We start from the raw sequence: 288358 nt of genomic DNA, 5'->3' as shown, positions 1-288358 counted from the left end.
GCAGAAAAAGCGGTAATCTCTCAGTGATAATTTTACAGTTTACCGGCAGCGAGTCTCAGGGACTCGCTGATCAGAAAAGTATGAGTCCCATTATGCATTGAGAGAGTCCCAAATGTCGAATTCTGAAAGGGTCTACTTATTCAATTGCATATGATAATAACACAAACAACATATACAGTACATACAATGATAAACAAATGCTGCAAAAATTTAAATAATTCAGGAGCAGGCCTGAGGATTTCGGAAATTCATGGTAACCGTTTTTCGGTTCCGTCGGATTACCCAATGGGAAACCACGATAACAAATGTTAGGTTCCGTAAACGTTCATCATGGGAACCCATTTTTCTATTTTGACTGATATTGATAATCAAGAATTCCGAAACTCAAAAGTATAATGTTTCAAGGGTCAATGTTTGAAAACTATGCATTAACAATGAACATTACATCAGCAGCTGTGTACTCCACGTTTATTCCAAAAAATAAATGGATCAAAAACTGGTGTACTCATGTGGCATCATCAGAGTATTTTTTCCAATCTCACACTGCAAAGATTAATTGACTGGTAATGATTAATACAGGTAAGTATTGATGTGGCTTGACATCCTCTTCCCAAGACGATGCATGTGTAATCTACGATAAATTTGACGAAAGAATTTAACACACGTCATCATTAGTTCTACCAACAGTTAACATTAGCATTACTACACCTTGTGACGAATGTTTTATTCATAAGGTTACCATGCTACAACCAGTAAATTATAGAATAACCAATACTGTTTCATAATATTTTTCACAGTGATTAGCCTAGAAATCTAATGACCAACTTGCCTCGTAATCGTGCCTCGCGTCGGATCTCGCTCTCGCGTTCTGTGCATACGTCACAGGTGAGTTTGGACGATCCAAACAAAAAATAAGACGAGCATTCCCATTTCTTAAATATCGTAATTAGTAGACCTTGGTGAGTTTTTTTCGCCGCCATCTAAAACTTTCATCCGCGCGATTCCTTAGTTTGCGGACTAAAATAACAACTCGCATGCGCACATAACGTCATCTGTTGCGTCCCCCCCAACACTGAAAACAAAACAAAACGAAAGTAAATTAGAAGAAACACACACACACCACACCACATTACAAACACACATACAGAAGCAGTGAAATCGCGTTGATCACACAGTCAACTCAAGTACGGTGACTTTTATAGTTAAACTATTTTTCGGTACCGTGAAAATGACGCCACGGAAACGACACGCTACCGGTAACGATTGTTACTGTGAAATCCTCAGACTTGCCGTAGTTTTTTTGTTTGTTTGTTTGTTTTGACTGAGAAATTTCCTTGCGTCCCAAAAACGCACATTGTTTGGAACTGTGCGTCCCGTGGGTTAATTTTGCGTCTGGGACGCGGGACGCAGAGGTAACGAGATGGCTGATCTCTAAACATTCTCTGAGTACTACTATTATTACCACTCCCACTAATACTACATTAATTAATTTAATACATTCAACTTCACAATAATATTCATTCATTCATTCATTTTCCGAACCGCTTTTATCCTCACTAGGGCTGCGGGGGGTGCTGGAGCCTATCCCAGCCGTCTTCGGGCAGTAGGCGGGAGACACCCTGAACCAGTTGCCAGCCAATTGCAGGGCACACAGAAACGAACAACCATTCGCGCCCACACCCACACCTAGGGACAATTTGGAGTGTTCAATCAGCCTGCCATGCATGTTTTTGGAATGTGGGAGGAAACCGGAGGACCCGGAGAAAACCCACGCAAGCACGGGGAGAACATGCAAACTCCACACAGGGAGGCCGGAGCTGGAATCGAACCCGCTACCTCTGCACTGTGAAGTCGACGTGCTAACCACTCGACTACCGGGCCGCCCTTCACAATAATAATAAAAAATAATTAAATCAACCATGATTTTAAACTATGTATTATCAATATTCATTATTTCAAACATGAGAAAGCATTCAGCAAACATAACTGGAATCGAGCAAAAGGACTCCAAATCCCAACGGCCAAACCTGAAAGTGAAGTGCCGGCATTATTGACTCCGGCTGTAACGCAAATTACTTGGTTGAAACAAACATTCTAGTGCGACCACACAAACGTGACGACTGTGCAAAAATAACTAAATAAAAGACACCACTGTTACAGAAAGGCTTTACACGCTATTTAAACTGCCGATCGCGAACGGAACGAACTGTGATTGAAACTAACTGTGATGCCGCTCTTTACACGTTGTACTGACTGTCACCTGTCAGTGGCAGCCCCACCCCTCTTAAAGGGCCAAATGAAGTCATCAACATGGGTTTCTCTGGGTGGATTTTGTTTGATTTCTTCATGATTTTTTGCGGTCCCCGGGCCCACTTTATATCTGCGGACGAAGGATTAGAGGCTCAAATCCTTTGTTGTGTCCGAGGACCGGCAACCCAAGGCCAAGGACTTGACTCCGAGGCCAAGGCCAAGGATCAAGGACAGACCTCCGGTCCTCGAGCCGGTCCTTGGCCTCGAGGACCGGCTCGAGGAACACATCACTGCTGCAAAAGCTTTTGTATATTGGTAGTGATTCCTCCCTTTCATGAAATATTCATATAATATGCGGGTAATGTAAGTTGCCTTGTTGTTATCCTTTTGTGAAAATGGAAACCAACTTTCAAGCATTCTGCGCCATGTTTCTTACTAGCTGTGCGAGTAGATAAGGTTGCCACGTAACAAGCATGGTGACGTCATTCATCCCGACTGGAATTTATAAGGGAATTGTTTAGAAAAATGGCAAACGATGCCAAGGTATTGAAACTGCGGGAACCGGTTCTCAACAGGAACCGGTTTTCCCGATTCCCGTCCCTAGTTAAGTATGAATAAATATTTAGGTTTTTGCACATATATTACACTTACTGGCCGACACACAACAATGTAATTCAATATTGCCTAAATTAATGGCTTATCATGTACAATCACCTGGCTCCACATTTGTAGCTGAGTTCTAGTGAAACAGAAGTCTGAGGCAAATTTGTGCAGAGACATTTCTCATATTGAGATTCATCAGAAGAGCGAAATATGAAAAATGCCTTTCATTAAAAACAAACGGAAAAAATATGCAGGAACCTCAGAAAGTGTAATGAGCGAGTGGATATACAGTATTCTGTCTTCTGGGTGATGTCTGGATCCCAGTTATGATGATATTTTCTGCACAAAATGCAACTAAATGCAAACTGTGCCGATCCTTTATTCATCTTCTGCTTGGCTCTCGACGAAGGCGGACGCTTTTTGCTGACCCCCCCCCCCCCCCCCCCCCTTTACTCCTCTGTTTTGCTGACTTTGTCTAACGTGCTGTCCTCTGTCCTGACATAGCCTCGGTATATTTTTTTTCCGAAAAAGCAAACCGAATCATGGAATTAGTCCGCTGGACTTTCATCACTATGGATAGAATGTTTTTGACGAAAAGAGCAGGCGGTGGGGACCCTTCTTTCCCCTCTGGGACATATGCTGCTGGGTACACCTTAGATCAGAGGTCCCCAACCCCCGGTACCGGTCCGTGGGCCATTTGGTACCGGGCCGCACAGACTCCCACACCCATTAGAAGATCGTGTATCAGGGACATCCTTCCAATAAATGCAAGGTGACAAACGCGGTCTCTTCAGAGTTGCCCCGGAACCTGTAATGGTTTACATGGCAGAGCCAGCTGGAGAGCTGCTCCGAGATTGTGAACCGAGACATGTTTTAGTGCACTCTCTCTTGCAAGAAAGAAAACCATGCCTGCCTCCTGAGTCTTCCTGTTCCTGATGTGTTCTTAGGTTAATGCTGGTAATCTGATGCTAACAACTTCCTGTATTGCAGTCATGTGTTTAATGATAATTGTGGGTGTTCATTCATCCAGTTTCAATGACGATTGACATTGTTTTGGTCACCGCTACCTGGAGTCTAATCTGGACTCTAATATCCAAGGTGACATAGTTGTTAGGGTTTGGATGTGACCCCAATAGCACGACAACAGGCAGATATCGTTGAAGCCAACACTTGGCGTAGTTTATTGAAGAGTCTTCACAAAGTCACTCAGGGAGAAGCACGAGGAGTCCACAAGGAAATGTCCACACAAGGAACAAGAAGCTGCAGGAGATGACAACAGAGTCCACTGGTGTGGTGACGGCACGAACTTGCACTGAGGAATGGTCTGTGAGTCAATTTGTTCCAGTCCAAACGAGCAGATAGGCAACAGGTGGGTGATGAGCTGACGAGTCTCAGGTGTGAGGTGCAGAGCACCCTGGCTGAGGAGGCTGCCTGGCTGGCCCCTCCCTAACAATAGTGAAGGTCATTTTATACTGCACTGAGTGCAGCGCGTCGTCGATCAACCAATTCATCGTGTATGTGCTGCAGGATGGACTTCTGCTGCCCTGGCAAGTGCATTGAAAAATGTTATATTCAAGTGGCAGTGCACTTGAATGATATTTCATTTATTTAACCTTTATTTATCCAGGTAAACCAACTGAGAGAAAAAAAAATCTTACTTGTAATCTGACCTGTCTGCAGACAGCAGAATAAAGCAAAAAACAAAAAAAAAAACGGTACGGCCACTTTATTAGGTACACCATGCTAGTCACGGGTTGGACCCCCTTTTGCCTTCAGAACTGCCTCAATTCTTCGTGGCATAGATTCAACAAGGTGCTGGAAGAGGGTTTGGTACATATTGACATGATGGCATCACACAGTTGGCGCAGATTTGTCGGCTGCACATCCATGATGCGAATCTCCCGTTCCACCACATCCCAAAGATGCTCTCTTGGATTGAGATCTGGTGACTGTGGAGGCCATTTTAGTACAGTGAACTCATTGTCATGTTCAAGAAACTAGTTTGAGATGATTCCAGCTTTATGACATGGCACATTATCCTGCTGAAAGTAGCCATCAGAAGTTGGGTACATTTTGGTCATAAAGAGATGGACATGGTCAGCAACAATACTCAGGTAGGCTGTGACGTTGCAACGATGCTCAATTGGTACCAAGGGGCCCACCAAGAAAATATTCCCCACACCATTACACCGCCATCACAAGCCTGAACTGTTGATACAAGGCAGGATGGATCCATGCTTTCATGTTGTTGACGCCAAATTCTGACCCTACCATCCGAATGTCGCAGCAGAAATTGAGACTCATCAGAACAGGCAACGTTTTTCCAATCTTCTATTGTCCAATTTCGATGAGCTTGTGCAAATTGTAGCCTCAGTTTCCTGTTCGTAGCTGAAAGGAGTGGTACCCGGCATGGTCTTCTGCTGCTGTAGCCCATCTGCCTCAAAGTTCGACGGACTGTGCGTTCAGAGATGCTCTTCTGCCTACCTTGGTTGTAACGGGTGGTTATTTGAGTCACTATTGCCTTTCTATCAGCTTGAACCAGTCTGGCCATTCTCCTCTGACCTCTGGCATCAACAAGGCATTTCCGCCCACAGAACTGCTGCTCACTGGATATTTCTATCATTGGATCCAAAACAGCGCTATGCAAGAGACTCTTTATTGCAGTGAGTTTTACTGGAATTGCGAATATTTTTATGTCCTGTAGATCATGGCATCCAAACGAAGAGGAACTGTAATGGCCGCGGAAGAGAAGGTGAAGTGTATCTGATTAAACGAAGCAGGTTACAAAGTACGAAACATTCAGGAGACGTTTGGAGTCGGAAAGTCTCAAATCTACAAGACTTTGAAAAACGAGGAAGCGATTCTTGCTCAGTCCGATTCTGGCTATTTCCATGCTCAGAGTGAATTGCTTGCGGCTCGACGGACAGTCGAGTAAATACGCGTTTCCTGGTATGGCTTGACTGTTATCGTGCTAAAAACTTTACACAAACTGGACCGCTAATAAGAGAGAAAGTGAATTCCATAACACTAACTATGGGCATCGAAGACTTCAAAGCGTCCCGTGGCTGGCATCAAAAATTCATTGCACGACATCAGCTGAGCAACGCTGTCTTGTGTGGTGATCGAGGAGAGGTCAAATTCGAGACAGTGAGTGAGTGGAAAGGAACCACCAGGTCTTTTACTCGTGTCATTTTGTAGCAAATAGTCTTAACTTTGTTATATTTTGTCACCTACCTGTACTGTATGCTGCAGTTTTGGGGCAATATATTGTTGCACTTTGTTGCTTGTGTTGTCACACATGTATGTTGTTAACATACTTGGACGTTCATACAGGACATATGCCACAGTTGTTTCACTGTTCTCATTTAAAAAAAAAAAAAAAGGTAATACTTTAATGCTTTTGTTCTGTTGATGTTTGGTATGGACTGTCAACATATACAGTTTTTTATATAAGATAAGATAAGAAAACCTTTATTCGTCTCGCAATGGAGAAATTCCCAATTCACAGCAGCAAAGTTATGAAAGGAAGAAGTAGAACAACAAAATATAGGAGCTGCTGGAAAGGCAGCCACCGAAATTGGCTCGCGCTCTAGCTCTGGTGCTTAAGCAGGCCCCAATTATTTGTTGAGCCAGACTCTGGCACCTACTACGTCAGCGGGTAGGAGGTGGGGTTATCATGACGATCGCAGATGTAGAGGAATGACTCCCTGGACACACGGAACTGTTAAGATAAGAAAACCTTTATTAGTCTCGCAATGGAGAAATTCCCGATTCACAGCAGCAAAGTTATGAAAGGAAGAAGTAGAACAACAAAATATAGGAGCTGCTGGAAAGGCAGCCACTCTTGCGGCGCCATTTTGAAGTCAAAATAACAAAAATAACACAACACAACACATAGGGCACAGACAGTCGTGCAATCTTCACCACTTTTCTGCATACACTTTGTTGTCTGAAGCAGTTCTAGATGAAAGAGGAGAGGATCAAAGTGTCCTTTCACCAGTGGATCAGAGACGTCATGCTGAAAATGTGCACACGTCTGCTACAAGCTAAGTTTTGAAAGCAAACACGAAGCTGTAGCGTCCATTGACGAAAAGAGATTAGTTCACTTCTCCTTTCCCACGTAATCCGCTTCAAACGCCAAGCCGCGACTCCCAGTTCCAAATCCGCATCGGCGCTCCGCGCTAACGCTCCTTTCTTCTCATCGTCGGCTCCTCAAGCCTTACATCCATCCAGCCGCAGACCGTTCAACAGCACCGATCTCTCCGCTGAACAAAGCGGGGCTGTGAAAAATGCTGCCCATTACAGGGGCAAGACACAAGCGCCCCGGACTGTCCAGCAACGACAGTCAAATGGCGCCGACATTCCTCCCAGTCAAAAACAGTGCTGGTATACCCATGCTGCCGAGAAGGCGCAACCACCGAGCACAGAGTCTCCTCCTTGATGAATGTCGTGGCCAAAAAATGCTGAAAAAAGTCCACATCAGGTCCACACGACGTAAACAACACAAAGTGACAAAACAAACACAAAAACAACAAAAAAAAGCAAGGCTCATGAGAGCACTTGCTGACGGCTGCCTACTCGGGCGCCATCTTGACTTCAAAGTCAAAGTCAGTTATATGAACCGTATCTTGTGCTGACCCGGCCCACCTGTCAAATTTAGAAATCAATGTGGCCCCTCCAAAAAGTTTGCCCACCCCTAACTAAAGGAACAAAATTGACTGTGACGAGAGCAAGTGGTCTCGAAAACAATCACTTGAGCAAGAGCAGCAAAAAGGTCAAAATAATCCAACAAACGTCAAGCAGTTTGTCAGTCCTTAAAAACATGGCTAATGATTGGCGGCAGGTGTGCACACTGAAGGGATGGCTCTAGTCTGCCACCTGTTGGAGACACAAAAGAACAGGATCATTGCAGAAGGGTTCTGTTAAAAGTTTGGCTCACAGTTCAACAGCGGGAAGCACGTCCTTGGTAGTAACTTCCTTATGCCATAATGCCTGATCGACAATGACATGCAGGCACGAATCACTCTACCACATACGCCAACTTCCTTGCTCCCCATTTTCTAAGCTTGCTTCTTTTTGCCCGGCATTGGAGACTGGCAGTGTTGTTCACCTCCTGGTGTCCACAGACTGCAATAATTATTTTGTCTTTCAGTTACTCCACGATACTTGCACAGGATGCCATGTGTGTGCTGTAGTCAGTACATTCTCATGTCAATTGGCTGCTGCGACACAATGTGTGCCTTTCTGTTCAAATTTACCAATTCAAAGGCAATCCGTTCTCCCCCTTTCAACTAGCTCAACTTAGTGCCCACTCAGACTGCATCACAAGAGGTTCATGACAGGCTAAAAACCATGATAATGTCTTGTATCCTCCAGTGACTTTTTAAAAAACGATTTTTGAGTATTCAAGCTGGGTTTTATTGTTTGTTGGAGAGTGTTCAGATAGTTTGAGGCAGAAAAATGAAAAGATGAGCAACAAAAGGTAGTGCAGACTCTGAGAAAAAGAGGCTAATAAAACTGCTGGAACGGAAAGAGCAGGTGCTGGCATGCATGGTGATGAGCAAAGAATTTATCGTGTTTTTTTTTTTTTTTGTGCAGTGAATGAGGCGGACAGTGTAGTAAAAGTGGCTGAGTGGCAGCAGACCTACTATGCTTCAGATTCTGGCATCCAATCAGCAGCCACCACAGTGCGTGATGATGACAGCACTACTGGGTGCAGTGGCAGTAAAAAGTATACAGGCAGTACAAGTACTGCACCTGCAACAACCAGCGCTGGAACAGGAGCAGCCGGTGAACAAGAAAGCCCCACAGGTGAGCCCAATTGTCCCTCAGTTTAGTCTCCATCAATCCATCTTTCATCTGTTAGGAGGCATGCACGGTTGGGGTTTTGAGTTGAATTACATGCCAGCTGTGAGCCGCAACATTTCCAAAAGCCATAAGGGGTGTTCACTTTTACTCCGGTGTAGCACAGGGGCTGCCCCCTGTAGAACGTTCACACGTACAAAGTCATACCAGTGTAGCCCCTGAAAACAGCTTAAACCGCAGCAAATTTAACCCTGCTCAGGAGGTGGTTTAAAAATTATTCCAGAGTAAATTCTAGTTTGTGGGGCAGCACCGATATAAAATGGGACGTGTGAACACTACAGGGGTAGATTTGCTACGCATCAGAAGAGTTGATTACATCCGGGTATTGCATAACTTGCATCCTGGGTATTTTGCACTTCTTTCCTTTCTCTCTCTCATTCTCTCTCTCATCCTTTTACGGTGTCTGATAGACCACAGCGTTGATTTGTCTGGAGAAGTATTAAAACATGGTTTTTCGATATGTCACAAACAAGGCGGGGAAAAGGAAGTACACTTTACACATGCACATGTTTTATTTTTATTGTATTGCACGGCTGCAGAAACCGCCGCGTGAACGCAAGTGGGGCTGCACCGGGGTTAACATGCTTCACTTTAGGAAGCAGCTTTATACGTGTGAACGCTCCATAAAACTTACACCAGTGTAAGATATATCGCAACAAAATACATTGATGCAGCAGCGATGCAAATGTGTGCCGTGTGAACTATCGGGGTGATAGTTACATTTCCTACATTCAACATTACAGCTTTTTAATCATTGCATGCTTGTCAGTGGCCTGATCTGGGTCAGGATGTATGGAGTGGTGGTCCCTCAACCTGGACGTTGTCGCTTGGATCTTCTTGCCTTTTATCCAGAGCAAATTACTGTAACATCAGTAGTCCACTTATTTATTTCCTACCGTTTCACTCAATTAAATTCCCTAGGTGACTGCCATCTGGTTGCCATCGACCAAAACATTATTGCGGGCAGTTGGGATTTTGTTTGTTTCCATTTTGATATGTCTTTTATGATCTTGATTATGACTCCATCAGGCGGTCCGGTGGTCGACTGGTTAGCGCGTCGGCCTCACAGTGCAAATATGCAGGGTACGATTCCAGCTCTGGCACTCCTGTATGGAGTTTGCATGCCCTCCTTGTGCCTGCGTGGGTTTTCTTTGGGGACTCCTGTTTCGTCCCACATTCCAAAAACATGCGTGGCAGGTTAATGGAACACTCTATATTGTCCCTAGGTGTGACTGTGAGTGTGAGCGCGAAGGGTTGTTCATCTATGTGTGCCCTGTGATTGGCTGGCAACCAGTTCAGGGTGTAACCCGCCTACTGCCCAAAGACGGCTGGGATCGGCTCCAGCACGCAACCGTTGAGAGCATAAGCGGATCAGAAAATGGACGGATAGATGGATGGACGGATGGGTGATTCCATCATTGTGTCACAGATTTAACAGAAGGCAATGAGTGAAAAAAATAGTACCTGCTCAATTTTGGTGCATATTGTAAATTATGCTTACTGATAATCATAAAATTTTCAAATTTCTTATCAAGTCGTTTTGTTGTTTTTGGTCAAACAAAGGCAACATACAGTACCACATTTTATGTAGGTTCAATCCATGGAAAAAAAAATCAAGGTAGGTTGAGGCTTCATAGTTAATGGCTTATATCACTTCTTTTTCCTTCATTAATGTGCTAAAGCCAACGAAGGCTAAAAGCAGTCACATCCAGTGGCATTTCATAAAAAGAAGCCACCCATTGCTTATTTCCATCCTCTTGAGTTGATTTCATTAAATACTTTTATCACAATTTATGTTTGCACCCCCCCCCCCCCCCCCGGTCAAAACAAAATCGTCCTATTCATTAAATAAAGTCACAGACTTGCTTAAAGCTAACAATATTTATGAAACTTGCTGCATGTGAAGGCACAGTGTGGCCAAGGTGAGACAAACCACAAATAGAAAACCTTTTGTCGACTTGTTTATTGTGTCAGCTACGATGCCCTTTGCATCACTACTTTGGACTGATTGGAGCTTCACACCTGAACAAGCATGCACTGAAAGCAATTGATCCGCATACCTTACAGCCGCCGTGTTCATTTTCAGGTCTGTTAAGCCTGCTTTATGCTGAAGTTTCGATTCGTCATAAACTCAAGTGACTCCCCTGAGTTCCATGTTGATGTGACACACACACACACACACACACACACACACACACACACACACACACACACACACACACACACACACAGTATGAGAGCTGATTAAGTGTGATGAGATTAATAAATTGAATAGTTCCAAAAACAAAATTGCCAGTCTGCACCAAGCATTTTCTCTCACTGTTTCTTAAATCTATGGTTAACCTACCCTGAAAGGAAGTGCATGCTTTTCTGCCTTTGAAACTTTTTTCCATTTATTTGATTTTTTTATACACATAAAAAAAAATTTAAAAAAAAATCCTCGTCTCACCCCTCGGGTGGTGTCCGTCCCTCATTCAGCTCGGGTCCTCTACCAGAGGCCAGGAAGCTTGAGGGTTCTGCGCAGTATCCTTGCTGTTCCCAGCACTGCACATTTCTGGACTGAGATGTCCGATGTTGTTCCTGGGATCTGGTGCAACCACTCATCTAGTTTGGGGGTCACTGCCCCGAGTGCTCTGACCACCACAGGCACGACTGTCACCTTTACCTTCCAGGCTCTCTCCAGCTCCTCTCTGAGCCCTTGGTATTTCTCGAGTTTCTCGACACACACACACACACACACACACACACACACACACACACACACACACACACACACACACATATATATATATATATATACACACACACACACATACACACATATATGGATAGCTCAGTTGGTAAGGCATCGGTTTGGCATACGGGAGACAGTGGTTCGAATCCCGCTTGGGGCAAAAAATGAGCACATAACACCATCCAGTGTGGGTCCTTGGGCAAGATCCTTCACGCTAATGCCTACCTCATACAATGATGAGAGACAATAAAATGAATGACATTTCATTGACGTCAATGACGTCGCCCGGCCAAACAAGGTCTGCGTCAGGTGCTGGGGAACCAGAGCACCTTGATGAAAAATGGGCTACTGGAACAAAGCGGAGATGGGCGAGATGCGATAACATGGCTCTGTTGGAATGCTACGACTCAAGCAACCCTAGTCAGAGGGTTACATGCAGAGAATGTGGGCTAAATGGTTACTTCGAAACCCACAGTCACGGTTGACCACGAAACAACTAGTAGCTCAGTGTTCCAACATCCACAAACGGCAACTGCTGTCACAACTTGAAATTGATGAGGTACAACGCAGGTTCCATGGTGAAGGGCCCCAGGCTGCCAGATCAGAGGAGGAGGTCATACCAGCGATTGGGAGGCAAGCCCCAATGAATGCAGATGATGAGATTGGGAGGCCAGCCCCATTGAATGAAATGCTGAGCGAGGCAGCAACTGACCTGAAAGCTAAGATCATGGCGAGAATGAAAGCTGGGCAACCTAGAAACCGATTACAACGGCTATGTGAAGTACCACCTGAAAGTCTCATGGAAAGTGTGAATGCAGCACTGAGGGCGATCCCTACCGTAACGATCACGGAAACCAATGAGCTGATATACGCTTCAGCATCAGTGATCCTTGAGATGCTTGGCTATAAGAGCAACCATGGAAGCCATGAGATATGTTACCCACCATGGAAAAGACAGTTGGAGGCTAAGATCAAGGCGGCTCGGAAAGATGTGAGTCAATTGACGGAGGCCCAGAGAGGTGTGATGAAAAGGCCGATACCCGAGAGGTACATCCAGATGACCATACCTAAAGCACTCTAAACTGCCAAACAAAGGCTCCAAGCCTTGTCCAGCCGCCTAAAGCGGTACACGAAAGAGAATGAGGCCAGACGAATAAACAGGCTGTTTGCAACACAACCTGCGAAAGTGTACGCTCAGTGGCAGGGTCCTAATAACAGAGCTGACCCACCAAGACTGGAAACTGAAAGGTACTGGAAAGGCATATGGGAGAAGGAGGTTGCACATAACAGCAGTGCACAATGGCTGGTGACCCTGAGAGAGGAGCACAGCAACCTCCCTGAACAGAACCCAGTTACCATAACAGTGGCAGACATACAGGAAAGAGTCTCAGATATGAAGAACTGGACAGCACCAGGCCCGGACATGGTCCACACCTACTGGCTAAAGAAACTCACAGCACTCCATGAGCGCCGAGCAGCACAAATGAACCAGCTGCTGAGGGATGGGACTCACCCAGGATGGCTAACCGAAGGGCGAACGATCCTGATCATGAAGGATCCCTCAAAGGGTGCAGTCCCATCCAACTATCGGCCAATAACCTGTCTCTCCACAACATGGAAGCTCATGTCAGGCATCATTGCGGCTAAGATAAGTGGACACATGGATCAATACATGAGCGAAGCACAGAAGGGCATTGGTAGAGATACCAGAGGAGCCAAACATCAGCTCCTGGTTGACAGAACAGTCGCACAAGACTACAGGTCCCGACGTACCAACCTGTGCACAGCCTGGATTGATTACAAGAAAGCCTATGACTCGATGCCACATACATGGATCACTGAATGCTTGGAGTTGTATAAGGTGAACAGGACCCTAAGAGCCTTCGTTGCGAACTCGATGAGGATGTGGAAAACCACACTTGAAGCCAATGATAAGCCACTTACCCAAGTGTCCATCAAATGTGGCATATACCAAGGTGATGCACTCTCCCCACTGCTGTTCTGCATAGGACTGAACCCCCTAAGCCAAGTAATCACCAAGACAGGCTATGGATACCGCCTCAGAAATGGAGCTACAATCAGTCACCTCCTCTACATGGATGACATAAAGCTGTATGCTAAGAGCGAAAGGGACATAGACTCCCTGATCCACACAACCAGGATCTACAGCAGCGACATCGGGATGTCATTCGGGCTTGAGAAATGTAGTCGGATGGTGACTAAGAGAGGAAAGGTAGTCCGCACTGAAGGGGTCTCACTCCCTGAAGGAACAATAGCAGACATTGAGGACAGCTACAAGTACCTCGGTATACCACAAGCCAATGGCAACCTCGAACTGGCAACAAGGAAAGCGGCTACGGCCAAATACCTCCAGCGAGTGAGGCAAGTCCTAAGAAGCCAGCTCAATGGCAAGAATAAGACCCGGGCAATAAACAGCTATGCCCTGCCAGTGATCAGATACCCATGCAGGAATAATAAGGTGGCCAAAGGAAGAGATTCAGACCACGGACGTTAAGACCCGAAAGCTCCTAACCATGCATGGAGGGTTCCATCCCAAATCCAGCAACCTGAGACTGTACGCAAGCCGAAAGGAAGGAGGCCGAGGGGGACTAGTGAGTGTGAGAGGCACTGTCCAGGATGAAACATCCAAGCTCCATGAATACATCAAGGAGAAGGCTCCAACGGATGACGTACTCAGAGAATGTCTCAGACAATGGCGAACAGAAGATGAGGCGCTGGAAGAGGGACCATCATGGGAGGACAAGCCCCTACACGGGATGTACCACCGGACCATAACTGAAGTGGCCGATCTCAAGAAGTCCTATCAGTGGCTAGAGAGGGCTGGCCTGAAGGACAGCACAGAGGCACTCATCCTGGCTGCTCAGGAGCAGGCCCTGAGCACCAGAGCCATTGAGGCCCAGATATAGCACACCAGACAAGACCCAAGGTGTAGGTTGTGCAAAGAGGCACCTGAGACGATCCAACACATAACTGCAGGGTGTAAGATGCTGGCAGGGAAAGCCTACATGGAACACCATCACCAGGTGGCTGCCATAGTCTACCGAAACATCTGTGCGGAGTATGGACTGGAAACCCCAAGGTCAAAATGGGAAACACCTCCGAAGGTGGTGGAGAATGACAGAGCGAAGATCCTGTGGGACTTCCAAATCCAAACTGACAAGATGGTAATGGCAAACCAACCAGATATCGTGATCATAGATAAAGGGCAGAGGAAAGCCGTTGTAGTGGATGTAGCGGTCCCAAGTGATGGAAACATCAGAAAGAAGGAACACGAGAAACTCGAGAAATACCAAGGGCTCAGAGAGGAGCTGGAGAGAGCCTGGAAGGTAAAGGTGACAGTCGTGCCTGTGGTGGTCGGAGCACTCGGGGCAGTGACCCCCAAACTAGATGAGTGGTTGCACCAGATCCCGGGAACAACATCGGACATCTCAGTCCAGAAATGTGCAGTGCTGGGAACAGCAAGGATACTGCGCAGAACCCTCATGCTTCCTGGCCTCTGGATCGAGGACCCGAGCTGAATGAGGGATGGACACCACCCGAGGGGGGGTGAGACAAGGAATTTTTTTTTAATATATACAGGTATATATATAAACACACACACACAGATATTAGGTTCTAGCCGTTGTCCTATTTCTGTTTTCGCACAGACAGAATAATACAATAACATACAGTATTCCGTTGTTTATAAAGTTGTATTCAATTCAAATTCAATTCAATAATACAGAGATGCATAGATACACAAAAACAATGATAGAAGAAAAACACACATGGAGATAAGCTTTTATAAGTTCATTGAGCTGTTTGTAAATATTTTTCCCCTCCCACTGGTTTCTATAAAGGCTTTTTCTTCTATACAGTGTACTGTATTCTTTTCATTTCCCAACTTCAATGTAGTCTTCATTTTTGCTTCTTCTTATGATGTTGCGTAGTTTCCGAATTGTGTGACTTTAAGGAGGTTTGAATGTTGGGGTTCCACTTTACTACAAATTTACCAATGATTGTCGCTCGATTATTGTTGTTACCACTGGCACGTCTGAGGGGTGGCAGGCATTACCCCATTTTGCCACCCCAGTAGCTACAGCTACTTTCAGCAAAGAATCAATAGTACTAAATACAAATAGTAATTAGAAATGTTGATATTGTCTTCATATTACATCTCAACATTTTAATCACCAGTTTAGAATTCACTGTACTGTGACACTTCCTTGCAAGAAAGAAAAAAAAATGTTGCACCCTGCCAACTGCTCCATCACTGAGGAAAAACATCAAACATCTATTGTTGTAATGTTCAAACTGTCTCCCAAGTTTGACAGCTGATGGAGTAAATTAGTGCATTTAGTTATTTAATTGGTAGTATTTCTTGCTTATTTGGAGATTAATGAGGCAGCAGGGCAAACTTTATCTACCTCACCTTGAGACTGTGTTCAGTAGCTGTCTGACGATACTAAACGGTATTTTGAAAACCATATAATGTGGTACAGTTCTTATACAGGAATAACATGAAAGCTGACCTTTATTTTGCAAGACAGTGCCATTTCCCTACCACCATCACTACAAAGCTTGCCAGAGAGAAAACCAAAAATGCATGGAAATTCCCTCACTGTCTGACTGTCATTCCATGAAAAATTGAATAAAATCCGAAGGTTATGTTTTTTAAAACAATATAGCATACTAGTTTAATGGACAACATATTTCGAGACAATTGATGAGACAAAGTAACATTGGGAGACTGATCATTCTCTCTTGACTTTATTTTTTTTGTCCCCTCAAAAGTAACGACACCGTGGTAGTTCTGTGTTTGGATTTGAAAGCATTTGCCTGCTTTGCACCAGTGGATATTGCCATGCCATTTATGATATTGTTCAGTTTTTGTTCAATAAACAACCCTTTTAAGGGTTTTCATTGCACATACACCCACAAAACATCCACATACTAGCCATACAAACAATCAGGAATGAGGATATAAACATGAGGTTCGCAGACACATTTAAGTCACCAGCGGTTATCACCAGCCCATTCTGTATTTGTTGAGCGTATCCACTGACATTGTCTGTTGCCACCCTGGTAATGCGCCGTCCCGCACAAATCGCTGCATCCATTTAAAGGGAATGCTGTTCATTCAGGTCCAAACCACATCAGCAAATAAGCTATACTGCCAATTTCAGACACTGGTGCAGAACTGCTCTTTGAATTACTAAAACATATCTATTTCTACTTTATGAATGAATTCCTTGATATGTTATCGCTCCCCATCATCCTCTTTGCTTTGGTTTGCAGTCATTTTAAAAACTCCGCAGATGGCTGTATTAGAACAACAAAATCAAAAGCATCACTCCATTATTTAAATTCAATCTCATTGCTTCACCACTTTAATGATTTTTATCATGAAAATGTCGATGACAATTTGTTATGTGGTTTGAATTGTATTTCATTCATAGTATTAGTAAAGGTTGCATGGTACTGAAGAACTGATATTTCAGTATTGATCCGACCAACACCATGACATTCATACAGTATGATGGGAGAGGGAAGTCTGGGCATCCCTGCTTCAGCTGCTGCCCCAGTGACACGACCACAGAAAGATAATGTGTCGATAGCTTGGTTATGTAATCACACTCTTGCATTGACTCAAGAGTATTTGATTTGAAATAATACTGCATTTAAAATACATGATGTGGTTTAAAGTAACGCACCAAGCCACGAGTGTCTGGAGACTGTTCCTCATTTGTTTGGATATACTTCATTTTTATTGCGTCATTGTTTTTCCCTCACAAAAACTATTATGTAAAAGTGATTTCCAATTTAGGGTATTACTCTCCGAGATGAATAATGTGACTTCATCCTCTCTCTGTTTCAATTTTCCTCCACAGATTTAGACGCTCAGTACTCATTAACCCGGGCCCAGCGTGTCAGGGCAGCCATGTTTCCTGAGACACTAGTGGAGGGAGAGGCAGCCATCCCGGTTCAAGCAGATCCCACACAACAGAGCAACGTTCAAAGACTGGCCGAGCCCTCACAGTTACTAAAGACAGCCATAGTTCATCTGATAAATTACCAGGATGATGCCGAGCTGGCCACAAGAGCAGTGCCGGAGCTCACCAAGCTCCTTGCAGATGATGATCCGGTACTTTGTTAAATAATTTTTCCCATGGATTTCTTCACTCAGATATGAGTTACAAATATAGCATAGTATTTATATCATTCAAGCTTAATTTTGCCACACGTGGCTTTACTGAAAATACTTTACATTATATCTCCAACAATGAATTTATGACTTCATCGACATGACAATGTAATTATATGCTGCAGTATCTTATTTTCGCTCTAATTTGGGGACACATTTGCAATCTTTATTCATGAGCGGCACATCAGCAGACGAAAAATGTATTCGAAACATGAACAAAAATTAATTGAAATTCTCGAACAGATATTTCCACAGTACTACACGTAAGGTTTGAAAATAAATTATACGACGGTAACTGCACTGAAGTTCACGTTTGTGTTTGGATAAAGGTTATGATTATATACTGTACATCATGCATTAATTAGCCAATTGTATGAAAGTATGAACTCTAGATTTATATATTTTTGATACATGCCCTCTATATTGCATGTATTTGATGTGAGTGTCCTCATTAAACCTTTGAACTGAAACCAAAGAATCACTTTTCACTGTTTGACCAAACTGATCCTTATCAATGATCTTGCTCTGTTTACTAGGTAGTGGTGAACAAGGCAGCCATGATTGTCAACCAGCTCACTCGTAAGGAGGCCAGTCGCCGGGTTCTGGTACAATCTCCAACCATGGTTGGAGCTGTGGTTCGTGCCATGACAACAGCAGTTGACATGGAGACGGCTCGTTGCACTGCAAGCATCCTCCACAGCTTGTCACACCAGAGTGAGGGACTGCAGGCCATATTTAAGTCCGGAGGGATACCGGCGCTTGTCCGCATGCTGAGGTAGAATGATTTTAACTGGACTACTAAAGGTTCATATTTGAAAGGATCTTTTTTTGCCCTTACAAATTAATGGATATTTGTCTTCTGTATTTTGAAGTTTTATTCAATCCTCATCTATTGTAGTTTATAGTGTGTCAAATTGTGACATTTGAAGTCACTTGAGGCAATTTACAGTGTCACATCATATACAAATATACAAATAATGCATGTACAAATAACAATAATCTGAAAACAAAAGACCATAAAGGAGGAATTAAATTTAAAACATAACTTCCATCCATCCATTTTCTGATCCGCCAATCCTTACAAGGGTCGCAGGGCATGCTGGAGCCCATCCCAGCCGTCTTTGGGCAGTAGGCGGGGGATACAGCACCTCTGCACTGTTCGGCAGATGTCGCCCATCATGCCTACGACATAACTTAGGAGATAAAAATGTATTTTTATATGTCAAGTTGTTGTTTTTTAATATGTCAGTTTTTGCATGTTCACCCCGTGCCTGCGTGGGTTTTCACCGGGTACTCCGGTTTCCTCCCACATTCCACAAACATGCATGGCAGGCTGATTGAACACTCTAAATTGACCCTAGGTGTGGGTGTGAGCGTGATTGTTTGTTCATCACTGTGTGCCCTACGATTGGCTGGCTACCGGTTCAGGGTGTCCCCTGCCTACTGCCCAAAGACAGCTGGGATAGGCTCCAGCATGCCCCGCGACCCTTGTGAGGATAAAGCGGATCAGAAAATGGATGGATGTTACACTCATTTGTATAAAACACTTGAGAACACAAACATTTCAGAGGTATAACAAAGACAAAGATAAGCCTGGATCAGGGTAACAGGCTGGATAGGGGTTCACAAAGATCAAACTTGTAGACCCCTGCTTTAGCACATTACAGGGGGTATGTCGTGGAATAACTTATTTCACACATCAGTAACCAATCACTCAAGTGTCACATTAAAGTTCAGACAGCGATGAAATCAAAGTCAAACTACTTTTGTGGTTCTGAATATGATTCTTGTTCGGTGTTTTACTCCTGATATTTTAAGTTTCGATGACTGATTGAAAGGTGCTCCGTTTTTTGGGGGTAAAATAGTGTTTTCAAGGCAGCATATTTATTTTTATGTTGAATTTGAGTTACCTGTAAATGTAGTTAAATGTACAAATCAAAGAAAATAAGTGATTTTCATGAAATAATCAGTTGTTACATTCTACTTATGAATGATGGGTTATTCAATGGCACGACCGAAAGTTTTGTGAGTACACAAGCCATAAAAGGTTGCCAATCACTGATGTAATTGATTGTCCGTGATGCGCCGTGCTGGAACCTATCCCAGCTGTCTTCGGGTATTATGTGGGCTACATCCTGAACTGGTTGCCAGCCAATCGCAGGGCACACATAGACATACAACCATTAGTACTCACAGTCACACCTAAGGACAATTTTAGAGCGTTCAGAGGACATGCAAACGCCACACAGGAAGGCCGGAGCCAGGATCGAACCCACGACCTCTGCACTGTTAGGTCGACGTGCTAACCACTGGAGCACCGGGCCGCCTCATTGCATTTTTGAAGTTTTGAAATGTTTATGTTGTCCCACATCGATGATGAAAACGCCTCCTATTCAATATGTGGACTTTCCAACCATAATAAGCTTTCAAAGTTAATCTCCTCCACCACAATGTAACTAAAGAGGAATCATTTGTGGAAATAATTAATTCAGGGATTCATTTATACACATAAAATAAAAGAACACATTATATACATATATACAAAAAAAATGACAGTCGAGGAACAATTTTGCCTTTTCTTACTGTCCTACATTTTTTTCCCCCGTCTCTGTGGGTTCTCTCTGAAGTCAACCTTTGAAACGTTACATAATGCACTCTCTTTTCGCTTATTGTGCATTAGTTGTTTTCTCTGTGTTCCATTTTCCAAGTCTGTTGTTACACTTGTATCATTTTAGGTTTGTGGGTAAAACAAAACATTTTCATCAGACAGGACTGTCCTCCTGATTTTACGTATTTTCTGAAAAAAATAAAAAATGCTAGAAGGCCGTATAAAAGGAATGACAAACAAGTTTTATTGTCTTTTCTTTTTTTTTTTTTTAAACTAGTTGATGCCACCTCCATCTGTTGGTATCGTTTCCCCACTGTTGTCACTACGTAGCGAAAATGATGCCCTAAAATCTCTCGCAAAACTCACTGGTTGCAGATGGACAAAAAAATGGCATTCATAAAATGTTGAGATGAAAGATCTACTCATGTAATCAGAAATAAACTCCTGAATAACATTTCAATCACCATCCTCTGTCATTTTATTTCCTCACAGTTCACCTGTGGAGACGGTTTTATTTTACGCTATAACCACCCTTCACAACCTTCTGTTGCACCAAGAGGGAGCCAAGATGGCAGTGCGTCTTGCTGATGGCCTTCAGAGGATGGTGCCCTTACTCAAAAAGAGTAACCCTAAGTTCCTTGCAATTACCACAGATTGTCTACAGCTCTTGTCCTACGCCAACCAAGAGAGCAAGGTGAATACGGTTAGGTGTGAATGTTCAACTTGAGGTTTCTTTTCAGCAATCAGTACTTACTCACCTTGTGCTTCCTGGTTTTCATAGCTAATAATACTCGCCAATGGGGGCCCAGAGGGTCTGGTGTTCATCATGAGGAACTATAACTATGAGAAGCTTCTCTGGACCACCAGTCGGGTACTCAAAGTACTGTCTGTGTGTCCCAGCAACAAGCCCGCCATAGTAGAAGCTGGTACAAATAAAGAACTTAACAGTAATGTGGAATAATGGCAGGTGATGAAGGTGTCAATTTATATTTACATCTGTCCACAGGAGGTATGCAAGCTTTGGGTCAGCATCTTACGGGTTCGAGTCAGCGTCTAATTCAGAACTGTCTATGGACGCTTCGCAACCTGTCAGATGCTGCAACTAAACAAGTATGTATGACTCAACTTATTTGCTTTCAATATTACCACTGCTAACAAAATTGTGTTAATCCTACTCACACTTGTCTGTGAAAACCTAAATTGATCTCATTGAACCAATGCAAATAAACACATTTATTCAACCACAGGAAGCATGTGAAAGGGAGCAAAAGATAAACGAATTAACTATGTCAGCAAAAGACTGTCGCAAATGTACAATAAACTGTGAAGACAAAATAAAACGAGCTGGACCGGGGGAAGCACGATAAGAGCTAAATGATGGAAAGAATAGAAAGAAAATTACAGACAAACATGTCAAGGATTCAAGACCTTCCCCAAGCAGTTTCTGTGTCAGGACTCTTTCCTTGAGCTGGAAGGGGAAGTGACCACGGACTTGACGGTCACTCTGTCATCGCTCCTGTCAGAATATTAGCACACACTTTGGGCCCTGTCTTCATTCCCAGTGCAAGTCAGGCACAAAGCAATCTAAATGTCCACATGGGTGTAATTTTCTTTTTTTTGGGGGGGGGGGGGCGCATTTGACCATACTTTGCGAAGTTAGATTTGGGCATAAGTGGGCATTTGTTTCTGCCTAATCATAGCGGCATCCCTCATTTGCATTATAATCAGGGCGGTGGCAGCACTGCCGGCTTGACATTGCGGAAACAGAAAAAGACTCGGAGTCTATGCATAACATCGGCAAGTAAACTGCACAATCTCCTCTTGCGGGTGATGTAGTCGGCTATGCGTATGATGTGCGAAATTGCAGACCTCCTTGCACCAGTGTCGTGTGTGAGGCAGCCTTGTCACCTGTAACGCCCAGCGAAGCAAAGCGCATCTACCAAATTCACAGACAAGCTAAACTAGACTTGCCCCGGCACAAAAATGGATTGCCCCAGAGGATAAATAAAGTTTTCTGAATCTGAATCTGAAACAAGCCTGTTTTACGGCAAGCGCAGTCAACTTTCCTTGACCGAATTATCAAAGTTATTATCATGACATAAAATAGATAGGAAATTTAAATAATGGGATGAAGCTGTTCTAAATTGCAGCATCCAGAAGATTCATTTTGGGTATAAGCATTCCTAGCTACAGTAGCGAACTGCACACTGTCACGGTGGAAAAGGGCCAAGTAATTATAACTTTCAATTGCGCCAGATAGCCGCTGATGCATTCGAGGGCATCCACGGGCTTATGTAGTTGGGGAGAAGTCTACTTTCCATGATCAAATTATCAGGTGAGTCGGTGGCGAAGCAACCCCATGCCTGGTAACGACCAGAGAGGTGCAACATAACCCAAAACGTGTCAGACTAGACTTGCGCTCGCACAAAAATGAAGTTATCCCACTTTTTACGCCAAGCGCATGGGTGCAAGTCGACCTAAATTGCGCCCTTTGTCTTGTGCTGACTGTGCTGCACCTGAGCTTGCTCTAATGATGCGTTTGTGGAACTTCTCTCTCTCTAGGAAGGTTTAGATGGTCTGCTGCAGATATTAGTCACTCAGCTGGGTTCGGATGATGTCAATATGCTGACCTGTGCAACAGGCATCTTGTCCAACCTCACTTGTAATAACTCACGCAACAAGGTAAGCCATGTAAAGTAAAATACTTTGTCCAGAAAATGGGGGGCATTTGGTTTTTACTATTTTAATTCGAAATACATTCTAAAAGGAATACACCATCTCAAATCTTTTGAGATGTGATGCACCTTGTTTTAATTCCTAACATTACATGAATGCCCCGCTTCTTTATGTGTCTGTGTGAGAGTACTTTTGTTATGGTCCCTGGAAATGACTGTAAATATCAATGAAATACCACACAGCTTTATGCCTACTCATTACTATATTTTTTTTAACTGTGAAAATGGTCCCTAAAAGCTGACGGCTTGAATATATCTCATTGGGTCGTCATGAGGTTTTCCATGCCTTGATGATAGGCGCTATGTATCAGCTGGGTTGCAAGTCAAGTGAAGCCCCTTGAATACATTGGAAATTGAAATAATGGGATGAAGCTGTTCTAAATTGTGGCATCCAGAAGATGCATTTTGGGGTATTACTAGCTACAGTAGTTAACTGAACACTGTAGTGGTGGAAAAGGGACAAGTAAGTATAACTTGCAATTGCACCGGATAGGATAAACCTGATGCATGCGAGGGCATTCAAGTGCTTATGAAGTTGGGGAGAGGGGACAAACTGTGTCACTCAGCACCATTTCAGCCACGCTCAAAAATTAGGAAAACTGAAACGGTGAAAAACACTGAAAATTTATCTCTATGTTTAAGTATAGTTCTCAGCGTTTGTGCATGTTTTCAGCAATTATCTTCTCACATGTTTAATATCTCCGAATTCCCTTTAAGGGTCTTTAATTGTTGTTGATATCTTCACACACATGACGCTCAAAACTCCCAAGGTAATCGTTTTATAAAAGCAATTCCTCATCTTGATTGGTTGTATGTATTGCTGTCATGATCCCTTAACTGTTAAACATTTTAATTAATTTTTTAAAATTTGCTTCACTTCAGACTCGAGTCACTCAATTTGGCGGTGTGGAGGCACTGATCCATGCTGTACTGCGTGCTGGTGAAAAAGAAGATGTTGCAGAGCCGGCGGTTTGCGCCTTGCGTCACCTCACGTCGCGCCACCACGATGCTGAGCTGGCCCAGAATGCTGTGCGGCTGCATTATGGTGTCCCTGCTGTGGTCAAGCTGCTGGGACAACCACACTACTGGCCTGTTATAAAGGTGAGAAAACGACCACTGCACTATTAGCTTTTTGTAGATAGGAAACGAAAGGAAATGGAAATACTGTACAGCTTTGCTGTCAAATGTAAAAGTAAAGTGATAGTCTGCAAGGTGGCATTTTCACTGAGGCGTATCCTTTCAGATGTAATGACATGCATACAAATAGCTATTGAGCTTGAGAAGTGGCCAGAGATAAGAAAAAAAATCATAACACACATTTCCCATCATACTTTGACAGCACTTGCTGACATACGGTGTCCCTGGAGAGATATGTACTTTGAGTGCATCAGGGATTTGTGTTTTTATTTTCAGAGGAGATGGGAAGAGATGCTGAGAGGGCTACATGACAGCGTCACCATTTTGGTTATTTTAACTTGACTGAAACAATGAAAGCATTCCTGGAGGTTCATTAAAGTTGCTGTAAAGTGAAAGTAAATATGTCTTGTGAAGTTGACACACCATGGAAAAGAGTGTTGTTTAAAAACCATGCCATAATTCAATGATTTAAAAAAATCACAACGTGTAAAATGAGCTCGAACACCCGTGGGGCCCGGATGGGCTTAGCCCGAAGTGGCTACCTCTTTCCATGGGCTCATTACCTGTGGGAGGGGCTCAAGAGGTTGGGGGCTTTGTGAGCTGGGCTGTGGCCAAAGACACGACCCTTGGCGGTCCAATCCGCGGCTAGAGAAGGTATCTCTTGGTACATGGAATGTCAACTCTCTGGCAGCGAACGAATCTGAGCTGCTGGGCAAGGCAGTGAAGCTCCACCTTGGCTCCACACACATCCTGGGCTCTGGTGCCAGTTCTTTCGAGACGGGTTGGACTCTGTTCCAGTCTGGACTTGCCCACAATGAGTGGTGCAGAGCTGGTGTGGGCATACTTATTGTCCCCTCGCTCAGTGCTTGTACATTGGGGTTCACACCAATGGATGATAGGGTAGCCTCCCTGCGCCTTCAGGTGGGGGAGAGGGGGGCGGATACCTGACTGTTGTTTGTGCCTACTCACCAAACAGCATTGGTGTTCTGGTATTGATCTTCTGTGCTCCTTATGGATCGTCTGAACATCATATTTAAACATTTGCGGCTGCATGTTTTGGACTCTCAGGTGAAGAGATGGGTGGGGCTGTAAACTGATGACCAGGTTGTGGTGAGTTGGCTCCAAAGGTGAGGGAAGTTGCCGGTCCGACCTGGCAGACCCAAACGTATTGTAGAGGTTTGACGGGAGCGTCAGGCAAACTCCCATGTCAGAAAGAGCTCTGGTGGAGCTTCGGCCACGTTCCAGGGCGGAACATTACGTCTGAGTGGACCATGTTCCGCATCTCTATTGTTGAGGCGGTCGATCAGCTACTGATCCCCCGGGAAGAGCTGAAAGATGTGGCTGGGCAGAGGAAAGTCTGGGCTTCCCTGCTAAAGCTGTTGCCCCCACCGGGGTCAGATAAGCAGTAGAGGATAGATGGATGGATGGTATAAAATGATGCCACAAAATACTGAAAAATCTAGGTTTTACTCCGCTCTCAGGCACAGCACTCATGTGGCGAAATATTTAGCGATTGAACCGGTCCTTGTCATTGGGGAGCCAACAAGCTTTTGATGATGTAGGCCCAATTAAAACTACTTGGTCATCAATCAGGATGAGGGCTGAGTGATTTGGGAATATAATCTTATCGTAACTGTGTTTTATCTTGCAATGTTGGTAAAACAAAACCACGATGAGATTCATTTTCCAATTATTATTTTTTTGGGTGGAAGATTTTTTTTCAGGATTTTTCAAAAAATGCAAGGAATAAATCATTCTGTAGTACAACCAACAATCTTTCCTCTAGGTGAGGCCTAAATCTTTTGATGAGTTGATCTGAAATTTAAATCTTTATCTTACTATTGACTTGATTTAAATTTCCCTTGATTTATTGATATTGATTTAATTTCAAGTCAAGTAAACAAGCAATATAAGAAATATATATATAAATTACAAAACTCACCTCTTGTCGAAATTATACTACAGTAAAATACTTGAGTTAATGTGGATGTGGAGAGCCCTGTGACTGATTCTATTCAACAAGCTGGTCCCTTCTTGGGGTGATGGGTTTTTTTTTCCATCAAAAAAACTCCAAAGGATTTTCATGCTTTAATGCTATTTTAATGCTGGTTGCATGTGTGTAGCAGTTTCGATGGCTTCATTGCTTCATTTGTGAGTCTTGGGCAACATAATACACAGAGTGGGTTACATTTAACTAGCAATTACCTCAACCTGCCAAGGCTGACATTATTGTCTCTTAAATATAGCTTTCTTTTTCTGGAAGCTTTTGTTTTATTCAAAGAATTGCTTACTTGTGAACTTCCTTTTTCTGTTAAAGAATGCTTTAACAGATGCACAAGTGGACACATCTTGTTTTCAGATGTGTTTTTTTTCAGTCAAGTATCATTTATGTTTTGTAATTTTGTACTCATTCAGCTGATACTTCCATGTTGTAGTCTCACATATAGTAATTATTGTCAACTCTGGGGCGGCCCGGTAGTCCAGTGAAGCACGTCGACTTCACAGTGCAGAGGTACCGGGTTCAATTCCAGCTCCGGCCTCCTTGTGTGGAGTTTGCATGTTCTCCGCGGGCCTGCGTGGGTTTTCTCCGGGTACTCCGGTTTCCTGCCACATTCCAAAAAAAAACATGCGTGGCAGGCTGATTGAACTCTCTAAAATTGTCCCTAGGTGTGAATGTGAGCCTGGATGGTTGTTTGTCTCTGTGTGCCCTGCGATTGGCTGGCAACCGATTCAGGGTGTCCCCCGCCTACTGCCCGAAGACAGCTGGGATAGGCTCCAGCACCCCCTGCGACCCTAGTGAGGATCAAGCGGTTCGGAAAATGGATGGATGAATGTCAACTCTGGTTAAAGCCTTTCTTAATGTGTAATTTATTTATTTTTACCCACTGAATATGTGCACTTGGATTAAAGGTTGGATTTTCTTCTTGTTCATTATTTATTTATTTGTATATTTTGGTCATATATTTTTTAGGAAGGGCAGCACAGTGGTTGACTGCCTCACAGTGCAGAGGTGCAGGGCTCGATTGCGGCTCCGGCCTTCCTGTGTGGAGTTTGCATGGTCTCCCCATGCCTGCGTGGGTTTTCTCTGGGACTCCGGTTTCCTCCCACATTCCAAAACCATGCATGGCAGGTTGATGGAACACTTTAAATTGTCCCTAGGTGTGAGTGTGAGCGCGGATGGTCGTTCGTCTCTGTGTGCCCTGCGACCAGTTCAAGGATGTACCCCGCCTACTGCCCGAAGACAGCTGGGATAGGCTCCAGCACACCCGCGACACTTGTGAGGATAAGAGGATTAGAAAATGAGTGGATGGGTGGATTATTTAGGGAAAAAAATGAATTAGAAGATAAAGACCACATCTTAACTGGGGGTTCCAATAATTATTGGGGAAGTGTATGCATCATATGACTGAGTTTATCTCAAAGACAAATTCAAGTCAAATAAAACCTGTGAAACTTATTCAACTCAAATACAGTTTGGTGTTCTGAAGAACCAAACCCATTACCGACCCAAACGGACTGTCCGACAGTTTTGACCTTTCCAAGAACATTCTCTGCGAGTTTCCCCATATTCAAACTCAAAGGAATATGTGTGTGTGTGTGTGTGAACCCAGATTGGTCTTCAAAAGACCAATCTGGGTTCTTAGAACTTTGCTGGTAATGCAGTGCTGAGGTTACCTATGAGACTGTGCATCACAGTCTTGTTACATATACAAGAGTTGAGGGCAGAGAGTTGCGAGTTGTTCTAATAAAAGTGCCAACTGCAGTACCCAAATGTAGAACTACCTTTACAACTGACATAGAGCCTGGAACATCTTGTCTTTGACGTCTCTCTGCCGTAAATCCCATCTATTTTCTGTTCAGGCAAAACTTGAGTCTATATGTGTAATTAGTTCCAAAGTTTCCAGAGTTGAAGTGGATCTTTCAGATTTTGCCTTTGGGATTGTCCGCTCAGCTGACAACCGCAGAATATACTGGGGGGAGTCAAGGCATGCTGTCTGTAGGATTTTGGACATTATCGAGGAAGGTTTCTCCTTCTATGGCATTGGTGGAAGTTTGCCCTGTGTGAAAACTTGCAATGGGTGTATAACCTGAAAGTCCAACATCTTCTAGGACGCTGATGACTGGTATAAAGTGTGATACCTGATACGATACTGAACTTTCAAAGACGGAAAATGTATTCTCTGAAGTGATTAAAACGATATTTCTCCATTTGTCACTGCGGAAAACGAGTCTGGTTTGTTGAATGTCAAGAGAACAATTCTTGGGCTGACTGCATCATTTCAACTGTCAGCTATGGTTGGGGGAGATTTCACGAGACGCAGAGTCCCAGCAATTGTTTTCGAATCACAGTTGCCCCATGTGGTCGAGTTGCAAATTATAGCCAATCAAAATGCACAGAAATTTACACATAGGTAAAAAATACTTTTCCACGTTTTAAGCCAGCAAGACACAGCCGCCAACACCAATGCATAAAAATACAATGAAGTACATATATTTTGTGTTTGGAGCTCCCAAATGTAATCGACAGCTAATCAATTATTAAATCAATCAACAACTATTTTAATGAGCGAGCAATTGTTTTGAGCCATTGTTCAACTTAAAATTGTCCAAATCCTTTTGATTTCAGCCACTCAACAGTAAGTATTCTCTGGTCAATAATCCAAAAATAATTGATAGTGGCAGTCCTAATTTTGATTTCACAACAATACTTAACCATATTTAAAATTTCTTATGTAGGCTATATGTCGACGAAATATAACGTTTGTGAGCTGTGTATACTTCACCGGCTCCGTTCAAGTGAACGGGAGCAAGGCTTCCAATATATTCACACTTTGCAGTTTATTATCACCTACATCAATCTTTCTGTCGGAACCTGCGTCATCCTTGACTGACACTCTATCTTTTTATGGATTACTGTATGTGATACAAGATAACATATTGTATGGGTAGCCTCAGAACGCGATACAGGTTTGCACGGTTCACATTCCAGAAAGTCTGTATAGTGACTAGCCCAATGTGTCGAGGTGAGTGGCCGATTGCCACTATGGAAGCATCGCGCAGTGTGTCGCGGCCCGAATTCCAGTCCCCAACAAGTGAAATCTTTTGGACTGTAAATGTGTATTCTGAATTTCATTTGTGTATCCAAATCTCAATCGTATCCATCCATTTTCTATACTGCTTATCCTCAATAGGTTGTGAGTGAGCTGGAGCCTTGGCTAGTCCATCTCATTCTAACCTTTCCTGAAGTAAAAACAACCAAAACAAAACAAAAAAATAACAACAATATTCTTTGGTGGATATTCTATCCTATGAATATTTAAGGGGAACAACCCAAAGCAATTTGAGTTGCTAGCTTAATAAAGTTTTATTACCTTACATGTGATTAGCACTGAAAAGGAAAAATAAAAATGAGCTAAAAAATTAAGCTAATGAAGACAACCTTTGCATTTCATGTTAACTATGACCTCAAGTATGTCATGGTGCGTCGTGGTGGTGGAGCCCCAAAAAGCAGGCAGGAGGGAGGAGCAGGGTGAACTTGATGAATTGTATTTAATAAAAACACAGAAAACTAAATCCAAAACAAAGTCCTAAGAACAAAAGGAATCCAAAGTAGCAAACCAAAACCATGACTGTAGCACAAAACTAACAATACCAGAAACATAACAACAACAAACGTGACAGGAACAAACAAACAATGACCCGACACTGAGTGGTCGTGCCGGGAGTCCTTTTAAACAACTAATTACATAAAGACCAACAGGTGTGCCGCTGCAGGTGGAGACCTACAGTTCCACGTGTTGGACATAAACAGAACCGTGACAGAATATACACACAAATAGCACACACAATTCTTTTGATAAAGATGATGTCAATTCCCCGTGATGAATTTAGCATTTTAGATTGATAAAATTGGTTTTAATTGGTAACACTGTGGCGATTTGACAGAGAAAAGTAAAACATTTACTGACCTGAGATGCAGATGTGCTGGCGAGTCCGCTGTCAGCTCCCCCGATAATAAAACACCAGCACTAAGCATGACTTTGACTACTTTTACATGCAGTCAATAGCCCTTTCAAAACTCAAATATTGGCAAAATTCATGTTTTGAAAAGCCATGCAAATGCGCAAAACCCGAATAAGACCTATGGGGTATCCCTTTTCTATCCCAAATATTTTGTCACATCAACGCGATCACACTGCCTTCTTTCAACGGAACTTTGTTTTGTGTTCAGCACATGGTCTATGCGCAAGCAATCTGTTTTTTTTGAGCACGGGACGTACTTGTATGCACAACATGTGACGCGGAACACACTGGAAATACACTAACAGAGATACACAAACATGGCGGAATTCAGATACAGCACTGAACCACCCTTTTGGAGCGAGGGGGAAACTGACGGCATTAGTGGGGTGATTGATATTGAATGGGTTGTCTGTGCGTTGCCGTTTAAATTGGGCTACTGTAATTACCATGTACGTATACGGGAGTAACATGCATGTAAATGAGTTGTACCGCATGTTTCAGAAATCAGAAATTTGACCTTAACCTGAATGTTGACATCATTTAAATGTAGTCTATGACAGCTCACACTTTTCTTTGTAAATGTTATTTAAAATAATTCCTCCAGTGATTTTCGATCACCATTTCCCAATTAATTCCCTCAGTCACTTTTAATTGCCAACATGAGGCAATTTGTTTGAATGGCTTACCCTTTCCAGGCGACAAGCAACTCGCTCATCACTTGTTAACATAAGCTAACATGAGCTCCTGTGGCCCAAATTGACACAATTCGTGGATGAACTGAATGCTGGTTGGACTTCACAAACATAGACAAAAATATTTATTGAAAAGGAAAAGCGCACAGACAAAATATAAACAGAAATCGCTGGTCATTAGAAGTCAGGAAAAACAAGGCAAAAACAAAAAGCACTTGCAAAAAAGCACGGTAATAGTAACGTGGAAAATACAAACAAAATGACAAGAGCCCAATTACATGACAACAAAACAGGGGCAAGATATCTATACTTACTCATGACATATGAGAGAGCAAAAATAACAATGACCAGAGGTCGAAAAAACAGCACTTGAGCATTAGCAGCAAACAAGGTCAATAATCCGACGGAGACTTCGCAACAAGGCAGTCCTTAAATACCTGGCTAATGTGATGATACATTGGCAGCAGGTGTGCACGCTGGAGGGAAGTCCCTCCTCTGCCATCTGCTGGAGATACACAAAAACTGGATCATCACACAAATGGGAGCGATGATTATATGATTTGCTCACAATATTGCGACTACCACTGGAGGTAAGGTGGCCCATCCCATTGAGCTTTTTGTGACAATTTATCCATGTGTGGTTATGACAAGCGTCAGGGAATCGGCACGGGGAGATCGTCTTGCGGGCCGGACGCTTTGCTCTTGTGGGCCAGATTTGGCCTGTGGGCCGCTAATTGTGGATGGCTGACGGAACATCCATCCATCGATACATCCATCCATTTTATACCACTTATCCCGGGGCGGGTCGCGGGGTCAGCAGCTTTAGCAGAGAAGCCCAGACTTCCCACTCCCCAGCCACTTCTTCCAGGTCTTCTTGGGGGATCTCGAGGTGTTCCCAGGCCAGCTGGGTGACATAGTCTCTCCGTGTCCTGGGTCGTCCCCGGGGCCTCCTGCTGGTTCCACATGCCCGGAACACCTCACCAGGGAGGCGTTTAGGGGGCATCCTAATCAGATGCCCGAGCCACCTCATCTGGCTCCTCTCGATGTGGAGGAGAAGCGTCTTGACTCTGAGCCCATCCTGAATGACCGAGCTTCTCACTTTATCTCTAAGGGAGAACCCGGACACCCAGCGGAGAAAACCGGGATCTTGTCCTTTTGGTCACAACCCATAGCTCGTGACCATAAATGAGGGTTGGAACGTAGATCCAACGGTAAATTGAGAGCTTGGCCTTTTGGCACCGCTCCTTCTTCACCACCACGACAGACCAATACAAAGTCCGCCTCACAGCAGACGCTACAATCATGAACAAGACCCCAAGATACTTAAACTCCTCCATTTGGGGCAAGATCTCCTTCCCGACCCACAGAGGGGACTCCACCCTTTTCCAACTGAGGACCATTGTTTTAGATTTGGGGGTGCTGATTTTCATCCCAACAACTTCACACTCGGCTGCGTAACGCTCCAGTGAGAGTTGGAAAGCCCTGCTTGAAGGAACTAACAGTACCACATAACCTGCAAAAAGCAGAGATACAATACTGAGGCCACCAAAACAGACCCCCTCAACGCCTTGGCTGCGGCTAGAAATTCTGTCCATAAAGGTTATGAACAGAATCGGCGACAAAGGGCAGCCTTGGCGGTGTCCAACCCTCACTGGAAATGATTCCGACTTACTGCCGGCAACTGACGAAACATACAGTACGTGACAAAAGCGTGACGCCCTTCTCACCACACGTCCATAGATTTGCATGGAATCTGTTTTTGCTCATTCAATATGCATTTTATTTTCATGATTTGAATAATTTTAGCATACAGGTTTCTATCTCTTGTGTCTATTACACTTTGGAGTGACACTGTTACACTGACAGTTTTTTAAATCTGTTTGTGTGTTACCTTTGTGTGTGTGTAGATAAGATGGTTAGTTTCTGATCTGATTTGACTTATTCATCCAGGCTACTGTTGGCCTCATTCGGAACCTTGCGCTGTGCCCAGTTAATCAAGCACCTCTGAGGGATGCGGGGACAATCCCAAGATTGGTTAATCTACTGTTAAAAGCTCACCAGGACACACAGAGGCATGCCTCGTCTTCCCAGCAGACATATCAGGTGTGAAGATCCCACAAACATAGCCACATACACACTACAAGCTAGAGCATACTGTAGTATGTTAGATCACCATGTTCATTTCTGTTTTTGATGCATTCTCTTGTTCTGAATATTTTAATAGGATGGTGTCCGTATGGAGGAAATTGTGGAGGGCTGCACAGGAGCACTTCACATTCTGGCCAGGGATCCTATTAACCGAGGAGAGATTGCGAGCATGCAGACCATACCACTATTTGTGCAGGTACACTCTGATTCAGTACTAAGAACAAAATAAAATTCATAAAATACAGATAGGGTGGAAATTGACTTCCTTACTCCTATCTTCCCCTTGCTCTATGCGAGGGTGGGAATACTTTCTTCGTGATTCCTGGAATATAATCAGGATTAAGTTAGGTGTGATTACAAAAGCAGTGGAATTTCTTTCGATTGCTCTGGATGTGACATGGTGTTGAAGGAATATCAGCAAGGCGTTGGAATGCGGCAAGAATGAGACTTACTAAACAGTCACTGTATGTCAAAAAGTTAAATCCAAATTTCATCTTGGTTTCAGAGGACAGAGGCAAAGACCATATCAAAGATTTTTCATTGTTGACTACATTTCCAAATGGAAATGGAAAAAAAATGAAAAATGAAAAAAAACACTGAAGGAAACATGGAAAATGTAGTTGTCCAAGAAGCCTATGAAACAATCATTATAAAGTGGCAAATTTGTGTGTTGTGTGTCCAGCTGCTGTACTCGTATGTGGAGAATGTGAAACGTGTAGCTGCAGGAGTTTTGTGTGAGTTGGCGCTGGACAAACAGTCTGCGGAACTCATTGATGCAGAAGGCGCATCGGCACCACTCATGGAATTACTGCACTCCAACAATGAAGGAATTGGTAGGCTCTTTTTTTCTTTTTCTTTTTTTATTTTAAGCACACATGAAAAACAATCAGCCTGAACCTGTTGCCAGCCAATCGCAGGGCACACGCAGACAAACAACCATGCGTGCTCATGATCACACCGAGGGACAATTTAGAGTGTTCCATAAACCTGCCATGCTTCTTTTTGGAATGTCAGAGGAAACCGGAGTACCCGGAGAAAACCCACGCAGGCATGAGGAGAACATGCAAACTCCACACAGGGACGCCAGAGCCAGAATTGAACCCTGCCCCTCTGCACTGTGAGGCCGACATGCTAACCAGTCGACCATCGTGCTGCCTGAACGTATTTCCATCCATCCATCCATCCATCCATTTTCCACCGCTTATCCGGGGTCGGGTCGTGGGGCAGCAGCTTTAGAAGGGAAGCCCAGACTTCCCTCTCCCCAGCCACTTCTTCGAGCTCTCCCCCGCGGATCCCGAGGCGTTCCCAGGCCAGCTGGGTGACATAGTCTCTCCAGCGTGTCCTGGGACTTCCTCTGGGTCTCCTCCCGGTGGGACATGCCCGGAACACCTCACCAGGGAGGCGTCCAGGATGCATCCTAATCAGATGCCCGAGCCACCTCATCTGGCTCCTCTCGATGTGGAGGAGAAGCGACTACTCTGAGCCCCTCCCGGATGACCAAGCTTCTCACCTTATCTCTAAGGGAGAGCCCGGACACCCTGCGGCGAAAACTCATTTCGGCCGCTTGTATCCGGATCTCGTTCTTTCGGTCACGACCTATAGCTCGTGACCATAGATGAGGGTTGGCACGGAGATCGACCGGTAAATTGAGAGCTTCGCTCTTTGGCTCAGCTCCTTCTTTACCACGACAGACCGATACAAAGTCCGCATCATGGCAGACGCTGCACCGATCTGCCTGTCGATCTCTCGCTCCCTCCTGCCCTCATTCATGAACAAGACCCCAAGATACTTAAACTCCTCCATTTTGGGCAAGATCTCCTCCCCGACCCGGAGAGGGCACGCCACCCTTTTCCGACTGAGGACTATGGTTTCAGATTTGGAGGTGCTGATCTTCATCCCAACCGCTTCACACTCGGCTGTGAAATGCTCCAGTGAGAGTTGGAGAGCCCTGCTTGAAGGAGCCAACAGTACCACATCATCTGCAAAAAGCAGAGATGCAAGACTGAGGCCACCAGAACGGACCCCTCAATGCTTCAGCTGCGCCGAGAAATTCTGTCCATAAAGGTGATGAACAGAATCGGCAACAAAGGGCAGCCTTGGCGGAGTGCTACCCTCACCGGAAACGATTCTGACTTACTGCCGGCAATGCAAACCAAACTCTGACATCGGCAGTATCAGGGAGTTCGGTACCCCATACTCCCGAAGCACCCTCCACAGAACTCCTCGAGGGACACGGTCAAACGCCTTCTCCAAGTCCACAAAAGACATGTAGACTGGTTGTAGACGAGTTCCCACGTACCCTCGAGGACCCTGCTTAGGGTGGAGAGCTGGTCCACAGTTCCACGGCCGGGACGAAAACCACACTGCTCCTCCTCAATCTGAGGCTCGACTTCCTGACGGACCCTCCTCTCCAGCACCCCTGAATAGACCTTACCAGAGAGGCTGAGGAGTGTGATCCCTCTGTAGTTGGAACACACCCTCTGGTCCCTCTTTTTAAAAAGAGGGACCACCACCCCAGTCTGCCAATCCAGAGGCACTCCCCCCGATGACCACGCGATGCTGCAGAGGCGTGTCAACTAGGACAGCCCCACAGCATCCAGAGCCTTGAGGAACTCCGGGCGTATCTCATCCACCCCTGGGGCCTTGCCACCGAGGAGCTTTTTAACCACATCGGTGACTTCAACCACAGAGATAGGAGAGCCCACCTCAGGGTCCTCAGACTCTGCTTCCTCCAAGGAAGGCGTGTTGGTGGAGTTTAGGAGGTCTTCGAAGTACTCTGCCCACCGGTTCACAACGTCCCAAGTCGAAGTCAGCAGCGCCCCATCCCCACTGTACACAGTGTTAATGGTGCACGCCTTCCCCTCCTCAGATGTCGGATGGTGGACCAGAATTTCCTCGAAGCCGTCCGGAAGTCGGCTTCCATGGCCTCACCGAACTCTTCCCATGCTCGGGTTTTTCCCTCGGCGACCACCGAAGCTGCATTCCACTTAGCCAGTTGATACACAGCAGCTGTCTCTGGGGTCCCACAGGCCATAAAGGCCCGATAGGACTCCTTCTTCAGCTTGACGGCATCCCTTTCTGCTGTTGTCCACCAGCGAGTACGGGGGTTGCCACCACGACAGGCACCAACCACCTTACGGCACAACTCAGATTGGCCGCCTCAACAATTGAGGCACGGAACATGGTCCATTCGGACTCAATGTCCCCCGCAACCCCCGGGACATGGGAAAAGCTCTGCTGGATATGGGAGTTGAAACTCTTTCTGACAGGGGATTCCACCAGACGCTCCCAACAAACCCTCACAATATGTTTGGGTCTGCCAGGACAGACCGGCATCTTCCCCCACCATCGCAGCCTACTCACCACCAGGTGGTGACCAGTTGACAGCTCCGCCCCTCTCTACACCTGAGTGTCCAAAACACGCGGCAGCAAATCCGATGATACAACCACAAAGTCAATCATCGAACTGCGGCCTAGGGTGTCCTGGTGCCAAGTGCACATATGGACACCCTTATGTTTGAACAAGGTGTTCGTTATGGACAATCCGTGACGAGCACAGAAGTCCAATAACAAAACACCACTCGAGTTCTGATCGGGGGGGCCAGGCCGTTCCTCCCAATCATGCCCTTCCAGGTCTCACTGTCATTGCCCACGTAAACACTGAAGTCCCCCAGCAGAACAAGGGAGTCCCCAGCAGGAGTACTCTCCAGCACACCCTCCAATGACTCCAAAAAGGGTGAGTAAGCTGAGCTGCTGTTTGGTGCATATGCACAGACAACAGTCAGGACCCGTCCCCCCACCCGAAGGTGGAGGGAGGCAACCCTCTCGTCTACCGCTGTGATCCCCAATGTACAGGCACTGAGCCGGGGGGCAATGAGTATGCCCATACCTGCTCTGCGCCTCTCACCGTGAGCAACTCCAGAGTGGAAGAGAGTCCAACCCCTCTCGAGAGAACTGGTACCAGAACCCAGGCTGTGTGTGGAGGCAAGTCCGACTATATCCAGTCGGAACTTCTCTACCTCGCACACCAGCTCCGGCTCCTTCCCTGCAAGAGAGGTGACATTCCACGTCCCTAGAGCTAGCTTCTGCAGCCGAGGATCGGACCGCCAGGGTCCCCGCCTTTGGCTGCCGCCCAGCTCACATTGCACCCGACCCCTTTGGCCCCTCCCATGGGTGGTGAGCCCATGAGAAGGGGGACCCACGTTGCCTCTTCGGGCTGAGCCCGGTCGGGCTCAATTGGTGTAGGCCTGGCCACCAGGCGCTCGCCAACGAGTCCCACCTCCAGGCCTGGCTCCAGAGGGGGGGCCCGGTGACCCGCGTCCGGGCAAGGGAAACTGAGTTCCATTTATTTTAGTCGTCATAAGGGGTTCTTGACCCGCGTTTTGTCTGATCCCTCACCTCGAACCTGTTTGCCATGGGTGACCCTACCAGGGGCATAAAGACCCAGACAACTTAGCTTCTAGGATCATTGAGACACACAAACCCCTCCACCACGGTAAGGTGACGGCTCACGGAGGGGGCCTGAACGTATTTGTCAGTCAAAATATTTTTACTTCACATTGGCTGCTCCATGCTTCCATAGATTTCAAAATAGTGTTTGACCCCCAAACCGAGATTGAAAATCTACTTTTGAGTGCTGTCAAAGTACTGGTAGAATAATATTTACCAACCTGTCATGTCACGGCCGTGTTGTCAAAGAGCAATACAACAAGAATCTGACCTGATGTTACATAGTGCGGCAACCAATTAGCTACCACCATATATTGGCCGTGCAGTTTTCTGTGGCAAGTAGTGATTGAAAACTCAGTGTTTTAATCTGTAGCTCCCCAGAGGTTGTTTTTTGTGAGCAAGACATGGTGCCGTTAATTACTTTTCATATGGTCAATTCGTGAATGAGGCAATTGCTTTATGTCTCGATAAGGCAGAAAAACACGAACCCCCAAAAATTAATAAATCGTGTGTGTGAGCGTGTGTGTGTGTGTGTGTGTGTGTGTGTGTGTGTGTGTGTGTGTGTGTGTGCGTGTGTGTGTGTGTGTGAGAGAGAGAGAGACATAATAGCTTGTTATTGCATGTCATGAACTGAATTTTGCAGCAGTGGCCGGGCAGCAAACAATATACAAATATTGCAATTATTCGCCATCATTATTGATCATCACAATCCATTAGTTAAGATTATATTGGAAAAATATCAGGCGAAACAAATGTTGTGACAACTTCCACATAAAATTTATCTAAATCATTTCAAGAGCTAGAATGTCTGATAAAACAGTGACGTGTGTCAATGTTAACTAACCCTTTTAGCAAGAAAATAGGATGCAGTTACCCATAGTATGTCTGTAATAAATGTTTACTGACTTTAGGATTCCCCAACATGGCACTACCGAGAAAGGGTTTCTTATTTTCATTTGTCTCAGCTTTTCAAGATACTGTATACAGCTAAATAATATGAAAACACGCTCATGATGCACTAAATTCATCAGAATTCATAATTTAATTGCAAATTAATTCATCCTCTTTTGACCTTCATGCAAGAATCACTTAAAAATGATGTTGTTGTTCTTTTATTGACAAACTTGTTGTTGATAAACCTGCTGCTCTGATGCATCAATGACATTTTCTTAAGCATTTACTACCTAACCAAAGCATGGCATTGTCGTTCATATGATTTTTTAAGAGACTATCAGTTTATATTTGCAGCAAATCTGTCTGTTCTTGGAGTTCCGCAAAATCTAGCGAGGAAAAAAAAAGAAGAAACTTGCAATCTTCCAGTTCTCAGAGGACCCTTCTTCAGCGTGGTTAACTTGACTTTCCATCCGAGCTAATCTAAACTTTGATATCGCTCCACAGCCACCTACGCTGCAGCAGTGCTATTTCGAATTTCAGAGGACAAAAGCTCAGACTACAGGAAAAGAGTGTCAGTGGAGCTCACCCACTCGCTCTTCAAACATGACCCTGCTGCCTGGGAAATGGTGAGAATTTGTGTCATGAAAACATTATTTCAAAAGTATTTATATGTTAAAAAATTTAATTGCCTTGGACTTTTGTCGCGATGAAGCATCATTTGAAAATGTCCTCAGTCAGTGTGTCAGAGCAATCTTTGTATTAATATAAACTGCTTTAATGATGACATGGAATTTACTCTAAATTTCACCAGAACTCTAGATTTATCTTTAAATGTCAGCAAAGAGCTAAATAAAATGTGTAGATTTTTCCTCAAATCAGGACAATCTATCAAGTCTGTGTAATAATATCGTACAGGTACGTGCAACTGTGGCCCACAACCACAGTTGGCTCCTTGATTAATTTTCAAAGCAAACAATATTCTTCAGAATACGCTGATGAACATGCATTGTACGTATTCTACAAAAAATGTGGGTTAAATGAAGAAAAAAAATCTGCCCCCTAAATGTGTTAAAGAAAAAAGAAAAATAACCCCAGCGGTTACTACTGTGGACAGCTTATCATGTTATCAGGTTTACAGGGTGCATGAAAAGGGTCAATATGTGAACTTGCAGGTGCTGAAATGTGAATATGTATCAACTGTAGTTTTAAGTTGTAGTATCACCATTTATATCTATATGACAGACATAGCTTTGTTCCGCTTGCACAAGGTCTTATATTGCCCTGTGCCTCACATGGGTAGGCCGAATAATTTTCGGAGGCTATAGGATGAGATGCAGGACAAACGTAGTACCTCAATAGTTTGAAAATTTTGAATGAGTTGATTTTGGTGAAAAAGGAAATTGTAATTTTTATGCAAGACAGGCCTTTGTTGTTTGCTTCAAATCCATTATTGTTGGGTTGGGATGTATCGTAGCTCTTTTATACATATATTGAAAAATGTATTATCAGTGATAATTTTACAGTTAGAGCCCTGCAAGTCCCAGGGACTTGCTGGTCAGAAAAGTATGAGTCCCGTTATGCATTTAGAGAGTCCCAAATTTCGAATTCTGAAATGGTCTACTTATTCAATTGCATATGATAATAACACAAACAACAACAATACACATTGATAATAGGTTTATTTCTTATAAACAAATGCTGCAAAAATTTAAATAATTCAGGTATACATGATCATTATCGCAAAAAACTATCCAACTTTAGCTTCTCCCTCTGTGATGCCTCCGCAATAAACTTTCTCAATCCTTGTTCGCAACACCTGGTTTAACGTTACACGAACTTGGCAATTGTCTGCTTTCCACGCGGTGACGGCCGATCTCGCCAATCTCGTCTCGCGAGAACGGAAATCTCGTCACGCGAGATTACTTAACGTGAGATCAAAACAACAATGGTGGCTATTATCAAAATGTGATCGTTGACTGAGAAATTTCCTTGCATCCCAAAAACGCACATTATTTGGAACTGTGCGTCTGGCGGGAAAATTATGCGTCTAGGACGCGGGACGCAGAGGTAACGAGATGGCTGTATTATGAAAAATGGAATATATTAATAGCACGTGTTTTGCACATATGCCCGAATTTTGTCCCAGTATAAAATAACATTATTGTCACAGAGCTGGTTAGGAAGTGTGTGTTCCCATGTGGCCCTGAACAGCACTAATGAAAAATTGTGCCCCCCCCCCACCCCCCTATCATTTAATTTGGTAATCCCTGTTGTCAAAGGTATGATGCAGCAATAATTGTTTCAAGTCAAACTTGTAATAACATACTGTTGTGTTTGTCTCTAGGCCCACACAGTTCCTTTGGAGTCCACATACTTGGCTGATGGTAAGTCTGACGATTTGCATCTTTGATTGTCTTCTTGGAGAGCTTCAACTGAAAATTTGATAGGCATCAATGTTAGAACATTGCAGAAAGGTTTACAGAGCGGTAGAGTGAGTTAGACCTTTTGATGCAAAACTAGCTGTATTTGAGAAAACCATGTTTCGGACAGCAATGTGTCTCGTACGAGCCTTTTGGTATTTTTGCAATGTGCCCTAAGATGATGACGAAAGAAGATGATACTTTACTGATCAGTTATTTTTATATTCCTCACAAATTTTGACAACCAGGCAAAAACATTTTTTGTCATTCTAAAATGAACCACTTTAACAGTCGTGTCTGCTGTTTTTTGATTCTAGACACGCTATGACCAGATTGTTTATTATATGGTATATGGTAGAATGATGACCTGCGACACACCACTGAAAACTCATTGTCCTTCATTTGATTAGGCATGTGCATAAACATTAATTGTGACTATATATCAGTGGCAACTGATTCTCTGATTAAGTATCAAAAGAATGACATATTCTGCACAGTGCCACCTTGACCAGTTTTGAGCAGGTCACATCGGACTGTTCATTTGTGACTTATTGGTCCATTTTGTGATAGAAATGCAAAATGGCATTGTCAAGTATTGCAATAATTTTGATAGCACTTTTAATTGTCAGGTTTTATGTTCTTCCTTCTAGAAAGTCTTTATTTCCCCCCCTTTTCTCAAAGGAAGAGCATGAAACCGGATGAGTTAGGCTTGCTATCTAAATTATTGCAATACTTGACGATGCAATACAGATTTTTTTTTGGGGGGGGGGGGAATACACCAAGAAATAAGTCAAAAACAAACAGTGCTATTTTACAGCGCGCATTTCGTCACAGTGATTATGTGACAGGCCACAATGGCACTGTGCAAGGGGATGAACTGAATCAGCTTTTCAGGGAATCAGCTGCCATTTATATTTGTACCATTAATGTTTATACACGCTGCATAATCGAATGAAGGACAATTAATTTTCAGTCGTGTGTTACTTTAAAGAGGTCATCATGCTTTGCTTTTACTGTTGTAGTCACAGGGGTATTCATTTGTCAAGGTGTTTAATGTTGTGGTTGTTGTTTGCAGTGATGTCCAACTACACTGTATCATATAGAAAGACATTTTATTTTGTTTCATCAAGTTAAAAGAGTCAATCAAAATATGACTACACATCACAATGTGGTACACTTCTACAGTGCTGTAAATTACAACCACAATCATAAACAGTGTTAAATTAATACCATTCTGACAGTGGCAATTTTAAACTATATAAATATGTATGCATTTTTATAATGCATCACAGCATTTGTTTAAGATTGTACTGCAGGACATTGATACATAATTGTATATAATTTCAACAACAAATAATTCGGTCATTTTTTGGGCGAACCTATCCTCCGTTATTCACGGAACCCTTTGCTCATTTGTGCTGCTTATTTCACGATCACCTGCTTATTTGTGTGTTTTTGTTGTTGTTGTTGTTTTTTTTTTACCCGAATTCCCACTTACCTTTTGGGTGGAAAAGAAAGGTTTTGAGAGCAATTATCATCAGCATCAATTATTCACAAATTTTCGTGATTCCCTGTTGTTCCTGGTCCCCAACACGCACAAATAGCGGGCTCACTGAAGAACATAGTGCACTTTGAACTCTTTGCACACAAAAGAGGTGTGGAGATGTAATGCCTCTCATTGCACATTCCTTTTGAAGCTGTGAAGCTGAGAGAGGGGAGCAAGACTGAAGTCTCAGTTGACCAGCAGCGTACATGAGGTCCTTCTTTTGCTATAAACTAAGTTTGAAAGTAAACAAACAATTGCTATTTTTTGTTTTTTTAATAGCTGAAGATTCTTCTGTTTCAGAGCAACACACATTCAGAAATATTGGTTCCATTCTCCATAAATCTTTCTCACATAATTTTACTTTTTTTTTTAGCAACAACTCTCATTTTCTCCACATTTCCTCCGGGGCTCACTCAGCTCCATTTTGATGACCTCACGTTGCAGCTCCTCAAGCCATATTGTCAAAAGACAGTACAAAAGCACTGACATTTTCATTTGAAAAAAAGGCTGGCTGTCAAGGTGAAAAACAACAAGCACCCCATAGTCATTCTATCGCCGTCGGCAGCCGGCCAAAAGCACAGACGTTCCTCTCAACAAAAACAGGACAAACATGATGCTGTGAAATCACAGCCATCAACCATCGAAGATTGACTGCTCCTATGATTGTCATAAGTAGAATCAGTCCACAAAGGGTCCACATGATGACTTACAATTTTCTCCAAAATGGATGGTGCACCGAATCCTGTGGGATACCTTATTTATGCACCAAATTCCAAAATCTGTGAATGTTGCGTGACTTTGTTGAGCGCTCCGCTTGACTGACTGATGTTGTGCCGACACGCTGCTTATGTAGAGGAAAGGCGAATGTGACTGAGTACAGCACGCAGTTGTGAAAGGGCGAAGGGTGGGCGTGAAAGAGGATGCTAAAGGCGCACCCCAATTAGGTGTACAGTAGATAGTGCCATTATGTGCATTATGCAAAACAACATCAGTTTGGCTCAGGACCCCGAAAATGGCACCTACAAAGAGGCACGCTTACAAAGCACAGTTTAAACTGCAAGCTGTCAGTTATGCCGAGGACCATGGGAATCGAGCAGTCACGATAGAATTCAAGATCGACTCATCCATGGTGCTTGGTACTCTCATTTTATGAAACGGTGCCATCTATCCATCCGGGCAAGGACGACAGTGGCGTAGCAACATCCGGCAGATTACAAGAAAAAGCTGGCCATCTTCCGCTCCTACTGCAGTAAAAAGGACGACAAACACATTCAGCCCAACCACATCACCAACATCGACGAGGGGCCGCTCACTTTCAACCTCCCGGTGAACTGCACCGTAGAAAAGCAGGGGACCAGCATGGTAGCAATACGCACAACATGGCGCGATAAGTCGGCTTTTACAGTTGTACTTGGTTGCCATGGTAATGGAGACAAACTGCCACCTATTATGATTTTTAAGAGGAAGATGCTGTCTAAAAAAAGCTTCCAGCCGGAGTCATCGTGAAGGCCAATCAAAAGTGCTAGATGGACAAGGAAAAAGTGAGTGAGTGGCATCGAAAGAGGCCGGCTGTTTTTTCCACACGTCACCATCCCCGCCGGGCCCCATGGGTGTAGGCCCGGCCACCAGGCGCTCGCCAACGAGCCCCACCTCCAGGCAGTCCAATCCCCAACTCCTAAAATTGTGACAAGTGCCGAGCATGTGTCTCCGTATTGCCTCACCGCTGTGCCTGTACATTGAGGTTAACCCAGTGGAAAATAGGGAAACATCCGTTCACCATCAGCTGATTTTTCCCATGTATCAAACAGAAGCTCAGAGCAGTCCTTGGAGTGGGTGCAGTAGGGAAGTCCACCTGAGGACTCCCTCTCGGATGAATTCAATGCTCATCTGTTAAGATAGTGAGATGCAGAAGGATGTGATTGGGAGGAAATGTCCACTCAACCAGAAGCCCAGTAATGTTCTGTTATTGGACTTCTGTTCACCTCGTGGATTGACAATAACAAACACCATGTTCTAACATTAGAATCTCTGAATATGCATTTGACACTTGGGCACCCAAGAACACGGTTTGATGATTAACTTTCAGGCTGTGTCATCAGACATGGATGTGAAGAGACCGGCAAAGCTGTCAAATGATGACCACCTGGTGATTGATTTGTTCTGAAGGAGGCCAGCCTGACCTGACAGACCCAAAAACTTATGTGCAGGTCTTATGGAAATGTCTTGTCGGATCCCCTTTGAGAAAGAGTTTCAACTCCCATCTCCAACAGAACATTGTAATATTCAGGTTACCGCAGGAAACATTAAGTCCTTGTGGGCCATTTTGTATTTCTCTTGATGAGCAGACTGGAGATGTAAAGTGGTCAGTGCCTGCAATCAGGAGTCTTCTTCGGCCCTTTTGGCTTGTGGGATTCAGGACACAGTTGATTGGTATTGGTAATTCAAGCGGAATGCAGCTTTGGTGCTCACTGGGACAAAAACCCTGGCATGGGAGGAGTTCAGTGAGGCCATGGAGAACAACTTACAGACAACTTCGATGGAGTTATGGTCTGGCGTGTCAGACGAGCAAAGCAACCCATGATCAATAATAATAATAATAATAATAACGTGGCGGCATGGTGGTAGACTGGTTAGCACGTCACTTTACAGTGCAAAGGTGCAGCATTTGATTCTTGCTCCGGCCTTCCTGTGTGGAGTTTGCATGTTCTCCCCCGTGCCTGCGTGGGTTTTCTCCGGGTACTTCGGTTTCTTCCCTCATTACAAAAACATGCATGGCAAGCTAGGTGTGATTGTGAGTGCAAAAGGTTGTGTTCCCCCGCGATTGGCTGGCAACCAGTTCAGTTTGTACCCCGCCTACTGCCCGAAGACAGCTGGGATCGGCTCCAGTTTGCCCGCAACCCTCGTGAAGATGAATGGATAAACATAATAAAGCATCCGTTTGATGTATGTAAGGCATCCCTGGACACAGTCAAAGCGATCCATTATTCATGCACTCACACATTCATGTTCTGGTGGTGGTAAACTATGTTCCTTAGCCACATCTGCCCTGAGTCAGGATGATGGAAGCATGGATGCCAGTATACAGCCCATCCGACCACCACACCCTGCCGTACACCAGTGTGAGTGACACTGGAGGCAATGTGAGTTAGGTTTGTTTTGTTTGTTTGTTTGTTTGTTTATTGAACATAAAACATATATACAGTAATAATTTGACAGAAAATAAGGTAGATAAAAAAAGAAAGAAATCAATCTTCATACAACACAGTTATGTTCAAGGGAGTAGGAAGAAGTAAAAAACTTATCTAGTCCTACCCCGTTATGTGATTGTATCTAATAAATCATTTTTATATCAATCAGAAAAGAAAAAAGTAAGAAGAAAGAAGTCTCCATTAAGGCTCATACTTTACCCTTAACCGTGATATTTTTACAACTTTTGGTTTGTATCGGGATTATATACTTCCACACCCTGACACTCTTGTGTCAATTTTCTCTTGTATTCATAATGGATATTTATATACCTTTCTCTATTTATCAACTTAGTTCTGATTTATCATTATATTTAATGTTTTGAATTTATCATTTTAACTCTGATTGATGTAGGTTGTTTGTACTATTTTTTTGAATTTGTTTTTGAACTCAGCAAGCGATTTACTCATTTTCAGGTCCGTTTCGAGATTATTCCACAGATTAACACCTTTGATAGATACACTTCTTTGCTTGATGTTTGTTCTTGTTTTGAGTTTTTTGAATAAGTTGGTACCTCTTAAATCATAGCTGCTTTCTCGAATTTCGAAAAACTTCTGAATGTTTTGGCAGAGCAGGTTATTGTGTGCTTTGTACATTAATTGGGCGATTTTAAAGTCAACCAGGTCATAAAATTTCATCGTATTTAATTTGATAAATAGTGGATTTGTGGGTTCCGTATATTTTGATCTATTAATAATTCGAATTGCTTTTTTTTGTAGGTTGAGAATAGGGAGTGTGTTTGTTTTGCAGGCATTTCCCCATATTTCCACACAGTAGGTCATATATGGTAATAATAATGAAGTGTATAATGTGTACAAAGATCTCTTATTTAGCACTTCCTTGGTTTTGTAGAGGATCCCTACGGTTTTGGCTATTTTTCTTTTTACGTTATCGATATGTGGCTTCCAACATAGTTTTGAGTCTATTACTAATCCGAGAAACTTGGTTTCATACGCTCTTTCTATCTCAATTGAGTTTACCATAATTTTAGCTTGGTGTTTGATTGGTCTTGTGCCAAAAACAATTAACTTCGATTTTTTCAGGTTAAGTGACAATTTATTTCTGTCGAACCAGTTTTTTAATTTGTTTAATTCGTTTTCTACGGTTGTCAGGAGCTGTTTCAGATTTATTCCAGAACAGTAGAAAGTTGTATCATCAGCAAATAGGACACATTTAAATTGTTTTGAGACCTTGCAGATATCATTTATATATAAGATGAATAGTTTTGGACCAAGCACTGACCCCTGAGGAACTCCGTGAGTGATTTTTAGTTGATTCGTTTTTTTATTGTTGAGTTGCACGTACTGATATCTGTTTTCTAAATAACTTTTTATCCATTTATAAGCTACACCTCTAATGCCATATCTTTCTAGTTTTTCAATAATATACTGTGATCTATTGTGTCAAAAGCTTTTTTTAGATCTAGGAAAACCCCAACAGTAAATTCTTTGTTGTCTATATTAGTGGCTATTGCTTCCACAAACTCCATAACTGCCATTGAGGTGGTCCGTTTTTCCCTGAAGCCATATTGATTCTCACTTAACAGCGCATGCTTTTGTATAAAGCTATCAAGTCTGCGAGAAAATAGTTTTTCTAATATTTTTGAAAATTGTGGTAGTAGTGATATTGGTCTATAATTTGTAAACCGATGTCTTTCTCCACTTTTATAGATTGGAATAACTTTAGCAATTTTCATTTTTGATGGAAAGATACCAGCTTTGAATGACAGGTTGCATATGTGCGTGAAAGGTCGCACTACATATTCTATAATCTGCTTTATTATTGTCATGTCAATATTAAAGCAATCAGTTGACTTTTTATTTTTAAAAGTTTTTATAATATTTGATACTTCTTCTTGTTTTACAGCAGTAAGGAACATCGTGGAGGAGTTTTTTTCTACATATCTATCTATTTCAAACAAGTTTGTTGGATCAGGAATTTGTTTTGCTAGGTTACTGCCGATGTTGACAAAATACTCATTAAATTCAGTTGCTATTTCTGCAGTTTTTTCCAAAATAGTATTTTTGCCTTTGATAAAATACTCTGGATAGTACATTTTTTTAGGACTATTTCTGATTACTTGGTTAAGTATCTTCCATATTTCTTGTGTGTTACTTTTATTCTGCTCTAATAGTGCATGATAATGATCTCTTTTACAGGTTCTTATAATATTTACTAGTTTATTTTTATAGGTCTTATATATTTTTTCTGCTTCTTTAGTTCTCAATTTTAAAAACAATTTATATAAATTGTTTTTCTTTTTACATGCGTTTTCTATGCCTTTCGTTATCCATGGCTTACTTGGGTCTTTATACTTTTTGGAGACTTTAGTTAATGGAAAATGTTTATCATATAAAGAGATTATGGTAGACTGAAATACTTCAAACGCTGTATTTGGGTCTTGATGGAAGCATGGATGCCAGTATACAGCCCATCCGACCACCACACCCTGCCGTACACCAGTGTGAGTGACACTGGAGGCAATGTGAGTTAGGTGTCATGTCCAAGGACACAATGACACCTGACTCAAACGTTGAAGGAATCGAACAGCCTACCTTTTGGTTACTGGACGACCCTCTCTAGCTCCTGAGGCATCAGCTCTGTGTATCGTGGGCAAAGGGGTGCTGCTGACCTCAACTTGGACTGTAGTGAATCAATGGGGAGAATAGTTTGAAAACCTCCATTAATTCCACCAACAGACATTCCCTTGAGAAGGCAGGCTCTCTTGTCTCTGGGGTTGAGGTCACCTAGAGTGTTAAAAATCTCCTTGCAGCAGAGAACCAGGGGTGGATTGATTTGCCCAGAATGTTGTAGGACTGTTTCATTTAGTGTCAGCAACATCACATACACAATGGGGAAAGTGTTTCTGGATTGGGAAACTTGGGTGGTATTTTAAGAAGGCGGACTGGAGAAGAGGGTCCATTGAGAAGTGAAATCTCTGATTCAAGAGGAGCAGTGGGATTTTCATACTGGCCTAGAAACAATGGACCAACTCTTCATCCTCAGCAGGATACTAGACAATGCATTGGAGTTCACCTCACCGATCTGTGCTTTGTGATCTGAGAATGTTGGGTATCACACCCATGAGAATGACTCTTTGGTCCCTTTCACAGTTGGCGAGTTTGAGCCGCATTGCCAGCAGTTAACTTTCATTCATCAACAGTAAATGTTAGAATCCTCCTCTTTCATTCCAATTCTGTTCATAATCTCTATGGATAGATTTTCTAGTCGCAGCCGAGACATTGAGGGGACCTGCTTTGTTTGCCTCACTTTCTTCATGTCTTTGCTTTTCGCAGATTATGTGGTTCTTTTGGTTTCATCAACTCTCGCTGAAGCAGTCAGTCCATGGAGTCTGAAGCAATTCGGATGCAAGTTAGTTCCTCCAAATCTGTGGCCATGGTCCTGAGCAAATGCAGAAGTTCAAGTATTTTGGGGTTTTGTACTCAAGTGAGGAAAGAAAGGAGAAGAAAATTGACTGGTAGATTGGTGCATTGTTTGCCGTGATGCGGGCTTGTGTGCTGAAGAAGGTGAAGTCCTCGATTTATGTTTGTTCTCACCCTTACATATTGTCATAAGTTTAGGTTCTTGACCAAAAGAACAAAGTATGTGATAAGTAGCTGAAAATAACTTGCCTGCTGTGTGTGCGGATCTTCCCTTAGTGAGGTAAGGGGCTTCTGGGAGAGCCTCAGAGTAAAGCCACTGTGGCGCTACATCGAAAAGAGCTAGATGAAGTGTCTCAGGCATCTTTTTAGGGTGACTCCTGGACGCCCCCTTTGTGATGTATTTTGGGGATGTCCCACTGGGAAAAGGCCCTTGGAACAACCCAATCCATCCTGGATAGAGGAATATATCATTGGAAGAGCTGTACGAAGTGGCTGGGGCGAAGAAAGTCTGGGCTTCCCTTCTTAATCTGCTGCCTAAACCTGATTAAGTTTAACAAAATGGAAAGATGGATGGATAAATTCCAATACTTCAACTTGTAGTTTTTCATGTTTTTTTTTTTTTTTGACAGGAGAGTGCTTTTAATTTGTTTCCATCCGTGTTGCGGTAATTACGTGTAAATCAGATCATGCAAATATCAAATCACAGTAAAAAGTATTTTCTGCCCCATAGAGCACTTAGTATTGTTTTCCCCCCTTAGGGCAAAAAGAAATAGGCTTCTGTTTGATGCAGCATCCATCTGCTTGGCTCTCGACGAAGGCGGACGCTTTTTGCTCAGTTCCTGCCCTCACCCCCACCCTCTCCTTGCTCGCCACTTAGTCTTTGTGCTGTCTTTGTCTAGCTTTTCCTAGCCTCCTACCGTATTTTCATCCGAAGAACTAACCATGGAATTAGTTGGCTGGTCTCTCGATGCAATTGACAAAATATTTTCGACGAAAAGAGCAGGCAGTGGGGAGCCTGCTTGCCCCCCGGGGACATTTGCTGCCGGATACGCCCTTGATCCATGGAGAAAGTGGAGAATGGTGTGCCTGTCAATACTGTCCGTTGAGGATGTGGAAGACATCTACATTCTCGGCCTTTTGATAACAGGTATGCTGCTGTTTGGTGTTGGCAGCTTTCTGTTCTATCGCAAAATTCAACCGACGGGAGCGGCTTAATTGGAAGTGAAGAAGCTGCCGGTCATTCTGGATGGTTTGGCGCGAATGTCCAACACTCAGACTCAAGCGGTGACTGAGCTCAACCGCAATATTGATGCGGTTTTGGAGCGACTCCGTACGATCGACAACAACATGGAGAAGTTGGAACCCGCGCTGCGGAAAGAGATTGCGGATTTGGCTGATTGGCGCCAGTGAAGAGATACAGGCCACGGACTCAAGGCTGTCTGAAATTGTTGGCGGCCGTCCCTCCAAAACAAACAACGCTATCTGGCCCTTTCCCCTGGATGGAAGTATGCATGGAATCTAGGGCCCCCACCATCACCCCCCTCCTTCTCGGCCATGGACTGATAAGCCGGGACTGTCTTCATGAGCAGACCTCGACGAAGCAGCTATGACCTGTACACGCATACACATACACAACTGGACAACCACACGCGCATACACATCCTTATTATCACCTTCTTCATCGCTCCGATTCTTTTCCCCCGTGACGTGGTTCGATCTGCAGAGCGCTCGTCCGTGCAGCTGGCCAGGACTGCCGCGTCGCGGTCACCCCCCCCCCCCCCCCCCCCATTCCCATTCATCCTCCCCCTTATTACATGTTATGTCTTGTGACTTGTTGTAACTGGCATATGCTTATTTATGTGCTAGGGTCTTTTTTTTATCCTGGACTTAAATTATCCTCAGAAGAGGATAGTTCGAGCGTGGGTTTTTTTTCCCTCTCCCTACCCAGCGTTTTCCTATCTGAATTCTGACTGTAATTTCCCCATTGCGGGACAAATAAAGGGATATCTTATCTTATCTTATCTTATCTTATCCTATCCATTTAAGTGGTAGACACACTGAAATGTACAGTATTAGGGCATGGTATCTTACAAAGGAGACCATTTTTTCATAAGGTAAAACATATGCCCTTCTCTCTGTTACCTTTTTAGAGTTAGACGGTCCATACCCTCCTTATGGCTATGCTGACCTGCCTCTGGACACTCTTCCATTAGAGCCTGATCTCCATGAGTCATACATACCTGACATGACCTATGACGCAAGACAGACCTTCCCTGAACCGCTCTAACAGGTAAATACATACTCCACACCTTCTACCATATTTTCCGCACGATCGGGCGCACCAAAAAGTCTTCAATTTTCTTAAAAGCTCACCGAGCGCCTTAAAATCTGGTGCGTCTTTTGTATGGTCATTATGGTGATACGTCGACTCCAAGATGGCTATGTTTATAACTTGCTGTTGGTTCAGTGAACTGTCGCTGCTTTATTAAATAAGTTAGCTTAAATAAGTTTTTGTTGCAGCTCCAAAAAAAGGAGAGCTGTGGTGTTCATTTTTTAAAACAGTCTCAACAAATACAGGAACGCCTTTGTCTGTCTCCGTGCCTTCTTCCGTTCGACTCGAGAGGCGTTCAAGACCACCTCCGAAAAACATAAACTAACAATTACTTCAATGAAACTACAAAAATTGAAAATAATACATCAAAACTGAAAAGCAAGCGAGGATATCACAAAATGAATTCTATAGCCCCCCACCCTACAGAATTTATATTGTGATTTCATCATTTATGAATACACAACAAAGGAATATATAACTGCGACTGACATCTTGTTGTGTTATTTTGACTTCAAGATGGTGCAGCGAGAGTGGCTGCCTTTCCAGCAGCTCCTATTAATTTTGTTCTTCTATTTCTTCCTCTCATAACTTTGCTGCTGTGAAGTGGGAATTTCTCCATTGTGAGACTATTAAAGGTTTTCTTATCTTCTCTTATCTTATCTTATCAGATTGTACTGTTGGCGCTACGATAAAGGAAATGCCAATGCGTTTTTCGGAGGCGGTCATGAACGCCTCTCAAGTTGACCGGAAGAAAAGAAGGGAAGGAGACGGACAAAGACGCACCTGTATTTGTTGAAAAAAGGAGAGCTGTGGTTGTGGTTTTATTATTTTTTTTCAACGCAGACTTTATTAATGGTTTTCACAGTCTCAGCAAATACAGGTACTGTACGTCTTTGTCGGTCTCCGTGCTTTCTTCCATTCCACTCAAGAGGCGTTCATGGCAGCCTCCGAAAAACTTAAATTAATTCTTACTTCAATGAAACCACAAAGAAAATCAAGCGAGGAAATCACAAAATAAATTCTGTAGGGGGCGGGGGGGATATAGAAGTTATTTTGTGATTTCATCGCTTGATTTTCTGTTTTGATGCATTATTTTAAATTTTTGTAGTTTCATTTAAGTACAGTAATATTTAATTTACATTTTTCAGAGGCAGTCATGAACGCCTCTCAAGTTGAACGGACGCCTCTCGAGTTGAATGAAGTAGCGTAGCACCATCTAGTGGACGCATTGTAGATTGCGCCTTTTAATGCAAAGCGTCTAATGTATGAAAAAATTTTACTAAATAGCCATTCAGTGAAGGTGCGCTTCATAATCCAGTGCGTCCTTTAGTGCGAAAAATACAGTAATTATGGCTCTGTGTTGTATCCATGGTGAAGGAAAATATTACCAGTTAGTCACCAGACGAACACATGGACAAATAATCAGACGTCCGTACATGCAATTTAAGATCTTCAGTTGAACAAAGGCGAAATAACCATCCAAGATTCTACCTTTAGCCACAATGTGACGCAAAGCACAAGTTTCAAATCCAACCAGATCTACAATTCTTGAACTCAGTTTTTGTAAAATAAATGTTCCCAAAAATGTGATGTATGCTCTAGAGCAGTGGTCCCCAACCCCCCGGCCGCGGACCGGTACGGTCCTCTGTTACATTCGTCTACAGCACAGGTGTCAAAGTCAAGGCCCGGGGGCCAGATCCGGCCCACCACGTCACGTTACGTGGCCCGCAGGAGCAAATCATGTGTGTGAACTTTCATGATCCTTGCTGAAATCTGTACCGAAATTTCAAATTGTCATGGGTAATAAATAACGTTGAGATTTTGCATCGGCCCTCTGAGGGAAGCCATAACTTCGAAGTGGCCCGCGACAAAAAATGAGTTTGACACCCCTGGTCTACAGTATGTCACTCTTGACGCAGGTCAAGGTGCGCTTCTCGGTCATGTGATAGGTTACTGCTAAAATGAAACCCGTGAGCTAGCAAAATGAGTAAACAACAAGCATCTTTGGGAAGGGGAAAAGGCCCAGCCAGGAGACAGAAGAGGAGCCTACGACAGTCTTCCTCAACTGGCGGACCGCGATCCACGACCGGACCGCCGACCTCCTCTGTCCGGACCGCCGACCTCCTCTGTCCGGACCACCTCTGTCCGGACCCTCGGCAAATTGTATAAAATAATAAATTATAAAGTGATTTTTACGTTATACATTTTATATTTTTGGACTATAATCTGCGCATTACCGCGATCGCTTGTTAAAATTATCCGTTGTATTATTTGCGTGCACGAACAGATGTATTGCAGAGGACGCAGCAGCGCGACTGTGTGTGTATAATGTTTGACTAACTGGAGACCCTGGCTGAGCAGGGCATGTCGGCGATAACGATGCGCTGATTGGCTCCTCTGAACTTAAGGTGTGCCCATACATAAGCGTCAGCATATACGATGCGCTGATTAGCTCCTCTGAACTTAAGGTGTGTCCATACATAAGCGTCAGCACGCGTCCATCCCAATACACACGCATTCAAAATGGATGAAACAGACGCATGCGCGACGCCACAGTGTGCTCACAGCTTCAGCCCAGGAGAGCCGCACACAGACAATTAGACAAGACGAATCGCGGGAGTTTTCGATTGTGTGCAGTTTTGCTCCCGTCTACCCGGGGATCTTTGCAGTTGTTTAACAGCAGAACACCGCAACATGGTAAATGAACATCCCAATGGCGTCCTCAAATAATATTTGCATTCCTCAGACATTGCATTCACCTTTAGTGGAAGAACAGCACTGCACATTCCTGTGCTCCCTTGTGTCAGTATTTAAAATGGTTCTTAACTCCTCTTCTGATAAATATTTTCAGTGATTTCAGAGGGGATGTGAAAATGGGAATTAAATGAAAATAATATTTTTGTTTTCATGTTTAGTATTTATTTTGGTAAAATTAGTATTTTGTTTTGGTTTTGTTAAATTAAGGGAAAAAAAGACAACTACTGTTTAACAAAGTTAAAGTAAAAATGTCTTATTTCCCTAAAAGGGCTATTTCTATTCTTAAGCAGGCACAACTTAACAAAATAAGAGTTCCTGTGCCTCAACACAATACCTCTCATTATTTGCTGTGTATTCGCAAAGTGAATAATTGTTATTTTCATGCACCCCATTATTGGTTGGTTGTGAGGAGTGTTGATTTGTATAAGCTTGGCTTGACCATACTAAATGGGCATATAGCCCTGCTCCCCATGACAGCCGTGCATGGGACCGGACCTTGGTCTTATAAAAAAAAAAAAAAAAGTGGACCTACAGCATTTCTGTTGGTTCAGTGAACTGTCGCTGCTTTATTAAATAAGTTAGCTTAAATAAGTTTTTGTTGCAGCTCCAAAAAAAGGAGAGCTGTGGTGTTCATTTTTTAAAACAGTCTCAACAAATACAGGAACGCCTTTGTCTGTCTCCGTGCCTTCTTCCGTTCGACTCGAGAGGCGTTCAAGACCACCTCCGAAAAACATAAACTAACAATTACTTCAATGAAACTACAAAAATTGAAAATAATGCATCAAAACTGAAAAGCAAGCGAGGATATCACAAAATGAATTCTATAGCCCCCCACCCTACAGAATTTATATTGTGATTTCATCATTTATGAATACACAACAAAGGAATATATAACTGCGACTGACATCTTGTTGTGTTATTTTGACTTCAAGATGGTGCAGCGAGAGTGGCTGCCTTTCCAGCAGCTCCTATTAATTTTGTTCTTCTATTTCTTCCTCTCATAACTTTGCTGCTGTGAAGTGGGAATTTCTCCATTGTGAGACTATTAAAGGTTTTCTTATCTTCTCTTATCTTATCTTATCAGATTGTACTGTTGGCGCTACGATAAAGGAAATGCCAATGCGTTTTTCGGAGGCGGTCATGAACGCCTCTCAAGTTGACCGGAAGAAAAGAAGGGAAGGAGACGGACAAAGACGCACCTGTATTTGTTGAAAAAAGGAGAGCTGTGGTTGTGGTTTTATTATTTTTTTTCAACGCAGACTTTATTAATGGTTTTCACAGTCTCAGCAAATACAGGTACTGTACGTCTTTGTCGGTCTCCGTGCTTTCTTCCATTCCACTCAAGAGGCGTTCATGGCAGCCTCCGAAAAACTTAAATTAATTCTTACTTCAATGAAACCACAAAGAAAATCAAGCGAGGAAATCACAAAATAAATTCTGTAGGGGGCGGGGGGGATATAGAAGTTATTTTGTGATTTCATCGCTTGATTTTCTGTTTTGATGCATTATTTTAAATTTTTGTAGTTTCATTTAAGTACAGTAATATTTAATTTACATTTTTCAGAGGCAGTCATGAACGCCTCTCAAGTTGAACGGACGCCTCTCGAGTTGAATGAAGTAGCGTAGCACCATCTAGTGGACGCATTGTAGATTGCGCCTTTTAATGCAAAGCGTCTAATGTATGAAAAAATTTTACTAAATAGCCATTCAGTGAAGGTGCGCTTCATAATCCAGTGCGTCCTTTAGTGCGAAAAATACAGTAATTATGGCTCTGTGTTGTATCCATGGTGAAGGAAAATATTACCAGTTAGTCACCAGACGAACACATGGACAAATAATCAGACGTCCGTACATGCAATTTAAGATCTTCAGTTGAACAAAGGCGAAATAACCATCCAAGATTCTACCTTTAGCCACAATGTGACGCAAAGCACAAGTTTCAAATCCAACCAGATCTACAATTCTTGAACTCAGTTTTTGTAAAATAAATGTTCCCAAAAATGTGATGTATGCTCTAGAGCAGTGGTCCCCAACCCCCCGGCCGCGGACCGGTACGGTCCTCTGTTACATTCGTCTACAGCACAGGTGTCAAAGTCAAGGCCCGGGGGCCAGATCCGGCCCACCACGTCACGTTACGTGGCCCGCAGGAGCAAATCATGTGTGTGAACTTTCATGATCCTTGCTGAAATCTGTACCGAAATTTCAAATTGTCATGGGTAATAAATAACGTTGAGATTTTGCATCGGCCCTCTGAGGGAAGCCATAACTTCGAAGTGGCCCGCGACAAAAAATGAGTTTGACACCCCTGGTCTACAGTATGTCACTCTTGACGCAGGTCAAGGTGCGCTTCTCGGTCATGTGATAGGTTACTGCTAAAATGAAACCCGTGAGCTAGCAAAATGAGTAAACAACAAGCATCTTTGGGAAGGGGAAAAGGCCCAGCCAGGAGACAGAAGAGGAGCCTACGACAGTCTTCCTCAACTGGCGGACCGCGATCCACGACCGGACCGCCGACCTCCTCTGTCCGGACCGCCGACCTCCTCTGTCCGGACCACCTCTGTCCGGACCCTCGGCAAATTGTATAAAATAATAAATTATAAAGTGATTTTTACGTTATACATTTTATATTTTTGGACTATAATCTGCGCATTACCGCGATCGCTTGTTAAAATTATCCGTTGTATTATTTGCGTGCACGAACAGATGTATTGCAGAGGACGCAGCAGCGCGACTGTGTGTGTATAATGTTTGACTAACTGGAGACCCTGGCTGAGCAGGGCATGTCGGCGATAACGATGCGCTGATTGGCTCCTCTGAACTTAAGGTGTGCCCATACATAAGCGTCAGCATATACGATGCGCTGATTAGCTCCTCTGAACTTAAGGTGTGTCCATACATAAGCGTCAGCACGCGTCCATCCCAATACACACGCATTCAAAATGGATGAAACAGACGCATGCGCGACGCCACAGTGTGCTCACAGCTTCAGCCCAGGAGAGCCGCACACAGACAATTAGACAAGACGAATCGCGGGAGTTTTCGATTGTGTGCAGTTTTGCTCCCGTCTACCCGGGGATCTTTGCAGTTGTTTAACAGCAGAACACCGCAACATGGTAAATGAACATCCCAATGGCGTCCTCAAATAATATTTGCATTCCTCAGACATTGCATTCACCTTTAGTGGAAGAACAGCACTGCACATTCCTGTGCTCCCTTGTGTCAGTATTTAAAATGGTTCTTAACTCCTCTTCTGATAAATATTTTCAGTGATTTCAGAGGGGATGTGAAAATGGGAATTAAATGAAAATAATATTTTTGTTTTCATGTTTAGTATTTATTTTGGTAAAATTAGTATTTTGTTTTGGTTTTGTTAAATTAAGGGAAAAAAAGACAACTACTGTTTAACAAAGTTAAAGTAAAAATGTCTTATTTCCCTAAAAGGGCTATTTCTATTCTTAAGCAGGCACAACTTAACAAAATAAGAGTTCCTGTGCCTCAACACAATACCTCTCATTATTTGCTGTGTATTCGCAAAGTGAATAATTGTTATTTTCATGCACCCCATTATTGGTTGGTTGTGAGGAGTGTTGATTTGTATAAGCTTGGCTTGACCATACTAAATGGGCATATAGCCCTGCTCCCCATGACAGCCGTGCATGGGACCGGACCTTGGTCTTATAAAAAAAAAAAAAAAAGTGGACCTACAGCATTTCTAGTTGAGGACCACTGGCCTACGACTTTCAAGAAAAAGAAAGCTACATTTAATCGACAGAATCAGGAGTCCTATTCAAAATATGGATTTATCTCAACGGGAGATTCCCATGCACTCAACCCACTTTGCACGATATGCGGCGATGATGAGTCGTATTTTTCATGCACGTTGTATCTTATTTTGAAGGCACATTTAAACGTTACCATTGTAACCAGAGAGCATTGCGGCCAGATAGCACATTCCTCATGTCATGATTTGTGTTTACAGTATTCTTATGTTTCGAAGATACCACAGTTTTCATGCAGGTCATATCATATTATTTTGGTGTATTTATCCATCACACCGTCAAGGCCGGTCCCTGAAAATATTGTCTGACATTAAACCGGTCCGTGGGGCAAAAAAGGTTGGGGACCGCTGCTCAAGAGTGACTGCATACATAAATATTTACCCCTTTGAAATCCGTTTTCTGTTTCTATTGAGGTTGGACAAATAATTCATGTCACAGTGATACCGTTTCCTGTGAAATAAAGCATGATGCAAATTTACTAGCGATGTACAAAAGAGGGTATGACCACTAAATTCGTGCTTACACATTCCCACTGGAAAAGCACTTTTACGAGTCAATTTGGTCCACACTCTGTCTGCCAATCCAGAATGGCAAGTGTATCTTTAAAAAGCGAGAATAAAAAAAAAAAAATAAAATACTTGGTACCGATAACATGAACTTGCAGAGAAATAAAAATGTTTACATTCGAGAGAAAGTCTACCAGCTGAGTGTGGCTCCCTCGTCTCAGTGCAACTGATGTTACTGAGCTTTGATTTTCTGCTGGCATAAAGCCAGCGCCTGGGAAATTGCAGACTTTATGCAATTTTGCTCAGAAGGCTTTACTTTTTTTTTTTATCCTTCTAACTTCTAGGTCAGGGGTGGGCAAACTTTTTGGCTCGGGGGCCACATGGATTTCTAAAATTTGACAGGTGCCGGGTCAGCACAAGATACGGTACACATAAAAAACTGCATAGGTTGACAGTCCACACCAAACATCAACAGAACAAAAGCATTAGTGTGAACATACTTTTTTTTTTTTAATGAAAATGTTGAAACAACTATTGTATATGTCCTACATGAACGTCCAAGTATGTTAACAACATACATGCATACCTGTCAACTTTTCGGAGCGTCAACCTGTATAAACTACCAAAAAAATCCTTATAAAGAGCAAAAAATCCTTATAACATACCAAAGCATTTTATATGTCAAAATAACGGCTGAAAAAAACCCACGAAATTTTCAATGATATTTATTGTAGATCTCCATAATACAATGTCTGGTTAATATCTAATCATCATTCTACTTAGTGGTATTACTTAAGTTACCGGAAATGAAAGCATTCGAGTAGACTAGCACCATTCTGGGCAAAAGCAAATGGAACTACCTGTTAGGGGGAAAAAAAACAAAAAAACGGAAATTTTCAAAATCCGTATGATTTGTGCGATACGGCCATATACGTAAGATTCACCACAAAATCCGTATGAACTATGGCTAAACCGTATGAGTTGACAGGTATGTACATGTGTGACAACACAAGCAACAAGTGCAACAATATATTGCCCAAAAACTGTAGCAGACAGTACAGGTATATTAAAAAAATATAAAAAATATTACAAAGTTAGGACTATTTGCTACAAAATGAGACGAGTAAGAGACCTGGTGGCTTTTCTTTCCTCTCACTCACTGTCTCTAACTTTACCTCGTCTCGATCACCACACATGACAGCATTGCTCAGCTGATGTCACGCAATGAACTTTTGAAGCCAGCCTCGGGACGCTTCGAAGTCTTCGATGCTCATAGTTAGCGCTATGGAACTCGCCTCCTCTCTTATTAGCGGTCCAGTTTGCGGAAAGTTTTTAACATGATAACAATCAAACCATTCTAGGAAATGTTCATTTACTCGAGCCACAAGCAATTAATTCTGAGCATGGAAATTGCCAGAATCGGACTGAGTAAGAATCGCTTCCTTGTTTTTCAAAGTCTCATAGATTTGAGTCTTTCCGACTCCAGGCGTCTCCTGAATGTTTCGTACTTTGTTACCCGCTTCGTTTAATCAAATACATATCACTTTCCCTTCCACAGTCCTTACTCTCTCCCTCTTTCTTCGTCTACCCCTCCCTCCCTGTGCTCTGCAACTTGAAGTAACTGCGCCACCTGGTGTTGAAATGCCTGTAATTACAAGTCCAAACGAAATGAATGCAATCAAACCTTAATTGTGCACCAATCTTCGGCGGGCCGGATTAAAAAGACCAACGGGCCTCGCAGCGCAGAGTTTTCATCAAATTTGCTCATGAGGGTTGCGGGCATTATTGAGCCTATCCCAGCTGTCTTCAGGTGGCAAGCGGGGGACACCCTGAACTGGTCGCCAGCCAATCTCTGGTCATATGAGCAGTGTTTCAGCTTATAACATGTGCATGTTCCTCTGTTCACAAATGAGGTGGTAGCGAGCCTGCTATTGGGTTGTTGCCCTATAGCAGGGGTAGGCAACTCCGGTTCCTCGAGAGCTATATTGTTCAGCTGAGCTTGAGATGAGCACAGGACTCACAGGCAGACACAATGAACCCAGAACTGGTTTATTGTCAGGAAGATGGATAGGTCGAGGAGGCAGGAACCAAAAGCAGTCAGAGGAATCAAATCGAGGTGTACATGAAGGCTTGAACGTAACATCTGGGCAGCAGAGAGGATGGCAGAGAAGACAGCTGACGAACTGGCAATGGGTGGCTCTTCAGACTGGCCTTTATGCTGCAAGGGGTGAGTGTTGCTGACGAGGTGAAGACTGGCAGGTGTGTAGGTGGTACAGATGCAATGATTGGGGAGACGCCCATCCCACACTGAACTTAGGGAAAGGTCACAAAACACATCAGAGGGAGGGTCCACACTGTGGACTACTGAAGATATTCTAACACATATCCTGCCTGGCGGCCCAGTGGTCGAGTGGTTAGCGCGTCAACTTAAAAGTGCAGAGGTCGTGGGTTCGACCCCGGCTCCGGCCTTCCTGTGTAGAATTTGCATGTTCTTCCCGTGCCTGCGTGGGTTTTCTCCGGGTACTCCGGTTTCCTCCTACATTCCAAAAGCATGCAACGTAGGTTCAGGGAACACTCTAAATTGTCCCTTGGTGTGATTGTGTGCACGGATGGTTGTCTCTGTGTGCCCTGTGATTGGCTGGCAACCGGTTCCTGTCACCTGCCTACTGCCCGAAGACAGCTGGGATAGGCTGAAGCACCCCAGTCCCCACCGTTGTGAGGATAAAGCGGATCAGAAAGTGGATGGATGGATGGATGGACATATCCTCCCTACTCCAACCCACCTGATTCAAATGATCAGCTCATCAAGCAAGCTCTATGGAGGCCTGAAACGATCATAAACAATTGAATCAGATGTGTTGGAGTAGGGACAGATCTAAAACGGATATGCCTCTCGAGGAACCGGAGTTCCCTACCCCTGCCCTACAGCGACTTCCATCTCTCCTGCTGCACTGGCCTCTTTCTGTGCTTTTGACATGGTCTGCACAGCAAACTGCCTACGACACAGTTCAGGATGTAACATCTTGGAGAGGGTGAAGAGGTGCACTACCTAGGCTGCAAGCATCAACAAATAAAATATATAAACAAATATTGTTTAATGTCTTGGGTAAATAATTTGTCAATATTTTCAGGTGCGTCACATTTATTCGTTTTCATGAGAAGTTGTCATTTATGAGACATGTTTGTTTTATTCCTCGCAGGAACATAAAACAGAGTCCAATCAACACGGAGGATTAATACATCACAGAAAGAAGGGACTGGAGGAATGTGTGAAGGAAGCAAGAAAGTTTCTGAAGGTCTTCATGATGAGGAGAATCAAGCCTTTTTCAACCTTGGCAATCTTGACTGAAAGTGTTTATTGTTGGTGTAAATAACACAACTGGTATTTTGTTATGATGTCTTACAATGGGGTGAAAGTGTACTGTTACACGGGTAACTTTTAAAAGCAATCACAAGAAAATGTTTCCTTGACAGCAAGGGCATGCGGGACAAGCAGGAGGTGCAATTGGAATACGGCTATATGACAAATCAAAATAAAAATCTGAAGAAAATCAGAGAATACTGAAATCTTCCTTCAAAAACACATACCGTGACATTAAATGAGACGGTGAGGCTCAACAATGATGATGTACTGATTTCTTTGGGGGTAGGGGTTGCTATTTTAAAATAACTGATTTCTGGATGTCATGTAACACAAAAAAATGTCATTTTTAAACGAAAATATGTTTAATGTCAGTCTAATATCTACCAAATGCTACTCGTGTGTTCCTGCTGTCATTTAGATGTCTCCTCTGTGTATTTGAACTGTTCGCATTTCCCAGAGTGCCCCTATGTGGTTGTTGCATGGTCTTATAATGTGTCCAATTGACAAAATTTTCACCTTTGCATACTGAGAACCAAACGGATAAGAGGGAAGTTAAAGTGTATTTCGCAGTAAGTTGACCAATTAGTTCAAAACAATGATAACAGCAACAAAAAAGGGTAGTAATCACACCAACTCAATGCCTCGTTGTCTCTATTGCCGCCCCCCCAAAAATGCACAAGTTAATTTGTTAAGTTCTATACTTCACCTTTCACCTTGTTCATATTTTCCTGGAGAATTATCTTGAATTAACACCACTAGTAAGTTTCTCCTTCACATCAAGACAAGAGCGGTGGAGGAATTGAAGCTCTAACTTAAAGTGTATTAAAGATTCAAGCGTGAATTGGTTTGGTTGGTCAATAGTCAACATTTTTGTGCTTCTTACATCAAGATCAACTGTGGTTATGAAGTGACTGTGTTTGGTTGCGAAATGCCACCAGAGGATACTTCTATGTTTAAAAAAAAAAGCACAACTTCAAAAACAGTAACATAATTTGTTCTGAGCCTTTAACAGAGTTGTAGTGTACTTTAATCTGAATTTAATTAAATCTCTTATTTGACCTGGGTGTACATTTATGTTTTCTACTTGTATGGAAAACTTCTGTTCAACAGCAGCCCCTAAAAGAATTTTCTGTCACTTAGTGTTTCTCACATTAAATGCTTTACTCTTGTCATACCAAGACATGAAACTGAAAACATTTATTGGAACAGAGAGTAAAAAATATAGCCCAAGCCAGTCTGTCAGAATTTGTAATGCCCATTTGCACTTTTACAATCATTCACATTCAATTTGTATGTACAGGAAAGAGTTATTGCTGTGACATTTGCATAAATTATAAGGACGATGGGGGGGGGGGGGGGGGGGTGCTTCACAGTGGGAACCTATAAGATTTGGGGCCTCCAGAATGTCTTCCCATTTTCACCCCCAGATCAATACTTGAGAGTATTGTGTCCACACAACAGACTATTGGTATAGTGACGAGCGGAAAAAATGCAAATCACAAACCCCTTAGCTGACATGCGGTGAAAAACAAGCGCTTACAATTAAGTGTGAATCAAGGTAAACACTGGCACAAATGTCAACGTCGTGTCTGTCATTTCTGGATTAAGCAACAATTTTATCAGTAGGGCTTTAATAAGTAAGTTGAGCTTCATCTTGTCAATAAGCAGATCATTGTATTGATAATGATGAGACAAGAACAAATATAATTACCCCATAATGATTAGACAAGAAAAATACAATAACCCAAATTTTTTTCCAGATTTTTGTTCAGGTGTACATCCATGTTATTTTGTTTCACGTTTTCTAAATTATAGATATGTAAATTGTGGTTAAATGAGCAATTTGAATCAGTACTGCTGAATCTTAAATTATAATAAATTGATCAATACTGCCCCCTGTTGGGCATAGAGAAAACATTCCCTGTAATTGAAAACAACGTCATTTACACAAACTGAACATCAATCCCGATATTTTCTGAACAGCTTGGCAAGAGGTGGGTTGTATCTGGAATGGTCACCAACTAATTGCAGGGCACAACAAGATAAGCAACCATTCACATTCAAATTCACACCTAAGGGCAATTTTGAGAAACAGAATGGAAACATGCAAAGTGCTGTTGGTCCCTCACTTGTTAAGGACAGAAGTGCTGCAATGGGGACATGAAATGAAAGTGGCATGTCAGTGTCTTTCTGACAAAATGGCTGCTGGTTTTCTTCATTCGTTGCCTCTTCCTTCGCGTTCATGGTCTCACACTGTGTTGGACTTTGTCACTAGTCGGCCATTGTCATGGTCCACTTCATTCCTTTGACAAAATTGCGATCATCACTGGAGATGTCCAATCTGCCTATAAATAATGTTTTTTGCATCCATGGCATTCGTTCTAATAGGGTATCAGACCAAAGGGCCCAATTTTCATCAATAGTTGTGGAAGGAGTTCAGTAAGGCCATGGGAACATCTTCAAGTCTGTAGTCAGGTTACCATCCACAGTCCAATGGCCAGACTGAGAGGGCTAACCATGCAGGACCGTTTGTGTTGACTTAAACTTCAGTGGTATTTTTTTTCTCATGCTAACTCAGGACAATACATGCAGGTTGTTGCATGTATTTTACAAACATGCATTGCAAAAATGCCATGTGCTATTCATTTTGATATTGTTTGGTAAACACGGATTGCACCGTTTCCTCATATCTCTGGCCTGAAAAATAGTTTGACCACATTCTGCATTTCATAAACTGCTGGTAGATTGTTTAGCTGACACATCTTGATTCTCAGCTGGGCATCCATCCATCCATACATTTTCCGATCCGCTTATCCTCACAAGGGTCGCGGGGGGTGCTGGACCATCTCAGGTGTTTTTAGATATCATTCTCCAGCAAATTACATCCACATATTATAAACACATTTTAAAGTGACAAAAAGAATCAGATTGTTACAGAATCAGTCATGGACGATCCTTAAGGCTGCAGTATTGGATATGTAAAAGTGTTATTGAGCCGTCCCGCGCAGTGATGATCAAATGTCGAAAGATATTGTTGTGTCGACCTGCCACGGAGCAGAACCTCAAAAAGTATTTACATTTAAGATATGGGAAACATTCAGTCTTATTTGAAACCATGCTGCAAATTTTCTCAGAGAACTGTCAACCCTCGTGCTGTTACCAAGCGCACAAGAAAGACGAGAGGCTCTCCTGGTTCTCGCAATGGTTGGCGGGGGGCCCAGGTTGTGTGTGTGTGTATATGTGTGTATAGGTGTGTGTGTGTATGTGTGTATAGGTGTGTGTGTGTGTGTGTGTGTACTGCATGAGCTCAGTTTTGACTCAATTGTTGTGTCCCCCTGTTCATTTCTTGGACCTTTTTATGGACCATTAACTACCGGTAATCTGTCCTAAACACCAGTGCTGTATATTACAACAGTGTATCTTTTAGTTGATGTAACTCTAAATGACACATTTTTTGGTATTTTTATATTGTATATTATAAGATATGAAACACATTTTCCAACGTGGTCTATTTTTCTGTGCACGCAGAAAGCGCAAGTCAATAATTACCGACTTACTGAAGGACTCGAATTATCTCATGATTAAGGGCAACATTTAAGATCTCAGAGCTGTGCAAAAGTCTTACGCCACGGAGAAATGTTGTTTTATCTCAGCTATAATGACTGTGCATGATATTTCTGTCTTTTGTTAGGATATCTTTATGAGAATAGCTACAATAATTTGCCATTCCTCTGATGATTCTCATTGAAATAGTATCTGTATTTTTAACCCTAATTATTTTGTCTATTTTCATATGGCTTTGCAAAATTCATAATCCTATTAGTTTTTATTTATTTGGTTGCCTCTGATTATCTCCTGCTATTTATTTTGATTCAGAGAAAAAAAAACTGATGGACAAACCAAATTCATTACTCTTGTGATGTCGGCAAATGACCACAAGATGGTGGACAGAAACCAACTTGGAAGAAAGAGCCTTGCATCGACAAGCATACCTGTCAACTCATACGGTTTAGCCATAGTTCATACGGATTTTGTGGTGAATCTTAGTATATGGCCGTATCGCACAAATCATACGGATACTGAAAATTTCCGTCCCCCCCCTAACAGGTAGTTCCGTTTGCTTTTGCCCAAAATGGTGCTCGTCTCCTCGAATGCTTTCATTTCCGGTAACTTTCTCTTCACACAGATTTACGAAAATCGATTGCACCAGAAACACTGACAGCATTATTGCAGTGCAAAGTAAATATGAATGGATGCTGTAACTTCGAGCCGATGGGTCAGTATTTGGAGTCGGTGAAAAAAGTAACCCAGGAATACAACTCTGAACACAGTAATGCCACTAAGTAGAATGATGATTAGACATTAACCAGACATTGTATTATGGAGATTTACAATAAATATCATTGAAAATGTCGTGTTTTTTTTTCTGCCGTTATTTTGACATATAAAATGCTTTGGTATGTTATAGGGATTTTTTGCTCTTTCCAAGGATTTTTTTGGTACTTTATACAGGTTGGCGCTCCGAAAAGTTGACAGGTATGGACAAGCCTCAAACTGATACGAACAAGGAAACCAACAAAAAGCAAAAACGGAATACAGTATTGCCTGAATGTCTTTCAACGAGAGAGAGAAAAGTAGCTCCCTAAATAAGTTAGTCTATCAACCACCATTTTGGTGAGTGCTATCGTTTTTTTTTTCCTATTACTAATATAATAGAAAGACTTAAAATATACTTACCATTTTTCAACGATGATGGTTAGTGGTAACAAGAACTAAACAACATAAAATTAGTAAAGTCTTCTTGCTGAACTTTTTTGACTACGATTTAAGATGCAATGTATGCACATTGGAAGCATAAGACAATATCATCATTCCTGTTGTCTTTGTCGCGTGGTTGCTTTATTGATGTATTATTTTAATATGTCTTAATATATTTTTACCTATTGTGATTTTCCCCGAGTCCGGTTTGAAATGCAAAGAAACACTTACTCTTCATCGACACTTACTGTGATGGTCTTTCAAATGTCATCCCAGCAGTATTTTATTTTAGAAAAGCTAGAGAGTTTCATTTAAAAATGTGCTCATTTGGATAATGTAAATACAATGTAATGTAGTAGTCTGACATAGACGGTGAGCGCCATTTGTTATTGTATATAGATTTCGTTGTTCAATACTGTTCTGTTCAAAGGGAACTACATATGAGACTGTAACAAATTGCGGACTAAATACTAATCAAAAATATTGTATCATAGACTGAACAAAATACAATCTATATGAAGTACAGTATTGATGAATAAGTGTTACTTAAACTGAAAAATGTTTGTGTTGAATTTCATCCATCCATCCATTTTCCGCTTCATCCTCACAAGGGTCATGGGCGTGTGCTGGAGCCTCTCACAGCCGTCTTCAGGCAGTAGGCGGGGGACACCCTGAACTGGTTGCCAGCCAATCGCAGGGCACGCATAAACGAACAACCATTTGCGCTCACAAACACACCTTTTCGGACATATTATTGTCCAATTAACTGACCACGCTTGCTTATGGAACGTTGGAGGAAACCGGAGTACTCTGAGATTACCCACACAGGCACGGGGAGAACATACAAACGGCACTCAGGAAGGCCGCAGCCCGGATTCTAACCGACAACCTGTGAGGTAGGTGTGCTAGCCAATTGACTTGTGTGTTGAATGTCCTCAATTTTATTTTTCCAAGGGGCTGCATACAAGAGAATCATCTGGATCTTGATCATTTTTATTTTATTTTATTTAAGTACAAAGATGTATACTTTAAAAAATTTGAATCCAAATGATTTTAATTTGTCGTTGATGGTATAGTGGTCCTCTCGCCTGACTTGTGTGCGGGCAGCTTGGGATCGGTTCCCACTCAGTGGCGCTGTGGATGTGGGTGTGAGGGGTCATTCGCCTCTCTGTGCTCTGCGACTGACGGGCGACCAGTTGAGGGTGTCGTCTGCCCTCCACCCGAAGATAGCTAGTAAGGCTGCAGCATCTGCCTTTGCAGGATAAGAGGGGTTGAAAATGGATGGATGGATGATTTTACTTTGTGCAACCATTTGACAATATAAAATGGAATAAATTCAAAACACATTTTTTTCAGGGTATCAGAGATGAGTTCTTTTCTATCTTTTATCGTTTATCCTGAAAATATCCAGTTTGAAAACTGCCTCACTAACATGTGACCCGCACTGCATTATTGATTGACTGTTTCTTGGTCAGTGAGACATTATGAACTTGTGCAATGTGAAACCCTTCATCAATTTAAACATTTATATTGCATATCTTTCAGCCGAATCACGAGGGTTTTTTTCTAAGTACACCATTCAAATTGAGCGCAATTCATGTCTTATTTAATAAAAAAAAGCAAGCAAGGACAGACATAATTGACATGTCTCAAAGTGTGCTCTTCATCACCTTAAATAATAATGGGAAATATCAAAACAAGTCAATATTTCTCTAACTTTTGTGTGACTGACAAAGATTGAATTAATACTTCAGGCTTCTTTCCAGACTCGTTAACGGGGACATTGATTTACTTCATTCGAGAAAACAAATATGTCCCATTTGTCGCGGAAACCGAACAGGATACATTTCTGCCGCAAAATCTGTTTTAAGGTCATTCGTACAATCTAGTTTTCATGGAGTGCTTGATTCCCACAATGAAATGATCGACGTTATTGAACCCCAAAACACCCTATCCCCTATTTTTGATGTACCACAAAGTAAAACAGATGACATCTGTTATTTGCATGCAAGAACATTTTACTCAAAAATAACCCACAACATCTGCATTTTTTCCCATAGGGTGCATTAAAAAAAAAAACTGAAAAAAAATCCTAAATCTTAAAAAACGTGTAATATGGAAACCAAGCATCAAAAAAAGTTGAGAAAACCAAACTTTATTGATGGTTATTGACAAGTGGAAGAACCATAATACATGCACATACAATGACAGTGCAGGAAGCCTTGGTTTGAACCACAACACCTACTGGAAGCAGCACTTGGATAAAGTAGTTACAGAATCAGACATTCAGCAGAGTGAAAACCTTTCGAGTCATCCCGCCTCCGAGCATATTATACGTCGTCATTCGGAACGTACAGATTTGAACCAGCAGCACCGAACCGCCCTGATGATTTTTATGCCGCCTTGAATGCGGCGCATCCGCGGGTTCTGATTTGTGAGAAGATATAAAAGGGAAGATATGTGTGGAACAACAGCACTAATTGGGAACGTTTGTAAACAGCACGTGGTGGAAGGAGTGGCTTGTAGACCGGCTCACAATACAGCTGCGGCCAAGCTCCCTTTTCCCCAAGTAGCGTCGTTCATGGACATTATAGATTATGATTCCGTGGACGTCTATGTACATCATTCATGAGATGTATATCATTGTATATTCTTTTCCCAAAGAGTAAAGGTTGATAGTCTAGAAAAGTAAGCTAGGTCACGCTAAGTAACTTAAGAGCAAAATCAACTGAATTAAAAACAAAAAAAGAGAGAAAAAATGTACACCTACAGCACTGATATGTCTCAGATTTATGTGGAAATTACAAGTTACGTGTGCAAAATGGTACATTTGACAGCATAAACAAATGTGCATACATATCGTCTAACTACAATGTATTTATTTGTAAAGACTTGCTAGAAATCGGAACGTGACTTGATAGAAAAGGCTTTTCCTAGCAACCGATCTAATTGCCTAAATCTAAAACATTATACCATTATGTATTTCATATAAGATAACATCTTCACTGCACAGTTCAAATATCATATGTTGTTTGGGTATTATATCTTTTCCTCCATAAGTTTGTAATTACTGGATGGAAAAAAAAAAAGCAAATGAAAAATTTTCAAAGATGATAAAATACAGTGCAATATATACTAAAACATTTTTCAGCAATATAAAAATGATCAGTTATACCAATAAATTTATTGGAAGTTCCTATTTAAAAAAAAATTAACATTAAAAAACAAAAAATAAACATCTACACCCCAATAACCTTCGCTACTCAGGACAAAAAAAGGATTAGTGCAGCACAAGGCTCAATGAATCTGAAGGATTGTGACTTTGCTCGTCATTCACATTCTTCAGATGAATTATTGATTCAATCATTTTTTCATAGTTTTAGTTTATGAACAAATATTTGGGTTGCCATGACAGTCATTTCCCGCTTTCTACTTGACAGAGTCGTGACTAAACGCATGAACACACTGATCTGTCCACGGAAACCTTTGGCTTACTGTGATATCAAACCACATTATTTAGTCAATAAAGCTACAGTCTAAAAATGTGCTGACTCGCCTATTTTTTTTCCCTCGTGACTAACTCCGACGCTAACTATTCTCACGTCTCTATCGTCAACAGAAGTTGATACTTGCTGGCATTTCTTCTGTCCACATCCCCGTCTAAATTTTGGATTATGACCAAACTACCCCAAATGAACTCAAAAAAGAGAAGTTGTTGAGTCTCTGAAAAAGCTAATTGTTGGACAAAAAAAACAAAAAACTGAAGACAATAAAATAAATTTAAAAAAAATTTGACGAAAATTTAACGCAGGAACATTTTACGATGAATATAATCAACCTCTAGTGTGAAATGTGATGTAGAGGTCAGTGGAAAAAAGGTTTTTCCTCAAAACAAATGAGATATGAAAGTCATGATCTTGAGACGATGGAGGTCAAATAATTAACAATCCGTTGCTTCTTTGGGCTGTTTTAATTAGCTATCCTGCCTGCTAATGTTCACAAAAGCTCCATTTATATGACAATGTTCTCAAGACCTCTTCACATGATCCCAAACTGCAGAATAAAATGCACCAGTCAAAATTAGTAAGTGCAAAAGGATGCAGAGAGAAGAAAAAAAGAAACACGACAAGAATAGTCCCTTTAAATACAAATGACAATGCTATGCAATGAAAAGCTTGAATCTCTAAATTGTTTTAGTTCATTTTCTATTTTCCTCAAACTTAAGGATAAAATTCATTTTCATTGTTTTCGGAAGAAAAACAATTTCAAGATTTGGAGACACATGCTTTTCATTGGCAAATTGGTTTAAAAAAACTAAACTCAATATTTATCTTACAGAGGGGTGTTCTATACAACAATATGTATCAGATAAATATGTCATCCGTGTCCTAAATTTTTACTCCTAACATTTACTCTATTGGTACCATGGACACAATTTCTACAGCTGAAAACTATGTTGAAATCTTTCGAAATGAAAACCCCACAATATCAAAATACACGGCACAAAATGTCTGAGGTATAAGATGAAAAATATCAGCTATCATTTTCGTCTCATATATTTTTGTCTCTCACTCTCTCTCAGGAGATGCTGAAATTATGCTTAAATTGCATTTATTGCAATACCCAGGCCTCAGCATTGTCTGTCTTATATTCACACTCCTCTGTTTACGCAAACACACACACACACTTTCTTCATGTCCAGTTGGAAGGTTCTGTTTCAGTTGGGGAGGTGTAGCTAATAGGGAGCAAAGCGGCTGTAGCCTCCCCGGTATATACTAGCCTGGAGGGAGGACAGCACAAGCCCTACGTCGTCAACATGGCTCCGTGTTTTGGCATCTGTCAGAGGGGTGAATGCATTCTGAAATACATGTGGAGAGAAACACGAGTGTGACACACAAATTAAAAACAAGATCTTGTAAAACCAGTGTAAAAAAAAATGAAAACAGTCCAAACACAAAATAAACACATGCACACCATTGTTAGCCCCCTTTGGTTCAGTACCAACTAGAACTACAGTTCCGACGTGACGTTACCGTTTTTCCTGCGCAAACCCGTGGGGTGGGGGTGAAAAGAGCCATGACCGGAGCAATCGTCATGCAGCAAGCACAGCGAGACACTTCATGCGAGGGGAACATGCCAACAGCTATGTGAAAGAAATCCAGTCAATATCCGCTGAAAAAATTGGAGGGAAGGATGAATTAAATAATAACAAAAATCAAACAAAAGCTATTTCGCGGTTCGATTATCTTGGCCTCGGTGCATCGCGGTTTTTTTTTTCCCCAAAGTACTGTATTCAGAAAAAAAATGCCTGATGACTCAGTTTTTATACATGGCTGGAACTCGATTGGTTCCCAGCGCGATGTCGAACAATGACAGCACGAGTGGATCTATCACATGATGCACAGCCATGTGGATTGGCTGTGCATCTTCGCAGCACTGCCCAGCAACCTCCCTTGTGTCTTATCAAGTGGGTTACTCTTTGATCAGTGTCTAATCACGTGGTTGCCTAGATCAGTGTTGTGTTTACTACTCATGTTCGTGTGTACGCATGTGTGTATTGCCCGCGCATACACACGCGTGTGTGTGTGGCTGGGGGAGGTGCACGAGTAGAGAGAGAGAGAGAGAGAGAGATTGGGTTTGTATGAAAAATAAGCACGTGTCTCTTCCCCTCCTTAATTGTCTAATCATAAGCACATGGCTGCACACAGCGGTCGAGCTGGCCAGCAGCTCACTGGAGGCTACACTGTCAGAGCTGCATAAAGGGAATGCTGATAAATGTTAATTACTGTATAAGGTTTTATAATTAAAGATTTAAGTAAAAATGTGTACGACTATAGTCTTTGTCTCAAATATGTAAAGTATAAATACTGTTTACAAATTTTAAACATGCTGGTATCCACAAACCCTTACACAAAAATTCCTAAGGGGCAGGGTGGGGGGGGGGCAAACCCTACTTCGCGGATTTTCGTCTTTCGCGGCTGGTCTCGGTCCCCATTAACCGCGATAAGTGAGGGATCACTGTATACTGCATGCATGACAAGAATTGGAGATGCTAGATTCTGTCTGATAAAAGGTTATTGAGGAGGTTGAGATGGATGCCAAGTAAAATAACACATTTGGTTTGTTATAAATGTTCAAAGAAAAAATTGTTTCATTTTGCAACAGATAAGTTCAGCGGAACCTGTGCTGAGATATGAAAAACCGGTGGTAAAATTTCAATTGCACTCGGAACGTAGCGAGCCATACGAATGCCTTTTAGACAGATGCCGCAGGTTCGGTTCCCGGTGAGGGCTTCAATAACCAACCGCTCAAGTCAGGGTAAAAAAAAAAAACAATGAGTGGGTTGTTTCGAGAAAGGCATCAGGCGTAAAATCTCCCAAATAAATAATGCGCCTGAATTGCTACAATGATTCCTGCCTAACAAAACACTCGTGAACAGGTACTCCTTCATCTTTTTTTTTTTGCATTTGGTTTGGCTCAAAAATGAAGTCATGCTGAAGGTAAATGTGGCACCTGCTGCTTTGGCCGAACAGATGTGAATAAAACACCTTTGGAGGAAATTGATTTTTTTTTTGTCTTTGATTGGGAAAGCTATGTCTGAACATAGACTAAATGGACAATCTAGGCTGGACAACGGATATTAATAGGATGAAAATGTATTGATCTGCATGGTAAAGAAGGAATAACTGAGAAGTTCATTTATATTAATTACAGTATTGGCGATAATTTGAACAACCCCCCGCCCCCCATAGAATTTATTTTGTGATTTCCTCTCTTGATTTTCTGTTTGGCGCATTACGTGTTTGCTTTTCTGAGTGTCATTGAAGTCATCGTTGATTTACGTTTTCGGGGGCGGTCACTCTCGAGCAGAAGGCACGGAGACCGAGAAGGAGAAGGACGTGCCTGTACAGTAGTTGCTTGAGTTGTGTATAAATTTTAAAAAGAACCAACACGACAGCATTTGTTTTCTGTCATTTTGTTCCGCTGCAGAAACTGCCGTGTGACCGCAAGTGGAGCTGCACCGACGCTGCGCCGGTGCTAACACGCTCAGCGACTTTGTACGTGTGACCGCTCCACAAAATTTGCTCCGGTGTAAAATATATCGCAACATCGGTGTAGCGCCGGGGCAAATGTGTGCTGTGTGAACACCCCTTATATGGTGCTGTAATTTTTTGGTTTCTGGCATTTTAATATTTACAAGTGTTAACCTGGCCCTCCCCCTGCCACAAGATTCACAAGTGCAATTTTGTAAGATGCAAAATCATCGAACTGATTGAGACTAGAAGCGCAGAGATTTAGAGTAGATTTTTTTTGTTGTTTTAATCATGAAGCCTGTCTCGATATGAAGTCATGCTTTTTTAAAATGGACCTTACTGTAACATATGAGTCAATTCACTGCAAGACAGGTAGGCAATATCAATCAATATAAGAAGCAAGTTGTTGGAAACGACACAGCCTTCTGGCTTTTTACATGTTTGCTTATCACTAACAATTTATTGCATCGAATTGACATCTTATAATTTGACACGATTTGATTAACAGACATTAAACTACATTTCAGCGATATTTCTCTTTAGTTTGAGAAGGGAATTGTGACCGACGATCACATTTGAACACTCTTCTGACCATTATTCACTCAGTTCTTTCTCCCCCATGTCCTCCCCATGGTTGCAACGCCACAGGAGATTTAATTATTAAAATGACTAATTATTTCATTACCAAGGAGCGCGGGGTGAGGTGGTATTCACCAAATTAGAAATATAATAACTAACATGGACTGGGCTGCCAAAGCATGAGAACATTCATCACCTTTTACAGGCGGGATTAATGTGGCATTTGGATTGCCTTTAGCAGCGCAGACAAATTCAATTAAGTTTAAGTGAGGATAAGTCAGCGCTGCAGAAAAGCTTGTGCACAATGCTGGAGAAGTTGGGCAATGAAAGCGAGCCCTAAGCAAGCCTTTGAAGATCAGGACACAAAATCACAAAGTGGTATGCGTAAATGTTTTGGATGATGAAGCCAATCTGGGTATCTCGCAAAACATTCAAAGTAAATACACAATGCAGTTTGAAAGTGATGATTGTATTTATTAAAGGCAATATAGTAACTGTCATCTCCAGACATGATTACCGCCAGATAAGTTGAATCAAAAAACTTAGTGTAAATTGAGGGGTGTGTTGTTTTTGAATGGATGGCTCTACTTTACAAAACGGCAAAAGGAGAGATGCATTCCGTTTGAACGCAGCTTTATTCAAAAGGATGTCTGCACCGCAATATGATGGAAAAACACACTCACCTCGCCAACTAAATCACTTCCTGCTCTCCTTTGCTTCAACAGCTATCAACATAAACACATTCATCCATCCATTTTCCGATCCTCTTTATCCTCACAAGGGTTGCGGGGGGTGCTGGAGCCTATCCCAGCTGTCTTCGGTCAGTAGGCGGGGGACACCCTGAACCGGTTGTCAGCCAATCGCAGGGCATACAGAGACGAACAACCATCCGCGCTCACACGCACACCCAGGGACAATTCAGAGTGTTCATGCAGCCATGCATGTCTTTGGAATGTATGTCTTTGGAAGCCCGAGTACCCGGAGAAAACCTACGCAAGCATGGGGAGAACATGCAAACTCCACACAGGAAGGCCAGAGCTGAGATCGAACCCATGACCTCTGCACTGTGAGGTCAATGCACTCTTCACTTGTCCACCAGGCTGCCCACATAAAAACATGTCTAAACAATCATTGAACAACAGAATGTAATTTAGGTATTCTTACCATGAAATAATATGATGCTCAAACATAAAATGATTATAATAAATAATATAACCTAATCTTACACTTGTACCTAGCAGACTAGGCTGCAAGCTCTCAAAAGAAATGCAGCATGCCATGATCCAAAGACATTGGTGATCAAATGAGAGAAAAAAAAGGAAATCCATCACTCTGAAAAAGGTTACAAAGACCTTTCTGAGGCCTTGGGAGGCACTGCAATCCACGGTCAGAGTCATTAGCCGCAAAAGGAGAAAAGCGGGAACACTGTGGAGTGAGTGAGGAGTCGTCGGCCAGCCAAATTACTCCACCAACATCTTATCCAGGAGTTCACAAACCCAGAACAATATCCAAAGGACTCACTGGCCTCAGTTAATGTGAGTGTTCATGACTCAACCATAAAAAAGACACTCGAAAAAAAGGCCTCCATGGGCGAGTTTCAATGTAAAAAGAACAAAAAAAGAAAAGCTGAGCTCACATTTGCCCTGCAAGAAAGCATCTTTATAACCCCCAAGAAATGGTCTGTGGTCTGATGAGCGAAAAGGTTTGCGGCGTAAAAATAACAGCGTTTGACAAAAAGAACATCACACCAACAGTCAAACCTAGTGGTAGCAGTGTAATGGTCAGCTGCTACTTTGTTTTTTCAGGACCTGGATACCTCACTGTTGTTAATGGAACAATTGATTTCACCGTCTAACAGAATATTCTGCTGCGGAATGTCCGACCATCACTTGTGCTCTCAAGATTAACTTCTCTTGAGATGTGTAGCAGGACAAAGACCCAAAACTTATCAGCAAGTGCACCTCTGAATGGACCCCACAAAAAATAAAGGTTTTGGAATGGTCTTGTCAGAGCTAGAATGTAAATCCAACTGAGATGCTTCGGTCTGTCCTAAATTGGCCAATTGATTGTCGTTCTTTGTAAAACATGTTGGGCATATTATGGTGCAGGTAAAGTACTATATACGCTAAGTCTTCTCCAGTTACTATTTGAGGCAAATTGTATTTTTTTTCCAGAAATATGTATTCTCCTACAGTAAATACGTCATTAAGTTATGATTCAAATCGGAAGTCGTTCGGTGACGTCGGCATAATTAAAGAATCAGGATTTTAGAGTTTTGGACTACAGAAGTGTGCATAACTTCTTAATTTCGTTTTCTCAGGATTTATTGTAATTATTTTGGTGTCTACCATTCAAGAAATGAAAAGATGAAAAAGGAAGACATGTCAGAATTTGAACTTCAGGTCAAGTCCTCCCAAAAAATGCAAGTTGATTGTCTCTCATTATCTGCTGTGAAGGAGATTCTTCTTCCAACCATCCATCCATTTTCTCATCCGTTTATCCTCACGAGGGTCATGGAGCCAATCCCAGCTGTCTTCGGGCACTCAGTGGGGGACACACTGAACCGGTTGCCAGCCAATCGCAGGGCACACATAGACAAACATCCATTCGCACTCACACTCCCACCTTTGGACAATTCAGAGTAAACAATTACGTTGGATGTTTTTGGATTATGGGAGGAAACTGGAGAAACCAAGAGAACACCCACGCAGACATGGGAAGAGACAGTCTTTGAAATAAATACAAATAAAAAAATAACTGATCCAGTTATACCAAGTGTGCAGCTTCCACAAAGTACACTGGTAAATGAATGGACTCCTAAGCATGTGGACGCAATTATGATGATTAGCTCATTGTAATTTACAATTTGGGTTTAAAATCTCAAACGGCCTAAAGAATTATCAGCATGATTTTGCCATTTCCCTCATCAGTGAGACAAAATGTGATAATTGGTCATTTAGCCTGCATTATTCCCACTCCACTCCTGCCTGCACCTACTGCCGTGATGAACAATGAAAACACAATTCAAGCAAGTGACATGCGCAGCAAAAAGGGGAGCTGAATTCAATATTGAAGATTATTTTTTGGGGGTGGGAGGGTGGGGGCGGATCATAACCTTAAATGTCGTATTGTAATACAGATGAGATTGGGAAAAGGATAAAGCTGTGACAGGCATGGCAGTCTTACCATGGCACCAACGCTGTATGTGGCTGCTGGAGTGAGTGTGTGGTTGTAGGGATCGGCAGCATATACTCGTCCATAACTACAGAGATAACAGAAAAAACAGAACATATGGTTTTGATGACATCAATATCCACATACAAAACCTATCCAATAACACAAACATTTAGAGTTGTAGAACCTCGAGATGTGTGGAACATCCCTTAGGTAAGATGGTGAATTGAACCACTCAAGGAATTAATAAACAGTGCATTTGAATTATTAAGGAAGAAGAAAAAAGACATCAATGAAAATACAAAAACAATTTGATGAAATAATACAAAACAACCATCCAAAAACAAAGTAATAGCATTCATGTTTTTTTTTCCCTGTACTGCTAAAAAAAATCCCCCAAACATTTTTTTTTCATGTCAAATTTAATTAGCTACACTATGTGTGTTATTTGTTTAATTTTAAGATCTCTTCAAAAATAGCTTGCCTTTATCAAATAGCGTAAGTTACGTGAACTTCCGGCCACACACATTCAGCCGTGTTTGAACAAACACTGAAAATGCCGCTGTCGTTGACTCACACACGAAACTTTTTATTGGATACGAGATATCGTGCGGTCATACCGAATGTGGGTTGAGCTATTGTCACAATGCAATTAATAAGTCAAGACACTTTGCAATCTTTTTCTTTTCCTTTCGGCTTGTCCCTTTTCAGGGGTTGCCACAGCGAGTCATTAATTTCCATCTTTCCCTGTTCTCTGCATCCTCTACTCTGACTCCAACTACCTGCATGTCTTTCCTCACGGCATCCATGAATCTCCTCTTTGGCCTTCCTCTCTGTCTCCTACCTGGTAGCTCCATCTCTAACATTCTCCTACCAATGTATCCACTGTCCCTCCTCTGTACATGTCCAAACCATCTCAGTCTGGCCTCTCTAACTTTTTCTCCAAAAGTTAGAGAGGCCAGACTGAGATGGTTTGGACATGTACATCTCAGTCTGGCCAAACCATCTCAGTCTGGCACTTTGCAATGACAGGGCCAAATCTGTACATCGATACCGGAGCCAATCGGCTCCGAGAATGTGCTTACTACGTCTCATACACGGCACATAAACACCAGGTAAAAAGTGGACAAACAGTGGAGAAGAAAATATACATTGCAGTCTCGGGGGGACCTGTACAAAACAAACAGCTTCCAACACGAGCCAAAAGGGTGCAGGTGTAGGCTACTTGGTGTAGCTGGTTAGGAAGTGTACAGACTTGTTTATAAACTGTTGACTGACCCCAAATGGTGATTGACTTCCTCTCAATTGGAATTAATTCTCGAGTTGTAGCTGCTGAACGGATTTTTCAAAGAGGTATGCCCATTTTATTTTTCATGACACGATGTATCTTATGGACTGAAGAAGAGATAAAACGCAAAATGCGCTAAAACAAGAGTTGCATGTTGGCCACCACTTGACTCATGTTTTTGCCCATCAGGGTTGCTGCATTATTAACCCTTTCATGCACCCTGTAACCTGATAACATGATAAGCTGTCCACTGTAGTAACCGCTGTCCTTGAAAGGGTTATGTCACACCTTACTCCAACTGTGCATATGTTTAAGAAAGACTAATCAAACTACTTTTTCCAGTCGGGTAATCAGACGACAGTTACTCTACTAATATCACCAAATGTTACATTGTATTTTGCGATAAGTTCTGTCAGTATTTCTAAAAGTGGCACATTTCACTACCATAAGCAGTTGCCATTCACTGCCTGTGGAGTGCAGCAGTGATAAAGAACAGACAAGACTTGAATGAACAGCAGATAAAGTACTTGACAACAATGGTGCTTCCCTCACATATGCATTGTTAAACAAAGCGTTAACCAATAATAAAATACGGGAGGACACATGTTCCTAACACTATAGTACGAATTAAAGTCACTCGTCGCCAAGAGCTAGAGCTGGACTGAAACATAAGTACCTTTTGTCATATTTGATATTTTGCTTATGTCAAATGTTCAGGTCAGTATCAGATTTATTTCTGTATTTATCTAATAATTGTTATTTATTTCTAATCATTTCTATTTATATTTTGAATGAATTATAATAGGCGGCCTGGTAGTCGCGTGGTTAGCACGTCGGCTTCACAGTGCAGAGGCCTTCCTGTGTGGAGTTTGCATGTTCTCCCTGCGCTTGCGTGGGTTTTCTCTGGGTCCTCTGGTTTCCTCCCACATTCCAAAAACATGCATGGCAGGCTGATTGAACACTCCAAAATGTCCCTCGGTGTGAGTGTGAGCGCGAATGGTTGTTCATTTCTGCGATTGGCTGGCAACCGGTTAAGGGTGTACCCCGCTTACTGCCCGAAGACGGCCGGGATAGGCTCCAGCACCCCCGTGACCCTTGTGAGGATAAAGCAGTTTGGAAATTGACTGACTGAATTATAATAATCATTATAATAATAACAATTCTGGATTATATAGTAATAAAGATGTATTGCATTGTATTGATCTGAAGAGTAAGAAAAAATAGTTTATTGTACACCCTTGGTGGTCTGATGAAGATTTTCTGCAGCGTAACACCTTCATCTATGTAACTGCACTCCTCATGAGGAGTTGCAAATCCGGCAACATAAAAGAAAAAAAAAACAACCCCCCCCCCAAAACCCTTGAGTTTATTGAAAAAAACTCTACTCTAGTCTACAGAAGACAAACAGTAAATTAAACCAAAATGTCGGCATATTTAATTGAGTTTATTTAGTCATACGTCATTTGCCGTGTCTGTGCGTGTGTGCGTCTGAGCCTACACTATTTTATTAATACAAGCTATGCAGCTGCTGTCATCAATAATAATAATAACAATGAATTCCTGTGACTTTGTTCAGTGTCATACAGCGAACAGATATATGTGTGTGTGTGATACAAAGAGCAACCGAAAAGATCGCATGTTGCCTGAGATGTGATCGTAAAAAGTAGTTCTTTGTTTCTGTGGGCAGTGTCGTGAACTACGATGAACCTTTTATGTACATGAGGTGGCGTTTTTACATTTGAATTAAAAAGGAAGGCACAAAAAAAAATAATAAATCGAAAATATCTTTATCGCCTCCCCCAAATTTGGGAATCAAACTCAGAACTTGGCACCAGAAGTGAGAGCATTGAGAACATATCTGCCACAGTTGCTGATGTATGCTGTCCACAGTTTTGCTTATGAAATGAAAAAAGTTTTTTTTTCTTCCCTTATTAAGATTCAAAAAATTCCGATTCAGAAAACTTTATTTATCCCTGTGGGGCAATTAGAGTGAAGTATTGTCGTCAATCCACCTATGTCTTATTGCACCCTGGAAACCACAAATTTTGTATTGCAGTTCCCCAAAAGGAATGCATGAATAACAGTCTCACTGTTAATAATCAGACACATGGTCATAATTTTGAGAAAAAGGGAACATATAAATCTCAAAATGCCTCTGTTGTCATTAAATGACTTTGAAAGTCTTTGAGATGCTTACATCATGTTCTTGCATTAATTAATTTATGAAGTGTAAGACAAAATAATGAGAAACTCTCTTTGAGGTAGACCCTTACTTATAAATCTTTCAAGTGAGTCATTAATGAGCGACTTATCCTATCATAATGAGCAATTACCTACTGGGAAACAATTTTGTTTGGATGCAGTACAACTGGGGCAACATGGTGAACCCATCCTAGTCAAATATGTGACTTTTCTGTGTGAAGTCTGCATGTTTTACGTTTCCTACTACAGTATCAAAACCTGCAGGTTCACTCTAAAGAAAACACTCCACATTGCTTGTGTGTTACAGTGTAAATGGTTGGCAGCCTATACCAGGGGTGTCAAACTTATTTTTACTGCGGGCCACATTTTAGTTACCGTTTTCATTGGAGGGCCTTTATGACTGAAACCAGATAAAGAAGTCAAGACAGTTTATTCAACTATTGTTTCGGTTACTATAATAAGGGGTTTGCTAACAAGAAAATGCGAACAATATATTTCTTATTTATTCCATATGAGAAGTTTAAATTTTGGTCGAGATTTTAGCAAGCATCATGGAAGTTGACATGTTTGATATGCTCTTGCGGGCCACATAAAATGATGTGGTGGGCCAGATCTGGCCCCCGGGCCTTGAGTTTGACTCCTGTGGTCTATACAGTCCCAGTGATTAATGGGCAATCATTTAAAATATGAAAGAATAAGCTCCATCACACATGTGACGTTGCACAGGATAAATGGTCAAAAAAACCAAAACAAAATAGATAATACAATATATCTCCTTCATTTCTGGAATCTACGAAGTTTGAAAGTTCAAACTGCCAAATACAATGGAATGTCAGAAGGTGGGTTTGTTATCAGGATTTAGTGATTTGGTTTCCTACATTTGATATTTTCTTATGTCAAGAAAGTAAAAGTTCACGGCTGTGTTACCAATCATTGAGGGACGCTGGATGCCTTTTCCATATATTTATAAACAGAAAGGCAGAGCAGCTTTTGCTTTCTCCCAGTCATGCTATGTCTCAGCAGATCTCCCCTCCTCCCCATCCCTCTTGTGTTAATCCTCCATGATAAGAGCCAATCAGGGGCCAGGGTGTGTGCCCATAATTGAGCAGATTTGCATAGCGGCCCAGTGGTTGAAGCGATTAGAAGTTAATCCTCATTAGCTTTGGACATTGCTATTCAACAGCAGCACCCGTCCAACACTCACACTCATCCCAGCACTGCATTTGATCTATCTTATCTCATAGTGCAGAGCCCTAACTCATCATCAGTGTGGATGTGCGACAGTGTGGGAGAGTGTGTGGTCAACTGCAGCTGCTCCACAAAATTCCAAATGCGATTTAGGTCAAACACGGTTTTAAAAATGACCCTGAGGTGAAAAGATAAAATGCCTTAATATAATTTGTAAAGGCTTTCCAAGTAAGTTGTGACTTTCATCAAATATCCAATGTTTTAGAGATGAGTTAAATAAACATTTATTCTTTAAATGTACTGTTTTAATGACGCATTGATGGCGCCTGAGAAGGCAACCGTCGGCAAGTGCTCTTCAAGAGCCTTGCGTTTTTTTGTTGTTTTTGTCTTTTGTTTGCCAAATGGTGTTGTTGTTACGTCGTGTGGACATTCGTCAGAGAAGAAGAAACTGTGCTTGGTAGTTGCGCCTTCTCGGCAGCACGCGTGTACCAGCACTGATTTTGATTGGGAGGAATGTCTGCGCCATTTGACTGTCGTTGCTGGACAGCTCCGGGGCGCTTGTGTCTTGCGCCTGAAATAGGCAGCATTTTCACAGCCCCGCTTTGTTCAGCAAAAAGGCCGGTGCCGACGATGAGAAGAAAGGAGCGTCAGCGCAAAGCGGCGATGTGTATGTGGAACTGGGAGTCGTGGCTTGGAATTGAAGCGGATTTACATGGGACAGGAGAAGAGAGACAATCTCTTTTTCATAAATGGATGCTACAGCTTCTTGTTGCTTTCAAGCTTAGCTTGTAGCAGACGTGTGCACATTTCAGCATGACGTCTTTGATCCACTGGTGAAAAGGACACTTTGATTCGCTCCTCTTTCATCTGTAACTGTGATAGGGTATAGACAAACTCAAAGTAATCATGTTTAAAAGTTTCATTTTGTTGTATGCTTGATTGACCTCAAACGCGTGTGTTTGGAGCACACAGGAAAAAGGGCCAACTTGAGCTGAATGAAACTGAAGCCTTGCTGACTAATGTACAAACAGGAATCTTCAACTTAGGGTGGGCAGCACGATAAGATGTCCTTGAGTTTGTGCAGTGTCTCAATTCATGTGAAATATACCCATTGAATTAACAAGGTATCCATTGTTTGTACCGAGAGATGTTTTGGTCTCTGAGGGGCGTATCATTGGGCTCTGCTGAGAGGTGTGACATGTAAATGAAGAAGGGAGTGTTTTTCTGATATATCACTTGTAATTTGCATACACGATCAATAAAAAGCCGGCAGAGGCTGTAGAGGTCAGGTGTCAGTTCAGAAGCGCACACGGAGTGGCTTCATTGAAAACTGCGCCTCCTGCCTGCAGAAAAGACAATCTCTTCCTAAGTCTGTTTGTTCAACTGTCCGAGCAAACATCTCTGACAACAAAGTGTATGCAGGAAAGTGGTTAAGATTGCACGATTGTCTCTGTCGAATGTGTTGTCTTGTATTCTTTTGTCATTTTATGTTAACTTTTCTCTTGAAGCGGCACCGCAGCGGTTCCTCTTGTTGTATGTTGCCTGTTTAAGAGGGAGGAAAGTGCTGTATGTTAAAGCACATTTGACAATAAAGTTGTACTTGACTTTGTTGGATGATAACAGAGGGGCAGGTTCTGTTGTTGTCGAGGACATCCTGATGTGATGACTTCCTCTGTCTTCAAAGTATGTGATCACGTCGAAAATTCAGTGATAATGGCTAATTGCATAAGATATTTAACGTGTTATAAAGATATTTAATTTACACATGGCCGTGGTAATTAATTGTGGCGAATACTGATAATTGGCTATCATGAGCATATCTGCAGGAGTCACTGCACTGCATTTGCATGAGTATGTGCACAGCATAAGCCCAAATCGGTTGAGGACTCATGAAAGCTGTTATTTTTACTTCCCCTCTGTGATCCATGTGGCTTTAACATGACCCGCATGGTGCCACTTTGGCCTTGCACAGATGGTAACATGACATCAAGGCACAGTTGCAACAGTAACGGTCCACAGAAGGCTTGGTCAACACATCGATATCAACGTTATTCCTGTAAGCCATTGCTTGGGATCATTCAAAGCTGCCCTCAATCACATATTGTTTTTTGGTACTCGAAGCGAACAATATATGGGCATTCAATTCCACATCAGTAGACTAAATAAGATTGCCCATTGCCCTCGTGGTGTGCCAGCGTACCTTGGCTGTGCGAGTTCCTGGCCTTGCAGCAGTCTCTCGGTGCTGGGGCCCCGGTAATTCCTTGGTTTCTGTGTACAGGGGACTTGCCCAACTTGTGGGTGGTATGGGCTGCACTGACAAGAAGCTGGCTGCATGATCTTAGACCAGCACATCAGCAACCATTGTGACCCAGTCTGCAGTGTGGTCAGGCCCAGAGTTAAGTTTGTGGCCACAAGTACTCTATGCGTGGCTATGCATAGGGTTTAATTATGCTCTTTCCGGATGAATGAGGGGTGGTTTTGCTTCAAATAATAAAGAATTAAAAGTGAAAATATTTGTCAGGTGCAAATATATACAAGCATGTACAGTTCGGTTAAAACGTGAAACAAAAGAGAAAAGAGAACAGCTCACATGGATACACATGGGCCAAATAATTAGAGTTAGACGTATGTACTGACAGATGAAAGGACAGACATACAGTACCTGTGGATGCAACCCATACCACAACAGGTTATGGCTAAACATAATACATAAGGATAGGAAAGTTGCATGTGGGAAAATTTGTTGGTAATCATTTCAGAAAACAAAACTCACATTGGCATGGAACTAACAAAAGTGACTATAAAAATTGTCAGAGACTATTGCGCGTGTTCTCTGGGAGAAGAAATTTTGGATTGGAGTGATATTGAGCGATATTTCTCTCTCTCTCTCTCTCTCTCTCTCTCTCTCTCTCTTGACTGACCCCTTTAATTTTATGCCCAACATGTATAATTTTGGGCATTTATATTTGCTAAATGATTGCGGTTTACAGAGAATGTGCAGCTGTTTCTATGGCCCTTCCCAGCATTCCCTCCTACTGGCACTCTCTGTCCCAGTAATTAAGTGGGCCCTGTGTAGTTATGTAACAGGGACTGACCACATCCAACGTGAGAATTATTTTTTTTTCACCACTGGTTATATGGTAGTTAATCATATCGAGTATTGTTGTATTATTCACATTATTTGCCATAAGACATTTGTGCTTTGTCGTGAGGGCTTTCTTGGAGGGTTCTCCCGGGGCAATTTTGCTGGACATATATTTAGCTCTTCGCTGGACTGGCAATAATATTTACCATGCCACTTTCCGTTTCAACTCATCATTGGTGAATGGGCAAACGAGGAGCGTGCACCCTGGCTTCAAGTATATACGTTTTCATTGTCAGCAGAAAAATTCATGCTTATTTTTTTTTTCTGGTGTAACTCGGGATTGTTTGGCTTTTGTTTTTTTCCGCCTCTCCCCACCCCCCTGAAAAATGAGCTAAACAGCGGGTTAGAAATTTAACTGGCAGTTAAGGGTTAACTAGTGGCTAAAACGGGCCCACGTGTGTGTGTGTGTGGTGTGTGGTGTGTGGGTGCGTGTATTCTGAAGGAGGTGCAAAGGTGTCCATACTGTAAATGTGAGAGCCCGTTTTTCACTCCTGCCATGTGGAGGTTGATGCTAATGTTCCCACCAGTTGGGGACTTCTTCACATCTCTCAAAATGTTTTTGTCATTAATATTTTTAAAACTTATTTTTAATCCTCCAGTTCAAGTTTGTTCCTTAGTGTAGCCATTGACTCTATCTTTGGCAATATCCAAATGATTTAATATTGCAGTGAAATTGAGGCTGGAAATTTCCCCGCTCATTTGACGCCATAACATGCATTGTTTCTAACATGCTTACTTTGGGTGCTTTTGGAGGACTCTGTTATCTTACCTGTCACTGTATGCAGCTGCTGTGGCAGCAGTAGGCTGGGCAAATCTGTAGGCAGCGTAACCACCCTGGAAACACACGCGTACAGTGCATATGAGATTGGGAAAACAACCAAACTTCAGTGCATTTTGTATAAATGATAACTATTCCTAAATCTTTAATTGTCCAATTGTTGTTAATGTGATGAATATAAGGAATTAAACTGCTAATACAAGACAATTGTTCTTTAGACACACACGAGACTTTCATTAACAGCTTAGCTCCTGTCTGTATTGCATGAGCAATAGCTTAATATCCATGCCTAAATCCACAAATAATCACACTGTATATTCTTTTTAAATTAACGCATATATCTGTTTATTAATGTAACGTGTAGTTAGTGTTTAATCTGTCCAATCAAAGGTGAATAAACAGTTGGTGAAACGCTGTGGCTGTCGTTGGCTATTGTGAAATTAGTAACTGGCAAAACAAATAAAATCCACAGGCAATCATACACGTCTAAACAACAGCAAACTATGCTATACTTGATGTACAGAATATTTAGCGTAACACGTTCAATAGTTTCCTGCTACCTTGATTTTTACAGCATGTATTTGTCATGGTCACGTTCTATTAGTGTCCAGCAGGTGTTCCCGTTTTTTCTGCTGCGCATCTGTGTGACGCTGTCAGATAATTTTGCCTTGCTCTTGCCTCGGGGGGCTCTTTGCCTTTGCCTACGTTCTTTGTTGTTCAAGTAAGTAGTTCTTGGTGTGTTTAAGTGTGTCCACGGTTTGTTCTCCACGTGGTTTGATCTTTCTTGCACTTTTGTCACAAGCTATTTTCTTTCGTGTTTTTTCCTTGCCTTGTGCAAGCGCTCTTTGTTTTCTTTGCATTATTCCTGGCTTGTTGTCCATTGTCATTATTTGTACGTTGTCGACCTGACCTTGCGCCTATTTTTGTAAATGAATATTTTTGTTGCATCAACTTTCCTGAGTCTACGTTTGAAGGGTCCACTTCTGTCCGGAACCTTACGGACACCCGACGGATAATGATGGCACATGTTGTGTGTCAGATTTCTTGGATGTAGTATTTTACAAGTTCTGTAAAGTACTTTGTTACAGTTGCAGGGGTTGTGAAGACTCTATATAAATAAAGCTGATTTGGATTGCATTCCCTTTAGCGAAGCGCCATCGAGTGGATGCATAACGCAACATAGAAAGCTGGATTGTATTCCCTTTAGCATAACTCTATCTAGTGCAGTGTTTTTGAATCTTTTTCGAGCCAAGGCACATTTAATTCCTTGAAAAAAAATCCCGTGGCACACCACTACCTGAAAATGTGAAAAAAAAGAGCGTATTTTAACAATTGTTATATTGTTACTATAAACGTTTTTTTGACATTGAAAAATAACGCTGTAACACACTGAATAGGAATCAAATCAACATCAATCCAATATTTGGTGCATTCATTTTAATGGGCAGTAAAATATAGTCAATTAACTTTTAACTTGCTCAGGGTTGGATTTTTTTCTGTGACAGACGGTTGTTTTTCTCCTCGTTGTTTGCACTCTCCTGCAATACTGTACCAATCCCTTTTCCCTTGAGTCTTTGTATAATTCCAACATCATTCAAATGACTTTTCTGCTGAATGTGTCGCTTGAGGTAGTCCAGCTTCCATTCAATCCATATTTTTCGCTTACAACTTTAGCTTTGCTGCATGTTTTGCAGAGCATACCTTTCTCACTCGAAAAAGAAAATATCTCACCCAGTTTCACTGCTTGTTTAATTTGCACATACTCCGACAGCCATTCCAACTTAAAAGAACCGCAGTTCATTCTTATTTTGGATAAGGGTGTCGACATATCACATTCACTGCCCGGTCGTTTTGCCACGATAAGGGATTAGCATTAGTGTCACTTATCGCCGCCACACTGTTATTGTTATAGAGCAGAGACAATGCGTAAGTACTGTCAATGCCGGGATTGGCTGCATAGCGTCATTGCATCGTATTGTGTGATTGGCTGGAGACCTGTCACTCACTGAATTACACAGTAAATTGAGAGAGAATAAAAAGTTATTTGTCTAATTCATTTGCAGTGTGTTCAATGCGCTGGATAAGGTTTTCTTGTGCGCTGAGAGTGTGCGACATAAAAGCTTCTATTTTGTGTGCGATGGGCCCTATATATGAAAACAGTTTTATATTAGGCCATTCATTGAAGATGTGCCTTATAATCCGAAGCACCTGATAGTGCAGAAAATGTTACTTTATATGTGACAGACATATTCATATTTTCTTCGTCCTCAGTCATTACATTGAGTTGCTTTGGGGTTGTTTAAGGTCCTCACGTACAAAATAGTGAACAGGTTTACTTGTTTGTGTTCTTTGCAGTTGTAGTACATAAAACAGTTGTAGTACATAAATCATATTCACAAGGTATTTTATGAATAGGTGGCACTTTCCCTGCAAGGCTGCAACCCCTCCATTCTTAATGACTGAGAGTGTATGTCTGCCCTGACACCAGCAATGTATTATTACCACGATAAGGTGTGGAGTCAAGTAAGGAATAGTTAGATTGTGCGATGATGGACTGTGGTGGGATGAACAGTCTGCTCCCTTTAAGAGACCAGCCATTGTAACCGTGTATTGCCACTCCTAACAGAGTGACTAATGGAGGCTTTGTGTGCATTGTGTGTGTATGGAAACAGTCTGTGTGGTCAAGTTTTGGCCACCCATCACTCAGTCTAAGGTAGGGAAGGTTGTCATTCATCAACTTTACTGAGGCGTTGATAGAGGACAGGTGGAGCAGGACTCTTTATATAAAGGCGATGCTCATGCAGCGTGGCATGACTTGTATGCATCACCAGTTATATTTAGAGCATATTTACAGTTTACATTATTTTTACTAGATTGTGTTCTTGAGTAAAGGCCAAACACAAACCACAGCAGCACCTCTCCCCATGTTTCACTGAAGTCATTTTTCTAATTAGAAAGGCTGCGTAAAACGCAAGACATTTGGATACTTGTACTTTAAAGACTCACATGGGAAATTTCGCATAATGCTTCCTGAGCACTTACTCCATCAGTTATATTATGGCTATGTCACTCTGACAACACTGTTCCTCGCCCCTTCCCCACCCCCCTTTGTTCTCTGAAACAATCATGAATGCCATATTTGATGTGTATAATTAAGGTAAATTAAAATGTAAATTTTCCAAATGATTGAAACACCTCAGAGTGTAATACATTTTACTTTATAACTTTCACAGCATATGCAAAATAATTATACATATTATATAAGTATTGGGGGAGGCCCGGTGTTAAGTGGTTAGCGTGTCGACCTCACAGTGCAGTGGTCGTGGATTCGATCCCGGCTCTGGCCTTCCTGTGTGGAGTTTGCATGTTCTCCTCGTGCCTGCGTGGGTTTTCTCACGGTACTCCGGTTTCCTCTCACATTCCAAAAACATGCATGGCAGGCTGATTGAACACTCTAGATGTGAGTATGAGCGTGCATGGTCGCTCATCTCTGTGTGCCCTGCGATTGGCTGGCAACCAGTTCAGGGTGTCCCCCGCCTCGTGTCTGAAGACAGCTGGGATAGGCTCCACGCCTTGCGACCCTTGTGAGGGTAAGCGGATCATAAACTGGATGAATGGATGGATATAAGTATTGAAATACAAAGTATAAGATAACTATTTTTATTCCAGACAATAAATGGTTCTGTTTTTGCACAACTCATCACTGGTCCAAAGCACTTCATTCCAAATGTTTAGGTATAAATAAATCTTCAATGAGTGAATAGAAATTAAATTAATTCAGTGTAACATTCAGTGGAGGATAGTGTACACTCTAGTTAGATGATTGTATTTTGTTTTTTGTTATCTTTGTTTTAATCTTCTTTTTATGAACTCCAAATGGAAGCTGGTACTGTACAACTTCATTAGACTAAAAGCATGGTCGCACATGTCGTTTCAAATGTTTTCAGAAAACAACAAAACCTCTCTCCCCCACCAAAATCAACAAACAGGAAGTGTCCAATCGCCTTGATTTAACCTTTTTGGTTTGTCATCACCTGCATGACTAAGAAACAACACGGACATGAAAAAAAAGAAAATAATTACCGTAAATTCCGGATTACAAGCCACTACTTTTTTTCCACACTTTCAACACTGCGGCGTGTAATATGAAGCGGCTTTTTATATATTTTTTTTCCATCGCCGGAAAAACATGGACCAATAAAATGAATGAGTCTTTCACTGAGGTCCAATGAGATTGTATGACTAATCACAACTTCTGCTCTTTTTGCTGTAGAGGGGGAAAAATGTGTTACCCGGCAACAGTCGACCAATAAAATGAATGAGTAGTACACAGGGGTCCAATGAAATAGTATGATTACCGGTAATCACAACTTCCTTATTTCAGTCTTTCTTCTAACCCTGATCAACATGGAGAATACCAGACGAAAAGCATATGATGCAGCTTTTAAACTAAAAGCGATCACTCTGGCAGTTAAAGAAGGAAATCGAGCTGCTGCCCGTAATGTTGACATAGACGAGTCGATGGTGCGAAGGTGGAGGCTCCGGCAAGAAGAACTGAGCCAGTGTAAAAAGACAACCAAAGCTTTTAAAGGTTTTCAAGGTGGGCCGTCGTGGTGTTATAGATTCATGAAACGGAAAAGCCTGTCTATCAGGGCACGCACGACGTTGTGTCAGCAGCTCCCTCCCAATTACGAGGACAAACTTGCTTCGTTCCGCACATTCACACAAACAACGATAGCGGAGAAATCCATCAGCCCAGATGAAATAATAAATATGGATGAAGACCCTCTGACATTTGATTTGCCTCTCACTCGGACTGTAAATAAAAAAGGTGACTCCCCCGTCATACTGAAAACAAGCGGCCACGAGAGAACACATTTTACCTGTGTTTTGAGCCGCACAGCATCGGACCTAAAGCTGCCAACGATGATCATTTTTAAACGGCTGACTATAGAAATAATTTCATCTATCTTTTCCCATTTATATGATTTGCATTATTCTATTTAAAGCCGAGTGGACTGCAGTATTTACGCAAATGCACATCAGGATCTCTCTTTGTCTGGCCTCTTATTATGTGTTTCAGCGTAATTTCGTTGTGCAAATGCATTTATCATGCTCATAAAAATATGGAGATTATTTTAACCGTAAGAAATTTTGCGTTTTTTTTCTGCTGGGGACCACGTCAGCGGCCTCAACCGGAGGCACTCCACGGCGGCAGGGACGCAGAAGCAAACCCCCGCCTACTCATTGGCCAGCGGTTTATAGTACGGTGCGGCGCATATAATTACAAAATTGATTTTTCTTCATAAATCTGAGCATGCGGCTCCTAATCAGGTGCGGTCTGTAGCCTGGAATTCACGGTAACTAACTAACGCAATGTATGAATCGATAAAGAAATAAATACATATTTTTGAAAGCTTATTGATTTTGGTATTTGAAATGATCTTGTTCCTAAGTTAAAAATTACTTGGGCAATTTGGTTTTTGGCTGACAATATTGAATTAGTTTTCTATCACTTGAAATCTGCTACTTCGGCAAAACACGTTCCTGTGATGAAGATAAACAGCGTCTTAAGCTTATAGACTCTTAATTGTCGTAATAATAATTGTGTGATTGCAGTTTTCTATAAGCAAGTCAGAAGTTAAATGAGCAATCTCAGATCACAATGATCAGCCTCACACACACATATCCTTGCCACTTAAGTGCAGTACAAATACTGTAGCATTACAGAATCAATTCAACCTGTGTATTTATTGTAAACAAATATAAATTTAAACCAATTTTCACAATGACAAATTCGATTAAAAAAAATAATAATTCAGTCCACACTGTATATTCTCTCGTTAGTTCAGAGAGAAACTCAAACGGCAGGTGAAAGGGGAAGTGTATTAATTGAGGGACATATTTGTGCAAAGCAAATATAATGTGAGGTCAGAGATGGCTGTTGCATGCAATGTCAAACCAGGAAATACTTACATAAATATCTGCACCATAAAATCCATCCTGGTAAACAACACTGCAGAGGATGCAAACACAAACAAACAAACACACAATCAAACAAAACAACAACAAAAAACATCCATATTAGTGCATGTTGTCATGCAGGCACTGAACTGTCTTGCAACCAATTCCCACATCCACAATCCAAAAGACAACCAACAGAAAATGAAAATACACCCAGAATCAAAGGGAGGAATACAGCAGGCACCTTCAATCCAGTCTAATGGCTCAGTAAGGAAGCTGGGAGGTTTCCATAACATGAAATTACAACTGTATTTTGGAAGGTCTACCTGGATCTCGGAAGGGTAATTATAGTCACTGGCAGTTATTGGTCATTCGCTTTAACTCCGCGTAGGCAAAGTGGATTCTCACCAAGATCATTATAGTTAACAAAAACAAGAAATAAAAATAAAACTGAAAAATATTTTGGGTAATGAAATAAAATATAAACAAAATGCTTTAAAAAAACAACAACCTGAAACTTCATTTCGTGTCGTGTTTTGCATTGATTTTAAATGGTATTAAAGCCGGAAGAAAGAAGGTCGAATAGTCGACTGAGAGTTGTGGTTCTGTTACTCGCATGCATGTTCAGCTCCGGGCCTGGAGGGCCACTGTCCTGCCTGTTTTCCAGCTCTCCCGGCTGCAACACACCTGCTTCAGATGGTAAGCTCATCAGCCAGCTCTGAAGCAGCATTAAGATAAGATAAGAAAACCTTTATTAGTCTCGCAATGGAGAAATTCCCAATTCACAACAGCAAAGTTATGAAAGGAAGAAGTAGAACAACAAAATATAGGAGCTGCTGGAAAGGCAGCCACTCTCGCGGCGCCATTTTGAAGTCAAAATAACACAACACATAGGACACAGACAGTCGTGCAATCTTCACCACTTTTCTGCATACACTTTGTTGTCTGAAGCAGTTATAGATGAAAGAGGAGAGGATCAAAGTGTCCTTTCACCAGTGGATCAGAGACGTCATGCTGAAAAATGTGCACACGTCTGCTACAAGCTAAGTTTTGAAAGCAAACAACAAAGCTGTAGCGTCCATTGACGAAAAGAGATTAGTTCACGTCTCCTGTCCCACGTAATCCGCTTCAAACTCCGAGCCGCGACTCCCATTTCCAAATCCGCATCGGCGCTCCGCGCTAACGCTCCTTTCTTCTCATCGTCGGCTCCTCAAGACTTACATCCATCCAGTCGCAGACCGTTCAACAGCACCTATCTCTCCGCTGAACAAAGCGAGGCTGTGAAAAATGCTGCCCATTACAGGCGCAAGACACAAGCGCCGCGGGACTGTCCAGTCAAATGGCGCCGACATTCCTCCCAGTCAAAAACAGTGCTGGTATACCCATGCTGCCGAGAAGGCGCAACCACCAAGCACCGAGTCTGCTCCTTGATGAATGTCGTGGCCAAAAAATGCTGAAAAAAGTCCACATCAGGTCCACACGACGTAACAACAAACACAAAGTGACAAAACAAACACAAAAACAAAAAAAAAAGCAAGGCTCATGAGAGCACTTGCCGCCGGCTGCCTACTCGGGCGCCATCTTGACGTTCAAACATTAGAACGTTCCTGATTATTTGAATCAGGTGTGTTGCTCATGGGAGAGCTGGAAAACAGGCAGGACAGCGGCCCTTGAGGACCGACTTTGGACACCCCCATGTTACTGTGTGTCGCCGAGAAGCAACGTCAGCCAATAAAAAAGCATCACACCAATGATGTCACTCCTAGGTGACAATCTTGCTAGCTGCGAGCTGATTGCTCTGCGTGTTTATTATTATTATTTTTTCTTATGGCTCAACTGCTTTTTTCCCTGAAATCAGTACAAAACGTGATGCTAGGTCACAAGTGCGTTCCTTTTCCGGGTCTTATATGAAAAAAAAAATACTCATACACAGTACAAGCGAGTTTACGTTTCAGCTAAATACGTGCTCATCCATCCATCCAATTTGACATGAGCGTTGTTCACAACAACAACTTTTGCTCCCCGTAGAGCGTTCACATGTACAAAGTCCTACCGGTGTAGCCCCTGAAAACAGCTTAAACCGGAGCAAATTTAACCCTGCTCAGGAGGTTTAAAAATTCGGAGTATCCGGAGTAAATGCTAGTTTGCGGGGCAGCGCCGATATAAAATGGGACGTGTGAACGCTACAGGAGTAGACTCGCTAGCGTGAGAAGAGTTGATTACATACGAGTACGAATGCATTGTTTTCGTGCTCTGTTATGCTTCCGTCATCTTTCCTTTCTCTCTCTCTTATCCTTTTAACAGTGTCTGATAGACCACAGCGTTGATTTGTCTGGAGAAGAATCAACCATAGTTTTTCGATATGTCACAAACAAGGCGGCGAAACGGAAATACACTTTACGCACACCCTGCTCAATGTCTCATATTGCATGGCTGCAGAAACTGTCGTGTGAACGGAAGTGGGGCTGCACTGGGGTTAACACGCTTCTCTTTCGTAAGCAGCTTTATACGTGTGAACGTTCCACAAAATTTACACCGATGTAAGATATATCGCAACAAAATACATCGGTGCAGCACCGATGCAAATGTGTGCCGTATGAACACCCCTTTAGACTCACAGGTGAAAGCAAGTGGCTAATAGTGTTATGTGTGGAATACTTTTCAACAGGAATTCAAGCCAGAAATTCTCTTTGGTAACTTGGCAAACAAGGGATGGAAAGCGAGAAAAGTGGGACTGTTCTCTCATTATTTAAAACATTGGGTTGTGATGCCGCTAACTTTAGAAGCAGTATTATGCACTACACTTACTTCAAAGGGTGGACTGCTTTACAGTATCTGTATTTTAAAATACTAGTTTTGTATATTTTATTTAACTACATGATACTTACAGTAATGTACTTTTAATCTTGTTGTGAAAAATATACACAATTTTAAATATATAAAATTGATTGGCTATGATTGGCTGACAACCAGTTCAGGGTGTCCCCCGCCTACTGCCTGAAGACAGCTGGGATAGGCTCCGGCACGTCCCGTGACCCTTATGAGGAAAAGCGGATCAGAAAATGGATGCATGGATGGATGGATGGATAAAAATATATTTATATATAAAATATATATATAAAACAAAGCAATTAGAATTATAGAAAAAAAAAACACGAACAAACCCGCTTAAAAACTCATTGATACGAACCAAATTAAAAAACAAAAACAAAAACCCTAACCCAAATAAAAACACACTATAATGAATATTCCAAAACCTTTATAAACCGAATACCCTCTCAGTCAATGCTAGAGTGAATGGTTGTTTATGTTCCCAGTGACTGATTAGTCATGAGTCCACAGTGTAGTTTGCCTTTCGCAAGTCAGCTGAGGTAGGTTGCATCCCAACAACCTTCATAACACTGAACAAGCAAAGCAATATGGTCTCCACAAATAATGACATTATAGCCTACGTATATATTCTGATGTTTCAGCAAAGCTAGACATAATTATTAGCATGTCTGCCTCACAGTAAGAAGGCTCCGGGCTCAAATCTTGACTCTGATGTTTCTCTGTGTCGTTTTTTCCCTCTTGCCAAAACTCAGCTGACATATGCTTCAGCTCACCTGTGACTCTGAGCAGTGCAACAAAATGTATGGAGAATGAAATGTAGCTCATGTATTTAGCTTCACATCTTTGCATTAATTTGATGATCGGCTCATTATTTTGTTCATAATGTACAGTTCTATGCAACGGCTACTACATTTGCTCTTTCAGCAAAGCTCTAATGGCCATGGGTGTGATTATTACTCAAAAAGTCTTTCAGATTTTTGGCGTGCAGTCACAAGCCACAGAACACCATTTTGTGTTAAACTGAACATGGTTTAAATCACACAAACAGAAACTGCAACCTTGAGAAATAAAACCTGATAATATATGGGGAAAATTAATGGAAAAATATCCTCTAAAGTGGGAAATGGCATTTAATCTGATCTTCCCTTGCACTTTAAGGATCAGACAGATTTGGCTGCATGCTGAGTAATTTTCTAGCAATGCCATGTCGTCAATGGCACATCATTTGTCATCAGTGCCCCCCCCCCCCTCCCCCAAAAACGCAACAACAAAAAAACACACGGTCCTGTAATTGAGTACGTATCAGTTGATAATTGCAATGCTGAAATGAGCGGCGGAAGAATAACGACACAAAAATTGCATTTGAAGTCAAATGGAAAAATACTCAGCAAAATGTCTTTCTAGACCAGGGGTGTCAAACTCATTTGATATTGTGGGCCGCATACGGCCTCGGCAGATGTCAAGTGGGCCGGATAATTAAAATTATACCATACTCTGCCAAAAAATATCCAAAATAACATGTCTTTTCTTTGTTTTGATTTTGTTAAGCGCAAAAACATTTGGAAAATGTTGACATTTCATGAACATATCTTTTATAAAACATTTCACAAAACACCTTGGATTTCCTTTGACAAATGTGCAATTTACTTTGATCATTTATGCATTGCAACTGATCCCACTGATTGCACAAAGGCACAAAACTTTTAACAAGTAATTGCTATTGAAAAATATAGTCATGCATTTTGAGATGAAACGAGATTTCTAAAGAAAGGGATTTTTGAACCATTTACACATGTGCAAATAAAATCTAAATGTAATCCCTGCCTGCACTTTACAAACTAAAGAGAAAACAGGCTAGCGGATAATCCATGAATTGCATTTTATTAAAATTATTCATTCCGTGTCTTTTATGCATTTTTCCCCACATTTAAATTGTCCTCCTCGGGGCCGGTAATGGCCCGCATGCCGTATATTTAACACCTCTGTTCTAGACTGTAACGGCCTGTTTGCATTGGTGGATGGAGCAAAGAGAAACCATCAAATTGTGAGTGTTTGTATGTGCATGTTTTTTTTTATTTCGCTTTCTGAACTGCAGTTGAACTGTGCTGTACATAAAGTGTGGCATGTACAAAAACAAAAAGTGTGTTACAGAGGTCGTGCTCCTCATTTGTTTTCTCATAAAATGCATCAAGATACAGCCTCTACTGCCCCATTGACTTTGCTGCTGTTCTTCAGAGAAAAACAGTAACCGATTTCACTAAACCACAAGACATGTTTCCCACTGTTTGCGCAAACTCTGATGATCAATATTGCTTCAAACATCATAGACATGCTAAGAGCAGTGCCATTTCACCCTTTCAGGGATAGTGGTTACTACAGTGGACAGTTTATCATGTTATCAGGTTATAGGCTACATGAAAGGGTTAATATGTGGGACTCCCGCACATTTACATGATCTGTAATTAAAACCATGCCCTTCTATAAACAAAGATCCGATTTAGCTTCCTGGCTGGAGTATAGCATTTATTCAGAGTCAAATTGTTGCCACGCTAGACAGATGCTTCAATAAAAATACATCAGTGGGCATCAATAATTCACGATATGTGTACGAGAGTAATTAAGGCGGCTTTAACGAAAGTACGATCTGTTCCACGTCTCTTCTGTGACTATGTCCTCTCCTCGTCAGTGAAGATGCTACACTTGGCTGTAGTTAGCAGTCAAATTTGCATCAGGACGCAATAACTTTTTGGGAATCAGAGGTGCTTCAATGTGATGTGTAAAATGATTGCAAACATTTTTTCAATTCAACTGGAGGATCTTAACCTGGCAAGAGCCAGATTGATATGTGAATCACGAAGAGGAGTTCTCCACGGTATCACTCTGGAATTGCTCCGATATGATCTGCTTGGGAAAGGCTGGACGTTCGGTAAAATACTTGGAGCTGATTGGCAAAGGATGCAAATGTCATCATCAGCATGCACCATGTTTTGATCAACTGAGTCCTGTTATCTCGATGAATTGCACAGATGGCATTGAGTGATAGCTGCCATTTTTTGCCATGAAAATATGCAGGTAATGGGTGTTATTGATTGATTGATTGCAGCGTCCATGCATTTGTCCGTAAAACAGACCCTAAGTTTGTATACCGAAAATGCGCATACAATAATTTTATATAACATCATATGGTGGCATTGACACTAATATGATAAACTAAGTGGCACCTCATTACTCAATGCATGCTCTACAGTACGATGTTCCGAGCCTTGCCTTGACTTCATTGTGGTGGACAAGATCTTTAAATTCCATGAGTAACAAACCATCAAAAATAAATTAGAGAGTTGTTGTAGTTGTTCAAATAAATGGACAAGATGTATTATGTTTCGAAACAAAAAATATAAAATAGATCAATGGAAACGTGGACTGGTTGGCACGTCGACCACACAGTGCGGACAAGCAGGGTTCGATTCCTCTGGCTTTCCTGTGTGGAGTTTGCATTTTCTCCCTGTGCCTGCATGGGTTTTCTCCGGGTACTGCGGTTTACTCACAGATTCCAAAAACATGTGTGGCAGGTTAATGGAACACTCTAAATTGTCCCTCGTGTGAGTGTGAGCACGGATGGTTGTTCGTCTACATGTGCCCTGCGACTGGCTGGCAACCAGTTCAGGGTGTTCCCCACCTACTGCCTGAAAACAGCTGGGATAGGCTCCAACATGCCCCACAACCCTTGTGAGGATAAGCAGATCAGAAAAGGGATGGATGGATGGAAACATCCATCCTCATAATGATATCAAGTCATCTTTAAATAGAATCCCAGCCAGCTTTTTGATGCCCATTGGCTTGCAGTTAGAAAGAGAAAAACAACAAGCAACAACAACAACAAAAAACAGACCAACAAAATGGTCGAAAATTTCATCTGACTGCCCACAACACATGGCTCTCCAGACCTTTGAGCAACAAAGTCTGCAAGAGTTGTTGGGCTGGGGAGATGTTTTATTTCATTTTGGTCAATGGGTGAACTTGTAAAAGAATAGTAAATGACATCTCATTCTGACATTTTACTCCATCACACCACAGTCCAAGGCCAAGTTGACAGTCATTTTCCATGACTCCATGAAAAGCAAGTCTTGGAGCATGCCTATTTGTTAAATCAGCATGCTGTGGTAGTGGGGGTATTGGTTATCGCTGCGAGGCAAAGCAGGCATTGCACTGCTTTGCTGGCTCTGAGGACTGAGATTCGGGGCTTGCCATTTGAGTGAAACAAGAACAAGCATTTGACCAAAGGAGATAAATAACAACTGAAGTGAATTTTGAAAAATAAATACAGTAAATAAAAAAATTAAAAGCTCACCCTCCATAACCTGGAATGTGAGGAGGTGGCGCAGCCGCCCTGAATGTATTGAAGACTGTCCGTCCTCGACCTCGTAGGTGGGTTCCTCTGTAGGCTGCTGCTGCTGCTGCTGCTGCACTGGCTGCTGGGTAGGGAAATCCTGGCACTGGAGAAAAATTCACAGATGTCATAAAATCGACACATGCACAGATGTCACAAAATCCCAATTGACAAATGCATATCAACTTGTTTAATTGCAGGTATTACCAATCATTGTGTTACAAACTTGGATATTGGCAGATATGATATAAAGCAAAATTGAAAGAATTCTCTCTGCAATGCAAGCCTTTGGTATAAAGTATCAAGATGATCTTCAGTTGTTATCAAACTGTTTGTCTTGTGATGTATAATGAATTTCTTCCTCAATCGATTTGTTTCTTCTATTCTGAGGGAAGTGGAATTGCTAGCTCAGTCCAACACTACTTTTCTGGTATCCAAAATGCGTTGTGAGCATGTACAGCCAGTTTTACAAATTAAAAACATTCCTGTGAACCAATACATCAGTAAAGCTGTATAAACATTGGATGAAAATCTGAGAAATTGTGGCAGCAAAGATCAATTAATATGATGAGGAGTGTCGGCAGGCAAAATAATTGCTGAAGTTGCACACTGGACAGGTGGAGATCGAAAACTTGGCTCAAATGTGAGTGTCACGAGGCACAAGGCTCATACTCTTGACGACAGATGTGAACTATTTTCATGCCTTGTATGCAAAAGAGGGAACAGCTGCACAGTTGCATACTTTCATGGTTGCACAGATTCTACCATCGTCTGATAATAACACACCTTCATACCAGATACGCATTTTGGGTGGAAGGACCCAAAAATATGAGTGTTGAATCCAGATGCGCACACATTATCCTGTTGACTAAAGCTATTTTTTTGTACAGGTTTTTTTTCATTCTTTATTTCTTATTTTTATTTGTTCTTAAGTCTTATGCAGCTTTGGCATCATCTTTATTGACATGAAGGCTCGACACTTCGATGAGACCAGTCACCCCCTGACCGGTGTTTATTATTTTAACCCTTTCAGGGACAGCGGTTACTACAGTGGACAGCTTAAAAGCAGACTGAACAAAACATAATTTGTTGAACTGAACAAAGAAAATCTGTGAGTCGGCAACTGCAGTTTTCGGAGCACATCATCTTCACCTTGTTCTGTTCATCTCTCAGGCACCAGGTAAAAGCAGTGCATCGATAAGAGATGACGAACTATATACACTATAAACAAGTTTTATCACTCAGAAATCGAAAAAGTACGACAGACAGTAGGAACGGCATTGCTCAGGTGGTGACCGTCTGCCAATCTGCAGGTTGTGGGTTTTTTCCTCAACCCTTGAGTGACTTTTTTTTTTAATAAACTCATACTATGCATGTACAATTTACACACAAACCCTCTTTACTGACATGTTCTCTGCAAAAATGACTTTTTTTTCATATATATATTACTCCAATTTTTTTTCAGTGTAGTCAAGTGGAATTTCTTGACGGCGAAGTCTATGGATGCTGAAGTCTGTATTCTGCTCATATTTAGTCATGCTGTATAACCTTCCCATGCCCACCGCGTAGCTTGGCGTCCTTGTAACCATCATCTCATAGAATTGGAATACTCTTGTATTATTCCTCTCTTCTTAGTTAGGTTTGATGGTTAAAGTGTTATTCCTCTCTGTTAGTTGTGTTTGTTCAGACACTTGAAAGAAATAATGTAGAATGCTGTTGAAGGTAGTTCCTGCTCACTGTTTTTACAATCACCTTTAGTGCCCGTCGACCCCCACCACTTTAGGGCCCCACTCCACAGGACATGTTTAACATCAAAAGAGGAACTGTTATCTCAAGTATCTGTGTTCCTGCCATCACACCAAATGGTGGGTAGTGGTGGTCTGGTCTCACCTCACCGCTCCCAACTTCTTCCAGCCACACCGGGTCATATGACATGTTACTTTCTTTGTTTCGGGGAGTTGCATGAGAGGCATACCTCCCCGCCTCTCATTATCATATTGTCTCTATATAATCTCATGAATGTGTTTCTTTGAGGCTTCCTGATTCAAATCTGGACCCCTCAGAAGCCCGAATCAATTCGTAAACTGCAGAAAAATAAAGTAAACCCTTCGAAGGAACTGTTCATCGCCTCCAGCCTTTATTTGGTTTACCAACATTCTCCTCGTCCGAAATTCAACGAACACGCGGGGAAGAGGAGGCCGCTCTTCCCCCAACAATGCCATGACCACTCTGTGTGCTGAGCTGTAAATGAAATTACCGAAAAAAGACATACCAATTGATGCAACCATATTAAGCTAAGATAAGATAAGATATCCCTTTATTTGTCCCGCAATGGGGAAATTACAGTCAGAATTCAGAAAGGAAAACGCTGGGTAGGGAGAGGGAAAAAAAAACCACGCTCGAACTATCCTCTTCTGAGGATAATTTAAGTCCAGGATAAAAAAAAGACCCTTGCACATAAATAAACATATGACAGTTACAACAAGTCACAAGACATAACATGTAATAAGGGGGAGGATGAATGGGAAGGGGGGGGGGGGCGTGACCGCGACGCGGCAGTCCTGACCAGCTGCACGGACAACACGCGCGTTCTGCAGATCGAACCACGTCACGGGGGAAAAAGAATCGGAGCGATGAAGACGGTCATAATAAGGATGTGTATGCGCGTGTGGTTGTCCAGTTGTGTATGTGTATGCGTGTACAGGTCATAGCTGCTTCGTCGAGGTCTGCTCATAAAGACAGTCCCGGTTTATCAGTCCATGGCCGAGAAGGAGGGGGGTGATGGTGGGGGCCCTAGATTCCATGCATACTTCCATCCAGGGGAAAGGGCCAGATAGCGTTGTTTGTTTTGGAGGGACGGCCGCCAACAATTTCAGACAGCCTTGAGTCCATGGCCTGTATCTCTTCAATGGCGCAGATCAGCCAAATCCGCAATCTCTTTCCGCAGCGCGGATTCCAACTTCTCCATGTTGTTGTTGATCGTACGGAGTCGCTCCAAAACCGCATCAATATTGCGGTTGAGCTCAGACACCGCTTGAGTCTGAGTGTTGGACATTCGCGCCAAACCATCCAGAATGACCGGCAGCTTCTTCACTTCCAATTAAGCCGCTCCCGTCGGTTGAATTTTGCGATAGAACAGAAAGCTGCCAACACCAAACAGCATTATACCTGTTATCAAAAGGCCGATAAGGTAGATGTCTTCCACATCCTCAACAGACAGTATTGACAGGCACACCATTCTCCACTTTCTCCATGGATCAAGGGCGTATCCGGCAGCAAATGTCCCCGGGGGGCAAGCAGGCTCCCCACTGCCTGCTCTTTTCGTCGAAAATTTTTTGTCAATTGCATCGAGAGACCAGCCAACTAATTCCATGGTTAGTTCTTCGGATGAAAATACGGTAGGAGGCTAGGAAAAGTTAGACAAAGACAGCACAAAGACTAAGTGGCGAGCAAGGAGAGGGTGGGGGTGAGGGCAGGAGCTGAGCAAAAAGTGTCCGCCTTCGTCGAGAGCCAAGCAGGAAGAAGCGAAGGAAACTAAATTACAGAATTCCCCCAGTTGCGATGAGGGAAATCTAATGATACATGGAAAACAGATGGCAGCTACAGTCTTGCTAAATCTGGTGAAGACTCTCTTAATGTCTTTGTATAGTGCTTATTGTATTTTCAAGAGCTAGCAAAATGAGTATAAAAACAAAGGTCTTTGGAAAGTTCCTTTGGGAAGGGGAAACGGCCCAGCCAGAAGACACAAGAGGAGGCTACGACTTCCAAGAAAAAGGCGGTGACATTTAATAAGACAGTGACTGTTTTTATACAATATTTCTCTTATTTATTTTTACATTGTATTGTCTGTACAGTGTCCTTGGGTGGCATGAAAGGCACTTTTAAATAAAATGTATTATTATTATTATTAATCATTCATCTTCCGAACCGCTTTATCCTCACTAGGGTCGCGGTGGGTGCTGGAGCCTATCCCAGCAGTCTTTGGGCAGTAGGTGGGGGACACCCTGAATCGGTTGCCAACCAATCGCAGGGCACACAAACACGAACAACCATCCACGCCCACACTCACAGGGGGGCAATTCAGAGTTTATTATTATTATTAGTAGTAGTAGTAGTAGTAGTATCAGGAGTCCTACTTAAGATTCGGATTTAAGATTCGGGAGGTTAAGTTAGAGCAGGGGTGGGCAATTATTTTCCCGGAGGGGCCAAATGAGAAGCAGAAAAATTGTGGAGGGCCGGGCCAAAAGTTAGAAATAGGACTATTTGCTACAAAATGAGACGAGTAAGAGACCTTGTGGCTTTTCTTTCCTCTCACTCACTGTCTCTAACTTTACCTTGTCTCGATCACCACACATGACAGCATTGCTCAGCTGATGTCGCGCAACAAACTTTTGAAGCCAGCCTCGGGACGCTTCGAAGTCTTCGATGCTCATAGTTAGCGCTATGGAACTCGCCTCCTCTCTTATTAGCGGTCCAGTTTGCAGAAAGTTTTTAGCATGATAACAATTAAACCATTCTAGGAAATGTTCATTTACTCGAGGCACAAGCAATTCACTCTGAGCATGGAAATTGCCAGAATCGGACTGAGTAAAAATCACTTCCTTGTTTTTCAAAGTCTCGTAGATTTGAGTCTTTCCGACTCCAGGTGTCTCCTGAATGTTTCGTACTTTGTTACCCGCTTCGTTTAATCAGATACATATCACTTTCCCTTCCATGGTCATTACTCTCTCCCTCTTTCTTCGTCTTCCCCTCCCTCACTGTGCTCTGCAACTTGAAGTAACTGCGCCACCTGGTGTTGAAATACCTGTCATTACAAGTCCAAACGAAATGAATGCAATCAAACCTTAATTGTGCACCAATCTTCGGCGGGCCGGATTAAAAAGACCAACGGGCCGGATCCGGCCCGCGAGCCGTAGTTTGCCCACCACTGAGTTAGAGACAGTGAGTGAGTGGAAAGAAAAGCTTCCAGGTCCCTTACTGGTCTCATTTTGTAGCAAATAGTCCTAACTTTGTTATATTTTGCTCATACACCTGTACTGTATGCTGCAGTTTTTGTGTTGTAAACAGTTTTTGGATAATATATTGTTGCACTTTGTTGCTTGTGTTGTCACACGCATGTTGTTAACATACTTAGACATTCATACAGCAGGGTTCGTACGGGTCCTTAAAGTTAATAAAAATCCATAAAAAAAGAAGTTGTAAAATTATGTTCTTAATTGTCCATAATTTTAAGGGAAAGCTTCGAAAATCAATAAAAATCCATGAAAATGAACCTGTGGTGTCCATTTCATTTGTGTATGTCATTTTCCCCACCCTTTCAATTCATAGTTTTGTCGGAAAATGCAGGACCTGGTACCCGCTCTGCTTTTCCCGCTGTCTCCGATTAGTTCCGACGATGATCACGTGATCACTTCGGGTCATTTTGGGTAACAACAATAGATCGACACCATGCTGGGGCAGTGAATGGATGGTTTGGTAGCCGGCTTTGCAAACCATTACCGTATTTTCTGGAAAAATCTATTCATCGAAGTTATCCATCTCAACAAGTGACAGACAAATATGCAGCGACACCACTCGAGCGAGCACGCCTCAGCAGTCGATAGTCCACTGCTCTCTGCTGTGTGTGCGTCAGCGAAGCTTAGCTGTTGTCTCGGCTAGGATAGCTTATCTGTTGTAGATCAAAGCGTCTTTGATCTGTGACGTCGGTTGCATCGGCGCTGATTGGTTGAAACCAAAAGAGGTGCGCGTGCGTACATGTTCGCGCGGACGCACACAGCAGATAGCAGCGGACTTTGGACTGCTGAGGTGCGCTTCGCTCGAGTGGCGTCGCTACAAATATTCCGGGACAATGCTATTTTCAAGTGGTGTGGCTGGACAAGACGGAGGACGTAATTGGGTCGGAAAAATTGCTGGTGATAATACGTCGGCCTACTGCCGAGTGTGCAAGAAGGGCATCACCGTGAGAGGTAAAACTTATCATAGCCTCCTGGTCAAATCAAATGCATTGAGGCACACAGCAAAACAGAAGAAAATTGATCTCCAAGAATTTGCAAAAGAGATCGAGGAGAAAACTAAGTAACTGTCTGCTATTCCCTAATTGTCATATCATTTTCATATTTGTCATTATAAAACATGTCTGATCATTGAAGGTGATATGAGGGAAAATAATAGGGTTGTACCATTTGGGATTTTGACTTCTGACATGCATTTCAGCTGTTCAGGTGTTGGAATAAATGTAATTCTGTTATTCCATATTTACTCTCTGTGTAACTTTAAAACCAGTTTCAGAGTGAAACCTCGCAAATACCTCATAGACAATGGGGTAGGTTGATAATGGTAGACTTGTCGGACCGGGAGAGCTTAGGCTGTTCCTGTTCTAGCTTTTAAGACAATATCTTGTTGTTAAGTGAACGGCTTCTGGTCAAACTGACTGTTGCCTGTGAGAAGATAACATCAATCCAGGACACCATGAGAGGGACATCGCAAGCTGTGTTCGTGGACCATCGACATCCAGTAGGAGCCGTTTGACGACATCTCAGGAATGAACTGTGTGTTCTCATTGAAACTCGCCTTTATTGAAATTGTTGTGGAACGTGAAAATAATCCCCACACCCGTTAGAAGATTGTGTATCAGGGACATCCTTCCAATAAATGCAAGGAGACAAACGCGCACTCTTCGGAGTTGCCCCGGAACCTGTAACGGTTTACATTGCAGAGCCAGCTGCAGAGCTGCTGAGATTGTGAACCGAGACATGTTTTAGTGCGCTCTCTCTTGCAAGAAAGACAACCATGCCTGCCTCCTGAGTCTTCCTGTTCCTGTGTGTGTTTTTAACATCAGATTACCAGCATTAACCTAACATCAGGTATACTGGATACTGCTAAACTGGGCAAGCAGTCTTACTGTTAGTGAAACCAGATTTTTCTAAACCCTGTGCAGGTGACCCATATGACCATTAGCTCTGTTCTTAGTGTTGTGTTGATTCGAAAGTGTTGTGTTCATTCGAAAAAAAATAACGTTTTTTATTTTCCAAATTTAAATTTTTCGTTTTGTTCTTTATTTGAAAATTAATTCAAGTTTTTATTCATTTTCCTACCTATGATACAGGTAGCTCAGTGAAAATTTAATATACAGTATATCAAATAAAGGGTTAAGCTGATTGCCCCTAAAAATAAAGATGTGCCCTTCCTTTGGCAGCAATGATTTGAACACCAGCTCAGTGATATGTGGCTTTCTGTTCAGCCTGCGTATTGCTGAACGGGCATTAAATCCACCATGAAACCCCCGCTGAATGGAGAAAAAGTCCTTTAAAAAAAATGGCTAAATTGGTCCTCAAAAGTCCTTAAAATGTCCATAAATAAAAAGCAAGTGGAAGAGTGGGAACCCTGTACAGGACAGATACCGTAGTTGTTTCACTGTTCTCATTTTTAAAAGTATGTTAAAACTCTAATGCTTTTGTTCTGTTGATGTTTGGTATGGACTGTCAACATAAGCAGTTTTTTATATGAACCGTATCTTGTGCTGACCCGGACCATATGTCAAATTTTAGAAATCGATGTGGCCCCCGAGCCAAAATGCTTGCTCACCCCTGCTCTGGAGTATTTGTTGCATTTTTGGGGGAAATTCCCAGATTTCTGTGGGGTGGTCTGAGTAAAAGTATACATTTTAAGTAGGAAATGTAGTTGATATGACATGTAATGTTTGAGGTGTACTGTTACTGTTATTAACTTTTCTTTAATTGAAATGGGGGCGGCCCGGTAGTCCAGTGGTTAGCACGTCGACTTCACAGTGCACAGAGGTACCGGGTTCAATTCCAGCTCCGGCCTCCCTGTGTGGAGTTTGCATGTTCTCCCCGGGCCTGCGTGGGTTTTCTCCGGGTACTCCGGTTTCCTCCCACATTCCAAAAACATGCATGGCAGGCTGATTGAACGCTCTAAATTGTCCCTAGGTGTGAATGTGAGCGTGGATGGTTGTTCGTCTCTGTGTGCCCTGTGATTGGCTGGCGACCGATTCGGGGTGTCCCCCGCCTACTGCCCGAAGACAGCTGGGATAGGCTCCAGCACCCCCCGCGACCCTAGTGAGGATCAAGCGGTTCGGAAAATGGATGGATGGATAATTGAAATGGGGAAAAATGACACCAGCTGTAATTCGAGAGCGAGATGAGAGAGGGTGAAGAAGAAGAAGATGGAAGAATGATTTCCTTGCGTAATTATGAGACTTTTCAAAACGGAGATCTAATGAAATGGTAATAGAAACAGTGAAGCATTCATTGACCTAATGAAAAATGAAAGGTTTGGGCTAAAGGACAAGAGTTTCTCAAAGAGAGTGACGAAAAAAAGTGTGGCTGGTAATTGTACCTATTCATCTTTTGTAACCTTGATTTAAAGAGCTCACGCCCAGGCAAACATGATAGTTACCATTATATTATTATATACATTATATTACTATTGTATGTCTTTGATTTTAGCACACATTTCAGAATAGAAATGTTTTTTTTTGTTGCAACTATTAATCAGTAATTATCATACCTTACTAAAATTTACAAATGATTTATTTCTTTTCATGAGTGTTTGTCTTTGGGTGCTATATTTATTGACATTTACCGGGGCATTTGACTTGGTCAATCATTCCATCATCTCCTCTTGGACAAATTATATGATCGAGAAAGGCCTTACTCTGGCTGAACTCATATTTTCACTCCACACAGCAATGTGTTTCTTACCAGGGCAGCCCGTCTGATTTTATCATCATTTAGAGGGGTGTACCCCAGGATTCTTGTTTGGGGCCGCTCTTCTTTTCCATTTTTATTCATGATTTGCCTAAAGTCCTTCACTGTCATACAGAGATATCATATGCAACTGACTGAGTCTGTGATTTCGCTACGGCTGAGCGTCCAAGCAGGTAGCTGAGTGACCCCATCGGACACAAGAAAAAAAACAACAACAAAAAAGCAGACTGCCACCTCCAACACCATTTTGATCGGTATTGAATGTAGCGGGAAAAAGTCAAATAAAGGTTTGGGCAACAGCCTTGAAAAATCCCCACCAGGCAATTGATCAGTTGAGCCAATTGTAAAGAACACTGCAGGAAGAGAGAGAGCGCTACAGCGAAGCCGATACAAATTCATAGCCATGGCCATTCATATTTCAAGGCAGAATCCCTTTTTCCTTTTCTAATTTTTATGGGCAAACATTTGAGAAGCAAAAATTTAATGACTCTTTTTGTTTTAGAGAGCTTTGTAAATTCCACTCTCGTCGTTCATATAATGCTTATAATAGGTCAATGAGGTGTGGGCAAATGTCTCCTGGGGATATGCAAAACTCATTATTAGCATGTGTTAACTGGAAATGTATAAAGATCTGTTCACTGAAAGGGAGAAGTGTGTCCTGGTGAGTACGAATGCAGAAGCTCTGACCGGTCTGTGTAGGCTAAGGTGTTCACTCATACATAACTACTCTGAAATTGCCCCCCGTAAATCTCGATTTAAAACAAGCCACTCTGCATAGTAATGTTATTTGAAATAGCCTCATAAAAGCTTTTTTTTTCTTGAAAAGTATGCCTTAAAAGTAAATTTTCAATCGTAGTCTGATATCGGATAAAGCGGTTCGGAAGATGAATGATTGAGTGAGTCTGATATCGTCCTCCATTATGTGTGCCCTGTGATTGGCTGGGAATTAGTCCAGGGTGTTCTGCCTCTATTGCCCAGAGTCAGCTGGGATAGGCTCCAGCACGGCTGCGACCCTCGTGAGGAAAATTGATGGATGAAAGAAGAATCTCCTTCACAGCGGATAAATAGAAGCTGTGCAACTTTCTTGGATGGATGTATGGATGGGAGAGGGAAGAAATTTCAAATGTCAATAAAGGTGTACTTGGTACTTGATAGTCAGCTTTATTTTTTACAGTTATTATACAATACTGAACTACTAGGGAGTTCAGAGCCCGTTGTCCCAATGCATTGGAACGAGATGAGTTATTGGATAAATGTTGGTTTTGTCCCGCCCACGGACGCTCAGCGTCTCTGGGAGTCTATGGACAGTGGGTGTTTATAGGCTGGCCCGGAAGTCAGCTTTTCTGCATGATGATTGGATGATCTCTGAGGCTGAATCCCTTTTTGATTGACAGCAAAATGAGCCAATCACCGATCGTATAAATAAACGGACACTTGTGATGTAGGCCGAAATTGAGCTTCCCCTCCTTGACAGACCAGCATCCGCCACTGATACAATGAAACCAAAGACCAAAAATTTGCAAAGGTATATTTGGCAAGCTGTACAGAGATGAGGTGCGGGGACTGTTCACGTTGGTCAGTCCCTTAGCCAATCAGGATGCAGAACACAATTCACCGTTAAAAAAAAAAAAAAAAAAAAAGCATTCAAAAAACGGCACTAAAAAAAAGTCAGTGAAACAGCGAAGCCGCAGAAGGTGAACCAGGTTATAGCAAAGGATTACTGTAGAGTGTCACGTTTCAAGGTGGTGGACCCCAAAAAGCAGGCATGAGGAAGGAGCAGGGTGAACTTGAAGGAGTGCATTGATAAAACAGAAAACTAAATCCAAAACAAAGTCCAAAGTAACAAACAAAAATCATGACTGAAGATAAAACATAACAGCAACTAAAACATGACTGAAACAAACATGACAGTAGCCAAGAGCAACAATGACCCGACACCGAGTGTTCGGGCTGGGAGTCCTTTTAAGGCCTTAATTACCTATGACCAACAGGTGTGCAGCTGCCGGGGGAGCCCTACAGTGCCACCCGTTGGTCCCTAAAACGAATCATGACAGTACCCCTCCCTCAAGGGACGGATCCCAGACGTCCCAAAGTTGTCCAAAAGGCTTGCCTCGCCGGGGAACAGGAACTAAAAGCGACGGCAACCCTTGCCTCGCCGGAGAACAGGAACAAAAGCGACGGCGACCTTCGCCTCGCCGAAATACAGGAACAAGAAGCAACCACAACCCTTGCCTCGCCGGAGAACAGGAACAAAAGCGACGGTGACCTTCACCTCGCCAGGGAACAGGAACAAAAGCGACGGCAATCCTTTGGCTGGGCGTGGCCTGACGTGGACGGAGCTCGAAGAAACGGGGGACATGGGACAGCGGACGTGAACAGGGGCTCGGCCTGATGTGGGCGTGGACGTGGCACGGCTCGTCGTCGACGTGGAGGTGACTCAGCTCGAACAGACACGTGACGAGCCTCGGCTCAACGTGGACGCGGACGAGGCTCGGCCCACCGTAGACGCAGCTTGACGAGACGAAAACAGGACAGCCGCATCACCAGCGCTGCCTGAATGGGGAAAGGGTGTCGGCCGCAGACGCGCTCCGCCAGGCACATGGTGGAATAGGGAACAGTCCTTAGTACCTGCGGGGTCCAGGTTGTCGGGTCATTCTGTCACGTTTCAAGGTGGCGGTGGACCCCAAAAAGCAGGCATGAGGAAGGAGCAGGGTGAACTTGAAGAAGTGTATTGATAAAACACAGAGAAAACTAAATCCAAAACAAAGTCCAAAGTAACAAACAAAAATCATGACTGAAGATAAAACATAACAGCAACCAAAACATGACTGAAACAAACCTGACTGCAGCAAACAAACATGACAGTAGCCAAGAGCAACAATGACCCGACACTGAGTGTTCGGGCTGGGAGTCCTTTTAAGGCCTTAATTACCTATGACCAACAGGTGTGCAGCTGCCGGGGGAGCCCTACAGTGCCACCTGTTGGTCCCTAAACCGAATCATGACAGAGAGAGAGACAGATGAAAACCCATAACTACCTCCAAGTAGCACTGCATGCAGTTATCTCCTAGCGGTGTCATACCTCGTGAATTTTGCTGGGGTAATAACTTAAATGACTACATTTGTTATCTATGTGTACATATTAAACATCCATCCATCCATCCATTTTCCGAACCGCTTGATCCTCACTAGGGTCGCGGGGGGTGCTGGAGCCTATCCCAGCCATCTCCAGGCAGTAGGCGGGGGACACCCTGAATCAGTTGCCAGCCAATCGCAGGGCACACAGAGACGAACAACCATCCACGCCCACACTCACACCTAGGGACAATTTAGAGCGTCCAATCAGCCTGACATGCATGTTTTTGGAATGTGGGAGGAAACCGGAGCACCCGGAGAAAACCCACGCATTAAACAATGACACTAATTGGAATTTTGGAGGTTTCAAATGTGAAACAAAGGGAATCGATGCAAAGCCATTTGCAAAGCCAAATGATAAAAAAGGGATTCTTATAATGACTCCAATAAAGAAATAGAAAATATTGATTTACATTTTTTTCATATACTTTGTTTTAATGCTCTGTAGAACAACCGGCTGTCAGATTTCTTTTCCCATGTCCATTTTTAATCAGAGATTTGTATTTTTATTTTCTTAGGTTCTATTATCTCTGAATCCAGGTATTTTTCACTTTAATGACCATCATTAATGAAGTAGTCTGGGGAGAATGCTGGATGGAATGACAAAGAAATGGGGTGTAAGTGGAGGCGAGAGTAGCAAAGTGTGTGTTTGTTCTTCAGCAACAGTCTGGTTATTTGCGCAAATTAGCATCGTTTTCATTCTACAAAAAATAATTTGCCAGATTGCATGTTGCATAGGAGGAAAGCAGAGGAGGAAGAGGTGAAAACGGTTCAAGTAAGAGAGAAGAGATATTGGAAAAAAAGAAAAGATAATGGAGAAGTCGGAAGAAAAGTAAGTAAGGTAACAAAATGAATCGAGCAAAGCATGTCGCCCTACCTGCATAGAATTCTGGGCTGTAGACAGCACTGACCACTGGATTCAACTTCCAGCCTGTAAAAGAGAAGACAAAGACAGACACAGTTAATAAAAATGAGCCAGTGGTTTAATGTTGGCAGTTGAAATGCTTAGTAGTGGTTTGCACTTTACTAAGTGCAATATTTCTGGAATCTTATTCATAAATTTAGGTACAGTGCGTAGAATTTATTGCCATCTCGTGGTGAACACTGCAATGACCTAAGCTCAAAGCGTGTGCCTCGGAGATATCACACTTCGCAAGCATACCGCCGAGTTCTTCAGCAGAGATGCGAGCAACATATCATCCCAAACGACTTCAAGCATTCCCTCAAGTTTGGTTTGGTTTGGTTTGTTTATTGAACATAAAACATATATACAGTAATAATTTGACAGAAAATAAGGTAGATAAAAAAAGAAAGAAATCAATCTTCATACAACACAGTTATTATGTTCAAGGGAGTAGGAAGAAGTAAAAAACTTATCTAGTCCTACCCCGTTATGTGATTGTATCTAATAAATCATTTTTATATCAATCAGAAAAGAAAAAAGTAAGAAGAAAGAAGTCTCCATTAAGGCTCATACTTTACCCTTAACCGTGATATTTTTACAACTTTTGGTTTGTATCGGGATTATATACTTCCACACCCTGACACTCTCGTGTCAATTTTCTCTTGTATTCATAATGGATATTTATATACCTTTCTCTATTTATCAACTTAGTTCTGATTTATCATTATATTTAATGTTTTGAATTTATCATTTTAACTCTGATTGATGTAGGTTGTTTGTACTATTTTTTTGAATTTGTTTTTGAACTCAGCAAGCGATTTACTCATTTTCAGGTCCGTTTCGAGATTATTCCACAGATTAACGCCTTTGATAGATACACTTCTTTGCTTGATGTTTGTTCTTGTTTTGAGTTTTTTGAATAAGTTGGTACCTCTTAAATCATAGCTGCTTTCTCGAATTTCGAAAAACTTCTGAATGTTTTGGCAGAGCAGGTTATTGTGTGCTTTGTACATTAATTGGGCGATTTTAAAGTCAACCAGGTCATAAAATTTCATCGTATTTAATTTGATAAATAGTGGATTTGTGGGTTCCGTATATTTTGATCTATTAATAATTCGAATTGCTTTTTTTTGTAGGTTGAGAATAGGGAGTGTGTTTGTTTTGCAGGCATTTCCCCATATTTCCACACAGTAGGTCATATATGGTAATAATAATGAAGTGTATAATGTATACAAAGATCTCTTATTTAGCACTTCCTTGGTTTTGTAGAGGATCCCTACGGCTTTGGCTATTTTTCTTTTTACGTTATCGATATGTGGCTTCCAACATAGTTTTGAGTCTATTACTAATCCGAGAAACTTGGTTTCATACGCTCTTTCTATCTCAATTGAGTTTACCATAATTTTAGCTTGGTGTTTGATTGGTCTTGTGCCAAAAACAATTAACTTCGATTTTTTCAGGTTAAGTGACAATTTATTTCTGTCGAACCAGTTTTTTAATTTGTTTAATTCGTTTTCTACGGTTGTCAGGAGCTGTTTCAGATTTATTCCAGAACAGTAGAAAGTTGTATCATCAGCAAATAGGACACATTTAAATTGTTTTGAGACCTTGCAGATATCATTTATATATAAGATGAATAGTTTTGGACCAAGCACTGACCCCTGAGGAACTCCGTGAGTGATTTTTAGTTGATTCGTTTTTTTATTGTTGAGTTGCACGTACTGATATCTGTTTTCTAAATAACTTTTTATCCATTTATAAGCTACACCTCTAATGCCGTATCTTTCTAGTTTTTTCAATAATATACTGTGATCTATTGTGTCAAAAGCTTTTTTTAGATCTAGGAAAACCCCAACAGTAAATTCTTTGTTGTCTATATTAGTGGCTAATGCTTCCACAAACTCCATAACTGCCATTGAGGTGGTCCGTTTTTCCCTGAAGCCATATTGATTCTCACTTAACAGCGCATGCTTTTGTATAAAGCTATCAAGTCTGCGAGAAAATAGTTTTTCTAATATTTTTGAAAATTGTGGTAGTAGTGATATTGGTCTATAATTTGTAAACCGATGTCTTTCTCCACTTTTATAGATTGGAATAACTTTAGCAGTTTTCATTTTTGATGGAAAGATACCAGCTTTGAATGACAGGTTGCATATGTGCGTGAAAGGTCGCACTACATATTCTATAATCTGCTTTATTATTGTCATGTCAATATTAAAGCAATCAGTTGACTTTTTATTTTTAAAAGTTTTTATAATATTTGATACTTCTTCTTGTTTTACAGCAGTAAGGAACATCGTGGAGGAGTTTTTTTCTACATATCTATCTATTTCAAACAAGTTTGTTGTCACTTACTCCAAGTGATGGAGTAAGTGCATGCATGACATTTGTTAAACGTGCTGTCGTCTTCGTGTTGAGGAACTGTGTTCCCTACGTTTGTCTCCTTCGGGTATCTGCAGCAGAAAGATGGTGGCGAAATATGGACGCCTCCTGTTGAGGAGGTGTGCCCTTTGTAATGTAATTAGCGATTACTTCATCTACAATTTCATGAAAAGATTACAATAATGTGTGACATTTTTTTTGGCATATTATTGAAAATAATTGTGGATTTTTGAAATAATGAATAGTGAAAAAAACCAACACATTTTTACACATTGTCCCCTTAAAGATTTTTAAATGTACCGTATTTTCACGACTATAAGGCGCCATTAAAAGTCTAAAATTTTCTCCAAAATGGACAGGACGCCTTATGATGCGGAGCGTCTTGTCTATGCGCTGAGTTCCAAAACCTGACTGACAGCCGACACGCTGTTTATATAGAGAAAAGGCGGAAGTGACTGTGGACAGGCATGCGGCAAAGAAGTCGGCCAATCAGTGAAGGGTGGGCGTGTATATATACATATATGGAGAGAAAGAGAGAGAAAAGGCAGACGTGAGTGACAGGCATGCGGGGAAGAAGTCCGCCAATGAGTGAAGGGTGGGCGTGTAAGTGGACGCTAAAGGGATGCTACAAGCAGGTACCAACACCTGTATAGAGTGTGGCTATGTGCATTGTTGCAAAACAACTTCGGTTTTGGTTTCTAAGAACCCCCGAAAATAAATTCTACAAAGAGACACGCCTACGAAGCTCAGTTCAAACTTCAAGCCATCGTTATGCTTTTGGCATGCGTGCCCATCTCACAGCAGCGGTGAAAAACCAAGTCAAGCAAATGAACTCTGAGCTTGCCGTTATTACCGGAGGCTTGACTAAAGAACTCCAACCGCTGGACATCGGCATCAACCGGGCGTTCAAAGTAAAGTTGCGAGCGGCATGGGAACAATGAATGATTGATAAACACAACTTTACAAAGAGTGAGAGGCAGCGCCGGGCGAGTTACGCCACAATTTGCGAATGGATTGTGGCTGCTTGGACGAACGTGTCTGCTTGCACTGTTGTTCGAGTTTTTGGCAAAGCCGGCATCATTTCTGTGGAGCCACATGGCAATGAGAGTGACTGACAACGAGAGGGAACACGGCGTTTTTGATGGATTACCGGTGCTTGCACAATTGTTCAATTCTGATACAGAGGATGAGGACTTTGATGGATTTCTGGGTGATGATTGATCGAAAAACGTGAGTACATTGTACGATGGCTAAATAAAATACAACGGAACTCCGTTTTGCTTCGTTGCCTTTTTAAAAACGTGTTTTTAGCTTGTATCTGTATGTCTTGGCATGCTACCGTATGCTACAAGCTAACGTGTTTTTAGCGTGCGCGCATGCATGCCGTATGTTTAAGCTGCCGTATGTTTTACCACTTTAAAATCGCGCCCAATAATACAGTGCGTTTTGTCTATGTGTAAAATACAGAAATAGCACCCATTAATGAGACTGCGCCCAACCATACGGTGCGTCGAATGGTCGTGAAAATACGGTATGTAAAATGCAAAGACATTGGCACTTCTCCACCGTACCGGTGTCAGTTGAGGACTTTCACAAGTACTTTCTTATTCACTCGACACACTTAAGCTAATTTAAGAATTTTGATTTCAGGGCGGCCCGTTGGAGGACTGGTGAGCACGTCGGCCTCACAGTGCAGAGGTGCAGGGTTCGATTCTGGTTCCAGCTTCCTGTGTGGAGTTTGAAGATTCTTGCTGTGGCTGTGTGGGTTTTCTCCGTGTACTCCGCTTTCCTCCCACATTCCAAAAACATGCATGGCAGGTTAATGGAACACCACCTCTCCCTGGAGGAACACGCCCGGCGGGTTGCGCTGGGTCTTTGCATCTATTGTAGAAGGTCTGGGCGTTTCATTAATCAGTGCTCACTCTGACCCAAGAGTCCCCTCGCGGCCACTGAATGCAGCCTTAGGGTGAGTGACACAGAGAACTCTCGTGAATCTTCTCACCAGATTAAATTGCCTACCACTATGTCCTCCCTCACAAACTTTATCTCCCTTCAGCTAAATTCTCCATGTCCCTTTTAGACACGTCCCAACGAGTCTGACATTGATGGATGCCCCTTATAGATACTGTTGCACACTAGACGATCACTATCTCACCATTTCGGGTAACCATCAGGAGCACATCAGGAGCACACCATTCTTCTTCCTCTCATTTCTCTTCCCCATCTTTCTTTGGTTCCTCCCTGAATATCACGACTTTGGGGAGGTGCTTCGTAAGTCCCAGGCAGGCAGTTGCATATACTGTATGCTTATATGTTATATTTTATATAGCATTCTGTACTGTGTACAGTTCATTTTTAAATTAATTTTGTGCATGCAAATACTTTGGTTTTTTTCTACTTTCTTCCCTCCAAATATTGCTGCTGTAAATTGCGAATTTCTCCATTGTGAGACAAATAAAGGTTTTCTTATCTTATCTTCCCTTCCCCCTCACAAACCGTATGACTGTGCAATCAACTTACTCCTCAGAGCCTCCCTACCTTATAATAGACTTTACAACCTGTCACGCCCCATGAAGAAGTATATCAGTGACTCTTTTGCTGTCCCTCCTCTCGGTGCTGGATTTTAATTTGTAGACAAAAAAGACAAGATCATACGACTATGCATCGACTTTAGGACAAAATGACATCACCATAAAGAATAAGTATCTGCTCAGCCTCATTGACTCCTCGTTTTCTTTCAATCAAGCCACCATTTTCACCTTACTAGAAGGTTGCAACACATCATTTGGTGCGAATCCGGGAGGGAGATGAGTGGAAAACAGACTTTTGAATTGCCCTTGGCCCCTTTGAATATTTGGTCTCATTCATGCTCCAGCTATAATTAAAGAACTCATTAATGATGGTCTACGAGATATGCTTCACCAGTTTGTGTTTATCTTGATGTCATTTTGATTTTCTCTCAAACTGCAGAAGAACACGTTCAGCATGTTAAATGAATTCTGCAGTGCCTCCAAGAAAACAAACCTTTGTCAAAGCACAAAAGTCAAGTCAAGTCAAGTCAAGTCAACTGTATTTATAGAGCACTTTCAAACAGCCATCGCTGCATACAAAGTGCTGTACATGGAGCAATATAACATGCACAATAAACAGTAAGACAAATCGACAATAAAGACGGTAGAAAGCACCAAACAGTAAAACCAAGAACAAATCTAAGTCATGCTGAGTCGAATGCCAAAGAATACAAGTGAGTTTTGAGGAGGGTTTTGAAGATGGGCAGCGAGGAGGCTTGCCGAATGTTCAGTGGGAGTTCATTCCAGAGAGAGGGACCAGCAACAGAAAAGGCTCGATCCCCTTTGAGCCTCAGTTTAGTTCTTGGTACTTCTAATAATGTCTGGTTCGCAGACCTGAGGCACAGGTGTGTAGGGGCGGATGAGCTCAGAGAGGTAAGGTGGCGCGAGATTATTCAGACATTTGAAAACAAATAATAGGATCTTGAAAATAACTCTAAAATGTATGGGGAGCCAGTGAAGGGATGCCAGAATAGGAGTTATGCGCTCCCTCTTACGAGTACCAGTCAAGAGGCGAGCAGCGGCATTCTGGACCAGCTGAAGGCGCTTAATGGAGGACTGGCTGACTCCAAAGTAAAGGGCATTGCAGTAATCGAGCCGGGATGTGACAAAGGCATGAATTACTGTCTCAAAGTGTTCATGTGAGAGGAGGGGTTTTATCTTGGCCAGCTGTCTAAGGTGAAAGAAGCTGGATTTAACAACGGCACCAATTTGCCGATCAAGTTTGAAATCACTGTCCAGTTTAAGGCCCAAGTTTGAGACTGTTGACTTAAGATAAGGAGACAGGGGGCCCAAGTCTACAGGATGGGATGTACAAGGGACACTGGGACCAAACAATATCACCTCTGTCTTCTTTTCATTGAATTTCAATAAATTTTGTGCCATCCAGGTTTTAATTTCTTCCAGACAGGATAGGCGTGGCCTTAATGAGAAGGCGTCTTTCTTGCTCAGTGGGACATAGATCTGGCAGTCATCTGCATAGCAGTGGAAGGGAATACCATGTTTCCTTAAGATGGAACCCAATGGGAGCAGATACAGCGAGAACAGCAGAGGCCCCAGAATTGAACCCTGTGGAACACCACATGACAGGGGAGCAATGCGTGACTCAGAGCAGCCAAGGCTGACACAAAAGGTTCTGTCCGCTAAATAGGACCTAAACCACTCAAGAGCACTGCCGCCAATGCCCACCAAGTGCTGCAAACGAGTCAGCAGAATACTGTGATCCACTGTATCAAATGCTGCAGTTAAGTCCAATAAAACGAGACACACGTGGTCTCCAGCGTCATTTGCCAGGAGGATGTCATTAGAAATGCGTAACAGGGCTGACTCCATGCTATGCATCGTCTTGAAACCTGACTGGAAGACCTCCAAGATGTTATGTTCATCCAAGAAAAATTTCAACTGCATGTGCACCACTTTTTCCAGAATTTTGGAAATGAAAGGCAGTTTGGAAATGGCCCTGAAACTTGACAGCACATCTGGATCAAGACCAGGTTTCTTCATCACGGGTTGGGCCACAGCATGTTTAAACTGTTGGGGAACGATGCCAGAAGAGAGGCTGCTGTTGATGATATCCAAGACCGATGCGCCAACACTCGAGATAACCTCCTGAAAGAACTGCGGGGGAAGAGAGTCGCAGGGGGAACCAGATGGCTTCGTCTGGCGAACTACATCCTCCAAAAGCGTCAAGGACACAGTTTCAAAAGAATTTAGCACAGCTGAACATGGAACATGGACAGAGGGGTCAGATGCGGTATTTGAGACCGGAGTCCTAGCTGTAGAGACCTTATCAATGAAAAACTGAAGGAATCTGTTGCACATCTCGGGTCAAGAATCCGAGCAAGTAGGTCGAGGGGGTTTGAGTACAGAATCTATTGTATCGTGGGTTGTGACGGTGAGCTTGACAAAAACACCTCTATTATTATTATTATTATTTTTCAGCTAAATCCTTGCCCATGACCAGCTCCTAGCAAGCAGCTTGAGCAGTTCCTGCGGTTTGCCAACTTCTGCAGGAGGTTCATCTGTGACTACAGCAAGGTCACCCACACACCTCACCCAACTCACCTCTATAGCCTCTCTATTTGCATGGACCCCCAAAGCTGACACTGCCTTCAAACGCCTCAACCAACTGTTCACCTCTGCCCCAGTCCTCATCCATCCTGATTCTGCTCTCCAGTTCATCATCGAGGTGGATGCTTCGAACTCCGTGCTCTTCCAGAGATGTTCTGGAGATCAAAAGGTACATGCCTGTCAATTCTTTTCACACAAATGTTTCCCGCGGAGAGAAACTGTGATCGCAACCGTTACACTGCCCTTTAGGCAGTGGAGACATTGGCTGGAGGGAGCTGAAATCCCCTTGCTGGTACTAACAGATCACAAAACACCCACATTTCTGCAATCTGCCAAGTCCCCAAATGCTTGTTAGGCTCTTTGGACCTTGTTCGAAGGACGCTGTCATTTTTCCTCTATCTTACAGTTCAGACCCCCATAATGTGAAGCCTGATGCTCTCTCTTGCACGCATGATCCATCTTCAGAGAGCCAACAAGAGAAGGAGATCAACAGGCAAACTGGTCCAGCATCTACAATGATGTAAACTCTGCAGTGGTCCATCATGTAGAAGAACGACATAAGCTGACAGGTGACACTCATGATTTAAAGTTCGATCCACCCTCTCATCCTATATCCATATCCTCACATATGGTCACAAACTGTGGGTTATGACCAAAAGAACAACATTACAGATACAAGCGACTGAAATGAGTTTGCTCCAAACTCAACTCAGGTCTCAGAGCTCTTCTTTAAGACATATGATAAGAAGTATGGCCATTGATCCTCCTCATAAAGAGTAAACATATGAAGTGGAATCTGGTTAGGATGCCTCCTGATGTTCAGGCATTTTCAACCGGGAGGAAGCCCCGGGGGACACCCCAGGACACAGACCGGGAGGAAGCCCCGGGGGACACCCCAGGACACAAAATATGGTTAGGCTGGCTCTGTTGCCCGCGGATACGTAGAAGAAAATGGATGGATGGGGCACAGCGATAGATAGATGAAAAAAGTGGTCCAAACTTTCTCGTTTTTTTATTCAAATGTGAGTCGGAATTAATTCAGTTTGTTAAAATATGCAAGAGACATTCTACCACTTTTCCGCCATGTACACTCTATTTAAAATGTCTTGCTTAAGTTAATGTCACATTATTTCCTTCTCAGCCCAAACACAATGCTACCCGCATACAGTCGGTGCTTGAGTACATTTGGTGTGTATGTGTGCACTTAGGCAACCTTACCATTTGCATATGGGTTGACAGTCTTCTTATTTGTCATTACTCGAGCTGTTGCATTGTTGACCTACAGCAGGTAGAGAGAAAATTTCACGAGTTATGAGAGTTGCATAGCTTTAAATAACAGATTGTGAAAGTCGGCATGCATTGTCCCCTTGTGTTATAAACAAAGAAACATTTCAAAATGGAAGCAGCACACTGTATCATGTCAAACATTCATGTCATTTGTGTGTTTTCACAGTTGCATTCAGAAACACTGAAAAAAAATCTCAAAAAAAAGAAAAAAATCACCTGTCCTTCTATTTGCATATTTTCTATTTATTTCAACATGCGTTCCGCTTAGAATGACATTTCAGTAAATATAAAGACAAAAGTAAAGAAAAAAATACAGATGCATATGGGCAATTTGGGTCATTTTGTTTTGTGAGCACAGATGCATGCAGAGGGCAGGGGAAAAGAAGAAGGAAAAAAAACCAAATATCAATAGGACAAGGAGGAAGAAAATATGCCGGAAGCATTGTGCAACATCCAGTCAATCTTGGAAAATGACACAATTGTGATGAAAGCACTAAAATGCAGTCACACTTGGACAACAGCCTTTCTACTTGCATTAAAAAAAAAAAAAAAATGAAAACCCCAAAGAACATAGATACTGTTATCAAGTCAATCAATCAACAATTCAACACATTCCAAAATCGAAATCAAAGTTAACAGGGAAAATTAAAATGCGGGTGCATTATCGTCAAACAAAAGTTTCCAAATTATTTTCCAACAATCTCCGATAGATGTGCAAATGAATCATGTCTCAGTCAAGATTGCTTTTACACGCAGTTACAGGAGAACACTTGTTGTCACTCAAGAAAATATGTCAATATACAGCATCAACCCAATCACAATTCAAAAAGAAATGTCACGTGAGATTTTGCGTTGCAAACGTTCAAGAGAGGAAGAGAGAGAGGAAATGCTGGCAGAATGGCTGGCTCGCCCACACTTACCATTCCCAAACCTTTTGGCCCCGCCCACTTGTTTGTGTACTGTTATCGTTGTAACTTTGATGGATGGGGGGCCCTAAACAAGCTACCATTGGAAGAATGGTGGGGGAAGGAGGGGATGAGAAAGGAATAAGCATCATCGTATTCAGTGGCGAAGAACACTTTGCAATCATACCACTGCACAAACTCTCTGTCAGCTCTCCACTTTTTGTTTTTTTAATTCAACCATAATTTAGGGCGGTCTTTGTTGTGTCCGTTCATCATTGTGGCCAGCTGGGGCGGAAAGACAACAGTCACTTCTAAAAAAACTAGAAGGGGTGCGGGTGTGTGGGAGTATCGGTAAAATCAATGCAATAACTTCCCACCTGGAGCTGGTAGTCATAATTTAAGAGTGTCTTCATATATGGAGACCCTTGGTTTAAATAAGACAAACTGGAGTGTCCATTTAATCCATACTCAAACCCGAGTGTGCATCAAACACTTGGACCAAGGCTGCTTGAAGAGATGGGTCAACAACCTGGGATAACTTCAGCAGAGTGAAGCTGAACCAGTGTTAAAATGTCATGGAAATCATAATGAAAACATGAATATAAAACATTTGAGTCAACAGTATGTACTCTCTTGTCACCAGAAGACCTTTGATAACATACTGCTCGTCTGTGTGTGCACTTATAGAAAGATGTTTAAGATATTTGTGACATCTCCAACAAGCGCACATGTAATACAGCGGAAAATCTTAGTGTTGTGGTTTTATCAGGTCGGGTTTTATCACACAAGGTGTAATAAATATTTTCATAACTGGATTGCAGGCTCCTTGGTGCTTGTGAAAAAATTTAATATCATGAAAACGTTTATTTCAATAATACTATTAAAAAAGTGAAACATGTGCAGTGCATGCATTCATTCCACACAGATGAATACTTTTCAGGTGTTAATTCATTTTAATTGAGATGATTTAATTTAGATGACCTCACAGTGCAGAGGTACCGGGTTCAATTCCAGCTCTGGCCTCCCTGTGTGTAGTTTGCATGTTCTCCCTGGGCCTGCGTGGGTTTTCTCCGGTTTCCTCCCACATTCCAAAAACATGCATGGCAGGCTGATTGAACATTCTAAATTGTCCCTCGGTGTTTGTGTGAGCGTGGATGATTGTTCGTCTCTGTGTGCTCTGCGATTGGCTGTCAACCGGTTCAGGGTGTCCCCCGCAGACAGCTGGGATAGGCTCCAGCATCCCCGCGACCCTTGTGAGGATGAAGCGGATCAGAAAATGGATCGATGGATGGATGGATATCTGAAAACTAATAAAACACCCAAATTCACAATCTCACAAAATTAGAATAATACTTAAGACGATAACGAAGAAACGACTTTTGGAAATGTTGCCGAACAGAAAAGTGTAAACATGAAAAGTATGTACATGTACAGCACTCAACACTCCTTTTGCCTGAATTAGTGCAGAAATGCGACGTAACATGGGAGTCAATCACTGCCACCCTCCATCTATCCATCCATCCATCCATTTTCTGATCCGCTCACAAGAGTCGCGGGATGTGCCGGAGCCTGTTTAGTGTTGACTTGTTTAAAGCGCTAATGGTGGCTTAGCATTGCTAGCGCTACTATTTCGTTCAAGCTGTTCAGCATTCTCTGTGAAGATTGATCAAAACGGCACATTTTCATAACTGCATGGTATTATGAGAATCCATCTTTTTGAATCATGCTTGTGCATGTCAGTAAGCGGCACAACTTTGGTCAGATAAATAATGTGTTTCCCAGTCTGAATGAGAGCACTTTCAGTGCCAGCAGGATTTGCTGTTGACCAGTGTTTGAGGCGAGCGTGGTTTGCAGACAATACCCTTTAATAGGCAGGAATGTACATATGATCCCATTTTGCAAATGCAACAACTTGTAGGAATGTAAGAAAACAGTGACTGGTGTAGATATTATGCAAATGCACAGAAGTTCATGTCTGGCTGTCAAATTTTTTTTTTTTTTTTTGAACAGGGTGTAGACAAGTTTAGATTAACACTCAAATATTTAACTAAATTATAATTAATGAAATTGTGTCATGAAGTGTTGTTTAATTTGATTATACTATTCTGGGAGGTGTTAAACACGTATACGGTTTGATAAATTGGCCAATAATGACATTAATTGACTATGGTAATATTTTGTCTCACTCGCCACTGCAGTTAAGACTGCATTATTAAGGTGCCTTGACTTGGGACTGTATTTATCACAGGACCTGACTTGCCCAAGAAAACATGACTTGGGGCATGCTTGAGACTCGAAAGTTACTTTAAACCAGTGGTCCCCAAACTTTTTCCTGTGAGGGCCACATAATTTTTCGCTTCTCTGCTGGGGGTCAGTTTGGAACAGAAAAAGTGTGACTGCAAGACTACCTAACATAAAAACATTTTGTTTTCCAGAAACCCACACAAAGTCAAATAACCTTTTCTGGATTTTTCACAGAACAAAAGTCAGTAAATAAATTATAACACTATAAATGAAATGAATAACAAAATAACCCTCACCGGGTTCTTCACAGAAAAAAAGCCAGGATAGCCAATAAATTACACTATTTATGAAAGAAATAATAATCAACTTTGCTCTGCTCCTCCATGAGCCTTCACCTTACCGTGGTGGAGGGGTTTGTGTGTCCCAATGATCCTAGGAGCTAAGTTGCCTGGGGCGTTGTGCCCGTGGCAGGGTCACCCAGAGCAAACAGGTCCTAGGTGAGGGACCAGACAAAGCACGGCTCACCCAGTTTCCCTTGCCTGGACCTGGGGCTCGTTGGCGAGCGCTTGGTGGCCGGGCCTGTACACATGGGGCCCGGCCGGGCTCAGCCCAAAGAGGCAACGTGGGTCCCCCTTCTCATGAACTCACCACCCATGGGAGGGGCCAAAGGTGTCAGGTGCAGTGTGAGCTGGGCAGCAGCCAAAGGCGGGGACCTTGGCAGTCCGATCCTCGGCTACAGAAGCTAGCTCTTGGGACATGGACTACACCTCTCTTGCAGGGAAGGAGCCCAAGCTGGTGTGCGAGGTAGAAAAGTTCCGACTGGATACAGTCGGACTTATCTCCACACACAGCCTGGGTTCTGGTACCAGTTCTCTTGAGAGGGGTTGGACTCTCTTCCACTCTGGAGTTGCCCACGGTGAGAGGCGCAGAGCAGGTGTGGGCATACTCATTGCCCCCCGGCTCAGTGCCTGTACATTGGGGTTTACACCGGAAGACGAGAGGGTTGCCTCCCTCCGTCTTCGGGTGGGGGGACAGGTCCTGACTGTTGTTTGTGTGTACGCACCCAACAGCAGCTCAGCGTACCCACCCTTTTTGGAGTCCATGGAGGGTGTGCTGGAGAGTACTCCTGCTGAGGACTCCCTTGTTCTGCTGGGGGACTTCAATGCTCACGTGGGCAATGACAGTGAGATGTGGAGGGGCGTGACTGGGAGGAACACCCCCCCCCCCCCCGATCAGAACTCGAGTGGTGTTTTGTTATTGGACTTCTGTGCTCGTCACGGATTGTCCATAACGAACACCTTGTTCAAACATAAGGGTGTCACCAGGAGACCCTTGGCTGCAGTTCAATGATTGACTTTGTGGTTGTATCATCGGATTTGCGGCCGCATGTTTTGGACACTCGGGTGAAGAGAGGGGCGAAGCTGTCAACTGGTCACCACCTGGTGCTGAGTGGGCTCCAATGGTGGGGGAAGATGTCGGTCCGACCTGGCAGACCCAAACGTATTGCAAGGGTTTGCTGGGAGCGTCTGGCAGAATCTCCTGTTAGAAAGAGTTTCAACTTCCACCTCCGGCAGAGCTTTTCCCATGTCCCGAGGGAGGCAGGGCACATTGAGTCCGAGTGGACCATGTTCCGTGCCTCTGTTGTTGAGGCGGCCAATCTGAGTTGTGGCCGTAAAGTGGTTGGTGCCTATCGTGGTGGCAACCCCCGTACTCGCTGGTGGACACCAGCAGTAAGGGATGCCGTCAAGCTGAAGAAGGAGTCCTATCGGGTCTTTATGGCTTGTGGGACCCCAGAGGCAGCTGAAGGGTATCGACTGGCCAAGCGGAATGCAGCTTCGGTGGTCGCTGAGGCAAAAACTCGGGCGTCGGAAGAGTTCGGTGAGGCCATGGAAGCCGACTTCCGGACGGCTTTGAGGAAATTCTGTTCCACCGTCCGACATCTTAGGAGGGGGAAACAGTGCACCACTAACACTGTGTACAGTGGGGATGGGGTGCTGCTGACCTCGAATCGGGACGTTGTGAGCCGGTGGGCGGAGTACTTCAAAGACCTCCTCAACTCCATCATCACGCCTTCCTTGGAGGAAGCAGAGTCTGGGGACTCTGAGGTGGGCTCTCCTATCTCTGTGGTCGAAGTCACCGATGTGGTTTAAAAGCTCCTCGTGGCAAGGCCCCAGGGGTGGATGACATCCGCTCGGAGTTCCTCAAGGATCTGGATGTTGTGGGGCTGTCCTGGTTGACATGCCTCTGCAACATCGCATGGTCAGCGGGGAGAGTGCCTCTGGATTGGCAGACCGGGGTGGTGGTCCCTCTTTTTAAAAAGGGGGACCGGAGGGTGTGTTCCAACTTCAGAGGGATTACACTCCTCAGCCTCCCTGGTAAGGTCTACTCAGGGGTGCTGAAGAGGAGGGTCGGTCAGAAAGTCGAGCCTCAGATTGAGGAGGAGCAGTGTGGTTTTCGTCTCGGCCGTGGAACAGTGGACCAGCTCTACACCCTTAGCAGAGTCCTCGAGGGTATGTGGGATATATTGCCACCACCTCCTGACAGATGAGACAAACAGCCTTTTCTTTGCATTGAAAACAAATCATAATAATCGTTTCTCCACTTTGGGTTAAATACCCTGCATTCTGAATATTTTTTTTCTCTTACCTTACCTTTTCGCCATGATTACGTTATCTTTGAGAGGGGCGGGTTCAGGATTTTTTTTCTGGGGTTGCCAGATAACGGCACAAACCACAGAAAGATGGAACAAATGCCGCGTTATATGTGTTTATGAAAGAGTTACTAACTAAAAGTTAATAATGAAAATCGTTCAGAACTAAGGAAGACTTTATTGTAAAAGCCCAAATTTATGATCAAATATAAATGCACATAGATGAAAAATAACTCAAAATACTCTCTGTTATTGTTCAGGGAGGCCGGACCAAATGCGGAGGCGGGCCATAGTTTGGGGACCTCTGCTTTGGGGACTTACGCTTGTGTGTCTTGATTCTAACTCTGCTGGAGTAACTGGTACTGTACTATTATTTGGAACTGCCCTAGACAGTATTTAATACTGAGGAGGGATTTAATACTTCCAAACAAATTGTAATGCTGACTCAGATTGGCTGAGAGAGATCTATTAGAGGTGCTATGAATAGAAAACAGTGACATCCACCGCACCGAGCAATTGTGGGTATATTTATTGCCCAACGTTTAGCACCTGTACATTGGGGTTCAGCTCACTCGATGACAGGATAGCCTCCCTCTACCTACGGTTGGTGGGGACGAGTACTGACTGTTGTTTGCACCTATGCAACAAACAGCAGTTAAGTGTAGCCACCCTTTTTGGAGTCCTTGGAGGGGTTGGAGAGTGCTCCATGATCGGAGGACTTCTATGCTCACATGGACAATGACAGTGGCTACATTTACATGCCACCAATGTTCGTCTAAATTCCGGTTTCTGAAACATTCAGCATAAGCCATTTACATGTATAAGCAGACTCCAGTCAACATGGTAATTGTGATCGAGTGGAATATCCCCATCAAAACTGCAACACACAGACAATGTCATAGACGACTTTTCCGCCTCTTACTTTCAACCATCAATAAAATACATTGTATTCAAGTCAGTCATCACACTCATAAAGTCATCAGTTTCATCCTCACTCCAAAAGTGTGGTTCTGTGCTGTGTCTTGAGTTTTGCCACATTGGTTTACTTATGCTTGTAGAAAAACATACAAGTCGTTTCTGTACTTAATTTAAAAAATAAAAATAAAACATCCTCCTGTCAAGAGCATGCGCAGAACACAAACCAACTTTCCATTCCATTGAGGTAGAACCAATACGTGTTCATACAACCAAATATTCAGGTTAAAAAATGAGTAACACGTCTTATTCAGGTTTTTTAAAAACCCAAATATGAGCATACTTGAGCATATTTTTGTGAGTGTTTCCATGGCAATGGGCAAACCCCGATATTGCTCATATTCAAAAGCGTTATTGACTGCATGTAAACGTAGTCGGTAAGACCTGGAAGGATGTGACTGGGACTAATACCAACTATGGGCGGATCACATTAAGTCTCAGATTCTTGAGGAGCAGTGTGGATTATGTCCCGGCCGTTTATCAGTGGACCACAACCTCGGCAGGGTCCTCCAGAGGTGCAAAAGAGTGTGCCCAAACAACCCACATATGTTTTGTGGACTTGGAGAAGGCATTCTGTGGTAGTTCTGTGGGGGGTACCCATAGAACCAATGTCAAAGTTGATTAGTACTCATCAGTCCATTATCCAAGCCACATATCCTCACGAGGGTCGTGGGCGTACTGGAGCCTATCCCATTCGTGATCGGGCAGTAGGCAGGGTACATCTTGAACTGGCTACCAGCCAATCGCAGAGTTTGATCTGTATTGCCTCGAGTAAGTCCTTTTCAGTGAGGGATGGACTCCGTCAAGGCTGTCCTTTGTCATCAATTTCATTCATAAGATTTACAGACATCATTTCTAAGCACAGACAAATCAGAATCAGAATCATCTTTATTGACAAAGTATGTAAAACACACAAGAAATTTGTCTCCGGTCGTATAAGCTGCACAAAGCGCGGTGAGGGTCCAGTTTGAAATGGAGCATGAGATTGACAGGTGGCTTGGTGCAGCATCTGCAGTGATGCAGACTCTATTGCTCTGTTGTGGCTGAGGAGGAGCTGAGCCGAAAGGCAAAGCTTTCAATTTACTGCAGGGGAAATAAGTTTCCACCGTAGGGTCACTGACCTCTCCCGTGGCGATACGGTTAAAAACTCGGTCATCTGAGAGCAACACATGTGGAGTCGACACGCTGCTCCTTTGAGGTGGCTTGGGCATGTGGTTAGGATACCTCCTGGAAGCCTGCCACCCTGGTGAGGTGTTCCAGGCATGTCCCACCCCGGAGAAGGCTCCAGGGACAAGACTCAGGACATTCTGAAGAGACTATGCCACTTGGCGTGCCTAGGGCTGACTGGAAGAGCTGGATGAAGTGGCTGGGGAGAGGGAAGTCTGGGGTGCCCCGCTCAAGCTGTTGCCCCCGCAACTCAACCTTGGACAAGTGGAAGAAAAAGGATGGATGGATGGAGACATCTGTTGAGGAAGCTTGTGGTTTTATGTGGACCACCAGCAGTGCTAATTAAAAATTGTGGGCACTCTTCATCACTTAAGTTGCCCATCCATGCTCTTGAGCCTTGTTTCGAGGTTCTTCTTCTTCCTCTTATCATCATCATCATAATAATAATAATAATGGAGGAATCTTCCAACTTGCAATGTGTATTTGAAATTGGATCTCATTTTTCTCCATTTTCTAGATGCGATGAAAACAATACCACCAGACTATTTGAATATTATATTTAATAGCAATTGGGATTCGATTCCTGATATTCCAAAATCAGTCGTTGTTCTGCCAATGATTTCACTTCAATATTTTTAGGCAGAAAAGAGAGTCCTATGTATCAAGCATATTTCTAATATATTCAACATGTGAATATACGTTATGGAAGTCATGTGTCTCCACTGGCCACAGTATATCAACACTCACGCATGATGCGTTATCAAACTCACGATCTTGAGCAGCCCATGTAACAACAAAAATGAACGTGAGCTACTCTCGCTTGTGCACTTCCCATAATTCAGGAATTTAGCCATGAATTGTAACTCCAGCAATGGAGAACACGATCACTTTGAGACACGATAAAGCCGTTGTGTAAACGAGGGACCAACACAAGAGTTTCTATCCATTCTCATTAAAAATTGTGTTTTGTAAACGTGGCCTGAGTCAGCTGGGAAAGGCTCCATTTTCCATGTGATCGTGAAAAGGAAATGTAGTGGTGAGAGAAGATTGATTTTTTGCTTTTCTTTGCAGTATTTTGGCCAGCTAAAAATCCAAAGCATCTACAAGTTTTCAAAATGCAGTTCATAATTCTTTGGAGGATTTATTTAGCATGAAGCAAACCTAATGGGGTTTTTTTTGTCATGTTTTAATGATGCACACAAATAAAAACAGTCTGCTACTGTACTGTCCTGTGTATGTTTTTTTTTTTTAAGGAAAGCTGCAACCACAGATAAAACTCAAACCATGGATCACTTTTGGATGCCATTTCACAAGAAAGATAAGATAGGGTGTTGTGGTCGACTGTCAGACGCTCACTTACACATACATCAATAGGGGACAAAAAGGACAAGGAGAAGAGAAAGAAAGGATTGAACACAAGTACCTCTATTTTACGGCCTTCGACCACAGTGCTGTGTAATTTCTCCCTGGCCCTGTCGGCGTCCATACTACGCTCGAATGTTACGAATCCAAAACCCTGCATGGAAAAAGGCAATCAAGCAACAAATCAACAACAGTGTAAAGCTTAGAAATGTGTACTCTCTGACATTTCAACTATAATAATACTGATAAATTTGCTATGTAGCATTTGTGTGTGTGCGTGTGTGTGTGTGTGTGTGTAACCACAGAAAGGTTTACATCAGCAAATAGAAAATGAAATCATTAAGCACCTCTAATAAACTCGCACGGCACTGTGCAAAACAAGTGCCAGACAAAATTATTCCAAGGACAATTTCTCAATGTTGCCATATTGATCTGTCATGACTCTTCAGTTTGTTAATTTAATTGAGGGGGGAGATATTTAATTATCTTTGAACACCCACACCTTCTACAGAATGTAAAATATATTCATCAATACAAAAATGCTGTTCTTCATTAATGATGTTAGTTTATCATTAAGTAAATCTTTTTTGCTCTGGACTGAAGCAGTATACATGTATGACATTGGGAGATTGTAAACACTTAGGCATATTGTCTTTTATTTTATTTATGTATTTATTTATTTTTTTACTTTGGACTTATCAAAGCTATCTATAATATAACAAATCTCCAATGGACAGACTACCATTTCCAAAATGTCTACATGCTCATTCATAAGTATCTGCTCTCTGTTTGGTTTCATCAATCTGGAAATAGGATTTTATTTTAGAGAAACCCCAGTATGTGCACAAGAAAACTACTCCAGCCAAAGGTTGTGACTTTCATCTCATCCCATCCAGGGTCACCATCAATGGCCTGATTTATTTTACACACATTCTGCCCACCCGAACCCACCGATTTGGTCTTCGTGACCAGGACAAGCCAACACGGCACTGGCTGGGAATTTTAACCCTGGCAACTGCATGAAACACATCCGTCACTACACTACCAAGGCCGATTCAGGTAAAATTAATGGTGGCATGCTTGGAAAAAAATAAAATAAAAATTACAGACCTTAGAACCACGCTCGTTGAAGATGATTTCCACATCTAAGATTTTGCCAAAATGCTGTTATTAAAAAGAAAACACAGTGATTAATTGTGAAATAAGTAGGGATCAAATTAACAACAAAAACACAATTAATTTACATATACAGTGATCCCTCACATATCGCGGTTAATGGGGATTGAGATCCTGCCGCGAAGTGAAAAACTGCGAAGTAGGGTTTGCCCCCCCCCCCACAGGAATTTTTGTGTCAGAGTTTGTGGGTACCAGCATGTTTAAAATATCTAAACAGTATTTATACTTTACATATTTCAGACAAAGACTATAGCAGTACAGGTATTTACTTAAATCTTTAATTATAAAACCTTATACAGTAATTAACATTCATCAGCATTGCCTTCTGAGAGAAGCGAAGAGACTTGTGCTGGTGGCGTAGAAGGCGGCCCTCATTTGAAGCTCTGACGGTGTAGCCACCGTTTGCCTCCAGCTAGCTCCTGGCCAGCTATCCCCTCGTGTTAATGATAAGACAATTCATTCGGTACTGATGAGAAGGAGGAGAAGAAAGATGTGTTGCTGCTTTCGGTCAGGCCCACACCCGAACCCTCTCTCTCGCTCTCTCTCTCCGCCGCACACACGTAGAAACAATAGAAGAGACAGTATGTCAGAGAGTCACCAGCTGGGTGGGGCTGCGAAGATGCACAGCCAATCAGCTCACGTGATAAATCCACTCGGTGCTGTCATTGGTCGATGTCGCACCAGGAACCAATCATGCGCCTTGAATGAGTGCCCACTGCATTACAGTACAGGCATGTACAAAACCTCCAAATCATTCAGCCATTTTTTCTGAATGCAGTACTTTGGAAAAAACACTGAATCCGCAATAAGTGAATCACGAAGTAGCGAGGGATCACTGTACAGAGTACAATTTTCCACACCTGTTCTTATAAAATATATAAAAGTGAACCTGAATTTCACTCTCATGTATTGTACTCACACCAAACATTTGCCTGAGGTCTGGGTCTCTGAACCTGAACGGGATGTTGGAGACATGAAGTCTTTTGGGTTGGGCCTTGCTGTCTGTGCTCTCAGGTGCAGTCTGTGTTGGTGGATGACTATCTGTCTGTGCTGGATCATCTGTCTGCTAGAGAAAACAATCAATTACCAAACTGTAGAGATGGGAACATTTTGAATTATCCATCCATCCCTCCATTTTCAACACCGCGTATCCTGAACATGGTCGCGGAGAGTTGCTGGAGCCTATCCCAGCTGATTTCGTGTGGAAGGCAGACTACGCTCTGAACTGGTCACTAGTCAGTCGCAGGGCACATAGATAGACAAACTTCCATTCACACCCACATTCACATCGTCACAAAGTGGGAACTGATCCCACGCTGCCCGCACACTACCACTACACCATCAGCGACCATTTTGAATCCATAATGAAAGAAAAAAAAATCCACAGTGTCCACGTATTTTGTAATGCTCTTATTCTGTCTTTTAATATCCCATTGCTTAACATTCTTAAGCGCTATTTTGTGAGAGCTGCCACACACCATGGAATGTGACAGATGTGACTGAACTGTTGCCCCCATGTACAGGCTTCTGCCTAATTTTCCTGAGTGGCCGAACATGCGTAAAAGGTTTTGCAAATTCAAATTTAAATCACAGGTGAAATGCGTATATATCTATCTATCGATCGATTGATTGATCGACCAATAGATATATCCATCCATCGATCCATTTTCAAATCTGCTTATCCTCACGAGGGTCTTGGGCGTGCTAGAGCTGATCCCAGCTGTCTTCGGGCAGTAGGCGGGGGACACCCTGGACTGGTTGCCGACTATAAGCAGGGCACCCACAGACGAACAGCCATTCGTGTTCACAAATAATACTGCGGGACAATTTAGAGCAGTGGTTTCAAACTCACAGCCTGCAGGCCATATGCGGCCCACAGGATGCACGTTTGAGGCTCCCGCGTTGACATGAAAGTTTAATATTAGTGTGGCCCGCGTGAGTTTGATATACAGTATATGCTGTACGTGTTAGCACTACCTCGGTGCTAAATAGTGAGATCTAATTGATATGTGCAGTCACCAACACACACTCAAACAGACAACTACTTTGTGAGCTCTGTGCAGCCATCATGAAACGAAGATAATATCAAAAGCATGGTTAACTAGTGACTAAACGAAGGAAGAAGGAGACAAGCAAGACTTCTAAGGATATTTAAGCTCATTGTGGATGTGAGCCCACTTTTGTCTTTCATTTATTGTTTTGTAATGCCATTTGTATTTGTATGTTTGATGTCCGTGTTTGTGACCAACTCGAATGGCTTTGTTACAACTGCAGCGGTTGTGAAGGCTCCATTTTAATCAAGCTGTATTGTATTGTATTGTATTCCCTTTAGTGTGGCTCCATCTAGTGGATGCATAGCGCAACCCTAGCCACTACTGTATGCACTTTCTAATGCAGTGCACCCTATATATGTAAACTGTTTTAAATAGGCCAAATCATTGAAGGTGCGCCTTATAATCCAAAGCACCTTATAGTTCAGAAAATATGGTACTGAACTACAGTATATTTATAACTTCACACTGTATGTACTTGTGGCTAAAATACAAAACAGTGGATGGTTCTTTTGCCAACCTACACATGTGGAGTCAATGAAAGGGGTCATCATTGCCAGCGGCTTCTAAAATATCCACATTCTCTCTTTTATTGTTTGCCCATCTCTTTGTATAATTATAATAAAACCACAACAGCCAAGGCAATTTGCTTCTTTCTAGACAAAAACACCATGTTTGTAGATTAATAAAATATAGTATAGTATGTACAAAGTGTGTTCCAATGATCCGGAGAGCGTTACCGTCTGGAGCTTGCTCCAGCTAGGGTCTCCCTTGGCAGGCCGGTCTTCCGGGGAGGTTCCAGACTAACAAGGTCCCAACGGTGTGTCGGTACGCTGCTAAAATGGCAGCCCCATCATCCGACTATCCTGCAGAGGGCCAACAACCCACTCAGGAGAAATTTATTGTTACGAAACCGACCAGAAGAAACCGGACTGCCCAAACCAAGACAAGACATAGGCACGCCCCCGACCAACGAGTATGGCTTGACCTACGCCTGAAGACGCGCATTGCTACATGGAACGTCTGAACGCTTCTTCGGGCTGGAGCTCCTTCACTGCTGTCCTTGGAGCTCTCCCGCTACAAAATCACCATGGCGGGTCTATGTGAATCAAGACGGCAAGGCAGCGGCGAAATTACAGCAGGAGAACACTGTTTCATATGGAGTGGCCCTGAAATTCGGACGGCGTTGCGCTGGCCATGTCCAAACATACACGGCAATCACTTATCAGCTGGATCCCAATTAACGATCGACTCCTGTCTGCACGGTTCCTCCACCGACATGGCAAGATGACAGTCATCGTTGCTTACACCCCCACAGATGTCGCCGATGATACAGTGAAGGACACCTTCTTCGACCAACTCCATCAGGTCGTTAGCCAAACCCCACCACATGACATTGTCATCATCCTCACTGACGCCAATGCAACCTTCTCTTCCTCCTCCAGAGAAGGACCATCTCACCAAACCACCACACAACCCATTGGCACCACCTTTGTCGACAACACCACAAATGATAACGGCAAACGTCTGCTTCTCCTCTGCTATTCAAATAACCTCTGTATCACCGACACATGGTTCCCCCGCAAGCAGATGCATCACTGGACCTGGTATAGTCCCGATGGAAGAACCCGGAAGGCGATAGACCACATCATCATCTCCCGCCGCTGGCGATCCTCCGTCACCAACTGCAGGGTCTTCAGAGGAGCACAGTTGGGCAACACTGACCACCGCCTGTTGGTTGCCCAGCTACGACTTAAAATACGAGCAGACCCATCTAACAGGCCACAACCATGCTTAATGTCTTCCAGACTCTGTGACCCCACCACTGCCTCTGCATATCGCCGCTCCATCACCAATGCCTTCACCGCCCTGGCCAATGATGACATCGCAGACTGGGAGACTTTCAAACTAAAGGTCAACCAGTCTGCCCAGGATGTATTGGGAAGATCAAGATCTCTTCCCTAACAACCATGGATCTCACAGCTGACCCTCGACATCATTGACCGCCGCCGTGCTGCTCGCCTGCGCGGCGATATCACAGAGTACCGGAGGCTGAATGCAGCACGAAATGCAGCAATTGCAACTGACAGGGAGAGATACTGGGGAGAAGAGGGTGAACGCATGGAATCAGCAGCACAGCGCAACGACCTTAGACAGGTCTTTCAAATGCTGCGCCAAGCCGGTATCGGACCACGCATCAAGACCGTCCTCATGAAGGATGCCAGTGGAAATCGCATCACCACTGAAATAGACTGCCTTGAACGCTGGAAAGAGCACTTCAGCAACCTCCTTCATCATCCTCCAGTTCCGACCGACCCCTGTCTTGTTACTGCTGCCAACTCCACTACCCCCAACCCCAACTGCAAAACTGACCCAGTCACAATCGACGAGGTCAGAGCAGCAATAAAATCACTAAAAAATCACAAGGCCCCTGGAATCTGTGCCATCACTGCAGAGCTGCTCAAAGAAGGTGGTGACTCCATGGCCCAGTGGCTCACCCACATCGTTAACCATGTGTGGGTGGCAGAACAGCCCCCCACAGACTGGACCCGAGGCATCATCCTGCCATTCTGGAAGCGGAAAGGCGACAAGCAACTCTGCAACGACTACAGAGGCATCTCACTACTCTCCATACCCGCAAAACTGTTCACCCGGATCCTTCTCACCCGCGCCCTTCCTGCCATTCGAAGCCATCGCTGCCCCCAACAAGCTGGCTTAACTGTGTCATTGACCACCTTATGATCCGAGTCCGGGAGCAAGTCTCAGGCGTGTCGTTCGGCAACTTCCACCTGACCGACCTTGAATACGCTGATGACACCACCCTGTTCAGCAACTCCCTCCAAGACCTCAGCAGTGCTCTCTCCATATACCAAACAGAAGCAGCAGAACCATTTTGAACATCAGCTGGCACCTCCATGTTGCCCACTCAGACCTCCGAAAACATACTCTTCAGCCCCCTGCATCCCGACTGGCCGCTCAGAGGCGCATCCGTTGGCTTGGACATCTCCTCCGATTACCCCCGGAACACCCAACTCGTGCCATCTTCTCATTTGATCCAGCGACAGCCGGCTGGAAAAGGCCACGCGGCAAACCCCACACCAGATGGTTTGATGTCATCAGGGAGGATCTCAAACACCAGGGCCTTACCCTGGAGGATGCAGTGAACCTGGCTCATGACCGTGGTCATTGGCGGGCCCTGGTGAAGCTGATCGGCTCTACGTACTGTGACGACCCAGCCGAATGAGACTGGGCCTCCACATCACAAGAGCATTTATTATTATTATTATTATTATTATGTACAAAGTATGTGCGGCCTTAAAAAACTTCCTTGATAGAAACACCAGGGTCTTTTTTTACATTGCAGCTTTAACATCTGTAATTGCCGTTCGGTTGTGCGGCGTTTGGTTGGGATGCTCGGCGGGCCTTCAATGAAAACACCACTTCCAAAATAGATTGAGGATGTGAATGTATTTAAAAAAAAAAAAGGAGACAAGTTGGGCGGCCCGGTGTACCAGTGTTTAGCGTGTTGACCTCACAGTGCAGAGGTTGTGGGTTCGATCCTGGCTCCGGCCTTCCTATGTGGAGTTTGCACGTTCTCCCGGGGCCTGCGTGGGTTTTCTCCGGGTACTCCGGTTTCATTCCAAAAAACATGCATGGCAGGCTGATTGAACACTCTAAATCAGGGGATCTTTTTGACTAATGTGGTATATATATATATATATATATATATATATATATATATATATATATATATATATATATATATACATACTGTATTTTCAAAGTGACTTCAACAATTTGTCAGTATAATAAGCCTCTGAATGTATTATTTTAAATAATTTTGTTCTGATACTCCCCATTAATGTGAATGGTTTTCCGTTCCTCACGATTGCGAAATATCCAGCAAAACTAGCGGAATTATAGTCAGTTTGCCGGGTACACATGCGGAGTTGCTGCTGGCTAGCTTGAACCCTGCTCAGTCGCTTGCACGCTTCCTTTCTCGTGTCTCCCGCAGGATATTTTGATGCGAACGTAGCATGGTGCATGTCAAAGTGCCACTTTACATTCAACCGTTTCATCGTTGGTATTTTGTCATTGCAAATTAGTCATACCGCAGAACCTGTTCTCTCCACAAAGGCGAATCCTTCGGTCCATTCGTCCTGAAATGTACCACACTTGTCATCTCTTTTTTCTTTTTGCCACTTTATTCGTCAAAGGATTAGCTTTGAGCGAATGACCGAGCGGGCTGATTCAAAAGGGGGTGTTTAACTGTTTCCCCAACAACGGCCAACGTAGGCCAGTATCATCCAATTAAAATTGCTCCTGCCACCAACTGTAGTCCTGAACAGGACATGAGCAGTGAAAAATTGATGGATGGATTAAACAAGCGAGAATATTTTGTTTTATATGTGAGCCAGATGCAATCATCAAAAGAGCCACACCTGGCTTGCTAGACATAGGTTCCCGACCCCTGCTCTAAATTGTCCCTTGGTATGAGTATGAGCGCGGATGGTTGTTCGTCTCTGTGTGTCCTGCAATTGGGTAGCAATCAGTACAGGGAGTACCTCGCCGACTGCCCGAAGACAGCTGGGATAGGCTCCAGCACGCCCTGTTACCCTTGTGAGGATGAAGCGGATCAGAAAATGGATCGATGGAAGGAGACAAGTGAAAAAAAGGGAAGAGCAATCGTCAAAGTTGCTTGACTACATGTGGCCATATTTCATATGAATGCCAGAGTAGTACCAGAGTAGGGCAGAATCAGATACATGGGTGTTGATCCATTAAGGTTATTGATCAGAAAGTAGTGAGATGAAAGATGGCTGCACACACGCATTAAACGAGCATCAACAGCAGCATCTTTGTCCTGTTGCTGCTTCATGTTAGGGAGATCAATGAAAGCCAGAAGAGATTCCAGTGTTTGTGTGTGTGTGTGGATGTGTTTGTTTGTGTAGTTTTAACTGCTTTTACATAACAGTACAGCTCATAGAGAAATCTGATGTCTGATTCAACTCAAGTGATGAATTAGACTAAAATCCGCATCTTGATTATTTTGAGAGGCTGACATACAGCACTTTGTAATTTGTACATTTATAAAACACAAACCCTGAAAAATTAAATCTACTGGTAAAATAATTCTCGAACACATCCACTATGGTGGATGCGCACAAACATTGCTTCCAATGGCTTACCCGGATCTCAGCAGAAATTTGTGGCTCCAGTTGATTCTTTTATGAAATGGGTTAAAATGGCTACTTAGTTGTCTAGACTTATGTAATTTGTCTCTCCCCACTTGCCTTGCTGTGACCCCAGTGACAGTCTAAATGCGTAAAAAATAAACATCACCTAATAAAATTGTGATCACTAGTCACCAAAATTGATGTTGACATCTCAATTTATGCTCACATTAAACTGAAAATATTAGAAAGATTGCCCAAGTATTAAATATTTTATGGCGATGGTGTTTTCCTCTTCATAGAGGTGCTCACTGCAAAGCTTCGTGAGGAAAACATTTCTTTCGTCCATAAAAGACACAATAATAGGGTGATATTTTTTCGCGATTTTGGTGACGAGTGGTTACAGCTTTCTGATATATGAAATGATGTAAGCTTTTTTTACGTTTATGTTGAGTTTTAGACTGCTACCCCAAGTGCTAGTCTACCACAGCATCCTCGACTCTTGTTATTTACAATCATATATACAGTATATATATATACAGTACATACACACACACACAGACACACGCTTATCTGGGGTTGGGTCATGGGGGCAATAGCTTTAGCAGGGAAGCCCAGACTTCCCTCTCCCCATGTCACGGTTCTGTTTTCGGTCTGGCCAGCAGGTGGCATGAGCGGACTTCTGTGCACACCTGCTGCCAATCTATGATTAGTAGACTCTGTATTTAAGGACTCCTCTGCTGTGCACCTGTTGTCGGAGTATTGCCTTTGCCTTGCTGCTTCCTTGCTCATAGACTGCTTTGCTATAGACCTCGTCGTGTTTCACTTTTGAACTCTCGGTACCAATGGTTTTGTAAGTATGGTTTTTGTTTTGTGATTTGGCTTTCGCTTGCGTGTATTTGCTACATCGTTTTTTGTCTGTCTTCGCGGTTCTTATTTTCCTCCCTTGCCTTTTGTGCAAGCGCTTTTTGTTATTCGTTTTTGTGCCCTCTGGTCCTTGTTTTGACCAGCGCTTTATGTTACTTCTTTGTCGGTGTGATTTTAGTAGTGATGGGTCCATGAGGCCTCATGAGGCGTGTCGACACAATGACACACTGTGTTGATACTGTACTGATACTGTGTCGCTGACCACTGCCACCTGCTGGACCTTCAAAATCCTTGCAGCCAACCCACTTGACAGACTGAACAAACTGATTTGATGATGACGTGTATACAATGCACGACCTCACTCTAACCACAATAGCCACAAGTGCCATTGTTTATGCTGTTTATATTGTTTATATTGTCTATACTGTTCAGATTACATGCCTTTTTTATACAGTGTAGCTGCTATCCTTTCTTAGCTGTGTGTGTTTAATGCACAGCATGTTTGCATGCATGTATGCACTGAGGATTGAGAGGAAGAAATTTCATCTATGCTGCATGTCATACATAAAGCATATTTGACAATAAAGATGACATTGACCCTTGACAATATCATTCACATCCATGCATTCATATTGTATCATTCAATGTGTTTCAATAATGTGAAAATCATGTGAATGAGGATGCTTGTGGGCTTTGTCTTCACAAATTTTGATTTAGAAAAATAAGATGCTCCAGTGTTTTAAATTTCAGTCTGTTGCGTTTAATGCATGCTATTTCTCCTGTTGTGGAGAACACACACACACACACAATGGAATAAGACATGTCAAAAATCCGAGAAGCACTTGGAGAGACAAGGAGATTTTAATAAATACCTTATTCTCCAAAAGGAGATCAAAATGGCTCTACACGGCGGACAATTTGTATTTGTCCGGAAGCTGCTCCATAATATGCACGTACTGTAGCAACGTCACTCAAGTGAAGCGCGTCTCAGCAGTCGATAGTCTGCTGCTGTGAGCGTGTGAGCGCGAGCACGTACTCGCGGCGCTGACCCAACCCACGCCACATATTAAGCTTTGAACTACGACAACAGCTAAACTAGCCTAGCCAATGTAATGATGGTCAGCAGACAAGGTTTACGTTTTATGTGACTTTTAATAGCAACGTGGCAGAGTCATCAAACGTGCGGTGTGCTCACTCGCAGTCACTTTCTGGAACACCCCCTTATAGGCGGGACCTCTCAATCAACTGGAGTATGACGTACAGTACAAACGTCCATAAAGCACTTCTCATATAATAATAGCCTCTTATATGACAGCCGACATGACGCTCAAAGTCAGACGGACATATTTTTTCTGATAATCAGTGTGTTTTCCGTATTGCCCAAACATATATTTTTATTCGAGCGAGGGTGAGGTCTGGCTTGTTTTTTTTTTTTTTTTTAATCTTTATTGAACAAATCAGAATACAATTCTCAGCAAACAGAAAGGGTCTGGCTTGTTTCGGCAATCGGCATCGTGTCGCCAGACACACTTCCTTAGGATACACTGTGCGGGCTTTTACTGCGTCAACGCTCCCTGCACTGAGTCGACGCCCCCTGGACTAAGTGGCGCAGCTTGGACTGTGCCAAGCAGCCGATGCAGTCTAAACTGCACCGGTGCAGTTCCCGTGTCAATTAGCAGCCTGGACTGTGTCAACGCAGCCGATGTGTCAATTAGCAGCCTGGACTGTGTCAACGCAGCCGATGTGTCAATTAGCAGCCTGGACTGTGTCAACGCAGCCGATGCAGTCTAAACTGCGCCGGTGCAGTTCACGTGTCAATCACGTGACGTAATGAAGCAGCACAGGCACCGACACGTGGTTTGCTCTGTGAGCCCGGCGCATGCGTCAACGCATCGGTGTCGCTGGACCCATCACTAGATTTTAGTATATTAAAACCTTTTTGCTACGGAGACCTTGTCTGGTGTCTACACTTTTGGGATCCCAACTTTATTCGGTTTGCCCGAAACGTGACACCCCAGCCACTTCTTCGGGCCCTCCCCGGGGGATTCCGAGGCGTTCCCAGGCCAGCTGGGTGACATAGTCTCTCCAGTGTGTCCTGGGTCGTCCCCGGGGTCTCCTCCTGGTGGGACATGCCCGGAACACCTCACCAGGGAGGCGTTCAGGAGGCATCCTAATCAGATGCCTGAGCCACCTCATCTGGCTCCTCTCGATGTGGAGGAGAGGCGGCTCGACTCTGAGCCCCTCCTGGATGACCGAGCTCCTCACCTTATCTCGGTGAGAGCCCGGACACCCTGCAAAGAAAACTCATTTTGCCCGCTTGTATCCGGGATCTTGTTCTTTTGGTCACGACCCATAGCTCGTGACCATAGACGAGGGTTGGAACGTAGATCGACACACACACACATATATATATATATAAAACTACACTTGTGCCTGTTCTGAAACTTCTAAAAATTTGGGGGGGAAATGTTTCTCGTGTTTAAAAAAAAAAGAAAAAAAAGTAAAAAGCTCGTCATGGATGCCCAAATAAAACTGTGCTTCCATTCGTCCCACCTCTCTCATCTACCTCTTTTTGTCTTCTCACACTTTAAGGCTACAAGCCATCTAAAAATACGGTACAGTCTATGTGTGTGTGTGTTGGGGGTTAGGAATGACAAAAAAAAAAAAAAAAAAGAAGCAACATAAGGCCAGCAGACTGTGAATCTTACACGAAATGCCTAAGTATACATCGGAACACGAGAAGGAGTGCGCACACACATACAGCCACAACTGCGATCTGTGTGAATCTCACTGGTGGTGGCAACATCCGCCTACACTCGCAGAAAAGACATAAAACAAACAAACACAGAGAAGCTTGTCCTGTTTGGCACCAGAAACAGACATGTGAAGTGAGGACAGGTTTGAGGCAGCATGCTCTACAGCATATTGGTGAAATCAAGCTGGGACTACAGTAAACATTTGTGCCAATAAGCTTGAATAGACAATATTGTCATCTTTGTAAAATAATGGCCCAAGTCATATTGTCAATGGACGCTACAGCTTCGTGTTTGCTTTCAAAACTTAGCTTGTAGCAGACGTGTGCACATTTTTAGCATGACGTCTCTGATCCACTGGTGAAAGGACACTTTGATCCTCTCCTCTTTCATCTAGAACTGCTTCAGACAACAAAGTGTATGCAGAAAAGTGGTGAAGATTGCACGACTGTCTGTGTCCTATGTGTTGTGTTGTATTATTTTTGTTATTTTGACTTCAAAATGGCGCCGCGAGAGTGGCTGCCTTTCCAGCAGCTCCTATATTTTGTTGTTCTACTTCTTCCTTTCATAACTTTGCCGCTGTGAATTGGGAATTTCTCCATTGCGAGACTAATAAAATGTTTCTTAATTCTTAATTAATTAATATTCTGACCCCTTCACACCACCCCCCTAAAAAAAAATTTTTCCTTCATTAAACATCTCCTCATGATGGTGGCCACCAATGATGTGAGTAACGCATAATTTTGTGCTGTAGCTAAAAAAAAATAAATAAATAAAAACACACACACACACACACACACACACAAAAAAACCCCAGTCCAATTATGGCAGTTATTTTCATCCATCTATCCATTTTCCGATTCGCTTTATCCTCACTCGGGCCGCGGGGGGGGTGGTGGAGGCTATCCCAGCTGTCTTCGGGCAGTAGGCGGGAGTTACCCTAAACTGGTTGCCAGCCAATCGCAGGGCACACACAGACGAACAAACATCCACACTCACAATCACACCTAGGGACAACTTCGAGTGTTCCATTAACTTGCCATGCATGTTTTTGGAATGTAGGAGATAACCGTAGTACCCAGAGAAAACCCACGTAGGCATGGGGAGAACATGCTTTCAGCAACTCAAACTCCCAAGTCATAGTGGAAGATTTTCTTCCCCAAAAGCAATCCTCACGAGTTAATTGTTGTCATTTCTCCATTCCTATTGGTTTGAACGCACTCTCTACTAACTACCCGCTACTCCACCCAACTCTATGCTGCTCCACAACTCCGCCCATGCATACATCCCCCTCGACTTCAACTTGTTCTGCAGTATGATCCTGGCTGATCCCTTGCCCCTGCGGCCACCAGCTGGAAAGATTTTAAAGGATTTACAATGCAGACAAGCTTGATCCTTCGTCACAGGTTGCGTGAGATCGTTCTGCACTCTACGACGCAAAAATAAATACATATATTTTTTTTAAAAAGGAGATGACGTAAGAATATGTCATGAGGAGGTGGTAGCTTTTCTGAACGTATTTAAACATCATGAGGATTAAAAGAGTCAAACAAATATTTCAACGTTGCTTATTTTGGAATTAATGTAGGCTGAAGCATATTGAAGGGATACATTCATATCCCCTCTCCGTGAGCCGTCACCTTACCGTGGTGGAGGGGTTTGTGTGTCCCAATGATCCTAGGAGCTAAGTTGTCTGGGGCTTTATGCCCCTGGCAGGGTCACCCATGGCAAACAGGTCCTAGGTGAGGGACCAGACAAAGCACGGCTCACAAAGCCCCTTATGATAGATAAAATCGATGGCACTCAGTTTCCCTTGCCCGGACGCGGGTCACCGGGGCCCCCCTCTGGAGCCAGGCCTGGAGGTGGGGCTCGTTGGCGAGCGCCTGGTGGCCGGGCCTACACCCATGGGGCCCGGCCGGGCTCAGCCCGAAGAGGCAACGTGGGTCCCCCTTCTCATGGTCTCACCACCCGTGGGAGGGGTCAAAGGGGTCGGGTGCAATGCGAGCTGGGCGGCAGCCAAAGGCGGGGACCCTGGCGGTCCGATCCTCGGCTGCAGAAGCTAGCTCTTGGGACATGGAATGTCACCTCTCTGGCAGGGAAGGAGCCCGAGCTGGTGTGTGAGGTAGAGAAGTTCCAACTGGATATAGTCGGACTTGCCTCCACACACAGCCTGGGTTCTGGTACTAGTTCTCTCGAGAGGGGTTGGACTCTCTTCCACTCTGGAGTTGCTCATGGTGAGAGGCGCAGAGCAGGTGTGGGCATACTCATTGCCCCCCGGCTCAGTGCCTGTACATTGGGGTTCACACCGGTAGACGAGAGGGTTGCTTCCCTCCGCCTTCGGGTGGGGGGACGGGTCCTGACTGTTGTTTGTGCATATGCACCAAACGGCAGCTCAGCATACCCACCCTTTTTGGAGTCCTTGGAGGGTGTGCTGGAGAGTACTCCTGCTGGGGACTCCCTTGTTCTGCTGGGGGACTTCAATGCTCACGTGGGCAATGACAGTGAGACCTGGAGGGGCGTGATTGGGAGGAACGGCCCCCCCGATCAGAACTCGAGTGGTGTTTTGTTATTGGACTTCTGTGCTCGTCACGGACTGTCCATAACGAACACCTTGTTCAAACATAAGGGTGTCCATATGTGCACTTGGCACCAGGACACCCTGGGCCGTAGTTCGATGATCGACCTTGTGGTTGTATCATCGGATTTGCGGCCGCATGTTTTGGACACTCGGGTGAAGAGAGGGGCGGAGCTGTCAACTGATCACCACCTGGTGGTGAGTAGGCTCCGATGCTGGGGGAAGATGCCGGTCCGTCCTGGCAGACCCAAACGTATTGTGAGGGTTTGTTGGGAGCGTCTGGCGGAATCCCCTGTCAGAAGGAGTTTCAACTCCCACCTCCGACAGAGCTTTTCCCATGTTCCGGGGGAGACGGGGGACATTGAGTCCGAGTGGACCATGTTCCGTGCCTCTATTGTTGAGGCGGCCAATCTGAGTTGTGGCCGTAAGGTGGTTGGTGCCTGTCGTGGCGGCAACCCTCGTACTCGCTGGTGGACACCAGCAGTAAGGGATGCCGTCAAGCTGAAGAAGTAGTCCTATCGAGCCTTTATGGCCTGTGGGACCCCAGAGGCAGCTGACGGGTATCGACTGGCCAGGCGGAACGCAGCTTCGGTGGTCGCCGAGGCAAAAACCCGAGCGTGGGAAGAATTCGGTGAGGGCATGGAAGCCGACTTCCGGACGGTTTCGAGGAAATTCTGGTCCACCATCCGACGTCTCAGGAGGGGGAAGCAGTGCACCACTAACACTGTGTACAGTGGGGATGGGGCACTGCTGACTTCGACTCGGGACGTTGTGAACCGGTGGGCAGAGTACTTCGAAGACCTCCTCAACTCCACCAACACGTCTTCCTTGGAGGAAGCAGAGTCTGAGGACCCTGAGGTGGGCTCTCCTATCTCTGTGGTTGAAGTCACCGATGTGGTTAAAAAGCTCCTCGGTGGCAGGGCCCCAGGGGTGGATGAGATCCGCCCGGAGTTCCTCAAGGCTCTGGATGTTGTGGGGCTGTCCTGGTTGACACGCCTCTGCAACATCGCGTGGTCAACGGGGAGAGTGCCTCTGGATTGGCAGACCGGGGTGGTAGTCCCTCTTTTTAAAAAGGGGGACCGGAGGGTGTGTTCCAACTACAGAGGGATCACACTCCTCAGCCTCCCTGGTAAGGTCTATTCAGGGGTGCTGGAGAGGAGGGTCCGTCAGGAAGTCGAGCCTCAGATTGAGGAGGAGCAGTGTGGTTTTCGTCCCGGCCGTGGAACAGTGGACCAGCTCTACACCCTTAGCAGGGTCCTCGAGGGTATGTGGGAATTCGCCCAACCAGTCTACATGTGTTTTGTGGACTTGGAGAAGGCGTTTGACCGTGTCCCTCGGGGAGTTCTGTGGGGGGTGCTTCGTGGGTATGGGGTACCGAAACCCCTGATACGGGCTATTCGGTCACTATACCACCGATGTCAGAGTTTGGTTCGCATTGCCGGCAGTAAGTCGGAATCGTTTCCAGTGAGGGTAGGACTCCGCCAAGGCTGCCCTTTGTCGCCGATTCTGTTCATAATCTTTATGGACAGAATTTCTAGGCGCAGCCGAAGCGTTGAGGGCGTCCGTTTTGGTGGCCTCAGTATTGCATCCCTGCTTTTTGCAGATGATGTGGTGCTGTTGGCTCCTTCAAACGGGGCTCTCCAACTCTCACTGGAGCGTTTCGCAGCCGAGTGTGAAGCGGTTGGAATGAAAATCAGCACCTCCAAATCTGAAACCATGGTCCTCAGTTGGAAAAGGGTGGAGTGCCCCCTCCGGGTTGGGGGAGAGATCTTGCCCCAAGTGGAGGAGTTTAAGTATCTTGGGGTCTTGTTCACGAGTGAGGGCAGGAGGGAGCGAGAGATCGACAGGCGGATCGGTGCAGCGTCTGCTGTGATGCGGACGTTGTATCGGTCTGTCGTGGTGAAGAAGGAGCTGAGCCAAAGGGCGAAGCTCTCAATTTACCGGTCGATCTACGTTCCAACCCTCATCTATGGTCACGAGCTATGGGTCGTGACCGAAAGAACGAGATCCCGGATACAAGCGGCCGAAATGAGTTTTCTCCGCAGGGTGTCCGGGCTCTCCCTTAGAGATAAGGTGAGAAGCTCGGTCATCCGGGAGGGGCTCAGAGTCGAGCCGCTTCTCCTCCAAATCGAGAGGAGCCAGGTGAGGTGGCTTGGGCATCTGATTCGGATGCCTCCTGAACGCCTCCCTGGTGAGGTGTTCCGGGCATGTCCCACCGGGAGGAGACCCCGAGGAAGACCCAGGACACGCTGGAGTGACTATGTCACCCAGCTGGCCTGGGAACGCCTCGGGATCCCCCGGGGAGAGCTGGAAGAAGTAGCTAGGGAGAGGGAAGTCTGGGCTTCCCTGCTAAAGCTGTTGCCCCCGCGACCCGGCCCCGGATAAGCGGTAGAAGATGGATGGATGGATGGATGGACATTCATATCCATAGTTTTGAATCATGAAGAAATACAGTTTGTATAAATGTATTTAACCATTTCTTTTGCTTTTGTATACTATGCGCATTTCAGATAAAATCCACTGGATGCATAATTTTACTCTTTGACACGCTCTAATAGAAAAAATAGAGTGTTCTTCCTGGATGCACTTCTCTTACAAAGAACACTTTAAGGGGCTGAATGCCGCTCAATAAACACACCAGATGAAGCCATTCATGTCGGTGCATGTAAAGTACATGCTACTTCCAAAACAGTCTAAAAAAATCTATCTGGGTCCATTGAACCCTGATCTCAATGACGTGTACTGTTTATGAGCTATTTTCATGACACAAACCTTTTCTAAAGTGAAGGTGCACAAAGGTCACTAGTGTCCAACCCATCAGATTGACAATTCACATCACTGAGTCCCTTGCACATTGTGGTATTGTTACTCTATATTGTGACAACAGTATATTGTTTTACTGGTCCAGGTATCGTCAGCAGAAAGGATTAGACATTGCTGCACACAAAGAAACTTGTGACTAAAATGAGTTTCTGAAGAGATGTTGAGCTGCAGAGCTGTTAACAGAATGAATTCATTACTCGATTAAAAGTTACAATGATGGTTATACAGAAAAAGAAGGAAACTTCTGCTTTAATCTCATTGAGTGGTATTCGATTGACAAGGTTCAAGGGTCTGTTTTTTTGTTTTTTATATTGTGTAGTCTGATGTGCAGTACTGACATGAGAAATATTCACAGTTTTAAGTGTAGTTTGACGAGCGTTATAATGGAATGCTACCGTTGATCGGATGTAATTACTTTATTTATTTATAACTTTATTGACATTGTATTAAATATGAAGCCATCTGTTGTAGTTTTTGTGTAGTCACCGCATTTATTTTTGATGGCTTTGTCTCTGATGTTGTCTACATTACCAATCTGCAGCCCTCCTCTGCATCCCAAAACAAAATACATAACCCTGGTCCAGTTAGAGCAGACATGGAATGTGTGTATTAATATCACCAAGTAGCTGTTTTCAGCTGTTATTGCTGCTTTCATGTTATTTTGGGAATCTTACTCATTGCAGGAAGAAAGAGTTTAAGTGAGGTGAGTGAAAGCTCCACCCAGGAAAAATGAGAGAGGGAGAGAGGGGGGACATGGCTGTAAAGAAAAGAATATAGAAAGCAGTGAGCTGATGTGGTAGAAGGAGCACAGCAGACAGCTAGACTGGAAGGGAAAACTGATGAGGCCACCAGATGCTTCTTTTTGCTAGCAATTGTGTTTTTTAGGTTCATTCTACAGTCGACTGTATTCTTTAAAATTATTTTAGTTTATGGTAAAGTGTTCATACAAAATTCCCCTTAGCACATCCTGTAGAGATTCATTTAAAATAATATACATAAAACTATAACTGTGAGACAAACATGTGAGACAAATAAAGGTTTTCTTATCTTCTCTTATCTTATTTTTCAACATAACCATCTACAGCAGCGGCGCATATGCAATACCATAACATGCAATTGCTCAATAACATGAGCAATTGCCATAACTGCCCCTAAAATGAACAAAATGGAAAAATAAAATAGATACCAAAGTTTGTGAAAAGCAAATTACTGCCTACCTTCGTGGTGACCTGACGCGCAGGCATGGGAAGCACTTTGGCAGTGTGTTAAGCATTACCATCTTGTCAGTCTGGATCTGGAAGTCCCACAGGATCTTCGCTCTGTCATTCTCCACAACCTTCGGAGGTGTTTCCCATTTTGACCTTGGGGTTTCCAGTCCATACTCCGCACAGATGTTTCGGTAGTCTATGCCAGCCACCTGGTTATGGCGTTCCATGTAGGCTTTCCCTGCCAGGATCTTACACCCTGCAGTTATGTGTTGGATCGTCTCAGGTGCCTCTTTGCACAACCTACACCTTGGGTCTTGTCTGGTGTGGTATATCTGGGCCTCAATGGCTCTGGTGCTCAGGGCCTGCTCCTGAGCAGCCAGGATGAGTGCCTCTGTGCTGTCCTTCAGGCCAGCCCTCTCGAGCCACTGATAGAACTTCCTGAGATCAGCCACTTCAGTTATGGTCGGGTGGTACATCCCGTGTAGGGGCTTGTCCTCCCATGATGGTCCCTCTTCCAGCGCCTCATCCTCTGTTCCCCATTGTCTGAGGCATTCTCTGAGTACGTCATCCATTGGAGCCTTCTCCTTGATGTATTCATGGAGCTTGGATGTTTCATCCTGGACAGTGGCTCTCACACTCACTAGTACCCGGCCTCCTTCCTTTCGGCTTGCGTACAGTCTCAGGGTGCTGGATTTGGGATGGAACCCTCCATGCATGGTTAGGAGCTTTCGGGTCTTAACGTCCGTGGTCTCAATCTCTTCCTTTGGCCACCTTATTATTCCTGCAGGGTATCTGATCACTGGCAGGGCATAGCTGTTTATTCCCCGGGTCTTATTCTTGCCATTGAGCTGGCTTCTTAGGACTTGCCTCACTCCCTGGAGGTATTTGGCCGTAGCCGCTTTCCTTGTTGCCAGTTCGAGGTTGCCATTGGCTTGTGGTATACCGAGGTACTTGTAGCTGTCCTCAATGTCTGCTATTGTTCCTTCAGGGAGTGAGACCCCTTCAGTGCGGACTACCTTTCCTCTCTTAGTCACCATCCGACTACATTTCTCAAGCCCGAATGGCATCCCGATGTCGCTGCTGTAGATCCTGGTTGTGTGGATCAGGGAGTCTATATCCCTTTCGCTCTTAGCATACAGCTTTATGTCATCCATGTAGAGGAGGTGACTGATCGTGGCTCCATTTCTGAGGCGGTATCCATAGCCTGTCTTGGTGATTACTTGGCTTAGGGGGTTCAGTCCTATGCAGAACAGCAGTGGGGAGAGTGCATCACCTTGGTATATGCCACATTTGATGGACACTTGGGTAAGTGGCTTGCCATTGGCTTCAAGTATGGTTTTCCACATCCTCATCGAGTTCGCAACGAAAGCTCTTAGGGTCCTGTTCACCTTATACAACTCCAAGCATTCAGTGATCCATGTATGTGGCATAGAGTCATAGGCTTTCTTGTAATCAATCCAGGCTGTGCACAGGTTGGTATGTCGGGACCTGCAGTCTTGTGCGACTGTTCTGTCAACCAGGAGCTGATGTTTGGCTCCTCTGGTATCTCTACCAATGCCCTTCTGTGCTTCGCTCATGTATTGATCCATGTGTCCACTTATCTTAGCCGCAATGATGCCTGACATGAGCTTCCATGTTGTGGAGAGACAGGTTATTGGCCGATAGTTGGATGGGACTGCACCCTTTGAGGGATCCTTCGGTTAGCCATCCTGGGTGAGTCCCATCCCTCAGCAGCTGGCTCATTTGTGCTGCTCGGCGCTCATGGAGTGCTGTGAGTTTCTTTAGCCAGTAGGTGTGGACCCTGTCCGGGCCTGGTGCTGTCCAGTTCTTCATATCTGAGACTCTTTCCTGTATGTCTGCCACTGTTATGGTAACTGGGTTCTGTTCGGGGAGGTTGCTGTGCTCCTCTCTCAGGGTCACCAGCCATTGTGCACTGCTGTTATGTGCAACCTCCTTCTCCCATATGCCTTTCCAGTACTTTTCATTTTCCAGTCTTGGTGGGTCAGCTCTGTTGTTAGGACCCTGCCACTGAGCGTACAGTTTCGCAGGTTGTGTTGTGAACAGCCTGTTTATTCGTCTGGCCTCATTCTCTTTCGTGTACCGCTTTAGGCGGCTGGACAAGGCTTGGAGCCTTTGTTTGGCAGTTTCGAGTGCTTCAGGTATGGTCATCTGGATGTACCTCTCAGGTATCGGCCTTTTCATCACAGCTCTCTGGGCCTCCGTCAATTGACTCACATCATTCCGAGCCGCCTTGATCTTAGCCTCCAACCGTCTTTTCCATGGTGGGTAACGTATCTCATGGCTTCCATGCTTGCTCTTATAGGCAAGCATCTCTAGGATCACTGATGCTGAAGAGTATATAAGCTCATTGGTTTCCATGATCGTTACGGTAGGGATCTCCCTGAGTGCTGCATTCACACTTTCCATGAGACTTTCAGGTGGTACTTCACATAGCCGTTGTAATCGGTTTCTAGGTTGCCCATCTTTCATTCTCGCCACAATCTTAGCTTAAGAGAGGAAAGGTAGTCCGCACTGAAGGGGTCTCACTCCCTGAAGGAACAATAGCAGACATTGAGGACAGCTACAAGTACCTCGGTGTACCACAAGCCAATGGCAACCTCGAACTGGCAACAAGGAAAGCGGCTACGGCCAAATGCCTCCAGCGAGTGAGGCAAGTCCTAAGAAGCCGAGCTGAATGAGGAACGGACACTACCAGAGGGGTGAAACGAGGATTTTTAAAAATATATATATTCATTCATTTTCATTCATTCATCTTCCGAACCGCTTCATCCTCATGAGGGCCTAGTGAGGATATACTGTGTATATATATATGACCTGAAAGATCATGGCGAGAATGAAAGCTGGGCAACCTAGAAACCGATTACAACGGCTATGTGAAGTACCACCTGAGAGTCTCATGGAAAGTGTGAATGCATCACTGAGGGCGATCCCGACCGTAACGATCACGGCAACCAATGAGCTGATATACGCTTCAGCATCAGCGATCCTAGAGATGCTTGGCTATAAGAGCAACCATGGAAGCCATGAGATACGTTACCCACCATGGAAAAGACGATTGGAGGCTAAGATCAAGGCGGTTCGGAAAGATGTGAGTCAATTGACGGAGGCCCAAAGAGGTGTGATGAAAAGGCCGATACCCGAGAGGTACATCCAGATGACCATACCTGAAGCACTCGAAACTGCCAAACAAAGGCTCCAAGCCTTGTCCAGCCGCCTAAAGCGGTACACGAAAGAGAATGAGGCCAGACGAATAAACAGGCTGTTTGCAACACAACCTGCGAAAGTGTACGCTCAGTGGCAGGGTCCAAACAACAGAGCTGACCCACAAAGACTGGAAACTGAAAGGTACTGGAAAGGCATATGGGAGAAGGAGGTTGCATATAACATCAGTGCACAATGGCTGGCGACCCTGAGAGAGGAGCACAGCAACCTCCCTGGAAAGAACCCAGTTACCATAACAGTGGCAGACATACAGGAAAGACTCTCATATATGAAGAACTGGACAGCACCAGGCCCGGTGGTCCACACCTACTGGCTAAAGAAACTCACAGCACTCCATGAGTGCCTAGCAGCACAAATGAACCAGCTGCTGAAGGATGGGACTCACCCAGGATGGCTAACCGAAGGGCGAACAATCCTGATCATGAAGCATCCCTCAAAGGGCGCAGTCCCATCCAACTATCCAACTACCCTAAGAGCCTTCGTTGCGAACTCGATGAGGATGTGGAAAACCACACTTGAAGCCAATGGCAAGTCACTTTCCCAAGTGTCCATCAAATGTGGCATATACCAAGGTGATGGAAGAGATTCAGACCACGAACGTTAAGACCCGAAAGCTACAAGCCCCTACACGGGATGTACCACCGGACCATAACTGAAGTGGCTGATCTCAAGGAGTCCTATCAGTGGCTAGAGAGGGCTGGCCTGAAGGACAGCACAGAGGCACTCATCCTGGCTGCTCAGGAGCAGGCCCTGAGCACCAGAGCCATTGAGGCCCAGATATACCACACCAGACAAGACCTAAGGTGTAGGTTGTGCAAAGAGGCCCCTGAGACGATCCAACACATAGGCATGTAGGCAGGAAAAGCCTACACGGAACGCCATAAACAGGTGGCTGGCATAGTCTACCGAAACATCTGTGCGGAGTATGGACTGGAAACCCCTCCGAAGGTGGTGGAGAATGACGGAGAAAAGATCCTGTGGGACTTCCAGATCCAGACTGACAAGACGGTAATGGCGAACTCACCAGATATCGTGATCATAGATAAAGGGCAGAGGAAAGCCGTTGTCGTGGATGTAGCGGTCCCAAGTGATGGAAACATCAGAAAGAAGGAACACGAGAAACTCGAGAAATACCAAGGGCTCAGAGAGGAGCTGGAGAGAGCCTGGGAGGTGAAGGTGACAGTCGTGCCTGTGGTGGTCAGAGCACTTTGGGCAGTGACCCTCAAACTAGGTGAGTGGTTGCAACAGATCCCGGGAACAACATCGAACATCTCACTCCAGAAATGTGCAGTGCTGGGAACAGCAGGGTACTGCGTAGAACCCTCAAGCTTCCTGGCCTCTGGTAGAGGACCCGAGCTGAATGAGGGACGGACACCACCCGAGGGGTGAGACGAGGATTTTTAAAAAATATATATTTTGCGTTGAAGTGTTGTTCATATGCCATATGCCACTAGGGGTGTGTTGTGTTCAATAAAACATGTGGAGACTGACTATGTGCTCACTGCCGTTTATTGTCATTGGTCACCTTTTTATATCAACACTTTTCGACAACCGCCCACTTTACGGCCGTGACGTCACGCTGTCGTAACCTGACCCTGTGGCTGTGGTTACATGCCACATTCACCCCCGTTTTTTAAAATGCAAAAAACATTCAAACAATATTAATAGGACCCAACTTTAAGGCCAGAACGTGGCCAACCTATCTGTATAAACAGGGTAGTCAACCCGTTTACCCGCATAGCCATGTAGTTTATTCTGCCACGTAACAGACTACGCGCTACCCTAAACCTGAACCAAGGACATAGTCTCTGAGGTACAGGGGCTGCCAACGAGCCCAAACAGTGCGGAGCCTCGGTCCGAGGGTGTTACCCGGACGGAGCTACCCGTCGTGGCATGTGGCATAGTTCTGTCGTGCAGTCGTGTGTTCTGCAGGGCCATGCTGAATGGGAGACCTTCGGTCAGATGCGCTCTCAGGCTGTTCTTGAGGGTCTGGTTGAACCTCCCCCCGTTGGCCTGCCGGTGGTACAGGGCCCTCCTGATGTGTTTAATCCTCCTGTCCCCCATGAAGGCAGCAAAGTCAGCCGAGAGGAACTGGGGCCCGTTGTCCAGCGGGTAAACAGGGAGCAAAGAAAGCCAGTGATTTACTGTGTGGTTACTGACCCCATGGGGAGGACCTCCGGCCACTTGTAGTGGAGGTCATAGGCCACCAACAGGAACCGCTGGTGATGAGGAATGCCATGGAACTCCTCACAGATGTCCACCTGGATGTGGGACCACGGCGTCGCTGGCCATTGGAGGGGCTGCAAAGGTGGCGTCGAGGGTGGGCTCATTTTACCGCTGGTAAGGCAGGCGGTGCAGTCCTTCACCATTGTTTCAATGTCTCTATCGATGCCTGGCCACCAAACCAGGTTCCTGCAGCGCTGCTTCACTCTCATGATGCCCAGGTGATCGTCGTGTCCCATGTTCAGGATGCGTGGTCGTAGAGAGCTGGGGATCACTGTGCAGAGCCCCCGGGCGACGCAGTCACTGTTCCAACAGGAAAGGTCGTCTCTGACCCGGTGGAAGGGCGCCAGCTTCTCTGGCACCTTTGCGGGCCAGCCCTCCAGGATAAACGTGTGGAGCTGTGCAGGGTCCTGTACAGAGGCCGTCTGGAGCTCCTGCTCGGAGACAGTTGTTCGGAGAGGCTCGTGCAGCATGAGAATTAGCTCTGACTCTGAGCCGTCCCGGGCGGTGTCTGGCGCTGAGGTGGGCGTGGCCTTGGAGAGAAGATCAGCCACAACATTATCTCTGCCGGGTGTGAACACTGTCGTGAAGTTGTAGGCTTGTAGTCGCTCTGACCACCGGTACAGGCGCAGCGGTTTGTGTCCCGACCCTGTCATGGCCAGAAGGGCTGTGAGTGCTCGGTGGTCGGTCCGGAGCGTGAAGTGCGCCCGTAAAGGTACATGTGCCACCGCTCGCAGGCCCAGATGCAGGCCAGCGCTTCCCTCTCCCCCACCGAATACCTCTGCTCCGTGGGGGTCAGAGATCGTGAGGCAAACGCCATGGGACATTTGGTCACCCCGTGTAGCTGGGACAGGACTGCCCTATCGCCGTGTTGGACGCATCACAGGTCACCAGCGTAGGGTTCTGGAGGTCAAAGTGGGCGAGCACTGGAGGGGAGGTGAGCTGTGTCAGCTGGCGGACTGCCGCGGGGCACATGGGTGTCCAGGACCTTTACTACTTCCTCAATGCATTAGACGAGTACTGTTGTTTACTTTTTATTTATTTTACTGTTTATTATATATGTTAAATTGTTCCATGTACAGCACTTTGTATGCAGCGATGGCTGTTTGAAAGTGCTCTATAAATACAGTAGGGTAGTTAGCAAAAACTCTGACGAATAAGGTCAATGTCCCGCTATATCCTCGGCCTCGTTGCACTTTTTTTTGATGTTCATTGGGCCAAACTGGGGGCGGCCCGGTAGTCCAGTGGTTAGCACGTCGGCTTCACAGTGCGGAGGTACCGGGTTCGATTCCAGCTCCGGCCTCCCTGTGTGGAGTTTGCATGTTCTCCCCGGGCCTGCGTGGGTTTTCTCCGGGTGCTCCGGTTTCCTCCCACATTCCGAAAACATGCATGGCAGGCTGATTGGACGCTCTAAATTGTCCCTAGGTGTGAGTGTGGGCGTGGATGGTTCTTCGTCTCTGTGTGCCCTGCGATTGGCTGGCAACTGATTCAGGGTGTCCCCCGCCTACTGCCCGGAGACAGCTGGGATGGGCTCCAGCACCCCCCGCGACCCTAGTGTGGATCGAGCGGTTCGGAAAATGGATGGATGGATGGATGGGCCAAACTGCTTGGTCTCATTTTCATCAGCACAAATCAGCTCTTGACCTAAGTAGTCTATGGCCAATTTTTGGATCAAGTAACCTCTAAGACTCCTCCCCTTCTCCTCCTTTTGTCAGGTAACTAAGATGAATTGATGATTATAGCATTTCCTGTTCTTTTCTTACAGCTTTCCTCTGTCTCACTTGAGACAAGTGGTTTTCAGTAAGGTAGGAACAATCAGTCAGTACCTTTATATTATCTGCATGGTGCATTGAGCTACTAACCGGAACATCCCTTTGCAGTCTGCTGATCTGTCCCTCCTCCTCCTCTTCCCTTTTACCTTAACCCTTACGCTCAAACAGCCTAGGCTTCAAATGTCACCACTGACGTCATCAACACGCGCTTCGACTCCCCATTCATGAACCACTCATCTAGATTACTCAGCACACGCTTCAGGGATTCGACCCGTGGAGCACATCACTAGGTGGCACTATCTGTAGGAAACACTTCATCAAGTTGTGGAGAAATATCAACCTTGAGGAAAATCTGACACATTGTCACCAAGAAAGATGGGTTCTTTCCAAGTTTTACATTGACAGTACATTACATACACATCTTGCTTCATAAACACCAAACCAAGACCGCTTTCTTGGATATTTATTTGTCCACGTTATCCCTCTCCCAAGCTATTATTTAAACAGCTGATCGGTTGGTGAAAGAGTTTTTAGGAGTGTTCAGCTTGCCATCTGACTTAATTGTTCAACCAAGGTCCTAATTTGAGCACCGTTGTTTGAAGGGCTTTATTTGCTTCTATTGGCACTAACGAGCTTTACATCTGGATATCACGTTCAATGTTTTAAGTTCAAGTTTTCGACCTTGAAATCTCTCTGTGTTGGATCTTCCAATCCCACAGCCTGGTTCTCCCTGCCACCCTAGGTGAAAGATTGAAGATGCTCATATTATTTGTTCACGTTTATGGTGGAAGAATTGTTAGTGGCCTCTGTCCAGGCTAGGACTTACCACTGCCACCAGGATCTGCTATCAAATTCAAAAGCTTCTTTAATCTTCCCTTTGAAGGCCCCCATCAGCTCCAAATAATTTCTACCTCAATAAATGAGCCAAAATTTGAGTCTGCAACCTTGGTTCTTTTCTACATTGTTTCTTTTTATATGTAAAACATTTCTTTGTTCTAGAACAAAGGCAACTGTGACATGCACCGTTGTTATAGGGCAGCGACAAGAGTTTAGAATATTTGTGATCAAAACAAGAAAACTTCATGGAAGCCCCTGTAGAGATGAGCTGATCATAATTACCCATATATTCATTAACAAAAAGAACATAAGATAAAAGGAATTCTTTCCTTTAAAGTAAGGGTCACCAATGTGGTGCCTACAGGCACCATGTAGTCGCAAGGACCACATAGAAGCCTGTGGGCCTGTTCTAAAAATAGCTCACCAGTGATGGGACATTGTGATTTCCTTGGAATATCATAGAAGTGATCATTTGAAAGAATATTGGCAAAGATTTATAGAAATATAGTGTTGCATATTGTAATGTTCTGACTCCTGATTATTGTGGAGAAATCATTCACATGATCGGTGTCTTTACATAGATGACTGTCATAACTTGATAGTAACGCAATAAAGGTAATTTGAGCAAATTTTGTATTTCAAAAGTGTGTCTGAAAACTAGTAGCCGTTTGCAGTAATTAGTAGCCAAGAAGTAGCTCTCAGCAATCAAAAACAACAAGCAATCACGTACCGATATGGAACTGCTTCTCGGCCAGTTACAGACAATGTTTTGAAATGACCATTAACAGACACAAAACAAAAACAAGGCTCTGGATCCTTATATGTTAAACTAAACCAAACATTCATTACTTCATGTCTTACTGTGGCTGTGCCAGTGACTGTCTGACTGCCGATGTCTGATCCATTCTGGTCACTGTGGCTCTGTGTCGACTGGTAGATGTTGAGTGGATGGTCACTGACAGAGGCCTGAACCCCGGAGTAGTCTTGAGGTGCTGGCTGCTGGTGTGAATGTGGATGGGAGTGTGCATGTGGGTGAGCGTGTGAAGCAGTGAACTCTGTGTTAATGCCATTCTGGGGAGGAGGGGCAAACTGGGCTGATGTGTAAGTCTGAGCCATGGATGGATCTGGGGGTGTCGGTGTGTCCTGGTTACCCTGTGTAGAGAAAGAAATTTACCTTTTGAACATGAAAAATTCACATTGCATGCATAATGTAAGATGTGTGAGGGATGTTTGACTACATCTTTGATCAACTATAACGAACTACATTTAAAAAATTAAACTGTAAACTGTTCTGAATTACATATTCAATGACAGAAAAAAGACGACCAGAGGAGTATGGATATCAATGAACTTCCCTTATATGATGACATGTTCTTAAGATAGCAAAGAGGTTGAGACTGATTAGACATAGACAAAGTGTCTATTGGTTGAAGCAAAGTAGTACACTCAATTCACCTCAGTCCCTTCAGAAGGTTATAAATCTCACATAATGGACCAAGAGCCTACAAAAGCTTTTTGTCTTTTTCACCAGTTTTTCTCAGACACTTTGGTACATTTCACAGAACCAAATTTAAATTTGCAAAACAGTATTTGCATTTCTCAAAATAATTCAAACAAATAACAAAAGGTATTTTCCTTCTGAAAATCCTTAGTTCATCTATCAGAAGTAAAACTTTGTGTCCCAGAACATGGCAGTGTCATCAGAATAACAAGTCCTTTTGTCATTGTGGATTGATAAAATTCAAATTACCGTATTTTCACGACTATAAGGCGCCATTAAAAGTCTAAAATTTTCTCCAAAATGGACAGGACGCCTTATGATGCGGAGCGTCTTGTCTATGCGCCGAGTTCCAAAACCTGACTGACAGCCGACACGCTGTTTATATAGAGAAAAGGCGGAAGTGACTGTGGACATGCATGCGGCAAAGAAGTCGGCCAATCAGTGAAGGGTGGGCGTGTATATATATACACATATGGAGAGCGAGAGAGAGAAAAGGCAGATGTGAGTGAGGACAGGCATGCGGGGAAGAAGTCCGCCAATCAGTGAAGGGTGGGCGTGTAAGTGGACGCTAAAGGGACGCCCCAAGCAGGTACCAACAGGTTCGAGTTTTTGGCAAAGCCGGCATCATTTCTGTGGAGCCACATGGCAATGAGAGTGACTGACAACGAGAGGGAACACGGTGTTTTTGATGGATTACCGGTACTCGCACAATTGTTCAATTCTGATACAGAGGATGAGGACTTTGATGGATTTCTGGGTGATGATTGATCGAAAAACGTGAGTACATTGTACGATGGCTAAATAAAATACAACGGAACTCAGTTTTCCGTTGCCTTTTTAAAAACGTGTTTTTAGCTTGTATCTGTATGTCTTGGCATGCTACCGTATGCTACAAGCTAACGTGTTTTTAGCGTGCGCGCATGCATGCCGTATGTTTAAGCTGGGGTATGTTTTACCACTTTAAAATTGCGCCCAATAATACAGTGCGTTTTGTCTATGTGTAAAATACAGAAATAGCACCCATTAATGAGACTGCGCCCAACCATACGGTGCGTCGAATGGTCGTGAAAATACGGTACTTTGTCATGTTGTCAATGTAACAGTGTACAATGGAGGCATGTTATGGTGTAAACTGCCACTTAAATTTTGCTGACAAATTCAGCATTCAAAATCGAAATTTTGTGCATGTGGAAATTGGTTGCAAGAGACTGGGCAAAATTCAAATGTCACTTTTCCCTTGAGTCAGTCCGAAACCTTCTGTCACAATTTTTTTTTACAAATCTATAACACATCTGTGGGTATTATTTTTTAAAAATAGTGATCGATATTTCGTGCTGAAAACATCTTTGATGATTTATTGCTAATTGTTGAAGTTTCCGTGATGATTTTGGAGGATAGCATACGATAGCATTTTACTGGTTGTAATATTTTTACAAAAAAAACTGTACAAATGTAAACATGGGACAATCTCAAGGAAAATTGCACTTGTAATACCCTACGAATTACAGTGCAATCTGACTGCTTTGGGCCACAAAAGCTCATCCACATAACAAGAATCATCTTCACTTGCTGTGAGCATTTCAGAACACTAGTTGATCATTGGTTGATCAAATGCTTCACACATTTCCCTTTGTTGAAAAAAGAAGAGGGGAAAATAATATAAGAGAAATGTATATAAATATGCTTGACATCTGACAAAATTGCAGTGGGGAAATGGATCCAAGCTGGAATGGAACAGTGCTTGGGGTGTTATTTGGTAGAAGAGTCTCTGCTCGGAGGAAGGGTAAAGTTTCTAAGACAGTGTTAAGGCTGGCCATGGTGTACAGATTACAGATCAGGGACACTGAAGAAAGAGCTGAGGGTGGCAGAAATGAAGCTGCTCAGGTTTTCTTTAGGAGTCACCGCGATGGATTAGGAGGGACAGCCAAGGTGAGATGTTTTGGGAAAAAGTGAGTGCAAACCGACTTAGTTGGTTTGGGCACGTACTGAGGAGAAATAGTGAGTACCGGTATATTGGTCGAATGGCGATTATGGCGGAACTGCCAGGAAAGAGAGCAAGAGGAGGACCTCAGAGAGGTTTTATGCATGTTGTGAGAGGGAAGACATGAGGGCATTTGGTGTTAGAGATGATGCAGATGATAGACTTCAATGGAAAAAGAATGACACACTGTGGCAAGCCCTACCGGGACAGGCCAAAATGAAGAGAAGTAGTTGGTAATTTTGACTACATACACACACACACACACACAAAATAGGAACATGCGTGCAAAAACACACATGCTGTTTTACCCCTAGACATTGGCAGGATGTCTCACATGAAAAAAAAATCTGTTGAGATCTTAAAAATCGGCATGTGTGGTTGAGTGTCCCTTTGCATTTCTTTCTTCACTTCAGGCTAATGATAAAGCTACCTCATCATCATCATCATCATTCTACCCACACTCCTGCCAAGAAATATAAACCAGATCAGGGTTGACTGTTGTGGTTAATCCAACAGATCTTTCCCCCTTGATGGAAATGTGGCATTAGCCATCTTTTCCGCTGTGAGCTGCCACCCCTACCAAGACATCACAAAACCCTAATCTCAAATACAACGGTAGCAACATTTCCTTTGTCAAATGAATGCAGAGTAGCTGTTACTGTACAGTGCTTTACCGTTATGCCTTGACATCATCGAGTCTCAATGTGCTGTGGAAAGAAATCTCTGAGAAGATATGAAAAGTGTGGGGCAACACCTAAGCCCAATGCCCATGTTGGCTTCATTCCTCTGAGAATTTTCTGTACGAGATGAAACATTGCCAAAACTTCCAGCAATTAAAAAAATAAAATAAAATTATACTGTATATAAAAAAAAAAAATCCTCGTCTCACCCCTCGGGTGGTGTCCGTCCCTCATTCAGCTCGGGTCCTCTACCAGAGGCCAGGAAGCTTGAGGGTTCTGCGCAGTATCCTTGCTGTTCCCAGCACTGCAGATTTCTGGACTGAGATGTCCGATGTTCCCGGGATCTGTTGCAAACACTCATCTAGTTTGGGGGTCACTGCCCTGAGTGCTCCGACCACAACAGGCACGACTGTCACCTTGACCTTCCAGGCTCTCTCCAGCTCCTCTCTGAGCCCTTGGTATTTCTCGAGTTTCTCGTGTTCCTTCTTTCTGATATTTCCATCACTTGGGACCGCTACATCCACTACAATGGCTTTCCTCTGCCCTTTATCTCTGATCACAATATCTGGTTGGTTCGCCATTACCATCTTGTCAGTCTGGATCTGGAAGTCCCACAGGATCTTCGCTCTGTCATTCTCCACCACCTTTGGGGGTGTTTCCCATTTTGACCTTGGGGTTTCCAGTCCATGCTCCGCACAGATGTTTCGGTAGACTATGCCAGCCACCTGGTTATGGCGTTCCATGTAGGCTTTCCCTGCCAGCATCTTACACCCTGCAGTTGTGTTGGATCGTCTCAGGTGCCTCTTTGCACAACCTACACCTTGGGTCTTGTCTGGTGTGGTATATCTGGGCCTCAATGGCTCTGGTGCTCAGGGCCTGCTCCTGAGCAGCCAGGATGAGTGCTTCTGTGCTCTCCTTCAGGCCAGCCCTCTCTAACCACTGATAGGACTTCTTGAGATCAGCCACTTCAGTTATGGTCCGGTGGTACATCCCGTGTAGGGGCTTGTAGCTTTCGGGTCTTAACGTCCGTGGTCTGAATCTCTTCCTTTGGCCACCTTATTATTCCTGCAGGGTATCTGATCACTGGCAGGGCATAGCTGTTTATTGCCCGGGTCTTATTCTTGCCATTGAGCTGGCTTCTTAGGACTTGCCTCACTCGCTGGAGGTATTTGGCCGTAGCCGCTTTCCTTGTTGCGAGTTCGAGGTTGCCATTGGCTACCAAGGTACTTGTAGCTGTCCTCAATGTCTGCTATTGTTCCTTCAGGGAGTGAGACCCCTTCAGTGCGGACTACCTTTCCTCTCTTAGTCACCATCCGACTACATTTCTCAAGCCCGAATGGCATCCCGATGTCGCTGCTGTAGATCCTGGTTGTGTGGATCAGGGAGTCTATATCCCTTTCGCTCTTAGCATACAGCTTTATGTCATCCATGTAGAGGAGGTGACTGATCGTGGCTCCATTTCTGAGGCGGTATCCATAGCCTGTCTTGGTGATTACTTGGCTTAGGGGGTTCAGTCCTATGCAGAACAGCAGTGGGGAGAGTGCATCACCTTGGTATATGCCACATTTGATGGACACTTGGGTAAGTGGCTTGCCATTGGCTTCAAGTATGGTTTTCCATATCCTCATCGAGTTCGCAACGAAAGATCTTAGGGTCCTGTTCACCTTATACAACTCCAAGCATTCAGTGATCCATGTATGTGGCATAGAGTCATAGGCTTTCTTGTAATCAATCCAGGCTGTGCACAGGTTGGTATGTCGGGACCTGCAGTCTTGTGCGACTGTTCTGTCAACCAGGAGCTGATGTTTGGCTCCTCTGGTATCTCTACCAATGCCCTTCTGTGCTTCGCTCATGTATTGATCCATGTGTCCACTTATCTTAGCCGCAATGATGCCTGACATGAGCTTCCATGTTGTGGAGAGACAGGTTATTGGCCGATAGTTGGATGGGACTGCACCCTTTGAGGGATCCTTCGGTTAGCCATCCTGGGTGAGTCCCATCCCTCAGCAGCTGGCTCATTTGTGCTGCTCGGCGCTCATGGAGTGCTGTGAGTTTCTTTAGCCAGTAGGTGTGGACCCTGTCCGGGCCTGGTGCTGTCCAGTTCTTCATATCTGAGACTCTTTCCTGTATGTCTGCCACTGTTATGGTAACTGGGTTCTGTTCGGGGAGGTTGCTGTGCTCCTCTCTCAGGTTCACCAGCCATTGTGCACTGCTGTTATGTGCAACCTCCTTCTCCCATATGCCTTTCCAGTACTTTTCATTTTCCAGTCTTGGTGGGTCAGCTCTGTTGTTAGGACCCTGCCACTGAGCGTACAGTTTCGCAGGTTGTGTTGCGAACAGCCTGTTTATTCGTCTGGCCTCATTCTCTTTCGTGTACCGCTTTAGGCGGCTGGACAAGGCTTGGAGCCTTTGTTTGGCAGTTTCGAGTGCCAATGGTCATTCATTGGGGCTTGCCTCCCAATCTCTGTTATGACCTCCTCCTCTGATCTGGCAGCCTCGGGCCCTTCAACATGGAATCTGCGTTGTACCTCATCAATCTCAAGTTGTGACAGCAGCCACAAACTGTAACTGTTTGGAACACTGAGCTACTAGTTGTTTCGTGGTCAACCGTGACTGTGGGTTTCGAAGTAACCATTTAGCCCACATTGTCTGCATGTAACCTCTGACTAGGGTTGTTTGAGTAGTAGCATTCCAACAGAGCCACGCTTTGTTCCAGTAGCTCATTTTTCATCAAGGTGCTCTGGTCCCCCTTGTTTGGCCGGGCGACGTCTGTCATTCGTTTTATTGTCTCTCATCATTGTATGAGGTAGGCATACAATGATGCCCAAGGATCTTGCCCAACTGGATGGTGCTTATGTGCTCTTTTTTTTGCCCCAAGCGGGATTCGAACCACCGTCTCCCATACGCCAAACTGATGCCTTACCAACTGAGCTATCCAGCCACAACAACATGAGAGCATATATATGTGTGTGCGTGTGTGTGTGTGTGTCCACATAATTTAGGGTGGGCTTCCTGTCTTTGCTTGCACTGTTCTCATGCATGACCTTTATGTGAATTTGTCAAATACCACGAGCGTAGAATTATTTTGTGAATGAATGTCAGTGAGCTTTTGAAGAATTAATGTTTTAATGTTTTTTCTGTGTGTTTTACTTATTTATTTATTTGCGTGTAATACCAACAGTGAAAAGTGGTCCTAGAATCACATTTGAAATGCCGGACAGCACGGATATATTAAACACAGATCTGCCCTGACTGCTCAGTGAATGAGCACATTTTAGAAATTTTAAGGAAAGAATAAGACCTCCCACCACACTAAGGCTATGTATGTGCGCTCGGAGGACATTCAAGACTTTATTTTGCAGTCAGAGAAAGAGAGAGAAAAAGAGTGATACAGATGGTGGGTCTTGGCTAAATGCTCTGCTGTGTAATAAGAACCACATTTAGAGCACTGAAATATGCTTAACGTGGCAGAACACTGCACACAAAAACGACCCACCAACCCACACATCCATACACGCACAGGCACACACGTGCACACATATTTAAGCACATGTGAGCATGACTATGATACAAGACAAAGCAAGTACTACCTCTACAAACAAGTGTCATACATTTATGCTCTCATGTTTGCTCTCACAGGTTTGTTTGTTTGTTTGTTTATTGAACATAAAAAACATATACAGTAATAAATTGACAGAAAGTAAGGTAAGTAAATTAGTAAAAAGGAAAGAAATCAGTCATCATCCAACACAATTATTATGTTCAAAGGAGAAGGAAGAAGTAAAAAACGTATCTAGTCCTACCCCATGTTATGTATTCATATATAAATAGATCATTTTTCTATCAATCAGAAAAGAAAGGAGGAAAAATTCTCCATCAGGGCTGACCTTGCTTTTACCCTTAACCGTGATATTTTTACAACTTTTGGTTTATATCGGGATTTTATACATACACACCTTGTGTCAATTTTCTCTTGTATTCATCATGGATATTGCAGTACCTTTCTCTATTTATCAACTTAATTCTGATTTATTATGATATTTAATTAACGTTTAGAATTTATCACCTTAACTCTGATTGATGTCGGTTGTTTGTACTATTTTTTTGAATTTGTTTTTGAACTCGGCAAGCGATTTACTCATTTTCAGGTCCGTTTCGAAATTATTCCACAGATTAACACCTTTGACAGATACACTTCTTTGCTTGATGTTTGTTCTTGTTTTGGATTTTTTTTTTTGTATATGTTGGTACCTCTTAAATCATAACAGCTTTCTCGAATTTCGAAAAACTTCAGAATGTTTTGGCAGAGCAGGTTATTGTGTGCTTTGTACATTAATTGGGGCGATTTTAAAGTCAACCAGGTCATAAAATTTCATCGTGTTTTATTTGATAAATAGTGGATTTGTGGCTTCCGTATATTTTGATCTATTAATAATTCGGATTGCTTTTTTTGTAGTTTTAGAACAGGGAGTGTGTTTGTTTTACAGGAATTTCCCCATATTTCCACACAGTAGGTCATATATGGTAATAATAATGAAGAGTATAATGTGTACAATGATCTCTTATTTAGCACATCCTTGGTTTTGTAGAGAATCCCTATGGTTTTGGCTATTTTTCTTTTTACGTTATCGATATGTGGCTTCCAACATAGTTTTGAGTCTATTACTAATCCGAGAAACTTGGTTTCATAGGCTCTTTCTATCTCAATTGAGTTTACCATAATTTTAGCTTGGTGTTTGATTGGTCTTGTGACAATTTATTCCTGTCAAACCAGTTTTTAAATTTGTTTAATTCATTTTCTATGGTTGTCAGGAGCTGTTTCAGATTTATTCCAGAACAGTAGAAAGTTAAATCATCAGCAAATAGGACACATTTAAATTGTTTTGAGACCTTGCAGATATCATTTACAGTGGTGTAGTGGGGATTTTTTAAGTGGGTGTACGCGATTCTGGGGTGTTCTATATATACATACAGAACATCAATCATAGGCTACAACACCAGTTGAACTAACGTTAAATTTAATGTTTTACTACTCCAAAATAATCACTGGCCAACGATCAAAAAATCAATGTTTTTCTGCTTTTTCTCTGTCATTTTAGTGCAGGGCTAAAACCGAAATAAAAATTGAATTTGGCGTCGGGAGAAGTGGGTGGACGGCGTACCCCCGCGTACCACGCCCACTACACCCCTGATCATTTATATATAAGATGAATAGTTTTGGACCAAGCACAGACCCCTGAGGAACTCCATGAGTGATTTTCAGTTGATTCGTTTTTTTATTGTTGAGCTGCACGTACTGATATCTGTTATCCAAATAACTTTTTCTCTATTTATAACCTACACCTCCAATGCCATATCTCTCTAATTTATTCAATAACATACTATGATCTATTGTGTCAAAAGCTTTTTTTAGATCTAGGAAAATCCCAACAGTAAATTCTTTGTTGTCTCTATTAGTGGCTATTGCTTCCACAAACTCCATAACTGCCATTGAGACTCCCTGAAGCCATATTGATTTTCACTTAACAGCGCATGTTTTTGTATAAAGCTATCAAGTCTGCTAGAGAATAGTTTTTTCTAATATTTTTGAGAATTGTGGTAGTAGTGATTTTGGTCTATAATTTGTAAACAAATGTCTTTCGCCACTTTTATAAATTGGAATAACTTCAGCAATTTTCATTTTTGATGGAAAGATACCAGCTTTGAATGACAGGTTGCATATGTGCGTGAAAGGTCACGCGACAAATTCTATAATCTGTTTTATTATTGTCATATCAATATGAAAGCAATCAGTTGACTTTTTAGTTTTAAAAGTTCTTACAATATTTGATACTTCTTGTTTTACAGCAATAAGGAACATCGTGGAAGATTTTTTTTCCACGTATCGATCTATTTCAAACAAGTTTGTTGGATCAGGAATTTGTTTTGCTGGGGTACTGCCGATATTGACAAAGTACTCATTAAATTCAATTGCTATTTCTGCAGTTTTTTCAATAATAGTATTTTTGCCTTTGATTAAATACTCTGGATAATCCACTTTTTTAGGACTATTTCTGATTACTTGATAAAGTATTTTCCATATTTCTTGTGTGTTGCTTTTATTCTGCTCCAATAGTGCATGGTAATGGTCTCTCTTATTGGTTCTTATCATATTGGCTCATTTATTTTTATAGGTCTTATATTTTTTCTGCCTCTTTAGTTCTCAATTTTATCAACAATTTATATAAATTATTACTTTTTTTTACATGCATTTTCTATGCCTTTCGTTATCCATGGCTTACTTGGGTTGATACAATTTCCATTTTTAAATTTTTACTGTACTGTTGTTCTTAAAATCATAATTCATTTATTCTCCATCCATGGGATAGTTTTCCGAAGAACCTTCTCACTGAGACCCACAAAGACTTTGGCTGACGATCATCATTATCCATCCATACATTTTCTAATCAGCTTATCCTCAAAAGGGTGGCGGGCGTGCTGGAGCCTATTCCAGCTGTCTTCGGGCAGTAGGAGGTGTACACTTCCGGGGTGAGAGGATGCAGGCGTGTATGTCGCCGCTTCTCAGTCCGAGCTATTTTAAATTCAGATTTTTCTTTTGCCCTTCTGCTTGGACTGTGGGTACTGTGATTGATACAACTTGAATCATCACTTGTCCGATCAATCCAACCCCATCGTGGCTTTGTCCACGAGCTAACGCCGGTAGTTTGTGCTAGCTTATGCTAGCTTATGCTAACCAGCTGTCACCAAACCGGCTTTCCTCCCCTGACATGGGGCGCAAAAACCTCCTTGCCCCACCTGCTCTTAAGTCCATACTCCCGACGTTCTGCCATCATCCAGTGGCAGGATTGCTCCAGTATTCTGTCGCGGATCTTCTCCGGATGCGGTGGATTGCACCGGAATTGCACCATCATCCGGACATCGCTTGCCTACCTCGACGTTGCTACATCCACCGCGTGTCGCACAGACATGTCAAGCAAAAAAACTCTGGCTTAATCAACTCAACCTGGTCCACTTCTCGACACCCTTCCAGAAACTCTGGCCGCAACATCAACCATCATGCATTAGCCCGCCTGGCTAGGTCGGCTAACAGCACTGCTGCCGTCAAACACGACACCTCCGCCGTCAACTTTGGTCTGCTGAACAACTGCTCACTCACGAGCAAAGGACACCTCATCCAAGATGTCCTCGCCAACCACCAACTCAACTTTCAGAAACCTGGCAAAAGACGAACGACTTCTCTGTTATGAATGAATCAACTCCTCCCGGCTTTGTTTACATTTGCCATCCCCGTGGCAACGGCCGTGGAGGAGGTCTAGCGGTTATCTACCGCGAGAAATGGAAAATCCTGCCCATCGCTGTTCCTGCATCAAGTTCTTTTGAATGCCTGGTTTTTAAGCTCCCTGGACCCTCGCCAACCATATCGCAACAGTTTATCGCACCCCCCCCACCCCCTCAAGCCACATCGTGATTTTATCAGTGAATTTTTCTAGCCTAATCACACATCTATTCACTCTCTCGCCAAATTTAATTTTTCTGGGAGATTTCAATATTCACATGGACAACCTCACCCTGCCACTCACCAGAGATTTTGCATCCTGTCTGGAGAGCCTTGGGATACCTTGTCTCATCGACTTCCCCACCCACATGAAAGGCCACACTTTGGACTTGGTTTGCTGCTCTGGTCTCTCCCGCTCCAAGCCCACTGCTGATGCTATTCCTGTAACTGATCATTTCCTCCTCACTATTAACACCATACTCCGCCTTTCTTCAATCAACCCCCCCCCCCCCCCGCCTCATTTCTTTTCGAAAAACCAAAAATATCAACATTGACACCTTCTGCTCCATTATCGACCATTCCATGCCAGCAGACACTGTTTCAAACCCGGACGACCTCATCACCCACTACAACACAATCCAACTACTAACCTGGCCTCATCCTCTCCAACGAAGGAAACTCAAGAATTCTCTTCTCTGTCATGAACGAAATCCTCCAGCCACCAAATCCCCCCCCCCCCCCCCCCCACCGGTACTCCACAGCAACCTGCAACTCCATAATGCAGTACTTCAATGACAAAATCCTCAAGATTCATCATCACCTCCATCAAAACCTGCGAGCTCCCTCCTCACCCGAACCTCCTTCTCCTTGTCATCCCTTTTCCAGTTTTGTTGCACCCACGACTGCTGAAATATCCAACCTCATTCACAAATCCAAGCCCACCACATGCCAGCTTGATCCCCTCCCTTCATCCCTTGTCAAATCCTGTGTTCCTTTCCGCTTCCCCTCTGCCCCATCTCCAACCTTCCATTTATCTCTAAAATCCTTGAAAAAACTGTTGCTGCTCAACTCCACTCCCACCTATCCCTCCACTCCCTCTATGAACCTTTTCAATCTGGTTTCCACCCCCGCCACAGCACAGAGACCACCCTAATCCGAATTGTAAATGATCTCCTTTATAGCAGCTGATTCTGGTTTAGTCTCTATTCTCATCCTCTTAGACCTGAGTGCCGCCTTTGACACCATCTCTCACCCTTTCCTCCTCAATAGACTCTCCTCCATTGGTCTCTCCCACACTCCCCTCAGTTGGTTCCACTCCTACCTCAGCGGCCGCACTCAGTTTTTCCAGCTCAAATCCTTCACTTCAACGCCCTCCCCAGTCACCACAGGTGTACCCCAGGGATCTGTCCTAGGGCCCCTTCTCTTCATCATGTAACTCCTGCCCCTTGGTCATATCGTCTGCAAATTTAATATCCACTTTCACTGCTTTGCTGATGACACCCAGCTCTACCTTTCCTGCAAACCAAACTCCATACTTCCAACCCCCTCCCTCACCTCTTGCCTCTCCGAACTCAAAATATGGTTCACAACAAACTTTCTTAAATTCAATTCTAATAAAACTGAAATCCTCCTTCTTGGCACCAAATCCACTCTATCTAAGGTAAACAGTTTCTCCCTCAACATTGACAGTTCCTCAGTGTCCCCCTCCCCTCAGGTTAAGAGTCTGGGTGTCATCCTTGACAGCATGCTCACCTTCCATATCAACACCATCACCCGCACTGCTTATTTCAACCTCCGCAATATAAACAGACTTCGCCCTTCCCTCACCCCCGCACCACTGCTATTCTTGTCCACAGTCTTGTCACATCCCGCTTAGATTACTGCAACACTCTCCTCTTCGGCCGACCTCAAAAATCTCTCCATAAAATCCAGCTGGTTCAAAACGCCTCTGCTCGCATCATGACAAAAACACCCTCCCAGCAGCACATCACCCCCGTCCTTGAGCAACTCCACTGGCTCCCTGTCCATTACCGCATCAACTACAAACTGCTCCTATATACATATATGGCCATCCACAATCTGGCCCCTCCCTACCTGTCCGACCTACAGTACTTCAGGTGCATACCCCCACTCGCTCCCTGAGATCCTCGTCCTCCCTCCGCCTGTCAGTGCCCCCTGCCCGCCTCAGCACCATGGGAGCACTCTACCCCCCCGGACCTCCAAAACTGTACACCTCTCTCCACTTTCAAGAGCCCATCTAAAAACACACTTGTTCAGGACTGCCTACAATACATAACTCTTCCATTTCCTCTGTTTTGTGATTTTATGTCCTGTTTTTATACAATATTTATTTTATTTATTTTTACATTGTATTGTCTGTACAGTGTCCTTGGGTGGCATAAAAGGCACTTTTAAATGAAATGTATTATTATTATTATTTTTATTAAGGGTGATGGGCGTGCTGGAGCCTATTCCAGCTGTCTTCGGGCAGTAGGAGGTGTACACCCTGAATTGGTTGCCAGTTAATCGCAGGGCACACGTAGACGAACAACCATCCATGCTCAAAATCATATTTAGGAACAATGTAGAGTGTTCCATTAACCTGCCATACAATTTATTTGAATGTGGGAGGAAACCAGAATACCCGGAGAAAACCGGGGCAGGCAGTACTTGCAAACTCCACACAGGAAGGCCGGAGCCGGAATCAAACCCTTCACCTCTGCACTGTGAGACCAAGGTGCTAACCAGTTGACTCCTGTGCTGCCACCATCATCATTAATTCTGCCAAAATGATGACAGAGTGGTCACTGTTAACACTTAAGTGCACTAAATAACATTTGTTCACACATATCACAGGAGATCCCACTTAACCTGCATTTATATACTTATAGTTACATCCAGAAATACTTGAAAAATGGCAATGTTTTGATTGGGGATGCACCAAAAATCAGGTCACCATAAAGACTGAAAGAATACAGCTGACACAGGATGGTACGATGTCGCAAGTAAAAACCTTTCAAGCAAACCATTTCAAAGCCTTGATCTCTGTCCGTGATGACCAGGACGTTGCGGGGCACTACCTTGGAGGTAAAAAAAAAAAATGGCTGGGGCAGGGGTAGTGGTGTGGCATGATGCCGGGCGCGCCTGTGGCGCATCATGCACCTCCGGCTTGCTGAACGGAGTGGGGGTGAGCGGCAGGGAAATCAATGCAAAATTCCCCCACTTCAGCGGCCAGCCATTTGTCCAAGCGACCAAGACAGCTAGCATCTTGACATGCTTCAATAGTCCATCATAGACATATGTAACAGAAAGAATGGGGTCACTTTTCAAAATTTGTAACGGAAAGAATGGGGTCACTTTTCAAAATAGTCTTTTTCAGCCTCAGATAATAAATAAATTGAAAGTACTGTACGGTTTTTTTAATCTTTCATTACTGCAGACCCAGTTCAAAGTGTCCCGCGAACAGTGGTTGGGGACCATTGTTTTATCTATGTGAATGGTTGCTTTCAGATCAGTGGAATACAACTAGTATTGAAACTCAAAAGAGAATCACAAATCTCTTATTGTGGAGTTCAGACAGGTTCACTTTATCAATGGTGTCGACGAGAGGGATGACACCAGCAACCGATGCTATTTTCATTATGCATACAGCTCTGAGCATTGATATGAAATTATAAAATACATTACTGAAACCATCTCAGAATACAGTTGTACACACCCCTTCCTAGTGAACAAACAAAATTACACTTCTGGTTTACATTTGACAGCTGCAGCGACAGTACTTTCACTCTCTCTCTCTCTCTCTCTCTCTCTCACCACATAAACCTATTGACTACTAAAGCTTTTCCTCAGAAGAAAGGGTAGAAATGAGGCTCACTTGCATGCAGGCACGCCTGCACACGCAAACTGCAAAAGAGGCATGTAGCACGCTGCTTTTTGCAGTCGCAGCACAAACAGTGTGGTGCAAGAGAGTATCTGGAGAAGCGACGATGAGCAGAGAGAGAGAGACAGTGAAAGAGAGAGAAGAAACGTGTACAGTATTCTCAGGGGTACCTGCTCTACCATGTCGTCTCAGCCTTCCATGCACATCCAGCTGTGCTGTAAAGTCCAGCCCTGCAGTGTTTGCCTACAGCTAGCATCTATTATGGATAGCTCTGTGTGTGTGTGCGCGCGTGTGTGTGTGTGTGTGTGTGTGTGTGTGAGAGTAGCAGGAGGAGGTGCTACTGGGAATGACAGAAGCATTCCTTCAAACTGTCCAGGTTTTTTTTTTCTGCAACTGGGTCTCACTCCTAACTTCCACTCACAGGTTTTCTGCCCAAGGTCTAACCGAGAGTAGTACGACTCACATAATATGGCAATTGTTTTTTTTTAGGCATCATGTACTGGATGCTGTCTCCTGTAAAGAGGAACATTATTATTCCATTTTGACATCATTCTCGCATGTGGTAAAGCGTTTCTGGAACTATTTTGGCAGCATAAATGTTTCAAACGGATAAGCACAGCGCAGGTGGTGTCATTTTTAACATCAACCATTACACTATACGAAATAAGTCGCAGAGACCTCCTACTTAGAAAATGCCATATGCCAGTGAGAAGGAAGATGGAGAAAAACAGTCAATGCGGCGAACCCCCTGCTGGTACCGCTGAGCAAACCATTAACTGATGTGGATGTGCAGATGTGATTGATGAAACTCCAAAAGCTCTTCAGTGGATTGTTTTTTCCATTACATACTCATTTTCAGACATCCATGACATGAGACACCGCCAAACTTGTGCCAGTGCAAAACAAGTTTTATCTCTGCCAATTAGTAATTATCTTATACAGACGGCTTTCTTGTATTTCTTTCGAGACTGATTCAAATAAATACAGCCCATGGTAATTAGAAGAAGCAGAAATAATCAGTTGTCATCATAAAGCCTTCATTGCTTGCACAGATAATGTTTTCATCCGCCAAAAACAATAAAATATGGACTCAACCTAAAGTTTGATCATACGTGATTGAAGTGGTGACAAACGTGCTGCAGGAGGATGACTTTTTTCTTGCGAGTGAGTTTCTTCATTGATAAAAACAGCTCACGTTCCACCTTTTTTTTTAAGCACCCTGGATGATGATTATTATCAACGAAGCAAAAGCATAGTGAGGCAGACAGAGCAGACGTTCCACAAGAAATTATCAGTTATCAATTTGAAACAAAGAAAACATTAAATTAACTTTGCCCCTTTCTGGCCAAGGACGTCAGACACCCGACTTTTTTTTTAATCACTAATAAGACTGTACTCTCAGGTTGTCCTTTGGTCTGAGGTGTGTTAAGAGTGGTTTATCCCGATAGTAGGGTCCGACAAAGGTCGGGCCAACACCCTTAGATATTAAAAAAGAAAGTAGCCAATCAAAGAAACACACTGACCAATAAACAAAAAAGTGTTAAATAAAACAAAATACTTCCCACCAATTTTTGTATAAAAGTGGGTTCCCCAGAAAGCAGGAAATATTTTCCAAAGCAAGTCTTTTCTTGCCGACATCTCCGATTTACAACACTCCCGCCTCCATCCCTCTTTTGAAGCACTTAAAAACTATTTTACGATGGGAATAATCCTAGTGTGTACTCGGCCTTATATCAGGGGTAGGGAACTCTGGTACCTCGTGATCCATATCTGCCTGTTTTAGATCCCTCTCTATTCCAGCACACCTGATTCAAACAATCAGCTCATCAGCAATCCCTGTAGAGGCCTGAAACAATCATGAATCAGGTGTGTTGGAGTATGGCGGGATCTAAAACTGTCACGTTGCGTGGTGGTTGTGGACCCCAAAAAGCAGGCAGGAGGGAGGAGCAGGGTGTACTTGACAAATTGTATTTAAAACAAAGAAAACTAAATCCAAAACAAAGTCCAAAGTAACAAACAAAAACCATGACTTAAACAAAAACTATCAATAACCAAAACACGACTAGAACAAACATGACAGCAGCAAAGGAACAACAAACATGACAGTAGCAAGAGCAAACAATGACCCGACACTGAGTGTTTGGGCTGGGAGTCCTTTTAAAGCCCTAATTACCTATGACCAACAGGTGTGCAGCTGCCGGGGGAGCCCTACAGTGCCACCTGTTGGTCCCTAAACCGAATCATGACAGTACCCCTCCCTCAAGGGACGGATCCCAGACGTCCCAAAGTTATCCAAAAGGCTTGCCTCGCCGGGGAACAGGAACTAAAAGCGACGGCAACCCTTGCCTCGCCGGAGAACAGGAACAAAAGCGACGGCAACCTTCGCCTCGCCGAAATACAGGAACAAGAAGCGACGGCAACCCTTGCCTCGCCGGAGACCAGGAACAAAAGTGACGGTGACCTTCACCTCGCCAGGGAACAGGAACAAAAGCGACGGCAATCCTTTGGCTGGGCGTGGCCTGACGTCGACGGAGCTCGACGTAACGGGGGACATGGAACAGCCGGACGTGAACAGGGGCTCGGCCTGGCGTGGGCGTGGATGTGGCACGGCTTGTCGTCGACGTGAATGTGACTCAGCTCCAGCAGACACGTGACGAGCCTCGGCTCAACGTGGACGCGGACGGGGCTCGGCCCACCGTAGACGCGGCTTGATGAGACGCAAACAGGACAGCCGCATCACCAGCGCTGCCTGAAAGGGAAAGGGGTGTCGGCCGCAGACGCGCTCCGCCAGGCACATGGTGGAATAGGGACCAGTCCTTAGTACCTGCGGGGTCCAGGTAGTCGGGTCATTCTGTCACGTTGAGTGGTGGTGGTGGACCCCAAAAAGCAGGCAGGAGGGAGGAGCAGGGTGTACTTGACAAATTGTATTTAAAACAAAGAAAACTAAATCCAAAACAAAGTCCAAAGTAACAAACAAAAACCATGACTTAAACAAAAACTATCAATAACCAAAACACTACTAGAACAAACATGACAGCAGCAAAGGAACAACAAACAAACAAACAAACATGACAGTAGCAAGAGCAAACAATGACCCGACACTGAGTGTTCGGGCTGGGAGTCCTTTTAAAGCCCTAATTACCTATGACCAACAGGTGTGCAGCTACCGGGGGAGCCCTACAGTGCCACCTGTTGGTCCCTAAACCGAATCATAACAAAAACAGGCAGGATATGGCTCTCAAGGAACCGGAGTTCCCTACCCCTGCCTTAGATGCTCGTTGAGCTGATCCTCTACATTTGAAATGACAAACTTATTTTTTCCAAACCCTGATTGTTAGGGTGGTTCTGTTTGTGACCAACAGATGGCACTGTAGGGCTCCTCCTGCAGTGGGACACCTGTTGGTCATTGTGTCATAAGTTAGTGTTTGGTTAAAAGGACTTTCTGCCCGAACAGTCGGTGTCTGATCATTGTGTGTGTCTCTGTGCACGTGTTATGTTTTGTTTTTGTCATAGGTTTTTTGTTTCTTTGTTACTTTGTTTTCTCGTGGTTTTCAGGACTTTGAGTTTTTCAGTTAGTTTCTCCAGTGTACTCCTGTTTGCATTTTTGTTCAATACATCGTGGTCACTCCTCCCTTCCTCCCTGCTTTTTGGGGTCCTCCACACGACCATCACGCGAAACGTGACACTGATAACCAGACTTGTGAGTAAAAATGTAACTTTTAGTCTTGCACTATCAGGGATGCCCACAACGAATCACTCACATGACCACTGTAGCAACCGTTTTTATGACTGATACCCTTTCTGATGCAACCCATCCATGTTTTATACAAGGTGAACCAGCCGTGACTGGATCTTGGGACACTGTCGGAGATCAAACTCAGGCTGTCTGCCCAGGCAGCATGTCTTTCAAGCTTGGGTCCAGAGGAATCGTAGCTTGAGGGTTCTAGGCAGGATCTTAACTGTTCCCAGTATTGTGTTCTTCTACAGGGAGATTCCTTCAGATTGCTGTTCCTGGTTTCCACTAAAGCCATCCATGAAGCTTGGGGGTAACTGCCCCCAGTGCTCAGATCACTACTGACGCCACTGTTGCCTTCATCATCCACATTTCCTCGAGTTCTTCCTTTGGTCCTTTGTATTTCTCCAGCTTTTTGTGCTCCTTTTTACAAATATTGCTGTCACTTGGGTTTGCTACATTTATCATGACCCCTGCCTTCTGATGTTGGTTGGCTATCACTTGTTTGTCAGCCTGGATCTGGAAGTCCCACAGGACGCTGGTTGTTCTCAAACACCCGTGGTGATGTCTGACATCTTAATTCTGGGAACTATAGTCCATATTTGGTACATACAGTATATGATTCGGTATGGGCCCGGTGGTCAAGTGGTTAGCGCGTCAACCTCACTATGCAGAGGTCATGGGTTGGATCCAGCCTCCCCTTGTGGGTTTTTTCCAGGTACGATGGTTTCCTTCCACATTACAAAAACATGCATGGCAGGTTAATGGAGTACTTTAAATTGTCCCTCGTGTGAGTATGAGCGCGGATGGTTGTTCGTCTCTATGTGCCCTGCGACCGGTTCAGGGTGTCTCCCGTCTACTGTCCAAAGACAGCTGGGATGGGCTCCAGCATGCCCTGCAACCCTTGTGAGGATAAAGCAGATCAGAAAATGGATGGATGGATGGATGGATGTTTCGGTACAGCATTCTTGCTACCTGGTTATGCAGGTCCACGTGTGCCTTGCATACCAGCATGTTACACCCTGCTGTGATATGCTGCACTGTCTCGATGCACAGCCTGCACCTGGGCCCTGTCTGATGTGTTAAACCCCAGCCTCAATTGATATCGTGTTTCAGACTTATTCTTATGTTGCCATGACTAGTACCTCCATGCGGGTTTTCCAGTCCAGTTGGAACACGGTATCGTTTTCCAGTTTTGCTCTCTCAGCCATGGGCGGGTCGTGTGATCTAGCCACTGGGAGCTTGTTTGTTCATTCTACCAGTCTCTCGTGTACCTCTTCAAGGAGATAGCTAAGAGTCCTTGGTTGGCAGTCTCAAGTGCCTGAGGACATTTTTTGGGGCAATTCTTTCTTGTATTTCACAACTTTGCTTTGCTCTGTCAGGAGGCTAATTATTTTTGCCTCTAACCCTCGAGAGCCCTTTCTGCTTGGCTCTCAACGAAGGCGAACGCTTTTTGCTCAGCTCCTGCCCTCACCCCCACCCTCTCCTTGCTCGCCACTTAGTCTTTGTGCTGTCTTTGTCTAACTTTTCCTAGCCTCCTACCGTATTTTCATCCGAAGAACTAACCATGGAATTAGTTGGCTGGTCTCTCGATGCAATCGACAAAATTTTTTCGACGAAAAGAGCAGGCAGTGGGGAGCCTGCTTGCCCTCCGGGGACATTTGCTGCCGGATACGCCCTGGATCCATGGAGAAAGTGGAGACCGGTGTGCCTGGCAATACTGTCCGTTGAGGATGTGGAAGACATCTACATTAACGGCCTTCTGATAGCAGGTATGCTGCTGTTTGGTGTAAGCAGCTTCCTGTTCTATCACAAAATTCAACCGACGGGAGCGGCTTTATTGGAAGTGAAGAAGCTGCCGGTCATTCTGGATGGTTTGGCGCGAATGTCCATCACTCAGACTCAAGCGGTGACTGAGCTCAACCGCAATATAGATGGGGTTTTTGGAGCGACTCCGTACGATCGACAACAACATGGAGAAGTTGGAATCCGTGCTGCGGAAAGAGATTGCGGATTTGGCTGATCGGCGCCAGTGAAGAGATACAGGCCACGGTTTCAAGGCTGTCTGAAATTGTTGGCGGCCGTCCCTCCAAAACAAACAACGCTATCTGGACCCTTTCCCCTGGATGGAAGTATGCATGGAAGCTAGTGCCCCCACCATCACCCCCTCCTTCTCGGCCATGGACTGATAAGCCAGGACTGTCTTCATGAGCAGACCTCGACGAAGCAGCTATGACCTGTACACGGTTACACATACACAACTGGACAATCACACGCGCATAAACATCCTTATTATCACCGTCTTCATCGCTCCGATTCTTTTCCCCCGTGATGTAGAATTATCTGCAGAGCGCTCGGTGACCGTGCAGCTGGTCAGATAAGCTGTGTCACGGTTGCCCCCCCCCCCCTCATCCCCCCTTCCCATTCATCCTCCCCCTTATTACATGTTATGTCTTGTGACTTGTTGTAACTGTCATATGCTTATTTATGTGCTAGGGTCTTTTTTTTATCCTGGACTTAAATTATCCTCAGAAGAGGATAGTTCGAGCGTGTTTTTTTTTCCCCTCTCCCTACCCAGTGTTTTTCCTTCCTGAATTCTGACTGTAATTTCCCCATTGCGGGACAAATAAAGGATATCTTAATCTTAATCTTAAACCTTCTCTTTCACAGAGATGGCCCATGCTTGTTTAGGTTGTTCTCATAGCCAAGCATCTTTGGCATGACCGATACCGCTGCCGATGTCTGTTGATTGATCTTGCTGAAGTTCATGGTCGCGTTACATGTTTGGAAAAAAAACGGACTGGAAGGTGTTCAGTGCTGCAATCTGGATGCATACACAGATCCTGTGACATTAACTTCAGTGAGGAAAGCATTTTTCAAAGCACATCAGGGTGAGTTAAAACAAAGCAAGCCTTGGTTCGCAGCAAATCTCAGACACATTTGTTAAGAAAATAAGAAATAGAGTAAAATGATTAGAATGCAAGCACGTTATCCCGTTTGCCCTTCAGAGAATAACACTCTTTTTGGCATTATATCTTACATCAAATTAAACACCACTAACAGAGAATATATTCAACAGCTGTTGAAAGAGAAAATAGCCAGATCGTCAGCATACATAAGATGATTTACCAGGGTGTTGCTACTCATACATCCTCTTTTACAGCCTCTAAGTTGGTATTTAGAGAATTACTGAATATACTGTATGTATACTGTGGCATATTGTTATTGTGATATAAAATGGGCTATATCGCGAGAGTCGACCCGGTGGTCGACTGGTTAGCGCATCGGCCTCACAGTGGAAAGGTGCAGGGTTTGATTCCAGCTCCGGCCTTCCTGTGTGGAGTTTGCATGTTCTCCCCGTGCCAGTGTGGATTTTCTGCGGGGACTGCGGTTTGCTCCCACATTCCAAAAAACAGGTGTTGCAGGTTGATGGAACAACATAAATTGTCCGTAGGTGTGAGTGTGGGCGTGGATTGTTGTTTGTCTTTGTGTGCCCTGCAATTGGCTGGCAACCAGTTCAGGGTGTACCTCACCAACTGCCGAAGTCAAATGGGATGGGCTCCAGCACCCCCCGCAATCCTTGTGAGGATAAGCGGATCAGAAAATGGATGGATGTATGAAAATACTGTATGTATACTGTGGCATATTCAGAAAGTGTATGGATCGATGGATTTATCATGAGAGAGGATTTTTTTTCTCGTTTCTAGACCTGGAAATTAAAATTGCATTATTTTCCAAATTTATGTTGGAAGCCTTGGCTGTCTTTTGATATTTGCCAATGTCTCTGTTGATGTCATGCATAATGGACGTTGAAACAGGTTTTTGTGATTTTGATGGATCTCTGAATTGTAGAACTCTCGGGTTCCCTGACACTTACCTAGGCTCAGAATATATTTGTTTATATACATAGCACCATATGTTACAATCACTGTTTCAGCATAAACCTTGGTATGTGCAACATTTGTTCATGCATTGCTTCATTTTTGGGGGGTTGTTACATGAAAAAAAAAACCCATCAGTTACTGTGATTACACTTTGCACAATGAATTGAATTTGAAAAAAAAAAAGATCACTATATCCTAATGAGATTTTCATATCGCTTTGAACAAGCAATTTCATTTCTGCTTTATCTTACTGTACATCTTTGAACACAGGCGTGCCCAAGTCTGGTCCTAGAGAGGCCCTATGTGGCCTATTTTAGATGTCTCAATCTCCCATCACACCTGATTTGAGTGATCGGGTCATCAGCAAGCTCTGATAAGCCTGATAACATTCCTGATCATTTGAAGGAGGTGTGTTTGAAGAGGGAGACATCTAAAACAGGCTGCATAGGGGCTTTGGAGGACCGAACGTGGACACCCCTGTTTTATTTAACATGATCTTGGGACTCCATCTGCTTTGTTGCTTGACTGCAATTCAGTATTTTCTCTGATATGTTCTTGACTGAACAAATCCTGATATTTGTATGTTGTCCTTCTTATCTCCCCCACCATTTTCCAATTCATCCCACAGACATACAGTATGTCTCAGCCTGGATACTGTTATGGTCCACCAAAGAAAAGGTCAGCAATAAATCAAAACACAAATGGAAAATCAGGATAGACAGACTTGTGCATAGTTTCACACATATACACAATGACAGTGTATCATCTACAGATCAATGGCTCCCTAAACTGCCATGGCCTTCTGACTGCCTGATGGCCCAGACACACAAAGAGGAAGGGAGTGTTGTTGAAAAAGGAGTGGATGCACTGCTGAGGAAAGGGTGGGATCAATCCTGGTGTGTGTGCGTGCATGCATGTGCGTGTCTGTGCTGGATGCGTGTTTATATTGGTCTTGTAGTTGACAGATGGTTTGGGATGAGATGAAGCAAGGTGTGACCGAGCGGAGCTACAAAAGGGAATGAAGATTGAACACACACGCACGCAAACATGCAAACACACATGCGCGTGTGCACATACACACCCACAGGCACACACAAGCACACACACACACACACACAAAACAGCTCAATAAGTCAGCCAAACTCCCACTATCATCCTCCCACCACATTTCACTGAAATTTAAAGAGCAATGTGATTTCTATTAAAACAACCTAATTTTAGAATATTCCTTTGTTCATTCCTCTTATCTGAGAACAGTGTTTGTGTTATGTGTTGTAATCCAACCGTGTTAGATTTTTTTTTCCCCAGGAGGTTGTGTTGGCACCCCACCATTGAAGAAGCAAAAAGCTTGCTGATCACTTACATTTACTATTTATTTTTTTAAAAGTATTTAAAACACTGCATTCACTCGCTTACAAGGGCCACTATATTTCTATCATGTGACGTAAATAATTGTCAACTGTGGGCTTGTTAAGCCATCCATCCGTTTTTTGATCGTGTTTATCATCACAAGGGGTCACAATCCTACAGTATCAACTTCATGGAAAACATGTTTCTGGAAACAGAGATGCTACTGCTGAAGTTCGTATGAAGAATTCAACACTAGCAAGACTATTTTTTTCTCAGTAACAAGTTTAAACAGAAGAAAAAAATTGACTTGGATGTATTGTGAAGTGTTGTTATTAAAACACACAAAATAAAAAGGATGATGTTCCCCCCAAGTTCATAATGTGATGACATGCATTCAAGGGTCGTTTCACCATTTAAAATTGGATCTTTGACAGAGCAATGCCCGGCTATAAATTGTGAAATGACCTTGGTTCACAAGCGCTATGCAGATGAGAGCAAAGCTTCCCACACACATTTATGAAGACTTGGAAATGGCTTATTCTGTAGTCTGGGTCAGCAAGTCAATGACCAAATCAATCTGCTAGGCATATTTGAGAGCTATCATATCCCATTCTATCAAAGGTGACATAAAATATTTGATCGGTTTCTGTGATGATGCCAGTGTCATAACCTTTTTGCTCTGTTCATCTGCTAAAATTGCATGCACTATTTGGACTGTGTTACTAGGAAACTTGACATTTTTTGAGTATTGTATGTCGCCTGGGGTTTCTTATCCAGGCACAGAACTTGTCAATTAGTGTAATACTCATGTTGCTTGTCGAGGTATTTGTTTACAGTATCTTTACAAATCATTGCGATGACATATAGATGATGTGCAGACACTATTTCGCAGTGCTAAATATGTTGAAAATCTGTCAGCATCGGCATGGCGCAATCACTTGCACATTATCAAAGGACCCGTGACTCCGTCACCAGACTGTGAAAACACTCGTGTAAATCTACACCCACAATAGTAATGATATTCTCTCTTTTGTCTGGATCAAAATGCTTCTTTATAAGCCTGTTTGTGAAACATCACCTTCAAAATGTGATTGTTCCATTTACAGATTTTCTGTTTAATAGAGTATCCTCCAAGGCGATCCAAAATGCACACTCTTTTCAAAGGTTACTTTGTACATGTGGATGAGCTTCCTGCTTTTTAAAAAAAAAATAATAATCTGAGGGAGATAAAGCAGAGTACAGACAAAATGTGTGAAATGTTGGACGACCAGACTGAAGACTGTTTTCTTTGCTGTCCTACTCTTGAACAGCTGACAGGAGTAAGAGTTAGAATCCACACACATATCCTATTAGGCGTTTTTGATAGCACCTCTGAACAATGCATCCAAATTGCACAAGACCCTACAATCATATTTTGCATGAGTTTGTGCAGTTGCTATACACAGTATGTTTACAACCGAGTTGTATTCTGTTACAGAGTATTTTGTCGGTTTATGTATGTCCTCACTTGTATTTTTTTCATTTTTTTTATTCTTAGGGCTTGGGAGGTGTGAGGTCCCTGTTGTTTGTCATGAATAATTATGATAATTTTCTTCAAAATGTATCGTATTTTGAAGAGCCAAAACATAAACTGTGGCATCTGGCCTGGTTTTAAAGTTGCCATATTGAGTGCTGTATTTTCTGCAATTGGCTTATCGATGACACAAGAATGTGGCATAGCATTTAAAACCGAGAGGACCATAAAGTACCAAATTGCATGCATCTAGCACAGGGGTGCCCATGATGTCGATCGCAATTGACCGGTAGGTCGCGGACTGGTCCCAAGTCGTTCGCAAGGGGTGTAGGGCAGGGAAAAAAAACAAAAAAAACCCCAACCATTTGTGTGTCTTTGTAGATGTTAGGAATATGCTTTTTGTGTTAATGTACAATGTATCCCAATCATCGTATCATTCTCATGTTCACAAAAAGTATTTAAAAAATAAAATAAAATAAAGCAGGTAAATCTTTAACCTACAGTGTCACGCAGTGGCGGACCCTCAGGGCCAGCAAGGCCTTCTCTGCTGGCCTAAACATTCATACAATAACATAAATTTAATTCATGTTATTTTATATTCATAAATATGTAAACAAAATTATTCTCTGTATTCTTTACGTCATATTATTTCCACTTAGTCGAGTGGCTTTCAATAACATTGAAAGCCACTCGATAAATAACTTATTTATTATGGTAGAGATTTTGTTGCCAGGTAAATTAAACTTGCTCGGGGCCTTCAGATTAAACAGAACAGGCCCCTGTGCGATGTAAATGAACGGGCACAGTCAGGTTGCAATAGCCAATCAGATCACGAGTCTGCGCACCGGGGCCAGCTAGAATGCCTTACGTCGAGACTGGACGTGCGCGTTCGCTGATTGGATTAGCGCCTGCTAGAGGGAGCTATCACTGCATTTTAACCCAAAATGGCCGAAGAAGAAGACGTTGATCTGGTTGCAGAACTACTTTCCACACAATTTTCAAGATGGACCTTCCACGAAAAGCTGGATATTGTGCGAAGAGGTCACCCAACTCCTGCGCTAGCTAGCCTGTCCCAGCAAGGAAAAGGGTTTGTCCGTCATTTTCAGACGAGCAATTATGAACGGTACCCGTGTCGCACAGCCTCTGAGAAACGCTGCAAATTGTCCTGCCGGGAATGCCGATTGCTTGCAACGGACCGATTTGGTGTTTGGAGCCACACTGGATTTACCCATTTAAGTTGTTTTACCAAGGCAGCAAGGAAACATCAGAGCACGGCTGGGCACTTACAAACTACGGTGCGTTTAAAAACGTTTGGGGACACTCGCGTAGATGTGCAGCTCAGTGAACAGGCACTACATTGGTGAGTAAATGAATTTTACTTTACATTTCTTCTTGTCATTCTATTACGTTTGGATTAAATTAATGGGAACGAAATAAAATGACAAAGATACAAAAATGTATCAAATAAATCTGCTCACCTGCAATTTATAATGGCGCATTTTAGTCACCTTCATGCACGAAAGTTAGTTCAATCTCAACTGCTTAACATTTTCAGTTATTTGCTGTTGTATCGCCGATTTTCAAAATGCAAATGATCTGTTTACTTTATTTTAAAAGAATAGTTTGTTTTGTTATTGTTTGGTTGGTGTCTTATATGAAATTGCGACATTGTGCAATTTATTGGAGAGACTTGTTTAAGATCACACAGCGTAATTTGGGTGGCATTTAATTTAGTATTTTTAAATCATCATTTTTTTTTGACAATATCTATAAAATTTAGTTTCCTGCTCTTAATTGTGAATGCATACTTGATGGTTTTAAATGCTCCTGAAATTAAGTGCTGCTTGACGAGCCTATACTGTATTGTGTTATTGTATGTGACGTCACTGAAGGCCTAAGGTTGAAATGCATGACCCGCCACTGGTGTCACGTGACCTGCGTCACCGGAAGTTGTCACCGCTCAACAGTCTGCAATTGCAGCTTGCGATCGGAGCTGTTGCACTCCATCTTTTATGGTTATCATTATTATCATTCAGAGTTTGTTTCATGTGCAATGCACCGAGGGCACGGGCAAAGAACAGGAATCTGGAGGGCCGAGGGAAGCATTTTGAAATGGTACGTGTGAGCTACGACAGCTAAAAGGCTGCCAAAGTGCCTTGCATGCCTCCACGTCAGGCTGTTCCTCATCATAGTGTGCGTGTGTATGTGCGTGTTTGTGTGCAGTAACGGGTCGATAGCGGCAGGTTCGGTTTGATCGAAACATAGATCTTGGGTCGAAAAAGTTTGGGCACCCCGATCTAACACATACACCATAATTATCTTCACAAGGGTCGCGGGCATGCTGGAGCTGATCCCAGCTGTTTCCGGGCAGCAGGCGGGGGACACCCAGAATCGCCTGCCAAACAATCGCAGGGCACACAGAGATAAACAGCCATTCATTTAACACTAACCCAATTCATCAGTAGGTGTTTAGGTTCATGTTCTCAAAAATCATTCTATCCTTGTAATTGGCAAGCGCTTTGTGTTCTCGTTCGATTTCTCTGGCTCTGTTTTGCCAGCACCTTTTGTTGAATACTTTGTCGGTCCCTCGCTTTTCCTTAAAAAAACTTTTTTTTGTCATCGCCATTTATCTGAGTCTGCGTTTGTGGGATCCACACTCCATTCGGTCTGCGATCAGACCTCAAACTGTCAGGAACTTGGTGTTGCTCACTCTCTCCACTGTGGCATCGTTAATGGTCAGTGGAGCATGCTGGGAGTGCGTCTTTCTGAAGTCCACAACAATCTCCTTTGTCTTCTCCACATTCAGGTGGAGATTGTTTTCTTTACACCACAAGGCCAGCCTGCTCACCTCATTCCTGTAGATCATCGCCGTTGTTAATGAGCCCCACTACAGACGTGTCATCCGCCAACTTAACGATCTGTTCTGCCGATCTGTTCTGCCGATATGCAAACTGGTAGGGATCCAGGGTGGGGGGGAGGGCAGACTTTATGTGCCTCATGACTAACCGCTCGAAGCACTTCATGAGGATGGGGGTGAGTGCGACCGGGCGGTAGTCATTGTAGCTGGAGGAGGACGACTTCTTCTGGACCGGGATGATGGTGGTGGCTTTGAGACAAGTGGGGACAAAAGCCTGGCTCAGTGAGGTGTTAAAGATGCCTGTGAAAACATCTGTGAGCTCCTCAGCACAGTCTATAAGGACGCGACCAGGAATGTTGCCAGGACCTGCCGCTTTCCGTAGGTTTGTTCTCCTGAGGGAACGCCTCATACTATCCTGGGAAAGCGTCAGCACCTGGTCGCCAGGAGGGGGTGGGGTCTTCTGTGCTGGGGTGTTGTTGTCTATCTCAAAACGGGCGAAGAAGTCGTTCAGGTTGTTCAGCAGAGACACGAAGCTGTCGCAGGTGTGCAGAGAGGGCTTGTAGTCCGTGATGGTCTGGATACCCCGCCACAGGTTCCTGGTGTCTCTGCTGTCCTTGAACTGGTCTGCAATCCTCCTTGAATATTGTCTCTTGGCCAGTCTGATGCCTCGTGACAGGTTGGCCCTGGCAGTCCTGAGGCCTACCACGTCTCCAGCTCTGAAGGCAGTGTTCCTGGCCCTCAGGAGCCTGTGGACCTCACCTGTCAGCCATGGCTTCTGATTGGCCCGGATGGTGATGGTTCTGGTGACTGTGAAATCATCCATGCACTTCCTTATGTAGGACGTGACGGTCTCCGCGTACTCATTGAGGTTAGTGGTTGCATGTTTAAACACACTCCAGTCTGTGGTGGAGAAACAGTCTTGGAGTGCCTCTGTGGACCCCTCAGGCCACACTCGTACTTGCTTCCTCACTGTTTGGATGACTTTCATCAGTGGCCTGTACGCTGGCATTAGCATCACAGTGGTGTGGTCTGAGGCACCAAGGTGGGGGAGGGGGAGGGCTTTGTAGGATCCTCTGTTTGTTGTGTAGACATTGTCCAGAGTATTTGTGCCTCTTGTGGGAAAGTTGATGTGGCCATGGAGTTGTGAGAGCACGCTCTTCGGGTTTGCATGATTGAAATCTCCAGACATGAGGAGAAAGGCGTCAGGGTGGGCTGTCTGCTGCTCACTGATGTGCTGATGGAGTTCAGACAGATCCATACTCCTGCTGTTGGTTGAGCCAGGGGGAATGTATATTGCTACCAGCAACATGGCACTAAATTCCCTCGGCAGGTAGAATGGCCGGCACTTGATAATCATAAACTCCACCGTTGATGAGCAGCGCATGCAAACCACAACAGCGTCACGGCACCAGGCATCGGTTATACAGTAAATATTCTCTAGCACGGACTCGTGTTTGCGCTGTCCAATTTGTCCTGATAACAGAAATTCCTCATTTGGGAAATGAGCATGGTACATGTCCTTTATGAACCTGCAAGTATGTTGACAAAATGCACGTGTAACAACACAATCAATAAAATACAAAAATATACTGTCCAAAAACTGTTTATATAACAAAAACTGCAATACAGGTGGATCCAAAAGAAATCACAACAGTAAAATGCGTACAGTATTTTAATGTTTATTTTTTTCTTTCTTGGGAAAAAAAAATGTGTATTTTGGATTGTTTTGTTGGATGCATTCTTTGGTTTATGACAATGTTTGCCTGCATGTCATACAGTTTTCTTGCTAGTTGCAAGTAACTGTCCCGTTGATCACCGATGTCTGGTAATTCTTGTGCATACTGAAGGATTTTTGTTGCCATTTGCATTGCTTCCTTGCTGGATGGTGGCTTGTCATCAGGAGTTGAATCGATGCCTTGTTTTTTAAAGTTTCGTAGATTTGCGTCTTTCCGACTCCAAGTGTCTGCTGGATCTTTTTAACTTTGTGTCCAGCCTGGCTCAAACGGATGCATTTCACTCGCTCCGCTCCAGTCGTTACAGTTCTTCTACGTTTCGATGCGATGATCTACACGACGTAAGTGAATAAAGTTAAAATCTTTCGCAATTACAGTAAAACGCACGCCATTAAAAAGTTGCTTACACATCTTCGTTTCGAATCTGATGAATGAAAACGGCGAAGCGAACACGTTTCTTCGGTCATGTCGAGTGGGTGCTGCTTTTAAGCTCGTGCCACGTTCTCCAGGACGTAAGTGAATAAAGTTAAAATCATTCACAATTACAGTAAAACGCATGGCAATAAAAACTTGTCGTCGTTTAGAATCTGATGATCGGAAAACGCGAAGTGGAAACTTGTTTCAGCGTTGTGTATTTTCCGTCGCATCGGGTGGGGGTTGCGTGTATTGAAGCTCCCGCGGCATTACACCTCCATCCGGGTTGCGGGTAGTGGAATTTCCGCTTACGCAAGTTCCGGTAACACGTAATATCGTAGTCAAAATGTTAATGCATAGGTTTTTATTCTGGGTGAAGGATATTCCTTTCCATAGAATTCCGGGGATAGGAATATTTACTGTACTTGGTAGGAAAAGCAGCGTTCGTCTGATGAAAATGTAAATTTCGTCTTGGGTTTGTTTTCGGACTTTAAAAAAAAAAAAAATTCCAAACTGCAATGATGGAGAAATTTGTTCCAATATGGGCCACAACAAAGGGAAGAAATAAGCAGTTTAAAAAAAAAAAAGAAAAGAAAGGTTGACACTGTTAAATTTTCACTAATGTGGACCTGATTCTCTGACGTTGGCTCAACAGAAGTCTCGGAAATCTACTGGGATGCCTATTTTTAACCACAAATTTCTCTACAAATGTCTGTCTGCCTACGTCATATTCATCTGGGTGAGTTAATATTATTCACGCACAAACCATGTTCCAGCTGCAGTGTATTAGTGGAGTCAGACATCAGGGGGATTTTTGTTTCAGTACGGAGCCAGCAATGTTGGCTCTGTACTACTGCGGCCCCAAAACCACACGGGAGTGGAAATGTTATTCAACGGAACCGAGAGGCACTCTCTGCACGCTTAACACCCACGGAAAATAGCAGGGATCCCAAGCAGTACAGGCAGGCTTTAAATAATACATAGCAGGACAAGATCAGTAACTCACTCACACACACAGTTTCTGTTTAAAATGAGTTGTCTTGGAAACGAAACATCATTATTTTGTGACTACTTAAATTTTCCAAATATGGGAAGAATGATCAAGTATTGGTTCAACATACTTGCTGTGTATAAGGGTTGCAGGCATCGGTGTTACAATTTTAATTATATCAAATATAATCTAATATTTTATCAGCAAATGCAAACACCAAATTATATTTATTTTTGTTAGAGTTGGGCGTGTCAGTAAATTTTGCCAGTAATTCATTCGTCACTAGCCAGGAGCCGGGCCACCCGTCCGTCATCGTTATTCTGTCATTATTTCAAGGTAAGCAAAAATGTAATTGATAGTGTATGATCATGACTATAACCACACTTCCGTCTTCGCTGGACTATAGTTCGCCACCGCTACTTTCGGACAAATAATGGTCACGCTTTAGTAATTCATCCATCCATCCATATTCCGATCCGCTTTATCCTCACTAGGGTCGCGGGGCGTGCTCGAGCCTATCCCAGCTGTCTTCGGGCTGTAGGCGGGGGACACCCTGAACCAACCGGTTGCCTGCCAATCACAGGGCACACAGAGACGAACAACCATTCATCCTCAGACTCACACCTAGGGACAATTTAGAGTGTTCAATCAGCCTGCCATGCATGTTTTTGGAATGTGGGAGTACCCGGAGAAAACCCACGCAGGCACGGGGAGAACGTGCAAACTTTTCTCGATAATTTATTTTTTACACTGATTCCAAATTAGGCAGTACGGTAGGCGACTGGTTAGCACGTTGGATTCACGGTGAAGAGGTGCAGGGTTTGAGTCTGGCTCTTTTTGTGTGGAGTTTGCATGTCCTCCCTGTACATGTGTGGGTTTTCTCCGGGTACTCTGGTTTCCTCCCACATTGCAAAAACATACACCTTAGGTTAATGGAACACTCTCAATGGTCCCTAAGTGTGATTGTGAGCATGAATGTTCGTCTAACTGTGCCCTCTGATTGGTTTGCAACCGGTTGAGGTTGTACCCCGCTTACTGCCCGAAGGCAGCTGGGATGAGCTCCAGCACAGCCACGGCCCTTCATGAACAGAAGCGGCTTACAAAATGGATGGATGGATGATTCCAAATCTGCCCTCTTCTAAATATCAATAGTTAACAACAGCAATAATAATAATAATAATAATAATAATATTGTGTTTAGTAATTTTATAAATGATGGTTTAGTTCAAGCAACAGTTGGAATGTTTTTCTGAAAAGTCATTACTATAAATTACATTGCATGGTAAAATCCGGAGTGCAGAGACTTTTATTGGGTCGAACTTAAAAACAAAACATGAAAGTATTTCAAAAACCGGAAAAAGTATTTTTTTTGAATCAGCATCAAAAAGATGTAAAGCCATCTCTGATTAGAATTTCCTGTTGATTAGTGTCATTGTCAGAGCGTTATATCAATACTGTGATAAAATGGAACTTTAGATGTTACAACTAATCATCACAATTAGATAAACAGTAAATATTCTCTAGTACGGACTCGTGTTTGCGCTATCCAATTTGTCCTGATAACAGAAATTCCTCATTTGGGAAATGAGCATGGTACATGTCCTTTATGAACCTGCAAGTATGTTGACAAAATGCACGTGTAACAACACAATCAATAAAATACAAAAATATACTGTCCAAAAACTGTTTATATAACAAAAACTGCAATACAGGTGGATCCAAAAGAAATCACAACAGTAAAATGCGTACAGTATTTTAATGTTTATTTTTTTCTTTCTTGGGAAAAAAAAATGTGTATTTTGGATTGTTTTGTTGGATGCATTCTTTGGTTTATGACAATGTTTGCCTGCATGTCATACAGTTTTCTTGCTAGTTGCAAGTAACTGTCCCGTTGATCACCGATGTCTGGTAATTCTTGTGCATACTGAAGGATTTTTGTTGCCATTTGCATTGCTTCCTTGCTGGATGGTGGCTTGTCATCAGGAGTTGAATCGATGCCTTGTTTTTTAAAGTTTCGTAGATTTGCGTCTTTCCGACTCCAAGTGTCTGCTGGATCTTTTTAACTTTGTGTCCAGCCTGGCTCAAACGGATGCATTTCACTCGCTCCGCTCCAGTCGTTACAGTTCTTCTACGTTTCGATGCGATGATCTACACGACGTAAGTGAATAAAGTTAAAATCTTTCGCAATTACAGTAAAACGCACGCCATTAAAAAGTTGCTTACACATCTTCGTTTCGAATCTGATGAATGAAAACGGCGAAGCGAACACGTTTCTTCGGTCATGTCGATTGGGTGCTGCTTTTAAGCTCGTGCCGCGTTCTCCAGGACGTAAGTGAATAAAGTTAAAATCATTCACAATTACAGTAAAACGCACGGCAATAAAAACTTGTCGTCGTTTAGAATCTGATGATCGAAAAACGCAAAGTGGAAACTTGTTTCAGCGTTGTGTATTTTCCGTCGCATTGGGTGGGCGTTGCGTGTATTGAACCTCCCGCGGCATTACACCTCCATCCATTTATTTTGTCCATCTATCCATCCATTTTCCACCGCTTATCCGGGGTCGGGTCGCGGGGGCAGCAGCTTTAGGAGGGAAGCACAGACTTTTCCGACTGAGGACCATAGTTTCAGGTTTGGAGATGCTGATATTCATCCCAACCGCTTCACACTCAGCTGCGAAACGTTCCAGTGAGAGTTGGAGAGCCCTGCTTGAAGGTGCCAACAGTACCACATCATCTGCAAAAAGCAGAGATGCAATACTGAGGCCACCAAAACGGATCCACTCAACGCTTCGGCTGCGCCTAGAAATTCTGTCCATAAAGGTGATGAACAGAATCGGCGACAAAGGGCAGCCTTGGCGGAGTCCAACCCTCACTGGAAACGATTCCGACTTATTGCCGGCAATGCGAACCAAACTCTGACATCGGCGGTATAGGGACCGAACAGCCCGTATCAGGGGGCTCGGTACCCCATACTCCCGAAGCACCTCCCACAGAACTCCCCGAGGGACATGGTCAAACGCCTTCTGCAAGTCCACAAAACACATGTAGACTGGTTGGGCGAGTTCCCACGTACCCTCAAGGACCCTGCTAAGGGTGTAGAGCTGGTCCACAGTTCCACGGCCGGGATGAAAACCGCATTGTTCCTCCTCAATCTGAGGCTCGACTTCCTGACGGACCCTTCTCTCGAGCACCCCTGAATAGACCTTACCAGGGAGGCTGAGGAGTGTGATCCCTCTGTAGTAGGAACACACCCTCCGCTCCCCCTTTTGAAAAAGAGGGACCACCACCCCGGTCTGCCAATCCAGAGGCACTCTCCCCAATGACCACGCGATTTTGCAGAGGCATGTCAACCAGGACAGTCCCACAACATCCAGAGCCTTGAGGAACTCCGGGCGAATCTCATCCACCCCTGGGGCCTTGCCACCGAGGAGCTTTTTAACCACATCGGTGACTTCAACCACAGAGATAGGAGAGCCCACCTCAGGGTCCTCAGACTCTGCTTCCTCCAAGGAAGGCGTGTTGGTGGAGTTGAGGAGGTCTTCGAAGTACTCTGCCCACCGGTTCACAACGTCCCAAGTCGAAGTCAGCAGCGCCCCATCCCCACTGTACACAGTGTTTGTGGTAAACTCCTTCCCCCTCCTGAGACGTCAGATGGTGGACCAGAATTTCCTCGAAGCCATCCGGAAGTCGGCTTCCATGGCCTCACCAAACTCTTCCCATGCCCGGGTTTTTGCCTCGGCGATCACCGAAGCTGCGTTCCGCTTTGCCAGTCGATACCTGTCAGCTGCCTCTGGGGTCCCACAGGCCATAAAGGCCCGATAGGACTCCTTCTTCAGCTTGACGGCATCCCTTTCTGCTGTTGTCCACCAGCGAGTACGGAGGTTGCCGCCACGACCACCTTACGTCCACAACTCAGATTGGCCGCTTCAACAATAGAGGGACGGAACATGGTCCATTCGGACTCAATGTCCCCTGCATCCCCCGGGACATGGGAAAAGCTCTGCCGGAGGTGGGAGTTGAAAATCTTTCTGACAGGGGACTCCGCCAGACGCTCCGAACAAACCCTCACAATACGTTTGGGTCTGCCAGGACGGACCGGCATCTTCCCCCACCATCGGAGCCTACTCACCACTAGGTGGTGATCAGTTGACAGCTCCGCCCCTCTCTTCACCCGAGTGTCCAAAACATGCGGCTGCAAATCCGATGATACAACCACAAAGTCAATCATCGAACTGCGGCCTAGGGTGTCCTGGTGCCAAGTGCACATATGGACACCCTTATGTTTGAACAAGGTGTTCGTTATGGACAATCCGTGACGAGCACAGAAGTCCAACAACAAAACACCACTTCGGGGGGGCTGTTCCTCCCAATCACGCCCTTCCAGGTCTCACTGTCATTGCCCACGTGAACATTGAAGTCCCCCAGCAGAACAAGGGAGTCCCCAGCCGGAATACTCTCCAGCACACCCTCCAAGGACTCCAAAAAGGGTAGGTACGCTGATCTGCTGTTTGGTGCATATGCACAAACAACGGTCAGGACCCATCCCCCCACCCGAAGGCGGAGGGAGGCAACCCTCTCGTCTACCGGTGTGAACCCCAATGTACAGGTACTGACCCGGGGGGCAATGACTATGCCCACACCTGCTCTGCGCCTCTCACTGTGAGCAACTCCAGAGTGGAAGAGAATCCAACCCCTCTCGAGAGAACTGGTACCAGAACCCAGGCTGTGTGTGGAGGCAAGTTCGACTATATCCAGTCGGAACTTCTCTGCCTCACACACCAGCTCGGGCTTCTTCCCTGCCAGAGAGGTGACATTCCACATCCCTAGAGCTAGCTTCTGCAGCCGAGGGTCGGACCGCCAGGGTCCCCGCCTTTGGCTGCTGCCCAGCTCACATTGCACCCGACCCCTTTGGCCCCTCCCATGGGTGGTGAGCCCATGAGAAGGGGGACACACGTTGCCTCTTCGGGCTGAGCCCGGCCGGGCCCCACGGGTGTAGGCCCGGCCACCAGGCGCTCGCCAACGAGCCCCACCTCCAGGCCTGGCTCCAGAGGGGGGCCCCGGTGACCCGCGTCCGGGCAAGGGAAACCTAGATCCATTAATTTCAATCATCATAAGGGGTCTTTGAGCCGTGCTTTTTCTGGTCCCTCACCTAGAACCTGTTTGCCATGGGTGACCCTGTCAGGGGCATAAAGCCCCAGACAACTTAGCTCCTAGGATCATTGGGACACACAAACCCCTCCACCACGGTAAGGTGACGGCTCACGGAAGGGCATTTATTTTGTCATGACAATAAAATAAAATAAAGCTTGATGGAATCCTTCACCACATTGTTTTTTTTGTTTTTTTACAATACACTGCATCATTGAGAAACAAGTTTATTATTGCTCAACTATTCTAAATGGTTTGTTCCTATCTACGGCTTTAAAGCTTGTTAAAATTAAAGTCATCTCATGAAGACTATTTGGACACATAATTTGGAAGACTAATTAAAGCAGCAATCGAAACAACACAGATGCATAGACGCAGGACTTTATGATCGCCATGATTTCTGTCAGGCTGCTGTTTTCTGAAGAGGCACATTTACAATGCAAATGTCATTATCACCTTGTCATCGATGTAAGCAAGCAGCGCCACAAAAAACAACAGTGAAAAGGACTCTCCACCTGATCCAATTAGCTGTCATTAAGTCCAACATTATTGTGCCATCATCTACACACAAAAACGCACGCACACCCACATACACAGACACACATTAATAATAACTGATTGCTGTTGATCCACACACTTTTCCCTCACTATTACTGACTACATGTTCATTGAAACAAGCAAAAAGTGATTCAAGTCATTAATGGGGTTGGGATTCAATCAGGCAGATTTTGCAATAGCCTCAGGCACGTAACCTCACTGAACCTTTTGACTTCCAGTTATGTGTGTCAACCTTGTCTGTGTTCTTCGACGGATCATTTGGTTGGACATTGTTACTTCACATGAAGCACTTTAAGACACCTTTCATCACTTGATATGAGGACCTCCTAAAGCAGGGGGGCCCAAATGTTTTGGACAGAAGATCTACTTTTCGATCAACCAACCTCCCGGGATCGCCCCTTACCGCGCACGCACACACACACACACATATACACACACTCGCACACGCATGCACACCATGACGAGAAACAGCCTGACACAGAGGCATGCGATGCACTTTTGCAGCCTGTTAACTATCGTAGCTCACACGTACCATTTTAAAGTGCTTCCCTGGGCCCTCTAGATTACTATTCTTTGCCCATGCCCTCGGTGAATTGTACACAAAGCAAACTCTGAATGAGAATAATGACAATAAAATATATAGCGCAACAACTCTCATCACAACCTGCAATTGCAGACTGCTGAATACTAATAACTTCCGGTGACGTAAGTCTCGCGCCACTGTAGGTTAAAGATTTACCTGTTTTAATTTATTTTATTTTTTAAATATCTGTTTGTGAAAATGAGACTGATAGGATGATTAGGGTGCAGTGTACATTAATATTACTAACATGTACAAAGACACACAAATGATTGTTTTTTTTTTTCTCCGCTACAACCCTCGGATCTACTTGGGACCAGTCCTAGATCTACGGGTGGAGCAGGATCGATGTAATGGGCACCCCTTTTAAAGGTTTGACTGTCCAGTATAGATTGATTGATTTATTTATTTTTAATAGTTTGCCTTCGAATAAAACTGGTCACCGCAGTTTTATGATTTTTTTAAATTTTAGATGCAAGTAAAGTTATTTAGATTAATTTATTTAGATAGTATTTTTTGCACTGATTCTGAATATGCCCTGAATTGCCCAGATTTTTAAAATAATAATAATAATAATAAAATCAATAATATGCAATAAAGTAATATACTGAGTAATATTTATGAATTCAGTGTTAGTTTCATAATCAGGTGGAATTTTTTTCTCAAAAGGCAGACCTATGAAATCAACGCTTGTTAAAATCTGTATTCTGCAAGCTTTTATTGTTATGTTTAGGTTACACTTGGTTTTTTGCCCTTTTTGCCTGCACTTGTTCCCCTGTTCTCATCATTCGTGTCCCTTGTGTTGAACCAATCAGCTCCCTCAACCCTTTGTGTCTTGTCCAGGTGTTTCATGTTGTCTCGTCACTTTGCTTCTATTTCGTTCTCTGGGTTCTGGCAGTCTTTGTTTGATCACTGTATGTGAGCTGTGAGTTTCAGTGTGCTCCTGTCACGTTTTTGTTTTCTGTCATAGGTTTTGTTTAAAACCTATGAGGCCTCATGAAGCGTGTCGACACACTGACACACTGTGTTGATACTATGTTGCTGACCACTGGCACCTGCTGGACCTTCAAAATACCTGCAGCCAACCCACTTGACAGACTGAACTGACTGATTTGATGATGAAGTGTATACAATGCACTACCTCACTTTACCCAAAATAGTCACAAGTGCCATTGTTTATGTTGTTGTTTATGCTATTTATATTGTTTATATCGTCTATACTGTTTATACTGTACATATTACATATTATGTCTTTTTTATACAGTGTAGCTGCTATCCTTTCTTAGCTGTGTGTGTTTAATGCACAGCATGTTTGCATGCATATTTGCACTGAGGATTGAGAGGAAGAAATTTCATCTATGCTGCATGTCATACATAAAGCATATTTGACAATAAAGATGACCTTGACCCTTGACAATATCATTCACATCCATGCATTCATATTGTATCATTCAATGTGTTTCAATAATGTGAAAATCATGTGAATGAGGATGCTTGTGGGCTTTGTCTTCACAAATTTTGATTTAGAAAAATAAGATGCTCCAGTGTTTTAAATTTCAGTCTGTTGCGTTTAATGCATGCTATTTCCCCTGTTGTGGAGAACACACACACACACAATGGAATAAGACATGTCAAAAATCCGAGAGGCACTTGGAGAGACAAGGAGATTTTAATAAATACCTTATTCTCCAAAAGGAGATCAAAATGGCTCTACACGGCGGACAATTTGTATTTGTCCGGAAGCTGCTCCATAATATGCACGTACTGTAGCAACGTCACTCGAGTGAAGCGCGTCTCAGCAGTTGATAGTCCGCTGCTCTCTGCTGTGCGCGCGTGAGCGCGAGCACGTACTCACGGCGCCGACGCCACCCACACCACATATTCAGCTTTGAACTAGGACAACAGCTAAGCTAGCCTAGCCGATGTAATGATGGTCAGCAGACAAGGTTTACTTTTCGTGTGATTTTTTCATAACAACGTGGCAGAGTCATCAAACATGCGGTGTGCTCACTCGCAGTCACTTTCTGGAACTCCCCCATATAGGCGGGACCTCTCAATCAATTGGAGTATGACATACAGTACAAACGTTCATAAAGCACTTCTCATATAATAATGCGTCAATGCATTGGTGTTGCTGGACCCATCACTAGTTTACTTTGGTTCCTGTGTTTTTCTGGACTTTGAGTATTTGAGTGAGTTTTTTACAGTGTACTCCTGTTTGTAATTTTGGTAAATACTAGTAATGGGTCCATGAGGCCTCATGAAGCGTGATGACACAATGACACACTGTGTTGATACTGTGTTGATACTGTGTCACTGACCACTGACACCTGTTGGACTTCAAAAATCCCTCCCTGCAGGCAACCCACTTGACAGACTGAACTGACTGATTTGATGATGAAGCGGATACAATATCATTCACATCCATGCATTCTTATTGTAGCATTCAATTTGTTTCAATAATGTGAAAATTCAAATTCAACAGAGTTTGACACCTGTGATTTGAAACGTTTCTATTCTGAGAGCCAAAGCTTGGAAAGTCCTTTACATTTCATAAATCACATTCTGACATATTATCAAAACCGAATATTAAAGTATGAGAACCCTTGCGCCAATAAATCAAACTGTCCTAGCCAGTATCAGTCATTTATGTAAAACTTGAATTTTTGATGAATCCCGTTTGCATCATTCCCTTTGATTGCGATGCATTGGGCCACACAGCCAGACATATGGGCAAAAAATAAATAAATAAAAATAATGGCTTTATGGTCCGAGTGAATAGGCTTGTCTAAACAGATGTGTTTTGAGGCTGGATTTGAAATGTGTTAATGAGTCTGTATTATGAAAGTTAAGGTGTTTGCTGGTGTTCCACATTTGATGTTGCACTGTTAGTTCAAAAGGTTAACCTGTTATTCTTGAAACAAAGATATGTATGTGGATTTTCTTGTTGTTGTATTTTATGCCATATAAATCAAAATGTTTAGAAATGAAAGTTACTTAATTCATAGATGATTAAGTGGGGAGAGCCTTCCTTGTCTTTTGGCAGACAGTTTTTGTGTTTAGATTTTATGGTCTACGTGAACTCGACATTGTTGCCACACAATAGGAAGGAATAAATGAGCTGGCAATCTGGAGCTTTTCTTTGCTGAGTTTGCATGACTTCCCTTTGGGTTTTCCGGCTTCCAAAATCATGTATGTTAGGTTAATTGAAGACTCTAAATTGCTTGTCAGCGTGAATGCGAGTGTGAATGCTTGTCTGTCTCCGTGATCGACTGGAGAGCTGTCTGCCTTTCACCCTTAGTCAGCTGGGATCAGCTCCAGCCCCTCTGTGACCCTGCGCACGACACGTGGTGTAGATGATGGATGGATGGGTTAATTGGACAATTCTCGAAAGTGAAGCTGCTGTCTTTTATGTCCAATACACAACATTGATTGGTTCAAGGTACAAGAGTCCATCATGTGCCTTTCCTGCTGTTTCTGAATAGTCATTTAACTACTGGATACATTATACGGCAAAGAGTTTCACAAGCCCCTCACCGCTGCCTCTCTCAATATGTACATGGGGATAATCTATGTAAATATAAATGAATATTGTTTTCTGGATGGAATCGCATTTCTTTTTCACCGTTCACTTCCCTGATATTTTCGGTTTGGATTAAATAAAACCTGCCATCGCATTTTCATCACAGAAATGTTCTGGGTCATATTTGTATCTAAAACAGGACTTTTGTAATGTAGTTAGTCTTCAGGCAGGTCTAAGGCCATTGATCCATTAATATCTTCGTAGTCCCTTTTTTTTAAGAAGAGGAAGTAAGATTTCACACTCGCCCCTCTGCAGAAGAAAAAAAAACAAAAGCAAGGAATAATGATGACAAGTTCTTACCTTTTTTTGGAGGTCAAACAGGTCCATTATGGCCAGCAGAGAGAAAAACAAATGACATTTTACCATTTTTATTGTGTGGTACAGGAGAACAGCTTGACACTAAAGATTTGTTTTTTATATACAAGCAGAGTAATGTAACATAACTGTGGCCATAAGTGTTGAAAATAAAGCTTAAAAATGTTAAAAATAAAGCTTATTAAAACTCGAGTCTAGGGCTACAATCAACGGATACTTTAATAATCAATTTATCTGTTGATGACTTTGACAATTCATTGATGAATCGGATAAAAAAAAAAGTACACCCTGAATGGGTTGCCAGCCAATCGCAGGGCACACAAAGACGAACAATCATTCATGTTCACACTCACACATGGGGACAATTTTGAGTGTTCCTTTAACCTGCAATGCATGTCTTTGGAATGTGGGAGGAAACCGGAGTACCTGGAGAAAACCCATGCAGGCACAGGGAGAATATCGAAACTCCACACAGGAAGGCCGGAGCTGGAATTGAACCTGATACCTCTGCACTGTGAGGCCGATGTGCTAACCACTCAAACACTGAGCTGCCCAATTTTGCATTAAAATAAAGGGTATTTAGATCGATAACACGAACCGACGATCAAAAATTATTATTAGTTAATTTCATAGTGGATTAGTTGTCTATTAACTGGAGCACCTTTACACAAGTCATTATTGACACAGGCAGCTGGATTAAGGTGAGTGACAATAAACAATGTATTACCATGAAACGTGATAAAACAGTTTAACAATGCGGAGTGTATACATAGATGTATACATTCCGGCCTTCCTGTGTGGAGTTTGCATGTTCTCCCCGGGCCTGCGTGGATTTTCTCCGGGTACTCCGGTTTCCTCCCACTTTCCAAAAGCATGCATGGCAGGCTGATTGAACACTCAAAATTGTCCCTGGGTGTGAGGGTGAGAGTGGATCATTGTTCTTCACTGCATGCCCTGCGATTGGCTGGCAACCGGTTCAGGGTGTTCCCCGCCTACCCGAAGACAGCTCGGATAGGCTCCAGCACACCCCGCAAACATTTGTGAGGATAAGCCGGTCAGAAAATGGATGGGTGGATATATACAGTATATACATATATATATGTGTGCGTACTCAGTGGCGTTCCGTCAAGGCCTGCAAGGCCTTCTCTGCTGGCCTAAACATTCTCAGAAAAGTAAATTTAATAAATTTACTTTTCTGAGAATAACATACATTTAATTTATTTTATTTTCATAAATATGTAAACAAAATTATTCTCTGTATTCTTTATGTCACATTATTTCCACTAAGTCGAGTAGCTTTCAATGTTATTTAAATAACATTGAAAGCCACTCGATAAATAACTTATTTATTATGGTAGAGTTTTTAATCAATCATATTTCAGCTAGCTTGTGTTGCCAGGTAAATGTGTGCACTGTAAGTGAACCGGCACAGTCAGCCTGCAATAGCCAATCAGATCACGAGTGTGCGGACCAGGGCCAGCTAGAAGGGCTTACGTCGAGACTGGACGTGCGCGTTCGATGATTGGATTAGTGTCTGCTAGAGGGAGCTATCACTGCATTTTCACCCAAAATGGCCGAAGGAGAAGACGTTGATCTGGTTGCAGAACTACTTTCCACACAATTTTCAAGACGGACCTTCCACGAAAAGCTGGATATTGTGCAAAGAGGTCGTCCAACTCCTGCGCGAGTTATCCTGTCCCAGCAAGGAAAAGGGTTTGTCCGTCATTTTCAGACGAGCAATATGAACAGTACCCGTGGCTCACAGCTTCTGAGAAACGCTGCAAATTGTACTGCTGGGAATGCCTATTGCTTGCAACCGACCGATTTGGTGTTTGGAGCCACACTGGATTTACCAATTTAAATTGTTTTACCAAGGCAGCAAGGAAACATCAGAGCACGGCTGGGCACTTACAAGCTACGGTGCGTTTAAAAACGTTTGGGGACACTCGCGTAGATCTGCAGCTCAGTTAACAGGCACTACATTGGTGAGTAAATGAATTTTATTTTACATTTCTTCTTGTCATTCTATTACGTTTGGATCAAATTAATGGGAATGAAATAAAATAAAGATACAAAAATGTATCAAATAAATCTGTTCACCTGCAATTTATAATGGCGCTTTGTAGTCACCTTCGTGTACTAAAGTTTGTTCAATCTCAGCTGCTCAACATTTTCAGTTATTTGCTTTTGCATAGCCTATTCTCAAAATGCAAATGATCTGTTAACTTGATTTTCAAAGAATAGTTTGTTTTGTTATTGTGTGGTTGGTGTCTTATATGAAACTGCGACATTGCGCAATTTATTGGACAGACTTGTTTAAGATCACACAGTGTAATTTTTGGTGGCATTTTATTTAGTTTTTTTAAATCATCTTTTTATTTTTGACAATATCTGTAAATGTAGTTTCCTGCTCTTAATTGTGAATGCATACTTGATGGTTTTAAATGCTCCTGAAATTAAGTGCTGCTTGACGAGCCTATATTGTGTTAATGTATGTGACGTCACTGAAGGCCAAAGGTTGAAATGCACGGTCCGCCACTGTGTGTACTGTATATGTATCACCATCCCCCAACTAGATGAGTGGTTGCAACATATTCCGGGACCATCGGACATCTCACTCCAGAAAAGCGCAGTGCTGGGAACAGCACCTGTTATATATATATATATAAATTAGAGCTGTCAAACAATTAAAATATTTAATCTAATTAAAAACGCAACTGTCATAATAAACTCAAAATAACTAATAATTAATCGTGATTATGCACATTTTTTATCGTTTCTAAATTTCCTTTTATATTTTTTGTCCTATTTTTTCCTGTTTTAATGCTCTCATCAACATGGAATCATGGATCAGTTTTGTATGTGCAAAATGCAAATATTTACTGAAACAACAATTTAAATTTTCAATTTTACATGAAAAATTTTCACTTGGAGGAGATATGCACACATAATCTCTCACACAATAGTACTGTCTATCAACAACAGTGAAAAAAATATTTTGTCACACAACACCTCATTTATCAGCTCTTTTTAGGAAATCAAAACAGAGCAATATAAAATTATAAATCTAAAGTAAACTAGTACTCAGCCAACAGTGGATTTAAGGCATGGTTGCATACTTCGTTTTTTTCAACTTTGCTTTGAACACAGCAGTCAGGCTATGTTGATTCTGTTGGTCCTTCTTGCGCGGAAGTCTCACTTTGGTTTCGTGTAGACATCATTTTGGATGACTACACTTGGTTCGAAACAACACTGGAGACGTTTTCTTATTTTCAGTGTGGTCGCGACCACCGCGCCGCTGACCTCTCGACGTGCCTCAGCGCACCGTCACTGTCAGACGAACACAGAGAAGCTCCACCCCCTTTATTTATATGGACATGGAACATGGTAACCTTCCACACGAAATAGTTCAAAACAAGTAACAATCGTGTCTGTGGCATACATCGTATTCAACAGACTACCTGCTCTTTATTCACCAGAGGCTCATCAACCTAGTCTCTTATTTCTCTCCCGAAACAGTGCCATCTCCGCTTCCTACAATTTCTGTGCATAGCTTGTAATGGAGGCTCTCGCTGGCAATCCGTAGTGGAGTCGTGAGATGCAATGCGAATGATTTCAGCTTAGTCGAGCTGTGGACAATGTTAACAGACTTGCATGCAGTAGCCATACCTTTAGCTATGGCTTCAGCAAATTTGTTCTTCGTGGTGTTATCCATTGTCTTTGTTTTGAAATGATCCATAGCTGTCTGTCTTAGACGAGGGGAAGGAGTACTCACACCAGCTGTGTGCTTGGCCATCAAGTGGTATTTCAGACTCGACGTGCTGTGATGATAGCTCAGTTTACGACTGCAAAACATACAGGTAACTTTGGTCTTGTCATTGGAACTATCTGGCAACTTTTTAAAAGTAAACTTTCCATTCATAAACACTTTAAGTGTCTGTTTTCGGTGACTCGCGCTGGCAAAACAGACATGGGTGTGGACTTCTGCAGCGCGCTTGTTGTTTTGTTTCCCGGTTTATTTAAAGAGCAACGTAACATCCGCTGTGACGTGTTGCCGCATGAATCTCGCGAGAAAAAATTTAATCACGTTAAAATTCATATAATTAATGCTGATAATAATGCGCTAAACTGACAGTTCTAAAATATATTATATATATCCGGTCTAATATAAATAAAAAAAAATCCTCGTCTCACCCCCCCTCGGGTGGTGTCCGTCCCTCATTCAACTCGGGTCCTCTACCAGAGGCCAGGAAGCTTGAGGGTTCTGCGCAGTATCCTTGCTGTTCCCAGCACTGCACATTTCTGGACTGAGATGTCCGATGTTGTTCCCGGGATCTGTTGCAACCACTCATCTAGTTTGGGGGTCACTGCCCCGAGTGCTCCGACCACCACAGGCACGACTGTCACCTTTACCTTCCAGGCTCTCTCCAGCTCCTCTCTGAGCCCTTGGTATTTCTCGAGTTTCTCATGTTCCTTCTTTCTGATGTTTCCATCACTTGGGACCGCTACATCCACTACAACGGCTTTCCTCTGCCCTTTATCTATGATCACGATATCTGGTTGGTTCGCCATTACCATCTTGTCAGTTTGGATCTGGAAGTCCCACAGGATCTTCGCTCTGTCATTCTCCACCACCTTCGGAGGTGTTTCCCATTTTGACCTTGGGGTTTCCAGGTCATACTCCGCACAGATGTTTCGGTAGACTATGCCAGCCACCTGGTTATGGCGTTCCATGTAGGCTTTCCCTGCCAGCATCTTACACCCTGCAGTTATGTGTTGGATCATCTCAGGTGCCTCTTTGCACAACCTACACCTTGGGTCTTGTCTGGTGTGGTATATCTGGGCCTCAATGGCTCTGGTGCTCAGGGCCTGCTTCTGAGCAGCCAGGATGAGTGCCTCTGTGCTGTCCTTCAGGCCAGCCCTCTCTAGCCACTGATAGGACTTCTTGAGATCGGCCACTTCAGTTATGGTCCGGTGGTACATCCCGTGTAGGGGCTTGTCCTCCCATGATGGTCCCTCTTCCATCGCCTCATCTTCTGTTCCCCATTGTCTGAGACATTCTCTGAGTACGTCATCCGTTGGAGCCTTCTCCTTGATGTATTCATGGAGCTTGGATGTTTCATCCTGGACAGTGGCTCTCACACTCACTAGTCCACGGCCTCCTTCCTTTTGGCTTGCGTACAGTCTCAGGGTGCTGGATTTGGGATGGAACCCTCCATGCATGGTTAGGAGCTTTCGGGTCTTAACGTCCGTGGTCTGAATCTCTTCCTTTGGCCACCTTATTATTCCTGCAGGGTATCTGATCACTGGCAGGGCATAGCTGTTTATTGCCCGGGTCTTATTCTTGCCATTGAGCTGGCTTCTTAGGACTTGCCTCACTCGATGGAGGTATTTGGCCGTAGCCGCTTTCCTTGTTGCCAGTTCGAGGTTGCCATTGGCTTGTGGTATACCGAGGTACTTGTAGCTGTCCTCAATGTCTGCTATTGTTCCTTCAGGGAGTGAGACCCCTTCAGTGCGGACTACCTTTCCTCTCTTAGTCACCATCCGACTACATTTCTCAAGCCCGAATGACATCCCGATGTCGCTGCTGTAGATCCTGGTTGTGTGGATCAGGGAGTCTATGTCCCTTTCGCTCTTAGCATACAGCTTTATGTCATCCATGTAGAGGAGGTGACTGATCGTAGCTCCATTTCTGAGGCGGTATCCATAGCCTGTCTTGGTGATTACTTGGCTTAGGGGGTTCAGTCCTATGCAGAACAGCAGTGGGGAGAGTGCATCACCTTGGTATATGCCACATTTGACGGACACTTGGGTAAGTGGCTTGCCATTGGCTTCAAGTGTGGTTTTCCACATCCTCATCGAGTTCGCAACGAAGGCTCTTAGGGTCCTGTTCACCTTATACAACTCCAAGAATTCAGTGATCCATGTATGTGGCATCGAGTCATAGGCTTTCTTGTAATCAATCCAGGCTGTGCACAGGTTGGTACGTCGGGACCTGCAGTCTTGTGCGACTGTTCTGTCAACCAGGAGCTGATGTTTGGCTCCTCTGGTATCTCTACCAATGCCCTTCTGTGCTTCGCTCACGTATTGATCCATGTGTCCACTTATCTTAGCCGCAATGATGCCTGACATGAGCTTCCATGTTGTGGAGAGACAGGTTATTGGCCGATAGTTGGATGGGACTCTATGATCACGATATCTGGTTGGTTCGCCATTACCATCTTGTCAGTCTGGATCTGGATGGGACTTTGAGGGATCCTTCATGATCAGGATCGTTTGCCCTTCGGTTAGCCATCCTGGGTGAGTCCCATCCCTCAGCAGCTGGTTCATTTGTGCTGCTAGGCGCTCATGGAGTGCTGTGAGTTTCTTTAGCCAGTAGGTGTGGACCATGTCCGGGCCTGGTGCTGTCCAGTTCTTCATATCTGAGACTCTTTCCTGTATGTCTGCCACTGTTATGGTAACTGGGTTCTGTTCAGGGAGGTTGCTGTGCTCCTCTCTCAGGGTCACCAGCCATTGTGCACTGCTGTTATGTGCAACCTCCTTCTCCCATATGCCTTTCCAGTACCTTTCAGTTTCCAGTCTTGGTGGGTCAGCTCTGTTGTTAAGACCCTGCCACTGAGCATACACTTTCGCAGGTTGTGTTGCAAACAGCCTGTTTATTCGTCTGGCCTCATTCTCTTTCGTGTACCGCTTTAGGCGGCTGGACAAGGCTTGGAGCCTTTGTTTGGCAGTTTCGAGTGCTTCAGGTATGGTCATCTGGATGTACCTCTCGGGTATCGGCCTTTTCATCACACCTCTCTGGGCCTCCGTCAATTGACTCACATCTTTCCGAGCCGCCTTGATCTTAGCCTCCAACTGTCTTTTCCATGGTGGGTAACATATCTCATGGCTTCCATGGTTGCTCTTATAGCCAAGCATCTCAAGTTCAAGCTCATTGGTTTCCGTGATCGTTACGGTAGGGATCGCCCTCAGTGCTGCATTCACACTTTCCATGAGACTTTCAGGTGGTACTTCACATAGGCGTTGTAATCGGTTTCTAGGTTGCCCAGCTTTCATTCTCGCCATGATCTTAGCTTTCAGGGCAGTTGCTGCCTCGCTCAGCATTTCATTCATTGGGGCTGGCCTCCCAATCTCATCATCTGCATTCATTGGGGCTTGCATCCCAATCTCTGGTATGACCTCCTCCTCTGATCTGGCAGCCTGGGGCCTTTCACCATGGAACCTGCGTTGTACCTCATCAATCTCAAGTTGTGACAGCAGTTGCCGTTTGTGGATGTTGTAACACTGAGCTACTAGTTGTTTCGTGGTCAACCGTGACTGTGGGTTTCGAAGTAACCATTTAGCCCACATTCTTTGCATGTAACCCCTCTGACTAGGGTTGCTTGAGTAGTAGCATTCCAACTGAGCCATGTTATCGCATCTCGCCCATCTCCGCTTTGTTCCAGTAGCCCATTTTTCATCAAGGTGCTCTGGTTCCCTAGCACCTGACGCAGACCTTGTTTGGCCGGGCGACGTCTGAGCCGGCATGTCATTCATTTTACTGTCTCTCATCATTGTATGAGGTAGGCATTAGCGTGAAGGATCTTGCCCAAGGACCCACACTGGATGGTGTTATGTGCTCATTTTTTGCCCCAAGCGGGATTCGAACCACCGTCTCCCGTTGCCAAACCGATGCCTTACCAACTGAGCTATCCAGCCGCTTATCCCGACATACCAACCTGTGCACAGCTGGATTGATTACAAGAAAGCCTATGACTCGATGCCACATACATGGATCACTGAATGCTTGGAGTTGTATAAGGTGAACAGGACCCTAAGAGCCTTCGTTGCGAACTCGATGAGGATGTGGAAAACCACACTTGAAACCAATGGCAAGCCACTTACCCAAGTGTCCGTCAAATGTGGCATATACCAAGGTGATGCACTCTCCCCACTGCTGTTCTGCATAGGACTGAACCCCCTAAGCCAAGTAATCACCAAGACAGGCTATGGATACCGCCTCAGAAATGGAGGTACGATCAGTCACCTCCTCGACATGGATGACATAAAGCTGTATGCTAAGAGCGAAAGGGACATAGACTCCCTGATCCACACAACCAGGATCTACAGCAGCGACTTCGGGATGTCATTCGGGCTTGAGAAATGTAGTCGGATGGTGACTAAGAGAGGAAAGGTCGTCCGCACTGAAGGGGTCTCACTCCCTGAAGGAACAATAGCAGACATTGAGGACAGCTACAAGTACCTCGGTATACCACAAGCCAATGGCAACCTCGAACTGGCAACAAGGAAAGCGGCTACGGCCAAATACCCCCAGCGAGTGAGGCAAGTCCTAAGAAGCCAGCTCAATGTCAAGAATAAGACCCGGGCAATAAACAGCCATGCCCTGCCAGTGATCAGATACCCTGCAGGAATAATTAGGTGGCCAAAGGAAGAGATTCAGACCACGGACGTTAAGACCCGAAAGCTCCTAACCATGATGGGGGGTTCCATCCCAAATCCAGCACCCTGAGACTGTACGCAAGCCGAAAGGAAGGAGGCCGGGGACGAGTGAGTGTGGGAGCCACTGTCCAAGATGAAACATCCAAGCTCCATGAAAACATCAAGGAGAAGGCTCCAACGGATGACGTACTCAGAGAATGGGGAACAGAGAATGAGGCGCTGGAAGAGGGACCGTCATGGGAGGACAAGCCCCTACACGGGATGAACCAGCGGACCATAACTGAAGTGGCTGATCTCAAGAAGTCCTATCAGTGGCTAGAGAGGGCTGGCCTGAAGGACAGCACAGAGGCACTCATCCTGGCTGCTCAGGAGCAGGCCCTGACCACCAGAGCCATTGAGGCCCAGAAATACCACACCAGACAAGACCCAAGGTGTAGGTTACGCAAAGAGGCACCTGAGAAGATCCAACACATAACTGCAAGGTGTAAGATGCTGGCAGGGAAAGCCTACATGGAACGCCATAACCAGGTGGCTGGCATAGTCTACCGAAACATCTGTTCGGAGTATGGACTGGAAACCCCAAGATCAAAATGGGAAACACCTCAGAAGGTGGTGGAGAATGACAGAGCGAAGATCCTGTGGGACTTCCAGATCCAGACTGACAAGATGGTAATGGCGAACCAACCAGATATCGTGATCATAGAAAAAATCAGAGGAAAGCCGTTGTAGTGGATGTAGCGGTCCCAAGTGATGGAAACATCAGAAAGAAGGAAAACGAGAAACTCGAGAAATACCAAGGGCTCAGAGAGGAGCTGGAGAGAGCCTGGAAGGTAAAGGTGACAGTCGTGCCTGTGGTGGTCGGAGCACTCGGGGCAGTGACCCCCAAACTAGATGAGTGGTTGCAACAGATCCCGGGAACAACATCGGACATCTCAGTCCAGAAATGTGCAGTGCTGGGAACAGCAAGGATATTGCGCAGAACCCTCAAGCTTCCTGGCCTCTGGTAGAGGACCCGAGCTGAATGAGGGACGGGCACCACCCGAGGGGTGAGATGAGGATTTTTTTTTTAATATATATAATACACACACACACACACACATAGTATAGGGGACCATCTTTGCACATAAAATGAAAGCTTTTCTGTTTGTCGAACTGCAATATGGAATTTTAACTTGTTAATGGACACGCGCGTGTGCACACACACACACACACACATTCACACACACACACACACACACACACACACACAGTGGAAGTGTGTGTGTTCTAAAGCGACAGAAGTGAAGACAGATGGGGAGCAGAGCCAGCCACTCCAACTCTTTCATCCCTCATCAAATTATTAATTCATCCTCACTCACTCCGGCATCAGAAATACACACACACGCACAATTGAATATTAATTGAGATCTACACACACTTCTTCCCCACTATTTGCTACATGGCTGAGCCTGATTAAAGCCAATCGTTAACATCATTAACATGTGGTTGTCGCCCTTTCTCCAGCCTTTCTCTGCCTCTTTCATTGAGCTAAATGTTATGTTTCCATCCACTCCTGTTTTTGTGATGTCTAACTAGTAGCTAGCATTTCTGTCAGTCAGATTGTGTAATTGTTAAATGCTGGCCCAAAACAGTATCATTAATTTATTGATTGATTCTGCTTGGAACTAACTTGGCCAGGGATAAGCAACTTAAACAATGGAGATGGCCACATTTTTTTCATCAGCGCTTATGGGGGAAGGGGGGCACATAGTACCATAAACTGCCGAACCGAATGACAAAAATGACAACATTTACTGTATGCATGGCCCAATTTTAGTAGGCAGGCAGCCGTGCACCCGGCATAAAAACGGGCGGATTTTCATTTTGGTGTTGGGGCCTGTCTCGTCTAGTGTGGACGGGATATGCCTCACTAAAGCTGCCGTGCCTATGATGAAACTTCAAATTTGCTTCATAAAACAGCTGGTGTATTTTATTTTATTTTTTACTTCTCTAGATGGCACTCTCTGTTCAACATTGGGCCGAAAGCACACCGATTTGCCATTTCTTAAACCCCTTTATTTTAACCACCAGTGTCCTTATGACAATAACAGGGTTCGTACGGGTCCTTAAAGTTCATAAAAATCCATAATAAAATAAGTTGTAAAATTATGTTCTTAATTGTCCTTAAATTTCAGGGAAAGCTTCTAAAATCACCAAAAATCCTTAAAAATTAACCTGTGATGTTCATTTCATTTGTGGATGTCATTTCCCAATCCTTCCAAGTACTGTCGGGCGAAATGCATTCCTGGTTCCCGCTCTGCTTTTTCCGCCGTCTCCGATCAGTTCCGATGATGATCACGTGATCACTTCGGGTCATTTCGGGTAACAACAATAGATCGACGCCATGCTTTGTACACACCGCCCGTCGCTACTACCGATTGGATGATTTAGTGAGGTCCTCGGATGGGCACCGCTGGGGCAGGCAGCGGCGCCACTGGCGCGCCGAGAAGACGATCAAACTTGTCTATCGAGAGGAAGTAAAAGTCGTAACAAGGTTTCCGTAGGTGAACCTGTGGAAGGATTATTACCGGAGAGCGGCCAGCGCGCGATCTCGAACGGCGAGGGCGAAGGGGATCTGGAGGCTGTCGGCGGCGGCGCCGGCACACCCCACGCCCTGTCCCCCAGAATCCGGAGCGGGAAAAACGGCGGCGGTCGCGGTGCGGTGGGACGGCGGCGGGGATGTCACTGGCCCGCCAGTGGGTTGGTCGGTCTGCATCGCGCCCGTCCCCCCGCTGTCAGGCGCCCGTTCCTTTCCCCGACCGCCCACTCTCCCGACGTTCATCCACCGTGTCTACCCAACTCTATTTCTGGCCGAGCCGCGGCCGGCATCGGGGACCTCTCCCCGCCGGTGCCATTGCGACCCACCCGCCCTCGGAACCTTACCCACCCAGCCGCCGGGTACCCAACTGTCGGGGAAAGGGGGGGGGGGGGGGTTCAATGTCTCATACAGGTAGGAAAATTAAAATTTGACCTGCAGTCTGTCAAATAAAAGGTTAGCTGATTGCCCCTAAAGAAAAAATGTGCCCTTCCTTTGGTAGCAATGATTTGAACACCAGCTCAGTGATATGTGGCTTTCTGTTCAGCCCGCATATTGCTGAGCGGGCATTAAATCCACCGTGAATACCCTGCTGAATGAAGAAAAAATCCTTAAAAATGGCTAAATTAGCCCTCAAACATCCTTAAAAGGTCCATAAATAAAAAGCAAGTGTGAGAGTGGGAACCCTGATCAATATATAATGTTATTACAAGTCTTTCAGCCTTTGTGGGGATGTGACACAACCAACGACCAGTGGATGAGGTCGAACAAAACTGGAAACTTTGCAAACAATTATGAGAGCGGCATAGATAAAGGGGAAACACCAGTGAAAATGCAACTTTGTCATGATGCAAAAACCTTACATTGTGGGGGGAAAATGGCAAATGCCTAAAGAATCTCGTTGTAGTCTTACATAGTGACCCCACAAAATTCACAGTCTTTGTAAAATCTAAGTCTGAGACTATGCTACAGTATGACTTCAAACTCTGTGGGGCCTATTTTGTTAAGGCTGCGTAAAATCACTACATCATTTCATTTTTGTTCCAGCCCTAATTGTTTGTTCCAGTCTAATCTCACATGTTTGGACCCATGTTTAGCACATTTGTCTGTTTGTTTGTTATTGAACATATAAATCATACAATACAATAATAAATTGACAAAAGTGAAGGTAAGTAAACATTGTAAAAAGGAAAAGAAAAACAGTCATGATCACAGTTTTATGTTCAAAGGAGTAGGAAGAAGTAAAAAACTTATCTAGTCCTACCCCTTGTTATGTAGTAATATATGAATTGATCTTTTTTCAATACAAAAAAAGAAAAGGAAAAAATCTACATCCCATTAAGTGCTTTATGTGTACTGTACTTATCTATTTATACAACTCTCATTCTTGCACATTTATATGTCAATTTTCTCATATTCATAATAAATACTGCATTTCATTAATACATTTAATAAGTTGATCAATGTAATTCTGATGCTTTATTATATTTTGTAAATATATCAAATTTATCAGCTTAAATCTGATTTGTGTAGTTTTTTTGTATTAATCTTTTGAATTTGTTTTTGAACTCAACAATCGATTTGCTCATTTTCAGGTCCGTTTCGAAACTATTCCACAGATTGACACCTATTACTGATACACTCCTTAACTTGATATTTGTTCTTGTTTTGGATTTTTTGTAATGGTTAGTACCCCTTAAATTATAACAACTTTCTCTAATTTCAAAAAGCTTCTGGATGTTTTGGCAAAGGAGGTTAATATGTGCTTTGTACATTAATTGGGCGATTTTGAAGTCAACCAGGTCATAGAATTTCATTGTGTTTAATTTGATGAATAGTGGATTCGTGGGTTCTGTATATTTAGATCGACAGTATTGATTATCCTGATTGCTCTTTTTTTTGTAGTTTTAAAACAGGGAGTGTTTGTTTTACAGGCGTTTCCCCATATTTCCACACAGTAGGTCATATATGCAAGTAATAATGAGTAGTATAATGTGTACAAAGATCACTTATTCAACACATCCTTAGTTTTGTGGAGGATCCCTATAGTTTTAGATATTTTTCTTTTAATGTTGTCTATGTGTGGCTTCCAGGATAGTTTAGTACAGGGGTGTCCAAACCTTTTGCCAAGGGGGCCAGATTTTATGTGGTAAAATCATTCATGTCATGCACGGCAGTGCAAACAGAAGAGAGTATGTCCGTTCCTCTTGTTTGGGTTTTCAGGCTCTGGAGGTCCAGTAGTTCTTCAGTCACGTTCATTTCATTGTCCACTCCCCTCAGAAAAACAAGTGACTGAGCAGTGTCCGAGGCGTCTATGCTTTCGTCGCAAGCCAACGAAAAAAAATCTAACTCTTTTCCTCTGTCTCCCAATTGTCTTATGATGTCCGCTGAGAGTTCTTCAATCCTGCGTGCCACAGTGTTACATGCCAGGCAGACTTTGGCAAACTCTTGCTGCTTCTCAGGACATATTTTCTTCACCATCGTCATCATGCAGTCTTTGATAAATTCACCTTTGTTGAAAGGTTTGGAATGCTTTGCGATCAGCGTTGCTACTGCATAACTCGCCGCTGTGGCATTCTCGTTTGACTCTCGGGCTCTTGCGAAATACTGCTGCTGTGAGATTAAACAAGCTTCAAGCTGCTTCAATTTCTCTGTGCGTTCCTTGCCTGTAATCACGTCGTACATGTCAGCGTGTCTTGTTTGATAATGTCGCTTGACATTATAATCTTTAAAAACAGCCACTGTCTCTTGGCAAATGAGGCAGACACAGTTGTTTCGTATTTCAGTGAAGAAATAGTCCAATTTCCATTCATCCTTGAATCGTCGTCCCTCGCAGTCAACTTTCCTTTTTCTGTTGATTGTCGCCATTTTAGAAAACTGGGAGGTCAATATGTGCACGGAGTGATTTCTCGTAGACTCGTGGGTGATGTCTTGTAGAGTGCTACTGCCTTCTAGTGGCTACATGAGTAATAGCAGTTAGTAAATGCTATTACAGTACTCATTTAGTGAATGATAATACTCATTTAGCCACTAGAGGGAAGCACCACTCTATGAGACATCACTCACCAGTCTACGAGATCTCATTCCGTGCGACACGTGTCCCATTGCACACAACCTGCGGGCCAGACGGCACTGATTTTATGACAGAGGCCGAGGGCCGGATGAAATTCGACCCGGCCCACGGGCCGGAGTTTGGTTTAGTATCTATTACTAATTCAAGAAACTTATTTTCATAAACTCGTTCTAGTTCAATTGAGTTTACCTTTATTTTAACTTGGTGTTTAATTGGTCTTGTGCCAAAAACAATTAACTTTGATTTTTTCAAATTTAGTGATAATTTATTCCTGTCGAACCAGTTTTTTCATTTGTTTAATTCATTCTCCACAGTTTTCAGGAGCTGTTTCATATTGTCTCCAGAGCAGTAGAAAGTTGTAACATTTAGGCGTTTTGGCGCACAGAAATGCCTAGCCCCCGACTCATCCGACAATTTGGTAATCCAAAGTTGTCTGCGCTCAGCGTAGAAACTAAATGGAGGTTTATTTTGCAGCGCGAGTGGTTAAATGCCCTTTTGGTGTATTAGATTGAGGCGCAAGCAGAGGATCCGCAGATGTCCATGGTGGACGTCATGGTATTTTTGACACCATCAGGGGACAATCTCTTTGAATCAATGTAGAAATCAATTAAACAGATGATAAACATCATCAAGAAAACTTCTCCCATGCGTACAGTTCGACTGCGCTTTGCGCTCGACTTGCACCTAGCACAAAAAGAAGTCCCTTTAAATTTCTTTAGATGTGAGCTTGACAATTAATCCATATCGTGCCCATTCATATCCGTTCTTCAAATGTGGAGAATGTTGTGAAAGGGTGTGAAAGGGTAATTTGGGGTTAAATTATAGAAATAACAGGATTACAGATGTGGGGTGCATCATTGTGGCAGGGGTTGACTGTAGTACTGTATATGATGAATGCAATAAAATTCAAATCATTCAGTGGTGATCACTTGAAATTCTACACCAGTATCCAATCAACTTGAAGCACCATTGTGTGAGCTTGCTATGGTTTGCTGTGATGTCCTTTTAGCCCAGTGCTTCTCAATTATTTTCTGTCATCCCCTCACCCCGCCCCCCCAGGAAGAAGAAAACATCTCGCGCACCCCCCACCCCCGCGCGACAAACAATAGGATCATTTGTCTACAAAACTATTATAAGTACACATATTCATTACACTGTACCCTTATTAACGTATAAGAGAATACAAAAGAAAGAAATATGAACCCAACCGATTCAGGGTGTCCCCTGCCGACTGCCCGAAGACGGGCTGGGATAGGCTCCAGCACCCCCCGCGACCCTAGTGAGGATTAAGCGGTTCGGAAAATGGATGGATGGATGGAAATATGGACCAATTTACAACAAAAAATAGCTTTAGTAACTGTAAGAGAAAAGATTTTAAGTGCATCTGAAATTCAAAAATAAAATTAAATGCTTAATTAAACTATAAACATTTTTTGACTGACCATGTCAAACCACCCATCACTGAAAAATTTACATAAAATCAATAAATAATAATGCATTCAAACTGATCAAAAACATTACTTCAGGAGCACAATATAAAAACCTGCAAAACAAAAATATATAAATTAATTTGTGCTGATTTTTTTTTTTAATCAAAGATGATGTCTGGATTAATGGCTACAAGTAGCAGTCACAAAACAGGATGATGGTTGGCAATATTCAGCACGTTTTTGCTGAAAAAAACTCAACCGGCTCATCTGCGTGATTGGGGTGTAACGTCTTTATAGTGACACCTTAACTTATTTGGCTTCATGCTGTCCGCTGCCAACATTTTTAGACACAGTAGGTACACCGGTCTTTCCTCGTCTCCCACCGTCACAGTGAAGCCAAGCGCAACATACGCTTCATCATATTTCCTCGTCTTAGCTTACGGGGGACCTCTTTTCTCCGTCTCTCTCCGCCTGTCGACTTCGTGTCTGCCCTTCATACTCATACTCTGTGCTGTGTGCAAAGCACACATGCTCAGTGCAAACAAAACACAGAGTGAATGCTCCCTGCACACACTCTGTCAATGAGAGCGTCACTGCCCCCTAATGTAGTGGAGGTGCAATTGCACTTTATTCTAGGACAGAAAAAAATCTAAATAACAAAGCATGTTCTCTGAGGTCAAACGCGCCCCCCTTGACGGCGCGCCCCACTATTTGAGAAGCACTGTTTTAGCCTGTGTAAAACTGGCTAAAACTGAACTGAACTGGAACATTGTCCATGCATAAAAATGACCATGCGCCTCTTTCCATGCCAAGCACAGACTACTTTAGATAATCAAATTGTCAGATGAGTCGGGGGTGAGGCAATTCCGTGCGCCGAAACGCCTAAATGGGTGCAACACGGACCCAAACATTTGAGACTAGACTCTTCAATGGTGATCACTTGAAGTTCTACACCAGTATCCAATCAGGTTGTAGCAGCATTGTATGAACTTGCTATGGTTTGCTGTGATGTTTTCATGTCGCACTTTAAAGTAGTTCTCAATTCAATTCTTTTTTTTTTCTCTTTTGGGCATTTCAGTTTAGCAACAGCATTTATCTGCATCTTATATATGTTTTCCCCGACAGAAAATATTAAATATATTTATTGTCTTATTCATATTTTTTCCTGCCAATGATAAAGAGAGTCGGAGGTCAATTTCAAATGATTTTCCTCACTGATTAAAAATCAGCTGAAACACCTCACTTAGACACTGTATGAAGACAAGACATCACCGCAGCTAATGGAATCTGAACTGGCTCAATAAGCATTTACATAACAGTCCAGAAATTGATCACACACTCTCTCAGGAAATAAATAACACAATTCAACTGTTTTAATGCGAATGTAGTACTGTATAACCACACAGTATCATTTGAATAAAAATCACCAACACCAGCTCACTTACATTTACATAAATCCCATGAACACAATATTTTGCATTAGGCCTGAGAGAATATGGAAAAAAAGGTGATCTGCATTCAACCATTCAGAACTGAAGACGGAATGCCATCTTACACAGAATGCCACACAGAATCGGCGACATTTTCTTTCTTTCTTCTTCATTCTTTATTGAACTGTCAAAAAAGATCTATTTCAAGCGTACGAGGTGAACGAGTGGGCTTTAATTTATTGTTATGTGGCGTCATACATGCGGTGAAACATGCATTCCCATTTGATCCCACAACTCTTTCATTAATGATTCTGTTTGTATACAGTACATCTCCCTAATCTGGTTATCTGCTCTCAAGTACTGCTGTACTTTAAATTGCACTGTGCTGTTGGAAGACATCTTTTTCTCAAGCAGCTGAGCAAAAGGGTGGAACTGAATGAACAATCGTAGGGGATGTCAAAGAAACACTGAAGACATAACGCACAATTTTCAGGTTGACTCCATAATGAGCGAAAAAGCTCCAAAAACGAAAGTAAAGCAAGTAATTACAGTGTATGCGAGCAAGAATGCACACACTGCATACTCTACATGTGCACACTCTCACAAGACAGTCAGAAATTCCGCTTCGGGAAAATTATCTGTGTGTAGGTGTGTGCATGTGTGTGCTACTCCTTTGCAAAAGTGCTTGCATCTGCAGGTTCACCCTGAGAGCCTCTCAAATCAAATGACCAAGAATAATGTGCAGAAAACCGCTGAGGGTGGCAAGACTACACACCCACACACTCGCGCGCACACACACACACACACACACACACACACACACACACACACACACCATTTTTTCACTTGTTTTTCCCTTTTTGTTTTATTTCTTTTCTTTCCTTAAAGCTTTCCCAGATTAGATTTTGTCCGGTCTTTTTTTCAAACACTCATCTCTGTCTTTCCAGTGTGAGTAGTTACACAAAAAATCAACATCTCTTTATAAGATACTGAATCAACTATGCAATATATTATGAGTGCTTGTTTCTATTTAAAAAAAAAACATGATAACCATATTCCATCAACAATTATTTAGAGTGAACATATGCAAGAGCCAATATTATATATAATTACAATATGACAATATAATAAAAATATATAATAATAATGAACAATATAAGTTCAGCAGTAGATGCAAATAAATGCTGTATACTGATTTAAAATAATGTTCCTATTAATTAAAACACGACTGTGAATCTCATATACACAAATTTTACACTAGGGTACAAAATATATTTACACCAAAGACGCTGTGTGCGTGCATATGCACGTGTGCATGTAGATGGTCATGTGTGTTCGCGCACGCATGTGTGCGTGTGTGTACGTTGCGTGCACACTGGTCCTGGGCCAGTGACGAGCACAGCGCAGCGTTGTGGATGCTGTATAACAAATAGGACCTGTCAGCCCAGGCGGGGGAGAGCGAGACACAGCACAGATGATTGATTACTACAGTGTGTGTGTATGTGTGTGTTTCCCCTGACCACCAACCCCCCTCCTTCACACACACACACACACACACACACACACACACACACACACACACACACACACTTTGCACGAAACAGAGGCGCTGATGTCAACACTTTTCCCTTACAAGTAAGAAGTGGGAGGAATTGCCTCAATAGTGTTATTTAGGATTCTTCCATATTGGATGTAGGATAGGATCCAATCGAGAAGGGAAATCAGAATATGTTTTTAAATCACAAACACACATAGGGGGCTATTATTGGAACACAAATACGAATACATGCAGACTTCAATCCATATCTAGGTCAAAAGTATGCATATCTGTCAGCATAGACACAAATGTCTAACATGAATCAAAAAGGCCATGACACAAATGTGAAATAGAATATACAAATAAGTTTGCAAAAATATGGACGTAAAGCATATGATCTGTAAACATTGAGACTCTTGATTGGCTGTATGCTCACATGTGACTTTTGCTAAGAGATGACAAGCTGATTGAAAAACTGAATCAAGTGTGGCCTACATATGGCATATGAATATCATATCTATCCATTCAGTTTCTAAAGACTTTGATGTCCTTAGGGTGGTGGTCGAGCTGGAGCTTCATTGCTGCTAATTAGTATTAAGAGCAGGGCTACACCCTAAAATATGGTTCTCATTAGGACCATAAGAGACTTTTTCATTCTTAGGAAAATGGAAGACCATTTTGACCATTTCGGTTTGCGTTGTTGCATCGTTCTTTTGATGAAAGAGTGTTTAGTCCTCTTCTGCTGCAAGTGTCAATGGGGAGAGATTTGTCTCCAAATTACATCCGCGATTTTTACATGTGACCTAAAATATATTGGTGATTAACATGTTTTTTTTTTTAAGTTGTGCAAAGGCAAAATACGATTGAGGGAAACAAATTGTGGTCATATTGTGTTGAATGAATAAACATAAAAGATCAGATAAAGGCTCAATTTCGGTTCTTCAATATCCAATTTTTAACAAAGAACGTGTCACAAAGCAAGGTGGTGGAGGACCCCAAAAAGCAGGCAGGAGAGAGGAGCAGGGTGTATTTGAAGAAGTGTATTGATAAAACACAGAAAACTAAATACTAAAAAAACAAAGTCCAAAGTATCAAACAAAAACCCATGACTGAAGCTCAAAACGATCAATAACAGAAACATGACCAAAAACATGACCTAAACTTGACTGACAGACAAACATGACAGCAGCAAAGAGCAACAATGACCCGACCATGAGTAGTCGGCCGGGAGCCCTTTTAAAGCCACTAATTACCTAACGACGAACAGGCGTGCAGCTGCATGGAAAAGCCCCACAGTGCCACCTGTTGGTCAAAAACCAAAACATGACAGAACGGGAGATAACTGGTTCCTATTTCGTGCAGACAACAACACTGCCTCCTAGTGGCCGGAGGAGGGATGTCCTTTCAACATTTGTGTCAAAAATGGGCGTGTCTGATGATCCATAAATGCATATTGACATTACAACACGAAGAGACACGTGAAAATCACCTATATATATATATATATATATATATGGGCGGCCCGGTAGTCCAGTGGTTAGCACGTCGACTTCACAGTGCAGAGGTACCGGGTTAAATTCCAGCTCCGGCCTCCCTGTGTGGAGTTTGCATGTTCTCCCCGGGCCTGCGTGGGTTTTCTCCGGGTACTCCGGTTTCCTCCCACGTTCCAAAAACATGCATGGCAGGCTGATTGAACACGCTAAATTGTCCCTAGGTGTGAGTGTGAGTGCGCATGGTTGTTCGTCTCTGTGTGCCCTGCGATTGTCTGGCAACCGGTTCAGGGTGTCCCCCGCCTACTGCCCGAAGACGGCTGGGATAGGCTCCAGCACCCCCCGCGACCCTAGTGAGGATTAAGCGGTTCGGAAAATGAATGAATGAATATATATATATACTTCGAAACCCACAGTCACGGTTGACCACGAAACAACTAGTAGCTCAGTGTTCCAACATCCACAAACGGCAACTGCTGTCACAACTTGAGATTGATGAGGTACAACGCAGGTTCCATGGTGAAGGTCCCCAGGCTGCCAGATCAGAGGAGGAGGTCATACCAGAGATTGGGAGGCAAGCCCCAATGAATGCAGATGATGAGATTGGGAGGCCAGCCCCAATGAATGAAATGCTGAGCGAGGCAGCAACTGACCTGAAAGCTAAGATCATGGCGAGAATGAAAGTTGGCCAAACTAGAAACCAATTACAACGGCTAAGTGAAGTACCACCTGAAAGTCTCATGGAAAGTGTGAATGCAGCACTGAGGGCGATCCCTACCGTAATGATCACGGAAACCAATGAGCTGATATACGCTTCAGCATCAGTGATCCTAGAGATGCTTGGCGATAAGAGCAACCATGGGAGCCATGAGATACGTTACCCACCATGGAAAAGACGGTTGGAGGCTAAGATCAAGGCGGCTCGGAAAGATGTGAGTCAATTGACAGAGGCCCGGAGAGGTGTGATGAAAAGGCCGATACCCAAGAGGTACATCCAGATGACCATACCTGAAGCACTCGAAACTGCCAAACAAAGGCTCCAAGCCTTGTCCAGCCGCCTAAAGCGGTACACGAAAGAGAATGAGGCCAGACGAATAAACAGGCTGTTCGCAACACAACCTGCGAAAGTGTACGCTCAGTGGCAGGGCACAATGGCTGGTGATCCTGAGAGAGGAGCACAGCAACCTCCCTGAACAGAACCCAGTTACCATAACAGTGGCAGACATACAGGAAAGAGTCTCAGATATGAAGAACTGGACAGCACCATGGTCCACACCTACTGGCTAAAGAAACTCACAGCACTCCATGAGTGCCTAGCAGCACAAATGAACCAAATGCTGAGGGATGGGACTCACCCAGGATGGCTAACCAAAGGGCGAACAATCCTGATCATGAAGGATCCCTCAAAGGGTGCAGTCCCATCCAACTATCGGCCAATAACCTGTCTCTCCACAACATGGAATCAGGCATCATTGCGGCTAAGATAAGTGGACACATGGATCAATACATGAACGAAGCACAGAGGGGCATTGGTAGAGATACCAGAGGAGCCAAACATCAGCTACTGGTTGACAGAACAGTCGCACAAGACTGCAGGTCCCGACATACCAACCTGTGCACAGCCTGGATTGATTACAAGAAATGGATACATGGATCACTGAATGCTTGGAGCTGTATAAGGTGAACAGGACCCTAAGAACCTTCATTGTGAACTCGATGAGGATGTGGAAAGCCACACTTGAAGCCAATGGCAAGCCACTTACCCAAGTGTCCATCAAATGTGGCATATACCAAGGTGATGCACTCTCCCCACTGCTGTTCTGCATAGGACTGAACCCCCTAAGCCAAGTAATCACCAAGACAGGCTATGGATACCGCCTCAGAAATGGAGCTACGATCAGTCACCTCCTCGACATGGATGACATAGCTGTATGCTCAGAGCGAAAGGGACATAGACTCCCTGATCCACACAACCAGGATCTACAGCAGTGACATCGGGATGTCATTCGGGCTTCAGAAATGTAGTCGGATGGTGACTAAGAGAGGAAAGGTAGTCCGCACTGAAGGGGTCTCACTCCCTGAAGGAACAATAGCAGACATTGAGGACAGCTACAAGTACCTCGGTATACCACAAGCCAATGGCAACCTCGAACTGGCAACAGGGAAAGCGGCTATGGCCAAATGCCTCCAGCGAATGAGGCAAGTCCTAAGAAGCCAGCTCAATGGCAAGAATAAGACCCGGGCAATAAACAGCTATGCCCTGCCAGTGATCAGATACCCTGCAGAAATAATAAGGCGGCCAAAGGAAGAGATTCAGACCACAGACATTAAGACCCGAAAGCTCCTAACCATGCATGGAGGGTTCCATCCCAAATCCAGCACCCTGAGACTGTACGCAAGCCGAAAGGAAGGAGGCCAGGGACTAGTGAGTGTGAGAGCCACTGTCCAGGATGAAACATCCAAGCTCCATGAAGAGAGGGCTGGCCTGAAGGACAGCACAGAGGCACTCATCCTGGCTGCTCAGTAGCAGGCCCTGAGCACCAGAGCCATTGAGGCCCAGGTATACCACACCAGACAAGACCCAAGGTGTAGGTTGTGCAAAGAGGCACCTGAGACGAGACCAGATCCAGACTGACAAGATGGTAATGGCGAACCAACCAGATATCGTGATCATAGATAAAGGACAGAGGAAAGCCGTTGTCGTGGATGTAGCGGTCCCAAGTGATGGAAACATCAGAAAGAAGGAACACGAGAAACTCGAGAAATACCAAGGGCTCAGAGAGGAGCTGGAGAGAGCCTGGAAGGTAAAGGTGACAGTCGTGCCTGTGGTGGTCGGAGCACTCGGGGCAGTGACCCCCAAACTAGATGAGTGGTTGCAACAGATCCCGGGAACAACATCGGACATCTCAGTCCAGAAATGTGCAGTGCTGGGAACAGCAAGGATACTGCGCAGAACCCTCAAGCTTCCTGGCCTCTGGTAGAGGACCCGAGCTGAATGAGGGACGGACACCACCCGAGGGGGGGTGAGACGAGGATTTATTTATTTTTTTTAATACAGTATATCTAGATATAGATATATACGTTATTGGCCACATATGTAGAACACAAAAGGAATTTGTCTCCAGTAGTACAGGCTGCACAAGTGTCATCTTAAACAAGGATATGACAAATAAGTATGGAAGGACATCCCGTTATGTAAGTGTACCGTTGTGTGGTACCACCCAATGACAGCTGTGAGACAATGTGCAAAGTCTCAAGCAAAGTTAAAATGATCAGTGGTAGAATACAATACTATAATTATCAGTTGTACAGTTCGTGCAGAAAAGCATTACACCATTTTAAAGTGACAAATAGCAGTATTTGTAGTACAAGTGTAAGTGTTCAATTGTGCAGATGTCCTTGAGCAAAAAAATGCATGCCATGCATGGGTTTTAACCTCGTGGCATGCATTTGTTTTTGCAACGCATGTCAGGTGTACATGATGTGTACCTGCAGGCCACGAGGGTTTTAAAGTGTCTGGTGCTGTGGAATACAGATCAGTGACATAGGTTCAAGTACAGAGCTTGAGCTACAATGATTATAGCGGAAATGCTGTTCCACAGGGTTGTGCAAAATTGCAAAGAGTCACTATACAGATAGATTTGGGTTACTGTTTAGGGCAGGGGTGGGCAATTATTTTCCCGGGGGGGCCAAATGAGAAGCAGAAAATATTGTGGACGGCCGGGCCAAAAGTTAGAAATAGAAATAGAAAATAAAGAAGATAGCACAATGTCTTTGTATGCCAGTAATAATGTAACATTCTCCTCCACCATCACACTCAGCACCGGTTCTCCTCAAGGATGTGCACTGACACATTTGACTGCTCTCCGACTCTTATTAGCGGTCCAGTTTGCGGAAAGTTTTTAACATGATAACAATCAAACCATTCAAGGAAATGTTCATTTACTCGAGCCACAAGCAATTCACTCTGAGCATGGAAACCTGGTGTTGAAATACGTGTCATTACAAGTCCAAACGAAATGAATGCAATCAAACCTTAATTGTGCACCAATCTTCGGCGGGCCGGATTAAAAAGACCAACGGGCCGGATCCGGCCTGCGGGCCTTAGTTTGCCCACCCCTGGTTTAGGGAGTTAATGGCTAGAGGGAAGAAGCTGTTTCAGTGTCTGCTGGATTTGGTGCGCATGGATCGGTAGCGCTTGCCTGAGAGGAGTAACTGGAAAAGGTGGTGGGCAGGGTAGGGGGGGGTCCAGTCTGATTTTCCATGCCCTTGTCTTGGTTCTTGCGGTGTGCAAGTCCTCAAGAGTGGGTAGGGCGGTGCCAATAATTTTTTCCGCAGTCCTAATTGTCCATTGCAGTCGGATTTTGTCCTTTTTTGTGGCGGCCTCAAACCAAACCGTGATGGAAGAATGCAGGATTGATTCGATGACTGCCGTGTAGAACTGTCTTAGCACCTCCTGTGGCAGCCATGCTTCTTCAGCAGCCTCAGGAAGTACATCCTCTGCTGGGCCTTTTTCAGGATGGAGTTGGTGTTGACCTCCCACTTCAACACCAACTCTATATATATGAATTTGCGTGAATAATTTTGAGAGACATCAACTCTCCACAGACAACGGCATTAGAGGAAAACTTACACTCTTCAACCAAAACAAAGCCGCAACAACGCAAACCAAAATGTAGTTATAGGGTCTCCCAAGCACACATTCTACTTTCTCGTTTTGATGAGACAGTTACCTTGTTATGATGAGCAAGTTTCATGTTAGGATGAGAAAATTTCTCATCCAAACGAGAATCTTTTTGTTGTTGTTTTTTTCCCCATGTCACTTTCGGGGCTCTGGAGAGAGATAGAATGATAGTGCTGCTATTGTCGACCCAAGTGACTTGTGTGTGTGTGTGTGTGTGTGTGTGTGTGTGTGTGTGCGCACGCGCGCAAGCATTCATGTATGGACCGGGAGGGCCAAGCTTTGTCCACTGCAATTAATTAGACTACATAGTAAATGAGCCCACACATTATATCCACAACATTGACACCCCGCCACACAGAGACACATTCAGTCGTTGGGAGAAATCAATCAGTGACAGAGATAGTCCAAGTCCGTCAGTCTCCTTCTTTTTGTGTTTGTTTATCTCTCTGTCTCTCACTCTGTGCTCACTGTGATAAGTGGGTTAAGCTCCTTTGGGTTAATTAGACTCTTTCAAATGTGACTAATTTGCTCGACGCTGGCCCCACAATATGCTAAATGACCTGCATGTGTGTGCACCAGCTTGCCGGTTGCCCTTTTCTACACCATATGCACTTGTACATTTGAATTAGTGAGCAGGTTGTCATGATTCGGTTTGGGACCAACAGGTGGAACTGTAGGGCTCCCCCTGCAGCTGCGCACCTGTTGGTCATTAAGTAATTAGTGCTTTAAAAGGACTCCCAGCCCGACCACTCATTGTCGGGTCATTGTTGCTTTTTTGCTGCTGTCATGTTTGTTTGTGGCTGTTGGTATGCTATGTTTGTTTCAGTCATGTTTTGGTCATGTTTTTGTTATTGAGAGTTTTTAGTTTCTGCCATTGATTTTGTTTGTTACTTTGGATTCGTTTTGTTTTCATGACTTTGTTTTGGATTTAGTTTTCTGTGTTTTATCAATACACTTCTTCAAATACACCCTGCTCCTCCCTCCTGCCTGCTTTTTGGGGTCCACCACCACCTTGCTACGTGACAGAATGACCCGACCACCTGGACCCCGCAGGTACCAAGGACTGGTCCCTATTCCACCATGTGCCTGGCGGAGCGCGTCTGCGGCCGACACCCTTTTCCCTTTCAGGCAGCGCTGGTGATGCAGCTGTCCAGTTTTTGTCTTGTCACGCCGCGTCTACGGTGGGCCGAGCCCCGTCCACGTCCACGTTGAGCCGAGGCTTATCACGTGTCTGTTCGAGCTGGAACCCAGGGCCAACCACACCAGCATATGGTCTCACAAGGGGTCTGAGGAGCTCATCTCAGTACCTAATGGCTGTCAGGCTAGTTCAAGTGAGCATATGGCACCCCATGCCACCACACACCATTACTGACCCACTGCCAAACCGGTTCTGCTGGAGGATGTTGCCAGCAGCCCGTTCTCCACTGTGTCTCCAGACACTGTCACATCTGTCACATGTGCTCAGTGTGAACCTGCTTTCATCTGTGAAAAGCACAGGGTGCCAGTGGTGAATTTGCTAATCTTGGTGGTCTCTGGCAAATGTCTTGCACGTCGTTGGGCTGTAAGCACAACCCCCACCTGTGGACTTTGAGCGCTCATAGCACACTCATGGAGTCTGTTTCTGATTGTTTGAGCAGACACATGCACATTTGTGGCCTGCTTGAGGTCATTTTGCAGGGCTCTGGCAGTGTTCCTCCTGTTCTTCCCTGCACAAAGGAAGAGGTAGCGGTCCTTCTGCTGGGTTGTGGCCCTCCTACGGCCTCCTCCAAATGCCCTGATGTACTGGCCTGTCTCCTGGTCGCACATCCATGCTTTGGACACTACGCTGACCTACACAGCAAAACTTCTTGCCACAGCTCGCATTGATGTGTCATCGTGGATGAGCTGCACTACCAGAGGCACTCGTGTAGATTCTAGACTCAGTCTCATGCTACCACTGGATGAAAGTAAGCAAAACATCACCCTGAAAGCATAGGAACTGAGAAGTGGTTTGTGGTTACCACCTGCAGAACCACTCCCTTGTTGGGGTTGGCTTGCTAATTCCCTATAATTTCCACCTGTTGTCTATTCCATCGGCAGCATGTGAAATTGATGGTCAATCAATGTGTCTTTCTTAGTGGACAGTTTGCTTGACTTGGAGTTACATTGTGTTGTATCAGTGTTCCCTTTATTTTTTTGAGCAGTTTTAAATGTCCACTTATCCATTTTCTACCCCCTTTATCCTCACAAGGGTCATGGGTGCAGAGCTTATCCCAGTGGGGTACACCCTGAATTGGTTGCCAGCCAATCGCAGGGCACATGTAGACGAACAACCATTCGTGCTCAGACTCACACCTCTGGACAATTTAGAGTGTTCCATTAACCTGCCATGCATATTTTTGGAATGTGGGAGGAAACTGAAAAAATAATATATAAAATAACAGCACACAGTCTATGTATCTATCTATCCAATTTGACTCTGACCGACAGATAAAAAGAAGTGGCTTGTAAGAATGCAAAGTGTGGAATAATTCAAGCCACCAATGCCCATTATAGTTTGTCAACTTGGAAAACAAGTGACGGAAAGAAGATCATCCTGTTGATGCGTATTACTTGATGAGCAATGTTATGCACTGCACGTACTGTACTTCAAAGTCAGCAGGCTGTTATACAATACCTGTATTTGATTTGTAGATGATTGTTTAGAAATTGTTTTCAATAATAGTTTTTGTTAAAAAAAATTTATGATGCAGTATTTACTGTGATTATTTTAAATCTTGTACACAAGAAATACAGATTAAAAACTAAAACTAATAAAAACGAAACTAAAATGAAACATTTTGGAAAAAAATAATAATAAAAGCTAACAAACCTGCTCTCGAAGCTAACCCAAAGGTCACCTTTTACTGTTTCAAAGGCTAGCCCCAAACCATCATACATTCAAGAAAACCTAACCCGTTGACTCATTTGAGTGGTTAAACATGGGAGTCATCAGATTTATAGCCTTATGTGTTTGTCTCCTGTCTGATGTATATGACTCTCTACAGGTTACAGCCGACAAGCTAACACACATCATTAAGTTTAATAGCTTCACATTTAGAAATTAACAGTAGTGGAGTGGTTAGCATTGTTGCCATAGAAAGCACGTGTACACTCGGTTAGGTTAATTGGAGACTCGAATTGCCCTTGGGTCTCTCTTTCTGTCACGCTCATGATTGACCGTTCATCTGTTCACTGCCATTAAGAGAGGAAATGTATCCTCCGTCGTTATTATTGAGCATTTTTTTCTTTGAAATATCGTAATGTATTCAATAAGAATATATTTATCTCGCATACCATGCGTGTCAAACTAATTTTTGTCGGAGGCCACAATGTAGAAATGGTTTCCTTTGGAAGACCATTAAACCAAAATAAAAAGGGTGGCCTCATATTACATGCACACAACAAAAGTGGTGAATAACTACCTTTGAATTCAGCCATGAGTAAAAACTGTTCAAATATTACATTTATTTAAAAGAGGGTTTGGGAACAAAAAAAATCTTGATACATCTCAAGTGAAGACAATTTGCACATTGTCAGGTGTGCCGCGGGAAAATATCCAATTTGTATGCCTGTGCGGTCTATCGCCCAGAAAGTAATCGTGTAGTTCTCTCCCATACCGCTAGGAGGAGCAACAGCTAGTGAATTGCCTTGTATTTCGACCACTAGAGACAAGCGAATTTGTGCCGCATGAATGCAGGACGACAATAAAACGATAATATGAAAGATTATAAAATATTATTTTCTTTGTGTTCAATTGATTCCAATTCAAGCTGTTATAACATCATTATTTAATGTTGAAAACAGTTATCGGAACAATACAACACGTTAATTGTTCAAATAAGCGTTTTTGTTTTTTTTTACATTTTCAGCTAGTGTTGTGCCGCGAGATTTTTCCAATGAAAGAAGTGTGCCTTGGCTCAAAAAAGTTTGAAAAACACTGGTCTAATACACCTGTTCGAGTGTTAAAAAAAATCAAGGAATCAATCCTCTTTGCATGACTACAGCATGACATGACATCTAAAAGAGCGCAGGACTTCATTAAACTGCATGTGATGTCTTTATTTCAGGTCAGGTGTTTTGGAGGGCTGGGTGGGGGGCGGGGGCGAAATGTTAAAGCCAAATCAAAAATCAGTTGAAATCAAAATAAATAAATAAATGCAAAGATTAAATTATGACTCATTGACATCAGATGACAGAGCACGTACAGCAACATGATAACCAATTTGCATTTTATTGTGTCAGCAGGTTTGTCTCTAATAATAGGGTCGTGTTTATGTGTGAGAACAAAGAAAGGGGGGAGAATAACAGTAAGATGATAGAAGGCAAATAATCAAAGAGTGTTGACCCACAAGACATTAACCACATTTCCACTCATAGTATGAAAAGGTCAAAGTACAGTCATTCCTTATTAGTGCATACGAGAGAGTCTTTTTTTTTTCCCCATGGAAGGGACAAAACATAGTGAAGCTCAATACACATTTTGTGTTTTCCAGTATGACATGAGCTAGAACTATAATCTGCCAATTCTAACAATAAATACATGAGATTTCTCTATTTATTCAATCGCCTCATCAATTATTACAAATCTTCAATTGCGATTAACGTAATGAGATGGCCTCTGGTTTCATCACTGGTGAATAGATCTGACAGCTTGTAATGTCACTGTAACACTTCGTATGAGAACGCTCTACTCTGCTCAAATCAACACTCATTTGTTAGGATGAGTCTATTTCTCGTGACTTGATTCCGGTCCTTGTTATATTATTCTCTGTTTATTTCACATCGGAATTTGATCAACATCACATAAATATTCACGTCTTTGAGTGACCATTCACAGAAATGTAATTGCAATTCTGTCGGAAAAAAAAATAGTCACGGTGAGTGCCTTTTTTTTAATACATCTGTATTTTTTATTTATTTATTATTGTACTCTGATTATTTATTAGTTTAGGAAACCACATGCTAGTCCGACTCCATACAGAGAGATGATTTGTCTGTCTTGTAGAAGCAAATATATTTAACTGAGGTTGTATGTATTGAACTTGGCCCACTGGCTGTTTATCTTACTTTTGCTTTGCGGCAGATGATCTGATTTTGGCGGTGCTGGCAGGGCACAATTGACAACCGCAGCAAGTTTATGACAATGATACACAGATTATGCAGAAGAGGACGATAGATGAGAGGAAAAAGGAAGCTGGCTCACACAACAGAGATGAAGAACAGATTAAAAAAAAACTCTGGAAAATGAGCAAGAAAAGAAGCCGGGAGGGTGTTCGAGCAAAAGGAAGGATGGCTACAGCTTGATAATTGGGGCTCCACCACCACAAACGTTTTCATGACATATAAATCTTATCTGAAATGCTAGGAAACAGGTTGATTGACAGTAAGGGAACTACATTGAATTTACCACAAAATACTTTTTTTAATGTGTCCATACTATTTAAATCTCTCTCTTTGGCTGTCTTTTTGTTTTTCCAGCCTGGAGAAAAACATGTAGATTGTAATGAGTAAGCAGTTCATCTTTGACTGAACTGCTACCTCTACGAGACATCTAATTTCTCAACTCAACTGTTTTTGTAGAGAACTTTCAGACAGCCATCGCTGCATACAAAGTGCTGTACATATACAACAGTAAAGCAACATATAGGTAACAAAGACGGTAGAAAGCACCGATCAGCAAAACCAAGAACAAATCTGAGTCATGCTGAGTCAAATGCCAAAGAATACAAGTGAGTTTTGAGGCGGGTTTTAAAGATGGGCAGCGAGGAGGCTTGCCGAATGTTCAGTGGGAGGTCATTCCAGAGAGAGGGACTAGCAACAGAAAAGGCTCGATCCCCACTGAGCCTGTTAGAGGAATCTATGAGCAAAATTGTATCATGTTTAAAGTTTCATTTAATCTGGGCACATCTAAACGTTTGGGTGCGTATCCAGCACCCCCAAATGCCTGTGCACAAAGGCGCTGGCCACCTGGCCGCAGGGCTGTTGAAGTCCACAATTAGCACGTCAATGCAGGTGGGCAATCACGGGGGAGAGGGCAAAACTCGGTCACAAAAGGGAAATGAATAATTCGGGAACAGTGGTTGAACAACAAAAGACGAGTTGAGAACACCTGTCGCGCCCAGGCGACATTGGCCATCCGCAAAGTCTGCAACATGTTAATTCGATGTAGACCAGACAGAAAAGGTGCCAACGTACTGGTGGTTCAATGTTTAAAAACAGGTAACCAATCACTCCCGAGGGGCCGGACCGGGGGTGCGGTATGCAAATATCGGGGGCAGTGTTTTCCTTGTATGTTACAATAAAAGTCTGAATTGGGGGAAAGGGAGCTCGAGTGTGAGATCATCGGGGCAACTAAACCGTCGTTCGCTCTCAGAGATCCGCTCCCGCCGATATTGAAGACAATTTCCCTGTGTGCCGAGTCATTTCTTTAACTTTGTCCGAGAAAAACTCTGACAGAGCCTCAGTTCTTGGTACTTCTAATAATGTCTGGTCCGCAGACCTGAGGTGTGTAAGGGCGGATGAGCTCAGAGAGGTAAGGTGGCGCGAGGTCATTTAGAGATTTCAAGACAAATAATAGGATCTTGAAAATAACTCTAAAATGTATATGGAGCCAGTGAAGAGATACCAGAGTAGGAGTTATGTGCTCCCTCTTACGAGTACCAGTCAAGAGGCGAGCAGCGGCATTCTGGACCAGCTGGAGGTGCTTCATGGCGGATTGGCTCACTCCAAAGTAAAGGGCATTGCAGTAATCTAGCCGGGATGTGATGAAGGCATGAATTACTGTCTCAAAAGGTTCATGAGAGAAGAGAGGTTTTACTTTGGCCAGCTGTCTAAGGTGAAAGAAGCTGGATTTAACAATGGCACCAATTTGCCGGTCAAGTTTGAAATCACTGTCCAGTTTAAGACCCAAGTTTGAGACTGTTGACTTAAGATAAGGGGACAGGGGGCCCAGATTTACAGGATGGGATGTACAAGGGCCACTGGGACCAAACAGTATCACCTCTTTCTTCTTTTCATTGAAATTCAAGAAATTTTATGCCATCCAGATTTTGATTTCTTCCAGGCAGGATAGAAGTGGCCTTAATGAGAAAGCATATTTTTTGCTCAGTGGGACATAGAACTGACAGTCATCTGCATAGCAGTGGAAGGAAATACCATGTTTCCTTAAGATGGAACCCAATGAGAGCAGATGCAGTGAGAATAGCAGAGGCCCCAGAATTGAGCCCTGTGGAACACCACATGACAGGGGAGCAGTATGTGACTCAGAGCAGCCAAGGCTGACACAAAAGGTTCTGTCAGCTAAATAGGACCTAAACCACTCAAGAGCGCCACCACCAATGCCCACCAAGTGCTGCAAACGAGTCAGCAGAATCCTGTGATCCACTGTATCAAATGCTGCAGTTAAATCCAATAAAACTAGACACACGTAGTCTCCAGTGTCATTTGCCAGGAGGATGTCATTAGAAATGACTCCGTGCTACGCATCGTCTTGAAACCTGACTGGAAGACCTCCAAGATGGTATGTTCATCCATCCATCCATCCATTTTCCGAACCGCTTGATCCTCACTAGGGTCGCGGGGGTTGCTGGAGCCTATCCCAGCTGTCTTCGGGCAGTAGGCGGGGGACACCCTGAATCGGTTGCCAGCCAATCGCAGGGCACACAGAGACGAACAACCATCCACGCTCACATTCACACCTAGGGACAATTCAGAGTGTTCAATCAGCCTGCCACGCATGTTTTTGGAATGTGGGAGGAAACCGGAGTACCCGGAGAAAACCCACACAGGCCCAGGGAGAACATACAAACTCCACACAGGAGAACATGCAAACTCCCCGCCCATGCCACCTGGCCAGCAGGTGGCATGAGCGGTCTTCGGGGTGCACACCTGCTGCCAATCTTTAATTATGAGACTCTGTATTTAAGGACTCTTCTGCTGTGCACCTGTGTCGGAGTATTGTTTATTGCATTTCCACTTCCACGCTCGTTGACCTGTTGTTTTTGTTATCGTTCTCGTCGTGTTTATCGCTCTAGCTTCTCGGTACTATTTTTCTCTGCTCGGCAGACTTTTATTTTACATATTGGATTTTTCTCGCGTGTTTTCCTATACGTTATTTTTCTTTGGCATACTCGGTTCTATTTTTGTTCCCTTGCCTTTTGGATGCAAGCGCTTTTTGTTAGCCATTCTTATTATAAACATTAAACTATTTTGTTTGTCACGGAGATCTTGTTGACGTCTGCGATTATTGGGATCCAAAACCTGATTCGGCTCGCCCGCAAACGTGACAGATATGATCATATCTCAGCCTGATTTGCGCAAGAAGGGTTGAAAAATCGCTTAAAAAGTATTTGTTGTATTTAGGAGGATGGTAAATGACAGCGCAGAGCACCGGGAAAACACGACCGACTTCAAAGAAGGTTGCTTCAAAGCTGGTGGTTGATGTGGTGAATGTGCACCGTTTACATTTGAACTTGTTCTTCAAGATACTCACCGTTCCTCCACCACGGCCTGAGGTCCTCGGGTATCCAGGAATGCACAGGCAGGTGGCAACAATTCAATTAAAGCGTTGTACTCACCAGTACCTGTCCAAGTCTCCGTCAGACACAGGAAATCCAAGTCATTGGAAAGGAAATAGTCCCTCAGAACATGGGTCTTATTTGTCAGCGACCAGGCGTTTAACAACGTTATCCTTGTGGGAGTAGCAATGGGACGGATTGCCTCTTCTGATCGCCGAGCCCGGGGGAATTCCCTCAAAAGCTTTATCTGGACTCCTCGCTGAGAAAGGCGTGGAGGGTAGAAATGCCATGGCGCAGTGGGAGAGCCAATGACTGTTATCAAGCACGAAGTGACGGGGTCGAGGGCAGGCCACGACGGAGTAATTCTGTGCGTTCGGGAACGAGCAGCGATCGAAGTGTCTCAGATCCCATTTTAGCTTCACGAGCTGACCGCTACGTTTGCCGTGGCGGCGGCAGCGCTTCTGTGAAGGGGGCGAGCGAACGCGGAAGAGATTAGCCGGCACGTTAGCCAAGAACGGAGGTAGCATCTTTTCACCGCCGCCTTGCCAAAACGCGGCCGAATCTCCGACGTGTTGTTGAATGAACAACAACGATTGGCGATCATAAACCAACCGAGACGCTGTTAGGAAGGCAACAAGCATTGTGAGTAGTTAAAAAAAACCAAAATGGCAGGAGCGTCGCCGCACACACTGGTGCACTGTCTGCCATCTTGGGGGGGAAAAAAAATTCTGTCCACAAATAATCATTAAGAATACAAGCTATATTCTAAATTATGTGTGCACACTTCCAAATGTTAGCAAAAGAGACAAAGATCTATTTTCTAGGGCAGTGCATCTGGCACAGTTCAATTTCTCTGGCAGTGGGAACACGCGGTCTATGTGTGTGTCGAGCTGACCACACTCACACACTCCTCCCCCACACATACAGAACAACAATACAGACACTACACTTTAATAAACGTAATCTCATCACTGCCACCATGGTCCAAAACATCAAAAAGCCAACAGTAGGTTATTATTAAATTCCTAAAATAATGTAATAACCCAGAGTGTGAGTGAGAGAGAGGCAGCGAGAAGAGGGAGCGAGATGGAGAGAGTGAATTAATAACCCTGAACTGTAGAGCCAACCCACAAAAGGCCACAGATGGAATGTGAAACAGTTTTTAGATCGATGTCAGTGAACACAACTTAACTAAACCATTTGTTCAGCCATGAGAGATGTCAATACACCCATGAAGTCCTCAGTCTATGTGATTTCCCTCCAGTTATATGAAGCCATGTGCACACAGCAGCACGCCGACACTCCATACGTCCAACGCGCATTAAAACCGCTCTTCCCTACTTCTAACCACAATTCCAGTGATTTTTCCAGTGCTCTTCCATCAATGAATGTCAAATATTGAGTGCCACACGACACAACAGACCCAAGCAAAATCGAGGCATACCCCAGCGATAGGCCGAGCAGAAGAGGAATGTGAGGGTGAACTGTAAAAATAGTAAATGCAATGGAACACATGAGTCAGAGCTTTGGAATCTGTTTTATATTATCAAGAAAAATCTGCTTTTCTTTCACTTTTTCTCATCGAGGCCTTCTTTATCCTGTGTGTAGGAAATCAAGACCTGGATGGCACTATTATTTGTTGAACTTCAATGAAAACAAGAAATAAGCGACTGTGTTTGGTCTCAGTGGCCCTTGTACATCCCATCCTGCGGACTTGGGCCACCTGGCTCTTTATCTTAAGCCAACAGTCTCAAAAGTAACTGGTGCCATTGTTAAATCCAGCTTCTTTCATCTTAGGCAGCTGGCAGAAGTAAAGCCTCTCTTTTTCAAGAGCACTTTCAGACAGTAAGTCATGCCTTCATCACATCCCGGCTGGATGACTGAAATGCACTTTACTTTGGAGTCGCCCAATCCTCCAATAAACATCTCCAGTTGGTCCAAAATGCTGCTGCTCACCTCTTGACTGGTACTCATAAGGGTGAGCACATAACTCCTACTCTGGCATCTCTTCACTGGCTCCCTTGTTTACAAATCTTTAAAACACCTGGTCCCACCTTATCTCTCTGAGCTCCTCTGCCCCTATGCACCTGCAGACCAGACACTATTAGAGTTACCAAAAACTAAGTGGAGAATCAGAGGGGATCGAGCCTTTTCCATTGCTGGTCCCTCTCTTTGGAATGACCTCCCACTGAACGTTCGTCAAGTCTCCTTTCTGCCCATCTTTAAGACTCATCTTAAAAATAATTTTGATTCTTTGGCTTTTGACTGAGCATGAGACATGATTTTTAGTTTTACTGTTTTGGTGCTTTCTCCTCTCTTTGTCATTAATGTATTGTTTGTTGTTGGAGCAATTATTTTTGCCCCATTTTGCTCCTTATACAGCACTTTGTATACAGCGGTGGTTGTTTTAAAGTTCTCTATAAATCCAGTTGAGTTGAGTTCACAGATATATCAGAATAACTCAAACAAGCTATGGTTGAGTATCATATATGGATGGAGAGATGGGCTCAACAGTCAATAAAAAGGAAATGGGGGGGGGGGGTAATTATGAGCTATGAATATCCTGTTTGTGTTCTTTGTACATTCAGCAAAATGTGACTCATATGGCGAATGGTGGCTGTCCCACCCAATTTTGGCTTTCATGCATCGGTCAGAAAAATGTGTTACCAGAAGTGGTAAACTTCAAACATTATCATTATTGCTGTGACACAAAGTAATGGCAATCTGTTACTTTGGCATCTCTATTTTTATGTTTATGTTGCAGTGATAATTTTACAGTTTGAGCCCTGCAAGTCCCAGGGACTCACTGATCAGAAAAGTATGAGTCCCACTATGCATTTAGAGCAGGGGTGGGCAAACTTTTTGGCTCAGGGGCCGCATTGACTTTTAAATTTGACAGAAGGGCCAGGTCAGCACAAACCATGTTACATTTAAAAAAAAAATGCATTTGTTGACAGTCCATATCAAACATCAACAGAACAAAAGCATGAAAGTACTGTATTAATATACTTTTTTAAATGACAACAGTGTTGTTGATTACCAATTTTAGCTTGTGCATTGCTGCAGATGGGTTGTGATCAGACCAGTAGAAGTAGAGCGATACAGAGGTCCTAGGTGGTCGAAAAAATCCCCCCCCCCCCCCTGTTCTGCAACTTCAAGTCAATGCGCCACCTGGCGGTGAAATTGCCTGTCAATACAAGTCCAATTGAAATGAATGCAATCATTCACATCGAACCTTAATTGTGGACCAACCTTCGGCGGGCCGGATTAAAAAGACCAACGGGCCGGATTCGGGCCGCGGGCCGCAGTTTGCCCACCACTAGGTTAGTCACAGACTTTCTGAAAAGAACTGTTGTGGTTCTTCTTTATAAATGCGGGCATGAAATGAAATGTTAAAGTACAAAATTTAATCTTGGCTAGATAGGAACTCAGCATACCTAAATCTTTTATTCAAGAATTGCCAGTGGGGAGAAAAAGCAAACTCCACACGCAAAGACAGTCTCATAATTCCTCTGGCAAGATATCCTTTTAGGATAAACATAATTGCATACATTGCAAGTCTTGTCTCGCATCTCGCATTTCGACTACTTCAATCCAGGCCACATTAGTGCGTGTCCCAAACAACCAACACAAATATGTGAGACCACTGAAGGTCACTGGTCGTCTTCTATTTCTCCCAGATAACCATGTCCTCTGATATGGCTTCATGAATATTTTGTCATGCAGTAACCGCCATTCTTCCGTTTTGCTTGATGACTACTGGTTTAGAAATGACTTTATCACATCAGAGTTTACAACTGACATGACTACAATCTATATTTCCCTCGTATTTTGATGCCTGGTAGTCTTGGATCACTAAGAGTCAAGCCTGTGCTGCATCATCTGTCTGATCTGTTTGTTGTTCATATGCATTTGACATTTTGTGTTGATCCACCGCTCGGGAAGAAAGTCTTCCCACGTAGTCATTTTATATTTTTTATGGGGTGTTTACGGACTACAAGCTAGTGACTTGGCATGTGATCCATTACACTTGCAATCTCCTTTTACAACCACATGCTGGTAAATTGTCTCCCCAAAGCTGTTCATTGCACTTTTGTGAAACTTAAAAAAGAAAAAAACAATTTTAAGCAACGCCCATTTCCATTAATGTGGTCTAAGACGAACAACAAAGACAAGGTATAAGTATTCAGAACACAAGGATATTTGCATGGGAGTAATTGGACCGACAGAAGGGTCAGGAAAAGAGCAAAAAGGAGAGAATAAACCATCAGGCACAGACTCCGAAGAATAAAATCAAAGTATAGTCATGTTACTGCAAGGACATGAAAATCAAACACTGAGAGTCCAAAAATGGAACAAAAATCAATACTGTAGTCCGATGCTATGACAGTGAAATGATCCATCCAGCCATCTAACTTAATTTATTCATGGTCAGTGGGTCAGGGTTTGAGACGATCCCAACTGACTTTGGGTGAGCAGCGGAATACACCATAGGTCATAAGTCATAGGTCAACTCTGAATAAGGCATTGGATGGGAATCAATCCCAACCAGACACCGGTCAGCTTTTTGACACTGTACACTAGTAAATATTCATATTTTAAGGGTGCTTTTTTTGTTTGTTTATTTGGTGCGGTTCATATTCACACTCTACTTTTTGCATATTCTGTAAACATATTGACGTTTATGTGATGATCGGTGCTCCCATTAGGCAGAAATGACGAGGGCGGCATGCAAAGCACAATTCCACAAATGGATGAAAACAACGCTACAGTTGACCAGGGCGAACACAGATCACTGCTATTAAGTGGGGACTTAGAGACTGCCTTCCATTCCGATCGTTTGTGTCCATGTGTGAACCCCCCCACCCCTCCTGCCCCCCACTCCTTAGCTGTGCTGCGGCCAGGCAGTCATTGTTACAATCAAATAAAGATGATAATAATAACAATAATACAGTTAATGAAATTATTTTGCAATGATTCGGAAGGTTCGGTGCACGCTGTTGTTGAAGGTTTAGGAAAAGTAGTAATGAAATACGATGACATCCACCACATGTCGGCAGAGCTCAGAATCTGTCTGCCTGGACCTCAATCAAATTCACTAACGTGGCATTACGCCACCTGCGCCCAAACTTCAACTTGGTTCCAGAAGGTGTAAAGTTTAGTCTGCTTTCAACCACCAAATTGTCAGACGTGCCAGAGGTACAGTATATAAAACATATAATGTTCTTGGTCTGCCGGAATGTCCTGTATGGCGCAGAGCCATCTGCCAACCAGATTCCGAAACATCCGCAAGAAGTGAAGCACCCCACAAAATCAAGATGTGAGAGTTTTTACGCCCAAGTGTACTTGTGTTGGAAAATAGAGCCCATGAAGGTTATATAACCGTTAAAGGGAATGTAAATCCCCATTTATATATATAGATAGATATACACATTCCCTATATATAATATACTGTATAGATATATATATAGCACTTTTTAACAGTACTCTGACTCATATTGTGATCGCGGAAGAAGAATTAGACTGGATAATTCATCAACATGAAGGGGCTACCATCTTCGGCGCAATCATTTTCAGCTCAAGACCGTAGTGTTGAAGCACAGGTAGCGCCTGGCCACCGAAAACGGCGCACTATTGAATTGTGTCAGCTGATAGATTTTGAGAGCAATGGATTTAATAATTTGATCCTGTGTACACTGAAATGGAGCAATCATGCAGCCGCAATCATGGCAACTGTAGCGAAGACTCCATTCCACTTAGTTCTGCCCCACAATGGCGCAAACGCCAGCGTCCACCTGCTCAAGTCAAATACCAAAAGAAAGAAAACTTCACCCATGTGATCGAGCCCGTTGTGTTTAGCTCCCTTTAAAATGTATTACTTTATCAGACGGTGGCATTTCCATCATGTAGGATTTGTTTTTGAGTTGAAGACATTAGCGGATGAATCTTGGCTTGTCAAGGGAGAGAAATGCCAACATGGTGGAAGTCGCACAAGATTAAGCACCTGACAATCACGTCGAGTATGTACACATAGGGTATAAACAGAGTATGTGTCGCCGTTGTTAGTAGAAATTTTTCAATCATGAAAAAAGATGATGCAGTTCTTTGTGTAAATGAGGAACGCCATGGAAAAAGAATCACTACCGTTCAACTCGAGCCGTGTGATGAGTCAAACATTGCTCACGGCGCGTCGTGTGTATCTGTAAATTAATTCTTATTCTGCCATCAAAAGCCCTTTCTCAGTCTTGTTCTTGTCGTTTTATAGTTAGAGGTGTCACAAAAGCATAAAAACATGAGCATCAAATCATTCTACTGCCCGATGTTCTTTAGGGTTAGGGGTTAGGGTTAGGGTTAGGGTCAGGGTTAGGGTTAGGGTTATGATTTGGGATTATTTGTTTGGATGCAACTGGGATCTTGCTCAAGTTGGAGGGAATTATGAACAGTTCAAAATGCCAGCAATTTTCTTTTTTTGCGGCATAAAAATACTCACAGATTTTGGATCAGTGTGATGCAAGATATGTTTCTGACTCAAAATAATCCTCAGCATTGCCCATATTGTGCAGGCGGACAACTACCACATAACACAACCCAAGACGTCCCGTTCGGAAGGCAGAAACGAAACGTGTTCACTGGTCATAACAGAGATTTGGAACAAATGACTAATGTGGTCATCAGAGGACTTGCACATCCCCAAACGCTCTGAGCAGTGCACGTAACAGAGCGAATGACTGAGCTAACCAGCAGGCTGGCACTTTTCTGTGGTGCGTTTCTTCAGCCTGTAAGGCACGCTGTGACCCAGATAGCATAAAGGATTTCACGCATTTGGGATCCCTCTAAATTAAAGACGCTCACTTCTCCTTTCTTCTCCTTTTTCTTCTCTCTCATGCTCTCTTCTCTATCATGGGGAGAACAGAGAAGGGGATGCGTGAGTGGAGGATTGAAATGATGTTGCGGACGGAGAAGAGAACACATCTTCTCCTCCCCCTTCCTCCTCCCCTGTCCTCTCTTCTTACTAAATCATCAAAAGGAGTTAAAATGCCAACAGACATAATGAGGTTGTGGAGTCTACCACTCCCCGCCCCCATTTCTTCATTTCCATGCAGCTTCCCTCCTCTATTATCGTTTTTTTTTTTAGTTTTTTTTTTTAGTCTTCTTCACGCATTTCCTCCGACAATGCAAGGTTAAAACATCGCAACGTTTCACAACAATCACATACTAATTAGGTCTTCAAGAAAACTTTGTTTGTAAAATGTATTTTACATAAGTAATGACAGCCTTTAATTGGCGTTTTTGCTGATGGTGACACATTTGGAATTATATTCCACAATATGGAGTGCTGACTTTTAATTCATTTATATATGCACTATGTTCTCTGCTTATACCTGCAATATCTAAAACATAAATTTGCCAGTTTAAACACAGTTTTGTACGCAATTTAATGACAGCCTTTAATTGCCGTTTTTGCTGATGGTGACACATTTGGTCCTTAAAGTTCATAAAAATCAATAAAAAAAGAAGTTGTAAAATTATGTTCTTAATTGTCCATAATTTTCAGGGAAATCTTCTAAAATCCATAAAAATTAACCTGCGGTGTTCATTTCATTTGTGTATGTCATTTTCCCCACCCTTCCAATTCATAGTTTTGTCAGAACATGCAGGACCTGGTACCTGCTCTGCTTTTTCCGCCGTCTCCGATTAGTTCCGACGATTATCACGTGATCACTCGGGTCATTCCGGGAAACAACAATAAAGTAGATTGACGCCATCCTGGGGCAGTGAATGGATGGTCTGGTTGCCGGCTCGGTAAACAATTGCCGTATTTTCTGGAAAAATCTATTCATCGAATTTATCGATCTCAACAAGTGACAGACAAATATGTAGCGACGCCACTCGAGCGAAGCGCGCCTCAGCAGTCGATAGTCCGCTGCTCTCTGCTGTGTATGCGTCAGCTAAGCTTAGCTGTTGTTTCGGCTAGGCTCGCGTTTTGTTGTCGTAGATCAAAGCGTATTTGATTTGTGACGTCGGTTGCTTGGTTGAAACCAAAAGACGTGAGCGTGCGTACATGTTCGCGTGGACGCACACACAGCAGAGAGCAGCGGACTTTCGACTGCTGAGGCGCGCTTCGCTCGAGTGTGAGTCGCTACAAATATTCCGGGACAATGCTATTTTCAAGTGGCGTGGCTGGAGAAGCCGGAGTTCCGTGTTTGGGTCGGAAAAATTGCTGGCGATTACACGTCGGCCTACTGCCGAGTGTGCAAGAAGGGCATCTCCGTGAGAGGTAAAACTTGTCATAGCCTCCTGGTCAAGTCAAATGCATTGAGGCACACAGCAAAACAGAAGAAAATTGATCGCAAAGAACTTGCAAAAGAGATTGAGGAGAAAACTAAGTCACTGTCTGCTATTCTCTAATTGACATACCAGTTTCATATTTGTCATTATAAAACATTTCTGATCATTCACAGTGATATGAGGGAAAATAATAGGGTTGGACCATTTGGGATTTAGACTTCTGACATGCATTTCAGCTGTTCCGGTATACTGGAAACTGCTAAGATGGGCAATCAGTACGACTGTGAGTGAAACCAGATTTTTCTAAACCCTGTCCAGGTGACCCATATGACCATTAGCTCTGTTCTTAGTGTTGTGTTTATTTGAAAATAAATTGAAGTTTTATATTTTCTCAATTTAAATTTTTCTTTGTGTGTTTTATTTGAGAATTAATTAAAAAGTATTAAATTTCTTTTTTTTCATTTCCTACCTGTGACACAGGTAGCAAAGTGAAAATTTGACATACAGTCTGTCAAATAAAGGGTTAAGTGATTGCCCCTAAAGATAAAGATGTGCCCTTCCTTTGGCAGCAATGATTTGAACAACAGCTCAGTGATATGTGGCTTTCTGTTCAGCCCGTGTATTGCTGAGCGGGCATTAAATCCACTGTGAATCCCCCCGCTGAATGGAGAAAAAGGCCTTAAAGAAATGGCAAAATTGGTCCACAAAAGTCATTAAAAGGTCCATAAATAAAAAGCAAGTGGAATAGTGGGAACCCTGTTAAAGCAAGCATTACCATGAGAATATTTCTTTAATTTTCTCCAAATACCACAGCTAAAGCCAGCTGCATGCTGAGTAATGTAAACAAACCCCACTGAATGGTCAGTAATTTATAGAAACATTTTCAAGTCCGAAACAAATCCATCTTTCCATAATTTGCTGGCAATTGTCCAGTTCTTTCTAGTTCAAATGCCATTTCTTGCCGTGCGACTATATTTTTGGCTTTGATGTTTGGATGGACAAGACGTTGTCCAACTCCATCCTACTTTTGCAGTCTCTTCTTCTGCTGTATTTTCCTTGGTTTAAAAAGATGAAAAGGAACTTGGTTGTGCCATATTGCTGAACATGTTGAGACTGAGCCAAATAATTGCTTTCACGCAATATAAATCGTGTGTCATTGTCCTGTCGTAAAATTATACAGTATTTATTTATTTTTTTCTTGGTAAATGAGACTGGTTGTAATCAAAATGGATTCACAGCGTTATGGAAAGTAGCTTTTATTATCCAGTCTTCCTCTTTTGTTTAGATGGGAGCTGTCTATTCAGCACCACAGCAACAAAATTCAACATTATGCCAGTGAGGCAGCTCCAAAAGCCATGTTCCACGTGCATGTGTTAGGAATGCCATTCACGTGGAATAATTCTGGAATCTGTTTCTTTTTATCAGTTTTGTTTTAACAATAAAAAGGAATGCATGTGGTTGTGCTATGCCCAATAATACTAATACTCAAGCTGCAACATTGTGGTCTGTACCGCTCTCTACCTGGCCTTTTAAGCAGTCTGTGGAAATGTTATTTTTGAACAAAGAAGAGTGAAGTTAGTTGCCTTTGGCCTACTTCTGTACTTTCTCTCTTCTAATCCTCTTTCTTCATCCTTTCCCCGTCACTCATCCCATTGCCTCTGTTCCCCCTCACTTTCTCACTCTCTCACACCCCCACTCTCTCTCTCTCTCTCTCTCTCTCTCTTTTCATCTTACACTCCAGTCAACCGTGCACTGCTAGCGTGTCGTTACATGAACACACCAATCGTCTGTGTATGACTGTTGGGGAGTAGAGAGAAATGAGCGAGTGCGATGAAAGGTGAACGTGAATATGTGTCACTCAGTCATATGTGATGTGATATATGGAATTAGCTATCTAATTCCACTTGAAAGATAAGCTTTCAAATATAAATATTGAAATTCAACATGTAATTTCACATTTGGTGTCACAAGTCTGCTTCTTATTCCAACACATCGGAAATGTTTAGACTCCAGAATTAAGTAAAAAAATATATATATATATATATATATATATATATATATATATATATATATACTGTATATTATATATACAGTATAGTATATATACAAGTAGTTTTCAAAATTAAAGTTAAGGTCGGTTTACGAATTAGCCAGGAAAAGACCAAGGCCATGGCCGTCGGACAGCACCAACACCTTCAACCACTCACTCTACACCAACATGACATAGAGTACATTGACAGCTTCACATATCTTGGGAGTAACATCTCAAATACAGGTGGTGTGGAGAAAGACGTCAACAGTAGACTTGGTAAAGCTGCGGGAGTGTTCCAACGCCTCCGCAACATCTGGTCATCGAAAGCCATCACTACGACCACCAAGCTACGCCTCTATATGTCAGTGGTTATCCCAACAGCGATTTACGCCTGTGAGACATGGATGAAGACAGCCAACATTACCAACAAGTTAGATGTCTTTCATCGGCGTTGCCTGAGATCCATCCTGAGGATCTCATGGAGAGACCACATCACCAACGAGGAGTTGATGAAGAGGGCAGGAGTGGCTGAACTGTCAGACATTGTCTCTGAAAGGAGAAGGAAAATGATCGGCCACGTACTCCGGCTGCCAAGAGAGAGACCGGCAAGTGTGGCCATGGACTGGATGCCAGAGGGTGGAAAGAGGAAGAGAGGTAGGCCAAAGAAGACGTGGAGACAGACTGCCAAAGAAGACCTCAGTGAGATGGGTGTCAGCTGGCATGGAGCAAGAAGGGTCGCCAGTGACCGGAACAAATGGAGGAGGCTCGTCGCCCAATGTTCCAAATAGGAGCGGGCGGAACTAACTAACTAACTAACTATACTGTATATGTATATGCGGCCCAGTGGTTAGCGCGTCAACCTCACAGTGCAGAGGTCGTGAGTTCGGTCCCGGCTTCGGCCTCCCTGTGTGGAGTTTGCATGTTCTCCACGGGCCTGCGTGGTTTTTCTCTCGGTACTCCGGTTTTCTCCCACATTCCAAAAAAAATGCATGGCAGGCTGATTGAATGCTCAAAATTGTCCTTAGGTGTGAGTGTGCGCGCGGAATGAGGTTCGTCTCTGTGTGCCCTGCGATTGGTTGGCAAATGGTTCACAGCACCACCCGCGACCCTTATGAGGATTAAGCGGATCGGAGAATGAATGAAAATATATACAGTGTGTGTGTGTGTGTGTGTGTGTGTGTGTGTATATATATATAAAGTGTGCAGAGCATCACATAACTGGGCTCCATATATTAGTCTAAAAACCCTGCACTCCACCACCACAAGCTGAGCTCTTAGGTCCACTAACCAGAATCTTCTGAGTGTCTCTTGGACATGTCTTAAGAGATTGCGCTTTCCAGTTGGCCGCACCTAATCTTTGGAATAGTTTTTCTGAGGTATCTGGACTCTGCAGACCTCTAAAAAGCAGCTCAGACCCATCCCTTCATTCACATTTTTCAACGCCCGACGTCTGTCTCCGCTCGAGTGGTTTTAAATTAATCTTCATTTAAAAAGCACATTTCTGAATAAAATTGTCACACAATATGCTCAATGTGTTTCATTATATGACAAGAACTTTTGGGGCCATTCATCCAGTACAAGTTGCGCATGTTTTAAAGGCTATTTTAAAGATGAACTATTCAAATTAGTGAAGTGGCAGCATGATGACCAGACAACATGACAATAAGGTTATCCGAAAATTACGGAATGTTTAAAGAAGCGATGATTGTGATTGACACTGTATTTAAAATGATGATTCTATTAGAAATCGGGCTGTAAGAGTTTGGACCTGCAACTGCAATTGCAATTTCATTTCAAAGTCTTTATCACATCTATTTTCTATTTCTGAATTGAAATAAAAAATAGCAGATTTATAATGCATAAATATTCTGTTCGGATAGGTTAGGCTTATGCTTAAATAAAGGCAAATAAACCAACAATTAAAATGAAATTCAATTTATCCACCTCCATTAGAGTTGTTGACTTCGTAAATACTTTGAGTGTCTTTTAGGCGTTTACTCTGACAAATTCACAATGTTCTACCGAATAAGTGTGGCGTAAACATACATCACCTAATCATAAATCAGATGAAAATTATGTGTGGCTTTATCACTTCAACTTTTCATTTTATGTAATAATAATATGTAAACATGTACTTTGCAACTCTTAAGCATTGAACTTAACCAGACACTCAATAAATACAGTACTGAATAAATAAAAAAAAATCGAGAATATCTACTAACCTAAAAAGCCTACCAACCAATCATAATGACTTTTCTTTTGTGCCGATTGGTGCTCCCATCGGACATAAATGACAAGGGAGTGGCAGCCAAGGCGTGGAGTAACACGCCAATGTTTTCTGTGTGACCTAACCAACAAGATGCTGCCAACAGCATGGCGAAACAGAAGACAGAGGATTAGGTATGCACTTAAGTACAACATTTACGAGTCAGTACCGTCTATTTTATTCCCCATGATTCCTGGCTACGGTGGCTTGTTAAGCCCAAAAAGGTGCATGTCTACAGAATTTGGTGCAGATCGGCAGTAGTTTGTAGTCACACAGAACGTGAACTGCAATGATCCGTTTGAAAGCACAACTCAAAAAGTGAGTCTCGATACAGTTGTTTGAATCCACACAAGGATGTGTTTGTGTCTTCCAACCTGCACCAAATAACCAGCTTGGGAAATGAACCTTGCTCTGTTTAAAGGGGACCGAACAGTGCAGGTGTGAATACGCACTTAACATATGCATCGCAAATAAAGCTGAATATTATCCAAGTAGTTTTCAACATGAGCATCTACTACCTAAAAACTGTGGCTGCATGAAGAGAATATACTGTGTCAAACGTATAAAGGTAGGGTTTCGAAACTATGCGGCATGGGGGACGATATGATCAGCCCGAGCCCCAGTTTATTTCAAACCTTGTACGTACCACTGCTCCTTCTATTACCTCCACTTCAAAATCTAATCACACAAACAGACTCCCCCCCGCCCCCCCCCACACACACAGGCTATGATCAACTGGCCAAGCATATTGCTATCGCACTGTGCTGTGCTTTTTAGCTCTCGATATTTTTTCGTTTTAAACCATGTGTCAACGAGGCAAGTTGAATTGCTATAAATGAGATTATGGAGAGCATCTCCTGCCCCCAAACGCCAGTTCACGGTTGATTTGGTACCGGACTGCACGGAGAGACTTTGTTGTTATATGTCAGCCACCCACAATCCCCAACCCCATCGATTACCTTCCGAGGGGCAATATTAGTAGGACTGGGTGATTACATTATCATATGATGGAGAATCGTGATATGATGTCACCAGATGTGAGAATACAGTGAAACTCCTCTACAATGAAATCATGTTTGCAGCAAGACATTTTTCACAACAGGGGGCTTTTCACTGTAGCAAATTTTATCTCAGATGAAAACACACACACACACACACACACACACAAAGAGATTCTTGGTCTCTTTATCACCACATTGGCTAAACCCCGGTGGAACGAAGAAAGACGTGGACAGGACAGCTGTTGTTTGTAGAAAAATATATGCATTTTTACAGAAAAAGAAAAGAAACATACAGATGACTGGAGAGAGAGCGTGTCCGTCCGACCTTGAGCGTCGTGTCGTCTCAACTCACTAGCTTAGCTGTTGTCGAGGCAAGTCTATCTTAGCTGTTCAAAGAGATCAAAGCTCTTTGATGTGTAACGTCCGTTGCGTCAGCACTGATTGGTTGAAGCCAAAAGACGTGCGTGCGTACACGTCCGCGCTGATGCATGCACAGCGGAGAGCAGCGGACTTTCGACTGCTGAGTCGCGCTTCACTCGAGTGGCGTCGCTACAGGGCCCCCCTCCTGGATCCGAAGTCAGCGTAGGCGACGAAGGAAGGAAGCCGTAGGAATGACGGAACGGTCAGAATAGCCGACAGGAGGTGAAGCAGACTCGTCGGCCGCTGCGCGTGGTGTGGCTTTACAAAGGCGCCAGACATGATGTCAGTGGCGGAGTGCTGGGCGAACGGGACATCAAAGAGTGAACAGTTGTAGATGATGTTGTGGTCGAAGTGGGCACGGGAAGGGCAGTAGTTGAGGTTGAACGAAGGTAGCTGATGTCGATGAGGGAATTGCGGGTGAGGATGGACTCGTGTTATTGGCGAATGCGCTGTTCGTGAGCAAAGAAACTGCTGCTCTGCGACTGCCGGTTTGAGTCGGACGATGGTCGGTCGATGGAGTCGGTGTCCTCACGGCCCATTAGCTGCTCAAAGCACGGATGATACCGAGCTGAAGCATTTGGTCAGAACACAGCTTCAGCGATCCGTAGCTTCGCGGGGGCCAGTTGTCGAGAACGCTGGAACTTGGCGGGACCGGTCGTCTTGATGAGATGAACGACATCGTGAGGCGCTGGTTCGGTCGTCCGCGCAGAGTTCATCAGGTTTGGGGAACGCCGCAACAGGTAGCTTAGCTGTTGTCGTGGCTAGTCTAGCTTAGCTGTTCAAAGAGATCAAAGCTCTTTGATGTGTAACGTCCGTTGCGTCAGCACTGATTGGTTGAAGCCAAAATATGTGTGTGCATACACGTCCGCGCTGATGCACGCACAGCGGAGAGCAGCGGACTATCGACTGCTGAGTCGCGCCTCACTCGAGTGGCGTCGCTACACACACACAAACACGCACACAAAAACGTACAGTATATGTGTACCGTATTTTCACGACTATAAGGCGCCATTAAAAGTCTTAAATTTTCTCCAAAATGGACAGGACGCCTTATGATGCAGAGCGTCTTGTGTATGCGCTGAGTTCCAAAACCTGACTGACAGCCGACACGCTGTTTATATAGAGAAAAGGCGGAAGTGACTGTGGACAGGCATGCGGCAAAGAAGTCGGCCAATCACTGAAGGGTGGGCGTGTATATATACATATATGGAGAGAGAGAGAGAGAGAAGGCAGACGTGAGTGACAGGCATGCGGGGAAGAAGTCCGCCAATGAGTGAAGGGTGGGCGTGTAAGTGGACGCTAAAGGGATGCTACAAGCAGGTACCAACACCTGTATAGAGTGTGGCTATGTGCATTGTTGCAAAACAACTTCGGTTTTGGTTTCTAAGAACCCCCGAAAATAAATTCTACAAAGAGACAGGCCTACGAAGCTCAGTTCAAACTTCAAGCCATCGGTTATGCTTTTGGCATGCGTGCCCATCTCACAGCAGCGGTGAAAAACCAAGTCAAGCAAATGAACTCTGAGCTTGCCGTTATTCCCGGAGGCTTGACTAAAGAACTCCAACCGCTGGACATCGGCATCAACCGGGCGTTCAAAGTAAAGTTGCGAGCGGCATGGGAACAATGAATGATCGATGGCAAACACGACTTTACAAAGAGTGAGAGGCAGCGCCGGGCGAGTTACGCCACAATTTGCGAATGGATTGTGGCTGCTTGGACGAACGTGTCTGCTTGCACTGTTGTTCGAGTTTTTGGCAAAGCCGGCATCATTTCTGTGGAGCCACATGGCAATGAGAGTGACTGACAACGAGAGGGAACACGGCGTTTTTGATGGATTACCGGTACTTGCACAATTGTTCAATTCTGATACAGAGGATGAGGACTTTGATTGATTTCTGGGTGATGATTGATCGAAAAACGTGAGTACATTGTACAATGGCTAAATAAAATACAACGGAACTCAGTTTTGCTTCCGTTGCCTTTTTAAAAAAGGTGTTTTTAGCTTGTATCTGTATGTCTTGGCATGCTACCGTATGCTTCAAGCTAACGTGTTTTTAGCATGCGCGCATGAATGCCGTATGTTTAAGCTGGCGTATGTTTTACCACTTTAAAATTGCGCCCAATAATACAGTGCGTTTTGTCTATGTGTAAAATACAGAAATAGCACCCATTAATGAGACTGCACCCAACCATACGGTGCGCCGAATGGTCGTGAAAATACGGTACTCTTTATTTTTATTCCAATACGTAGAGCATAAATATGAGCATACACTTAGTTGACACTTCATATAGCCAGTGTAGAAAGAAAAAAAACGGGAAAGAAATTGCAAAATTTAGAATCAGCATTCACTTTCACTTACATCAATTTCTTGCATAATGTCTTTTACTTTGCTTCCTCCATCTCTCATTTTTATTACTTTTATCCTGTCTTCAAGCGTGAATGCTTTTCTTTTCTTAACTCCTTGGTCTGCAAAGGTCCGTTTCGTAGCCATTTTAGCAATGCAACATTTGTGCTGCGTCTGAAACTAAGAATAACAAATACTTCCGGACTACTGCAAATGTGTCAACCAGCGTGGTGGTTGCTGTTGCCATTTCCGAACGAAGCAGTAGAGGTCGCTGTGGCATGCTGAGTTTAGATTAGACTTTTGCGGAAGGCTTGCTTTCCTTGAAGTGAATCTCGTTGCGAGGCAAGAGCAGAGAAAAATATTTCGAATAACGGAACAGGGGGACTTCTCGTCGTAGGGGGAGCAGAAAAGTGGGAATGGCTTTCATGCATGAAAATTTTTTCACACTAGGGGGTATTTTCGCCCATGTAGGTTTCATTGAAGAGGAGTTTCACTGTATTTTGTCATTTGGATGCAGTGGAAACGTTGGCGATTGTAAGCAAACCAAGTCCATCATTTCCTTCTAACTCTGGTTTGCAAGTTGCAGTAAAAAGAATTTGCCAATAAATAGAAGAAGCAGTAAACAGAAAGTAATACTAACAATGACCGAATGTGCATCTTAACGCACAGCTGATTGGCAGCCATGACTTGGTGTCACCTTTCAAAGATGAAGCTATTTTTACAAGAGAGTTTCTTACCATTGCTTGTGTGGCGGTATCTCGAGGCCGGCGTGTAGTCATTGAAGGTATGTCATCAAAAAAAAGGTAATCTAGCAATTCTGTTGAATCATTTGAACAAGTAACACCCAAGTGATGAAGTGGAAGTAAATGCAAGCAAATATGACACAACCTGCCCACGTAAATGGCCAATGAAGTGCTCCTAAATAGCCTCCAACCAAGGCAGAAATCAACTGTGTCATCTTTTGATCATTTGCAAGTAGCAATGATGTAAACATCATATATAGCAGGAGTGTCAAACTCATTTTTGTCAGCGTTCACATCTTAGATGCGGTTTCCTTTGGAGGGCCATTATGACTGTGAAACCAAATAAAACGTAGGATCACCTCATATGACATACATACAACAAAACTGGTGAAGCTTTGAATTCAGCCACCAGTAAGAATTGTTCGAATATTACATTTATTTTAAAGGTGGATTGGGAAAGTAAAAAATGCTTGAAATGTCTCTAGATTTTTCAAAGTAAAAACAATTTGCAATTTTGGTATTCCAGCAAGAAGTCGATTCGCAAATTTTGTTTTCATGGGCCGCGTAAAATTACATGGCAGGCCAAATCTTGAGTTTGGCACCTGTGATACACAGTATACGATAATAACCTCAAAACGATTACTGGTATGTATTTAAATTTTAAGGCATTGTCATTATTCCGGAAGGATTCAATTTTAGTAGTTCATTGCACTATTTTCGTTCTGAATGTTGATGTTAATAAAATGTGATAAGTGATAAGTGTTAAAATGTAAAAAGTTATCTTTGTCACCTTTGTGCTTTACAACTGCAAATTTAAAAGCAATAATGTAAAGTCAGTGATCGACACAAAGCTCCACCGCCTGTCGGAAAATGGTTGTCGGCCCACGACAAGAATGTCCCCGTCTATACCAGTCCATGAAACCAAAAAGGTTGGGGTCACTTCTCTGTGTGTAAATATTTAATTAATCACATACAATAAAAGTTTCAATGTTACTTTTATTTCCAGAAGCTTCAGACATGCCTCTAATTGTAAACAAACAACCCCCCCAACCAAAAAAAATATCTACAAATATGTTTTAAAATTGTCCGATATTTCCTGATGTAAAAACCAATTTTAGTTTCAAGCAATTTCTTCTTCCTGTGTGCAGAAGATATCCTCCACCCCTGCAAATTATTCCATACATTTAACGCTCCGCCGCCATTCCGCTCTGATGTCTTATGTGACAGAAGAGGCGTTGAATAGTGTCGTTCTTTAATCTGGTGCCAGCAAATGTAAATTAGAACAAGCATTAATTCAAAAAGGTTTTAAGGCATGTCAAGAAACACGCATACAAAATCAACAAATTAAAGAGATAAAGAATGTGAATTGCAAAATTTAATTCTCTGTATCAGACACTGTAAATGTTTTTGGAGATGAGTTTATATCGTCTTTTTTATTTACGAGTTAGAAAGAAGAACAGCATGATTTATTTTTCTTTTGTGGTGCAATTCATATTTTGAAGTAACACGTACAAGTTGCTCTGTACTAGAACTCTACATTAACCCTTTCATGCACCCTGTACCTGATACCATGATAAGCTGTCCATTGTAGTAATCACTGTCCCTGAAAGGGTTAAGACTAGAGCTGTCAGTTTAGTGCGTTTTTTTTGGCATTAATTTAAATGAATTTTAACGGGATTCAATTTTTTCTCGCGAGATTAACGCGGCACACGTCACAAGCGGATGTTACGTTGCTCTATAAATACACCAGAAACAAAACAACAAGCGCGCTGCAGAAGTCCACGCCCATGTCTGTTTTGCCAGCCACGGCAGCACGAGACACCGAAAACGGATACTTAAAGAGTTTATGAATGGAAAGTTTACTTTTAAAAAGTTGCCAGATTGCTCCACGGACAAGACCAAAGTTATCTGTTCTTCTCTCTCTCTGTATCATACAGGTATACGATGTATGCCACTGACGCGATTGTTACTTGTTTGGAACTATTTTGTGTGGAAGATTACAGTGTTCTGTGTCCATATAAATAGAGCGGGTGGAGCTTCTCTGTGTTCGTCTGACAGTGACAGTGCGCTGCAGTGGTTGCGACCTAGTGAAAATAAAACGTCTCCAGTGTTGTCATCGAACCAAGTGTAGTCATTCGAAATGAGGTCTACACAAAACCGTAGAGAGACTTCCGCGCAAGAAGGACCAACACAATCAACATAGCCTGACTGTGTTAGGGGGAGTCACTCCCCCCCTTTCAGAATGGTTTGCCTGAGCAGCACGGGGGAAGTGCGTGCGCTTGTTTGTACGGCCGGCAGTTTTGAATACAGCGGCACATAATGAACAGTGGTGTCCGGTGTCTCGTTATTCTCCAACAAACATACAGAAACAGACTGCTGTGTTCAAAGCAAACTTGAGAAAAACGAAGTATGCAACCATGGTTTAAATCCACTATAGGCTGAGTACTAGTTTACCTTAGATGTGCACTTTATAATGTTATATTGCTCTGTTTTGATTTCATAAAAAAAGCTGTTAAAGCAGCTGTTGTGTGACAAAAAAAATGTTTCACTGTTGTTGATGGACAGTAATATTGTGTGAGAGATTATGTGTGAATAACTGCTCCAAGTGAAAGATGTTCATGTAAAATTGAAAATCGAAATTGTTATTTCAGTAAATATTTGCATTTGGCACATAGAAAACTGATTCATGATTCCATGTTGATGAGAGCATTAAAATTGGGAAAAATAGGACAAAAAATGTAAAAGAAAATTCAGAAACGATAAAAAATGTGTGAGTAAATACGATTAATTTTTTTGTTCATTTGAGTTAATTATGACAGTTGCATTTTTTAATTAGATTAAATATTTTAATCGTTTGACAGCTCTAGTTCAGACCAAACATGAACTATCGCCACGAGCTGCGAGTCTCGCGCGTTTGTTCACGAGGGTGACTAGATCTGGGTTGGTTCGAGCACACAGGAGTAGGGGCTCATCATCCTGCGACAGAAAAAAAAAAAAAACTTTTGAACATTGCCCATCTATCTGATGAGCAATGGTTGTGTTTGTTGCTCAATGCTCACTTGGTTGACAGCTGTAAACAACTCAGTCCACTCACAAGATACTCAAACTTCCTTGTTTCCAATTCTCCAAGGCTCCTTTTGTGTCTCGGTCCTGACCTCTGGCTGGTAAAGAAAGCTGACCGTCCACTTACTGCAATGATATTGTCCCGCATTCTTTTTATTTCACCACACGATGTGTGTTTGTGTGTGTGCGTGTGTGCATGTGTGTGTATGTACAGTACATGTGTGTGTGTGTGTGTGTGTGTATATGTGTGTGCGTGTGTTTAAAATAAAAATGTGTGTATGCTTGTTCCGGACACGTGTGTGAAGCAATAAGTATATTCTTTAGGCCAATTGGCTGTTGCTGACACAATGCTGCCAAAAGTTTACTTCAGTCTATTCTGGCAAAATGGGGGACAGGACAACATTTTTGCTTTGAACGCTTCGAACGTTCCGCCTGCTGCAGCATCGCGCCTGATCACATGAACTGCATTGACAATACATGGAAACATGCCACCAGAAAATGCTCAGCACACATTCGGTCCTACCGTAGCATAAGTGCTTCAAATTGTTGCTCATTTTTGGCCAACTATGTTCATTTTCTGAAACTGTGAAATGAACCTAAAATCAATCCTTTTGCTCAGTGGCGCATGTAGAAGCCCCTGCATGGACGAATGAAAATTCATAACACATCTCCTTTTTGTGACATAAATAGAACATGTTTGTTCTAAAAATAGAAACAAAAGAATGAAACTGGCATGTCTTATGAGAAGCAGGGTGAAATCTGTTCCAAGCAACAGAAATACAAAGGCACATTTAAATCCTTTCAGCCTGATGAGGTTTAGATGGACAGACACAACTCTACCAACTGTGGAAAAAAACAGTCGCAGTCAGCTATTCATGCACTGATGCTTCCCATTGTTAATGAGGCACTGCTTACTGTTGTTGCTATTATACCACTTACATTATAGCAGGGCTCACCAATCAACAGAGCTACTTCTTGGAAACCGATGAATGTGAAAGGTTTGCAAACGGATACAAACTTCTGAAATAACTATCCATCCATTTTCTGATCCGCTCTATCCTCACAAGGGGAGGGGTGCTGGAGCCTATCCCAGCTGTCTTCGGAAGTAGGCGGGGGACACCCTGAACCGGTTGCCAGCCAATCGCAGGGCACACACAGACGAACAACAATTTGCTCTCACACTCACACCTCGGGACAATTTAGAGTGTTCCATTAACCTGCCATGCATGTTTTTAGAATGTGGGAGGAAACTGGAGAACCCGAAGAAAACCCACGCAAGCAAACTCCACATAGGGAGGCCGGAGCAGGAATCGAATCCTGCAACTCTGCACTGTGAGGTCGACGTGGTAACTACTGGATCACCGGGCTGCCCTGAATTAACTAATTTGCTCAAATGATTTTATGTTGCTTTTTCAATAATATTCTAGTTCAGAAATTTCTTCCAGAACCAATTAATTTCATAAATAGAGGTACCACTGTATTTTTATTTGACTCGACATACAATGTACTGTATGTACAGTATGTATGCATTGTAATGTGTGCGTGCGTGTGTGTGTGTGTGTGTGTGTGTGTGTGTGTGTGTGTGTGTGCGTGCGTGTGAGTGAGAGCGAGAGAGGTGGGAGTAAATCAAAACTACACACTCAGAGAGAAATGAATGACACAAGGGTAAGCAACGCATTATTGTTAGACTCAGTTCAACTCAGAAATAGTTTCACACACAATTTCTGTACTCACATATTTTCCAAACACATAATTGCCTATGGCACTACAGGTATAAGGACAGACATCTAACTCGTGAAGAAAGTGGTATGTATTTCTGTGTCAACTCCTCCCACATACATGGTCATACATGGTATTGACTCTGTGTGCATAATGAATCGGCTCTCTCACATGCTCCAAGCTACAAGTACTATTTCACATTGTCAATTACATTAAAACATGAGAGAATAATTCACGTTCCGGAAATATAATTTTACAATATCGTCTTCTTGTGTCATTTTAAGCCATCATGCAAGCTTACCTTAAAACACCACAGACCTCATGCTAATTGCGTAATGATGTCCCTGGAACATGACTGTACCAAATGCTAAATAGTCTAATTAGTGATTCATCCCAATCAAGGTTATTGTAGTTAATGAAAGTGAACGAAATAACTACAACTACAATCGAAATAAAATAAATAAATAAAATGAGTGCATTTTGAAAATACAAAAACTAACTGGGGCGGCCCGGTAGTCCGGTGGTTAGCATGTCAGCTTCACAGTGCAGAGGTATCGGGTTCAATTCCAGAATACCATGCAATTCCAGAATACAATTCCATGCAAACTCCCTGTGTGGAGTTTGCATGTTCTCCCCGGGCCTGCGTGGGTTTTCTCTGGGTACTCCGGTTTCCTCTCACATTCCAAAAACATACATGGCAGGCTGATTGAACACTCTAAAATTGTTATTGTGGATGGTTGTTCGTCTCTGTGTGCCCTGCGATTGGCTGGCAACCGATTCAGGGTGTCCCCCGCCTACTGCCCGAAGACAGCTGGGATAGGCTCCAGCACCCCCCGCGACCCTAGTGTGGATAAAGCGGTTTGGAAAATGAAAAACTAACTGACATGACATTACACTCCTATAAAATAGCAAACATGTACTTAGTTTTCATATTGTTCAATTAATTTCAATGAGCTTTGGGTGGTTATTTTATAGGTATTTATGTCAGTATTACTTTGCCGCTTCAGAAAACAAAGGTATAGTTGTTCGGGGAGTGTAGTTTATTTTATAATGCTAAATGCCCTTTTTTTAATCCTGCACTCCACAAATACTCAGAAAATTTTAAAAACTGAAACTAATTCTAAAACTAATAAAGAAAGCCTAAAGACTAAAACCAAGCATAAAATTATTCAAATGAACAAACCTACTCTAAAAAAGAATTTAAAACTAACTGGAGTTGTAAAAAAACATTCAAAACAAAATAAAAACCAACTATATAAAAATCCCAAAGATATTATTACCTTGGAATGGGATAATAAGTACCAGAAGCAAACATGGTCCTTCTACTACCGTACAGTACATAAATCTTCAAAGGCCCCTATTGCTGAGAGGCAAAGCACAGCCGCACTCTTCGATATAGTGAATATGCACTAACAAACATGTACACACGTAACACACTAACATAATATGCCAACATATTAACAAAAATTGAAACATGTAAACAGTGAATGAAAAAACAAATGCTCTCACTCTCACACTGGCACACTCTCAAAGCCTGCAAACATCAGATGTACTGTAAGTGCTGGATAAAAGAATGGGACTAATGGCATAAAGTTGTTTGATGACAAATTGTGAGATTGCAGGAGCCATTTTCTCTCTTTGCTATGCAGCTTTTCTCATCTCAGGGTGCTGCTAAAATATTCCTCTACTTCAGGCCTCTGCTCGGTCACGCACCCCCCCCCCCCCCCTCTTTCCGCTTTCCAAATGCACAGGCAAATTCCCACAATGCCAATGTGGTGGGAAACTGGGTCAGAAAACTCATTGCATGAACACTAACTCATTTTGGAAACACAATGAAAAAAAAATATTTCATAAAAGGAGTCAAAAAGTATTGTGTTAATGGCAGTGTTGCAGTGGCCATAATCATATTTGCATATTTGTGGCAGCTCGAAAATATTGCAGCACTAGATAATATGTCTGCAAGTGAAGCATTCTTAATTTTGCTCCATATTGTGGGTTTTTTTTTTCTTTAATGACTCAACAGCTAGGCTGGAAGAAGATCCTCCATTTAAACTGATGGCTGGACTGCACGGTAACACCATGTGACTCATAGGGCTCTATTTATGTCGAAAACATATGTGCGGCAAAGTGCAAATACCGGCAGATCCTGGTTTTGGTAAAAGTCCAAGGTGCACTGCCACTTTGGCAGATCTAAATCCACTTCCACAGCGGCGCAGACCTCCTGCTCTCAGGTCTGCCGGCCTGCACTCAAGTTGAAACCGCCTCCAGCACAGACGGTAAGGTAGACCGACGAAATGTCCGCTCGTGAGATTAATATTTTTTCTTGCAAATAAGTTTACGTTAATATGTATTACATATACAGGTATTTATTAACATATTTTCCAAGCCTTTTTTGGAAATGATATACTGTTATTATAATTCCAATTATAGTTTTTTACGAGCTTGATTTTTTTTGGTGCTCCCCCACAGTCTGTTGGTGCCCGATGCGCATTGTGTGATCAGCGTATGCCGAGCACCGTGCCTGGACGTTGCTCATCCATGAGCCACAGGAATTATGCAACTTATGACCATATAGCAAGACATGTCAACACCGAAAGCTAAGCAGAATTGCATTGTTGGAGGCACTGATTCGTGTAAGCTATCACTGTTATCAGAGTGCACACAAAAAAAGATTTTACTGTAGTAAAGAATTGGCAGTCACTTGTTTTTTTCACTTAGGGCTCAAGAATTAGGCATTTCCCAGTCCCAACACCCGTGATGGTAAAAAAAAAAATCTGTTTTCAACCAAGCACCCAAGAACATCCTCCATGTTTCATAATATGAACTATATTCTTAATCAAGAATGAATAAAGTACTGAAATTATTGTTCAGTTTTTTCGTAAGGCAGAATACAGTGATCCCTCGCTACTTCGCGGTTCGTTTATCGCGGGTTCAGTGCATCGCGGATTTTTTTCAAACAAAATTATTATTTATTTTTTTTTACATATACATGGAGTACAGTACTGTATATGTTGCTCTATGTGACTCGTTGTTTTGCAGCTTCTCGCGGACCGTTTGCGGACTTAAATTTTTTTTTTACCTGTTTATGTTAATTGGACGCTACTTCGCGGATTTTCGTTTATTGCGGGTGGTTTTGGTCCCCCTTACCCGCGATAAACGAGGGATTACTGTATTTTAAAACAATAATTATTATATTGAAGCACTAACTACAAACATATGAAGATCTTTTGCATATTAGGGTATCTACAATTACAAATACTGCCAGTATTTACCAATGCTGTTAATTTAAGACAGCTGTGAATTTGAATTCGTGCACATACTATACTCATGTAATAATAGTTTCTAATAGCAGGTGGCGAATGCAAGCTGCAAATCAGCTTGTTATCATACTAAAAAAATAATAGCTCACAATGTTAAACACTCAAATCAGCATAAGTAATAATTTACAGTTATGGCAAACGTTTGTCAACATGGATCAGCTAAACTCAGTTTAACATATTACTTTTAACCGCTCCCCCTGTGTGTGTTTGCCAGTCGTTACTTGTTTTCAAATTTTAAAACTTTTTATTGGTTGTTTAAGTAGACACTTGGCACATTTGGGAGAACATGTTGAATACAATTATGTCAAAAGGACGGCACGGTAGGCGACTGTCAATGTAAGAGAGAAATGAATGAAATGACAAAAGCTAAAAGAAGTGGACAATATTATTTAGAAAAAGTCTGGCGAAACTGTGATGTCTGGGCCGCTGTGCTTCATCCATGGCTTATCATGAAGAAGGTCACAGGAGCCTATACCAGCTGACTTCAGGCAAAAGTCATATTACCCCCTGAACTGGTTACCAAGCAGTCGGAGGACACATATAGAGACGAACAATCATACATACCCACATTCACACCATCACTGCCCGCATACAAGTCAGGCGTGTGTACCACTACATCATCAGCAACCTCGCTGCACCTCATTACTTGTATATGTTAGGCAATTGGGCTTGCTGTCTACAGGGCACCTGTATTTTTGTCAATAAATTATTTTGAGTAATACATTCCCCGGTAACCTTTCTAAGTGGCTTTCCAGAGAGGGTCAGTCTGAATTCAATTCTTCCAAGAGGCAGAATGACGAGTGAACCCATCATTACACTTTCCGCGTAAAATAAAATTGCCTCAGAATGTGACAGCTTCATCCTCTAACCATTCGTGCATAGATGCCCCTCACAACAGTGAAATGATTTTTATTTTTTCAATATTCCTTCTAAAATGGGCAAACCAGTACAAGTATTCCAAGGTAAATGTCCTGGTACTGGTGTCATTGTAATCCACTGATGTGGTTCACATGTCCTGGTACTGGTGTCATTGTAATCCACTGATGTGGTTCACTTTCAGAAAATAAAACCATCAAAATTAAAATGCAAATTCAAACATTTGAAGATGTGTCCTTTGTAAACTTTGCCACCTCACTATGCAAATATTCTCACGATTTTGTAATTAATTACATTTCCAGCAGAATCACAGTAATGATTCCTTGACTTCAATATTATTAGATCCATACATATATGGTGCTCACCTTTTCTGCAGTATTATAGTTAGCACCAAAATACTCACACATACACATCTTAGTTCGAGTCAGCACACATCGCAAAATCTTTTGGGACTGGAAGTGTTTTATTTCTATAAAACAATGAGTAATGGATGCGAAACTGTATGGCGCCATCTACTGGGACTCATTATCGCATATGATTGATTTGTGGCCAAAGTCATGGTGAGGCCTTCCAGCAGCACAGGCAGCCAATTTGGTGTGGAACAAATGACACCCTGAGTTTCGACCGTGTTTACGTTCCACACCATCTTCATTGAAATCGTGCTGCATTTGAAGTGTCTCATTTTACACTTTTTATTTACACTTGAAGGAAATACAATGATAACACACACACACACACACACACACACACACACACACACACACACACACACAATAAATAAGCACAAGGGTCATGATATTATGGTGAAATTTCTAATTGTTTTGTTTTTTTGGTAGAATAAAAACAAACATAATTTGGTGGAACAGTTTGTGGCAGATGGAATTTAAAATGATGCATATTCAAACCAATAGATAGTGTTGTGGAAATGAATGAAAATTCATTTGAAACAATGAAATGAAAAACAATAATAACTCGTGAAAAATATAAGCCACAAATGGACACGATCTACACATACAAACCAAATCAATAAACTCATAAAAATCAGTTTCTACCGTTGCAAATGACATGCGGTGCATTAACACACACAATATGTACACAGTACAACCACAGAATGCGTTCTTACAGCCGTCAACAATCTCTGTCAAGTAGAAAATATCAACTTGAATCAAATAAACACATTTTTAATACGCTTCAACACCAAATGTTCCAAGATATATTTAACCCTTTCAGGGACAGTGGTTACTACAGTGGACAGCGTATCATGTTATCAGGTTACAGTTTATAATTATTGGTGTATTAAAGGGTTAAAAACAAACAAGCAAGCATTTTTGTTGCAAATCATTTCGAAATAATTTGGGCACTGGAGAACATAAATTCACAAACTGTCAATCCACAATCGGACCACTTTCGATAATTCCACCTTTCCTTTCATTTGCCTCATCATACCATCCAAAACTGAATATGTTGAACATTGATTATTTGAGAAAACTACAGACTGCAAATTAAAATCGACCCATCATGCACCATAAACATTTTAAATACGCCTTTGCATTTTTATTTATTTTTTGCTCGAATCAAGGATGAGCAGGATGCTGAGAACCTTTCTAGGAAATAACATTTCACCAAACTCCACTTGCAAATTAGAGGAGGTGAAGACTTTGTCTCGACATAGTTATTCCAGTCACAGAATGAAATGACGCTTCTCAGAGTGGATTACAATGCCGAGCATCGCTCAATATTACACTTCTAGATATTTGTTTCTGTTATTTTGCTCACTGAAACTCATGCAGAGTTTATCGATTCCATACTACTTTTTTCATGTCCAACAGCACGCACACACACACACACACACACACACACTCACCTGCTGTAAATACATAAAGGTGAGGGCGGCGCAGGACAACTGAGGACAGGCATCCACGTTGGGTAATGCCACACATGTTCCTCCTGGATGCTGCATGTTCCCTCCTCAAGATGAACACAACACAACAAAACCCTGTTTTTTTGCTCAGCAGCAAGGGAAAAGAAGTGTGAAGAATGAGCAAAGAAAAAAGAGAAAAAGAACATAGATGACTTCTAGGGAGTGATCTGAAAGATGGAGCTTCAAGGGAAGCAGCAGCCAGTCCCATACGGTGGAGTACCAAGTGCTTTCTGCTCACAGAAGGCAGAACGAGTGATGGCAGAGAGAGAGAGAGAGAGAGAGAGAGAGAGAGAGAGAGAGAGAGTGAGAGAGAGCACACTGTACTGTGGTGTGACTGTGTGAGATGCTTAATGTGAGTCTGACTTAGTGTGTGCGTGTGTGCGTGTGTGTGTGTGTGTGTGTGGCCGTGCGGTGTGTGAGCGAAACAGAGTGAGCAAGTGCGTGTTTGCAAGCCAGCAGTCAATGTGACTGCGATTGCTGAAGCGTGAGGGAAGCACAAAATTGTGTGTGTTATATATATACTGTATACAGTATATATATGAGCGGCTAGATAGCTCAGTTGGTAAGGCATCGGTTTGGCATACGGGAGACGGTGGTTCGAATTCCGCTTGGGGCAAAAAATGAGCACATAACACCATCCAGTGTGGGTCCTTGGGCAAGATCCTTCACGCTAATGCCTACCTCATACAATGATGAGAGACAATAAAATAAATGACATTTAGACTCAGACGTCGCCCGGCCAAACAAGGTCTGCGTCAGGTGCTGGGGGACCACAGCACCTTGATGAAAAATGGGCTACTGGAACAAAGCAGAGATGGGCGAGATGCGATAACATGGCTCAGTTGGAAACTACTCAAGCAACCCTAGTCAGAGGGGTTACATGCAGAGAATGTGGGCTAAATGGTTACTTCGAACCCCACAGTCACTGTTGACCACGAAACAACTAGTAGCTCAGTGTTCCAACATCCACAAACGGCAACTGCTGTCACAACTTGAGATTGATGAGGTACAACGCAGGTTCCATGGTGAAGGGCCCCAGGCTGCCAGATCAGAGGAGGAGGTCATACCAGAGATTGGGAGGCAAGCCCCAATGAATGCAAATGATGCGATTGGGAGGCCAGCCCCAATGAATGAAATCCTGAGCGAGGCAGCAACTGACCTGAAAGCTAAGATCATGGCGAGAATAAAAAAAGCTGGGCAACCGAGAAACCGATTACAACGGCTATGTGAAGTACCACCTGAAAGTCTCATGAGCTGATATACGCTTATATATATATATATATACATCAGTGATCCTTGAGATGCTTGGCTATAAGAGCAAGCATGGAAGCCATGAGACACGTTACCCACCATGGAAAAGACGGTTGGAGGCTAAGATCAAGGCGGCTCGGAAAGATGTGAGTCAATTGACGGAGGCCCAGAGAGGTGTGATGAAAAGGCCGATACCCGAGAGGTACATCCAGATGACCATACCTGAAGCACTCGAAACTGCCAAACAAAGGCTCCAAGCCTTGTCCAGCCGCCTAAAGCGGTACACGAAAGAGAATGAGGCCAGACAAATGAACAGGCTGTTCGCAACACAACGTGCGAAGGTGTACGCTCAGTGGCAGGGTCCTAACAACAGAGCTGACCCACCAAGACTGGAAACTGAAAGGTACTGGAAAGGCATATGGGAGAAGGAGGTTGCACATAACAGCAGTGCACAATGGCTGGTGACCCTGAGAGAGGAGCACAGCAACCTCCCTGAACAGAACCCAGTTACCATAACAGTGGCAGACATACAGGAAAGAGTCTCAGATATGAAGAACTGGCTCAATGTCAGGCTTGCGCAGAGCTTGCTGATGATCTGTTCATTTGAATCAGGTGTGTTGCAACAGGGAGACTTGGAAAACATGCAGGGCAGCGGCCCTCCAGGACCTGAGTTTGACACCTATGCCCTAAGCCAAGTAATCACCAAGACAGGCTATGGATATCGCCTCAGAAATGGAGCTACGATCAGTCACCTCCTCTACATGGATGACATAAAGCTGTATGCTAAGAGCGAAAGAGACATAGACTCCCTGATCCACACAACCAGGATATACAGCAGCGACATCGGGATGCCATTCGGGCTTGAGAAATGTAGTCGGATGGTGACTAAGAGAGGAAAGGTAGTCCGCACTGAAGGGGTCTCACTCCCTGAAGGAACAATAGCAGACATTGAGGACAGCTACAAGTACCTCGGTATACCACAAGCCAATGGCAACAAGGAAAGCGGCTATGGCCAAATACCTCCAGCGAGTACCTGCAGTCTTGTGCAGTCTTGTGCGACTAAGAAGCCAGCTCAATGGCAAGAATAAGACCTGGGCAATAAACAGCTATGCCCTGCCAGTGATCAGATTCCCTTCAGGAATAATAAGGTGGCCAAAGGAAGAGATTCAGACCACGGACGTTAAGACCCGAAAGCTCCTAACCATGCATGGAAGGTTCCATCCCAAATCCAGCACCCTGAGACTGTACGCAAGCCGAAAGGAAGGAGGCCGGCGACTAGTGAGTGTAAGAGCCACTGTCCAGGATGAAACATCCAAGCTCCATGAATACATCAAGGAGAAGGCTGCAACGGATGCCGTACTCAGAGAATGTCTCAGACAATGGGGAACAGAAGCTGAGGCGCTGGCAGAGGGACCATCATGGGAGGACAAGCCCCTACACGGGATGTACCACCGGACCATAACTGAAGTGGCAGATCTCAAGAAGTCCTATCAGTGGCTAGAGAGGGCTGGCCTAAAGGACAGCACAGAGGCACTCATTAACACTCAGACTCAAGCGGTGACTGAGCTCAACCGCAATATTGTTGCGGTTTTGGAGTGACTCCGCGCGATCGATAATACCATCGAGACGTTGGAATCCACGCTGCGGAAAGAATTTCGGGATCAGACTGATCGGCGCCAGTGAGGAGATACAGACCAAGGACTCAAGGCTGTCTGGAATTGTTGGCGGCTGTCTCTCCAAAACAAACAATGCTATCTGGCCTTTCCCCTGGATGGAAATACGCACGGAGTCTAGGGCCCCCACCACCACCCCCCTCCTTCTCGGCCATGGACTGATAAGCCGGGACTGTCTTCATGATGAGCAGACCTCGACGAAGCAGCTATGACCTGTACACGCATACACCTACACAACTGGACAACCACACGCGCATACACATCCTTGTTATCACCGTCTTCATCGCTCCGATTCTTTTTCCCCCGTGACGTGGTTCGATAATGCGGAGCGCAACGGTGACCGTGCAGCTGGTCATTCTCGGCCGCGTCACGGTTACCCTACCCTACCCCCCGCGCCTTCCCATTCATCCCCCCCCCCCCCCCCCCTTATACATGTTATGTCTCGTGACTTGTTGTAACTGTCTAATGCTTATTCATGTGCTGGGGTCTTTTTTATCCTGGACTTAAATTATCCTCGGAAGAGGATAGTTCGAGCGTGTTTTTTTTCCCCTCTAGCTACCCAGCGTTTTTCCTTTCTGAATTCTGATTGTAATTTCCCCATTGCGGGACAAATAAAGGATATCTTAATCCTGGCTGCTCAGGAGCAGGCCCTGAGCACCAGAGCCATTGAGGCCCAGATATACCACACCAGACAAGACCCAAGGTGTAGGTTGTGCAAAGAGGCACCTGAGACGATCCAACACATAACTGCAGGGTGTAAGATACTGGCAGGGAAAGCCTACATGGAACGCCATAACCAGGTGGCTGGCATAGTCTACCGAAACATCTGTGCGGAGTATGGACTGGAAACCCCAAGGTCAAAATGGGAAACACCTCCGAAGGTGGTGGAGAATGACAGAGTGAAGATCCTGTGGAACTTCCAGATCCAGACTGACAAGATGGTAATGGCGAACCAACCAGATATCGTGATCATAGATAAAGGGCAGAGGAAAGCCGTTGTAGTGGATTTAGCGGTCCCAAGTGATGGAAACATCAGAAAGAAGGAACACGAGAAACTCGAGAAATACCAAGGGCTCAGAGAGGAGCTGGAGAGAGCCTGGAAGGTAAAGGTGACAGTCGTGCCTGTGGTGGTCGGAGCACTCGGGGCAGTGACCCCCAAACTAGATGAGTGGTTGCAACAGATCCCGGGAACAACATCGGACATCTCAGTCCAGAAATGTGCAGTGCTGGGAACAGCAAGGATACTGCGCAGAACCCTCAAGCTTCCTGGGCTCTGGTAGAGGACCCGAGCTGAATGAGGGACGGACACCACCCGAGGGGGGGTGAGACGAGGAATTATTTTTTTTATATACACAGTATGTTTGTGTGTGAGTGTGTGTATGGTGTGTTTATGAATGCACTGTGTCAGAGAATTCAGATCTGTGCATTTATTGTTGCAAAAAAAAGAAATGCAGATTTTTCTCATTCTCTTGATGAATTGAAGTTCCGTGACATGTTACTAGAGGCGATCAAAGCTGAATGCTAACTTGAGCCCTGACACAAGCCCCAATTCCTCGCTCCCACACTCGTTTGCTGGCAAAACGTTTTTTTTCCCCCAGATTTCAGTCTGCACAATACAGTTGTTAGATGAATGAAGAAAATCTCTGTCATCAATTGTTTCTTATGCAATTGTTATCAGTTTCCCATTGTAAATAATGAACATTGCGTTTGGGAGAACATGACTTTGATCAAAAGCGAATTTAATTCGACCCAATGTTGAAGGTTTTCCTCTTCGGTGTCAGTCTTTATAATAAACGATCATGATATGCCACAATGTCATCCATATACATTCAAGTGATCGTGATGTAGAAAAACATCTGGTTATATTTTGTGGACATTCAACTTCATTTTCCTCATTAGCGAGGGACGTACACTTCCTTAAATGCTAGTAGTAGGCACGTATACAGTCGCGTCTGGATGAGTAAAGTGGCCATTGTGCTCGGGCTTTTTTTTCCCCTTCATTCATCAATATTTAATTAAAATAAATAAATCACAGTGTCGGTCATCATTTGTTGCCAGTGTTTTGACGTCTGACGGTCAATATTTTGGGCTTTTGTGCTGAATTGTGCCGCGCGCTGATTCATGCGCACACACAAGCCCTCGCGTTGCCCCTCCACTGTCCTTCACTTACTGTAGCTCTGACATGCGGTGCTGAGCGGAGCGAGGGCAAGGCCAAACTGCTGCAGCTACACAGATAGGTAGGAGTGTTAGTGTAATCGGTCACATTTTTAAAAAAGCAAATACATGATTTAGCTAACATCATTATAGTGTTGAAAAGCTTAGGTCGCAAAAGTGACCCACTTTCCTAAAAAGTGTTTAAACACACCGATTAAAATAGCGGGAGGGGGATTTCACCCATTAAAACTACTCCTCAAACAAAAAATGCACGAATGTTAGCATAATGCAAAGTCGATAATTTCAAAGCCTTATCCCACTATTTGCTGACATTATCTTGTCATATTTTACGATGAGAGCGGAGGAGATATACGGACAGCTGGTGGAGGCAGAATTGAAAAATACTTTTACAAACACGACAATTTCAATCGCTTGATTACACATTAATCTCATAAATATGGAAATATAGGGTCCTGGTGTCCTTAATTAATTTAGTAAATTTTTTTTCAGTAAGTGATAAAAACATTTTCATTCAAGAGTTCCTTGATAGTCTTGAGATTTCACACACAAACACGACAGTCCATGATCAAGGCCTTGGGAAGGAAGGGGCTTGCAGGAGATCGGCTGGTGGTCAGGCTTTCACACAGCCTGGAAGTGCTGTGTGAAGGCCTGACCACTGTCCTGACCCTGCCCTGTGAAAAATACATCCTGCATATTTCAATTTTTGTCATTTAATTTTTTTTCACATGAATGGGTTGTCTACGTTTCCAACATTAGTGGCCCGGCCACTGGTGAATGACAAACCAGCAAATTGAATTGACGCCCACCTCTCGTACACTTTTCGAACGCACACATGCAAATACAATGACGCAATATGCTGCAAAACTCGCCAATGCCTTATGGAGTTCCAATTTGTTTGGTCTATTCTAAAAAAAAAGAAAGTATAAAGATGATGAGTGGACCAAGAAAGCCAAGAACTTCCAACATGTGGGCGGAGGAGGTTTTTTTTTTTTCCCACAATGTCATTGTTGAAGTGTGTTTGCCTCAGTTAACTGCCAGTGGACTTTCGCTACACTGAAGACGGAAAATGTGGAAGGGCATTTTCGGGCCATTGATAAATACAATAAGACTAGCAAAATCATTCTCCACCATGAGTGATGAGCTTCCTCAAGTGGGCCTGTGGCTCGCGATCAACAGCTAAGGTCCAGACTGTGTATCCTTCTCTGATTCCATTCAGTACAAGTCAAAAGCATCACGTAAGGACAGTGGCGTATTCGGCGGCTCAGATGTTTGATGGATGGATGTATGGGTTGGATGGGTTCATACAATTATGCAAGCGACATATATTTGTTGTGTGACTTTTACTTTGCTTTATTTGCAAAGAGCACACTGCCATAAAGGATCCATCCATCCATTTCCATCCATCCATTTTTTGATCCACTTTATCTTCACAAGGGTCGCGGGGGTGCTGGAGGCTATCCCAGCCATCTTCGGGCAGTAGGCAGGGGACACCCTGAACTGGTTGCCAGTCAATCGCAGGGCACACACAGACAAAAAAACCATCCACGCTCACACTCACACCTAGAGTGGAAACCACAGTACCCGGAGAAAACCCATCAGGCATGGGAAGAACATGCAAACTCCACACAGGAAGACCCAGGATCGAACCCATGACCTCTGCACTTTGAGGTCGATGCACGAACCAGTCGACCACCGGGCCTCCACTGCCATAAATTAACATCAAATAACATGTCCATACTTTTTGTTTTTCTCCATTCTTCCAAGTACCGTATTTTCCGCACTATAGGGCGCACCAGAAAGTCTTCAATTTTCTTAAAAACTCACCGAGCGCCTTAAAATCCGGTGCGTCTTTTGTATGGTCATAATACATCGAGTCCAAGATGGCTCCTTCCTGGAGACATGCTTCCAATGTTATAACTTGTTGCTGGTTCAGTGAACTGTGTCACTGCTTTATTAAATAAAATTTTATTGCAGCTCCAAAAAAAGGAGAGCTGTGGTATTTATTTTTTAAAACAGTCTCAACAAAACCAGGTGCGTCTTTGTCTGTCTACGTGCCTTCTTCCGTTCGACTCGAGAGGCGTTCAAGACCGCCTCCGAAAAAGGTAAACGAATGATTACTTCAATGAAAGTACGAAAATTGAAAATAATACATCAAAACTGAAACACAAGCGAGGACATCAGAAAATAAATTCTATAGCCACCCCTACAGAATTTATACTGTGATTTCATCTTCTTTTTTTTTTCAGATTCAGATTCAGAAAACTTTATTTATCCCCATGGGGCAATTAGAGTTGTGCGAGAGACAGTCAGAGCAAAGGAAAAAAATAGGATGAGAGTGGGGCTGTAAGCTTAGCACTTGAGGTCTTGGGGGGTCAGGGTTCCTTGGAAAAAGAGTTTAAGAGGAGAACAGCCTGGGGGACGAAGGTGGAACTCCTCCTCGCTGTCCTGCAAGCTCGGAACCGCAGCCTGCGGCCAGAAGGCAGCCATTCGAACGCAGGGAAGAGAGTATATGAGGGGTCCTTCATGATCTGAGCAGCCAGACCACGGATCTGCTGCTCACACACTGCAGTCAGAGGGCGAGTGGGAAGTCCAATGATCTTGGAGCACACTCTGCTGATGCTGTCCAGGCGGTTCTTCTCTTGCAGACTTTGGGAGTGGAACCAGCAGGGCATAGAGAATGAGAGGACGGACTCTATGAATGCCTGGTAGAAAGTCAGGAGGATTTTCCTGCTGATGGAGAAGGAGTTCAGTTTCCTGAGCTGGTACATCCTCTGGTGGCATTTTTTCAGGATCACCTCGGTGTTGGAAGAGAACCTCAGGTTATTGTCCAGGATGGTCCCCAGGTACTTGTATTCGGATACAGTTTTCACTGGAGTCCCCTGGATGATGGTGGGGATTGTCGAGGCGAGCTCTCTCTGTTTTTTGGATAAAGGTCACCAGCATGTCCTTGGTCTTGCTGACGTTCAGTTCCAGCCGGGAGGTGTCACACCACTCGACGAACTGCTGCAGGGCGGGACCATGGTGTTGCGTGGAGCCGAACAGCAGAGACACAAAGACAGACTTCACCAGGTGGCTGTTGGGGTGTGAGGACCTGCATTCATCCGTGTACAGGATGAAGAGCAGTGGCGAGAGCACGCAGCCCTGTGGGGAGCCTGTGGAGGTGGCGAGGAGGTCAGACAGGTTGTTGTTGATCCTGACTCTCTGTGTTCTGTGTTTGAGGAAGTCCAGGATCCAGAAGATGAGTTGATTGTTCAGGGAGAAGTTCTGCTTGAGCCTCTGTGCCAGGATGTGAGGATGCAGGGTGTTGAAAGCAGAGGGGAAGTCAGCAAACAGAAGCCTGGCCAGGGTGTTGGGGAATTCCAGATGTTTGTGGATGGTGTCGATAATAAAGGCTTTGGCATCGTTGACACCTCTGCCTGCCTGCTATGCAAATTGGAGGGGGTCAAGGAGTGAGCTGGTCTTTGTGAGGATGTGCTGCGACGATCCTCTCCAGGGGCGGAGGTCGTTCAGGGTCTTGGGGTAATTGTTCTTGGGAATGGGGGTGATGGTGGAGTGCTTCCACAGTTTAGGGCCGGTGGCGGTGTTCATGGAGGACTGGAATAAGAGCTGGAAAACGCACCTGAGCTGGTCAGCGCAGTACTTGAGGACCCGGCCACTGATGTTGTCGGCTCCTGGTGCACTGTTGATCTTGGTCCTCTTGAGGGCCCTCACAACGTCCTCTGTACGGAATGTGATTGAAGAGTTGCCGGGCAGGAGGTGGGACCTGATGTTGGTGAGCTGCGTGGAGTTATCAGTCTCGAACCTGGTGTAGAAGGAGTTGAGGTCGTTGGTGAGGGAGGCTGGGCTGCTCCCAGGGATGAGGATGGGGGCGGTGCTGGTGGTGGAGTTCACAGCTGCCATTTTCTTCAGGCCCTGCCAGGCTGCACGGAGGTTACCGCCATTAAGTTGCTCCTCCACTTTGCGCTTGTATTGCAGCTTGGCGATCTTGATGGCTCTCTTTACCTCCCTGTTGATCTCCTTTTTCTCCACCTCGGTGCCCGAGAAGAAGACGCGCTTCTTCCTGTTGATGATCTCCTTCAGCTCCTTGGTGATCCAGGGTTTGTTGTTGGGGAAGATGGTGACAGTCTTGGAGGGGATGATGGTTTCCTCACAGAAGCGGATGTATGAGGAGACTATATCTGGGCACGGTGTGGGGGATCCAGGAGGATTTTCCGTGCCCTTGTCCTGATTCTTGCAGTGTGCAAGTCCTCAAGAGTGGGCCAATGATTTTTTCCGCCGTCCTAACTGTCCGTTGAAGTCGGATTTTGTCCTTTTTTGTGGCGGCCCCAAACCAAACCGTGATAGAAGAACACAGGTTTGATTCGATGACTGCCGTGTAGATCTGACGTAGCACCTCCTGTGGTAGGCGTGCTTCCTCAGCAGCCTCAGGACGTACATCCTCTGCTGGGCCCTTTTCAGGATGGAGATGGTGTTGACTTCCCACTTCATGTCCTGAGAGACTGTGATTCCCAGGAACTTGAAGGTCTCGACGGTTGACACAGGGCAGTTGGATAGTGTGAGGGGCAACTGTGGAGAAAGATGTTTCTTGAAGTCCACGATCATCTCGACAGTCTTGAGCATGTTCAACCCCAAGGTTGTGTCGGCTGCACCAGAGCTCCAGCTGCTCCACTTCTTGTCGGTACGCAGACTCGTCGCCGTCTTTGATGAGACCGATGACCGTGGTGTTGTCTGCGAACTTTATGAGTTTGACAGCTGGACTTCTTGAGGTGCAATAGTTTGTGTAGAGGGAGAAGATCAGTGGAGAGAGGACACATCCCTGTGGGGCTCCGGTGCTAGTGGTGCGTGTTGATGATGTTGTTGCTCCCAGTCTCACCTGCTGTGTCCGTCCCGTCAGGAAGCTGAGGATCCACTGGGAGATCGTAGGGGACACACTGAGGTGGAGAAGTTTGGGGGTGAGGAGTTCCAGGATGATGGTGTTGAACGCAGAGCTGAAATCCACAAACAGGATCCTTGCGTAGGTCCCTGTGCTGTCGAGGTGCTCGAGGATGTAGTGCAGACCTATGTTGACTGCATCCTCCACAGACCTGTTTGCCCGGTAGGCAAACTGAAGAGGGTCCAGCAGGGGTCCGGTGACGTTCTTTAGGTGGTTCAGCACAAGTGTGTTCAGCACAAAGACGCCCCAATCAGTGCAGTCTAAGGATTCTTGTAGAGCTAGCTTTGCTTCATCTGTCCATTTTTTCACAGTCTTAAAAACCGGTTTAACACATTTGAGTTTCTCTCTGTATGTAGATATTAAGTGTATTAAATTGTGGTCAGAAAGACCGAATGCTGCACGGGCGATCGATCGGTATGAATTTTTGATTGTTGTATAGCAGTGGTCTAGAATGTTGCCTTCTCTGGTAAAACAGTCGATGTACTGCTTAGATCTGGGAAGTTCACGGTTAAGATGTGCTCTATTAAAATCGCCCAAAATGATCAGGGGTGACTCTGGGTATTTTAGTTTGAGTTTGTTTACTTGTTCAGCTCGCGTTTGTATCGCCGTGTTAGCGTAAGCTTGTGGCGCAATGTAAACACCGACTCGTAAAAACGAGGTGAACTCATGTGGCGAGTAGAATGGCTTGCAGTTTAAAGACAGCGACTCCAGGTCCGGGCTGCAGTGTGCGTCGAGCTTGGTGACATCAGTGCACCTGTCTTCGTTGATATAGAAACAAATCCCACCACCTTTTGATTTCCCTGATAGCTCCGTGTCGCGGTCGGCTCGGAGAAGGCGGTGACTAAGTGAAGCAGAGCCCAGCAGAACGTGCAAAGGTTTTGTTGGTCTTTGTGAGGAGAAGAAGTTAATCCATCTTGTTTGGCAGAGATCGTAGATTAGCAAGATGAATCGATGGGAGCGGGGTTCGAAATCCACGCTGCCGGAGCTTGACGAGCACGCCGGCTCACTTCCCCCTCCTCCGGCGGCATTTCCATACTCCGTACAGCGCAGCCGCTTCTCTCGCGATTAGCTCCGAAAAACCTTGTGGATTTTCGTGTGCTGGTGAAAAAAGACCGAGCATAGACTCCCCAATGCTAAGCAACTTTTCCCTCGTGTAAGTAAGCCGCTCAGGGTCGCCAAAAACGAACGAAAATGACAAAAACAGGGATAATACTAGGGAGCGTGTAACCGAGGCTGCCATACCTGTCGGCGCCTGATGACGTCTGCCCACCACCTTTTCCAGCTACTCCCTTCAGGCAGGCGCTACAGATCCATGCGCACCAAATCCAGCAGACACTTAAACAGCTTCTTCCCTCTCGCCATGAACTCCCTAAACAGTCACTGACGTACTCACTCTTCTTGTACAACAAATATTACTGGTCACTCTAAAATGGTTCAATGATTTTCTGCACCAACTGTACAAACTGTCATAGTATTGTATTCTACCACTGATCACTTTAACTCTGCTTGATACTTTGCGCATTGTCTTACAGTTGTCACTGGGAGGTACCACCGCACTACAGTTCACTTACATTACGAAATGTCCTTCCATACCTATTTGTCATGTCCTTGTTTATGATGATACTCATGCAGTGTGTTAGACCGGAGACAAATTCCTTGTGTGTTCTACATACTTGGCCAATAAAGATGATTCTGATTCTGATTCTGATATCCACCTGGACATTGATGTCGTTGGAGGGGGAGAGAAGGTTGCACCAATCCGTGGACTCTAGGCACCCCTGGAGGGCAGTGATACTCTCCTGCGTCCACTGTTTAATGGTTTTGGTTACCTTCTCTACTCTCCTGATGGCCGGGCTGTAGGCAGGGAGGAGCAGGATAGTGTGGTGATCAGCAGAGCCGAGGTGGGGAGGATGGCGGGCTTGTGTGCATCAGGGATGGGCCATAGCATTTGTCCAGTGTCTTCCCCTGGCGGGTGGTGCATGTGATGTACTGGTTGAAGCCTTTGAGGGATTTCTCTGGGTTGCAGTGGTTGACATCTCCCATGATGAATTTGGGAGAGTTGGGGGAAAGGTGCTCCAGTCTGCTGAGGGTGCATCTTATGTGTTTGGTCGCTGTGGTGGTCTTGGCTCTGGGGTGGATGTAAACGATGATGAAGAAGAGTTGGGGAAATTCTCTTGGCAGGTAGAAAGGACGGCAGGACACAGCGAGGAGCTCGATGTCTGGGGTGCACAGTTTCTCCCTCACGTGGACAGTGGAGCACCAGCGAGTGTTGAAATGGAGGCACACGTCCCCGCCATGTTGTTTACCGGTGGCGTCTCCGTCACGGTCCAGCCTGATGGGAGACCCGAATCCATCGATGTGCATGGCTCTGTTGGTGTCATCCTTGCTGAGCCAGGTCTCAGTGAACGCTAGAATGCAAGCGCGCCTGTATTGGTAGTAGCTGTTTACCTTCAGCTGGAGCTCGTCAGTCTTATTCCGTAGCGAGGGACATTCGCGAGAATGATCGCTGGTAGAGCCCGCTGTTTCCAGCCCTCGCGCTGCAGCCTTGCCCGGAGTCCTCCCTTCTTTTTTTTGATCCGTCTGTTTTTTTTCTTCTGGGTCCTAATGGCCGCCGAGTTGAGTTGCGCACCGCGTCGGGGAGCCTGACGATGAGTGCGGGGACCAGCAGCGGGACGTCTCTGAGAAGCAGCAGCTGTTCCCTCGTGTAGATGGTCATATTTGGCGTGAGTCTCAAGTTGTGGTGAGCCAATATTAATGTGGAGGTGCAGTGTTGTTGTCGTTAGAACTGGCTTGGAGCACTCGCCATTAGCACCGGGCGAGCTGGAGGCGCTAGCTGTAGCACTAGCTAGCCGTTAGCACCAGGGCTAACGAATGAATGAAAAAAGATCATCGAAGGGGGAAAGTGGAACAGCTCGAACAGTCGCACTGAGGTAACACGGGCCTGTGGAGCTAGGAAGAAGCAGGGAGTGTAGGTGAGAAATGCGGAAAAAAGCAAGAAAAGAAAGAAAAAACGCTCCGGATGTCGACCACAGCGCAGCGACCCGGAACCGGAAGGCACAACAAAGGAATAAATAACTACGACTGACATCTGATCGTAGTTGTCGTTGCGCTGTGATCAAAGAAATGCCAATGCGTTTTTCAGAGGCGGTCATGAACGCCTCTCGAGTTGAACGTCAGAGAAGGCACGGAGACGGACAAAGACTCACCTGTATTTGTTGAAAAAAGGAGAGCTGTGGTTTTATTTTTTTTTTAAAACGCAGACTTTATTAATGGTTTTCACAGTCTAGACAAATACAGGGACTGTATGTCTTTGTCCGTCTCCGTGCCTTCTTCCTTTCCACTCAAGAGGCGTTCATGCCGCCTCCGAAAAATGTTAATTATTACTTCAATGAAACCACGAAGAAAATCAAGTGAGGAAATCACAAAATAAATTCTGTAGGGCGGATATAGAATTTATTTTGTGATTTCCTCGCTTGATTTTCTGTTTTGATGCATTATTTTCAATTTTCGTAGTTTCATTTAAGTACAGTAATAGTTAATTTACGTTTTTCAGAGGCGGTCATGAACGGCTCTCGAGTTGACCGGAAGAAAAGAAGAGAAGGAGACGGACACAGAGACACCTGAGTTTGTTGAAAAAATGAGAGCTGTGGTTGTGGTTTTATCATTATTTTTAAACGCAGACTTTATTAATGGTTTTCACAGTCTCAGCAAGTACAGGTACTGTACGTCTTTGGCCGTCTCCGTGCTTTCTTCCGTTCCACTCGAGAGGCGTTCATGGCCACTTCCGAAAAACGTAAATTAATTATTACTTCAATGAAACCACAAAGAAAATCAAGAGAGGAAATCACAACATAAATTCTGTAGGGCGGATGTAGAATTTATTTTGTGATTTCCTCGTTTGATTTTCTGTTTTGATGCATTATTTTCAATTTTCGTAGTTTCATTTCAGTACAGTAATAGTTAATTTACGTTTTCCAGAGGCGGTCATGAACGCCTCTCGAGTTGAACGGATGCATCTCGAGTTGAATGGAAGGAGCATACCACCATCTAGTGGAGGCATTGTAGATTGCGCCTTATAATATGAAGCGTCCAATGTATGAAAAAAAAATACAAAATAGCCATTCATTGAAGGAGCGCTTCATAATCCAGTGCGTCTTTTCGTGCGGAAAATATGGTATTCTCTCTGACCCCAGATATTCCTCTCCGTAGTGCCTGTAGTGGTACACCACAATTTTGTTCATATAACGAATTCTCAGTATGTTTCTAAACAAATGGTTTTGTGGAGATCATTTTGATGTGATGATTTTAAAAGTAGCTCGCATGCCAAAAAATAGTGAGCACTCCTGCTTTACGATGTTTTGCTCATTTGTATGCCTGACAGTGAGTCCTATCTTATAATAATACAAAAGAGTAACATAAACGTAAAAATTTGTTGATTCTAAATTCTGATTGGATATTACTTTAAAAAGTCCCCACCCACATTGGCTGATAAATGAAAAGGTCGTTTTCTTAATTGTCCAAGGCGACACAATGTCCATGATTGCCCAAAACAATTTTAAATATGAACTCGTCAGACCACAGTACATGTTTCCACTTTCCATCAGTCCATTTCAGGTGAGCTTCAGCCAAGAAAAGGGAGTGGCATTTATTCGTGTTGTTGACATATGGCTTTTGCTTTGAATAATAACTTTTATTTGTATTGTATTGTATCTGTGATGCATATTTTTGGTCGCAACAAGCAATGTACACTGATTGATGTACAATGATTTTTATCCATGACACAATGATGCAAGCTTTTATACAGGGTCGCATGAGGGGCTGAAGGTCACGGGCCTTCAGTGTTCGTTTGGGCCTCGCTGCTTCTGTGCAAAGATTTATCCAGATTTTCTGATGATATTCCCTTTTGATGATAATATGAAGAGAAAATGATGAAATCCTTTGGATTCTTTGCAAGTGTACATTGAGAAACATTGTTCTTAAACTGTTGGACTATTCGCTCATGCCTTTCCTGTAAACAACCGAGTCTTTCAGGATGCCCCATTTAGATCAAACTGTGTCACTCACCTATTTTGAATTCAAGGGCACTTCTCAACTTTTCCAGACTTTTTTGAAATGTGTTGCAGGTATCAAATTCAATATGAGAGAATATTTGCAAAAAATATAATAATAATAATAATAATAATAATAATATGTGACTTAATTTTAAATGAATATTTCTTATCCACCCAGTCTGTTAATCTTTGCAGCTTTAGTGCACGGGAATAACAATAAAACTCATTTTCTATTGCTGTGAGTGCCTCCTTGCTCATATCCAGTCAAATCTTCCTTTCTTTTCCAAAGGCTTCAATCTTCTGCCAGATGTTGTTATACTTTAGTCCTGCATAAGCACAACTGAAAATTATATTCAGTCATTGGCATACTTTTCCGTACCAGCTAAGCATGAGTTTGGCAGATCATTTTGTACATTGCTGAACTCATGTACATCAAAACATGTTGGTGGCGTTCTTTCAATGTACATTATCCAACCATTTTCTGGAGGGCTTATCCTGTTCAGGGTTGCAAGGAGCTGGAACCTATCACGGATGACTTTGGGGTGAAAGACAGACCGCATTTTGCATCATATTTTCTTGTGTTCTATGAGAAAATCTTTGTTGTGTTGTGATTCGTCTGAAAGGAGGGCACGGGAGGGAAGCTTGAAGATATCTTTCTTATGGTTCTAAATGGTGAAATGCAAAGTGCATGTGCATGTGTGTGAGTGACTGTTGGAGAGATGTAAAGGCAAATGTGCCATATACGAGATGAACCAAAACACTGCAAGTGCATAACTGCAGGCCAGTAGCTACCTTTCATCTACTCATTCAACTGACGACAAGCTCTTTTTTTTTTCTCTGTGCTTCTCCTCTTCCACCTCCACCCTTTGGGCACATCTTTATTTTGCACCCACACAGACACATAAAGCATTAACCAAGCATGTAAAGCCATTGGCAGCTTTTTTATCGACATAAACACGTTCTCTTTCAGTCAATGATGGCATTTTACAATAAAGTAAAGTTGCCTTAAGTTAAAAAAAGTAAGGCATTACCTGAAAATGTATTCTGTATATTTCATTGTGACTATAAATATCTTTCACATTAAATATATAAAAAATTAAATAAATAAACAAGGTGATGCCGACTAGCAGTGCATTTGCTAATCTTGTTAAATCAAGCTACTTTGTGAAACTCCTCAAAAACCGACAAGCGCCAGATGCATTTGAGTGCAGCTACCATCATCGCGATTGAAGCCAAACGCGAGCCCCTACTATTTCATTACAAAGTCGTTCCTCAAACATGTCTGCAAGCGTTATTTCTGAAAATGCACTGTTCATGTCAGTCAAAGGGAGTCGCCAACTGATTGAGATCAGATTTGCTGTGTTTTTCTCGTCTTTTTTCACTTGTAAAAACAACATATCCATACGGTTCACCTATGACTTGAGTTAGGAAAAGGGACAAACATCAGGGTTTTTTTTTTTTTTTCCATCTTAAAACATTGTACCAGTAGATGACGTCAAAAAAATAAAAATAAAAATAAAAAACTGTTGTAAAAAGCCATACTGTGTGTGTGGTGAAGTTATAAATGTTTGGGAATTTTTTTCAACGTTTGTTTTTTTTTTTTCTAATTTCACTTACTTCGAAAGTAAATGTCAACTCACAATTTTTTGTTTTTTGTAATAATACCTTCTATATGTCCCCATTAGTTAAAACCATGGTATACTGATTAAAATTGGCTTTATGGAATATGAATTCAGCAGAAAAACCGAACCGCTTCTAACCATCTCAGTGCCATTTTGCCTTTTGCTGTCATTTGTTGTTGACTGAAAACAACACGACTGTGTCTCAGGGCTCACGTAACGACTGTCACTGCTCACTTTCGTTCTGGGTTTGGTCATGTCATGCTTGCAAACTGAACCTTGCTGCCATGCTGCCTTGGGTTTCATCTTCAGTGGATGAGAAGAATGCTCTATTTGGGCGAGATCATTGAACTGCTTTGGCGATTGAAATGTTCATCTATCCATCCTTTTTCCGATCCGCTTTATCCTCACAAGGATCGCGGGGGTCCTGGAGCCTCTCCCAGCAGTCTTCAGGGAGTAGGCGGGGAACACCCTGAATCGGTTCCCAGCCAATCGCAAGGCACACAGAAATGGGCAACCATCTACAATCATTCTCCTAGGGACAATTTAGAGTGTTGAATCAGCATGCATGCATGTTTTTGGAATGTGGGAGAAAACCGGAGTACCCGGAGAAAACCCACGCAGGGACAGGGAGAACACAAACTCCACACAGGAAGGCCGGAGCCGGAATCTTACCCTGCACCTCCGCACTGTGAGGCCAACGCGCTAACCAGTCGACCACCAGGCCGCCGATTGAAATGTTCCATACCTTCAAAAAGTATTGTGTTGCTTTTGCAAGTTTTTGTTCAGGGCTACTCTAAAATGTCAGTTCCTTCAAATCAGTTTCATAGGTTTGAACTAGATGTGAGCAAAGAGTTTTGTCCAATATACCTCACGGATGGATTTCATACTTCTGGTAAGAATCAGATCATTGCTCAACAGCTAGCTTTTGGATTGATAGTCACATGCGATAACTCCAATCTGCCATGTTTGAAATCTGATGTGATACGCTTTTAGCATATCATTCTCTTCCCATTATTCTGGTATTACCTCCGTTTCTGCCCAAATAATTGCATTTCATAACATGTTGATTGTTGAATCATCATCAAGACCGAGTTGCAACAAAAAGTTGACCATGATACACGAAAGCTCCGTTAAGATCATAACAAGGTCAACCACCTTGAGACTCTCCAAGTGAAAAAGACAGGAATCAGATAATTGGGGAGTTTCAAAGTCGTAATCCATCAGCTCGTGGCTCAATCGATGGCATACAGTAAGGCAGCGAGTGAGAAAAAAAACAGAATTGCAATACAGAAATTATAGAGGAGGAGTTAGGGTGACCAACCGTCCTGCGTAGCGCTTGCTCGTACAATGTTTGAAGTTCAATCCACGCATCCCACAAATTGAGGCCGTGTCCCGCAAAATCAATGTTTGCTCTCGTAACAAACTTGGTCATGATATCGCCCGAAGAAACCAAAATAATATTTGACAGTTCGGCACAGCTCTGTCGCCGCACCCACACCTCAATTAAACAGCTGACTCGGGTGAGAGGTTGCTGTTTACAGCACGCTGGCACATGAGCATGTGAGTTTATGAAGTCGAAAATAGAGAGAGAAACTTAACGTTAGTAAGTCAGCGACTAAAAAGAGAAGACATGCTCAGGAAAATATGGAAAATTAGTATTTGTGGATAGCTGAGGTCAAAGTGGGATACTGAGAGGGCTCTTGGTGACCTTTGCAAAGGCATTGTTTTCAATCGGATATGGAGAGGAATGTGAGGTCAAACGGCTTACGGAACCACGGCTCTGTTGATTAGTGAAGTGGCATATTATTGTGCCTTCAAAGTGCATCAAGTGTGCTGTGGGAAATTATCCCAAATCAGTTATTCGGATGAAAATGTATTAATTTTATAATTTTAAAAAATGTTATTATGAATGTATCTAAGCCAACCACCCATTGTTAAAGGAAGAACAATCAAATGTTCTTCCATCAGACAGCAGAAGGTACATAATTAACCTGTGTAGGCTTTTTATTTATTTATTTTATTTTTGTGAATCGTTTCCTCAGTGGTGTGCCGTGAGTTTTATTTATTTATTTATTCCTGAAATATGGGCCATGGCTCAATAAAGGTTGGGAAACACTGCAGTCCTGAATCCCCAGACTCATTTGTATGTTAAAATGTACTCAAATTGATTTTAACTTCTTTTCCTTATCGGCCTATTCATGAGCATACATCATTATATGTTTAGGGGGATAATGCATTGTCAATATACCATGTAAGGTGGCAGTCCCCAACTCCCGGGCCGCGTACCGATAACGGTCTGTGGATCATTTGGTACCGGGCCACATAGAAAGTGTCAGGGTTCGACCGAACCGAATAAAGTTTTGGGATCCCAGAATAGTAGACGCCAGACAAAACTCCGTAACAAAAAAATACTTATTCATACAAAAGCGCAGCGACAAAGTAGAAACATGAAGCGCTGATCAAATAAGGACGAAGAAAAGACAATACGATAACCAAAAGCGCTTGCAAAAAGGCAAGGAAGAAATTAACCCGAGACTACAAAACTAAATGCAAAGAACCCAATTCATGTAAGCAATGAACAAACAACGAAAATAAAAACTATACTTACAAAACATAGAACCCAGAGAACCAGAAAAAACACGACGAGAGCGAGACGTCGAGAAATGAACACTTGAGCAATGGCAGTAGCAAAGTCAAACAATTCTCCGACAACCAGCAGACAGTTTGTGAGTCCCAGGAACATGACAGTACCCTGCCCTCAACGGACGCCTCCTGGCGGCTTACCCGGTTTCGATGGGTAGGAAGAGTGGAAGGTACGGAGAAGGGACGGGTCCAAGATCAAGGAGCGGGGGACCCACTGCTGATCCTCCGGTCCGAAGCCCTCCCAGTCGACCAGGCACTGGACATCCCTACCCCTGAGCCTAGAGTCCAAGATCTCCCTCACCGTGTACACAGGGTCACTGTCGATAACTTGCGGAGGAGTGGGAGGAGGAGCTAGGGGACTGGTGGCCACAGGCTTGAGCAGGGAAACGTGGAAGACGGGATGCAGTCCATGGTCCTTCATGGTCGGTGGCAGCCAGAGCTTGACGGAGACGGGATTGATGACAACTTCCACCTCGAACGGTCCCGTGAAGCGCACCCCCATCTTCCTCGAAGTGCCGGTCGTCGTCGACGATCCGCAATCTGCCGGTTTATGGACGCGGTATGAGACAGAGCCTCTTTGGTCTCCCTCCACACGCGATGGGCCCATTTTAAATGGAGCTGTACCGACAGGACTTCCACCTGCCCCTCTTGAGATGGGAAAAGCCGAGGCTGATAGCCATAAGCAGACAGGAAGGGAGATGTCCAACAGGATCCCATGGAGACGGAAGACGTGGCTGATGAGGAGGTCGGCGGTCTCCAGGGCGGACGGCAGCTTGGACAACTGAACAAAATGAGCAGTCTTAGAGAAGCGGTCCACAATGGTGAGGGTGACTTTACCCGGGAAGGAGGGAGGTCCAGTGACAAAGTCCATGGAGATATGGGACCAAGGTCGAGGTGGAACTGGTAGCAACCCAGCCAGTGGTCGGTGTGATGCCTTACTGCATGTGCAGGTGCAGCAGACCTTGATGTAGTCTAAGATATCCTTCCTAAGCTCCAAAACCGCTGAGTGATGAGATGGAAGGTCCGGCTTACTCCAGGATGGCAAGCCACCTTAGACGTGTGTCTCCACTGCAACACCGCCGAACGCAGCCATGGGGGCACAAATAACTTCTCGGCGGAACATCCAGCCGGGACACCAATAACCTCTCGGCGGGACATCCAGTTGGGACTTGGGTTCCTCCTTGAGCCTCCAGGATTTTCCGTTCAATCTCCCACCTCAGCGCCCCCATGATGCAGTGGTCTGGTAGGATGCTCTTTGGTTCGTCGCTCTCCTCCGAGGGGTCATGAATCCGGGACAGGGCATCAGGTTTCACATTCTTGGAACCAGGACAATAGGTGAGCGAGAAATTAAATCATGTGAAGAGTAATGCCCACCGGGCTTGACGTGAGTTCAGTCTCTTGGCCGAATGAATGTATGCGAGGTTTTTGTGGTCGGTGTACACGGTGAACGGCTCCTTCATTCCCTCGAGCCAGTGTCTCCATTCTTGTCGGGCGAGAACAATGGCCAACAGTTCCCGATTTCCGACGTCGTAGTTGACTTTTGCAGGACTGAGACGACGTGAAAAGAAGGCACAGAGGTGGAGTCGCTGGTCAACTGCAGAACGCTGGGACAATACAAACCCCACTCCTGAATCCGAACCGTCCACTTCTACCACAAAAGGAATATTAGGGTTAGGATGTTGTAAGACGGGTGGATTAGTGAAGGCCTTACTTAACTCAGTAAATGCTCTTTCGGCTTCTGAATCTCACCTAAAGGGGACTTTGACGGAGGTTAACCCGGTTAATGGAAGTGCTCTCTGTCTGTAATTTCTAATGAATCAGCAGTAGAAATTAGCGAACCCCCAAAAACGTAACTGTTTCCTGGTGGTGGGTGTCAGCCATTCGACCACCGCTTTAACCTTGGCGGGTCAGCTGTCAGCTGACCCTTCTCAATTATGAACCCCAAGAAGGAAATAGAATCGACATGAAACACACATTTTTCAGCTTTGACAAAGAGACGATTCCCCATGAGTCGTTGCGAAATGAGTCGGATGTGGTGTTGGTGTTCCTTTAGCGTCCGTGAGAAAATCAAGATGTCATCCAGGTAAACAAAACAAAATACATTCAATAAATCTCTCAACACGTCATTGATAAAACTCTGAAAAACGGCGGGAGCGTTGGTTAACCCAAAAAGCATGACTAAATATTCAAAATGTCCTAAGGGTGTCTTGAAGGCCGTCTTCCACTCATCCCCTTCCCGAATGCAGACCAAATGGTAAGCACTGCGTAAATCCAATTTAGAGAAGATAGTCGCGGATTGTAGAGGGGCAAAATCGGAATCTAGCAAAGGAAGTGGATACTTGTTTTTAATTTTTATCTCATTAAGGCCACGATAATCTACGCGAAGTCGTAACGATTTATCCTTTTCGATAAAGAAAAATACGGCCCCCAAAGAGGATTTGGAGGGTCTAATCAGACCTGCTGTGAGTGAACTAAAGGTAATATCTTAAGCCCGAGCCCGACCCGACCCGGGTCGGGTCGGGCCTAAAATGTCAATCATTGCTTCGGGTTCGGGTCGGGCCGGGCTTCTCTCTTGCTGACTTTTTTAAATTAATATATGTTTAGTGCGCTGAGGCCTTTCGAGGCCGTGAATAGTTTTGGCCACGAGAGACCATGGTTCGCAAAAAAACATAAGTCGCCTCATCACAACACGTACTGTACTAAACTCTTGCATTGACAATTCAAAGAACTCCTTCCTGTCTCTGTCTATTATCCACCCATCATTGTTCTTTGTCTCTCTGCTTCTCTCTTCTTAAAGTGTCGCTCTAGATTCTTAAGGACGTACTGCTGCTGTGGTTAATGGCCCAATTTTCAACCCGTCAAAATAACAGATGGCCTTAAATTTTCCCCGTCCACTCTTAAAAAAAATCCATCAATGATGGAAAATTGTCGGTTAATGTACACTCTGCAGAAACAGGAATAGAAAATATGTAAATATTTGTACAGTCTTGTTTAACTTAGATTTCGTTACAAAAGACAGGCTTTAATTTTTCATCATAAATCACCCATCCTCCTCCCAAGTCCTCACAAATAAAATATGAAATTTGGGGAAAGAATAAATAACTTACATTACTTCCGTTTTATTTATTTCGGAATCTGAAATATATTTTATTTTCCGTCTACAGTATGTCACTCTCGTCGCAGGTCAAGACGCGCTTCTCGCTCAAGTTATAGGTTACCGCTAAAATGAAATCCAGGAGCTAGCAAAATGAATAAAAAACAAACATCTTTGGGAAGGTGAAAAGGCCCAGCCAGGAGACAGGAGAAGGGCCTACGACTTTCATGAAAAAGGAGGCTACATTTAACAGACAGAATCAGGAGTCCTACTTAAAATCCGGATTTATCTCAACAAGAGCTTGCCAGGCACCAAGCCCACTCTGCATAATATGCCACGATGGTGAGTCGTAATTTTCATGCACTTTGTGTCTTATTTTGACATTATTCAGTTTTATTTATTTCGGAATCTGAGAGATATTTTATTTTGAAAAATTACCAGATTCTCTGTTCCATCCGTCTACAGTATGTCACTCTCATCGCAGGTCAAGACGTGCTTCTCGCTCAAGTTATAGGTTACCGCTAAAATGAAATCCAGGAGCTAGCAAAATGAATAAAAAACAAACATCTTTGGGAAGGTGAAAAGGCCCAGCCAGGAGACAGGAGAGGGGCCTACGACTTTCATGAAAAAGGAGGCTACATTTAACAAACAGTATCAGGAGTCCTACTTAAAATCCGGATTCATCTCAACGAGAGCTTGCCACGCACCAAGCCCACTCTGCATAATATGCCACGATGGTGAGTCGTAATTTTCATGCACTTTGTGTCTTATTTTGAAGGCACGTTTAAACACTACCATAACGACCAGAGAGTGTTGGGGCCAGATAGTACGTTCCTCATGTCATGATTCGTATTTATTTTGGTGAGAAAATGCCACAGTTTTCATGCAGGTCCTATCATATTTTGTTGTGTTTATCCGCCTGTCCCTGAAAATATTGTCTGACATTAAACCGGTCCGTGGGGCAAAAAAGGTTGGGGACCGCTTATGTAATGTATGTGATAGAAATGGGTAAACCACTCTCAGTGAGTCTGTCCGCAGGGTGGAGACACCCCTCAGAAACATAACATAACCCCTTGGGTTTCTTAGCAGGTGGTCACCCTACTTTGAGTCAATAGATGAGATCCAAGTTATGAGTTGTGTGGAGGTGCTGTGAAAGTTTACTTAAGTATATTTGTGCACAGTGAAAAACACAAATAAACAAATAAATGAATGAATGAATCCTTTCTTAGATTGAAGTTCTGCTACACTGCTACACAGCAGTGATGTCAATTATTTTCAAATTGCTTTATTGGTTCATTTTCAAGTTTCTTCAAGTCTTTTTTCCCCATGTGTTCACAAAATACTGAGTGTCTTTTACATGTACTGTATCTTCAAAAACAATGCACTGATTTACCACCTTTTCGACAGAATTTTAGAGTCAGATAAGTGAATGTGCTGCGGAACTGGTGGGGGGTGCCTTGCTAAAGGGCACCTCAGTCGTGCTTTGAAAATGAACTGCCCTTTCTCCTGCAGTCCCAAGGTTGTAATTCACGGCAAGCACAAGATCTACTTCCAGTTTTGCCGTAAGCAACCTTTCAAAACATTTTCTATTAAAATCGACCCCGCTTTTTGTTTATATTAGTCTCTCTTGATTGGAACAAACTTTGAAGGGTCAGACACAGCCAGTGGTAAAGTCAACCCTAAGGTTTCAAAAGACTCCTTCAGGAATAAATGTGTATTCCTCACTCATTTGCATGCACAAACATAAACACAATACCAACTTCATGGCTTTTCTCCCTTCCTCTCGACTGTTGCCTTTCTAATTCTCCTCATGCTATCATTGATCTGAAATCCTTAAATCAGTCAATCCATTGAGTTATATTTCCTCCGACCCAACCTGCTCTGCCATGACTAAGTATTGTTTTCTATTGTCAGCACTTCGGTCTAATTTGAATTTCTAATTTAATACACACAAGCTCAGACCTACACTATGCACACAATACAGTCTGTTCTGTGGCCATACAAGATTGGCGCAGCAAATAAATAAATTCTCTCTCTGCCTCAAGTCAGTTAGTCATTCTATTAGGCGAGAGTTGATGTGTCATGTAAAATTGAGAGCACACACTCGCCAGTAATGATTGATGTATTATTTAGCCATGTTTTTTTTTAACTTTGGCATAGCATATTAGCATTTATTACTTTTAATATTGTTTTAATTTTTGTACAGAAGAGGAAACAAAGCTAGAGTTCATTACAGAAAAAAGGTGTAACTCCACTTTCTTATTATCTCCTCTATTAATCGGGACCCCATCCAGTCATCAAAGACATTTGGCAGAGATTCGGCATGAAGCTGGCACAGATGGCATTTCGTCGGCACTGGCATAAGGCATGTGGGCCGAACATGGCCCAGGAGTGGCAAAAGAGGCATTGGCTTGACTCTGGCAAACCATATGTGGGCCAGTTGTTGAGTGAAGTATGGGGGCCAGAAATCAATTTACAACTCTGGCCCAAATATGGACAGCCAGTATTGAGCCACCCTTAAATTAAGTCAAGTCAAGTCAAGTACAACTTTATTGTCTCATCTCAACCAGACAAAAAGACAACAAGAACCCCATTTCAGATTTGTTTTTCTACAAACAGCCTTGTTTTAGATTGCAGACGTTTGCGGAATTCTATTCATCACACACACACACACACACACACACACATGAATGTTCTTTTTTTTGTTGTTGTTGTTTTTTCTCATACATACTTTAATATAAAACAGTCAAGTATTGCTACACTCCGACACAGTAGGTGGTGATGTACTGCACCCGCCAATTATGAAAAAGAAGAAAAAGAATGAAAAAGAAGAAGCAAGAACACTGCTCGCAGTTAACGACGACACTCTTTGACCACGGTTGTCCATGCACGCTCCGGTGAGATATCCCGAAAAGATGTGGTGAGTAAATATATTTTATGCTTAGGTTAACGTTTGCCCTTTGTGACAGTACACTGGCAGTTACAATGCGAAGACAATTCTGTCTAGAGTTTAGCCTGAATTTTGAAGAGCGCTAATAATGACGATTAGCATTAGCCTGAAATGGGGGGAAATTATGTGCTCCAAGCATAGCATAGATATGACTTCTTTATGGTGGCATAGGGAAATATTAACATGTATTTTTATAACTGAAAAACAGTTGCAAATAGTTGTAAAAGTTTTTAAAAGCAAACATATGTTAACTTTTCCATGTCTTCTTCGAAATGAGGTCATTCACCTTGACCCGTGAGAGTAAAAATCATTTAGTTTTCTTCTGCTTATCCTTCAGAGCTCAATTTGGACTTTATACAGACTGGAGTGATTGCCAGTCAATCACAGGGCATATAGCGCATAGAGAAACAACTATTCATAGTTACAGTCACACCTTTGAGCAGTTTCAATTTTCAAGTATACAAATAACTTCATATAAATGTTAATGAGGGAGGAAACCGGGATACGTGAAGGAAAACCGTGCAAGCACGGGGAGAACACACAACTCCACATCACAGGGCAGCAATTCTAAACCACAACCTTTGAACCTGAGGCAGACGTGCGAGCCACGTGTTCAACCACGATGGCAGTTTAAATTCATGAATAGTTTTAATGCATGTGTATTTTTCTGAATACGTTACTAAGATTGGGCGAGTAGTAAATACTGACTTCTTCTACAGATGAAATTTCTTCCCTCTCAACATAAAGTTTTTAATTAAGTGGTGAGGGGCTGTGGGGAACGGACACATGTGCACATGCATTTTGCTATTTTAGTCTGCAGGCTGAGAAAGCGCATGGATGATGGATAGAGATGGTGGCAAAACACCCCACCAAAAGGTGTATTAGTTACAGTGAAACTCCTCTACAATGAAACCTACATGGGCGAAAATACCTCCTAATGTGAAAAAACTTTCATGCATGAAAGCCATTCCCACTTTTCTGCTCCCCCTACGACGGAAAATCCCCCTGTTCTGTCATACAATTTTTTTTCTCTGCTCTTGTCTCACGACCAGATTCACTACAACGAAAACAAGCCTTCCGCAAAAGTCTAATCCAACAGCGACCTCTACTGCTTCGTTCGGAAATGGCAACAGCAACCACCACACTGGTTTACACATGCGCAGTAGTCCAGGAAGTATTTGTTATTGTTTGTTTCAGACGCAGCAAGAACGTTGCATTGCTAAAATGGCTACAAAACGGACCTTTGGATGTCAAGCAGCTAAGACAAGAAGAGCTCTGACGCTGGAAGAGAGGGTAAAAGTGATCAAAATGAAAGACGGCGGAAGCAAAATAAAATATATTATCCAAGAAATTGAGAAGTGTTGGGAAGCTAAAGAGTATAAATGACTTTTTAAAAGTGGAGTGATTAATATAAAACAATTGTATGTTAATGTTCAACAATATCAAATAAGTGTATGCTCATATTTATGCACTATGTACAGTATTGGAATAAACAAAGAGTACACATATATGTTTTGTGTGTGTGTGTGTGTGTGTGTGTGTTTACATCTGAGATAAATTTGCTACAGTGAAAACCCAGCTGTTGTGAAAATTTTCTTGCTGTAAACATGATTTCGTTGTAGAGGAGTTTCACTGTACTACATTTAAGAAATGGGATTGCCAGTCGGATTTTTATTTTGAATCATCCGAAGAAGGGAGTATTACCAAGATGATGTGTGATGTGTTCACAAAACACAAAAGAGAAATATGACGGGAGGCACGATTCCAAGGCACGTACTTAAGATTAAGATTAAGATATCCTTTATTTGTCACACACTGGGGAAATTTACAGCCTCCAGCAGCAAGAATGTGGGTAGAAAGAAGAAAGAAGAAAAAACAAACAAACACCGTTCAATTAAGTGCAATATAAATACAAAATGGATAAATCGCAGTGCTATTTACAATTGTTTTTCACATCATTTAATTATTATTATTATTATTATTGTTATTATTTTTATTCAGCAGCCTGACAGCAGTCGGGAGGAACGAGCGTCGGTATCTCTCCTTCTTGCAGCGCGGGTGTAACAGTCTCTGGCTGAAGGAGCTACCTAGTGCTGTCAGGGCGGGCTGGAGGGGGTGGGAGGGACTGTCCATCATAGCTTTTAGCTTAGTTAGCATCCTTCTGTTGCCCACCTCCTCCAGAGTGTCAAGGGAGCAGCCCAGGACAGAACTGGCCTTCCTGACCAGTCGCTCCAGTCTCTTTCTCTCCCGGGCTGAGATACTGCCTGACCAGCAGACAATGCCATAATGGATGGCCGAGGCCACCACCGAGTTATAGAAAGTCTTAAGGAGCGACCCCTGAACCCCAAAAGACCTCAGTTTCCTTGAAGTTGGTCATTAGATCTAAAGGCTAATCGCGATTAAAAATATTATGAAACTGCCTTAGTTTTTCTATAATTTACTAGTTGTAGACATGGTTACTTTATGAATAAAACATTTGTCACAAGGTGTAGTAATCCTAATGTGAACTGTCGATAGGCCTCACAATGACGCGTGGTAGATTCTTTGGTCAAATTGATTGTAGATTACACAGTGCATCGTCTTGGGGTTGCAAAGAGGATGTCAAGCCATTTCAATACTATAAGTATATATATATAGTAATAAGGTCATTTTTTAAAAGATTCATCACATGATTTTAATCATTCAGTTCTGATTACATGCTTTTCTATTCATAAAGGGGGTGAGTAGCCATTGGTATTATGTTTGTTTACATATATAGTACACAATCATGTTAACAGTGTCAGGTTTACTTGTGGCCCATGGTATATAGCCAGATTTTGTGGTATGATGTATTCATGATTCCATATGAGTACAATAAAAGTGTTAAACAACATATTTTGATCCATTTATTGAATAAACCTGGAGTTCACAGCTGCTGATGTAATGTTCTTTGTTAATGCAGTTTTCAAACATTTACCCTTGAAATATTATATTTTTCAGTATCAGAATTCTTGATTATAAATATCAGTCAAAATAGAACAATGGTTTCCCATGATGAACGTTTACAGAACCCAAAATTAGTTACCGTGGGTTCCCATTGAGTAAGCCAACGGAACCGAAAAACGGTCTCTGTTAATTTCTGAAATTCTCAGGTCTGCACCGGGTGGGTCGCCCATATCATTGTCTGAATTGAAGTTTATCAAAAGTACTCCAGGTATCGGACTCTGTATTGATG

The 288358-nt window shown here is 43.5% G+C and overlaps 3 protein-coding genes and 1 long non-coding RNA gene across 8 annotated transcripts in view; 2 read left to right on the top strand and 2 right to left on the bottom strand.

Moving 5' to 3' along the window:
- Window positions 1-62735, top strand: part of LOC147193285 (junction plakoglobin a-like) — a 159184-nt gene extending 96449 nt beyond the window's left edge. The window contains exons 3-17 of one of the 2 annotated variants that reach the window (XM_086133563.1): window positions 8452-8664; window positions 17344-17597; window positions 18194-18432; window positions 20758-20959; window positions 21047-21191; window positions 21272-21375; window positions 22828-22947; window positions 23883-24101; window positions 32804-32956; window positions 33078-33197; window positions 33684-33834; window positions 38849-38970; window positions 40689-40728; window positions 51090-51229; window positions 61514-62735. In XM_086133563.1, coding sequence (XP_085989689.1) covers window positions 8452-8664; window positions 17344-17597; window positions 18194-18432; window positions 20758-20959; window positions 21047-21191; window positions 21272-21375; window positions 22828-22947; window positions 23883-24101; window positions 32804-32956; window positions 33078-33197; window positions 33684-33834; window positions 38849-38970; window positions 40689-40728; window positions 51090-51226 — 2219 coding nt within the window. In that variant the 3' untranslated portion in view covers window positions 51227-51229; window positions 61514-62735. The remainder of the gene's footprint in view (window positions 1-8451; window positions 8665-17343; window positions 17598-18193; window positions 18433-20757; window positions 20960-21046; window positions 21192-21271; window positions 21376-22827; window positions 22948-23882; window positions 24102-32803; window positions 32957-33077; window positions 33198-33683; window positions 33835-38848; window positions 38971-40688; window positions 40729-51089; window positions 51230-61513) is intronic. The other variant, XM_086133564.1, reaches the window with a different exon arrangement.
- Window positions 62736-68574: 5839 nt separating this feature from the next.
- On the bottom strand, window positions 68575-259968 carry rbfox1 (RNA binding fox-1 homolog 1). 4 transcript variants are annotated; one of them, XM_086132301.1, is made up of 12 exons: window positions 259696-259968; window positions 157445-157735; window positions 131977-132123; window positions 130992-131045; window positions 129943-130035; window positions 120510-120570; window positions 111745-111798; window positions 98968-99112; window positions 91800-91839; window positions 85815-85879; window positions 77235-77310; window positions 68575-71293 (listed from the first exon to the last, which is right to left on the bottom strand). In XM_086132301.1, the coding sequence occupies exons 1-12, from the start codon at window positions 259789-259791 to the stop codon at window positions 71171-71173; spliced, it is 1245 nt and encodes a 414-aa protein (XP_085988427.1). In that variant the 5' UTR covers window positions 259792-259968; the 3' UTR covers window positions 68575-71170. The 4 variants fall into 4 exon arrangements, with proteins under 4 accessions (XP_085988427.1, XP_085988428.1, XP_085988429.1 ...); XM_086132302.1 differs by having other exon boundaries at window positions 131977-132120; XM_086132303.1 differs by lacking the exon at window positions 259696-259968 and adding an exon at window positions 172075-173681.
- Window positions 104744-105793, top strand: LOC147193284 (uncharacterized). The gene is made up of 2 exons (XR_015103155.1): window positions 104744-104972; window positions 105414-105793. It is a non-coding gene; the product is annotated as an uncharacterized LOC147193284 (long non-coding RNA).
- Window positions 202799-204136, bottom strand: LOC147193283 (uncharacterized). The gene is made up of 2 exons (XM_086133717.1): window positions 203255-204136; window positions 202799-203047 (listed from the first exon to the last, which is right to left on the bottom strand). Exons 1-2 carry the CDS (start codon window positions 204134-204136, stop codon window positions 202799-202801), a joined length of 1131 nt encoding a protein of 376 aa, XP_085989843.1.
- Window positions 259969-288358: the final 28390 nt, after the last annotated feature.

The sequence above is a fragment of the Hippocampus guttulatus genome, chromosome 16, assembly GCF_054856545.1.
Source record: "Hippocampus guttulatus isolate MCC_2025c chromosome 16, RoL_Hgut_1.0, whole genome shotgun sequence".
Lineage (NCBI taxonomy): Eukaryota > Metazoa > Chordata > Actinopteri > Syngnathiformes > Syngnathidae > Hippocampus > Hippocampus guttulatus.
Note: the sequence above shows the minus strand (reverse complement) of the source record. Positions and strands in the feature narration are given on the sequence as shown.

Coding starts and splice junctions, on each gene's coding strand:
- rbfox1 (XM_086132301.1), bottom strand. CDS start 259,791: ATGCAGCATCCAGGAGGAACATGTGTGGCATTACCCAACGTGGATGCC. Junction 131,046..131,976: donor ACCTCAGGCAAATGTTTGGT/GTGAGTACAATA, acceptor TTTTAATAACAG/CATTTTGGCAAAATCTTAGA. Junction 85,880..91,799: donor TTTATGGTGCAGATATTTAT/GTAAGTATTTCC, acceptor GTGTGTTTCCAG/GGTGGTTACGCTGCCTACAG.
- LOC147193283 (XM_086133717.1), bottom strand. CDS start 204,136: ATGTCATTCGGGCTTGAGAAATGTAGTCGGATGGTGACTAAGAGAGGA. Junction 203,048..203,254: donor CTGGCATAGTCTACCGAAAC/ATCTGTGCGGAG, acceptor AGTGATGGAAAC/ATCAGAAAGAAGGAACATGA.